General features: G+C 44.8%; 31 protein-coding genes and 1 pseudogene across 41 annotated transcripts in view; 19 read left to right on the top strand and 13 right to left on the bottom strand.

Moving 5' to 3' along the window:
* The window catches only part of desi2 (desumoylating isopeptidase 2), an 8,725-nt gene extending 7,750 nt beyond the window's left edge, over positions 1-975 (top strand). The window contains exon 5 of the mRNA XM_047029590.1: positions 1-975. This exon is cut by the window's left edge and continues 674 nt beyond it. The gene's annotated coding sequence lies outside the window, so the exon portion shown is untranslated.
* A 685-nt stretch (positions 976-1,660) lies between these two features.
* On the top strand, positions 1,661-3,355 carry LOC124473874 (G-protein coupled receptor 4-like). Its single transcript, XM_047029589.1, has 2 exons — positions 1,661-1,806; positions 2,267-3,355. Exon 2 carries the CDS (start codon positions 2,289-2,291, stop codon positions 3,138-3,140), a length of 852 nt encoding a protein of 283 aa, XP_046885545.1. The 5' UTR covers positions 1,661-1,806; positions 2,267-2,288; the 3' UTR covers positions 3,141-3,355.
* A 5,986-nt stretch (positions 3,356-9,341) lies between these two features.
* On the top strand, positions 9,342-11,372 carry LOC124473724 (annotated as a pseudogene).
* Positions 11,069-13,516, bottom strand: si:ch211-132e22.4 (ovarian cancer G-protein coupled receptor 1). 2 transcript variants are annotated; one of them, XM_047029373.1, is made up of 4 exons: positions 13,350-13,516; positions 11,714-13,036; positions 11,383-11,441; positions 11,236-11,302 (listed from the first exon to the last, which is right to left on the bottom strand). In XM_047029373.1, the coding sequence occupies exon 2, from the start codon at positions 12,899-12,901 to the stop codon at positions 12,050-12,052; it is 852 nt and encodes a 283-aa protein (XP_046885329.1). In that variant the 5' UTR covers positions 12,902-13,036; positions 13,350-13,516; the 3' UTR covers positions 11,236-11,302; positions 11,383-11,441; positions 11,714-12,049. The 2 variants fall into 2 exon arrangements, with proteins under 2 accessions (XP_046885328.1, XP_046885329.1); XM_047029372.1 differs by lacking the exon at positions 11,383-11,441 and having other exon boundaries at positions 11,069-11,302.
* A 1,062-nt stretch (positions 13,517-14,578) lies between these two features.
* LOC124474093 (ovarian cancer G-protein coupled receptor 1-like) lies at positions 14,579-15,524 on the top strand. The gene is given in 2 exon segments (XM_047029974.1): positions 14,579-14,846; positions 14,848-15,524. Coding segments are annotated over 2 exon segments (855 nt in total). The 5' UTR covers positions 14,579-14,586; the 3' UTR covers positions 15,443-15,524.
* Positions 15,525-15,612: 88 nt separating this feature from the next.
* Positions 15,613-17,866, bottom strand: lhb (luteinizing hormone subunit beta). Of its 4 annotated transcripts, XM_047029976.1 has the most exons (4): positions 17,335-17,494; positions 16,550-16,603; positions 16,163-16,355; positions 15,613-15,999 (listed from the first exon to the last, which is right to left on the bottom strand). In XM_047029976.1, exons 3-4 carry the CDS (start codon positions 16,352-16,354, stop codon positions 15,757-15,759), a joined length of 435 nt encoding a protein of 144 aa, XP_046885932.1. In that variant the 5' UTR covers position 16,355; positions 16,550-16,603; positions 17,335-17,494; the 3' UTR covers positions 15,613-15,756. The 4 variants fall into 4 exon arrangements, with proteins under 4 accessions (XP_046885932.1, XP_046885934.1, XP_046885933.1 ...); XM_047029978.1 differs by lacking the exons at positions 16,550-16,603; positions 17,335-17,494 and adding an exon at positions 17,836-17,866; XM_047029977.1 differs by lacking the exons at positions 16,550-16,603; positions 17,335-17,494 and adding an exon at positions 17,728-17,860.
* On the top strand, positions 17,166-18,698 carry LOC124474095 (cytochrome c oxidase assembly protein COX20, mitochondrial). The gene is made up of 4 exons (XM_047029979.1): positions 17,166-17,312; positions 17,506-17,611; positions 17,867-17,930; positions 18,194-18,698. Exons 1-4 carry the CDS (start codon positions 17,295-17,297, stop codon positions 18,333-18,335), a joined length of 330 nt encoding a protein of 109 aa, XP_046885935.1. The 5' UTR covers positions 17,166-17,294; the 3' UTR covers positions 18,336-18,698.
* A 4,443-nt stretch (positions 18,699-23,141) lies between these two features.
* arfgef3 (ARFGEF family member 3) lies at positions 23,142-43,197 on the bottom strand. The gene is made up of 37 exons (XM_047029883.1): positions 42,793-43,197; positions 42,603-42,654; positions 41,951-42,032; positions 41,661-41,792; positions 41,403-41,471; positions 39,889-40,005; positions 39,745-39,790; positions 39,534-39,618; positions 39,295-39,399; positions 38,816-39,182; positions 38,474-38,586; positions 37,586-38,366; positions 37,208-37,364; positions 36,621-36,787; positions 35,886-36,051; positions 35,667-35,774; positions 34,527-34,742; positions 34,195-34,305; positions 33,671-33,809; positions 33,263-33,559; positions 32,017-32,150; positions 31,731-31,876; positions 31,401-31,580; positions 31,146-31,287; positions 30,685-30,807; positions 30,488-30,591; positions 30,146-30,290; positions 29,840-29,968; positions 29,338-29,514; positions 29,127-29,241; positions 28,912-29,014; positions 27,809-27,940; positions 27,299-27,429; positions 25,610-25,943; positions 24,729-25,242; positions 24,268-24,638; positions 23,142-24,114 (listed from the first exon to the last, which is right to left on the bottom strand). The coding sequence occupies exons 1-37, from the start codon at positions 42,875-42,877 to the stop codon at positions 23,923-23,925; spliced, it is 6,567 nt and encodes a 2,188-aa protein (XP_046885839.1). The 5' UTR covers positions 42,878-43,197; the 3' UTR covers positions 23,142-23,922.
* A 377-nt stretch (positions 43,198-43,574) lies between these two features.
* On the bottom strand, positions 43,575-52,172 carry kif11 (kinesin family member 11). Its single transcript, XM_047029155.1, has 23 exons — positions 52,051-52,172; positions 51,618-51,732; positions 51,295-51,424; positions 51,111-51,208; positions 50,913-50,991; positions 50,481-50,666; positions 50,187-50,311; positions 49,916-50,006; positions 49,583-49,825; positions 49,398-49,493; positions 48,931-49,019; positions 48,719-48,806; positions 47,237-47,425; positions 46,859-47,066; positions 46,593-46,765; positions 46,277-46,402; positions 45,980-46,138; positions 45,656-45,795; positions 45,259-45,538; positions 44,901-45,123; positions 44,484-44,656; positions 44,055-44,156; positions 43,575-43,901 (listed from the first exon to the last, which is right to left on the bottom strand). The coding sequence occupies exons 2-23, from the start codon at positions 51,692-51,694 to the stop codon at positions 43,788-43,790; spliced, it is 3,189 nt and encodes a 1,062-aa protein (XP_046885111.1). The 5' UTR covers positions 51,695-51,732; positions 52,051-52,172; the 3' UTR covers positions 43,575-43,787.
* Positions 52,173-56,374: 4,202 nt separating this feature from the next.
* Positions 56,375-58,216, top strand: LOC124474178 (early growth response protein 2b-like). The gene is made up of 2 exons (XM_047030112.1): positions 56,375-56,626; positions 56,947-58,216. Exons 1-2 carry the CDS (start codon positions 56,419-56,421, stop codon positions 57,927-57,929), a joined length of 1,191 nt encoding a protein of 396 aa, XP_046886068.1. The 5' UTR covers positions 56,375-56,418; the 3' UTR covers positions 57,930-58,216.
* A 689-nt stretch (positions 58,217-58,905) lies between these two features.
* On the bottom strand, positions 58,906-60,443 carry adob (2-aminoethanethiol (cysteamine) dioxygenase b). The gene has a single exon (XM_047030114.1). The coding sequence runs from the start codon at positions 60,123-60,125 to the stop codon at positions 59,364-59,366; it is 762 nt and encodes a 253-aa protein (XP_046886070.1). The 5' UTR covers positions 60,126-60,443; the 3' UTR covers positions 58,906-59,363.
* A 2,991-nt stretch (positions 60,444-63,434) lies between these two features.
* znf365 (zinc finger protein 365) lies at positions 63,435-67,752 on the bottom strand. Its single transcript, XM_047030030.1, has 5 exons — positions 67,461-67,752; positions 66,049-66,846; positions 65,642-65,813; positions 65,479-65,525; positions 63,435-65,150 (listed from the first exon to the last, which is right to left on the bottom strand). The coding sequence occupies exons 2-5, from the start codon at positions 66,837-66,839 to the stop codon at positions 64,964-64,966; spliced, it is 1,197 nt and encodes a 398-aa protein (XP_046885986.1). The 5' UTR covers positions 66,840-66,846; positions 67,461-67,752; the 3' UTR covers positions 63,435-64,963.
* A 219-nt stretch (positions 67,753-67,971) lies between these two features.
* On the top strand, positions 67,972-72,829 carry slc22a15 (solute carrier family 22 member 15). The gene is made up of 12 exons (XM_047030029.1): positions 67,972-68,120; positions 68,481-68,621; positions 68,839-68,971; positions 69,303-69,467; positions 69,793-69,922; positions 70,150-70,377; positions 70,463-70,603; positions 70,718-70,803; positions 70,896-71,004; positions 71,106-71,178; positions 71,269-71,427; positions 71,517-72,829. The coding sequence occupies exons 1-12, from the start codon at positions 68,037-68,039 to the stop codon at positions 71,556-71,558; spliced, it is 1,491 nt and encodes a 496-aa protein (XP_046885985.1). The 5' UTR covers positions 67,972-68,036; the 3' UTR covers positions 71,559-72,829.
* A 6,427-nt stretch (positions 72,830-79,256) lies between these two features.
* LOC124473808 (cytochrome P450 26A1-like) lies at positions 79,257-82,275 on the bottom strand. The gene is given in 8 exon segments (XM_047029493.1): positions 79,257-79,762; positions 79,765-79,978; positions 80,154-80,306; positions 80,646-80,780; positions 80,885-81,034; positions 81,154-81,435; positions 81,532-81,756; positions 81,925-82,275. Coding segments are annotated over 8 exon segments (1,473 nt in total). The 5' UTR covers positions 82,114-82,275; the 3' UTR covers positions 79,257-79,637.
* A 1,430-nt stretch (positions 82,276-83,705) lies between these two features.
* Positions 83,706-88,951, bottom strand: LOC124473575 (cytochrome P450 26B1). Its single transcript, XM_047029156.1, has 7 exons — positions 88,695-88,951; positions 87,801-88,065; positions 87,171-87,395; positions 86,674-86,949; positions 86,117-86,272; positions 85,482-85,919; positions 83,706-84,972 (listed from the first exon to the last, which is right to left on the bottom strand). Exons 2-7 carry the CDS (start codon positions 88,002-88,004, stop codon positions 84,622-84,624), a joined length of 1,650 nt encoding a protein of 549 aa, XP_046885112.1. The 5' UTR covers positions 88,005-88,065; positions 88,695-88,951; the 3' UTR covers positions 83,706-84,621.
* Positions 88,952-109,575: 20,624 nt separating this feature from the next.
* Positions 109,576-119,537, bottom strand: tbc1d12a (TBC1 domain family, member 12a). 2 transcript variants are annotated; one of them, XM_047029382.1, is made up of 14 exons: positions 117,807-119,537; positions 116,167-116,293; positions 114,977-115,039; positions 114,100-114,209; positions 113,890-113,972; positions 113,687-113,804; positions 113,404-113,510; positions 113,189-113,269; positions 112,990-113,084; positions 112,600-112,671; positions 112,239-112,367; positions 111,956-112,065; positions 111,411-111,669; positions 109,576-111,291 (listed from the first exon to the last, which is right to left on the bottom strand). In XM_047029382.1, the coding sequence occupies exons 1-14, from the start codon at positions 119,225-119,227 to the stop codon at positions 111,220-111,222; spliced, it is 2,847 nt and encodes a 948-aa protein (XP_046885338.1). In that variant the 5' UTR covers positions 119,228-119,537; the 3' UTR covers positions 109,576-111,219. The 2 variants fall into 2 exon arrangements, with proteins under 2 accessions (XP_046885338.1, XP_046885339.1); XM_047029383.1 differs by lacking the exon at positions 114,977-115,039.
* A 709-nt stretch (positions 119,538-120,246) lies between these two features.
* On the top strand, positions 120,247-121,681 carry LOC124473954 (D(1C) dopamine receptor). The gene has a single exon (XM_047029728.1). It carries the CDS (start codon positions 120,347-120,349, stop codon positions 121,679-121,681), a length of 1,335 nt encoding a protein of 444 aa, XP_046885684.1. The 5' UTR covers positions 120,247-120,346.
* Positions 121,682-127,484: 5,803 nt separating this feature from the next.
* On the top strand, positions 127,485-129,836 carry fgfbp3 (fibroblast growth factor binding protein 3). Its single transcript, XM_047029543.1, has 2 exons — positions 127,485-127,657; positions 128,289-129,836. Exon 2 carries the CDS (start codon positions 128,410-128,412, stop codon positions 129,127-129,129), a length of 720 nt encoding a protein of 239 aa, XP_046885499.1. The 5' UTR covers positions 127,485-127,657; positions 128,289-128,409; the 3' UTR covers positions 129,130-129,836.
* Positions 129,837-138,245: 8,409 nt separating this feature from the next.
* On the top strand, positions 138,246-140,550 carry ppp1r3ca (protein phosphatase 1, regulatory subunit 3Ca). The gene is made up of 2 exons (XM_047029235.1): positions 138,246-138,462; positions 138,680-140,550. The coding sequence occupies exons 1-2, from the start codon at positions 138,437-138,439 to the stop codon at positions 139,671-139,673; spliced, it is 1,020 nt and encodes a 339-aa protein (XP_046885191.1). The 5' UTR covers positions 138,246-138,436; the 3' UTR covers positions 139,674-140,550.
* Positions 140,551-148,914: 8,364 nt separating this feature from the next.
* On the bottom strand, positions 148,915-165,308 carry LOC124474099 (probable E3 ubiquitin-protein ligase HECTD2). Its single transcript, XM_047029982.1, has 21 exons — positions 164,773-165,308; positions 163,411-163,540; positions 162,034-162,172; positions 161,829-161,931; positions 161,547-161,636; positions 161,261-161,325; positions 161,021-161,066; positions 159,856-159,965; positions 159,516-159,664; positions 159,204-159,327; positions 158,996-159,092; positions 158,747-158,854; positions 158,234-158,366; positions 156,980-157,068; positions 154,993-155,151; positions 154,267-154,341; positions 153,341-153,428; positions 152,663-152,769; positions 151,162-151,277; positions 150,622-150,765; positions 148,915-150,473 (listed from the first exon to the last, which is right to left on the bottom strand). The coding sequence occupies exons 1-21, from the start codon at positions 164,857-164,859 to the stop codon at positions 150,353-150,355; spliced, it is 2,280 nt and encodes a 759-aa protein (XP_046885938.1). The 5' UTR covers positions 164,860-165,308; the 3' UTR covers positions 148,915-150,352.
* A 5,109-nt stretch (positions 165,309-170,417) lies between these two features.
* LOC124474147 (polycomb group RING finger protein 5-B-like) lies at positions 170,418-175,477 on the bottom strand. Of its 2 annotated transcripts, none has more exons than XM_047030062.1 (9): positions 175,315-175,477; positions 174,354-174,617; positions 174,038-174,134; positions 173,852-173,907; positions 173,574-173,630; positions 173,312-173,451; positions 173,098-173,196; positions 172,856-172,945; positions 170,418-171,781 (listed from the first exon to the last, which is right to left on the bottom strand). In XM_047030062.1, the coding sequence occupies exons 2-9, from the start codon at positions 174,463-174,465 to the stop codon at positions 171,734-171,736; spliced, it is 699 nt and encodes a 232-aa protein (XP_046886018.1). In that variant the 5' UTR covers positions 174,466-174,617; positions 175,315-175,477; the 3' UTR covers positions 170,418-171,733. The 2 variants fall into 2 exon arrangements, with proteins under 2 accessions (XP_046886018.1, XP_046886017.1); XM_047030061.1 differs by having other exon boundaries at positions 173,574-173,633.
* Positions 175,478-178,372: 2,895 nt separating this feature from the next.
* On the top strand, positions 178,373-181,660 carry ankrd1a (ankyrin repeat domain 1a (cardiac muscle)). Its single transcript, XM_047029335.1, has 9 exons — positions 178,373-178,505; positions 179,032-179,199; positions 179,350-179,472; positions 179,612-179,719; positions 179,840-179,938; positions 180,102-180,200; positions 180,315-180,413; positions 180,611-180,709; positions 180,916-181,660. Exons 1-9 carry the CDS (start codon positions 178,479-178,481, stop codon positions 181,006-181,008), a joined length of 915 nt encoding a protein of 304 aa, XP_046885291.1. The 5' UTR covers positions 178,373-178,478; the 3' UTR covers positions 181,009-181,660.
* A 283-nt stretch (positions 181,661-181,943) lies between these two features.
* On the top strand, positions 181,944-200,231 carry kif20ba (kinesin family member 20Ba). Its single transcript, XM_047029337.1, has 34 exons — positions 181,944-182,028; positions 182,323-182,449; positions 182,569-182,658; positions 182,758-182,877; positions 183,027-183,165; positions 183,629-183,813; positions 183,902-183,953; positions 184,063-184,272; positions 186,734-186,845; positions 186,947-187,018; positions 187,121-187,267; positions 187,404-187,566; positions 187,669-187,947; positions 188,113-188,252; positions 188,353-188,461; positions 188,910-189,141; positions 189,273-189,334; positions 189,511-189,630; positions 189,769-189,919; positions 190,542-191,718; positions 191,914-192,183; positions 192,354-192,492; positions 192,601-192,772; positions 192,938-193,063; positions 193,162-193,292; positions 193,414-193,569; positions 193,802-193,978; positions 194,885-195,055; positions 195,467-195,664; positions 197,772-197,819; positions 198,656-198,730; positions 198,835-198,979; positions 199,151-199,290; positions 199,455-200,231. The coding sequence occupies exons 2-34, from the start codon at positions 182,324-182,326 to the stop codon at positions 199,533-199,535; spliced, it is 5,715 nt and encodes a 1,904-aa protein (XP_046885293.1). The 5' UTR covers positions 181,944-182,028; position 182,323; the 3' UTR covers positions 199,536-200,231.
* Positions 200,232-209,666: 9,435 nt separating this feature from the next.
* On the bottom strand, positions 209,667-212,361 carry LOC124473934 (5-hydroxytryptamine receptor 7-like). Its single transcript, XM_047029684.1, has 2 exons — positions 211,829-212,361; positions 209,667-211,553 (listed from the first exon to the last, which is right to left on the bottom strand). Exons 1-2 carry the CDS (start codon positions 212,359-212,361, stop codon positions 210,743-210,745), a joined length of 1,344 nt encoding a protein of 447 aa, XP_046885640.1. The 3' UTR covers positions 209,667-210,742.
* Positions 212,362-213,548: 1,187 nt separating this feature from the next.
* Positions 213,549-214,888, top strand: LOC124473814 (C-factor-like). The gene is made up of 3 exons (XM_047029498.1): positions 213,549-213,882; positions 213,981-214,158; positions 214,309-214,888. Exons 1-3 carry the CDS (start codon positions 213,559-213,561, stop codon positions 214,593-214,595), a joined length of 789 nt encoding a protein of 262 aa, XP_046885454.1. The 5' UTR covers positions 213,549-213,558; the 3' UTR covers positions 214,596-214,888.
* Positions 214,889-215,680: 792 nt separating this feature from the next.
* On the top strand, positions 215,681-216,760 carry LOC124473773 (C-factor-like). The gene is made up of 3 exons (XM_047029446.1): positions 215,681-215,707; positions 215,844-216,021; positions 216,172-216,760. The coding sequence occupies exons 1-3, from the start codon at positions 215,681-215,683 to the stop codon at positions 216,456-216,458; spliced, it is 492 nt and encodes a 163-aa protein (XP_046885402.1). The 3' UTR covers positions 216,459-216,760.
* Positions 216,761-217,450: 690 nt separating this feature from the next.
* On the top strand, positions 217,451-228,248 carry pank1a (pantothenate kinase 1a). Of its 3 annotated transcripts, none has more exons than XM_047029991.1 (7): positions 217,456-218,049; positions 221,522-221,874; positions 222,231-222,484; positions 223,226-223,402; positions 223,503-223,626; positions 224,738-224,863; positions 225,068-228,248. In XM_047029991.1, exons 1-7 carry the CDS (start codon positions 217,803-217,805, stop codon positions 225,125-225,127), a joined length of 1,341 nt encoding a protein of 446 aa, XP_046885947.1. In that variant the 5' UTR covers positions 217,456-217,802; the 3' UTR covers positions 225,128-228,248. The 3 variants fall into 3 exon arrangements, with proteins under 3 accessions (XP_046885949.1, XP_046885947.1, XP_046885948.1); XM_047029992.1 differs by lacking the exon at positions 217,456-218,049 and adding an exon at positions 218,516-218,759; XM_047029993.1 differs by lacking the exons at positions 223,226-223,402; positions 223,503-223,626; positions 224,738-224,863; positions 225,068-228,248 and having other exon boundaries at positions 217,451-218,049; positions 222,231-223,217.
* Positions 228,249-228,545: 297 nt separating this feature from the next.
* Positions 228,546-236,483, top strand: LOC124473862 (monocarboxylate transporter 12-B-like). The gene is made up of 7 exons (XM_047029563.1): positions 228,546-228,690; positions 229,908-230,247; positions 231,219-231,322; positions 233,449-233,592; positions 234,015-235,008; positions 235,133-235,392; positions 235,612-236,483. Exons 2-7 carry the CDS (start codon positions 230,099-230,101, stop codon positions 235,845-235,847), a joined length of 1,887 nt encoding a protein of 628 aa, XP_046885519.1. The 5' UTR covers positions 228,546-228,690; positions 229,908-230,098; the 3' UTR covers positions 235,848-236,483.
* A 143-nt stretch (positions 236,484-236,626) lies between these two features.
* nphp1 (nephronophthisis 1) lies at positions 236,627-242,258 on the top strand. 2 transcript variants are annotated; one of them, XM_047029450.1, is made up of 20 exons: positions 236,627-236,741; positions 237,107-237,171; positions 237,285-237,345; positions 237,509-237,645; positions 237,865-238,042; positions 238,183-238,284; positions 238,391-238,470; positions 238,655-238,703; positions 238,810-238,894; positions 239,171-239,265; positions 239,379-239,507; positions 239,733-239,807; positions 240,082-240,192; positions 240,385-240,467; positions 240,609-240,682; positions 240,923-241,022; positions 241,116-241,228; positions 241,406-241,479; positions 241,740-241,784; positions 241,905-242,258. In XM_047029450.1, exons 1-20 carry the CDS (start codon positions 236,676-236,678, stop codon positions 242,154-242,156), a joined length of 1,974 nt encoding a protein of 657 aa, XP_046885406.1. In that variant the 5' UTR covers positions 236,627-236,675; the 3' UTR covers positions 242,157-242,258. The 2 variants fall into 2 exon arrangements, with proteins under 2 accessions (XP_046885406.1, XP_046885407.1); XM_047029451.1 differs by having other exon boundaries at positions 238,658-238,703.
* A 4,796-nt stretch (positions 242,259-247,054) lies between these two features.
* Positions 247,055-249,161, top strand: LOC124474123 (myelin and lymphocyte protein-like). Its single transcript, XM_047030021.1, has 4 exons — positions 247,055-247,267; positions 247,796-247,957; positions 248,329-248,457; positions 248,728-249,161. Exons 1-4 carry the CDS (start codon positions 247,187-247,189, stop codon positions 248,800-248,802), a joined length of 447 nt encoding a protein of 148 aa, XP_046885977.1. The 5' UTR covers positions 247,055-247,186; the 3' UTR covers positions 248,803-249,161.
* A 322-nt stretch (positions 249,162-249,483) lies between these two features.
* Positions 249,484-251,645, top strand: LOC124474122 (myelin and lymphocyte protein-like). The gene is made up of 4 exons (XM_047030020.1): positions 249,484-249,780; positions 250,592-250,759; positions 250,868-250,993; positions 251,126-251,645. Exons 1-4 carry the CDS (start codon positions 249,688-249,690, stop codon positions 251,198-251,200), a joined length of 462 nt encoding a protein of 153 aa, XP_046885976.1. The 5' UTR covers positions 249,484-249,687; the 3' UTR covers positions 251,201-251,645.
* A 1,990-nt stretch (positions 251,646-253,635) lies between these two features.
* mrps5 (mitochondrial ribosomal protein S5) overlaps positions 253,636-253,875 on the bottom strand; it is a 13,811-nt gene continuing 13,571 nt past the window's right edge. For both annotated transcript variants that reach the window (XM_047029475.1, XM_047029474.1), the window contains one exon: positions 253,636-253,875. This exon is cut by the window's right edge and continues 412 nt beyond it. The gene's annotated coding sequence lies outside the window, so the exon portion shown is untranslated.

Here is a 253,875-nt window from a genome sequence, read left to right on the forward strand (position 1 = left end):
AAGGAAAATGCTAAACTGACCCAGGACCAGCCTCTAGGGGCCAAACGTAGGTAAAATACACTGGCCAAATGCCCACAAGTGTTTAGGGTGCACTGGGTTTATCTCATAGTACAGTGTTACTTTTGGACTTTTCCATGTAGTACATTATATGGGGGTAAATTGAACCAAGTGCACCCCAGGTATTTGATCGTATTTGAGCTAGGTGTTGTAGACCACAGCAGATGCCTCTTCTTCCTGAAGAGACCTGCCATCCACCAGCCGTATCCAGGCCCCGTCCACTGACACTGGCTATCACACTGGGTGTCATGGCGATAGGCTTGGATGATGGTTGTTTTAATTTCAAGACAACAATCCTTTTTATGGTTGTTATTTTGTGTTGTTGTTTGTTGATTTGACTGACTTTGGCCTTTTTCTGCGGTCTGTTCTGTTTTATTTTATATACTCAGGACTCCAAAAGGCTTAATATTCTATTAGGTCTCCTTCTCACGCAACTTCTTTTTGTAACATAGTAGTCACTCTATAGAGCTTTTCAGAGTGCATTTAATTCCACTCTTTTTTGTTTTTTTTAAGAGCTTTTTGTTTACAAACTGAGTGAATGCGTTTCTCTCAGACTGTGTAAGTGTATGGTATCTGATTATGACACTGACACCTGGGCCAATCCCGCCACCCCAACAAACATACACACACACACACTCTCTCTCTGATGTTGACTTCTGTGGCGGTTGTGCCTGATGATTTGTACTGTACCAGCTCATGGAGCGCTGCACTGTTTCCTTGACGGTTGACCTGTCTGTCTGGTTTACCTGTCTGTATGTCTGTTACCTGCCTGTCTGCCTGCCTCCAGCAGCCAGCCGACTCCTCCTCACCCTAGATAACTGATATCAGATGTTTTACACCTTTCTAGAGTCTTCTGTGGAACTGACAATATTTGTATCCCATTTTAAAGTTATTAAAGAAAATGTATGAGAAATTGAAGCCTGTGATCTGAGTGGTTTAGTTTGATGGCAGATGTTTCCTTCATGTGACCATGCATAACCTTTTTTATAACAAACATCAAATGGTTCTTCCTCGGGAGGAGCAGGGTCACAGCAAACCAGAAATAGTATTTGAGCACCGCGAGAGCAAGGATGGCGAAGGGTGCCGCCCACATGACCATGGAGAACAGGTTGGTGCTTTTGACTCTGGTGAAAAAGCCCTGGCACTGTGGCCAGGCTGTCTGCAGGTGGCGCTCCTGTGCTATGCACACCATGAAGGTGATGTTTGAGACAACACCAAAGTACAAGATGAGCATGGACATGTCAGGGGATATGACACTTTGTGCTGTGACTTGTGGTCGGCCAATGAAGTTGAAGATATCTGAGACAAGGAGGCTGATGATGTGGAAAGGCACTCCATTCCTACCTTTGGCCATGTGCTTTAGAGCATAGATTACCAATCCAATGGCTGGAAGGCCCACAGCAAATGTCACCCAGCCAATGACGTGAGCCAGCCGGTCTAAAGGGGTGGTACTGTTGGTGTTGTTGTTGACACACTCTGAAAGCAGATATCCCATAGGCTGCTGATTGAAAAAAAAATGGTCCCCCCCAATGTTGACTCCATGGCTACGGCCTTGGTGAGTGTATATTTGTCTGTATCTAGGAAGTTCTGATAATGTAGGCTACTGTGTTTTTGTTGTGTGCTATCTTACAATCATCATGCAAACTAGTTAGTGTAATCTATTTTAGGTTGTTATCCATTTAGAAAGCCCATACATGAAAACCAAAACATTGATGTCCAACCCTACCTTTAATCTCTGTGAACCTCCAGGTAAGAACACTGCAATACTTTTTCTTATATACAAAAAAAACATTTTGATATGAGTTAATGAGAATTTACTTCAAATTTCAAGTAAATGAATATTCTTTTACATTTGGAAAGGTTTAAATAAACAATTTGAACTTATTTCTCTTCTGAAGCATTATTTTTTATTTGAGGTCAAATATATGTGGTTAAACTGGAGACAGAACAGGAAACCTCCCTATAGACTACTACCGTATTTAGCTTACTTACCCATACCTATACAATATGTGTGTGGAGAGAGACAGTTATGCAAACAGTAAGATCTAGAGTTGCTTTGATAGTGTTTTCTTCATGTATTTTCAGACTGTATTTCAAGTGTGAATGTTTTACTGCAGGAAAATCATGAGAATCGTTTATATCATCACAACATCTGGCAGAATGTAACAAAATCTTGTGACTCATTAACTAAACAAAACTGTCTCTTTAGCACCACAGAACACAACTCAAGAATGGACATAATTTGCAACTTTGAAAACAACACACAGAATAATGGCAGTGAGTTTGGCCATGTCGTCCATGTAATTGGCTGGGTCGCCTTTTCCTTGAGCATCCCAGTCATCTTCCTGGCCATCTATCTACTCTACTGCCTGATCTGTGCTGACCACATTGCGCCCATCTTCATCATCAATCTGCTGATCTCGGACCTCCTTCAGATGTGTGTTTTACCAGTCATGTTCCAGGGCTACTGTCATATTGTGGTGCTGCTTGTGTACTACTATAGCCTGACAACAAGTGTGGGCTTCATGGTGTGCATCGCTCTGGAGAGGTACCTGGTGGTTGCCTTTCCCCTCTGGTACCGTTTCCAGCACAATATTAAGAATTCCTTAATTGTGTCCTCCATCATCTGGCTGTTCTCCTTCGTCAAGATCAGCATCCTATCCTTCATGCCGTATGAGGCCAGGCTGATCCTGAACTCTGTCCTGAACCTGATCCCTCTCCCCCTGCTTATCTTCTTCTTGGTTGGTACGCTGAGAGCTCTGTCCGGCTCCATTTCTCTTACAGTCCTGGAGAAGAGACGCATTATTGGCACATTGGCACTGGTTCTGGGGATCTACTGTCTTCTCTTCCTCCCAATAGTTATACAGGACCTGTTGATTGCTGTGCGGAGCCCTGTGAAGTCACATCTGGGGCTATTCCTGGTGCTGTTCAACCCCTTTCTGGATCCCCTTCTCTATGTGTTTATGCAGAAGGGGGCCAATGACATACTGAGGGCCTGTCCCTGTCTGGATAGGCTGCTGCCTGGAGGGCACAACCTTACCCAGACCCCCACGAGCGTGACTGATAATCCCACTTCACTGTGACTGGAACCTTGTGAGGAGGAGATGAGATAGAACATAAAGGTTTGGTTGCAAGAACTGTGGTACTAAAATCAACTAAATAAAGTCAGTAGTACCATGATTAATCTGTCTTTTTTAATCAGTTGGCTCCAGACATTTACAGACCAAACCATTAAAATAAAAAGTCAATTTGGAGAACATTTAATGATAAAAGATATGAACATTTACAAAATAAATTGTGTTGTATTGTAATTGTATTCATAAGTCAATGAGATTCCCAAATAAAGTTGTTCATTTTCATAATTGAGGCTCCTGGTATCTCCAGATGGTTAGTAGTAGGCAGGCTCAAAAGCCGTTTGAGTCATGCAGAAGTCTGGCTTCAGACTCTCGATGGTGAAGTCGGAGGTGTCCATGGTGCACATGTTGCATTCACAGCTCAGCGCTACGGGCAAGGTGACAAAGGGGTCGACATTGGGGGGTCAGTCAGGCAGGCGGACTGTCTGGTAGTGCACGTCTCGGTACGTGCACACATGCTGGGACACAGGCTTATATGGGCGTCTCCTGACAGGCTCCTGGAGATGTACAGTACACACATAATAGTTTAATATACGTATTCAATGCTTTTTAAAATTCAAAATATTATGTCACTGACTTGTTTCCATATCCTCGTTTTTGTCCCGTATCCATGGGTTAAAGTCAGACTGACCTCTAGTGGACAAATAAACACAGTGGCCTTAGGACACGAACAGACATGTTAAATCTGATATTTGTTGTATTGGATCCACTAACATTAGTTTATTTTGAGGAACAATTGAAATCCACCGTAGCATTCCAAAACAAGGGCTGTCAGTAAAACATTAAGACCTAGGAACCAAGGTCTCTGCCAGGTTCATGGAAACAATGTGTGTCAGGGTAGGTAGCTAGCTAGGTAAACATGAATGTCTGATACAAATTTTCAGAGTCTTGTGACAATCTCAGACACAGTGCTGATGGTCTCTGGGTGATCCATCTCTCTCTTCCTGCAACAGGACAGGGCCTTCACCAACTCTTTGGGTCCTTTAGTCATGAAGATATAGAGAAAGGGGTCCACCAGGGGGGTTAGGTACAGCAGCATGTTGGCTACCAGCCCCAGGTAGTGCACCTCCTCTAGAAAACACAATGACTCCAGTAGGATGTTCAGCACAAAGGGGAGGAATAACAGGGTGTAATTGGTCAGGATGATTGCCAGGGAAACCACGGTTCTTTTCATCTCCGGCGTGGAAGAGGGTCTGCAGCAGAGGAAAGCTCGCCACGAGTCCAGGAGAAAGAAGAGGAGGAGGGGGAAGGGGAGGAGCAGGGTCACAGCGAACCAGAAATAGTATTTGAGCACCGCGAGAGCAAGGATGGCGAAGGGTGCCGCCCACATGACCATGGAGAACAGGGCGGTGCTTTTGACTCTGGTGAAAAAGCCCTGGCACTGTGGCCAGGCTGTCTGCAGGTGGCGCTCCTGTGCTATGCACACCATGAAGGTGATGTTTGAGACAACACCAAAGTACAAGATGAGCATGGACATGTCAGGGGGTATGACACTTTGTGTGGTGACTTGTGGTCGGCCAATGAAGTTGAAGATATCTGAGACAAGGAGGCTGATGATGTGGAAAGGCACTCCATTCCTACCTTTGGCCATGTGCTTTAGAGCATAGATTGCCAATCCAATGGCTGGAAGGCCCACAGCAAATGTCACCCAGCCAATGACGTGAGCCAGCCGGTCTAAAGGGGTGGTACTGTTGGTGTTGTTGTTCACACGCTCTGAAACCAGATACCCCATAGGCTGCTGATAGGCTGTTAAGTTGATTGCTAATTAGATAATGACTTCTTTTGATTGATAAAATGTTCCAGGTGAAAGTTGGTTAGCGGGTTGTAGGTTGACTCCTGAGTGTACATATGAGGTTGTTAGAATGACAGTCAGTATGAGTTTACAACATTAACGCAGCAGTACTGTAAGACGCATTTATTTTGGACTGATTAAAACATAATTTAACTGATCTTTTGGATATGGGCTTCTGTAAATCCCTCTGTGACATTGCTTGTGAAAAGGACTATACAAATAAGATTTGATAATTACAGTATATTATTTTAAGATCCGTTGTTAATTACTTGGAAAACCAACAGTATACATATATATGTATCTACATGAACTGTCCCAAACATGCATGAATTAGCCCCACCACAACAGTGGAAAAATTAGAAAGAGGTTTAAATGTAAGTTATCTCAACTTGGGTAGATCTAAATCCAGTTGAAAAAGTATCTGAACTCCTGGTCGACCCCCTGAGAACAGGATCAATAGAGGCCATGTCCAGGAGACTGCCTCTGTCTTCTGCTGTGCAGTTATGATAGAGCTAGCTTTACGGTCAATCAAACCTCTCCTTATTTTTTCCTAAGATGTGTTTAATTGCACTGATTTGATCCCATTTCCCAAGTCTCAGTGGGGTTTTGTTGGGGACTGAATGATGAGCCCTGGTCAGTCTGCAGAACCCAGGTCAGTCTGCAGAACCCAGGTCAGTCTGCTTGTTTTTGTTGAGCATGTTGTTTGGTGTGGTCCTTGCAGGAATCAATAGATGCTAGAGGAATCACTGTTAAGAGGATCAGCAGGGAGTGCCCTCTCATCCCTTCCCAGCAGAAGCACAGACACTTGGCCTGAGACATTTTTAGTAAACAAATAAAAAATCTGTTGGAAGATCATGCATACCAAAGACAGGAGAATATTTGTGCACAATTGTGCATTTTTTATGTCTATTACAACTGAAATAGTTTAGGGAATGATACTGTCTTATTTTATTTTTTATTTATTTTTTGACTAAACTTGTCTCACCAAAGACAACAGAAAATCAGTGCACTTGTACTGAATTTGTTTTCAAATTACAAATGTTGACTTACTAATATGACTAATGATATTGTCTTAATTTCATACTAATGGCCCCCGGTCAATAACTTTTTGGGATTGTCCTCCTTGTTGATCCTTTATCCTCCTTTTTCGACCCATGTGTCCTCCTTTTCAGGGTCATGCTTCTGGTCACCCTAGGTGTGACGTTGCCATTCAGTCTTAACTGTCATCAGGCTATTTTTAGCTAAACATAGCATGTTCAGCTGTACCGCAATTTGCATCAGCTGGCCCAGGAGTTAAAAAATGCACGTTACTGACCATCAAAGAGCATGACAACTCTTTCATACATGCAAAGCAGCTCACAGAAAAAAATACCAACCTGTGTATTGCTCTGTCTGTCAGTGCAACGCTACCAGCAACAGCAGCTTCAGCCAAGAGGAGTTTTTCTACGTTAAAACTGTTAAAAACAAGGTCAACCATGGCTCAAGAATGCCTCATTCTATTTTAATTATTTAATAGGCCTACGTGTAAACTATTTTACAATATATAATTTTAATTGAAAGCGACTTGCATATACTTTTTTGTCTATGTTTTAGAGTTTTAAGATTGAAGTCAGTCAGCTTTCTCACTTAACTTACCTGACAAAGCTGAACCCCCACTAAAATGTTTAATAAAAGCTGCGTAATTCTTGTGTATATCACTCAACACTACTGATATCATGGGGGTATAATCTGGCCTGAGGGCCTAGGCCATAATATACCCGACGTATAATCTAGCCTCCTTTAACCCCAGGTATAGAGGGTTGTGTCATCTGCAAGTTGATTTATGATAATATCTTCTAATAAGAAAGCTGTTCAAACTGTACATTTGTGTGCATACTTGTATTTGTATGATCTATCACTCTGGCCTGAAGGGGTATAGTATTAGTATGGCCAAGGCTATTTTACACCCCCGGCTATAGTTCGGCCTAGGACAGTTTATCCCCTGGCCCCGGGCCAAAGTATACCAAGGTTTAATCTGAGCGTTGGTTAATTTGGCCTGTTACACCGGCCCCACATTAAAGAAAGGAAAAATTACCTGGCCCTCGCAAAAAAAGGCTTGTAGACCCCTGATGTAGTCCAAATATTGAGGAAGGACATAGGGTGGGAAAATAAATTATGATAAAAATATATATATATATGTGAGATAGTGTGTACCTTGCTGACGCAAGCACACCCAAATATTTTAAGTGGGAGTACGCTTTTTCTCATCATAAGTCATAAAGGCTTGTCTAAAATGTGGGGTTACTGTGTGTACTCAAGGATAGCCATTTCAGCTTCTCAGCCAGCAGGACAGCACAGCTAAAATAATTTTTGGATTTTTTGGAAATGGATAACTGTAATCTTTTAGGTCATGCTGTGACAAGGTGGTTGTCATTACTTCCATCAGTTGACAGAATAGCTAAATACTGGGAACCTCTCACCAGTTTCTTCTGAAGTTTAGGAGAGGATGAATGTGAGTGTATACATGTATGGGTCTGTGTGTAGGAACTTCTGATCATTTACTGTGTTTTCTGGCTGTGTGCTATCGTAAAGTCATCATGCAAAATAGTTAGTGTAATCTCTGGTTAGGTTGTCATCCATTTAAATAGCAGACAGGAACTGCCATATATTTGCGTTTGTCGAGACTTGGCTGTCTCCGCAGATCTCCGACACGGCGGTTACACCGTCTGGTTTCAACATATACCGCCAGGACAGGACAGCTGTTTCAGGCAAGTGCAGGGGCGGAGGGGTCTGTGTTATGGTTAACCCCAGTGGTGTGTTCAGGGAGTGGCCTAGGGTGGCACGGGCCACCCCTGAAATTTGATTGGCCACCCCAATATCTTAAAATATGATTTCCTAGAATCCGACCTGACCCCGGTAATTTACAGATGAGCTAGCTGACCACTAGACTACTGCTGTGTGGGAATCACAGGACCTTAGCATTCAAAGGGCATACAAAAATGTAGGGTGTTGATATCACAGCCTGAAAACATAGCTACATGTTTGGCACCAACATTGTGTATGTAGTGCAAGAAAATAGGTAAGCTAAGTAGAACTACCACAGCCTATACTAGTGCAAAAGGAGTGCAAAACTAATTTTGCATTTCTACCACGTTTTGTGCAATAACACAAGCATGGGATGTAGGATTATACAGGTAGCAAAATGGTGTTCACTTCACTTATGTACTGAACCAGAAGTGTGTTATTTTACTTTCTGTAATGTAATCCTAAACCATTCTGTTACCAGTGTTAATTTTTTTCAACATTTTATTGGGGGTTAAGCTTTGTCAGGTATAGTGAGAAAGCTAACTGACTTGAATCTTAAAACTCTAAAATATAGACATAGACAAAAGAATATATGCAAGTTTGCTTTCAATTAAAATGATATATTGTAAAATATGTTACACGTATTATATAATCAAAGTAGAATGAGGCGTTCTTGATCTTGAGCCATGGTTGACCTCATTTTCAACAGTTTTAATTTAGAAAACCTCCTCTTGGCTGAAGCTACTGTTGCTGGTAGCGTTGCACTGATCCGCAGAGCAATACACAAGTTGGGATTTTTTTCTGTGAGCTGCTTTACATGTATGAAAGAGTTGTCATGCTATTTGATGGTCAGAAAGGTAAATTTTCTTACTCATAGGCCAGCTGACGGAAATTGCGGTACAGCTGAACTATGTTTAGCTAAAAATACCCTGATGACAGTTTCGACTGAATGGCAATAACAAACGTCACACCCCTTCATTGGCTAGCTAACGTTAGCATGCCACACCATGACCATGTGAATGCACACAAATGTCACAAATGAAATAACACAAATGACATAGGCTAGATGATCATTTATTTTTTGAACCTAATAAAATTGCAAAGTGGAAATGTAAAACAAATCTTTTTTTGTGGTATTTGGTACAGTGCTTCTGTGGCTTTCCGTGGTTGTTTAATGTCTTTCACGTGTCAGTCTATATATTAAAGCAATAATGATAACGCATAAAACATTATAAATAATACATTCTTTATATGGCCACATATTAAAATAAGAATATGAAGACACTTTTCTGTCCTCATATATTAAAGCAATAATGATAACAAAGGCGGCAAGGTGCTCAGTGTTGCCAGATTGAAAAGGGCGGGTTATCATCCCAAAGGCTGAAAATGATTGATTTTGGAGGATAATTATCGTGCATTAGGAGAGGATGAATGTGACTGTATGTGTCTGTTTGTAAGAAGTTCTGAAAATGTACTGTGTTTTTTCTGTGTGCTATCTTACAATCATCATGCAAAGTTAGTGTAGCTTGATATCCATTTAAATAGCAGACACCCATACATGAGAAGCTAAACATTTCCAACCCACCTCCAGGTAAGAACACTGCAATACTTATTTTTATATTCTTATATAAAAAAACACTTTTCAAAAAGTTTGATAAATGTACATCACCAGCAGCATTAAAAACGGAATTATAAGAGTTAATGAGAATGTATTTCAAATTTCAAGTAAATGAACATTCTTCTACATTTGGAAAGGTTTTATGAAAGCATCTGAACCAATTTCTCTTCAGAAAAATTCTATTTATATTTGGTTGTCAAATGTTTGTGGTTGAACTGCACATACAGAGCAGGAAACCAACTTCCCCATAGCTTACTACGGTATTTAGGTTACTTACCCATACCTATACTATGATGTGTGCGGAGAGATACAGTTACATAACTGCTATCTAATAGATCTAGGGTTGCTTTGATGGTGTTTTCCTTATCTTTACACTGTATTTAAAATGCAAATATTTTACTACAGGTAATGATGAGAATCAATTATATAATCACAACATCTGGTAGAACGTAACAAAACCTTGTGACTCATTAACTAAACAAAACTGTGTCTTTAGCACCACACAACACAACTCAAGAATGGACATCATTTGCAACAGCAACTTATTAAACAACACACAGAATAACAGGAGTGAGTTTGTCGAGGTGGTCTACGTGATTGGCTGGGTAGTCTTTTCCTTGGGCATCCCAGTCATCTTCCTGGCCATCTATCTACTCTACTGCCTGATCTGTGCTAACCACATTGCGCCCATCTACGTCATCAATTTGCTGATCTCGGACTTCCTTCAAATGTGTGTTATACCAGTCATACTCCAGGGCTACTGACATTATGTGGTGCTGCTTGTGTACTACCATGGCCTGACAGCAAGTGTGTGCTTCATGGTATGCATCGCTCTGGAGAGGTACTTGCTGATTGCCTTTCCCCTCTGGTACCGTTTTCGATACAAAGTTCAGTATTCCGTCATGGTGTCTTCCATATTCTGGCTGTTCCCCTTCCTCAATATCGTCATCGGATCCTTCCTGCCGTCTATTGAGGCTTTGCTGTACCTGAACTCTGCCCTGATCCTGATCCCAGTCCCGCTGCTGATCTTCGGCTTGGTGGGAACGCTGAGAGCTCTGTCCGTCTCCATTTCTGTTACCGTCCGGGAGAAGAGACGCATCATTGGAATATTGGCTCTGGTTCTGGGGACTTACTGTGTTCTCTTCCTCCCACGAGTCATACATTTCCTTTTGGTTGCTGTGCGGAGCCCTGTCAAGACAGACCTGTGGGGCATCATGGTGCTGTTCAGCCCCTTGGTGGATCCCCTCCTCTATGTGTTTATACGGAGGGGGGCCTGTCCCTGCCTGGATACACGGCTGCCTGGAGAGCACAACCTTACCCAGACCACGAGCGTGACTGATAATCCCACTTTGAACACTGTGACGGAACTTTGTGAGGAGGAGATGAGATAGAACACAATGGTTTGGTTGCAAGAACTGTGGTACTAAAATCAACTAAATAAAGTGTTAAAGTTGGTAGTACCATGATTAATCTGTCTTTTTTAATCAGTTGGTTCCAGACATTTACCGACCAAACCATTCAAATAAAAAGTCAAGTTGGAGAACATTTAATGATATAAGATATGAACATTTACAAAATAAATTGTGTTGTATTGGAATTGTATTTATAAGTCAATGAGATTCCCAAATAAAGTTGTTCATTTTCATAATTGAGGCTCCTGGTATCTCCAGATGGTTAGTAGTAGGCAGGCTCAAAAGCCGTTTGGGTCATGCAGAAGTCTGGCTTCAGACTCTCGATGGTGCAGTCGGAGGTGTCCATGGTGCACATGTTGCATTCACAGCTCAGCGCTACGGGCAAGGTGACAAAGGGGTCGACATTGGGGGGTCAGTCAGGCAGGCGGACTGTCTGGTAGTGCACGTCTCGGTACGTGCACACATGCTGGGACACAGGCTTATATGGGCGTCTCCTGACAGGCTCCTGGAGATGTACAGTACACACATAATAGTTTAATATAAGTATTCAATGCTTTTTAAAGTTCAAAATATTATGTCACTGACTTGTTTCCATATCCTCGTTTTTGTCCCGTATCGATGGGTTAAAGTGAGACTGAGGACCTCTAGTGGACAAATAAACACAGTGGCCTTAGGACACGAACAGACATGTTAAGTCTGATATTTGTCGTTCTGGATCCACTAACATGAGTTTATTTTGAGGAACAATTGAAATCCACCGTAGCATTCCAATTCAAGGGCTGTCAGAAATAGTAATAATAATAATAAGACTTAATTTATATAGCACATTTCATAGAAGAGCAATAAGAATTGCAGCTCAAAGTACTTTACGTAAATTCAATAAAACCATTATTATAAGTAATAAAAGTAATAATACCCCTCTGAAAACAGGCCGAAGTCTTTGCGGTAATCCAGAACACACAAGCCGCAGTCTTTGTGGTATCTCGAACCACAGTCTTTGGGGTATATCGAGCCACAGTCTTTGTGGTTTCCCAATATAAATACAAATTCAATCAAAATATAATGAAACTAATTCACATCCAAAACACACAATCTCAGGCCTTTTGCAGAGCAGTCCAGAATGTTGCTCAAGCCTTTTGATTACAAGTAAAACACTAAGACCTAGGAACCAATGTCTCTGCCAGGTTAATGGAAATGTGTTAGGGTTAATTAGGTAGCTAGCTAGTTAAACATGAATGTCTGATACAAATTTTCAGAGTCTTGTGACAATCTCAGACACAGTGCTGATGGTTTCTGGGTGATCCATCTCTCTTTTCCTGCAACAGGACAGGGCCTTCGCCAACTCTTTGGGTCCTTTAGTCATGAAGATATAGAGGAAGGGGTCCACCAGGGGGGTTAGGTACAGCAGCATGTTGGCTACCAGCCCCAGGTAGTGCACCTCCTCTAGAAAACACAATGACTCCAGTAGGATGTTCAGCACAAAGGGGAGGAATAACAGGGTGTAATTGGTTAGGATGATTGCCAAGGAAACCACGGTTCTTTTCATCTCCGGCGTGGGAGAGAGTCTGCAGCAGAGGAAAGCTCGCCACGAGTCCAGGAGGAAGAAGAGGAGGAGGGGGAAGGGGAGGAGCAGGGTCACAGCGAACCAGAAATAGTATTTGAGCACCGCGAGAGCAAGGATGGCGAAGGGTGCCGCCCACATGACCATGGAGAACAGGGCGGTGCTTTTGACTCTGGTGAAAAAGCCCTGGCACTGTGGCCAGGCTGTCTGCAGGTGGCGCTCCTGTGCTATGCACACCATGAAGGTGATGTTTGAGACAACACCAAAGTACAAGATGAGCATGGACATGTCAGGGGATATGACACTTTGTGTGGTGACTTGTGGTCGGCCAATGAAGTTGAAGATATCTGAGACAAGGAGGCTGATGATGTGGAAAGGCACTCCATTCCTACCTTTGGCCATGTGCTTTAGAGCATAGATTGCCAATCCAATGGCTGGAAGGCCCACAGCAAATGTCACCCAGCCAATGACGTGAGCCAGCCGGTCTAAAGGGGTGGTACTGTTGGTGTTGTTGTTGACACACTCTGAAACCAGGAACCCCATATACTGCTGATTGGCTGTTAAGTTGATTGCTAATTAGATAAGGACTTCTTTTGGTGGACACAATTTTCCAGGTGAAAGTTGGTTGGCGGGTTGTACTGTAGGTTAACTCATTTCCTGTGTCAACATATGCGGTTGCTGGAATGACAGTCAGTATAAATTTACAACATTAACGCAGCAGCACATTTATTTTTGATTGATTAAAACATTATTTAACTGATCCTTTGGGTATCTATGGGCTTCTGTAAAGCTTCCATTGACATTGCTTGTGAAGAGGACTATACAAATAAGATTTAATAATTAAAGTATGTTATTTTAAGACTCATTCTTAATTACTTGGAAAACCAACAGAATATATATATATTTCGACATGAATTGTCCAAACACGCATGCATTAGCCCCACCACAACAGTGGAAAATTAGAAAGAGGTCGAATTGTAAGTTATCTCACCTTCAGTAGATCTAAATCTAGTTGAAAAAACATCTGAACTCCTGATTGACCCCCCTGAAAACAGGATCAATAGAGGCTATGTCCAGGAGATTGCCTTTGTCTTCTGCTGTACGGTTATGTCGACTTAACATGCATTTATCTTGCACATCCTTCCTTGGCACAGGTCAACCAGTCTCTAACTGGAAACAGCTGGCAGATAAGCTGTTTGAATGTGGGTTGGTCAGCCTCATATTTCCATAAGGTAAATATGAGAAATTGAGTATAGCTACTGACATAAGTTACCATTTGCATTGCAGACTTTGTGTGCAGCCTTTCAGGATAAACAAACATACTCCTTGCTTGCTGCATCTCCATCATCATACACCAGATGAACAGGCCATCTTACTGTAATGTCAACATTTCCCAATATTCATTTGCAATACAATTGCCGTGATAACGCATGCAATGCGTTTTTGCAGAATTTACAAGGAGCTTCTGACTAATGTGGCCATTTGGTAATTGTATTTGGTAATAAGATACTGAAATATTTTTTGTGGAAGTCATTTGTTCCTCATGAGTCACAAAGTCTTGTCTAAAATGTGGGGTTTCTTTGTGTGTGTGAGTGGTAAGGAAGTTCTGATGATGTACTGTGTTTTTGCTAGAGGAGTGCAATCTATTTTAGGTTGTTATCCATTTAGAAAGCGGAACACCTATACATGACTAGCAAAACATTGATTTCCAACCCACCTCCAGGTAAGAACACTGCAATACTTTTTAAATATAAAAACGGGTTTTATATGTAAAATGTTGATAAATGTACATCACCAGCAACATAAAAACTGCATAATAGGACTAAATGATAATTTACTTCAAATGTTTACATTTGGAGAGGTTTTATGAAACTATTTAGACTTATTTCTCTTCAGAAACGTACTATTTTTATTTTGTTGTCAAATATTTGTGGTTACACTGCAGAGACAGAGCAGGAAGCCAACTTCCCTATAGCTTACTACGGTATTTAGCTGAATTACTCATACCTATAGTACGATGTGTGCGGAGAGATACACAGTTACACAAATACTAATATCTGGGGTTGTTATGATAGTGTTTTCCTCATATATCTTTACACTGTATTTTACTGCAGGAAACTCATAAGAATAATTTATATCATCACAACATCTGGCAGAACATAACAAAACCTTGTGACTCATTAACCAAACGAAACTGTCTCTTTACTACCACAGAACACAACTCAAGAATGGACATATTTTGCCACTTTGAAAACAACACACAGAATAATGGCAGTGAGTTTGGCCATGTACTCTATGTGATGGGCTGGGGAGTCTTTTCCTTGGGCATCCCAGTCATCTTCCTGGCCATCTATCTACTCTACTGCCTGATCTGTGCTAACCACATTGCGCCCATCTACGTCATCAATTTGCTGATCTCGGACCTCCTTCAGATGTGTGTTGCACCAGTCATGCTCCAGCGCTACTGTAATATTGTGGTGCTGATTATTTAACTTTGGCCTGACTGCAAGTGTGGGCTTCATGGTGTGCATTGCTCTGGAGAGGTACCTGGTGGTTGCCTTTCCCCTCTGGTACCGTTTCCGACGCAATGTTAAGTATTCCTTCATTGTGTCGTCCATCGTCTGGCTGTTTCCCTTCGTCGAGGTCATCATCCTATCCGTCATGCCGTATGAGGCCGGGCTGATCCTGAACTCTGTCTTGACCCTGATCCCTGTCCCCCTGATGATCTTCTTCTTGGTGGGAACGCTGAGAGCTCTGTCCGGTTCCATTTCTGTTCCCGTCCTGGAGAAGAGACGCATTATTGGCACGTTGGCACTGGTTCTGGGGATCTACTGTCTTCTCTTCCTCCCACGAGTCATGCAGGACCTGTTGATTGCTGTGCGGAGCCCTGTGAAGTCACATCTGGGAGGCATCCTGGTGATGTTCAGCCCCTTGGTGGATCCCCTCCTCTATGTGTTTATGAGGAATGGGACCAAGGACATACTGATGACCTGTTCCTGTCCCTGTCTGGATCGGCTGTTGCCTGGAGAGCACAACCTTACCCAGACCACCACGACTGTGACTGATAATCCCACTTCACTGTGACTGGAACCTTGTGAGGAGGAGATGAGATAGAGCACAAAGGGTTTGGTTGCAGGAACTGTGGTACTAAAATCAACTAAATAAAGTGTTAAAGTCAGTACTACTATGTTTCATCTGTCTTTTGTAATCAGCTGGTTCCAGACATTTACAGACCAAACCATGAAAATAAAAAGTCAAGTTGGAGAACATTTATTGATTTTAGACATTGAACATTTACAAAATAAATTGTGTTGTATTGGAATTGTATTCATAAGTCAATGAGATTCCCAAATCAAGTTTTATTTTTCATAATTTAGGCTCCTGGTATCTCCAGATGGTTAGTAGTAGGCAGGCTCAAAAGCCGTTTGGGTCATGCAGAAGTCTGGCTTCAGACTCTCGATGGTGCAGTCGGAGGTGTCCATGGTGCACATGTTGCATTCACAGCTCAGCGCTACGGGCAAGGTGACAAAGGGGTCGACATTGGGGGGGCAGTCAGGCAGGCGGACTGTCTGGTAGTGCACGTCTCGGTACGTGCACACATGCTGGGACACAGGCTTATATGGGCGTCTCCTGACAGGCTCCTGGAGATGTACAGTACACACATATGCTCATTGAATTATGGTAGCTTTTAGTCTTTCAGTAACCTAGAATAGGCCTACTATGCTTGCACAACTGGACCATATAAACAGGGCATGTCAGGTGATATGAATCAAGTGCACCTCAAATATACCTCTACTGGGTTACCTTGGTGAGGCAGTGTCCACTGCAGATGGATGTCTCAAACACCAGGCAGGTAGGACATCCTTCCTTCTCCACAGACACAGTCTGGTTGATGGGCTGGCAGTGCTGCAGGTGGGACGCCACAGAGGGATTCAAGCAAAAGAGCAGGTGCAACAGCAGGAGGAACGTAACACAGCTAACGGAGGTTCCCAACATCCTGAAGGAATGAAAACAGACAGACTGACAATGTCAGATAATGCTATGTTTCCCCTCAAATGTTGCCATCTGTTTTTGAACACTTGCCTGACTCTGCTGCACAGTTGTGTTCTGAGTCTGGCTTCATGTGTCTATATTTATACATATCCAGTATGGGGTGGTTGGTGTACAGTTTTACAATCAAAGGTAACAAACCTTGAATGTAATCTGTTGTTTTCCTCTGACAGGTTTACTGTACCATGTTTCTTCCTGGAAATAAGACCGTCTGTTGCATTACAGGTGATGGTGTTGACTGCCCATTCATTGGCTGAGAGCCATTCTCTTAATACCTCACAAAGTCCTGCATAGTGGATGGCTTAGGGTCGAAGCAACCTGGACATGATGGCTTTCCTGTTTTGACATGGGCACTACATTTCTGCTCTCAGTGACTTCTTTGACCCTGGACCCACTCATGTGTGGAACATTAAATGTAACAGTACCATCCTTGCTATTCTTACGGGAAGGGTGTTGGTTAAATGTAATTGAAAGGTCATTGACATTGTCAAGGTCCAAGTCAAAGCCTTTTCTTCAGATCAAATTTAATTTCCCCTTTTCAGTTTTGTTAGTAGGATGCCATAGAGCTCAAAAACATAGGTGCTCTTATATTATTAGTTGTATTTATCCTTTTTTGGTCGCTGTGCAAACTAGTAGGTTACACTAGAGCATATAAATATAGCTGTTTAGGAAATTAAAATCTAAAATTATATTTGGATTTGGTAAATGCATCAGCAGTCTCACGGAACACATAACATGTTTTATGTTTCACGCTTCACACGAACTTTAATAGTCACGTACACCGATAGGTATCTATTGCGCATGAGCGATGTCCAATGTGATTATGAAAGTAAATAGATGAGACAGTCCGTGTGTTTTGTGAAACAACGTTAATAACAGTAGAAACATGTCCAGTGAAGAGAAAGTAAGTGTGTTTCATGTCTCACCTTGGTAGTTTACAGGATTAAAACGAGCTTACATTGCTAGCTAGCTAACGCATAGGGCTAGCCACTTCCTGCCCTCAGCAGAAGGTCAGCTGTGTTACGAATACGATTGTGTCTGACCAGTAGTTGTAGCTATCAGTTATCTCATCTATGTACTTTATGTTTGCACTGTAGAGCTTCAGCATCGCGAACATCAGGAATATTCCTTGTGCCAGAGAAGCCATCCTGCACGGGGCTGGAGGATCACTGGTCGCTGGGCTACTACATTTCCTAGCCACTAGTGAGTTTGACGGGCCTCGCTAGGCTTTTTATGGACTCTTACCGTTATTAATACATTATCAACATTTCAGATTAGTAATGGCTCTGTCAATTCGTATTTGCTAGCCGGTCACCCACCTAGTATAGTCTCCCACACACCGAGGAAATTAGTTCTTAGTTCTGTACTACGCCTATGTTGAACATGAGCCTTATGGTTTGGATTTTAAACTGCCCTTTCCTCCTCACCCATTGCCATTCCTCCTTCCGTGTTATGCAGGTCGGGTGAAGAGGTCTTTTGATGTGGGGTTTGCGGGCTTCATGGTTACAACACTGGGGTCATGGTAGGTCTTCTAGTTACTTCACTCCTCACAGTCTAGTAGTATCATGGCTTGACAACTGTTGTGAGTACATGCAGGCTACGTGAAATAACCAACTGTATTTAAGAAAAACAATAAAACCTCAGGTCGGGGGATGAAGGTATGAGGGATACAGAAGTAATTATCCATGTAAAAGGTCACATAGAAATGTATAAAGAAAGTTGCAAATTATTATTGTATGTTGTATGTGTACCTACAGTACTTTGTCCCTTTGTCACCCTATTCAGGTTCTACTGCAGAATCAATAACGCCAAGCTGCGTGGGCAGCAGAGACTGATCCAGGATGGTATTAAGAACAAGGTTATGTATGAAGGGACAACTCTGGACCCCACTAGCAAGCCTAAAGGAGCACAATCAGGCACCTCATGACCAACCAATGATCGGTCATCTCACCCCTCCCCCTGTACACCCTGTTGGACTGCTGCTGCATATGCCTTGCATGCCATTGCCTGTGCTCATGTACCCTTGTCTCTGAACTGTTCACTGGTCGGGTGAGTTCAAATGTGTACTAGAACAGAGGGATGTTCAACATTGTCCTAATGATGGTTGTTTCCATTTTGTGTTATTTAGGGAAAGTGTACATTTCAGGTAGGCAGATAACTCCAACTTCTGTACCCCAGCCTGTTATAAATCTTTCTTCTTAATGTCCAGTTATTGCCTGGATTATGTTTTTGAACTATTTTAGTGACTATGACTCAAGTATTTTATATTAAAATGCTACATGTCAATCCACTTTTGTCTGAAACTTTGTAAAATTTTTGGCTGATAATTGGGCAAATGTATAGATTTTTTCAACAGAATAAATAAATGTTGATGATTTGTGTGTCGTTGACAAGCACACAGTAGTTTCATTAGGTGGCCACTAGATAGCGCCATTGTTATATTTACATGGAGATTCAATCTCTTGAAGATTTAATAGGTCTTCTTACTATTCATTTATAACTTAGACAGAATGTAGGTGTGATGTAGCATTCAATGTAGCTCTCAATTTGTGAGTCTGGTTTTATATGGATATGGATGTTTGGAATTATTGTGTTATATTCTCCGCTCCATATTTCTACTTTTGGTTTTTAAAGTAAACACAGATGAGATATCCAATTAAGATATTTCCTCAGCTTTATTTTAGAAACACATGGCACATATATTTTACACTAGGTATTTTTTTACTGGAATGTTTACAGGTGGCATTTTCTACAGTTTACTAACAGTTCAAGATATTAGGAAATATTCAAATTATGTAATATAAATAATATAACCTTCCTCTAGAACTTGTTGTCTGTACCCTTAACAGTCTTGAAACAACAAAAGTGATCCAAGTTGCTTGATATCTCACATCATGTGATGATGAATATGGAGTTCCGGAACCCGTCCAGAGAGATTGAACCATAATGACTGTAATTCTAAATATCACTCACACCACATGCTCCCCAACCATTATATCTCATAGAAGAGACATTCCTACTATTTTCAGAGATGATTTGTACCCAAACATCCATAAAGAGCTACATGATTGTCTATGGCTATGGTGTGTGTGTCTGGACCGGTCCTGGTGTCCCTCCTCCTGTGCACAGCCAGACCGTGTGCCTCACTCCTGGCTGCAGTCTTTGTCCTGGACCCTGTCCTGGGTCTGGTTATGGATCTGAGCCTGGTCCTGGGTCATGGCAGGAGGCTGCTCTATGGGCTTGTTGCGCCGGGCTGGTGGTTCCGCTCCCCTGGAGCTGGTGATGGAGGCAGCGCGGGCCAGCTGTGTGAGGGACTGTTCGTAGGGAGCGGGGAGGTAAACCATGAGGAAGACCCCGTCATTCATGTCCGGGTCTGAGCTGGAGCTGGGGAAGGCTTCCCGTCCACGCCGGATGGATGAAAGGAGCTCCACGTTCCTCTCAGGATCCTGCAGGTCGGCCAGGTCGATCACGTTAGCCACATCCAGCTTCCCCCCGGAGCATCGCCTCCGCCACACCAGGAAGCTCATGAGCCCGAGGAAGAGGAAGGAGGCAGTAGCTATGACGATGTAGACAATAACTTCAGTGCTGGTGGCCTCCCCAGAAGTCAACTCATTCCACTTTTTGTCCTAAAGAATGGCAGGGAAAACAAGTACAAGGCATTGTTTAATGTGTTGTTAACAGGTAGTATAGCAGTATCACAGGCTAGTAGTTGAAATGACGTTCAAACAAATAACCACCCCCCCCCCCCCCCCCCCCCCCCCCAAAAAAAAAAAAACGTCAACAAAATTACATCCAAAGAAATTAAATATCAACACGTTTCCACGGTAGATCTGGCCCATGAAAAATAAGGGGACAAATCTCAACTAACCGGGAGTTGCCTGTCGGTAGAGGGGAGAGGGGAGGCACCCTCAACCCAGTCAATATAGTCTCTGCCTGCGGGACCAAACTTTGTCCAGTCCAGCAACCGACGCATCCTGCGGACCTGCGGGGCCAACGGAGTTGGCTTGGGGCAGAGAGCGGAGCGATGCCGACCCGAGAGATGAGGAGCGGAGTGTTGAAGATGTCACTTGGGATGGTCAATGCGCGTGAAAAATGAGGGCAGGGGCAGCGTCTGTACAGCCAGAAGATCAGCTAGGACGTCACACCGTCCAATCACAGCGGGACAGCCATCAATCTCTCTTAAGAACTGGACTTAACAGCTGCCCTACATACTGAGGAATGGACAGCGGATTGTCGGGATTGAAGGCGGATTTTATGTCAAATGTTTGTGCGAAACCTAAACATGTGTCCGTCCAATTCTCAGCATATAAAACCTCTCTGAGTCTACATATGGGAATATAGATGTATTTTGCTGGTAATGTGTCATACTTAGTCACCTAAATGAGAGGATTAAGAGGTTTATGAAGTATGTCTGACATGTCATGTACATACATGCTACTTTTTGTTTGTGTGTTTGTTTATTATATTTTTCCCATCAGTAAAGGGGGATTCCAAGTTATTGCTGACTTAAAGGGCTGGGACATAAGGAGAATAGGTCTATATCTTCTGCTTGGCTTGGTCTTCAGCACAGTAGCAGCCTTCAGGAAGTTCTGACATGTAGATTTCGAGCAGTTTACCACCAGGAGCAGGCAGGAGGTTCTAATTCAGGTGCTCCTGGCTCCATTCTAGTCCATCATTGTTTTTGTTGTTGTTGTTGTTGCTAAAAACCAAAGCCCTTGCCATGTCAGGGCTCCTTCACTGTTGTAGGGTTGATTAAGATATGTCCTCACAGTTGATCGCTGTTAATCCCATCCTCCTAGGTCCTGACATGTAAGGGTTAAATGTCGTATAACATTAGGATCTACTCTTACTATAGAGCTCCTGCAAACCCACACCATCTAAAGGACTTGTATCCACTTTGAATGACTTCAGATCATTTAGGGTGAAGTGAAATGAAACTTAACACAATGATAGGTTTGCTTGTTTATCCAACACATACCACATAAACCATTGTCAGGAAAGCACTTTGAAATAAATGGACTATGATATGAATACATCCACACATGATAAAACATACAGCATTGAGGCATGTCTTTAGGGACTCCAGAACAGTAGAAACGATATTCTTCATCAAAGGCAGAAACCAAACTTTTCAAAAACACACTCTCACAACTTTGACAAGTTAGCATTCTTAGTAAAACTTTCATTTTAGGTTTTGCCATTTACAGACCTATATTACGTAGAATCAAGGAAGGAAAACAGACAATTAAGAGAGTGATCAAAGTTCATTTTTCATAGATATAAACATAGCCATGTAAAATGAACAAAAAGCAAATAACCAAATTGAATGCATTGATTTGTCTGTTTGAAAGCCCACACATTTCAGATGTCAAAGTAACTGTTCATAAAGCGATCTCCTTGTACACACTCTTAACTCTACCTATTTATGCTCATACAAACATGCCTTCCTCCTCATACACTTTTTCACTTTTATGGCCTTAGATATATAATTGAATAAAAAAGCCTACTAACTGCAATGAGCAGGTTTTCAGACACATTCTGTGCTTTTTGGATACAATGACATTGCCCTATGCCCCATGACATCAAATAATTTGAAATGGTCAAATTGGTACTCAAGTCTACAATATCCTCCAATCCCTGAGTACTTTGTTTTGAGGTTTAGGATTTTTTCCCAAAAGTGTGTCCAACATTTAGGACATAATCTTCCTTCAAATATTCATTGTAATAAGGAGCAGAATATAATTCCTCACTCTAGAAGTGGCTTTGATACCTTCAGTCAGTCATTTCAGTAAAACAATCAGTGAATTGAATATCGTAGGTTACATTAATCAGTGACTTCATTTCCATCCCCTATATTTCTCTGCCCCATTGATCTGCTGTTAAATTATAAAATAATATAAAATATACAGACAAAACTATAAAAAAAAGTATAAACAGATACGCCCATCTCTCTCCTATTGCACATCATGCAGCTGTCTACAGTTTGGCTTCAACACAGACACACAGAAGTACCCATCTGCCTGACCCCACCAGGATTGGAGAGGCATAAGGTGGACCAGCATACACACAGTAGAACCGTAACCAAAGATAGGCGTAATACTGTGTAAGGAATGTTTATGCTCAAGATCTGTGACAACTAACAGCAGCAACATTTCGTAAGCAGATAAGAGGCCATCTGACTTCAAACACAGAAGTTTAACAAGAGGAAAATTAATTTGAAGAACTGCATATTCTATTAAAACAGCAGGTAGCCACAATCAATTCCAACTTTACATGCATCGACATCATGCAATGAGGGAAAATAGCATTACGAATATTTCCAGCATGTTTGTACCACAGTCTGTGCCTTCAATTCCTTCCTAAAATCTCAGACAGTGGTGGGATGAGGCTGGGAAAGAGGGGGGGGGGGGGGTAAAGATAGACAAGAGAGTGAGGTTGTTACTCAGAGCGAAGGGGGAGGTGGGTGGGCTGATGACGATGATAAAAGCTGTTAAGTATCCCAGCGCTGGGTGGGGCTGCTGGGTGGATGGGGCTGCTGGGTGTCCAGGGCTGGGTGGGGCTGCTGTGTGTCCAGGGCTGGATGGGGCTGCTGGGTGGGGCTGCTGGGTGTCCAGGGCTGGGTGGCGCTGCTGTGTGTCCAGGGCTGGATGGGGCTGCTGGGTGGGGCTGCTGGGTGTCCAGGGCTGGGTGGGGCTGCTGGGTGGGGCTGCTGTGTGTCCAGGGCTGGATGGGGCTGCTGGGTGGGGCTGCTGGGTGGGGCTGCTGGGTGGGGCTGCTGGGTGGGTCTGCTGGGTGGGTCTGTTGGGTGTCCAGCCATCTACGATGAGACAGCCAGGCCAGCGACTCTCAGCCGAGGCCTGGATTAGACTCTCCCACCCACCCAGGGAGAGAGACAGGGTCACAGCGTAAACCCTGGGGGTAATGACCGCTTCATGGACCGACTGAGTGAGCTGCTGCCCAGCTGACTCACGGGTGCTTTGACTCATTACAGCCCCTCTGCTTCCTGTGTCCCAGTTCTAAAGCCACACTCGCTGCACTTCCAATGAACTTCTCCAACCCCCTTGGTTGGCTGGCGTAGCGTACAGTAGGATAGACGTAAGGATGGTCTGCTAGGAGTGGGCTGGATTTTAAAGCCTATAGTCATAGAGTGCAGTGTTTCTGAAGACAGACATTGTGTCATATAAGGAGTGCAATATACCAACCACTGACCAAGCACAAAGAAAGATAAAGATGATCAGATCTGATCAGTTCATACAGTATGGCACACAATCTGATCCAAAAGCATTTCCATAAATAATACATTCTCAAGACAAATACATGAAGATACAAGGGGACAATAAATATGTATATACGATAGTTGGTAAAAAATAGAAAAGCATTTCTAGACAGCTTTCACTGTATCAATGAGTGGATGGTAGGGATAAAGCTCACAGCATAAGAAAGCATGATTTCAATAACAGAATACTATTGGCTATGCAACACAACTCCCATTGGCCTGTGAGTCTGCCTGCCAATCACAGAATAATATCATAGACCCGCCCTACTCTCCCCAGCCACTCGCGTAGTGCCTGGCGTACGCGGGCGTCTGTCACATGACAGGTCAGCTGACTGACACAGGGGAAGAGGGCAGGCTGCAGGGCCAGGAAGGTGGAGTCAGGGAGAAGCAGGATCTGGTTCAGCACCGTCAGAACCATGTTAGTCCATGCCTGGAATTGAGAACACAAGCAGACAGGTCAGAGGTATGAACCAAGATGTAATTCTTCCCACTCTCACACCCTTACTCAAGTCTCTCACACACGGACAAGCACGGAGGCACGCAACAACACCAAAACAAACGTACCCTCGGTCCCACCGCTCACCTGTATTTGGGCCTCAGCGTCTCTGAGGGAGACGTTGTGGGAGCTGATGGTGGACGCCGAGCGCGGCCTCTTGTCCTGTCGCAGCACCTCGGGCCCCGCGCTGACTGAGTGCCTCATGGGCCCCGGGTCCACCAGCTGCTGGGGCCTCTGGGGCGGCGCGGCAGCCACCGGCGACTCTGGAACCCGCCTGTCCCCCCCGGCGGCCATCTTGGTCTCCTTCAGGAAGACGGGGGCGTGGCTATGCTGCTGCTGCTGCTTTCTCCTCTTGTACTCCAGCATCAGCTTGCTGATGGTCTTGTCGGTGGCGATGGTGTACAGTTTGTTCCCGGCGCTCTCCCACCACTCCTTCCTCCGACCCCCCATCCCCCCCACTCCTCCCACCCCGTCCACCCCTCCCATCCCCCCTACCCCTCCCGCCGCCTCCGCCCTCCTCTCCCCCCTCAGGCTGCCCAGGCTGGTGCTGTAGGCCGGGCTCGAGGCCTCCTCCGAGGGGGTGTCCCCTGGGTGGCAGCGGGAGCCGTCCTCGGAGGGGGTCCCTCTCCCGGACAAGCCCCCGCTGGTGGAGGGGGTGGAGGTTTCGGAAGGGAAGAGGGGCAGGAAGAAAAGGGGATCCCCCCCTCCACCCCCTCTGGGCACGGGGGTCTGGTCCAGACTGCTCTCCAGGTCCAGGTGCATCTGGATGTAGCTGTTGCAGAGGTCCATGCACAGCTTGTGGAGCCTCTTGACCAGCCAGGCCCAGTCAGCGCTGCCCACCGGGGCCACGCTCAGAGAGGGGATCTGGACACGCCACTGGCGCTTGTCCCGCCCCCGCGGCGGGCTCACCTGGGCCGTCTCCTCGAAGATGTCCTCGTCCTCCGAGGACGCCGAGCCGGGGTGGGAGGAGTCGGAGCCGCCCTCCTCCTCCTCATACAGCATCTTCTTCACGTGGACGGCAGTCATGTTGTCCTGCTGGCTCAGAGTGGCACACAGCAGCGCCTGGAAGGAGGAGAGGAGGAAGAGGACGGGAGGAAGAGGACGGGAGAAAGAGGAGGGGAGGAAGAGGAGGGGAGGAAGAGGACGGGAGGAAGAGGACAGGAGGAAGAGGAGGGGAGAAAGAGGACCGGAGGAAGAGGACGGGAGGAAGAGGACGGGAGGAAGAGGACGGGAGGAAGAAGACGGGAGGAAGAGGACAGGAGGGCGGGATGAGAGGAGTGTGAGCCAAAGCAATCAAATTCCATAGTTGTCACCGTTTTTACTGGATAAAAACAGTATTTGAAGTTACATGACCAAGGCCAGATTTGGTCTGCACCCCCACATTCTCTCCTGTCCTGGCTACTGCCTGCCACCTACACTGCCAGCCTACCTGGAAGTATATGTTAAAACTCATGGCGGACTGGCGGTACAGGTTGGCGGCACCACACACGCCAGACACCTTCATCAGCAGGTACTTGAGGCCTGGGCGCGTGTCAAAGTCCCGGGCGGTCCGGTACGAGTCCAGCAGCAGGTCGAAGATGATGGCCAGGTTGGTCATGGAGACGTAGCGCAGGAAGCCGGCCGGCTTGGGGTCAGAGGTCACGGGCGTGACCCTATCCTGACCCTCAGGCTGTTTGACAAACTCTTCCAGTAGGATGTCATACAGGTTCTGGAGCAGGACTTGGTGGGACAGCAGGCTCACCACGATAGTCCGGAACGGGATCCTTGTTTCGGGGAGGGAACACACACACACACACCCCACAAATGCTTAGAAAGCTAACATCCTGGTTCACTTCATGTCTGACTTGATCTTCAAGGTCAAGCAGAAAGGGTCAACTGGACTGACGTGATGCTATGATGGAAAGCAGCTGGGTCTAGTGATGAAGCGCTGCCTGGACATAGCTGTTTGAGTGCGGACCCAGCTTGGATGGGAAGGCATCTTCAGCTGCTAAGCATGCGCTTGATTGATCAAGCTTGGTGTTCTGGGCGAGGCAAGGTGAGACCATCTCTTGTGGGCAGGGACCCTGGTTTGCATCCGTTTGCTGCAGGATCATTCAATCAGATCTGTACTACTCCAAGTGCCGATCACAGCACTGAGATATACATCTACAAATGCGGGTCCACAACACTTTCAGCTTCCTGTGCCATCAAGTTCGACAAGCAATCTTTAATCTAACACACAGCTTTGTGCGTGGACGAGCAGCGTAATATTAGACATTCTGGGAACAAGACTAAAGACGGCTTGTTTCTCGCCCCGTCAGATACCATTGTGGCTATAATCCTGAAGAGACTGATCAAAGTACAGTATATTATAGTCCAGAAAAGTAAGGCTCTTTTGTCATTTACAGAAACATTGTTTGAGAATATCAATCCTGATTATCCCAAGGACCATCTGCTGTTTATGTGTGCATGTCTGTGTGTGTGTGTTGGGACAGACCAGGCCTGTTGTAGAGTACCATGTGGCACTGACATACAGGTGGGTACAGATGTTTTGTAAAAATGAATAACAGAAAATATGATGTCATTGTTAAACTCTTACCCAATTTTCCTGATGCATGTGAAAGAAGAAAACAGACAGAGGGGAGAGAGAGAGAGTTGAAGAAGATCAGGGGAACTTCATTCTTGCTTTGCATAACATTCCTTAAATATACACCCAGGGGGAAAGAGAGAGAGAGACAGAGAGAGAGACAGAGAGAGAGACAGAGAGAGAGAGACAGAGAGAGAGACAGAGAGAGAGACAGAGAGAGAGAGAGAGACAGAGAGAGAGAGTCAGAGAGAGAGAGACAGAGAGAGAGAGACAGAGAGAGAGACAGAGAGAGAGAGACAGAGAGAGAGACAGAGAGAGAGACAGAGAGAGAGAGACAGAGAGAGAGACAGAGAGAGAGACAGAGAGAGAGAGACAGAGAGAGAGAGACAGAGAGAGACAGAGAGAGAGACAGAGAGAGAGAGACAGAGAGAGAGAGACAGAGAGAGAGACAGAGAGAGAGAGACAGAGAGAGAGAGACCGAGAGAGAGAGACCGAGACCGAGAGAGAGAGAGAGATAGAGACAGATAGAGACAGAGAGAGATCCTTGCCAACCTTTTCTGGGTGTGACCATTGGACTGCTGTTCCGCCGGCAGCTCGATGATGAGCACACAGGACTGAGCGTGCTCAAAGCCCTCCTTGTTGTTGGGGGTCTTGGGGGAGCACTGAGTGTCAAGCATGAAGACCTTGGAGAGGAGCAAACAACACTGGGTCATAGTTCTGCTCCTCTGGTAACTACCGCCTCTGGTAAGAGGCGGTAGTACAATAGTAATGTTCAGCAGCAGTGTGTAGTGTGCAGTGTGCAGTGTGTAGTGTGCAGTGGACAGTGTGCAGTGTGCAGTGTGCAGTGTGCAGTGGTTAGTGTGCAGTGGACAGTGTGCAGTGTGCAGTGGACAGTGTGCAGTGTGCAGTGGTTAGTGTGCAGTGTGCAGTGGACAGTGTGCAGTGTGCAGTGTGCAGTGGTTAGTGTGCAGTGGTTAGTGTGCAGTGGTTAGTGTGCAGTGTGCAGTGGTTAGTGTGCAGTGTGCAGTGGTTAGTGTGCAGTGTGCAGTGGACAGTGCGGACCTGCTGGGCCATGGCTCTGATCCTCCAGTACTCAGCCTCAGCAGCGGGGGAGTGAGAAGGAGCTGCCAACTTCACCTCACAGGCGTCCCCAGAGAAACTGTCTGAACCACTACGGAAGCATGCAAGCAGGTTCTGCAAGGACACACACACACGATAACATGGTTAGGGTGATGCACTCACACAAAGTTCCTTTCATGGAACCTTTTTCAACGGGACAGTGAAAGTCGTTCGCATGGAATTGGTCGTTTCTATAAGTGGATGAGTCTGACCTCATCTCTAAAAGGATCACCGAGAACTTCACAGTACGTGATGCGCACTTGAACTGCAAGATGACTATCCAATAACAACTATTACATAACCCCCCCACTGAGATCAGATGTTCATATAACTGAAGAACATACAGCGCGTCCGAAGATTAAAACTCCACCTCCACAATAGCACTGGTAGTTAACACGGATAACACACGCAGTGTATTCTCCTCCACTCGACGGGTTCGGTAATCCCCCGTTAGGTCAAACGCTGCGTTCCGAGCATGTAAAGCTCCCCTCTATGTAAATGAACATATGCATGTTCCCCTGTTGAACGCAGCACTTCAGACCCCCGCCCCCCCCCCCCCCCTCTCTCTCAGCTTTGTGTAAAAAAAAAAAGAAAGAAAAAAAAGGCTAGCACACGCTAAGCTGTAAAGAAGATTATATCTGTGAGATATTAAAGCCTAACTGTGCCAGAAGGCCACACCACACGTGGTGGCACAAGCGCTCACACACATCACATAACCGCAGCATAAGGACCACCGCTGCCCGGGGCAATGCATATGGATACACTGTGACACAAAGGCACATTTTATATGTACACAAATCCATTCTTTAGCTGTGTTTAAATCAATGGTTATTATTGTTATGTCTGTCGGTGCAGGAGCTTAATGGATCATGTCATGAAAATATTAGAGTACCAAGCAGAGCAGGGTTTTGACATCAGGTTTCTCCCGTATTGTAGGTCTAAACAAGCCTGGATTACAACATTACAAAGCAACGTCAACGGACCCATCTGACCTCAGAAAAGTAGGGTGGCACAGTGTGTGTGTTTGTGTGTGTGTGTGCTTTTACCTTGACAGGTTCCAAGGTGGCAGAGAAGGCGTCTTGAAGAGCACAGCATGCCAGCCGCCACATCTCCTCAGTGAAGACAGGCCCAACAGTAACCAACACATACCTGACACACACACACATACACAGTCACATGGAATCAGTCTGAAAGGTCACTCAGACAACAGCCAGTAGACTGGCTGGATGTATGTGTGTGTGCGTGTGTGCGTGGGTTTCACCTGATGCAGGAGCATCCTACTCTGGAGATGGCTTCAGCAGGCTCAGCCACGCACGCCACCAGCAGCTTGAACAGATCCTTCAGCATCAGGTTGATCAGGTTCTCATAGCCAATATCTACAGTGATTTACAGGCACACATTTGAGGTGAAGAGGGCTGGAGCGGTCCACATCCTATCCAGTAGTCAGGTGTGACGTTGCGTGGGCGCTGTACCTGCGTGAATGAAGCTGTTGACATGCTCCACCACCAGCTCGCAGCACAGACCGATGGCGTGCTTGAAGTTCGCCGCCGCCACGTCCCAGTAGGAGTGGTCGCCGTGGCTACGTTGGAGCCACAGTGACATCACTGGGAGGAGGAGCTGGATGACAGAGAAAATGGCAAAACCGGGCCCTGGAGAGGAAGTGAAAGCCGTGGTCACACTCGGATGTTAAATGACCAGCCCTTCACCGCAGGTTTCTCAGGATAGTATGGACAGTTTGCATCTCCGTCTGCCTGTCTGTCTCTGCCTGTCTGTGTCTGCCTGTCTGTCTCTGCCTGTCTGTCTCTGCCTGTCTGTCTGTCTCTGCCTCTCTGGCTCTGCCTCTCTGGCTCTGCCTCTCTGGCTCTGCCTCTCTGGCTCTGCCTCTCTGGCTCTGCCTCTCTGGCTCTGCCTCTCTGGCTCTGCCTCTCTGGCTCTGCCTCTCTGGCTCTGCCTCTCTGGCTCTGCCTGTCTCACCTGGTACGTGTGTGACCTCTCGCAGGAGGGTGAAGAGCAGCTCCAGGGTGGGGGGCTGGTGCTGCCGGGGGCAGGTGGACACAGCTGCAGTCAGCTGCTCCAGCAGCAGGATCCACACCTGCATCAGACCTGGAGAGGCAGGGAGGGAGGACAGCTGCTTAGGAAGGAGAGGAGAGACGAGGAGAGGAGAGGAGAGAGGAGGAGAGGTGAGGTGAGGTGAGGTGAGGAGAGGAGAGGTGAGGAGAGGAGAGAGGAGGAGAGGTGAGGAGGAGAGGAAAGAACAGGAGGGGAACATCAGACTGTCACCTGTGTCGTCGTCAAACTCAGCCAGGACACAGTCCATGCCATCCTCACTGTTCACCGACCTCTCCTGCCCTCTCAGTGGTAGGCTGGCCAGACGCGCCCCCAGGAACACAGGCTTGCAAGGCATCTTGTAGATGTTGGCCAGCAGCTATGAATCAAAAATGTATTTTCTCACTCAAAGTGTCCCATTCACTTAAAGTCACATCAAGGTATGTGTACTTGCAATGGTCATTCTTATAGTTACAGATATCTGGTCTATTTGAATTCAGTCAGAAAAGAGGGAGTCGTTTTAATGTGGCACCCGTAAGAAACTGATGAGATGGACTTGAGGGCAATGGTTCCTACCTGCGAACACTTCCTTAGGTAGTCCAGTGCAGGCAGGCAAAGGTCGGTGGAGCTGTGTGTGGAGGCATTGATGCAGTCTCCTATCTCCTTATAGTCTACTTCTCCTAGGGGGAACAGACACAGTCTTATACACACAAAAACACCACACAAACACCCAAAATAAGGACTTGAAAGATCCCTTTCAGTACCTGACTCACCTAAGCCTTTGACAAACTTCATAAGGCACATGATGTAGTCTGTGGCTGCATTGGCAAACACCTGGATGTTGTCTGTGTTGATGAAGGCTTCAAACACATCAAACACTGGGGCCTGGGACTTCCCTGGTTTACACACGCACACACACACACACCCACATGCACACACACACACACACACACACACAAAGTAGAGGGTCAGATCCTGAAACGGCCAGGGGGGATATGTAGTCCTTAGAGCTAGTCCCTATGGGGTCTTTTGTCTCTTGATGTTTTGGGCCTTTCAGGATTCTATCCATATGAAGGGACAGTTGAACTTTCTCCAGTTCTTCTTATTTTGTCCCAAACTATTTATGCATTTTAATGTGTCACATGGCACATGGAGTACATTCATGGAGTATTAATTTATACTAACCCATGGAGTATTAATTTAACTAACACATAGAGTATTACTTTATACTAACCCATGGAGTATTCTCCTATCAGATAGTCTTTGGTGTCAGTCTTGTTGCCATGGACGGTTCGGAGCGCGCTGAAGAGAGGCCTCCACCCAGACAGGATCAGAGGGGAGCACATCTCCACCACCTCCCCGATGGACGTCACCACCTGGGCAACACAAACACACACAAATATGTGCAGATTTGTCTTTGTCAATGTTGGTGTGTGTCTATGTGTGTGTACACGTGTGTGTGTTCCGACCACAAGTGTGTGTTGCTGACCTGGTCCTGCACGTCCTCGTCACACAGCTCCAGCTGCATGATGTGCTCAAAGGGGCGGAACAGCGCCTCGTTGAAGTGAAAGTGCGGAAGCTCCGCCCAGCTGGTCAGGACCTCGGTCAGGACGTCGTGAAGGAAGGACACGGCCTTCTGGGAAACGTGACGTTCCTTGTGGCACGCAGCCTGGGGCAACCGGACGGATGGGAGAGAGGAAGAAGATGTTATCGTTCGCGATCAGGTTTCAAGGACCATGAGCTTCCTGTGTGTGCGTGTGTGTGTGTGTGAGACATTGAGGTTGAGGCTTCCCACATGAGGAGAACTGCAGTACCCTACCTCCACCAGGTGTGGCGCCACCACGCTCCAGGCCCTCATCATGTGCAGGAGAGGTCTGCTCTTGTTCCTGACGATGCGCAGCATGGCCTCCCCCAGGCGGAACAGGTGCAGGGCACTCTGTCTGTCCAGGGTGGACCTGGCCTCGCCTGCAGCAAGACAGGCAGGAAACGGTCAGGCCGTCGGACACACAGACAGATGAACTGAAACCACTGACAGCATTACTGGAAGTGAGGGTCGTCACGACAGTTCTGCTGTTAAACGCAGAGCATGGATGCAGTTGTGGTACCTGGCATGGCCAGGGAGTAGTCTCCTGTCTCTGTGACCATGTAAAAGAGCTGCGACTGGGACGCTCTCCTCAGCTGGTGGAGGAAGCCCACCAGGGCTATGAGGTTCAGCTTGGTGGCAGCTTCCTCAAACAGCCTGAACATACACATGCATGCACACACACACACACTCATTAGGACACAATATCCACCTACTTGTAAGTCTATGAGCCAAATGGTATGATCAAAGAGTACTTCAGGGCGATGGACTACTTTTTGAAGAATTACAGAAAAAGTTATGATCAGTTCTTAATCTGACTCTGAAAAACTAGAAATGCTGAGTTCATCACGAGGTAATTACACAGCTACATCCAGTAATGCATTAGTGCTTTGCTGGTCCTACATTTGGCCTCCAGAACATCTGTCATATCAAAGAGGTTTTCTTCTTTCTTCTAAAAGCAGCCCAGAGGTTATGTAAGCCCAGCAGGCCAGGGAAGGCCAGGCCAGGCCAGGGCTTAGTCAGAATGGACTGTGCTGCCGTTTCTGAATATCTGGCCAAAGCCCCATCACTAGGACAAACATGTGACTGATTCTTGATCTGGAATTGTCAAGAAGAGCCACGGTTGGCTTTCAACTATCTCAGCCCATCAATGTCCGACCACTTATAAATATGCTATAACTTCAGTAACTTTCCCCTCCTACTTCTTTAGGAGATATGGTATGAATGCTTTAGTTATTAGAAAAGTAAATATATATATTTTAATTGTGTAGATTATATTTGAGTAAAGAATAGCTTTTCACAACCAAACTCCACGTATCATTGTAAGAAAATATTCAAAAGACAGAACTCAATTATTAGAGTGACATGATTCGGTACTGGTATTGGTGCGACACATGCATGACGTACAATCTGGTCAAAACAAATTGTACAGTAATATACCGCCCCCTAGTGGCGACACAACACACAAATCCACAACACTAGACTACAACTCCATCAAAAAAGTCAGAGGATTCATATTGCCAAGGAAACATGATGTCAAATTGTCAACGTTATAAAAATAAAACTCGAATAGTGTCTTACATACTGTAATCAGCACTCTAGTGCACCACACTGAGTGGGAAACTCCTTAGTGCCCTACAAAGTGTGCCCTCCTTAGTGCCCTACAAAGTGTGCCCTCCTTAGTGCCCTACAAAGTGTGCACTCCTTAGTGCCCTACAAAGTGTGCCCTCCTTAGTGCCCTACAAAGTGTGCGCTCCTTAGTGTCCTACCGGTCAGCCTGAGTGGACAGGGAGCAGACTGCTTTGGCAGCGCTGGTGCCGGTCATCAGGCTCCCGCTGCGCGCGTCCACACCTTTCCCCCTGCTGCTCTCTCTCAACAGCTCCTGGATGGAGAGGGGCTGGATGACGGGCTGGCTCAGGCCCAGCTCTGTTGCCTCCCCACAGGCTTCGCCACTCAACTCCAGCCCCAGGTCTACGGCCTGCTGGGCCTGGGTGATGGTCATGGTGGGCTGGGAGGAGCCGTCACTGAAGTGGGTGTGTTCTAGGGAGCTGACATACTCGCTCACCCTGAGACAGAGAGAGAGAAACAAAAAGAGATTGAGAAAAGAGAGAAGAGGAATTAATAAATGGTCAATAATGCTGCCCTGCCCTGACGTGCCCTGCCCTCTGAGGGTGTACCTGAAGATGTGAGGCCAGCAGTCCTGGTTGTGGCTCCCCATCTCCAGGCCCACGTTGAGGATGGCGTCCATGCAGAGAACATGAGCCGTGTGCAGGCGTACACCCTGAGGGCGGCTCAACTGCTCCAGGCGCTGCTTGACTGGGAACACACACGCGTTTCAAGGTCAGACTGGGCACCAATGTTCACAAGATCAGACTGGGCACCAATGTTCACAAGGTCAGACTGGGCACCAATGTTCCTTCTAAGCTGCGTGCCTACGCAACCGTACAGACCAGTTGTAGGACCCGCGGACTAGATTTTTCAGACCGTGATTTTTCAGAGTACTGAGGTTTGGGCTCAGACAGATTTCCCTTTGCTCAGAGCGGGAACAAATTTGAGGGAAAATTTCTGGGCACTGAAATTCTTGGGACAAGACAACGTAAGGCAACCTGGCATAACATGACATATATGAGCTGTGTGTGAGAGAGGAAGAGGGAGAGGGAGAGAGAGGGAGGTATGGAGGGAGGGTGTTTCCTATTGGTACCTTGTGTGATGGCATCTCCTCCCTCGCCCCCCTCCCTCTCCTCCCTCTCCTCCTGCACACAGGACGCTGCGGCCATCTGGGCCAGAGCAGACGCACAGTTGGCAGCCACACCTGAGGAACACAAACACACCCACACAACATGTCGTTTTCACCCTCATTTACTTATGAATACATTTGACGGTAGAGGAGTACACAAGATCAGCTGTGTTGAGAAGAGGCACAGCTGTGTTTGGTGAAGGACCGGTGATGTTAACCCCTGGACCGGGACCAAAGCTCACAGTCGCCGTCGGGCTAGGCTGTGCTGAGCGGCTGTGCGGCTGTGCGACTCTCACCCAGAGCGCAGCTCAGAGCGGCGGCCTTGCGCAGGCCGTCCAGGCTGAGGCAGATGGTGTCTCTCTCCCGCTGGCTCTGCTCCTTCACCCCCTCCGCTCCCAGGATGAAGGCCAGCCCCTTGGTGCTGCCCGCCATGCGCCCCGTCAGCGGCGTGGACAGAGTGTCCATCAGGTTCTTCCACACGCCAGTCAAGATGTAGCGGGCAAACACCTTGCCTGGAACGGACACACACGTACATATACACATGGGACAGCCAGACATTCAGAGTAAGGATTTTGACCACAGTATGTATGGAATGCTCTCAACACCCTCAATAGATGTACATGACAGTCTATACACAATAACACCCTGCCTAATCCACAGCTGCTAAACAGCTGCGCACAAATGGTGAGCTGCAATGCCCTTCTACTGCCAGACAGCAGAGAGAGGGTGTACAGTGCAGGACTTGGCCAGAACAGGTCTATGAGGGCTGGCTGGGGTTTACACACCTCCCCCCAGTCAGAGCCCAGAGGTTTACAACAGAATGCAAGCCAACATTCATCCTCTGTGTTCTCCCAGCCACTCCTAATATCAGCACACATGGTCACCTCATTACATCAGGGTCCTCCCTGCTGTATGTCTGGGTAGCCCTAATTATTTTACAAAAGATTTTCGGTAATACGACCCGCGTGCCTCTGTTCCTGCTTGGTCCATCCGTCCCTAGCAACCTGGCTGTCGCTCTGGCTTCCTTACAGATGAGGGAATGGTTGCCTGGGTAACCGGGCAGGGTAGCTTTGTTCTCAGTGATGGTAGTAAAGAGAAAGAGAGAGAGAGAGAGACAGAGAGAGAGAGAGCAGGTGCTGCTGGGACTGAAGCCCCCCTCCCTCCCTGTCTCCCTCCCTGTCTCCCTCCCTCTCTCCCTCCCTCCCTCCCTCCCTCCCTCCCTCCCTCCCTCCCTCCCTCCCTCCCTCCCTCCCTCCCTCCCTCCCTCCCTTCCTCTTAAAGCAGAGCTGATGACGGCATCCCTCAGTAACATAGTCTCTCATCCATCCATCATTCTCTCCCTCTCCTGATACCACACAGACAACAGAATCATTTGTTCTCTTTATAAAATGGAACAGAACCCACATATGTTGCTGCCCCACCAGTCAAGCCTGTACCTGCCATGATGGAGTCACTGCCTGCCCTGTCACAGCTGAAGGGAGACTGGGATGAAGCCTTCCGGATCAGCTGCCCTCCAATGGCACTGCTGCCAAGCCCATCGATGTCTGAGCAAACACAAATACATTTGAATATCGACAGGTATTCCATGAAATGATATACAATCGACCTTCACCTGTAGAACAATCAGAGACAGGTGTGTGTGTGTGTGTGTGTACCTGTGAGCATGGTGATGAGGGGCAGGCTGTGGTCCTCTGGAGCGCCCCAGTAGCCAGCCTCCCCCAGCAGGTTCCGGTCCAGTACCTGGTTGTAGAGCTCCTCTATCCAGGCCTGGGACAGGACCACCAGGACCCCGCTGCTCTGGATCAGACGTACAAACTCCTTCTGCAGGGAGGCAGGAGGCAGGGGCTCACACTGGGAGACAGCAGAGACCGAGGTCTTCCAGTGCTCTCCGCAGAACGGAGTCGGCATGGCCCAAAAGTAATCAACCCCCCACCCCCTCCCCTCCTCCCCCACCCCCTTCCCTCTTTACCTCCACCCTCCTCTTCCACCCCCCGCCCCCCTCACAGCAGCCCCCCTCCCAGCAGCCCCCCTCCCAGCAGCCCCCCTAGCCCCCTCACAGCAGCCCCCCTCCCCCCTCACAGCAGCCCCCCGCCCCCCTCACAGCAGCCCCCCTCCCCCCTCACAGCAGCCCCCCTTACAGCAGCCCCCCTCACAGCAGCCCCCCTTACAGCAGCCCTCCTCACAGCAGCCCCCCTCCCCCCTCACAGCAGCCCCCCGCCCCCCTCACAGCAGCCCCCCTCCCCCCTCACAGCAGCCCCCCTTACAGCAGCCCCTCTCACAGCAGCCCCCCTTACAGCAGCCCCCCTCACAGCAGCCCCCCGCCCCCCTCACAGCAGCCCCCCTCCCCCCTCACAGCAGCCCCCAGCCCCCCTCACAGCAGCCCCCCTCACCAGGCTGACCAGGGCGGGCACGGTTCTCCTGCGGTAGTAGTCGCAGCAGCAGAGCTTCAGGCTGAGCAGCAGGGCGTAGTAGGAGACCAGGTAGAGGCCGTCGGCGTTCATCAGGGCCTGGCAGCTCAGGCTCTCCCCGCCTTCGAAGCCTGGAGAGTGGATGCCCCCTGGAGAGAGGCGGGGCGCAGAGGACCAGAGAAGACACCATGGAACCTAGTCTGAAAAGACCAGCACTCAGCAGTACACGTCTATCAGGATTTCAGATGGCGTCTGTCTGAGACACACAAAAACGACACTGGATCCATTTTGGTCACTTTGGTGTCAGATGGCCACATTGTCAGCTAAAGGAATCCAATTTAAAAAGTATTAGTGTTGTGATAGATGTGGACAACATTGCTACCAAGCAGGATGAGACCAGTGATCCTGTGGGCCGTGTGAAAGTAAAGCGCACCAACAGCATTGTTCTCCCAGTCCTGCAGTGTTTACCGTAACTCCGTAAAGTAAACACACTGGGTTTGTTTAATATAGACTACTGGGCCACACCCTTAAGGCAGGAGTTACTGTACAGTTTACAGAGGGTGTCTCACCAGCCTGCAAACCAGAGCAGAAGGTGGAGGAGAAGTTCTGGAGGGAAGTGTCCACGTCAGCGGTGCTGCCCATGCCAAGAAGGCGTGGCAGCAGGGCCACCAGGGATTGGACGAACAGACGAGAACTCTGCTGGTCCGCTTCCTGGTTTCTCAGCAGCTAGAGTAGAGGAAACAGAGATAAGTCTATCTGCTGTAGAAGTTGACCAAAAGGTAGAATATGTTACTGCGTGTCCAAAAACAATAGCTACAACGGGTTGCAATGTCATTTTACTGTTGAGCTGTCTTGCCAACAGAATCTCATGATAGAAGAGTATCTATGGTTGGAGAGGGATTGGGTTGGACTGGTTTGAGGGGTCCGAAGGTTTTGTCGCTTCTGACCTTGAGAGACAGGGCAGCGGTGCGGAGGGAGCGATGTCCAGGGCAGTCCCGCGGCGTCTGTTCCTCATCCGCCAGAGAGCAGTTGTCTGAGCCCATGTCCGACACGTCAGACCTTCCGGAATCCTTCTCCGCGGCCATGGAGTACTGGTCACACGAGTCAAACTCCGTCCGTGAGAGCTCCTGCTCATCCACGCTGAAGTTGCTCTCGCTGTAGCGCGACCCGTGTGACCGCGCCCTCGACTCCACCGACAGGAAGTTGGTGATGTCGGGGTAGACAAGGGCGTGGCTTCGCTGGACCACGTCTGGCGGTGCCCCCACTCCTGGCTCCACCGGCTCTCTGGTACAGGCTGGCAGGTCAGGGTCGGCCTCCTGACCACAGGAAGAGGGCGAGGGCAGACGTGGCTCCTCCCCGCACTCCTCCGGAGTGGTCTGACCCAACTCCCCCTCCAGAGTAGTCTGGCCCGTCTCTGTGGTTACGCTGATGCTGATGTCGGGGCTGCGTTCAGGGGCGGTGGGCTCCCACGGAGCGTGCTCACAAGACAGGACGCGGCGCTGCCACTGGAAGTCGGCCTCGTTGATCTCCATAGACTCCCTCGTCGACTCCGCCCCCTCCTTTAGGTCATCCAATCGGCGCAGCAGCAGGCGAGCCTGTTCGGACTGCAGGCCCCGCCCATGAGACAGCTCGTCCAGTGCTCCGAGCAGGGCGCATGCACAGGACACGGACGAGTAGCACGCCTCGATGCCCCCCTTCATACACGCCTCCGTCATGCCATCCATTACCCTGAGAATGACGCGGGATTATAGACGATAAACACAGACATATACAACACTGTACCTAAGTATCGATGTCTGGTGCAGTCGTCTGGGTTCTCTAGCAGTGCGGCTCACAGTTTGAGCAGGTCCAGGTGGGACTTCCTCTTTGAGAAGGAGCGCTTCCTGGTCTCCGGCTCTGTGACATAGGGACCTGCCAGGTCAAACAGGCGCTGGGGACTGCCTAGGATCTATACACACACACACACACACACACACACACACAGACACACAAACAGGTGGGTCATTTTCAAATGAACAAGAAGCAGTGACACGAAATGTTGATGAACAGGGGAGATCAATTAGAAATGTTATCAATGAAAACAAAGCATGTGAATAAAAACCACTGGGGTGTGAGATGGGAGAGAGGTGGAGGGAGTGACGAAGAGGAGGGAACGCGTGTGTGTGTGTGACCCTGACCTCCTTCATGATGCGTATGGCTTCCACCCGGTGCTGGGGCGGGGGGTACAGCAGGATGCGGTGGTACACAGACTGCAACACAGGCTTCATGGACTCCACACAGCCCACCAACCGAACCAGCTCCGCTGCAATGTAGCAGATGGTGCGCACCACCGGGGCGATCCTGGCGGGGGCGCTGGAGGAGCAGCCCGAGCCCCGGCCCTGGTCAGACACCCCACCCTGGGAGAGTTCCACCTCCCCAAGACCCCCGGAGCTGTACCCCCCTGCCACTCCTCCTGCCCCTCCCCCTCCAGTGTGGGCGGAGGTTATGGTTTTGTCGTTGACTGGATTTCCCAGCAGCACCACCAGGGACGGACATAGCTGCTTCCTGGGAAAGTAAATAGATAAAACACAAACTAGCTAACCACCTAAACAGTGATCTGAGGTCAGAGGATACACACTGGATATATACACAGGATGTGACATCACTGGGGCCTTACCAGATGAGGTCGGTGAAGCCCCTGTACAGATGCATTGTGGGAGGACAGCTGGAGAGCATCGAGAGGATACACTCCAGGTAGAGAAGCTGCAGCAGCTGGTTCTCACTGAGAAACAATCAAATTACTTTATTGGTCATTCCTGCTGCTTCAGTAGGCAAGCCATTGTGCAAGAATGTAACACACAACAAACACAATAATTTTTCTCACAAAGCAGTCATACACACACACACAAACCGTACCTGTCAACGCCCTCTACCTTCTCACAGAAGACGGTCATCACGGTCACCACGTCCTCACACAGAGACTGGGTGGTAGGAGACACCTCTGGAGAAGACAAAGGGACACACTGCGTTCAAGTTCATAAACACAAAGCAATAGTGTCCTTCATTGGCACGTGCAGGGTCGTGAACGCGCAGTTGAAGCATTGGATTCAACACAGCAGTAAAGTACCTCTGTGCTGAAGAGGGGGCACCGAGATCTCCTCTCCGTCCGCTCCCTATAGACGGAGGAGCGTTAATGCACAGAAATAATATCTCAAAGCGAGAGACTGTGATCAGTGAGTGTGTGAAGGTTTAGGGGTCAGGGGTCACCAACCTCCTGTCTGTGTCGGAGCTGTAGGGTGAGATCTCCCAGGATCTGGCTGAGCGTGGCTCTCACCGCTGTGTTGATGCTACGTTGGTGACAGCTGGACATGTAGGTCTCGATACACACCTGGGACACACACACACATGCCCACAAAGGCACACAAGCGCTGGATGAAAACATGATTTGAAGCACAAATGGACCCATGTCTGACAAAGCCACTCCCTCCTGGAGAGAGAGGTTTCCATGGCGTCAGATGTTGCCGTGGTGATCAGAAAGGGGCGGGTGGGGGGGGGGGGGGGAGGTGTGAGCGTGTGAGTGTTTTCCCCTCTCCTGGCTCTAAGGTAACAGTAGAGTCACAGGGCTCTTCTCTGAAAGGTTATGGGGAATTGTGCGTCAGCTCTCCCTCCTGCCTGAGTCACCACGGAGGGGGGTGGGGGGGGGGGGGGGGTCAGTGAGGGAGGGAAGGGGGGGTGGGGGGAGACACGTCAGCAAAGAACCAAGCTCATCAACCCCTATCTGTTCAGGGGGGCGGGGGTGTGTCATGGACCTAAATTAGACCAGTGACAGGATTCTGTAAAAACAACAGCGTGGCTTAAAGCAAAGGCCTACATTGCAAATGGCTTCTACAACTCTGTCTCCAAAGCACTCCAGAATGAAAGGAGAAACTGACTGACAAAAAGGAGGTGCTATAAACCTAGAGATGGGGATAGCTTGTTATTAGCCCCTGGTCTTCCCCGTCAGGTCGATGAAACATGCATTACAAGTCTAGAGTGCTAAACCCGTTATTGATAAGGGCTTTTGGATTGTTACTGTGAGACTCCTGGAGTTATAGTCGTTTCGCAAACTGCCCACACAGACAGATGGAAGCAGAAACACACACAACGAGACATACACCTACTGCAAATACACACAGAACCAGACACACACTAACAGCAGATGGAGGGTCCTGAGGGGAGCAGATCCATTAACACGTCATGAAAAGGTTTTATGAGCTGTTAATGGACAACCAGTAGCCTGGCCTCAGTGGGCTGAATAACAACAGGTATACACACCCACACACACACACACCTCCACAGCAAATCTATCTGATAGAGTGCAGACTGTCAGAAGAGCGAAATACTGTAAATTCAATCTGTGCGTTGCCTGTGCAGATTTGAAAAGTTCAGCTGTACATGTTTCAAGAGATGAGGAAATGAGAGGCAAGTGGACCACCTTTTCCTCACGCAACATGCTAAACACATACTGGCCAGGGAGTGGATTGATCATCTACACACATTAATAATGTATTCGACTCACGACTAATCTCATGACATCATGGGCAGCAACAGAACACTCACTCATGCGTGCGCACACACACGCGAGGACTGGAGCCTCCAGATAGATGTATCTCATTATGGCTTGTCCAGTAGCTAGCCTTGGGCAGGGTATAGAATTGTACTGAGAGAGTGTTTAGTGCTATATAATATCAAGAGTCAGCCTTGATCAGGTGGCGCACACACAAAGACACACACACACACACTTACGTCAGCTATCCTGAGGATGGAGTCACCGTTGATTTCAAAGGTGGAGGAGTAGGTGATGCATAATAGGACCTGCCGAGAGGACAGACACACAGACTTGTCACATTTGGCATTCAAACCGCCCATCCCCCACATCGACCTGACATTGAACTGCAACGCTTCATAGCAATCGCTCAAAGTCTGGGAGAGATTGATGGTCTTATCACAGGCAGGGCTATGGTCATACTAGCGCTGATCCAAACAACCCTGGCTTCACCTCACCTTCATCACCTCCACCTGAAGGTCTTCGTGGAGGGAGGGGGTCACTCTGACCGCCTCTAACATCTGACTCAGCATCTGACTCTCACGCACCTCCACCCCCACCCCCACAAAACGGTCGTCACACAGGATCTTCTACAGGAAGGAGAGAAAGCGAGAGCAAGATAGAGAAGAGAGAGCGAGAGAGAGAGAGGGGGGGGGGGCGAATGTATTTATACAGATACCTGTATGCATTTCTAAGCACCATGCCTTTAATGTAGTACCACCAGGATCTCTAGTGGTCAGAGTTGTACCTGCATCCCAGAGAGGGCAGTCTGGGCCAGCTTGGTGCTTTTGGACTCCAGAGCCATCTGAAGAGGCAGAAGGCATCGCTCCCTGCAGCACACACACGTACACACACAGTGAGTCCCTATGCTGATTGGTCAATTAAGAATCGGAGGCACCTGACCCTTGGGGAACAGAACTTTGACTTGAATGAATTCCGTGTTGTTGTGGGGTGCATGTGTTGCTGGCATGCTGCATGCAGACTTAGGGACACTTCATCAAAAACAGTCACACGTGTTGAAGACAGTCATCTCTGTCTTAGCCTGCTAAAACTTTGTACCCAGTTTTGTGTCTTCTTCTTTTCTACTGTATTCTAGTGAGTCAAAGGCAGTAGGCTACCCACTGTTGTTACACTAGAGATATTATGTAACCATAGTTCGTGACACAGATCACAGAAACCATCATGCTTCTATGGAGAGCTCTCTTTGACATGTCTTTTTAGTGTTACTGGACGTTTACTCCATGTACACAATGGGCTGCAGCTGGGCACCGCATCACAGCTATTTGTGCACCTATCATTGAATATACACTACTATTTAATCATCGTTTGGTACCTATGACGAGTGAAATGTGTGTTGTACAGTTTATGAAATGGACAACTGACGGGAGACTCATGCTTACCTCAGCTGAGAAGGTGGGATTTTGAGAGATCCATTTTGAGTCTGAAGGGTTTCTGTAGAATTCCAAAGAGAATTGCATCAAAATATTTAGAGAAGGAACATTTTGTTGGTACGGCTTTTATTTGCTCTGACTATAAGTCACAGGTGAAATCAAAACCTCACAGGATACAGGCTACTCAACACGCACTTACCACAAGCGACTACGCACGCATCACGGATCGCTTTATTTTTGTGTCCAGATGCATCTTTCTGTAGCTTCCGCAGTATTTCCTCCATGCTGAAGTCACAATTTACAGTGCAGAATTGCTAACTGCGATGGTCCAGTTTACAGGTGCAGCATCCCCGTTGCCCAAAGATGATTCACCGCCAGGCCAGTGATGCAAAGCGAGCGTCAAATCCGAGGTGCGGCGAAGAGGAAGTGAAAAACTGATTAGCCGCTATTTGTCAGTCCATGGATTCGAAATGTTAGACCGATATGAAAACAATGTAAGACCTTATTTCCCCCCCCCCCCAGGGAATTCTTGGATTCGTTGTTTATATATCATCCTTCTCTACGGGTCTTCATTTAAGTCAAAATATAGTCCGATTCATATACCCTTCGCGGTGAATATCCAGAACTTGTGAAAACATGGACGTAGATCTTATGGAAAAAGACTGGACTGGGTCGCATTGAGTATGAGCGTAACAATAATAATGCCACAATATAATTCATTTTAACTAATTCAATCTTCAATTAAATACACCAAGTGGACGTTAAGATGTCAAAAATAACAAAGGTCATGAACATTTAGGGCAGCCTAGATTAGCTAAACAGGGACATTGCCATTCGTAAATCTGTTTCACACGTTAGAGCTCCATGTATTATCTTCCTTCTCACCGTCCGATTCCTAGGCTGCGATTTAAAGGGATAGTTGACAGAAACGTGCCAACCAATTCCAACAAAATATAACAATGAAGGAAGGTAACCAACATCTTATTACAAAACCTCAGTTTAATAATACATTTAAAGCAATGACATGTATAGTTCAGATTTGTAGCTCATGTTTTCAATAATAATTCAAAGGTTAACACAAAACAGATTAAAAATAGCAAAGTAAAAAACATACACAGTGAAGAAAACTGAAAGGCTAATTCTACTAAAAATAAAATATCATAAAGTTAAAGAAATAACGACATTCAAGTTGTTTTAGTTCTGACTCCTAAGAGGTAACATGGATCGAGGTGGTGTTGCCTGAGTTTCATTTTCTGCCGATTTGAGGCGACTGAGGGCCTTGATTTCCTTCTTCTGGGCCTTTGTTTTCTGGAGGGTAAACAAACAAAAAAAAAACAATTAGATAATTATCTTGAAACTAAACTGGTGATACAGCCTTCCTGAACCGCACACAAACATCCAGCCAACAGTGTTCATGTTAGTGGCACAGAGCCAATCATTGCACAGTACAGCTCGTCTCACCTTAAAGAAAGGGCCCCTGTGGTTCTCATCACACAGGAGGTTCTCGTCGACATAGGTGCACTCGATGGTGCTGTCTCCATTCACTTGGTCCTCGAGGGAGTCCTGTAACAGCATGGCATTAGAGAGAGCAAGACCAAAGCCCCACATCTAATAACAAATCCTCTAACACATTTTATAAATCCAATGTATTACTGTTGTGATGTAGGCCTACGTTTTTAAAACCCCATTTCAGTGGTGGTTGAGCTACTCCATACAATAGACCACGGAAGCCACCATTGCACCATTTGTACACAGCGTTGGAAAAACCACTACAAGAATAACATTTATGACACTTGGGAGGATTCTAGAATGGAGATCCTCATAGGAGGTAGAGGTCGGTAGAGGTCGGTATCGGTCATCCACCAGATCAGATGAGGGTGTCTGGGCTACCTGGTCCTGCTTCTCCTCCTCCTCCTCCTCCTCCTCCTCCACGGTGTCACACTGGGCCAGGGCGGCCTGCAGCTCCTCCTGCTTCTGACGGAGGCTCTCCAGCAGCTCAGCCCGGCTCCGGGACTTGGCCAGGACACGCGGGTACTTGTACTCCTTCCTCTGGGGAGTCGTTCCTGAGGGAGGGAGACACCAGAAGACCAGTCAGTGACTCGAGCAGACAGGATGGATAGCAACGTCGCGCAAGTTTGCCTGGAACAGTTTTTGGGGGGTGGGTTGCCCCAAATCTTCTAAGGACTGATGGCAGTGTGTTACAGGTACACTAAACACGTGCAATAAACCTAGCTTGGTTAAGCAGATGTCCAGAATTTGACAAGAGGGCAGCCATTACAAATTATACACCCAGAGGGGCTGGCTCACCGGTGGGGACATCCTGTCGGAGCTCCTCTGCTAGGAAGGTGTGGACACGGGCCAGGGCGGCATCCATGTGGGCCTGCAGCTCCCTCTGGTGGTCCTCCAGGGCACTGTGGTCCGTGGAGGCCTGCTGCTTCATGGCCACCAGACCCTGAGCCACCTCAGCCTGCTGCTGCTGCAGCTGCCCCTGAACCTCCTGGAGGTGGGCCTCACAGCCGGTCTCAACGCTCTGACAACACACAGCATGATCAACACACATCCCCTGACTTACCTTTCCAACCACAAGGAGCTGAAAAATGTGTCACGCTACTTATACAGGGGTGACGACGACGTGTTTTTATGATGAATTCCAAAGGGTTATTACCTCCAGCAGGGTGTGCGTGGAGACGGTGTTGTCCTTCAGCAGGGTGAGCTGCTCCTGGGCTTGGCTCTGGGCCTGCTCCCTGGTGCTGGAGCACCACTGGAGGCTCCTCTCCCCCAGGCCTCCCAGGGAGCTGTGGAGGTGGCCGCAGTAGCCAGAGCTCTCCTCCAGAGTCTGCTGCACCTCCCGCGCCGTCTGCTGCAGCTGGCTCACCAGGGAGGTGGTGGTGGAGGCCAGCTGATCTCGCTGGGCCGAGACCTGGCTCTCAGCAGCGCTGCACTGACTGCAGACAGGGAAGGAGGACAGCTGTTCAAATGAAGAAATTCTGACGATCTTGTATACTGCATGATTATAAGAACTGGCGCTGCATTGTGTGTGCGTGTGTGTGTGAGCATGTGACCTGGTGAGTGTGCTCTGGAGGGTTTGGACTGGGCCTTGCAGGGCATCAGTGGCAGTCATCAGTCCTGCATAGTCACTCTGGGTTTCCATGGCGAGCAGGTTCAGCTGATTCTGCAGACAGTGGATCACCTGGGACATGCCCTGTATGACCACAAGTATAACCCATGAGCTCCATACAAATACATGTTAAGCCTTACAAGGCAGCTTACCCTTAGCTACACAAGGCTAAATTAAGTAAAGTGTTAAAAAAAAGGTTGACATTTCTCCTTTACAGCAACAGAAGACAGCAGATTCCCAACATCTCACAGACAGGGGAGGGACTCACCGTCTGGTGCTTGTGGTCCGCCTGACTGATCCGTTCCTTCAGGCTGTTGTGTTCAGCCTGCAGCGAGCCCAGGCCCTGGGTGGTGGTCGTCCTCAGCACGGCCAGCTCTCCAGCATGGCTGCTGAAGAACATGCTCATCTCCGTCTTCATCGCCTCCATCTGTAGAGCCAGACACGCACATGGAATTAGAGAAGACCTGGAGGGCAACGGTTTGAACCTGGATGGGGTTTGACGAGCGTCACTCCACGGTGTTGTGAGTTTGATTCTTCTGCGTTGTTCCCACAGTGACTCTCTCACCTGGGTAGCGAGGGTGCGGTGACTCTCCATGCTGGTCTTTAGACTGTCATTCATGGCCATGATGGCAGACAGGCCTGGGAGCACCTGGGCCACCAGCACCTCCTCCATCTCCTGCTTGTGCTCCTCCTGGTGGACAGGAAGACCCCTGGTTAACACACCTCCACTACGTACAAGATTTAACACTGTGGTCATAGATATCTGCTTCACATCAGATCAATAGACAGATGACTATACCACATCAGACATGGCTTAATAAATATTTTGGGTGTGTACTCTAAATCCATACATGACACGAGTCGTGTCAATCCAGTCTTACCAGGAGGAGCTGCAGAGAGTCCCTGCTCTGCTTGCACAGACTCTCCTGCTCCGCCATCTTAGATTGGACCTTGGCCACACCCTCCACCACGAGCTCCCTAATCCCACCCAGGGAGGAGGCCACGGTTGCCATGGCACTCTTAGAGGTCGTGTCGTTTACTGCCAGGAGACTCTCTGATGGGGAGGGCGAGAACACACAATCAGAACAGAGCTGACATTTGGTTCCACAGAGGAGGATGCATTATTTAATGGAAATGTTCCTCTTACCAACGGAGCCTGTGCAGTGGTCCAGCATGTCCTGGTGCCTGGAGCTCTGGGCCTGGAGGGAGTGCTGCATTTCGCTGAACATGAGCTCCATGCGCTGGGAGAAGCTCATCTGGATGTCGTTGTTGTGTTGCTCCACCTGCTTCTTCCTGTCCAGCTTGGCGTGCAGGCCCGACACATCGCTGGTGCTGACGTCCACTGTCGACAGCAGCTGGAAAGAACGGTTGAAAGGGCAAGACACGCGATTCGTTCCGTTGTTAAAACAGTATATTAACCATGATCTGACGCAGACTAAGGGTTATGAACAAAACACTTTTTTCCCATTGATAATTTTTAATGGTCAAGCAAGTGTTTCAAAATCCTCCACCAAGCAATTCCTACCTGGCCAGCAGTGGAGTACAGCTGCTCTTGTGTAGAGGCCAGATTTGAGGAGATGAATTCCTCCTGGCTAAGCTTAGCCTGGGTCTGCTGCAAGTTCTTGTGGGTTTCTTCCAAGCGTTGGTTCTTCTCATCTAGCTCATAGCTGCACTGGTCCAGCTTACTCTTATTGTCCACAAACAACTCAGTAATCTGGAGGGTTGGAGGGGTGGGGGGCAGGAGGTCAGGCAGGGACAGGTTAGGAGACGATACATGTGAAGACATTTTTATGATAAATTATTACTACAACACTTGTAGTGACTTTATTCAGTTTGGTTTTCCCACCTTTGTTTAAAGGGGCAATTGACTGCAAAACCGATTTTACCTTGTCATTGTTGAAAAACGACAGTTCGGAGGGTAAACTGAACATACCGTGAATATCAAAGTCCATTGACACCTTTTTCCTATTCAAATCTCAAAAAGAAAAAATGTGGCTGTAAAACGCTAGCTTTTCAACAAAGCCACCGGTCCTACGTAGGACCGGTGATCGCCCTCTTATTGGCTCTGGTCTGTATCTTTGTCACGCCCCAGAATTTACATTCAGACCAGCCCGAGGTAGCGTCTATCTCCGATACTAGTTTAGCTGCGCGCTGCTCTGTGTAGGCTACTTATAAGGAATTACAAAGAAGAACGTTTTGAATTATAACAAGGATATTGAAAATGGACCACGGTCGTAAATGCTGTGTTCCAGGCTGTACAGGGAAGGCTAACACTCACAGTCTTCCCAAGGAGCCAAACATTCAACAGGCATGGCTGCTGTTGTCTATGAGAAGATCCCCGCGAAGTTCGACACTCAATCATTCATTTGCTCTGAACATTTCACCCAAGACAGTTTTGACAACCTTGGACAATTTCAAGCAGGATATGCTAGGAAGCTGAACCTGGAAAGAGGTGCTGTTCCAACCGTATGCTCATTGCAACCGCAAGCTCTAAGGACAGTATGATGTTGTGCTAACAGTTATTAGCAATGCTAACGTTTCCTGTATATAGCATACCAGGTAGAATGCTAAATACGTTTCTACTGTACTCTATCTGTTGAAAACAGTGTTGTGTAGACACAATAGATTTATTTGCGCGTTTTTATTTCAAGTCTCCAACTTCGGTGTTTCAGCGAGTGCTGCTGTTGGCCGTGTTGCGTTTTTGCTCCCAGCTTCACTCGTTGATAACCAACCAATCAGCGCGCAGCTGATCTAAATATTAATGAGCATACCATAAAAGGAGAAAAGCTATTGTTTTTTCCCGGGAACATTTCAGAGGATCTGTCAGAGGGCATAGAACAGCACCCGGGCCATTTTCAACCCAACCAATGTTACATACCCTATTCGGAGACCTTAAGGAACAGTGTGAAATACTCAAAAAACCCAGTCAATTGCCCCTTTAAAAAATGTACAATAATAACATTTCAATTGAAATGAAGAAGTATTGCTGTTTTTGAAAATCACATACCCTCCTCAGTTCTTCCTCCATGCTTGATATCCTGTCATTGTACTCTGTGATCTGCTCCTCCTGCCCAGATATTTGGCTGCTCATGTTTCTGTAGTGGACAGCACCATACATCAACTACATGCATTTTCTACACTAATCTCACAAAAAACAAGACATCATTTGTGCCAGTACAGGCAGTTAAACGTCACCACTGGTGCAGAACTGTTACGTACTCGTAGTTCTCAGCTGAGAGGTAAACTCCGTTCTTGTCTCGTGTGGCAGCCAGGTCCCGCTTCAGGCGCTCAATCTCTTCAGTGTACTCCTGAAAAGGAATACATCAAAAAGAATTGAATGACACAATATGGGCCTGTCACATATTGAATATGTGCCAACCATTATTTTTTTTCTTTAAGTTACGCAGGTAGGATTTTATGTATATTTCAGGTTATATATTTGGTTCTATTAATTTTTTTGACTAAAGTTTTTTTAATTTATTATTATAAAGTCAAGTTTATTATTTTGCTCACTAATAAAAAGGTATTGTCCCCAACAATCTAGTATCGGTCAGGAAACTTTTGTTTAATAGTAATGTATGTTATCAAAAGCATGTTGTGGCACAGGGATAAAGATCAAGTTAACATTGAATGTGTATTTATAGCACATTATTTATGCGAGTTGTGTATTTATCAAGTCAATATACCTTGATCAGAGTCCTCTTGGTCAGCTTCTGGTTGACCTCAGGCTTGTTCATGATGTTCTTGGCCCGGTTGGCATACTCTAAAGTACTCAGGGTTTCCTAGAGAACAAAAGATTCATATTTAACACACACATATTTAAATAAAAAAACCACACACACACCAAACCCCACAATACACAGGCACCTACCTCCATGTTGATGGAAGCAGGGGAGACAGTGGCGATGATGGAGGTCTTAGTGCGCCCGCCAAGAGAGTCTTGCAGAATGCGGGTGAGCTTGGACTCCCGGTAGGGGACGTGGGGCCTCTTCTCCACCAGGGCCGTAATCACCCTCCCGAGGGTCAGCAGGGACTGGTTGATGTTGCCCGCCTCACGGGCGCGCTTGTCCACAGCCCCCGAACGGCCGATGTTTTCACTGCCTGCCAGGTCCACCTAGAGCAATGAAGGAGTCAGTTATGAGCACTGGGTTAAACGAGTCAACGTACATGTATTTGACAGTGTGGCAGTGTGTATACAACGTACAAGGTTGAGTTTTCCAATCTTGACCAGTTCCTCTCCGTCCAGGGTGATCTCCTTCATGTGGATTGTGACGGAGAACACCGAGTGAGAGCGGCTGAAAAACAGAAACAAACAACTCATTGAAAAGCTCAGTAGATAAACTACAAGATTGACTCAATCTTTAAATCTGGTATTGGTTTGTTTCCAACTAACTCAACCACACAACCCAGGATTTGAGCCAGCAACATCCCGTTTCTTACCCCCCTACCAACTTGAATTAGCAATAGGGATTTACCTGGAGTATGCATTCATCAGTGTGGAGGCAGTCTTCCTCTTGGCTGAACCTCGCTCTAGAATCTGGTACACCTCGTTCTTGTTGTGAACTGTAATCTCCTCCAGGCCCTTGATGATAACCCCGCGCTGGCAGACATACAGAACATCACAAATGTAACAAACATGCAGGTCACCTACGCAGGGTAAGACAGCGGCCCCCTGAATGAGCACTCATTTGCGATGCTTTGTCCTCACATATGGCTTCATGTTCAGCGGAGCTAGACTAGTCTAGGGGTATGTTTTGTGGCGGTCATACTTTGTTTCGAGGATCGTCAAACAGTTGGAGACGCTCGTTGACATCTGTGGACGGGCTGAGTAGATCAAACAGCTCCTCGTTGTAGATCTCCAGCAGAGAAACCTTTACTGAGAACTCTGTCCCGTTTGATGTGAGCTTCTCAAATATCTGATGCAGAGTTCGGGGAATGATTCCAGCCAGAGGGTCCTGAGAGCAGACATTTGGGATATTTTTCTATGACAAAGTAGTCTAATTTCTGTTTGTACATGTATTGTGAATGTGAAAATACTATTACAAAAGGTTAGGTCTGAGTTCAGGAAAATACACTAGTAGCTCTGTGTTATTAAGTCATAGTAGGGATATCTACAAACAATCAGTACAATTAATAAATTTGTAGTGCATGGCTATTGACAGATTATAAAACATACATTGATGATGCTTCAGAATTCATACCTCTTCCCAGGTAAACTCCTCATTGGGAGATCGTTCTCCTTCCATGGTAAAGGTCTTTCCAGTACCTGTCTGTCCATATCTAGAGAGCCAGGGGAAATCAGAGGTTCAGGGTGGTCATATAAATGATTTACAGCTAGTCATTATTTTCAGACTATGAGTGGGCATATTCTTCCTCACTCCTTGCCACAAGCTACTTACGCAAAAACTGTACAGTTGTATCCCATGATCACCTCATCCAAGATGGGGAACACAACACTCCTGTACACCTCTATCTGCTTGGCAGCTTGTCCAAAAACCTTCAAGTTTAATATACAAGATTACCTTTAAGGTGGAAGACATTGGAAATGTTAAGGACGGTTGCACCGTTAGACTAACACCTTACCATGTCAAATGTATATGTTTTTCGTGCTGCTTTGTCGTTGACCCCTCCAGTTCGCACTAATATTTCCTTTCTGTTAGGATCACAGTCGATGACGCCATGGGCAGTCTTGCGTTCAGTCGTATTAAAAGGTCTACAATGGAATCAAAATACCAAGCGTGAGTTCAAGTCCAACTGGCTAACGTTGCTTGGCTAGGTATAAACGTAGGCCAACTAGAGCTACCAACTACTCAAAATAGCGGTATCCGTGGCTCTAAGATTCAGTTCCTCTTATAATACGAGATGGCAAAACAAAACAACAATATAAAAGTCAGCAAGCTACGTACCTGCATCTCACAACGACTTGAATGTTTCTCCCTTTCTCATCTCTTTTAATTTGATTGAAAGAGTTGTGCGAAGACATGTTTGCAGAACACAGCAACCCTGCAAACGAAGCGTCAACTGTAAAAGGCAAAAAAGGAAAACACGTTAGCTGAAACTAATTGCTTAGTCCAGAAACAAGAAACGGGCAAACTAAACTGTTGATTCATCCACTACTGTTGGCGTTCAGTTGCTACCACACCGTCCCAATTAAAAGCAGAAAGCCAGCTAGTTAATGGGCTAAGCTAGCTATATCTAGTTAGCTAGCATAGCTACAGTAGCTAGCTAGCTATCTTGTCGTTTGCTATGCGAATGTGTGGTAGCTAACGAATGCACTATATCACTTTCACTAACATCAGAGTCATTTTAATACAAATGTTCTGTATAAGGCTTCACTACCTGATGAAATCCTCTCTTTTCGTCGTCTTTTATACACTTTCCGTGTAACAGTAATTTAAATCCGTCTTCAATCCTACTGGCGCTCTGTTATTCACGAACCAACTTCAAACTCAACTTCAAATTTCGCCCATCGACGAGAAGAGCCAATAGGTGAAAACCGGAAGAGATGTTCAGGAATTTCATTGGCCGCAGCTTTGTACAAACTGAATCGCAAAGCACCACGGGAGCATGTACATTTTAAGTATTTATCCTCTAGATGGCAACATAATAAACGCTTACAAGACTCAGTTCTCTTTGATTACTCCTTTTCCGTCATCCTATTATTTTCACTGCATTGAGCAATGTGTTCATCTCGCAGATATTGAGCCTAGTCACTACATCTGTTCCTCTATTGATCATGTGGTATGTCTCCTATAGATTATGAATCAGAGTAAAGAGCTGTAGTTCCTAGGTGTCAATAGCATATAGAAAGAGTGTTGGCAAGAAGGCCTTGGGTTTGATTCCCGCTTGGGGAACTGTTTGGTGCTTAGGTTTCTGTGTGAAGATGACATGTTCTCCCTCATGCTCACAAGGGGTTCCACCAGAAAGTATCACAACATAACAACAGGGTGAGCACTTTTTGTGAATGGGCCCCACGTTGCCTTGCTCACTGCTCGCAAGAAGGACAACAGCAGAGGAGAAGATCAAAAATTAAATCGGTGGAAGTGTTTGTGTGTGTGTGTGTGCGTGTTGTGTGTGTCCACTGCCTGTGTGTGTGTCACATCGCATGATGAATTAAGGTTTCTTCTTCTCTGTCACGACAAGCCGCAGGCAATGATGTCTCACAGTAGTAATTTACCCCTCGAGTGATCAATGTGACCAGACAAGCAGAAGTGGAGCTCAGTAAACACATCATCGGTTTTTGATATATCCTTGAGTTACTGGTATGGTGGCCCTGGATGATAGATTTTACCTCTGCATTTTATAATCACTGATTTCATGTTTTTTGCAATCAGTTTCAAAAGATCAACTGCTCTGTACTCAATACACACAGTGAGAAGAAGCAAACCATGCCTGTAAAATACCCCATATAATATTCAGATCATTCACATATTGTGGATCTTAACAAAAAAAACAGTGCATCCCAATACTGTAATCTAAAGAGACCTTCCTCTCTCTTCATCTGAAAAAGGTTGGATTACGTGGAAACTACACATGATTTAGATTTGAAACCAAACAAAAGCAACACAATTAAATAACAAACCAATTATGCTTGTCTATCTCAGATTTATGACATGACTGCTACCCATCAGGTTTGCAGAGCAGAGACATCCATCTCCTGGGAAACTTCCTCCCACGCACTCTGGAGAGAGGGGGGCTGTTCCACTGTGTAGAGCCCACACACACATTCATACACACACACACACACACAGAGAGAAACACACGTAAGGATTAAATATATGCCTGGGTTAAATCTCAACAGAAAGATCTTGATTCCTGAGACCCATTCTCCTTGTTTTTTCTCAAACCAATGTAAGAAAATGGATCTCCTTCCGTCAGTACTGACTCAGGAGGGAAAAGAAGAAGAAACTAAGACATTGAAGAAAACTGTCCTGGCCTCACCCCATGTACATGAAACAACATAAAAAATGTATATTTTATATAAAAAATGCACTAATTGCATAGAAATGCAATTAGTGCAATGAAATGCTTTTTAAAGTCTAACAATAATTTCTCATCTAGCAAATATAACAACATATCCCTTCACACCTCCATCTAACAGAGCAGAACAGCTGTCATGGATGCCCCGCCCCAGGCATGGGCCCTGGGTGACCCCAACACCTCCGGTTCCCTCGATCAAAGACTCGCTCTCTGTTACATTCTGCTGGCGCTGACAAATCCACTTCATTATCATAACAATTTTAACTGCGAGGGTGGAAGCAAAGTGAAGTGGGAACAATCCTATTGTTTCTTCTTTTTTGGGCTGCTCAGAGAGAGATCGAAAGCATTGTTATAACCCACACCAGGAGTACAAGTCTAGTTGGCAGGTCAGACTTTTGAGTACGGCCACACTCAAGGTACAATTTCCATACTTCTGTCTGCTTAACACAGCCTGGACTTCAGGATTGTTCTAGTTATTTTACAGGTAAGCATATCAGAATCTTTTTTTATTGATGTTGAACATAGTTTCCTTCATGCCAAATTCGGAGTCACAGTATTACTGGTAAGAATGTTACAATGTGTAGAGCAAACTGTTTCAACCTATGCATTCAGTGACCTCTTTGAAGATGTTAGTTTTGCATGTGGAAACGGTTATAAAGGATGTATACATGTAACCTTTTTGCTGACTAAAAATATTGGGACACATTGTTACTCTGTAAGAACTCCTCCTCTTCAAAACATTAAGGCTGAACATTATTTAGCACACAGTTTTCTGTTTATGGTCAAAAATACAAAGATCTATACAATGATTCCATTATAAATAATGAACTACTTAGTCACAATATACTCAAGAAGTTCAGTTATCCTTTTAATTTCGGTTAAGTTGTAAAAGAGGCCTATCATTAAAGGTTACAGTTAGGTGAGTAATAAGTATAAAAAATGCCATTCTTTCAATCGTTCATAAACGTATTGTGCACTGACAGGACACGAACATGATCTCAATTCTAATACTCAGCTGATTTTTTTGCAGACTTTAGATTGTACAAAGGATATAAAACAGTTCCATATGGTTACGAATTACCAAGAAAAAGAATTACTTCAGATAAACAGAACCACAACAAAGCTTACTTATACCATGCCTGTCGCCCAGACAGAGACAAAGATCCATATTAACAAAAAACCCACATGACACATGATTAATCGGCGTGGCGGGGTCTACAGACCCCTGGGTACCTCTGGGTGACACTGGGCGTACACTGAACAAAAACGCCCCTCCCTCTGCGACGGGGCTGGTGTGGCGGTGCGTGGGCGAAGGGTGCAAGAAGGGCATCCATCCCTACGGAGCCCCACTGGGATGCCGCACCAACTGATGCTCGACCTGGACTAACCCCCATCTGCCCTGGGGGAGGTGGCACTCACTGGTCTACACAATACATCAACATTTTTGTAAGTGTGGGCGTTGAAAGGAGGGACTTTGAAAAGAAAGAGAGGGATTTCTGATTTCTCCTGCTAACAGATAGGGAAGTTGAAAGAATACAGTGGAAGAGTCTGAGAATTGTTCCCTAAAGAACCTGAGATAAGTTTTGTATCCAAACATAGTTGCAGATTTTAGGTTGCAGTATTACAGTGGTCTGTGGCATGGCTTTTAACCTATCAAACACCAATACGCTGCCAAGATGCTCTCATCCTATGTGCATATCAGAAGGAATGTTTGTCCCCAGTGACAAAATAGATCCTTAATTGTCTGTTTCCGGTCTCATTAGCTGATTAGCAGTTCATATTACTGTGTTTAAAGAGGTTCACATCTGTCTCATTCCTATCTACTGATGTTGAGAACTGACAACTGCAGATAATCAGCCCAATCACTCTTTCACAAATGTACACACACAAACTCTCTCTCTCTCTCTCTCTCTCTCTCTCTCTCTCTCTCTCTCTCTCTCTCTCTCTCTCTCCCTCTCTCTCTCTCTCTCTCTCTCTCTCTCTCTCTTATACACATACACTTTATATGCCCATTCATTTCTTCACTAACTCACCAATTCATTAACTTTTTCGTTCACTAGCTCACATGAAGCTGGAGCTGTTCACTGATTGAACCAAAGTTAAACACCGGGTCTACAGCCAAAATCTGTTCACAAGAACACCTTGCAAAAGGAAGCAATAGTCCATAAAGAACCAATGTCTGAAAGGCAAACATATTGAAAACCCAAGCTGGGCAAATATGAATTGTCCAGATCTGGTCAGTGCGTGGGCATTTTTGGCATGAGCATTTTCCCGGTTATGTTCCAAATACGTAGTGAGAGGACGTGTTCAATTCACCGGATAAATCCATTTTTGGTGAGGTGTTACCGGAATTCCGAATGATAAGCAAATCCTACAGGTCTGCGCTTGTCAATTTGACGATATTGAAGTTTAATAATTGCCATGAGGCAAATGGGGAAAACAACAACTGTAAAAAGGCTAAGTAAATTGGTTGCTGTACTTTTTCATCTATTTAATTTAAAGTACTGTACTGTGCTTGCATGCCGTAATAAGTCACAAGGTCCAATCCAAATGCAATAGCAGTTCCCCTTCAATCACCAAGTCCTTGTATGGTCAATGACGTGGTATGGAGAGACTCCCTTTATGTTCTTAAAACAGGCAATTGAATGTCGAAATTGAGATAACACGACTCATGGGGAAGATTTTACCAAGCGTACAGTTGTAGTATTTCCATTTCATAACAATTTGATGACAAACGGACTATCAATACGGACACTCATCGGCTTCAAGATGACAACAAAAATTGTTGACAAAGTTTCTCCATCAATCGGTGTATTTTTTGACGATATTCCCAAGGGTATATACCCAGTGAGAGAGGGTATATCAGAACTATTGCCAGAACCGGGATCTGGGTTCAAAGAGGAATGTGACGACCAGATTAATGGAAATGAAGGGGGTAAGAAAGACATAACGAAGATTTAAACTATAGCACTTTAGCGCAACAGGCTGGGAGGGTATGGGAACCATTAATCAGTATACGCATCATAAACCTTTCAAAACACACATGGCTCAGATTGATACTTCATTTTGATACTTCATTTTGTTCATTTTGTATCTGATAGCCTGTCATTTTATTACGTTTAATGAACGGCGTTTACAAGTCGACATGATCAACAGTATGTGCACAAATATTCAAATCATGCGTTGAATAGCCTACCTTATCAATTATTTGATAAACTTAGTGTGGACCATTAACGCATTGTGTTTTTTTCACAGTTAACAGTTTGTTTGAAGAGGACACAGAAGAACTGTCTTACGACAACTTTACGCAGGCGGCGGCTTTACGCACTCAAGCTGTATCGTTTACGGGCAGTTTTTCTGTCGATTCAAGAAGTTCAGGGGTACACTGGAATCCGGGGGACGTCATTGACGTTGTCAGTGCGGATATTAGGACCACAGCTCCATCCACTGGGTCTGCGTCCCCGGCCTCGCCAACAGCAGCTAAAATTTACGCCGACACCACTTTGAGAGGCACCATGGCGCACGTCCAGCCTGATATCAGTCACATGTACGCGCCTCCACCATCTTACTCCTGTAGCGGGGAGATGTACCAGGACCAATCAGCTTTCATGGCAACCTCCACCTGCACCATGGCTTATCAACCCCCATCCTATGCAGCGCCTAAATCGACAGTTGACGGTGCGTTACTCTCCATTATGCCAGACTATGGTGGATTCTACCAACAGGGCTGTCAGCGGGACATCCAGGCTTTCCCTGAAAGGAAATCACTACCATACTCACTAGACTCTCTCCGAGTTCCACCCCCCCTTACACCTCTCAACACAATCAGGAATTTTACCCTTGCTGGACCAGCAACGGAGGGCCCCATAGCCTCTGCTTTTGCTCAAAATCTACCACTGAGACCAATACTGAGACCGAGGAAGTACCCCAACCGACCGAGCAAGACGCCCGTTCACGAGAGACCATACCCCTGTCCAGCAGACAGCTGCGACCGGAGGTTCTCCCGGTCGGATGAACTCAGCAGGCACCTTCGCATCCACACTGGACACAAACCATTCCAGTGCCGAATCTGCATGCGCAGCTTCAGCCGGAGCGATCATCTCACTACTCACATCCGCACGCACACAGGGGAAAAACCCTTCACGTGCGATCACTGTGGAAGAAAGTTTGCCAGGAGTGATGAGAGGAGAAGGCACACTAAAATCCACCTGAGACAGAAAGACAAAAAGTCGTCATAAAATCGACGCGATATTGACAGTCATTCAATGTCTCTTCAGAATCAATTTACGAAATAGAGGACTGTCAATGGAATGTGTTAACACCACAGATGTGAAAAAACTATATTCATAGGCTCATTTGCACTGAAGTACATTCTTTAAGACTTTCCTTCAGGTGAGGACTCTCTCAACCACCATGTCCTTGCTGGGGCAGCAACCCAACTATGGGAGCAACCCAGAGGGGTATTTCTGATTTGGGATTTACTTAGCAACTAATTACTGAATACCAACTGCTTTTTTTAAAATTTTTATTATATATCAGTGCTCAGCATTCCAGGCATTTGGTGATTTGTATTTTCTCAGGGTTCACATCAAATTGTGGGCCATATAGGGTTTAGGGATTGCCTCCTGTGACAATGTCAGGAAGACCAGTTAGTCTTTTTGACAGATCTACATAGAGCAAGGGTCCTAAAGCCTAAACATGTAAGAGCCAGCTCCCTGCTTAGGGATCCTCACTAGGCTCTCAAGAACTACAAAGCTTGGGCCTGAATGTCTTGGTGTGGAGAGGTGATTGTCACTGATTGTGGCTGATTCATTGCTGCTCTTGACTTTTGTAGCCTTACCAAGAACTACATTCATTTCACACTAATTGATTAAGTGCTTAACAATATTATTATTGGATGCAAATATCCTGAGCAATATTATTCAGACTAGCATGACAGCCACTTCAATGTAAAATACAGTAATTTGGTAACATAAAACAACAATTAAATGATTCTGAATCCTTTGTTTATTTGACCATATGATGTTCTGCACTACAAATGTTATTTCCATACACACTATGTTAATGGTTTAAGCTTTAAATGGACTGGTCCGCTGAGCTTATGCCATGAAACGTTTCGCTAAATGTTTTGTTTATTGTTAAAACACTGTGTCTTAAACAGCCAACATTGAAATAGCAACACCTGCTTAGTTTAAGGAAAAATAACAATTAAAGCATTGTGTAACTTTTAATATATGATTTTTGAGACTGCATATCCCAATGAATTGTGCCAAATGCTTTCATGTTAGATAACATAAGATCATAGAAACCCACCCTATTGCCTCAATGGCCATGGCCTGCATGATTTATCATTTATTAACTACAGATTACACATACTTTATAAGCAAACCAGACCACACTTCTGTACTGCTTCACCGTTTTCATTACACAGTGACTGATTCACAGTCCCTTCCACATCAAAAAGGGTTTCAGACAATTGTGAGCAAAGGCCCAACTAAGTGCTTTTTCATAGACACCTCCCACTCCGTTGCCCACACCAGGGTGACAGCCCACTATTACCATTATTAAGAGAACTCAATAGAACTTACAAAAACTATGTGACAGAGTCCTGAAAATAAACTGATCACAAATCTCTTAACTAGTCTAATCATCCTGGCCTTGTAATCTAATCTTCAGATGGAGACCTCAGGGCCTGGATAGGGTTCCCCTCCACACCAGAAGTCTGCAGGCTGGGATATCTCCATCACCCACACTTCTTTCTGGTTTTGTGACTCTGTCTTTTTGGCCTCGGTGTCCACCACAGGGTCAAGAACTTTGTAGTAATGACAGTCCCTCTCGTCGTCTGGGTCATATGGGGGTGCCAAGATGTCAAGGAAAGCAGTCGGTCCATCTACGGCGTCGATTTGGTGAAGGTTGTCCCTGTCCGGACTCAACATACACGGTTCGCTCTCCTCGGTGTACTCTCCCGTCGACCTCAGCACAGAAAGCCTCAGTGCCCCTTTCTGGAACGGTGGGCTGAAAGGCGTGTCACTGCTGCTGGTCGCTGTTGGAAGTTTATCCACCCTATCGAAGCAGGTGATCCTGACCTTGCCGTACATAACTTTCAACATGCCATGCATCCCCGGGTGGTCATGTAGCGGTATGGAGGCGCCGCTCTTTAGTAGAAACACTCCCATGCTAAAAGTGTCCGTTTCACATATGTGCATGTATGTGACCGGTGGGCTATGTGGTGGAGATATCGGGGAGCTGTCAACTTTTCTCGCAACGAGTTTTAGATCCTCAGCTCTAACTTCAGTCATGAGAGTCTTCAGTTTAGTTTGGTTTTCCAGGAAAGCTTTATTAGCCTCCCCCACAGCAAACGGATTTCTAAACGTAACAAGAGCCTGTCGGGCAATTTTCTTGACGAGGCAGGTCATGTTGTCTCTGGGCATCATAACGGATTGTGTAATTCCAGCAGTCCAATGCTACAAGCTCGAAGGTTGGCAAACGTGACTCATTCAATCACGCTGACTTCTGGGCTCGCGGTCAGCAAATGCTAGCTAACCAGCTAACCTTTCTGCACTTCCTCTTTAACCGACTGAAAATGTTTGGTCTTTACCCTATATCATAAAAAATAGTACGATAACCACCATTAAGACTGATTATCAAGAAATCGGGTTTGATGTAACAACTATAGATCTCTCATCGTCAAAACCCCATTTGAAGCTTTCTGTCAAACACGTCCGCAAAGAAAACATAGCTTACGCACCACGTACCCCATAGCAACATGGGAAATGTGGTTTGATTCTGATATGCAAATAATGTATTTAAATCGAAAATGTTCAGATACAAATACTGCTGTCAACATTGACGTTATATATTTTTTTTAAGTAAAATTTTGCCACAGTATGACTTGATATTGACGTTTTATTCAAATAAATAACAACTTTGCATTGCAATATTACTACAATAACCAAGATTCAGCGTCTTACGCCCCCGCTCTCTGAGCGAAATCAGGTTGTTGACCTTTTGGTCACCTACTGTGTCGTCTGAGCTACACTGGCGCATTAATTAAGAAAGGATCTCAGAACAGCAATGAAACATGTGGGAGTTGACAATTCGAGCATGTGTCATAATTCTTTACAGAAAGTGTTTTTATTCCAATATCCTCTTCTGATGAATGTATTCACGGACCCACCATCCAAGTAGCCTATTTCACATACATAATTTGAAATATGTTCAAATATGTGGTCACATGATATGAGAGTAAAATCACAATGACAGTACACAATAGGACACAGACAGACTGAGAAGACCCCCTGTTTTCTCCTTTGTTTCATTGTGGTCTTTATCCCATCCAAACTAAACAAACAAACAAGATTAGTCACTGCAAGACTTTGTTTATCCCAGGCCTTGTATATCCAGTAAACCCAGCCACCAGCATGTTTATCAGTTTCTTTGGAATTCCTAGAGAGCAGCAATAGTACTATAATCAGTTGTTTGTGTAGTAGAATAACATGTAGTTCCGTCCTCCATCGCAACCCTGCCCCCTCGCAGCACCCCCCTGACCCCCTCCAATAAAGTAAACACCTAGATATTACAATGACACTGAACAGATTGAATGCACTGTTCTAAATAAGACAAATCTGAGGGCTGTGATTCGTTTTTCAGCTGCTGCATCTCTCAGTTCATAGTTGCTGTCTGGGCTCCCTACCCACTCCACAGGGCATATACAGGAAACACGACTGTTCATGCTAGTGGTTCCCCAAGGATCCCTAGTGCTGAGTACAGTTAATAGCAAAACAGAGCACAGCTGTAACATTAGCATTGTGATCGGTGAGATATTTGAATTTGTTCCATGGGCTTTTTGATCGTCTAACCCCAAGTGACAGGTTCCTGCTGATGAACAGTCAGGAGACAAACTTTTGTAAATATACCAGCGTGACAGAAGATCCTATTTGTCATGCCTAGCAAGTTCCGGAAACATGCTGGACACACTGTACACAACTTCCAACAAAAATAAAATATCCAGCCCACAGAGAAAAATAAGGACTGTCTTTCTCTCCCTCTTTGACAGAAGGTCCCTGTTTTGGGACCAAATGCTCCGTGAGGATGAAAACCCTGTTACAAATGTGTGTCGTATCCCCTTAAGAAGTTAATTATCTCTGGCAAAGTCTTCCTCAAACATTCCTTCAAACGATTATTAACAAACACATTCATGTTGTTGTGCTGCAAAAAATCTTTCATTATTGGTCTCAAACTAGGCTCTGGTCCAATTTCACTGACTTCCTCCACCGAGCATTTACATAAGCATTCCACAACACTTGACACTTGTGCTGTTATCCCTGTAATTACCATAATGTGTCAGCATCCATCTTCCTGCTCTCACACAGTGTTCACTAAAGCCCATTGTATTTGCAGCCCAAGCGTGTTGACCAATATGTTGTGTCATCTTGCAGGGTATTATTAGAAAGCGAGAGGCAACAAGCCACTGCGTTGGTGCGACGTGTGTGTTCGTTTGTCAGAAGCAAAAGAAGACACGATTCGGTCTTCTCACGTCTATAAATAAGGAGAGTAGCATCATTGGTGTTTGGTGAGTAACCGGCAACACATCCCCCTTTCCAAACACATGACACTCACAGGATTACTAAACACTGATGAATATGGACACTTCCTTTTTCATGTTGTTGACAAAATTCTTCAAGAATACCCACTGGTTTTGACTCTCCCAACAGTTCAGTGTATCCTTCAGGATATAGGGGGGGAATGGAGAATTGGGATGCAGGGTCATGAATATGGTGTAGAGTTCTGGAACGATCGTTCACATCTCATTCCTTCAGACCCAAACTGCTATCATCTGTCCTCTACAACAGATCTCCCATCTCTCACTGTAGCCTCTGAACCTCCTTCCTGGATGTACAATGGCAGTTTCTAGCTGTTTCACACACTGACAAACCTCTCATTCATGCTCAGAACACTGAACTTACTAACCTTTCCATGGGAACTGGGAAAAAGGGAAGGGGATTGTTCGTAGACATCTTGAGTTTGGTCTCGTCAATTGCAGTTCAAAGAAGCAAGACAAGAAAAACCCCTCATAACAGTCTGAATGGATAGGGGATCAACAATTAACATTCAATGATATCTTTGACGTCAGTGGATGGTTATGAAAAATGACTCAATCTCTTGTGGCGCAATATAATGCTGCGATGAGAATGTTGGAATCACAATGATTTTACATTTAGTCATTTAGCAGACGCTCTTATCCAGAGCGACTTACAGTAAGTACAGGGACATTCCCCCCGAGGCAAGTAGGGTGAAGTGCCTTGCCCAAGGACACAAAGTCATTTGGCACGGCGGGGAATCGATCCACCAACCTTCTGATTACTAGCCTGACTCCCTCAGCGCTCAGCCATCTGACTCCAATGATGGTACAAAGTTGAGTGTTAAAAACATGGTAGAACTTTGTAAGTTTGGTAGAGCACTTTGTACCTTATTATTTACGAGACCATACACTTTAGTCAAGTCAACTACATTGAGGTATTGATGACAGAAGTTAAAGTGGCAGGTGAGCTATTTCTGTAGAACTTGTTTGAACATACAGTACTACTGCCACCTTGTGGCCATATATGAACATAGCAGGCTACATACATATTGTACCACAACACCACAAGAAGCTCTCTTGTAAGAGAGCCCACAGGTATATTCAATCATTATTTATTTCTGTACTCAACAAAGATGAGAGATGGGATAAGTCTGAACTTTAATCTTCATGATTCCACACAGACCAACACATTTGAACAAAAGTAGTTTAGTTGTTCACAGTATTGCATTTAGCACAGTGTTATACAGACTACAGTTTTTAAGTGAAGGCACAAAACTAGTGATTATTCTTGCAAATAAACCTATATAGACATACAGGAATCAAGGACACAAAACTTGGCAGCAATAACATTAGTACATGAACTGTATCTCTAATAACATACAGCAATAAAGGTAGCCTTTGCTTGTAGTTCTTAATACTTCTCTGGTTCGTCTACCCACCAAATACACTTCCTTTCAGATTGTCCAATTCACACTCCTGACTAGGACCACCAGGTCCAAAGTGCTTTGACCATTAGTGCAACTCTCCGTTCCCAACAAAATACATCTGGTTCTCCTGCTACAAAAGTACACCTAATAGAATACATAACTTCATACATAATTTCACAATGCTACCTAAGGAGCATGCATTTTCAGTATACAATAGCTGTGCACCAACATGCATCCTCTAATTAACGTTATTTTTAAACTATCCATTGGAAACACGACTGTCACATGAAAACGCATACATACGAAAGATTGATTCAGTAACACCATCTTTGGTGAGATTGTAACTTAAAAAAAAAAGAAAGTATGTCGTTGACGGGTGAAAAGATCCCACTACCCAAAACTGATCAACTACAGTAGTTGCTACTATCGGTTACGTTATTCCCACAAAAATACGCTTTCACCAAGAGAAATACAAATAAAATAGCTCTGTACCAAATATCAACAACCAGATACTAACAAAACAGTTACAACAAACACCAAAGATAATACATGAACATTGATTCTCCTTTTGAATACATTCTTATCTTGTAAACACAGATGATACGTTGCAGTGAAATAAAGGTGCATTACTTCAAAGTCTCTACATTCATATTTTTTATCATGAAAGGAATACCGTTCACTCTTCCATATTAGGGAACAAGGGAAATAGAAACCTGTTTTCAAATGAGTGCCTGTTACGGTAGAATAAAAGAGCTTGTTTGTGTGGGAGCCACCTCTTTGACCAGCCGGATGAAGCACACCGTGTAAAATGCTGAACTTCAGATGACATACTGGGAATCAAAGTCTGCAGTTCTACCCAGTGGAAAGAAAAACATGCCATAGAACCAAAACACTTTGCTCTAAATAGCAGAGGATGTCACCACCACATTTACACAGCGGAAGTGGGATCTACAATTCAGTGTAATAAGTATACGAGTGCATTGAATATAGCTTATTTGACCCAGAAGAGACGACTATTGTGTTGATTATAATTCATACACTCCTCATCCTCTGACAGGTATGGGCGAGGTCAGGCAACTAGAACTGTACATTCCTCAGTTCTGAACCTTGAGCAAATACACATTAATGCATTTAAAAACTGGATTTATATTGTCAAGTAAAATGAAAGTTTATGAGGAAACCAAATGTACCGCAAATGTATTTGGCACCTCATGTTTCTTTGGCCCAGGTCTGCGTGGGTTATGACCTGTTATGGCTTAGGTGTCTAGGCTTCATAGCCTGCTGGTCTGCGGTGCGGCCTCCAGAACTGGTCTCTGCTGTTGCCAGGCCTGCAGTGGCCTGAAGACTGGGCCAGTCTTTCTCTTGAAGGTTGAGGAAAGGAGCGTCCCAGCTGGGTGGAGTTTATTCTGCCGTCCTGGGGACATGGAGATGACAGCTGACCTCCTCCTGGCCTGGAACCAGAACACAAGTGGGTTTCATACAGTTGATTTAAACCAGCAACAAAGCAATAGCCAAGAAGTAATCAAATAAACAATTATGTAACGAGAGAGTAAATCCTTTTACTTGGTGAATCATTACTAATGAATGAATGTGACACAAATCGGACTGGCAACACGGCCTCCTTATGAATAATTAACATACATCATGTCCTAACCTTTATGCTTGATCACCCTCAAACACACCGTAACAGAAAGTAGTTTCAATACACACTTTCATGAATAGATGTGCGGTTTGTCAGGGAAACTAAAGAATTATTGAATTGTCAAGTCACCAACTTGCCTGCTTTTGCTGATTCTATGAGGTCTGTTTTCACCTGTCTGATTCTCCTGGAAAGAGGAAAACCGATCAGAACATCTGTGTTTCCTGAGAATCCATCGCATATTCCTGAAATCACCCTGTATATCAATCCAGTCTGCTAGTCAGATATAAGACGTGCTGTTACCATGTAATGGTTGCTATGTGAGGTGCTGGTGGAGCTCTGGTAGTACTCCAGTAGTCTCTCAGCCAGAGCAATGCGCTGCAGCAGGTTCTCAATGAAGTGCTGGATCCGGACCTTCCCACACTGCTCCTGCTGTGCTGCAGCCTCCAGGAACCTCTGGATGGTGAGAACCTCTCTGCAGGAACAACACAACCACAACACATGGATGAACAGACATTTGATTAAAACCCCATATACTAGTACTAACACTACCACCAATACTATTGATAAAACATTCATTAGGGTGGTTTTCCTGGCTGCTTTAAACACTGAAAAATGTTGATTAAGGGGCTGTTAAGTTCTACACTAGTCGATCCAACTAGCCATTGTAAAATCCAGCACATGCATGATTTCCCATCAATCCCACTCACTGCTCCCTCCTCTCCAGCTCGTCCTCGGACGCGTTGAGCTGTTCTCTGAGCGTGGCTATCACCATGACAGCCACATCCACCTGTCTGCTCAGCGCCTGTTCCCGTGCCAACACTTCCTGCCTCTCCTGGGCCAGGTGCTGGGAGTGGGCGCGCTCACACAGGAGCTCTGTGTCCGTCTGGGCTAGCTCGGTGCTCACCCGGGTCAGCCTCCTCTGCATGGAGCTATCTGCAGCACGCAACACACTGGCCAGCCTCCGGCGCACCGACACCTCCCCACCACAGAAGCTCTGCCCTGGGGTCATGCCCTGTGGCTGGCTGACTGGGTCTGGAGCGAGGGGAGGTGTGGGGAAGTGGACATAGTGATCTGGACTGGTGGAACTTGACTTAATGAATGGAAGTTCCGAGGTCCTGCTTGTGTGCTCCTCTTGATCCTCATCCTCAGCTTGGGCCTCTTCGTCCGCCTGCGTGCCCACACTCTGAGTGCGGCGCCTCTCAGAGCCCGTGACACTAGCGTCTCTGGTGTCGCTCAGGGAGCGCACGTGCAAGGCCTTGTGGGCGGGGGGATGCCCCCTGCGTGCGGGGAGGGGGAGACTCAGTTCTTGAGGGGAATGATAAGAGTGGCTGTACTCCAGATGAGCTCGGAGAGAGGCCAGGCTTCGAAACCTCTCCTGCTCTCCACACCGTGGGCACCTGAACGGGAGCACTGGGGTCACCGAAGCTCCCCCACAGGCCTGCCTGTTGTCCGGGAAGAAGGAGGACAATGTCCCTCTGGAACATGGGTTTTGCTGCATCTCTCACCTGAAACACAAACATTCTTTACATCTCTCACCTGAAACACAAACATTCTTTACATCTCTCACCTGAAACACAGACATTCTTTACATCTCTCTCCTGAAACACAGACACTCTCACCTGAAACAGACATTCTTTACTGACAACAAAGCAGGCTGCAAGAACCTAGGTGGCCTCATTGCCCCTAAAGTTAGCTGTAGACCTCAAAACTAAACCATAATATGGAAAATAAACCATAACAGTGTACATTGTGCCTTAAATATTGGAGTACAGAGTGGACTAGAATGGTCCTTAATTAATAGGCTAATACTTTATTGATCCCGGCGGCGAATTATGACTCGCTAGCCAACCCTGGCTGAAACATTATAGTAACGTATGTTCAGAAGCTACCTACCAAGCTTTTCCATATTTTCACGAATAGCTAGTTAGCTATCAGGTTAGCCCTACAAAGCTAGCGTCGCAGTATCCAATCAAACTGGTGGCGGTGCCTCCCCCCTATTCTAATTAAAATCCCATGGCCTCCCTAGCTGGCAAGAACTGTGCGACATGCAGTTGTCAAACTTGTTAGCTAGCAACCAGTTCTTTCTTTATTGCCTACACACAACGAGTTCTCTACTGACCTTTTCGCTAGAAAGCTTCTGCTGAGCAGACGGCAAGGGTGTGGGGTTCTGGATTATCTGTCAGACAGGTGGATGGTGGTGGATAAGAATAGTCGAACTGGTCAACGACTGGTCTCGAGAAAGTGAGATAGCTGCACAGTAGATTACAAGTAAGCCTGGATCATTTTTATGTTGCTAAAATGTAACACCTCGAAAGGAATAACACTCATGGTATAATAGTAGGTATAATACTTAAAACAACGAAATGATTAAAGGTACAGGAGTTGGATTTCATTGATTTACTGTTCGAGAGATGGCGCAAACAAATCAAGCGCACCCAATATTCTCAGACGTAGTCATTGCAGCCAATCAAATGTATTGCTTTAATATGTCACACATTGTAACATCGGTTTATGTTTTCCGGCTCTCAGTAGGGGCGGATGTATCCTTTTCGAAGTATTTCATTGGTTCAAATGAGAAACCGGTTTACCCAGTATAACAAACCACGCATTCCTTGTCCACGTCCTTACAGCGTATTGCCTACGACTGAAGCTTTCAGGGGAAGTTTGGTGTGATGTTTTGCTGTTTCCTCTTGGAATGGATTTAGAGGAGGCATATGGAGTTGTAGGCGAATTCGGATCGTATCAGAAGCAGACGGTGGCAGTTCTTGTATTGCTACAGGTTTGTGGTTAATTAAACGATATTCAATTTTTACTAAGGGCATCAGATAGCGATTCGAGCTGGCAAAGCTAGCTATCGAGTATAGTTGATTTGAATGTGGTCTACCAAGCCGGAGGTTTAATGCAGCTTGTGCATAGATAAGATGTAATGTTGAAAGATTAGGCAAATATGTCATCAATGTGTCACACTGTGCCTGTAACTTGTTGCTTTGAGTGGTCTACAAAGACTGGTTAACATGTAGGGTTAAACAGTAACGTGGACAAAATGACACGCTTGAGTTTCTTGCCACCTGATGTAGCCTATGTTAACTTATTGTTATGAGACTCAGCATTCTACCTCACCAGATGTGTGTATTTCCAGGTTTACATGGCATGCCAGTCCATGCTAATAGTTTTAATCGGAGCTGTGCCAGAGTACCACTTTGAAGGAGGAGCCGTCAGTCAGCCGGAGGTCGTCCAGTCCGTCACGTTTACAGAGGACGTCGACTCGATTGTCACTGAAGTGAGGGACTACACTTAGTAAATGCGTTGCTCCTCCCTAACCTTGACTGGATTGTTGTGTAGAGAACTGAATATTTTCACCTATCTAGACCGATTCTTTCAGAGGGGAGGACGTTTTTAGAGTATTCAAACATAGTTCTGTAGACCACACACTACAGTCTACATTGACCCTACACAGACCCACATCATCACAATCTTGTAACAATCTGGTCTTTCAGTGGTTCCTCTTCAAGCAGCAGGCCTACAAGGTTAGCCTGGCGGGTTCATTGTTCTTTGCTGGGGTTCTGATTGGAAATGTCCTGTTCGGGCCCATCTCTGATCGGATCGGGAGGAAACCTGTTTTCCTAACGGGTGAGGACTAGACCTTTTTATCCTCTGCACTCAACCAATGCTATCCTCTGCACTTAACCAATGCTGCTGTTATGTGAACCACTTGTGTGTCCTGTTCTGATCATTGCTCCAAACCATGCTCTTATGGTTTCTTCCCTTTAGCACTATTTTTTGGTTGTCCACAATATGTACTTCTTGTTTTTGACTACCCGCAATGCTGTGGGGCTATCTTGTTGTTATTATCAGTGACCTATGCACTTTGTGAAGCTCTCTCTTGGAAGTCGCTTTGGACAAAAGCGTCTGCTAAATGAATAAATGTAAATGTAATGTAAATTGTTCTTCTTTGTCTCAGGTCTGTTTTTCGAGGTGCTCTTTGGCTTTTGCTCAGCCTTTGCTCCCAGCTATGAGATGTTTGCCTTGTCCCGCCTGCTGGTGGGCCTGATGAATGGGGGCATGGCGCTGGTCTGCTTTGTCCTCACCCAGGAGTATGTGGGCAAGTCGTACTGGGCCATGACAGGTATACGATACAAAGATTCACATGCAGGTGTATGCTCCAAAAAGTACAATCATAATTTGTAGGTTCACAATTGAACAGATTGGAGAGATGGTGTGCCAGCATGTTTGATAATTGGAGGAAAAATGTATCAAACCTCTTTGGTCTTGATTCTGGTACGATTGACAGTTATGATGCATAAGGTTATGAATGTTCGTTATTCATTCTAAGTAGTTTATAGTAATTAATGAAACCGTCTACCAGCATTCTGTAGTAATACTGGCAAGTGTTGTTTCCGGTTTTCTTTGGTTGTTGTTTAATGTTTACCAGTGGATTTTTTGTGTTCTAGGGACCCTGAGTAACATGACATTTGCAGTGGGTATCGCCCTGTTTGGATTACTGGGCTACTATGTCAGACCATGGCGTACCTTAGCAACAGTGGCCAATGCTCCCGGAGTCTTGTTCTTCCTCCTGTGTGTGTAAGTCACTGTAGGGACCCTCAGGAATCTAATGATCAATTATATATTTTTCTGAATCTATATTTCAGATTCATGTGGATGCGGCCTGCTTACCCCACAGCCTGATTACTGCTTATGTTGGGGCACATTCAGCCGATATATATACCCTGTTGCTTTGCAAACAGGATGATTCATTCCCTTCTTTGGGTATGTTTATTTTAGTATTGTGGTGTCCCCGGTCATGACAGGAACCTTCCCGAGTCTCCTCGCTGGCTGTACTCGCAAGGTCAAACTGAGCGGGCGGAGGAGGTTCTACGTTTCATAGCAATTAGGAATGGAAGCAGTGCCAAGGTTCACCTTCGCCGCTGCCCTGGCACTGCCAAAATGGATAGCAACAACAATTCAGCCCCCAGCGTATTGAACCTAGTCACCCATCCAATCCTTTGCCGGAGGACTTTGGTACTCATGTATGTCTGGTAAGTACCACTGATGAAAAACTATTCTAGTTCCTTATTTCTTCTTTTTTTGGTTGTTTGACAGTCTTTCTGTCTTACGTTTCAGGTATGCGTGTAGTCTGGTGTACTACGGGCTGACCCTAAACGCCAGTGGTGGCTCAGGTAATCGCTACTTCACTGTGGCCATGTATGGGCTGGTGGAGCTGCCTGCATATCCTATGTGTATGTACTTCATCAACAAGCCATGGTAAGGGTCTAACGTGTGGAACATCATACATGACCTGTGTGTTCCCACCATGGTACCCCAGAGCTTGGTACAATGCCATCACAGCTGATCCATCTCGTTTTTGTGTGTTTTTAGGGCAGGACGAAGGAAAACCATGGCCGCCGCCTTAGTTCTGGCTGGCGTTGCTTGTCTGTGTACCACATTTATACCAGAGGATACAGGTAAGCACGCATCTGATATCCATCTATAGGTCCAAGCCCTCTGGGTTCAAGTATTCCACTATGTTGTATCAAATATTTTCTTTTATCTGTAGGATTGCTGCTCAATCCTACCTCTCTAGCCTTGCTGGGGAAACTGATGGTCAGTGCAGCCTTCAACATTGTGTATGTGTTTACCTCTGAGCTGTATCCCACGGTTATAAGGTGAGTGTGCCTTCGAAGAATGTTTGTGTCGGCGCATTGATGGTGTGGATTTTGGAGACAATGGTGTTTGTCTGTGTGTCTCAAATCTTTTTGATTCCCAGGAACGCTGGTCTGGGAGTGTGCTCCATGTCCTGCAGAGTGGGAGGGATCCTGGCACCTTTTGTTCCTTCTATGGTATGTGGTGTCTGTGTGTGTGGCTGGGTGGATGTTTATTTTTAGAGACTGTTGATATTTATTGTGTGTGTGTGTGTCTGTGTGTTATAGCGAGCCGTCCACAGCTCCATGCCCTTCATTGTGTTCTGTCTGAGTGGGATCTCTGCTGGCGGTCTGAGTCTGCTGCTGCCAGAAACCCTCAACAAGCCTGGAGCTGAGACCCTGGATGAGCTGAGCAGCCCCGTCTACCAGCGCATCCTACAGATGCAGGTAAATACCCCCCCTCCGTCTGGGAGACAGCCGTGCCCATCGCCGGCCCTGACTCACCTCTCACCTCACTCACCTCCTCTGTTCTGCAGGGACGCTTGTTTGAGGAGTCCGACAAGAAGGTGGACAAGTGAACCAATCGGGTTGAGTCTGGCAAAATCATTCAATAGCACAGCAGATCTGATGACCAAGTAGGACAGTAAACCAAAAGCCTTCTCTCAGTGGTACGAGCCAAAGACTTCAGGACCAATACATCACGGTAACCAAGGGGACCAATACACCACGGTAACCAAGGGGACCAATACACCACGGTAACCAAGGGAACCAATACACCATGCCAACCAAGGGTACCAATACACCATGGCAACCAAGGGGACCAATACGCCACGGTAACCAAGGGAACCAATACACCATGCCAACTTAGTAGTTGGTAGCACAATTAGGACCTAGCTATACCGTATGATAGCTGGAAAGCCTATTTGCAGGGAAAAGTGTTTACAGTATATTGTGGTTTTGTATGTGGACTGAATATTTGTGTGTGTTGTTGTGTGTGTGTTGTTGTACAGCGATTTACATGTGAAGTGCCTTCTGGAAAAAGTTATTTATCACATAATTTCATGTTGTTTAACAAATGTGCCAATTTTGAGATGTATAATGTCAAATTTCCATTTAGTTGACCTTAAAGTATCACACGTGCAATCAAAGGTTTATCATTCTTGGCATTATCAACATTCTTTGTATATACATATAACATACTGTATTATATAAGTTATATATTCTACCGTCTCGTAAATAGTACTTTTAGTCAACAAATTGCAGGAATTTAAAGTACTGACAGAAAAGTATGGATCTATTATAATTTTACACTCCTGATCCAGCTAAAGACACACATGCTGTCTTTATGCTCTGGATAGGATCTTCATTGCTCTTGGTCTAAGATGTGCAGGTGTAGAAAATGCATATTCGGTTGTCGAGTGGTATACTATGTTGACACCAGAGGGCGCTGTGGTAGTACTCACTGCCTGGGCTCTGAAGACCTGAACTGAACTTTTGTGGTACTGAACCAACCCTGTTCTTGGCCTTTTCCCCCGTGAGGTGATTGTGTCAGCATTGACGCAGACAAAGAGGCCCAGCTCAACCTTGACTCCCAGGAGCAGTCTTATCAAAGACAGTGGAGGAACCACATAGAGTTTTTTCCCCTCATCACTTATAATTATGCCTCATGGCACAATTGGCTCATGCACCCAGTTCAACAAGTAGGCAAAGGCGGGTTGAAGAGTTGAACTGTAATCATTGTTTTGGTTTATGTTCCTTCTCTGTGAGAGCCTGTCAGGGCAGAAAATCCCCAAGGAAGAGGTAAATAAACAAATTATCAACTAAACCTGTGTTCTTCAAATAAGACCCATAAAAACACGTTTGATGAAAGTGTTTTGTGAGGTGAGGATTTATATAAGATCAATAACTTTTTGAGCTTTTGAGGAAACACAGCAAAACAATTAAAAAAAGAAATGCAATTAAATCAGTTTTATAATTATGCATTTAATTATCTTTATGGACTTGTACCTATTGACCTGTCTCTGTGGGGTCAAAGCAGTTTACTGCAGTACCTTATCCGTGTTGACCTGTATGTAGGCAGACAGGAGACTAGTTAGGCAAGCTCCTGATGCAACAGATATCATCTATAGATGAATGAACTCTGGCACTACAGTAGGTTTGGCCCAAACAACATGTTACAATGCACCAGGGCTGGGCTCAGTCATTATTTTTGAGAGGCATGTCTGATGATTGAAGGCAAAGATTGCATAAAGGCAGGCCTAAAGGGAAGCTTTTCAACATGGGGAAATCTAGAATACTACTACTACACACAGAGGCAGTTGTCAACTGGGAGTGTGTTGGAGGATTTGTGGTGTGTGAACACACAAAGAAGACAGTCCATAAATCCTCCAGTCTGACAGGACACACGGCAAGGTCACTGATCTTCACAGCCCAGCGTCCTGCTCCAACTCAATATCACCTAGGGGGACAGATGAGCGGTGTGTGTGTGTGTTTACAACAGGCTTTACTCAAGAAGCTTCCTGGGCGCTCCATCCCAAGATGACAAGGAGAGAAAGTCATACAAACCACAACTTTTCCACGTCCTCCCCCCCTTCCCTCTCAGCGTAGCCGAGTCTGGGCTGCCCTTCCCTGGGCTGGGCCCAGCATGCACTGCTGCATGTTGGCAGACCTGTCATCTCCTGCTTTCGCACTCATCGTGGCTGCTGGTTGCTATAATATGGTATGTGTATTCTACGTTTCTGTGTGGGTGTGTGGAGGGAGCATCCGTCCGCTGTGCCGTTTTGCTCAACCTGAGATGGAGGCCCTTCGTTTCCTGAGAGACAGAAAGCAGGAAAGGAGGTGAGGAGGTAAGAAGAGAAGCGGTAAGAATGAGAGATAGAGGAATGTTGAGGATGTAGAAAGAGGTCATAAAGGGGTGCAATTAAAAAGATAAAGGCAGAGGGATAGAGTGATGAATGGATTAGGAGGGAAAGGGCGTTTCACTGTTTCATCAGATAGGGCTCTCTCAGACCAGTGCAAAGCCGACTGTAACCCAACCTGTTTAACAACAAGCCAATAGGGCCTCTAAAGGGCTCATACCCCATAATACTCCTTCCCTGACACAGGGAGATCGAAGTGGGAATATTTACTTTCCTCTGAACTGTTCCCTTGTCCTTTCGGAGCCACAAAGAAGACGTGCCATTTTCTAAGGGTGACGGAGAGAGAGGGGCAATAATGAAATGAGCACATGGCTATGATGGACGACTTGCTACCCAAGCTTTAGGAAAAACTGATCTGGAATGATGGATGTGTGGTTTGAGTACAGAGAAGCCTGCAGAGGCCTTCAGAAGTCCTAATGGAGCTGGAGCTGTCATCCAACCTGAGATGAGGTGCTGGAAAGCAAGTGGAGAAGCGGTCATGCTTCTCAGTGAAGTGGATGACTCCAGGCTTCAACATCAAATGCTTTTAGTGTCACCCAGGCAATGACACTGTGTGTATAACATTTGCTCTGACCCCGGGAGATAAGGAGACTGAAATGACTCCTACTCTATAAACATTTATATTGCAGATGAGACATTATATTTATCACCCTAATTATCAGCTGACAAAAAAAAACAAAAGTACAAAGGCTGGAAAGAGTGTGCATGTTTGTGCTGTGCGCATGTGTTTATGTTATGTACAGTACACAAATGTGTGTGCATGTGTGTTGAACTGCATGATGATTGAACCCATGAAACGTGTCAGTATAGCTCTCTGGCCTCTGGTTGACCCTTTCTCCCTCTCTTCTTCTCTCCCTCTCTTTCTCCTCCCCTCCGTGGCTGTCTCCCTTCCTGGCTTGGTCTGGACAAGGCTGACATTCCCACCCTAGAAAGCAGCCGACTGAGGGAATTGTTTTAAATACGGCTCTCACTGTTATATCAGACTGCTCTCTCGTCTCACTCTCTCAGCCATCTGCCTGCTCGCTGCTCTGATTGCCTTCACGCCAGGTTGCCAGGGGAAAGCAAGTGAACCCTGGTATTGAAGACTTCTCCAGACACACTCATCCACATACCGCAGCGGATGAGAATAACTGTCTGTCGGTGTGGTTGTGTGTGTATGTCATGGTGTCATGGTTGAAGGAGAGAAGGGAGCCAGGGGTTTTACCTGTCTGTCAAGGACACTGCTTTTTTTGCAAAAAGAGAAAAGGAGCCGGACAGCTTTCAAGGTACTTGTAGCTAATAGAGGGATATTTATTCTCCAGCAGTGAGGGAGGAAGGGTACAGGTTGAGGTCAGTGCACTCAGTGTCTACTAATGCTTTCAACGACGTTCACATCACGCTGGTTCTCCCCCTAAAAAAATGTGAGCAAAGTCTTCAGTCAACGGAAGCTTACAGAAACTCCTGAGCAGTTGATAACTCACTTTCGCTTTTATCTTTTTGTCCTCTTTTCTGTTTCGCTTCTATCACTGAGGCCACGAATTATGAGACTTGTGGAAACGATTTTAACCCCAAAGAAAAGGGTACTGTTCAAACATGACAACTTGGGTCAGACAAGGAACAACATGTTATGTTAAAAACGGTACACTGACCAAGTTAAACACCCTGTTTTCTGAGATAAGCTGGTAAAAACATTAGCAAATTAGCTGTAGCAACAGCATTGGGTTTGTTAGCATTCCAAAGCCAGTTATGCCTGTGGATGGTTTGGACTGTGAAGCCTGACCAGAGCCGAGACGGTGACACATATCTCATCTTTAAACAAATACACCAAGGTCACAACCTTCTGTGTTTGGATTCCCTGGCCTGCCCCAGACAGACACACGCCCTACACAGACGCACGTATGAACACAAAACCTATGGAGGAATGCGTGTCCCTTTCGCCTCAGCGCTGTCGCTGACCCCCAGCCACTGGTCGGCCCCAAAACACACACACACACGCCACTCCAGTGAATAGACTGACCAAACAGAGCAGCTTGAGTCTCATTCACAGTGACTGTATTTGTGTTCTAAGGGATGTGTCTGTATGTGTGTGTGATGTAGGGAATAGGAGAGGGCATTTGGGGGTCATAAAGTCCTCCTGGAAGGGGGAAGTATTAGAGAGTCGAGGAAGGAAGGAGGTAGGGTGACACCTCATACCTGTCTTTGCCCTTGAATGTGGCTTGCTGCTTGGGACTGGTTTCACTCCCTTGGCCCTAGTCTCCCCTTTTTACTTGACGGGTGGGTGGAACTGCCTGCTGTGGCCTGACAGAGTTCACGGTTCGTCTGAACTTTTGAACTGGGGCTGGTATGTGACACACCATAGTACAGTCAGAGTGTGTATATCACCATGTGCAGCGCGGCACAGTATCTCACAGCATAAACAAGCGTGTCACAGACACTAGGTGTTTATTTGCTCTGATGGATACAAAAGTTCATGAGGGCTCCCAGAGTTCATCCTCCCTACTTTCAATTCTCCATCCTTCATTCTCTCCTCCACCCCCGTTCCTCTCTCCCTCACTTCTATCTGCCTCACTCTGCCTCTCTTCTTTCCTTTTTTTGTCCAATGGAGCTCAGAGCTCCTAGTTCTCCTGGCTGCAGAGGATTCAGGAAAACAAAAACAGCCGATGCTTGATTTAGCAGCGATTGTTTTAACTTCCCTGTGAACTCTGCCTGACCTGTAGGCACGGAACAAGTTTTTGCAGTTAGTGATTTGGCGATGAGGATTCAGCTTCCTCTCTCGTTTTGCTTCGCTGCGGGGCTGGGTGTTGTTCAAACTGGCAGACGGAACTAAACATTTGCTTACAGGTCTCTTGGGCAAACTCAAGTTAGACAAAAGCCTACGCCTGTATGGGCTTCTGTTTTTTTTTTTTTTACAAAGTAAACTTACTTTGTTCTTTTAAAGATTCCATTTTGATTGAGCAAAATGGCCCACAGGTAAATGATTAGGTTAGTGTCAAAGTTATTTTTGGGCAATGAAAATCGTTATAAATTGGAATAGAAAATGGATACGTATAGGTTCATAGTTCAGAAAGATGGAACGGATTTGCTCTAAAAGCCAGACTTGTTTTGTAACATGGCATTGTCCCAATCATAACATGGTTGGTTTGCACCCCATTAGATTGCACCTGAAGTGAGATTTAGGAGGCTTGTTTGTGGCCTCTACATTCTACAGTTGTTTTTTTTTTTATTAAGAAATATCATGTAGAAAATAATTTGTCCAAATCAGTTTGGTGCTTTGATGGATTTGTAAAAAAAAATCCTCTTGAATAAATGACAGATAGCCATCAAACAAATTTGCCTATTGCTATCTTTGCCTTTCAGTCAATAAAATATAATGTTTTAGAGTGATATGGGATGCTGGGTGTCATTGGCCTTTACTTGAATTGACCCCTTTGTCAAAAATGCTGACGTAAAGTGTGGAGATCAGTGTTGTGGCCTGAATGTAAACTGAAGTGGCTGTTCTGGCTTCTTTGTATGAAACGGCTCTATTGCAGCTCCTTGCACCTGGGCTCAGTCTCTCACACACACACACAGACACACACAGAAACACTATCTTATCATATTTTAATCCTTACATTTTCCCATGACACCAGATGTGTTATACTAAATTCATTGTTAGGGGAGGTAGAATGGAGGAAGGAGGGAGAAAAGACGGTGCAGAGGGAGCGTTTGGAGGGAAACAGCCAGCGGCCTCTGTCAGTCAGGAGCTCCAGAGGAGGTTCCAGCTTGTCCTCAGAGTGGCTGACTGCTGGAATGCTGCAGCAACAGATGTTGTCAGACACAGCCAATAATTATCTCTCACCTTGGTAGAGCCCTGCCTCGCTTTGGCCCTTACTCCTTCTGTGCTAGCAGCTTGTGTGCTTTCCTATACCAGGTTACTGCAGGAGGATGCAATAGTCATATCTCTTTCAACACATCTTTTACTATCTCATCAAACTCTCTATCACACTCTTTCTCTCTTTACCGAAGCTTCTATTGCTCTGCCTTTCCTTTCTCTCATCCTCTCTCAGAATCACTTTTCAAACTTTTTTCAACTTTTCCGTAAAGTAATCACATTTTAGGGATTGTAAATCAATTTGTCAATATCAGAAGTACAGTAGGTGTCTGATGGCTGGATGTTGTTTCTAAGCCCTCCTCAATATCTTATTTAGTTTTTAAGACTTCAGAGCGAATGCAGTTTCAAACACAGCCTAACAGGATTCTGACATTTTATCTTTTGGAGGTGGATAAACTGGTGACATAGATTTGAGGTCTGGTAAATTTTTCTCTAAATAGGTCTCTTTTACCTCATTATTATAATTAACTGTTCTCCCAATGACCTGGAAAAGCTATTTAGAGAAATCATTATTGATGTGTATCTTTTGTAAAGCCTATAATACCGCTGCCCTCTTTCCACAGAGAGTCTGTAAAAGGTTAGAAGGTCAGTTTTAATTTACATTTCCTTTGGGGGCTTTAAAGGTGCCCTTACCTAACTTTAGAAAGGATGGTTAAACACCCCTATCACAGTCACCATCTGCCCTCATTAACTCTCATTTCACAAATCTCTGTCCCTTATCGCGTTAAGGGAAAAGTCTTTGAACTAAAACCCTTTTAAGTAGAGAGGAATTAATGTTGTAGGAGAGCATGAACTCTTACAACCTCAAATGCTCTCTTACATTGTTCCATGGATGTCAACAATTCCCAAATACCCAAACCATAAAATATATCTCAAATTTGAACCTGTTCTTCCATGAATCACACTGACAAATTGCTTTTACTCCTCCTCTTTCCCCTCCCCTCCTTTACTCATCAGAGAACTATTTGAATGGGCACATGAAAGCCCCCCCCCTCCCAACCCCATCACTGCAATCTCACGGCCCTTCTTTATCACTGAACTTTTCTTGACCCCACAGCGGCCTCAGAGCAGCCTCTCTCCCTCGATCCTACATAATACCAATGGTCTGCTATAAGGTAATCTGATTGGCCATCAGAGGGGACGGACATGGTTGACCAGGAGGGCAAGAGTGCACCAGACATGCAAATGACATTAGGAGAGCTTTTATCCATCCTGCTATGGAGTGAAAAGTATCATCTCCTCTCACATGAGAACAGTAGCGAGGGGGGGAATGATCTGTTAAAAGTGATTGTTACCTCCTCTTTGTCTTGACCTGCTTACCCCTCTGCTACACCACAACACAAACCTGACTGCAAACGGCTTGGATCAGTCGAGTGTGTGTGCAAAAAAGAGAGGGAAAGAGAGACGGACGGAAAGAAAGTGAGATCATTTGTGTAGGTGTTTTGAAGTCATTTCTTGGCATCATTGGAAATATCTGTGTTTTATTAATAACCTTTCACACATCTAACATATTATCCAAAGGGGACACAAAAACTGCAAACAAAATAACTGCATAAAATGTCAATGGTTTACATAAACGTAATTGTCTCAGCAATTTATTGCAACATAAAGTACCTTTAAATGCATCCATTCAATTTCCATAAATATCTAGCGGTGGAAAAATATATACATGCAATCCGAAAAATACATGTGAAGTTATTCTCAAATATTAACATGAGTGCGTTAATTTCTTCATTGCTGAATTCTAACTAAATTCCATATAGTTCCTTATAAAGTATCAGCACATGTCCCATTAGATGACACTTTAACTCAGATCATCTCAAGTCTAACCAAAATCTTGTTTCAATGTTAGGGCCTATGTCTGTACATGAGACACTATCCTCTAGGTCCTAAGGTTCTGGACAGCTGGTGAACTTGGTGGGCAGGTTGTCAGTGGGGTAGACAGTGGGGCCTGTTTTCATGGTTGGGGGTCCGTTCAACAGCCTCCAGTCACATCTGGAGACCAGCTCCACACAAAGACCTTTAGCAGGACTTTGGCGAACTCTTTCCCCACACAGGTTCTGGCCCCGCCTCCAAAAGGGATGTAGCCAAAACGGGCAGAGTCTTCTGGTGACTTGTTATCCAGGAAGCGCTCCGGCTGGAACTCCTCCTTGTTGGGCAGAGCTTCCAGGACATCATGGGTGTCACAGATGCTGTAGATGACGTTCCAACCCTGGGGAATCTGGTAGCCCTGAAACAGGTCAGTTGTAGAATTTGGGAATTATTTACTGTAAAAAACCATGGGGCTACATGATGGGCCAGAAAACTCGAATTGTCACGTTCAAGTTAACACACACACACACACACACACACACAAAAACAGTTCATACAACATTATGTTATTTATTTTATTCAGGCAAGCTTACATTTAGCTCAAAGGTTTTGAGTGCAACTCTGAAGCCCCCGGGAACAGGCGGGTTGATCCTCAGGGTCTCTTTGATGACACAGCTGGTGTACTTGAGCTGCTCCAACCGCTCCATGTCCAAGGGCTTGTCCTCTCCCTGACTTCCCATAAGATACTGTCAAATACACAGGAGAGTGTGAGGTTCTAAAGGTGGACTCTCGTGGAGTATCCATGACACTGGGTCACAACCACCACTCCTCCCTGTAGAAATGTAAACAATAGAAATAAAATAAACATGGCACCACAGAACCATTAGGAAAAATGATGAAACTCTCTAAAAAAGAAATAAATCCGTTTAAGGACTAGGGATCCATCTAGAACACGTTTAGAGCAGATATAATGTACCTAAAGAGGGTGCCATGACATGTGGATTGAAAAAAATGGATTGATTCCAAAACATTTCTTAGGTGATAATCGGACAACTGTTGATAATAACAGAAACCTATTTATTCACCTTTTCCTGTAACTCCTGCCGAACTTTACGCACCACGTGTGCGTGCAACCCCAGGAACATGACCATAGAGGTGGCCGTGCTAGCTGTCGTTTCATGGCCACCAAATAACAATTCTGTTGCTGATTCCTTGATTTCCTAAAGTGTTTTTTTTAAAGAAATTACGAATACAAAAATATATATGTTCCTGTAGATATACATAATTGTGCAAAATAGAATTTGACTGGATGAAATAACTGTACCTGCATGCTCAGTCTCTCATCGTTCTTCTCACCATTCTCTATCAATAACTGAAGAGCATCCTTATAGTTGTTGTTTTCACACGTTTTGAGAAGCTTCTTCTTGATGTTCTGCTCTATTTTGGAGTGGATGATATTGCGTGCTCTCAACCCCTACAAATGGGGGAGACAATTGACAAATTGACAATTGAAGACAAAGCCATAGATCAATTTCGCCAGCACGCACCGAGCACCTTCAAACATTCTGATAAATAATTTGACAAACAGCATACCCGATACAATCCGCTGAAAGGAACATCGATGGGTAAAGAGAAAAGATTCTTTGTCATTTCTTCAAACGCCTCCACTAATTCTCGCTCGTCCGCCTTTGTTTGATCCGGCTCGAACCCCAGCAAAATCCTCATCGCAATTCGGAACATGAGTCGCTTCATCTCGGGGTAGACAAAGACACAGGTGTCGCTCTGTAGCCAGCCGTCCACCGCGCCTCTCACCTCCTCCTGGATTACAGGGATATACTGCTCCAGTGCTTCCCGGGAGAACGCTTTCAAGATAGCCTACACCAAAGGAAGAGAAAGAGAATGAGAGACAGCCATACAAGTAGACCATGATCAACATAAAGGGTTTTATTTGTACACAAAACAGATAGATACCCTTTTTTTGCTCTTGTGATGCGCGCCGTGGGCGTTGGAGAGGGTGTGCGAACCGAGGATGATTCGCACCGAGGCTGGCCACTGCGCTGCAACTAGCTTGTGCTCTGACAGGAGAATCTGCTTGACATTCTCCGAGCCCATTATCCGCACCGTGGGACACCCAAAGAGATGGGTTTTATATATGTACCCATATTTCTGACGTTTTATTCTCAGGAACTTTCTTCTCTGGAAAATATGGAAGATGGTTGTCCTATTTTAACGACAAAAATCACTGTTTTCAATGTAAAAGAATATAGGCTACATCATTCGTTTCAAATGTGTGATGGAAAATCTGAAGCTCCTGTCGATTTTGGGTCTTAATTGGAGGAGGAGGTGGTTTCTCCATCAGTTTACCTGAAGGACCATCTGCAGCGTCTCTCCCAGTAGCGGCAGTCCCATAGTACCCGGCGGCAGCGCACCACGACAGGTTGGGTCGCATCCACTGATGACGTACATCTCCCACAGTTTCACCGCCGCCGCTATCAGCAGAAGCGGCAATACGAGAGTACAGAGGGAAGTTACAAACAGCGTGTAAAAACTCATCTGGAGGTGGCGCAAACCAGTGGGGAAATAAAGAATTCAGGACCTTTGAAGGGGACGCAGGCTCTCAAATGTTACTCCTTGACTGGTATGTTTCCCACCCCATTCCGAGCTTTTATAAGTCCGTTTTCCAGTCACTCTTGGCCCCATCTTACCTTGGTCAAGACAAATTAGTTCACACAAAGTTCATCTTTAATTGGGATACTGGGCTCGCGCACCGTGCTCCGCCCCTAGCGGACTAGCAGAAATGTTAACTGTTTCCTGGAGGAAGGCGGTATGATGCGCTATAGCTGTAGGCTTCTACTTCCACCCTACTACACCCCCTTAGCCTTCTAAATAACTTAACTTAATAAATACAAAACGAAAATATTAGATATTGGTCACATGAATAGAAGAATGCACATTGCTAATCTGTAAATTGTTGTGGATGTGTTTTGTCTTATGTAGGAAACACTGTAAGAGATATTACAGTCGAAATTGACCAGTCCCTTTCAATATGATAGATAATATGCGAAAACAATATCCGCCATCTATGATAATGCCCACAGGCCAGTTATTTTAGTTTAATTGAACGGTAATAAATACATTTGTGGAGCAGTTGGTCTTCATGATATCTCTGTGATGCATCACGGTAAACCTTGTTTTTACACCAATGGGAGGACGGCGGGGGCTCGCTCTCTTGCTCATTTAATCGTGAGGGCGCTCGAGCTCTGACCTGTATGTGACCTACGACACGGACCATGACATCCGTGTGAACTTCAGTGCAAAACGTCGCCAAGTTCACTCTCTGGATAACAAGGCACCAAGGTCCTATGGTGCACATAATTAGAGGGGGTTTGTATTTGTCCTCACTCTTCCGGGCTATTCTTCGACTGTCAATCATAGCAATCAAGTTTAGGGCACACTGGTGACCTGTGTCAAAGAAAGAGGTCAATAGCGTTTAAAGTGGGCCTCATCATGTGCTGAATATTTGTAGTAGGCCTATATTTTGTTCAAGAATATAGCTAACTGTAATACGTTTGTATATCGTCAAAATGGAAAGACAGTTTTTTTCCAAAGAAGTACAATACGTACAGAAGTACAATGAATACAAATCATAATTTTAAGAATTTAAATTTAAGAACCAATTTACGTAAAGGAAAAAATATTTTACTATATATAGGCCTATTTTTTTTATTTTTTTTAACCTGTCATGACGTTAGCTTAGGCAACTTTTTGTTGCATTTTGTTACTGTCAAAATTATGCTTGGGGCAAGTACAATGGTGTACAACCGCTTGTGGATTTTTACGAAAAGCCTATGATTTTGGCTGCCATTTAAGATTACCTTTCCTTGCAGGGTAACTGCCTAATCTTAAAACAAATTGTGTTATTCAGAACATAAATATGTATTAGTCTATGAACATGAAAGAATTCAAAGGATAATTAGGCCTCTTCAAGAATAATTAGCCTAAATATGTGACACATTTCACGTTCAAACCAACATATCATATAAAAAAAGATTTGATAACAGCTAGACTAACTAAATGGATTTAGTCCATTTTGACTGTTAAACCACGTTAACGTGATGGTTAAATTATTCACAAGCAAAACTCACTAATATTCAGTTATTTACTTCTCACAACAACAATTTCACTACAGTACAAATAATAACAGCCAATTACAAATAACATGTAGGCTATGAACAACAGGACAATTAGGCAATGTACAAACTCCATAAAGGAGAAAAAGTGCTATCTCCTTCCATGAAAACATTAATCAGATAATTTCACAGCGCTTCAATTATACCTACATAATCCACAAGTGATTATGAATAACAATGAAGACAATAACAAATTAGTAATAATAATAATAATTATGCAAATATGTCTAATAAAATAGCTGAATTATTATAAACTAAACTGTATTGGCGTTCATAGCCATTGCACTACAAAAATAGAAAAATTAAGCTATAGCATATCCTTTAAATATGGCTGTATAATAAAGTAATCAATTCTAGCTTTAAAAAAATGTTATAGGGCTTATACAATGCTCTTTAAATAAAGCTTATGTAATGCTTCTTCATTTAATACATACCCTAATGGATAAGATTATATCACATTATACGCACACACTGAGCATAAACATTTAAAATGGCATTCCTGGATATATTGGTAAAGATCAAGTGCAAGATCTGTTTTGCATTGGACTTGTGTAGACTAACTAAGCAGACCTGAGCAGCCAAGACAGTGATATTAGTCCACTTCCTTGGACTTTTCTTGTTACGTTCCAGAGGTGGGCGTGCAGGTGTCCATAAGAGTTCAGCCACTTAAAACAATGATGCAGAAAAACGATGCGTCTCCTCAGGTCACCAAAGTATACGCCTGCATTGGTTCCATTCAACAAGGATTTGTTGGTCCAATAATATTCCAAGCTCTTCTGGACAGTGATACTATAGTTATTGGTATTATACTCTGATTCAATAACTTAAATGTGTTGTAGAAGACAGGTGTGATACTCCCTGCCCGGTGCCTCTAAACTGCATCTGTGTGTGCGTAACTAAAATGCACGTGCAGCCCGTTGACAGGATGGACAATTGGAACAGTTTGCATCTTGGGGAACGATTCTGTGGCCAGGCTCCACCTGCATGTGCTGAGCAGCTCGACCGCCAGGGTTTTTAATATCATCAGGGCTAGTTCCTTACCGACGCACCTCCTAACACCACCTCCAAATGGAACGTAATTGAAACGCCCTGTCTTGCCCTCGTCACGCTCACTCCCAAAGCGGTCGGGGTCGAATCTCTCCGGGTTGTGAAACACTGGGGCGGTGTCGTGGGTGTCTCGTATGCTGTACATCACGCTCCACCCTTTAGGGATCTGGTAACCCTGGTCAAGACAAACACAAATATACAATCAATGTTTTTCTATGAACTATTAGCTTTTTTTCAGTTACGTAATAAGTTATAGGAACAAATGATTAAACACAAAATTTATGTTGACCCGTTTTATCCAAATCTAAGTCTATGGAATCCAATGTACCCATCCCAAATATCATATGGAGTTTAAATGGTACCTCCTAATTGACCCCATTCTCATCTAGCTAACCCATTCCCTCTTCAGAGGGGTTTGTGTGTTTAGGAATCCGGTCACATGTAGAGATACAAGGTATGGGAGATGCATGTGAGCGCACACTGACAATGGGTCTGTGAACACACCTCCAATTACTTTCAGAGAAAGACAGAAATGGTGTTATGTTTGTGCTGTGCGACTACCCCAGTCTAGAAGAAAGCCATTTGATTAAATGTGTTGGCTGAAATACAGGGTGAAGTAAGGTAAACCATTCAAGATGGGGCTATTTGCCATATACGATCTCAGTACAAGAGAGGCATACTTACATCCAATTCAAATGTCTTGAGCACGGTTCTGTATCCGCCGGATACCGGGGGGAGAACACGGAGCACCTCCTTGATTACACAGCTAACGTACTGCAGCTGACTCAGTTTTTCCATCGTTAGATAAGGTGTGTGGGACCGAGATGTAGGTTTCTCTTCATCGGAGGCGCCGTGAACATTCCCTTTCCCATTGAGCAATGAGGTGGTCTCTGTGTCTGGGCTCCCGTGGGCATCTTGTGTGGTTTCCAAAGGGCCTTTTAAATCCCCCTCTTTGCCTGGGCAGCTGTGTGCTCTATGGGCCTCGTAACCCAGCCCCTCCGTCTCCAGCTCCTGTTGGGCTTTCTCCACAACCGCAGGGTGCTTCAGGAGCTGGAGGACAAGGGAGGTGGAGGCACTGGCAGTGGTAGAGTGAGCTGCAAATATCAACTCAACCGCTGTCTCCTAGAAAACGCAAACACACACACATACACACGTGTTAAGACTGTAGTATTCCGTCGTAAAATAAACAGTAATGGCCTATTTGCTTGTTAATATTTTCCCTAAGAAGCAACTGAGATAATAGCTACTATTAAACGGATTAACAACTCCTGTAAGTAAACCAGCCCCCTCCTTCCCCCACACCGCCTGATGTGACCTACCTTCAACTCCTGGATACTGAGTTCATACCCAGTCTCCTTGGCACTGCTTAGCATGTAATCAAATGCATCATAGTACTCTTCCGTGTGTTGCCTCTGCATCTTTTCCTCAATGATTTTCTCCATGCACTTGTGAAGGATTTCACGCGCTTTTATTCCCTATGCAGAGATAAATCATAACAGGTTTTAGAAATAATACATTTGGGGCCCCAAGGGAAGGCATGACAGTACCAAAACGTACTGAAAAAAAAAAGTACCATTAATTTAATAATTGGCGCAAGCTATATCCACACACTCCAAATTGTCAAATTTGAGGCTTTAATGAGACATAACATCTGCCTGTATTTAGATGTGATGTTACTACTTTTTGTCATGCAAAAGCAAGATGAAGTCTAGAATTCATGAACAACAGAATCAAATCAAACATCTCGTTATATGCCCCCTTTATATCTAAATAAAATGTTACTTGTATAGACCTTTCTACACAGTGCCACAGGGGGCTTCACTGATGCCCACAGATCAGCACCTATAACCAACCTAAACGTCTATACTGGACTCACCTTGCGGAGTCCACTCATGGGTGCATCAAAAGGAAGAGAGAAAAGGTTGTTCATGAGTTGCTCGAATATTTGAGCAAGGTAAACAATGCGTGTCTCCTCCATTTGTAGACCCAGCAGGACTTTTACAGCGATTCGAAATGTGAGAGATTTTGCTGCGGCGTAGACATCCACTGCGCCGGGCTCTGAGCACCACTTTGCAATTTCAGACTTGACAACATCTTGCAAGCGGGGCAGGTAAGACTCCAGCGCCCCGCGGCTAAACACTTTTGCCAAGATCTTAAAGAGAAGCATAATAAAAAGTTATCACCAGGTACAAGACATGATGGTATAGAATAATACTGGAAACGAATTCACTCCAAACGTTCGCTAATTCTACATTCAAGGCCCATCTATTATGGTAACGGACCAATTTGATTTATATTTGATAACGACAGAGCTTGTACGCAACCTTGCTGTTTTCTTCATTATTCTTTAACTCATAGTCTTTATGTTCTTACTTTTCTCTTTTTCTTGTGAAGATCTCCGATGGAGTTGACCAGCGTGTTTGGTCCTAGAATGATCCGGGTGCTCTGCGGCCATTGAGTGCACACCAAGTTGTGTTCCCCCAGCAGAATTTTTCGGATGTTCTCGGCGCCAGTCACCCGGACTAGGGGCTTTCCAAGAAGGTGAGTTTTAAAAACATTCCCGTGCTTCTTTCTCCTGGAGATGTGAAAGTTGGACCCCTGTCATGAACACAGATATGGATGTTTTTAATTTCAAGTGCTCTGAAACAAAGAAAGCCCCGTGGATTCCTAAACTAGGCCTACTCCATGTCTTGGCACATGCAGAAGCGGCGAGAAATTTAAACAAAAACGTCTGTTTTTACCACAAGTAATTTACACGCGCTCATCAAGTCTACACATGTTACAGTTTCATGAGTTCCAAGAACAATCTCTATTTCATCACAAGTTGAATTATTAATTGGATATTTAATCCAACATGTGGCACAAGACAAACAACGCTGATCTTTGTGAGAATACATCACCTTGCCAAATGTTAAGTGATTAAGGAGCAAATGATGATTGAACAAGACATATTTTGGAAGCCTTGTAAAAACAAACTCAGTGAAATTAAGTTCTTTAACATACCTGAAAGAGCCAATGGAAAGTTTCCCCCACTAGAGGCCACCCCATGGAGCCCTTGGGCAGCGGCAAATTGCACTCCTTGTCCCGCGTAATGGTCCAGCGGAGAGCCCACAGTTGCTTGGTGACGGCCAGCAGCAGCAGGGCTGAGAATACTGATGTGAGCGCAGTGGCCAGCGCTGACACGACGCTGAGCTCCGGGAGAAACATCTCCGAACATCCACGTGCTTATTGATTGGCAAATTCTGGCGCGTACACGCTGTTTGTCTCACTGCCCAGAAGACACAATTCAATTTCATATTTATCAGAAAACGAAAGAAATGCAAAGAAAGAATGAAACCAAAATATCAAAATTCCCCAGCTACAACACGTCAACTCTTCTAATAAATAACAAGCGTGACTCATGAGGAATAATTTTACACATGTCTTAACTCAGATTATTTCACCGGGGTAATACAGGCAAAACGAAAAGGGATTTTAACTCTGTAAAATGTTCGTCTTTATTCCGCCCCCCATACTTACTCCTGAATGACAAGAAACTGACAAGTATTCCAAGTAGTTTTACAGGTTACATGCGCCGGCTTGTCTATTTATGTGCCTTTATAGGTACAGTTGAGGGGGCTCAATAGCCCCTAGGCAGCCCCACATTTTATAGTGCATGGTAATAAATCAGGTAAAAGCGGGGGCATCTCACAGAGATTTAAATACAGTACAGTTGGCCAGCTTTAGAGGTGCGAGAGCCATATAAAGGCGGAGGCTGGCTTACTGTCATTCCTATTTAAAAAAGTTTAATCTTTGCCTAAAATGCACTTGGTTTAAACCGTATATCTCCACACAAGTGCAAGGAAGTGAACTAGATAATCAGAATATAAGAGAGAGAGACCTCAGTTACAAACTTACCTAGTTCTGAAATACAGAAGCAAATCTTTGACAGCAGCGAGAAATGTGTCCTTTAAAAAAAGTTCTCTTTCCAAACGTCGCCGTCTATTTCTACTCACTGAACTTTACGGGCAGCGCTTTATAAATATTGGGACACAACATGATCCACCTTCACAGATGACGTATTACGTTTTCTGAATAACTAAAGAGCTTGATAAATCGCCAGGATTGGAGAAAACTTTGTGATCTTACAGCAGCACTCGGAGGTTGAGTGAGTGCCAGCGGGGGCGGCTTTCAGAGAGTGTGTATGGGGATCGAATGGCAACTGATGGAGGAGACAGGTAACCAATCGCTGGAAACGCAAAGCTTGACTGACTCCTCTGTTAGCTCAGTGTTCAGTAAGCACAGAGCTCTGCTTTTCTATTGCCTCAATTAAAACCTAAATTACTATGTTATAACCTGTAGGCTATATGACCTATATGTAAAAACGATATATGGAAAATTATTTATTTTGAACGACGGTGTCCTGATCATATTTTGGCAAGTGTGTAAATCTGCAATGTGTGTGCCCTTTTTACAAAGCGCTAAACTATTTCAGATTTTTTTCAATTGTGTTGCCGTTAAAAATGTAATAGTTGGCCTACAATTAATCATCGAACATTCCATGGTGGTCTTATTAATGTTGAAGGTAATGTGTGATTCGTGGGTCTAAATGTTCTTGTCAATCGGTATGGGACAACTAAAACAACATTAGTAAAACGAATAATTCATTTAACGTATCCGAATACTTGGGAGAATGTCGAGCTGTTTGTGTATACATTCCTGAGTTCCTCTTATATTCACTGATGTTGAGTGATGCCTCTCGGTGGAAGCGCGTGCCCCGGAGACGCCGATTACCCGGTGGCCCCGGGTCCAGGTGAGTTCCTTTTCCGTTCACAGAACATACTGAACACCTGTTCGACACAGCGGCGACTAGATTTCTTATGACTGTCTCTTTTGGAGCGCTGACAGACTCGATGTAGCCTTGCAGTGTCGGCCTAGGTCTCCGGCTATAAGCTATAGGCAATATGACTCTGATCAAATGAAACCGAATAAGCATTTACATATTTATGAGACATGGGAAATTATGTTACTCATCTGTCCATAAGATAACCAACAATTAATGACTTGAATGTCATAAATTCTGAACAAATATGCAAATGTTAATACTCAATTTCGTTTCCTAATTTACACTTACATTTAGTAGACGCTCTTATCCAGAGCGACTTACAGTAAGTACAGGGACAATCCCCCGAGGAAAGTAGGGTGAAGTGCCTTGCCCAAGGACACAACGTCATTTTGCACGGCCGGGAATCGAACAGGCAACCTTCAGATTACTAGCCCAATTCCCTAACCACTCAGCCACCTGACTCCCTAATTCAGTGCAAAGTAAAAAAGAAAAGTAATTGCAATTGAAAGATCATTTTTACAACAAGCCCAAAGCACAAAGACACATGCAGATCTCCAAAACAAAATATATTTTTTGGGGGGCATTTGTTTTCTTTTTGGGACATATATACAATGCTGAGAAATAGGAAACTTAAGAGGTTGAAATGCAAGAGAAGGGCCTGCTGGATTTGAACCCCAGCCCTTGCAGTAAGGCTTTGGCCTGCATGGTACACTCACTTTACCACTGAGCCAGTGGGGCACCCCCCAATTTGCATAAATGTGACAATATAATCTGTAAATCTTTTATAATGTGTGACCTGCTCTCAGGCTCCTTTCTCTCATTCCCCACCAGCATCGCTGCTTCCCAACAGTTGTGTTTTTCCTCTGCTGCCTATGAATGAAGATGAAGCAGAATTGAGACCCAGGCAGGCAGGTAAACAGACAGGGAGAAGTTGCCAGGAGCCGGGATTTACACTAATCTGTCCCATGGGATAGTGGGGAATGGTGTGTACTGATCCCCCTCCGCATGGTATAATGGATAGTGGTGTGTACTGAGCCTCTTCTCTGCATAGGCCCTGGTGAAAGTTGGGATAAGCTCAAGTCCCATTTAAACACACATTATCTTACCCACCATGGCATTTATCATTCACAGACCCCAAATGAAGGACATAGATAAGTAAGTTAATGTTTACACAGCGATGGCACGGCGTCAGGGAAAACACATCCAAATATCATGATGGTGTGACATGATGATGTGGGTCTAACTCTTTTTTTGTGGAAGCAAACCGAATAGCCTGATAGCTTGTTTGTTAGGTCGTCTGCACTAAGACGCAGTTGCACTTTGAAGTGTGAGAGGCAGCTCTGGTTCAGCCTCGTCCTCGCCCAGTGGGAGTGTGTGTTAGAGAGGAAAGGTGGATCGAGAAATAGAGGGGAGGGGGGGGGGGAATAATGTCAGAAAGGGTGAGAGGGCAAGGAGGTGAAGAGTAAGAGATCGAGAGAGAGTGAAAGATCTAGGGGGGGAAAAATAGGGTTGAGGAGAGGATGGGAGCAGAGCAGAAACATTCCCCAGTCTCGATATTCAGCAGATCCCATTATTAATTTTAACAGCCGAGACAGAGACAGGGAATACCTCAGGAGAAGGCATCAGCCCAGACTGGGGGAGACATGTAGGAGCATGCCAGACCCGAGCACAGGGCTGCTATCCCAGACAAACACACACGCATACACACACACAGGTACATGTTCCAGCTCCCTCCGTGTTGGCATGATGTGTCAACCTGGAACATGTGTATTTTACCACTAAAAAGTTAAGCTATTTTCTTACAGAGGCACACAATAGAGACAAAAGTCCTGTAATTATCTTTCAGTGGTTTAGTTTTCAAGGAATGACTCAAGGTGAACAATGTGAAAGGCTTAGAATGTCATGCAAGCCAAAGCAGTTGAGTAACAGAAGTCTGTAATCACCAGAGAATTGAACTTAGGAACAGTTGTCCGGTGTTAGTCATCATTAGGATGTTTTGGTTATGAGGGCCGGCTCCAGCGAGGAGTTAACTCTACCAGTCATGCCAGCGAGAGGGTGTGAAGTGCAGCGTAAACATTGGGAGAGAGAGATAGTGAACTATACCACCAATTAGCCTGCAGGTGAGCTGCATGACATGTGTCTGCAACCTTCCCTTTGATCTAAATGGAGCTGCGTGTCAGCTATGCTTGAGAACACCGTGTGTGTCTGTGCAAAGTTCAAATCGATCTTGAGCACTGGATGCCTGTGAGTTATGGGTGCATGGTTAGTGATGATCTGAACACACTCTGACAACAGGTAAACACCTCTCTGGCCCTGTGCAGTGTGAGTAGCAAGGGCCTTCTTGGGATATGGAATTGAAATGTTAATGCTTATGATCACACTTATAATGTCTTCGATCAGCAAGCATGCACTCACACAAACACACACACACGTGCGCACGCACACACACAAACCTCTACAGACACAGTTTCCTGTCACTGCAGCAAGACCCGTTCCATCTAGTAGAGCAGCTTTTTAATTTGGGTTTCTTCCTTCCTTCCAGTCAGTCAGACAGAGTGTAAATGAGTTCACAGGGTGTTGAACACTCCAGTCTGCTCCCTCTGAGAATGTGCTTTCATGAGGACGGCAGGGGCTGTCTGTCATCTCACATCACAGACAGGGAGGCAGTGGAAAAGACAGGGGGGAGGCTCAACACCGGGCAAAAGAAAATCACCTTGATGGAAGGAGTTGCCATGGAGTGAATGATGAGCTGAAGCCTGAGTCTCACATCACTCAAGGTTTATTTACAGTAATTCTGCAATGCGATAATGCTGCCATGTTCAATTCATGCCTCTGGAATATTCTCTGCCGTTGAAAGCCAAATTAAAATTCGAGTACGAGGTGTGTGACCTGATTTGTAGAGTCTGTGAGGTGCTTGAATCCTTTATTGCCTCCTGTCAGCTAGAGTGTCCACAGATGATGTTTAAGTTTGATGGGCTACAAACTAGACACCTCCTGTGTCGCACAGAGTACTGCAGTTATGTGATTGGCAGGTACTGAATGCGGTCCTCTTGTGTGTCTGACGATGGTTTAGCTTGCCAAGCTAAAGCTCAAACTCAGAGACATCTGGCCTTGGTCATTCAAGGCTATCTAGTTTCAAGAGTGTGGCAATTCACCGTCCTTACTCGTAAGGACCGATGCTTTTAAACCCACGCAAACCAATGCACTTTTTAAAGAGAGGGGCCGAGGAGCTGAGCGCAGCGGGCGAGGTCAGCTCAACCCAGGGGTGAACTCAGAATCAGCCGTCTGACGTCTGGAGTCAAGCTGCAGAGGAAACCAGGGACGATATTTTAGACCACTTTTCCGGGGAAATCGAACCCCCTTCCGTCAACACCAGCGAGCTGTAGTTCAGGGATAAGAGAACGTTTATTTTGCTCTGAAAACAACCACCTCAAGGCTACATCAAGACAGAAAAGAAAGGAAAACACAATCCAAAACATGATCAACTATTTTCTGGATAAGTTACTTATCTCAATAGATTGATTATCAGTGCCACTCGGCAACTTGACAATCCCGTGTGACAGGGTTAACAATTTCATTGAGTGAATTTTTGTCTATTTGAAAATAAGTCAGATAAAAAAGGCCAGGGGTCAGGTGTTGGAGTGGAGAATCAGTGGGCTAGATAAGACTTCAGCTGTCTTGTTGGGACAAGAGGTATCTGTTGGCCTAACTAGGCCTGACAAACTAGAGTCTCTCCACACTGCTGAAACTGTGTATGTTGGACACCATCTCTCATCACGCGTCGTGACCCCCCCTTTCCCTCTCAGTAACCCCCTATCCCCCTTCAACCCCTCCATCACCTCACCACCTCTTATAACCCTCCTCTACCTCCTCCCTCCCCATCCTCCTTCCTGAACCTCTCCCTTCATCCCCTCTCTCACCCCTTCACCTCCACAGCTTTCCACCTCCTCCTCCATCCCTTCCCCACCCTCCTTCCCCTTGTCCTTCCTCCCCTTCCCTCCCCTTCCCTCCCCGGGCCTCCCCACCTCGTCTCTTTGATTCCCAGACCCTTTCCCCCTCGTCTGAGGCTGCTGCCTGTCATCAGCACTCCCCTGAGGGGAGGGAGGGTGGGGAGAGGAGGAGGAGGGCTCGAGGAGAGGGGGAGGGAGGGTTGGGGAGAGGGGGAGGGAGGGGCCGCGTTAGGCTGACCCCGGGGCAGGAGCAGGGCAAGGGGGGTAACGCCTGACTACCGGACCCCCACTTCCTTATCTTTCAGGAGGGCCGCCGCAGAGCGCTGCCCAGGGTATCAGGTTTGGGCCAGGGTGCAGTGTCATGACCCTGTAGAAACGCTTGGTGAACAAGGACTACTGTTCTGTTGGTCTGGTCTGGGATTAGTAGTCAGTCCTTTGATGAAAAGCAGCTCAAAAAAGAATAAGAATCTGTTTGGTTTTCTTGCCTTGAAAACAGGGAGAACTTTAAAAAAGTATTATTTTCATAACAATATTACAGAAACAATAATCATAGTTTAATCAAGAGTGGTATTGTATTACTATTATTAATATTATTATTGAATTTAAATACTCACTGTAATCATCTCCACCATGATAATTATGTATTTCCCAGGTATTACAACGTTTTTGACAACCAATCCTTATTTATCCAATGTCAGTGTTGTCTGATGCTGATTCAGCAGTTTATGGGAGTATTTTAAGTGTGTATTTTTAAGTGTCACCAAAATATGTCTTACCTGAAGGCTTACCTAGTTGTATGTGTGTGTGTGTGTGTGTGTGTGTGTGTGGGAATGTGTGTGTATGTGTGTGTGTGTGTGTGTGTGTGTGTGTGTGGGTGTGGGTGTGTGTGTGTGTGTGTGTGTGGGTGTGTGGGTGTGTGTGTGTGTGTGTGTGTGTGATGGGAGCAGGACATGGTTTTCCGCTCCCTGAGCGTTGGAGATTGTGTCTTGTTTACGTTCTTATTGAATCAACAAAAAAGGAGGAAGTCCTTTTATGAAAAGGAAGAGTAGGCATTAGGCCGTGCTGTCATGGAAACCCATTACCTGTGGAAAGCCCACCTCAGGCAACGATTAGGGGTCAGCAATGCCTCAGCTCCAAACAGACAGACACACACAGAGGAGAGGAAAGGGCAAGACAATGGCCCAAAAGGCATCTTCAATTGAGGAGTCTCTTTCAAAGGGGGTGTCTTTCCCCAAAAAGCTATAATCCATTAAGACCCTAAGCCCCCTTAAATGCACACACTCTAACAAAGCATGATGAGGCCTTTTTTTTGTCAGACAGGAAAGGGCAGTATGCTTCTCATTGGTGGAGGAGTGGTGTGGCGGGGTGCCAAAGGTCCCCTGACAGCTGATAAGGCTGATGATTATAACAAGGCTCCTGAGTGAAATAACCCATTCTCCTTCTTCAGAGGGGAAAAAAGACGGGGCTTGGAGTTTGAGAGAGAGACAGAGAGACAGAGAGAGAGAGAGAGAGAGAGAGAGAGAGAGAGACAGAGAGAGAGAGAGAGAGAGAGAGAGAGAGAGAGAGAGAGAGAGAGAGAGAGAGAGAGGAAGAGCTAGCTGGGACCTCAGCCAGTCACCACATAGAGGCCTATCATTATTATGACATCACTGCTACTCTGACGCACGGAGATGGAGAGCTGTAACCCCAGTATAGGGTAATCACACACATACATACAAATACGCATATTATGTTAGTTACCTACAATCTGCACTATACACAGTCTTGCTGGTGTTTACCTGTATAAAGTTTACAAGCTCAGTTGTGACGTGTCTATGGTGCCACAAGGCAGGGAGGTTTGCATGCGGTTTTTGTATATGGGTGAGTGTGTGTGTGTGTGTTTCTTTAGCCTGGGGGAGCATGATTACTGTGGTATTCAGAGAGAGAGCGGAGGACACAGGTACCATCTCCATCAGTGCTTTTCAAACATCTGCTTCAGCCCAGGCATCTGTTCAACTCCCGTTAACATTACCTCCAGCCAAACAGCAATTACATGACTGGCTGCAGGGCTGATGTGTGTGTGTGTGTCAGGGTGTGTAAGTGTGTCACGTGGCGTGAGTTTGTTAGTGTGTTGGCTTGTGTGTGCTTGCTTGCTTGTGTAGGTGTGTGTGTGTGTTTTGGAGTAGGCGGGACATCGGCACATTCGCAGACGAGAGGCGGAATGTTGGACCCATCCTTCCCCGTCTGGAATGCGTTCACCTCCGGCCCGGCCCGGACTCTTCTACTTATATCTCCATCGACCTACAGACAACCTGACACAATAAGAGGAAATCAAAACAAACGAAAATGTTAACAGACTGTACATGTTGGATAAAGTAGGGAGGGAGGGAGAGAGAGAGAGAGGGAGGGAGGGAGGGGGGAGGGAGGGAGGGAGGGGGGGAGGGAGGGAGGGATGGAGGGAGGGAGGGAGGGAGGGAGGGAAAGAGAGAGAGAGAGAGAGGGAGGGAGGGACAGTAGATTTATAGAAAGAGAAAGAGAGATAGAAAAAGAGGGAGGGAGAACCTCACACCTACTCTCCCAGCAGCTCAGTCCTGCTCCTCCCCAATACATTTATCATTTACAGTAGGAAGCTACCTGCCACTCCTGAGTTATGTATGCCCAGTCCTCCAGCCCTCCCAGTCCTCCTTATCCTCCAGCCCTTCCAGTTCTCCTGTCCTCCTTGTCCTCCTGTCACCCAGTCCTACTGTTCTCCAGCCATCCCAGTCCTCCCAGTCCTCCCAGTCCTCCTGTCCTCCTGTCCTCCTAGTCCTCCCAGTCCTCCCAGTCCTCCTGTCCTCCTGTCCTCCTAGTCCTCCTAGTCTTCCTAGTCCTCCTGGTCCTCCTGTCCTCCTAGTCCTCCCAGTCCTCCTGTCCTCCTGTCCTCCTGGTCCTCCTGTCCTCCCAGTCCTCCCAGTCCTCCTGTCCTCCCAGTCCTCCTGTCCTCCTAGTCCTCCCAGTCCTCCCAGTCCTCCCAGTCCTCCTGTCCTCCTGTCCTCCTAGTCCTCCTAGTCTTCCTAGTCCTCCTGGTCCTCCTGTCCTCCCAGTCCTCCCAGAATTTCCTCCAGTCCTCCCAGCCCTCACACTTCCACAACCTCGCCCTCAGACTTACCCACCCCCACCTTCACTCCCCAGTGTCCCCTGAAAAAAACTCCTGCCTTCCTACCCTACCCCCTTCCTTTAACTTTTCCAGCTAGCTCTAACCCTCCCCTGCCTGAAATAGCCCTCAGCCATAGCTTCCTACCTCCTTGGCCTTCTCCCCCCCCAGCCCCGGCTCCATACACATGGTAATCCCAGCTGAGAGCATCAATCGTGAGTTGGCTTGGAGGAAGGCTGGAGAAGGGCCCACGAGCTGAAGGGATAAATCACTGCTCTTTCCCCCTCAACTCAGAACCCAGTGTCTGGAATGTATATCTGATAGAACCTGTGATTGAGCACACACACACACACACACACACACCACACACACACACACACACACCACACACATGCACAAATACACTCTCCATTCTGTCCTTCCACAAACCTCAGACCCACCATCGCCCACCGCCTGCCCCTGTAAACCTCCATCCATCAAAGTGAGGCGCACTAATCTAGCTACCGTTTGTGTGTGTATGTGTGTGTACATGTCTGTGCGCATATGTGTGTGTTTTGAGGAAATCGGATATTTATTACAATATAGTATAAATAAATACTTCCACGTTCTCTGGGTAGGCTGTCTTTCCAAGAATTGGGCTTCATTTCATCCTCAGAGAAGGAGACCACGCTGTCACAGGGGAGCACAATCAGACAGGGGAGCACAATCAGACACAGCACAGCTTGACACAACATTACACAGTATCCTTTCAGACACAAAGACGCTTCATAACACAGTATCCTACAGATCAGGGTGAGATCCCATCTGATTCCCTGGGATCCCTTGTCTCAGGTGTGGGTGTTCTACCCCCTGTAGGTCGATACTGAAAGGTGTAATTACTTTGTCTGCTTCAGAAGCCGCTAATAACCCAGCTGGCCATGTGAAATAGTACACTGGGTCGTGATGAATTAGGCAGCTTCACTTCTCCCAGTCTTTTGAAGCCACCATGGTGTGGTTAGCCACAACAGCACTTTGGTTGAATACCCAGCCTCCAGTGAGTCTGGGAACACGTACAACTGATGTCACTCAGTAACAAAGGCCCAGCAGATGCGTTACGAAGAAAAAGAGAGGCGTATATCGAACTTCCCACAAAGAGACGAGGCTGCAATATCGTCTGTCACAGTTGACTTCTCGACAAACTAGAACGGAGGAAGTGGTACGAGATCTCACTGAAGGACATTGATATGAAACAAGGTTGAAACAGAGAGATGCAGCCACAGATACAGCCACCATACATGTGTGTGGTCAATACCTTAACGCAATCTCAGAGAGCCAGGAAACACCAGACTGTGGGCCGCACTAAATTGACACATATAGATGAGCTCCTAAAAAGAAATGCAGGGAACAATGCAGGAGCAGCAGGCATGGGTACCCCCCAGCGCCAGCCCCTATGCACCCCCAGCCCTCACCCCCTATCCCCTAATCCCCTTCCATGGTAATTATACAGGGGGAACCTCACTCTCCTAGCGCCCATCAATATGAAAGAGAGGAGGAAGGAAGTTTCGAAATAATGGCTGATTGAATGACAGAGTAATAGGTCGGAGATACTTAATTAGTGAATGTTGTCTTAATCTAATGGTATTGGGAGCCTGGCGGTGGGGTTGGTGTGGGGGGTGGGTGGGGGCATGGTGAGGAGGGAGGGGGCAGGAGGACTGGGGGGCGGTCTCTGTCTCACCCTCAGTGTCTTTGCTCATCCATTGTGTGGCTGTGTAATGTCGTTATAACTCCCATGTGATGAATTGACTGTCAGAGAGGGTTCAGGACACTATTCCATTTGGACACACACAGACAGTACAGGAGGGCTATGAAAGGGATGGCTTGGGTGGAAATCTAGGCTGGTCATTGTGTGTGTGTGACTGTGTGTGACTGTGTGTGACTGTGTGCGTCTCCACCCTTAAAACACACCAACGCTATTATGGAAGTTATTATAGCTAATGATATCTTAGAAAAACGATTTCACCCTAACTTTAGAAAGGTTTGAGTTTCTCTGTCTCCCTCTTTGTCAATTTAGCTGACTCAACTTGAATGGTTTTCCAGACTAAAGCAAAAGTGAAGACCACCTGCAGCCCTCCATTGACACAGAGCCATAAGGGCACAAGCAGAGCACCTCAAGACATCGACCTCAAACTGACCATCACAGGCGTGTACGTGTGACCTTCGAACCCACCGCGAGCGTGCACGTAACCCTTGGCTACGAGGGGCTGAGTAAAAAGAGAAGCCCTTAGCAAACAACTTATATTTCAAAAGAAGATCTGCTGACATGGGCACAGCCTTTCTTGGGCCCTGTGAAAAGCTTTTAAACCCGAGGGACAATTGCAACAAAGATACATTTCGCTCTTGGGAACATTCTCTCCCTGAAGGGGTCAATCATACACTTTCATTCAATGCATTCTTTCCTCTTCTTTTTTTCTCCTTCTCTTTTTTGGAGTTGCTTGAGAAAACAAAGACGAAAGAGCAGTGGAAAGAGGCGAAGGAGGAACGAAAGAGAGAGAGACACATAGACACAGACGGAGAGAGGGAGAAGAAGAAAAAATGTGCGGAGCTTTCTTAACGGCCACCAGTTAGGCTTGACAGGTAGCTTTCATCATTGTGGGCCGCGTCAGTCAGGATGATTTATGGGGATCGTGGGGAAGAGTAGGAGCTCCCTGTTTGAGAAATATGACTACTATCTGCTAATTTGTTTAGCATTGATCCACTTAGAGAGACAGAGGATAGGGGTGTGGGGTTGATCTAGGGGCCATGAGGCAGTGGCATTGCTGCTATGACAGGTCCATCCATCCTCCATGCCCCAGCAGCGCCACTCAAATCCCAGTGTGAAGCAACAGCAGCCCCTCCTTTGAGCTGGAATGGACCCTTGATTGACATGCTTTCAGTCAGGCTGGTGGGGGACCGGACAGGCTATGTGTGTGTGTGTCCTACCTCTGCTACCTCATAGCCAGCTGGGGTCCTCTACTGCCAATCACTCCAACAATTGCCTACAGGGGGGCCACACAAACTCCCACCTCCTTTCTCTCACCCCTCCTCACTCTCCACACCTAACCCTACCCCCACACACGCACACACACGTGCACGCGCGCACACACACACTCTTAAACCATGGGCCAGACAAAGCACCACCTTCTCTTCCTGTTGTATTGTCAGATCTCAGTCATTATCTGAAAATGACACTGCTTCTATTGAAGACACAACACCTGTGGGTTGTGTGTATGAGAGACAGAGACAGAGACAGAGACAGAGACAGAGACAGAGAGAGAGAGAGAGAGAGAGAGAGAGAGAGAGACAGAGAGAGAGAGAGAGAGAGAGAGAGAGAGAGAGAGAGAGAGAGAAAGAGAGAAAGAGAGAAAGAGAGAGAGAGAGTTACACAAGATAAAAGACGAGGTGTCACAAATAGACAGATGAAATGCTGTGAGTACAGAGGGAGTTGTGTGAGGGTGGGGCGGCTGAAGCATCCGCTGCCTTTGAAACCCAAGCTTGAGCAGACTTCACTTGTGATTAGCTCTGTCTGTGTTTGTCTTGTTTGTGCCAGGTCTGTCTCCAGCCTGGGAGAGCTGAACTGGGCAGCCTGCTACAACACTTTTTCCTACCCAGTACACACACACACTCACATTCACACTCACTTACACACACACACACACACACTCAAACACACTCACACACTGTGTAATTGTCTCTTTCCCTTGGTAGGGAACTCTCTAATGGGATTAGGTGACACCAGTGTGGTGGGCTGAATTGTTCAGTGAACCGTTACAGAAGCTGCTACAAATCATTCCCAACCACTACCTCTCCTCGGGTCAGACACAGATTCACAGGGGACCATGTCCCACAGTCAGGTTAAAGAGGAAGAACAAAGGAGGTGTAGGACTGAGAAGAAAAAAGGTAGATTCAGCCTCGATATTTAACATGGTTCAGCAGTGAGCATCCCACCTTTTTAATCTCTATCTGGGGAAGACAGACAAGCAGACAGACACAAAGCCAGCTCACTTTTGACCGGCTGCCAGAGTTTCCACAGACAACCACAGATAGAAAATATTCAGAGTTCAAAAACACATCCTACGCATTTTTCAGGCACTTGGAAAAACAAGCCTCCAACTCCCTGCTCACCTTCACGTTTTAATTGCACTAATTACAAGTAATTACACAACGTATCCTTACACAACCCCAGGGCTTCTCAGTTGATTCAGGAGATTCCATCCTTAAGGGAGAGCTAAGTTCTTGTCCTGTGGTTTGACATGAACACACATTTTTCTTATATGCCTTATGGACACAAAAATGCACTATACCACTTGAAAACGGTCTATTAAAAGCGCTTAAATATCAACTGATGAAATTGAAATGGTCCCTTAATTCCCTAAACTAAGGAATCAGTCTGACTTATCAGTTGCTTAAACCAACAGTAGTTGTCAGGGTCCTGCTGTTGTTATGTCTGCTCTACGGCAGCACAGCAGTCCTTCCTCAGCACGCTGGTGGAGGGGTGTACCGGGGGGGGGGGGGGGGGGGGGGGGGGTGGTGATAAAATTGTTTATACAACAAACCATCAATTAGCAACAAGTGACAAATTGCTGATTTTGATGATTAACTATCTCTAGTTGCTTAAATAGTTTGGGTTTGTCCTGTTCGTAAGTTTGTGTGAACGTGAGGGAATAAATCAAACTCATACCCATGATGTATGTCCTTATTTCCCTTGGATCTTGCTGTGACTGTCTTTGATGGAAGGCATGAGGACACAGATACATTCCCGCCACAGGGACCAGGGACAGATGTCCATGCAGGCCCCATGCACATACGAGACTTAAAATGGGTATGACACATTCCACACTCCTTTTCCCTGAATCATACCTTGAATACTTCACTGGCGCACCTGAAGCTATTGTTTAGCAACCAAATGTTTGAGTGCTTAGGTCATGTTTATGGCAAAACAAGAAAGAAAGTAATTTCTTTGTTTGTTGAATCAGTCATAGACACAATCAGGTTAGATAATGCGCTGTTGAGTGGCTTTGCCATAACAAGACGAAAAATGTGAGGGATTCCTTTTCCAAGAGAAGGTGAGATTTGTTCATACCTGTTCCTATTGCAGAAGACACATACTTCCTGTGTGAGATGTATTTTGAAAACAGGAACATTGTAGAATGTTACACACACACACATTGTAGATACACAAAAGCATGTTGAAACAATGTGCAAAGTTCTTTGAGAACAAATATGTAGTTGAGAGTAATAAAACAGACTTCTCCGCAGTGAAAATCTTGGGATGGTTTGCATTACAGACAGTGTTCCTTGATTGTTCACTTACTGCTGATCGAGCTGGAAAGCCTAATTGGAAACTAGCTGGGAACTAGCGTGTATGTTTGCTAAAAGCAGCATGGTAGGAATGATGGTATATTGGAAAGACGTGGAGAATGTTAGCCAACTTCTCCTGATGAGGGTGTTCTCCTATCAGCACCTCTATCTGGCAATACGCAATTAAGCTAGGGGTCAGAGGTCAGGCTGGATTTAAACCAGGGTCTTAATGGTCACCAAACAAACCTTCCCAAACCCCAGATTAGTGGAAGGAAACCCCACTGATGACGGATTTGTCTCCTCCTTCTGTGAGTGTGTGTGTGTGTGAGTGTGTGTGTGTGAGTGTGTGTGTGTGTGTGGCAGCAATGTGTTCACGTGTGTTAGCAATGTTAATAATATGCCATGCACACCAAGATGAAAGGCTATAATTTGATCGTTTTAAGAATAGAGTGCACTATGAGTTCACTTCCCTCAATCCTGCCTTAAAGCTCCCCTTGGTAAGATGTCTTGTTTATGGTTTGAATGTAGTTATGATGTGTAATTATGGATTTGTTCGATTTAAGTGCCTCATAGGCTTTCGTTTTCTGCTTTTACCTTGTATGTAACACTGTATAAAAACATTCACGGAGAACATTTTTGTTCTCGTTGCCATTTTTATACATGTAGTGTATCCTGTGGGAGGTTGAAAAAGTCACTTTAAGGATTTGGTGGTTTTCTGAGATTCTATATTAACGCATCAACATAAATCTTTTTTAATACGTGACATAGCAGATCGTCAGAACTGACTTAATACCTGACATGTTGCTGAGTTGCCAGGGTTGGGGTTGGGGCTGGGGTTGGGGCTGGGGCTGGGGTTGGGGCTGGTTGGAGGCAGAGGCTGGGGCTGTGGGCCCCAGATCATTAAGTGTGTGACAGGTCAAGGCCTCACGCAGGGCTCCCTAATAAGAAGGCCCCCCTGAGTTGGACAGACCGTGGAGAGAGAGAAAGTCCGCCTGTCAATTACAATCCCCTTCTGCTGTTCCGCACCACTAACTTTCTCTGTTAATATAGAGAACAGGCAGCGTAACCGTAGTAACATGTTCTGAAGCCCGCTCAGGGCCCAGCTGGGGTCCAGGGATCCAGGGGAGGGAGTGGGGGCCGGAGGGGCAGTGGGGGGGAGTGGGGGCCGGAGGGGCAGTGGGGGGGAGTGGGGGCCGGAGGGGCAGTGGGGGGGAGTGGGGGCCGGAGGGGCAGTGGGGGGGGGACTAGTCTTGGAATCTAATGTCCAAGGTGAGGCTGTAGGGGTTGGCCTCGGTCTAGGAGATGTCTATGGGTCTAGCCCCGGGTCTGAGGCTGGGGAAAAAGAGGGAAGAGGCTGGACGGTATGGGAGGGCTGGGAGGTAGGAGTTGAGAGGACGAGAAGACCTTTTGTCCATAAATCCCACCCAAACTAAGTGTAAAAAAAAAAAAGACTTCAAACAGATTAGAACCCCAATAATAAGTGTGTGTACATTTTCAGTATTTCAATGGCTTAAAACTTGGGTAAATGTATACTGTCTGCACCCCAGTCAGACAACAAAGCTTTGCAAAGGCCCTGTGTCTTTGAAACATAAGCTCAGATCACTGAGGTATTCTTGCTAAATCTTTAAGGTAAATCTTTAAGGTAAGTATGTTGTCTAAAATAGTGGTATGTAGTCACGCTATTATCCCTAAGACAACAAGCCATGAGGCTAAGCTTGGAGAGATCTCAACTCTCACAGTGATCTTTGTCAACACAGAGGGGGCTAGAGATGTGGAACTGGTGGGGGTACGGGTTCCCCTCCTGCCAGGCCTGTTGGACTGTGCTCTTCTCTGTCGCAAAGAGGCTCCATCCAATCAAGACCCGGCCATGCCCTGGGGGGAGGGGGGGGGGGGGGGCGACACCCACATTCAGACGTACTAATTCTTATTCCACATCAGCCCTGATCATGATCTACCACCAATGACCTCATACTTAATTGAAACAGATGAGGAGTTGTCTTGTTTAATGTTTGTTTGACTCTCCCCCCGACGGCTCTGTTCATTAGTAATGAAAGGAAAAATCAGAACGTTCCAAGACGATACGAGTTCACCACCAAGGAGAGGCAGACAGACAGAAACGTTTATCGTTAAACACAACTGATACGTTTCTGCAAACATGGCAGGACTTGAAATACGACTTGGCTATACTGTGTGCTTCATTTTGGAGCAATCTCAAAGATCAGGTCCTTGTGTTGTAATAATGGCCACGTCTATGGAGCATAGCAAATGTGGACAATCAAACACTTTGAGGGACTTAAGTAACGTGTACCTGCTTGGTTTGGAGGCCTGAGGGTTGCCAGGTTTTGGGTATAGTGACCTCTACAAACCCCCACTGAGAGCCACTTTCTTTACTTCTCCTTCATGTCACCTCCTTGAATCATCTCCTCTATGTTCCCCCCCCCCCCCCCCCCCCCCCCCCCCCCCCCTTTCCTTCTCTGTAACAGCTGCAGTATGGGAGAGACAGCTCCGTGCACTCTAACACTTGTCTATGGCAGGATAATCTCTTCTCCGGTCCAGTTTGTTTGTTAGTTGCTCAGTTGATAAATACAGTAGCCGTAGCTTGACCACTTTAGCATGCTGTGTTTTTACAGGGTGAGGTTACGGGCAGGTCAGATCAGAAGCCTCTCTTTCTTCTCTCTCTCCTTTTATTTTCAGGACTGTAAGAACCTGGGATTTGATTCAAAGTCCTAACACACACACACAGGGGTTTTAGGGAGCTACACAAATAGACACTAGAGATTTATCTATCTGTGGTGGGGCACCTGCGATCAATGTCGGAATTCAGCCTGAAGTTTCGTGTTTATCTGTTTCTTGCCTCCCAGAACACGAAGCAAGAAAGAGAGAGTGGAAAGAGAAAAAGACAAGGACATTACTAGAAAGCACACTTTCTAATGGGCGGAGGATTTGACTGTCGTCGGACAAACCGAACCCAATGTAAATCAACACATCACGGAATCCCCCCCCCCAACCCCTAACACACACACATACACACACACACATGCACACACCCAGCCTCGCCCCGCTGGTCTCACCCATCCACGCCCCCAGCTTTGGTTCGGTAATACGGAGGGAGGGCGGAGGGAGGAGAGGGGTAGGGGGCTGCTGTCTGAGCTGATACAGTAGGTTGCGCCCTTATCGCTCCCCACCACGCCACACGAGCTGAGAGCGCCAATAGAGCGGGGTAAATCCGTAGAGGGGCATCGAAAAACCATATCAAAGGTTTTTAATTTGAATGCTCCCTGGAGCTTACGAGTGTGTGTGTGAAGTGCCTCTGGTCGGTTGTGTTACAGTATAATCCAGCTCAGACGCACAGTAATTAGATCTATGTGAAGCCTTGGGTCCCCACATACACAAACACGCATACACACACATCCACACACACATGCATACACACACACATACATACACACACCTCACCAGACCTGTCTCAAGGTCAGCAACAGGTCAGGATTTAAGCTGAAGAGATTCTGCATGCCATTTAAAAATGTTACTTGTGTCCCAAATTTGAATTGGGACTAATCGGCTTACTAATTTATGGAATTGGGGTTCTATAGGGATATGCAGCAGTCTGATGACTAGTAAAAAGACCCTGTGTCAGGGGAAGAGAGGTAGAATTACAGTGCTTTGTTCCTCTGAGGTTCCGCACGTCCAACTCAGGTCACCAGGAGGAAAAGTGCCACAACTCATCCATCCCATTGGCAGGTGTAGTCATCCAACATTCTGACCTGTGGGGATTCAGGCATCCGGGGCTGATTAGGCCATGTCCTGGCGCCGTCATTAGTCCACAGTGGAGACACTCATCTTCATGGGCAGACACAGTGCTGCTAATTGCCTCAATTTGGAGGAAGGCCTGTGACAGTTCAATGGCGATGAAGGGCACACACAAGGTCAATTGTCTTGCCTCTGAATAGTAAACTAATTTCTGATGTGTTATGATTGACTAAATAGGCATTAATGAACCAGGAACGGTCATTATTTTCAAGTTCAGAGAGTACTCTCTCCAGACGGGCTCTATTCCTCCTCGCTGCACCATCGTCATTTAAGAAATCATAGCATTTTAACTTTCGTCATTTGCACGTCACTTAAGTTACAGTACTAACATTTGGGGAGTGACTTTACATAAAAGCAGTTGCCAACAATTGGACCGTCTCAGATAAATGACTTTCTGGAAAGCCTTGTGTGTAAAATAACGCGAAAATCATGGAACTCATGGAAGACAACAATTAGTGTGGAGCGTTGTGTGGGAAGAGGGGAGAGAGAGAGGGGAAGGCCAGTGTGTGTGTGTGAGAGCGGGCAGGTCGGCAGGATGGGGCTGCTGGTGTGAATGGGTTTGACAGAAGGAGGCTGTGTGCAGTCTGCTCAGGACACACCAGTGGTGGCACGTTTAACCGTGGAACCTGCTAGCCAATCACCTTCCCCCCATTTGGCCTGTCACCCCACATCAGTGGGGTCAAGGGGCGCCACACAGTTAATGAGGCCTCGCTTCCAACGCACCCTTCAACTCCCACCAAGCCCCGGCTTAAAGTTGGTTGCACAGGAAAAACGTCAAACTCACAATCAAACTAACAGTCCTCCTCTGCTTCTGTCTACCTCCAAATGTTATCTTTCCACACAGACCGATTTACTTTGAAACTTTGAGGTTCTGTAAAAATAATATCAGTTTTGTTCGACAATTAAGTCCACAATACCCCGCTGTAACTGTTCACCCTTGTAATCAGATCATGCTTGATGAGGAGTCACGAACAAAGCCATGCAAATTCTAATTAAATCTGCAGCGTTGGTACAGGCTTGTTTGATCGCCAGGCTCTTTCATGCACCCTAATCACTCCTGACAGACCCTTCCAACAGATTCTGTGACAAACTTCTCAATTTTACTGGGGGATTTTTGAACTTTGCTTGCTCCTCCGGGTCTGTCAAACAATTCAAATCAATGACCCAATTGACCACTGGTCCCCTTGTTGATAACCTCAATGAGCTCTATGTGCCATTCTTTGTCTGGGGCGAAATGCCGATAGCATTTTCTGGTAATTAAATGTCCGTTTCGCGCTCAATACAAACACTGGATGGCTGGTTCACATCAAAACCCCCGGAGCATAGTGAAGGGCTGGTGGGGGGGCAGAGATGCAGGTGCAGAGGGGTTGGGAAGGGGGAGTTAGGAGGCATGACGGGACTTTCCCACATTCTGACGCAGGACTCATTAGGTCACCATAATAAGGAAGCAGTTTTTTGTTTTTATTAAAAATCTCATTCATTCGCCAACAATGACAGGCCACTGACCTCATTGATGCCCTAGCTACTCCCTTGTTATCTGAATATCCCGTGTAGAATGGAACGTCTAATTGCAACTCTGCTCCTGGTGGCTTGGTCGTTCATCTGCGAGAGTCTTTCGCCCTGGTAAGTGTAAAGGGAGCTAAAGAGACTTGGCCTGCCTCACACCCTGATGGCATCACATGTTGGGAGGAGCAAGCGCCGGCAGAAACCAGAACATTCCGTCTTCTGTGAGGATGTTTTGTTTTCCACTTTTTATCGAGTTCTCTGTCCCGCAAGCTTTCTGTGCGCTAGATGCTTACATTCAATTTGTGTGGTTTATGCATGTGTGTGTGCGCACGGGTTGTTGAGGCGGAAGGATAAAGTGGGGAGAGACGAGGTTTAGTGCCCCCTTTCCACCTCCCTCAGGGTGACAGTGAGCAGAGGATAAGCAGGAGATCAAAGCCTTCTGGGCCTGAGTGCTACTAGCCCCCCTCTCCTCCTCTCTTCCTCCCTTCCTCTCTCCCAGCGCGGTCCACTGTGCCACTATCTGCCCAGCATCTCACTAATGTTCACGTAACGGAGATAACAGGTTTCCCAGACAACGGGAGCTCACACACAGAGAGCCATTCTGCCCGTTGGTGCGTCAGCGTCAGAGCCGACTCAGATAGGTCACGGTGTCAACAGCTGCTTTGGCAGCGGTGCCATGGTTCCTCCAGTTGCACGTCACAGCCAGATCCATGTCACAGTGGATCACTTTCCTCTGTTCAAACACATGTTGGTGTAGGGATGAGACGTTCCTATAACGTTGAACTGATAGGTACGCCAATGGGCTTGTGCGCCCATGTACAAGCCGAGCTGTGAGCTGTGAGGAGGAACAAAACGTTAAGTCTCCCAGCGATGTGGCTTCAGTCTAGGTTCTGGGGTTCATACGCATTTATCAGTCAGCTGAATCGAGAGTCACACTCTGCAAGAATAATGAATGGATCAAAGACACGGAAACTGTCTGCTGCAGAGTCTCTCTGAGGCATGAAGATCAGAGGATTAGCGTCTAATTAGAGATTAGATTCGAGGATAGAAGAAGAATAACAGAAGAAAACACGATGTGTTATAAAAAATATGGAAAACTCTCCATCACAGACGAGACAGTTATCATGCACCAGGCCAGGCTTAACCAATGGAGGCTGGAGCCACAGGGCGTTCCACCCCTGGCCCTAGGCACCAGGCTCTGAACCGGCTACTGAGCGCGATGAGAACATGATCCGTCCTCCACAACTGTCCTTCCGTAATCAAAGTGAATCAGTACGTAAGAGCGCAGTACTAGGAAAACGACAATGAATTGTGATATTGAATTCTAATAACGTATCACTGATTGTAATCAGATCGCGCTTGATGAGGAGGATTCGCACAGGGGTGGAACCACACAATGGAACCCTCTTTGTCGTAACAAGGCAAGGTAACCTCTTAAACTCCAACTGTGAGCGCAGGAGGAAAACAATCAATCTTCCCCTTTTTGTTGTTGTTTTGGAATGGATATCTTTATACCTTCCTCATCCCCATAATAGAAGCCTTTGCTTTCGCAGGCTGCTGCCCTCTGTTTCACATGCAGACTAAATGACTTTAACAAACATCTACATGTCAACACTCAGGGTTTGAGCAGAGGCCCTCCTGCCTTCTCCCACCACTCTTAAACTGTCAGTCTCCCTTCTGAGACGCTGAAGGCTGAAAGGCCAAACCTCTCATTCCAGACAGACAACAATGAAGCTGCCTACTGTGTTGAGACCACACACATGAACACACACACATGTGCACACATACTACACACAGTACAGACATACCAAGAGTTTAAGCATTCTTGAGATGATGTGTTTCATGTAGCTTTTCAGACACACTGACACAAATGGACAAGTGTGAGTTGAGCATCGAAGGCATTCTACATTCAGCCAGGTGATGCCGCAGAAGCGAAACATACCTACCACACAGCTGATTAGCAGTAATGTAATGGTTTGATTCAATGCAGACTGTGGTTGATGATTTGCTGGGAGCCCACAGTTCTGCTCTCCCTAGAAACCCTGTCTGCTTTCAGGAAAGGTCTAGATAAGGTTCATGCTTAAGTTGTGGGTATAGCTCCCCCTAGTGCTCTCACAAGCACACTACAGCCAAAGGGTCTGAAAAGAAAAAAAGGGTGGCATATATCTGTGAAATACTCCTTTAAATCATTTGAACTGTGTTTGGGATGTAAAAGGTAGTGTTTGGACCAAAGAGGACATGAAGATAAGACCAAACATGTAATTTTTACTTTTTTATTTACACATGTAACTAGTGTTCATATATGAAAGAGAGGATCTTTTTACATGTTATGTACAGAACCAGTAAGGCATAAGAAAACTGTACAATTGAAAACAAACAGAAACTGAAAAAAGAAACCTAAATTAATCATTTACAGAGATAAAATACAACCAAAGGTTATGAGAGAACTTAAATAATATCCATTGGACCATTTTATTTTGGAAGAAATAAAATAAGCCTTATTTGATGTACATAGCCATAAAATGAAGAAAATTGCATTTACAATTTCTGCCCCCTCCCCTCAGCTCCCCTGCCTAAATATTTAATCAAAGCACTGCACCGTCATAAAGGCAGGATAATACCATCAAAGCATGGCTGACTACCGAAGCCGCTAAACTCAATACGAAGCAGCTCAAACATGTGTTTCTTTTCAAAACACTGAAAACCTCATATGCCCAGCAAGACAGATAACTATTGCACTTTTATATAAAAATATCCTCTCCAGCTCCCATCTCTTCCTCCGATGGGGTGTGTCAAGTTTTCTGCAGCTAGCAGAATTATAAGGGCACACAGATATACTCTTCACATATTCCACAATGCTGTCCCTTGGAGTGTTGCCATGGAGCCCAGTGGGATTGTTGTTTGAGAGGAGCATACAGAATGTACATCATACATGAATACGTAGATACACCACACAAATACGTCTTTAATGAAGGCCCGGGCCTACAATCCCCACACCGGCATCACACAGTCGACGCCAAATGGATCTCAGGTGAGGGACTGGTCAGCCACAAGTTCATATTTACAGATACAAACACTTACGTCATGGAGGAATTTGGCATGACCATCCAGAAATAGAAAAGAAATGGCCTGTAACAGGTGTGTCTTCAGATAGCACTTTAGACCAGGCTGCACTGGAGTCTCAGTGGCTCCAGGAATCCCACTTAAGGCCTGCTCATACGCTGGTGTGTGTGTGCGTGTGTGTCAGCGTGTGTATGTTCAAACAGAGGTAGGGGTGAAAATGCAGGTAGAGTTCACATGTATAGCATAAGCTAACCAAAGGAGTGTTGAGGTAAACCTTGATGCCTAGTGACTGTGTGCTACGCCACTCTATTAACAATGACAATTTCCCCCTTGGGACTGAGGTGTGTGTGATCAGCCGACTTCAGTTTAGCTACCACGGTTCCAACTATGCTCGGACACAAACGGCTCCTAGTGTACAGATGTCAAACGGCAGTACTACCTGCTTCTCATGTATTTAGTGCCTTTCATTGGCAAGCAAACCATCTCTCTACTCCTTTTGTAGCACTTATGAATGTAAATAATTGTTGTTGTTGCTGCCAAACTTAGAGAAACGGCTTTGTGGCTAGTACGAGTCCCTGTTTCCAATGGTGAATCCGAGGACGTTTGAATCACTGTTCACCATTTGGCTAGTGTTAGCCTGATATAGGCTTAGTTTGATAAAGGACTAATTGTATCATAATGCCCAGGTAGCATTAGCTTGATACCAGACCATTGTTAGCTTGTTTCTGGGATATTATTATCCTGGGTGAGTGTTAGCTTAGCACTAGGCTAGCCTTACCTTGGTATTGGGCTACCTCTAGCTTGGGGCTGGCATAGCATTAGCTTAATGGTGGATTAGCACTAGCTTCTCAACGCAGGACTATTGTTCTTGTCCGCCTCCTTATTGCCGTCCTTCATCAACGCAGAGAAGACCTGAGGTAAATAAACATGTAATATAAAATGACAATACGTGTGACGTGCTATCTGAGATCAATTCAAGTCTTCACCGTACGCGTGTGCCTAGGTGTCTCGACGTTTTTATTTCCACTTACCTGGCCCCACCTGCGGTTGCTACTGAGCATGTGCGTGGTGGCCATGCAGGAGAAGAGCGCGTGCGCGGCCATGTCCTCAGGGAGCCTGGTGAGGAACTGGGCCATGTGGATGAAGTCCATCTGCTGCAGGACGTCCTGGTAAAGACGCAGGATTCCCAGGCCTGTCCGGAACAAGCTCTCCTCGCCGTCGCGGCAGAACACGTCCCACACACGGCACGCCACATCTAGCGGCAGAGACTTACTATACAGGGTGAAGATCCTGAATGGGAAGGAGAGCAGGGAACAATGGAAGAAGAAATGGATGAGGGAAGAAAGGGAGGGATGGGGAGAGAAAAATCAACAAAAGAGAGGGAGGGGAATAGGTTTCTAGTATTACAGGCCGTCGTACTAAAAGGATCTGGTGTTGCTAACAAACCGAAGAAACAACCCGGGATCTTATCGTTCACCGCTGAGAAGATGCGGCCTCGCCAAAATAGGTCTTCCTGGGGCGGCCCATAACCGTTCTCCCTGTTCAGAGGAGGAAATGAGGTAACATCATGACTCACCAGTCTATTAGGTAGAGGTCAGGGGTCAGGTTGTTGGTCTGGAAGTGAATGAAGAGGCGGGGCAGGTTTTCCTCGAAGAACACCTCGAAAGCAGCAAAGTATTTCAACATCTGAGGAACACGAGAAAGCGGTCGTGGGATTATTGGCATGTAGGCAATGAATCACATAAGCTTGACGTCTAAAGTGAACTTGTTCATGTATGAACTTGAAATGGAGTAGTTGAGTGTGAGTTTATGAGTGTGTCGACGTGTGTGTGTGCATGTTCATGCATGTGTGTCAGTACCAGGTCATGGTCCACTCTGAAGAATGCCATCTGACAGGGCTTGTTGAGAAGGTTAGCGAAGGTGATGAAGGCATCGGCCTCCTCCAGATTCAGGATCAGCACTGCAGCGATGAAGGACATGCCCTGGACCTGGGACACACAGCCAACACTGATCTTAGACCAGGCCCAAACCTCCACTACACCCACAGTCAGGTGTAAATTAAAACCACTTATTTGTTTAAGTTACGCCCCCTGGGAGTGTTGGATTTGCAAATCTTCAATCAATCTTTTGTTTGCTGTACAGTGAACAGGCTGTGCACAGAAAGAACTTCCTGTATTGGAAAACGTCCTGCAGTTGAGGGTGAATTGGTTTTATACTCACATATCCGATATCTGGTCTGTAGCAGGTATACGCCCCCAGAACACTGTGGAGCAGGTCATGGTATGGCCCACCCTGGGGGAAGGAGAGAGAGAGACAGGAGAGAGGGATGGAGAGAAGGGATGAAGACGTCCATTTCAACACACAAGTCACACAGACGTAGACACAAGTCACACAGACGTAGACACAAGTCACACAGACGTAGACACAAGTCACACAGACTTAGACACAAGTCACACAGACGTAGACACAAGTCACACAGACGTAGACACAAGTCACACAGACGTAGACACAAGTCACACAGACTTAGACACAAGTCACACAGACGTAGACACAAGTCACACAGACGTAGACACAAGTCACACAGACGTAGACACAAAAACACTTTCCAACCTTCTGGAAAATGAAGAGGGACGGGAAGGTTCTGGAGATGTCCAGCTTGATCAGGTCCAGGCTGGACTCTCTGTCTGCCAGAGACGCCCCGCAGTCTGACAACAAACAACAACATTTATGACGGGTCAGCTTGGGGTCAGCTTGGTCAAGGTCTCCCAGACAGAAACGTCCAGACAGCACAGTTGCCCTGGTGACCTACCATCGATCTCGCTCTCGGAGCTCGTCTCACTGTAGCTCCTCCACTTCTCCTTGGCTCTGGACAGGAAGATCTCATACAACTCTGCCCACAGACAACATGGTGCGGTGTTAGAAAATCATTTGAATGGATCTGATGGAGTTCTGCTCTCGTTCTGGTGTTAGCCAGCCTGTAGTACAACACTGTAAGTGTGTGTGTGTGTGTGTGTGCGTGGTCACCTGGTGTGATGTTGAGCTCGTTGCCGATGGCTAGGCTCCAGACCCGCCCTCTGACGCTGGGGGGGAGACCTTGCCACCACAGCTCTCTCACCCTCCTGGTGTTACGCCTGCAAGGGAGCGCGTTAGGGACGGTGTGTGGGGTGACGGGGAGAGGAACAGAGGGAGGGGGAGGGATGAGGGACAGAGAGAGAGAGGAGTGGGGGACAGAGGGACGGAGGGTTGGGTGAGTTGAGCACTTGAGGTGTCTGTATTGTGTGTCTGTGTGTTTGTGAGTGTGTCTCACATGGTCTCCCAGTGAGGCAAGATGTCGTTGTTCCAGATGACCATGGCGCTGGCGATGCTCTCCTCCTGTCTGATCCTCTCCTTCATCTGACGCTTCTTCCTCTGCGCCTCCTTCAGCTCTGACACACCAAGGGAGGGAGTTAGTCCGTATGTGTGTGTGTGTGTGTGTCCGTGTGTGTGTGTTTGAGTGTGTGTGGTGGGTACCTCTTCTCTTGGCTCCTGCCACCATCTCGTCATACTCCTGTCTGTGTCTCTGAGCCTCCTCCTCAGACTTGGCTGGAAGGTTTCTACAAACGGGGACATTCAACAATGCTGCATTATGGGAGGTGTAGTTTAGACCTGTTCAAATTGAATCAAAGCAATGGTGGACAGGGCAAACGGTGCACTCTGGAACGTGTAGTTGGCAGGACTCACGCCGGCCGGTCCTCCAGTATGAGAGCGGTGGTCGAGAGAGGTTCAAACTCCAGGTTCTTCCTCCTCCCTGCAGGCAGGGGGCGTTGCTGGTCCTCCTTCACTGGGAACTCCTGCATGGAAGTCAGAAGTTAAACATGGTCAAATCCAGACCTAACATGATTGGATAGCTTCAAGCGTGAGCCTTCCAACACATCTGTCCCCAGTTTCCTCATAACACATCTGTGAATTCTCCAGGAAGACCTGAGGAGGACCTGAAGGGGGCCTCAGTCTCCAGGCCTAAATGAGGCCCAGCTGACTGGCCTGATGCAGATCACATGGAGCCAGCTCTGTGTTTATCTAACCTGCCCAGGCCAGCCAGCGCTCTCTCACTCTACACGGCAGGGAAGCCTAACAAGCACTCACACAGTGGGTGTGTGTGTGTGTGTGTGTGTGTGGAGTGAGGGGGTGTACACGTGTGTGTTTGTGGGCAATAAAAAGCTTATTCAGTTATCGCGATCAGCTGCGGGCCAACAGGGATCTTTCAACCCCCCTGCAAGTGACTATCCAATCTCTCGTCTTTCAACATGTAGAATATATGTTGTACTGTTAGTAAAGTGCTCAATCATGCTTGTAGGATGCAATGAAAGCACACGCACAGACAGATGGGTGGCAGTCAGGTGACCAGGGATGGGAGAGTGGAAAAGCAGCGTTTTCAGACCTGAGCAGAGAAGTAACTGAGTTAAGGGTTTAGTGTGACAGAAATGACTCGGTTGGACCGAGGACACTAATCAAGCGCACCTCGCGCCTTCTAAACATCTCTGGTCTACGACAAACAGACAAACGGACAGGTATGACGGCGAGAAAGAGAGGAGGTGGAAGAGAAACGTTGCAACCATACCCCTGGAGGAGAGAGACTGGGCTCATCAGCCTCAGCATCGAGAGGCCTGTCGAGGCCGGCCTCCTGACGAACAGACAAACACACAAGCTCTGGTTGGTCAGAAATACTCGGATCCTCTGTGGACCAGGGCACACCATTACCAGCTGAGAGCTAAACACTGCAGGGTGGGGGAGAGAGAGACAGACCAGACAGATGTAGAGATAGGACCGACAGAGAGAGGATGACAGACAGAGAGAGGATGACAGACAGAGAGAGGATGACAGAGAGAGAGAGGATGACAGACAGAGAGAGGATGACAGACAGAGAGAGGATGACAGACAGAGAGAGGATGACAGACAGAGAGAGGATGACAGACAGAGAGAGGATGACAGAGAGAGAGAGGATGACAGAGAGAGAGAGGATGACAGACAGAGAGAGGATGACAGAGAGAGGATGACAGACAGAGAGAGGATGACAGACAGAGAGAGGATGACAGAAAGAGAGGATGACAGACAGAGAGAGGATGACAGACAGAGAGAGGATGACAGAGAGAGAGAGGATGACAGACAGAGAGAGGATGACAGACAGAGAGAGGATGACACAGAGAGAGAGGATGACAGAGAGAGAGAGGATGACAGACAGAGAGAGGATGACAGACAGAGAGAGGATAACAGAGAGAGAGAGGATGACAGACAGAGAGAGGATGACAGACAGAGAGAGGATGACAGAGAGAGAGAGGATGACAGACAGAGAGAGGATGACAGACAGAGAGAGGATGACAGAGAGAGAGAGAGGATGACAGACAGAGAGAGGATGACAGACAGAGAGAGGATGACAGACAGAGAGAGGATGACAGAGAGAGAGAGACAGACAAACCGGCTGACAGAAAGTGGGGCACAATGCTCTGAATGCCTCCTGTCCAGGGCATGGGCCGGCATGCTCTCACACTGAGACACAACAGCTCACTGGTGGGCCTCCATAGCAGGTAGATGGAAGAGCCGGTGAGAGTGTGTGTGAGTATGTGTGTCTATGAGAGTGTGTGTGTGAGTATGAGAGAGAGGCTGTTTAATCGCTGGCAAAGACCAAGCAGCACCACAGCAAGAGGAAGTGAAAGGGGGGAAGGGAGGGGTCCCCACGGGTCCAGCTGGCTCCCCAGCTGCAGACTTCAGGGCTGGTGTGTGTGTGTGTGTGTGTCAGTCAGTAAAACCAACCTGCTGTATGGCCATGGAGTCTTTAGAAGCATCGCTGTCTCGTAATGGGACTTTTCCAAACAACCTCCACCCAGGTGCATTCTGGGATGGGGGCTTGGACTCTTTGGGCTTCCTAGAAAACAGGCTCCTGAAGGAGAGAGACAGAGTGCGGGATGAAAAGAGGAGAGTAAGGGAAGGAGAGAGAGAGATCAACAAGGGGAGTCAACTGGACATACACACGCGCATACACACACACACACACACACACGCACCTCCCTGAGGTTCTCAGGCTTAGATGTGGTAAGTCTTGGGAACCTCAGTGCAGATATGAGAGAAAATATTTGCATTGCTGACTGCTAGGAAAAGCCAATATGTGCTCCTGTGGTTGCTATGCAGGGTAGGAGGGGGAAAGAACATCTTCATGTCTCATATGATCCTGCCCTGAGCCATGGAGGAGCAGCTAAACCCATGGTATGTCATGGAGAGAGGGAGTAAGTCTCTCTTCCAATCCCATCGGACATGTTACTTTATAAGGAAGAGAGTGAGTGAGACCAAGAGGAGGGGAGAATGACAGAGCCAGATAGAGAGCCAGAGAGAACCAGAGAGCCAGAGAGAGCCAGAGAGAGAGCCAGAGAAAGAGCCAGAGAGAGCCAGAGAGAGAGCCAGAGAAAGAGCCAGAGAGAGAGCCAGAGAAAGAGCCAGAGAGCCAGAGAGAGCCAGAGAGAGAGAGCGACAGACAGAGACAGTGAGATGATGTCCTTTGCAGTTGTCAGCTCTTGGCCAGGTCCCCATAGAAGCCATAAATGTGAGAGAACATAACCATTTTCCCCTGAAGCGCCGAGAATAAAAACAAGGTCTGCAAACTCACTCCGTTTCCCAGAGTGACTGAGGTCTAGAACATGTGTTTCCAGCTAGGCTGATTCTGCGGTACACTACCAAATCAGACCCCACAAACCTAGGATATTTGATCAATCAGACACCAAGATCAGTAAGAACTGGTAGGCCCTATGCCTATTAGACACGTCAAATCCAAATGTCTTTCTTTCACTTTAATGGAGGCTGAAGCCAACAGATCAGGATGGGGGGGAACAAAGGGCAGGGAGCCATCTGGAACATGTAGCGAGAGATGTCTACTGACTCTGGATCTGGCAGGACAAAGAACAGTAAGCCATATCTCATTAGTCGGTCTTAACCGTTTGTAAATGTCAAGACACTGAACCATTTGTTGTTGTAGTCTTACAGGACAAGAGAATATCAATATCCTATCCATCAGACAGAGGCATCCTTCCCCTCTCCTCTCCACCTGCCTACCAGATTGAGGAGGACAATGCCATTAGCCTATGGAGGCACAGGCTAATCTAATATCCAGGCTGCATGTCCAAAACAATATACATTCACGCTGCCACCTGTCAAGCCAAGGCAGCAGGTCCATTCTTGTTGCCTTCTAGTCTTTAGTTGGTCTGTGTGTGTCTAGTAAACACCATGCTAGTAGTAGGCTTAGTAGTCAGTGCCAATGGGGAAGTTAGGGAAGGCCAGTAATGAGTATGGCTTAACTTGGTTTCACGCACAAATAAGGGAAGCCAACATAAAGACGTGTGTTTTATAATCATCAAAAGAGTGGAGGCTTCAACTAACTGTCTTACTTTCTTAGTTTGCTTTACCTGGTGAAAAATTCTGCGATGCCAAACTTCTTTGAGATCAGTCTCTGATCCGACGGATTGGACACCATGATGGACTCGTCAGGCAATGTGTCTGGGGCACTTTGACGACGGCTGACTTCATAAGAGTTTCTGGGGTCGATGAAGCCCTCGGCTCCATAAAAGTCCCCGTACTCCGGGCTGAGAGGAGTAGCGTCACAGCTTAATGAAAGCGCAATATTCGGGTTAGTCCTGAGACTGAGAGGCCTGGCTGGCACGCTGCTCTCGCTGAAGTCCTCTCTAGCACTGGACTCAGTGATTTGACTATCGCTGGTGTTGATAGAAAGAGTAGACGGGCACGGGGAATGGATGTTGGCACTTGATTCTATAGAGACATCGGGGTCCAGAGTACTTCCCACTTCCTCTGCGGGCTCGCCTGCAGCTGGGGCAGCTTCCCTTGGGCATTCATGGCTGAGTCCCCCGCTGTTGCTTTCACAAGATGTAGCAGAGGACCGGATGTTTTTGTATTGCAGATGAGATTGGATCATGCCTATGTCGACTGGAACGTCCGTGATATTTTGAGTGGAAGGCGATTCAAAGTCACATGCTGCTGACTTCTTTACTATGTGTAAGCCACCGTTTGCTACTTTTATTTCCTTATCAGTGGTACCATGTCCTTGGCAACGTAGGCTATACGACGTGTGTTTCGGACTAGAATAAGAAACGTCTACGTCTTTGTCATAACTTGTAAGACAGTCCGCTTCCCCGTTGGACATTTTCATGTTGAAAACGTCAGAGCAAGTGCAATTCAGCTCATGTTTGCACAAGGTTGGTGCGAGAGAAGGGACAACTGCCTTTGGGCCGGAACCCTTGTCCAGGTTATCAATATTGAAATTCGGGGTCTCCCCCGCACAATCTTCGTCTTTCTCGGAAACACGATCCAGCGGCAGTAACATTCCGTTCCCTTCTTCTCTGTCGACGAGCCCAGCTGTGTCTCTACAGGAAAGGGTCCCCCCTCTCCCCCCTTCTGCAGCGTTGGAGCCAGACTCCAACCCTACCATTACCTGAACCGATGAGTCAGTAAATCCATTCAGTGTATGCTCGTTGCACAGGTCAGAAATTACACAGCTGTCTTTCAACCGAGTGGGAAGACAGTCTGCAACTAAATCCAAAATCACGGAGTTCCCGGCTCGAATATACTGCGATGGTTCCACGTCACATTCATTGTTTACATTCCTCCCATTGCTGGCAGCATACACATGACCCTTCCCCACTTGACCCTCAGTAGCCGGGCATGCTCGGCTTCTGTTTTCTTCCAATGGGTGAGCCTTTCCTCCTATGTTGTGATCAATCTGCGACGAAACGAACGATTTGCCTGCATCTTCGTTTTCGTTGACATCGACTGTCAGAGCTAGAACCGACTCTCCATATCCTTCTGTTTCCATATCATTCAATCCGCGAAGCTGCTTAGAGCTCCGCACACGAAAACCTGCAGCGATCCCTCTTCGACCGACGGCTGAGCTCCGTGTCCCGGTGGTTCTCCTTGTTCTGTGAATGCGTTGGCATTTTAGTATGAAGCTTTAGGTAACACAGACAGACGCTAGACTACTGTAGTTAAACCAAATCTGCTGTTGGTAAACATAATCTTGACCAAATTCATTAAGTGCGTATAATTTCCTTTTAATCCTTCGTTTTCAGATAGTGTCCACTGTTAGTAGGAGCCATTTTGGAATGCCCGCGATGACGTCATGTCTCTCTCTCGCTTTGCTGAGCCTAAAAGTCTGAAAGGTTGGGCTTGAAGCGACCTCCTCTGGTGAGAAGGCGTAATAGCATGTGAATATGTATGGGATTTGGTACAATCCGTTGCAGCAAAAGCATTTCTCGTGAGTTAACAATGTAATATTATATCACTTAATACACATTTTCTTATCCCTTACACAGAATGCATAGAATAAACTAGTATATACTATTTCTCAAAATTCCCCCCATAAGGCATTGTAGTTCGCTTGGTTCCACAATCAATGGTTTCTTATTTGCTTGACAATGTGTTGCTTCGGTGAATAATATTGTTGGTGGTTTTTACTTACCTTTTCTTTTCTGTTATTTTTCTCAAACAAAAAACATACAATTTGAATTAACTTATGCATATAGGTCCTCGTTAGGTTGAGGCCTAATCACTTCGGCCTATCGTGCCTCTTATCTCATAAAATTGTCTGTTGCCATGGGTCCATATGGTTTAATGTCTGAAATCGTTGAGAATTCTGAAGTGCAGAACCCTAACCCTATCTCCCGGCTTCAAGATGATGTCGTTTATATTCGTCTGGATGTGCGGACCATATGAACAGACGCCCCCAGTTCGACAGACCAGAAGTAGTTCTCACCTGCTCTATGACGCCAATCACGAGAAAGGCGAGAGAATGATCACCTAGCGGCTGGAGTTTTTTGGTGATCTGCAGCGGCCGTGCCAAGACGGATATTGAGGTTGAGAGCATATTGTAACACGAATACATGCTTTAATGTTAATTTGAAGAGGTGCTGCCATCCAAAGGTTGAAAAACAAACAAATGGAAAACTACACTTCAAATAGAACAGAAGTTCTGTCGGAGGGTACTGATGAAGAGAACCCTGGCGACAATGGGGTGCGCGTGCTTATTGGGTGCGTTTTGTTTCTGCTCATTGTATCAACATTGTTGGGGAATACACTTGTATGTGCCGCCGTCGTTAAATTCAGACACCTACGGTCCAAGGTAACAAACTTTTTCGTAATTTCTCTGGCGGTGTCTGATCTGTTCGTTGCAGTCCTAGTGATGCCGTGGGAGGCCATTTCAGAGGTGACCGGGACATGGCTGTTTGGAAGGTTTTGTGGAATCTGGATAGCTTTTGACATAATGTGTTCCACTGCATCTATTCTGAACCTGTGCATTATCAGCGTCGATAGATACTGGGCCATAGCAAGCCCTTTTAAATATGAACGGAAAATGACTCACCGAGTTGCGTTTATCATGATTGGAGTGGCATGGACACTGTCTGTTCTCATTTCCTTCATACCTGTCCAATTGAACTGGCACGTGTCTGAGGAGGACACGTTGGCTGCGAACTTCAGTAACCACTCTGAGAATTGTAAAGCGAATTTGAGCAAGACATATGCTATATCTTCCTCTTTAATCAGTTTCTACATACCAGTGGTTATCATGATTGCCACTTACACGAGAATCTATCGTATTGCGCAAACACAGATACGCAGGATATCGTCATTGGAGAGAGCCGTGGAACAGGCGCAAAATAACCACCACCCAAACGACTGCGCAAACGAAAACTCATTGAAAACGTCTTTTAAAAAGGAAACCAAAGTTTTGAAGACCCTCTCGATTATAATGGGAGTGTTCGTGTTTTGCTGGCTGCCCTTTTTCGTCCTTAACTGCATGGTTCCTTTCTGTGACCCCCCGTGCGTAAGCGAAACCACATTCACTATTTTTGTTTGGTTTGGTTGGGCAAACTCTTCACTCAATCCTGTGATTTATGCATTCAACGCGGATTTCAGAAAAGCTTTTACAACTATTCTGGGCTGTAATAAAATCTGCTCGAGCACAACAGTGGAGACAGTAAACTTTAGCAACGAATTAGTATCCTATCACCATGATACGACGCTTCAGAAAGATGCACACGTTTTGGTGGCTGCACAGCATCCACACGCTGTCTCCAACGCCGGAGAGAACACCAACCCACCGTTCGATAAAGTCTCTCTCATCTCAAACACATCCCTTGATCACAAGAACCTGCTTCTGCCCGCTATTGTCCAGTTTGAGTGTGATGGCGAGATATCACTAGATACCATAACGCCCTTTACCTCGGCTGGGGCTATGGAATGCGACGCACTACTCTGCCAAATCCATGACTAAAATGGCACACTTTAAGTTGTCAGTTATTGAACCATTGTTATACACTCGTGTTAAAGATATTGTCATCGAAATGTTACATGTCTTTAGAGGTTATCACACATGATTATGTGCATAACATTTAGCCCAGTTTTGAAACCTCGGTTCCAACTAGAGCTTATATCTGAATGCCTGAGTCTGCACTGTCATTCTAATTAAGAGAAGTCTTTATCTTTAGGGTGTTTTCTATACCAGGGAAGCATGGAAGGTCAATTTAAGTGTGCTAAAGCTATGCTGCACCGGCGCATTCTCTGAGATTGGAAAGCCTTAGAACACACAAAACAACGGTAACTTTGTGATCTGTAGCTTAATTCATACAAACATTACATTCCTCATACTGGGGATATTTTATATTCAAGCATATAATAACTAAAGATTGTTGTTTTACTGTTTCATCTCTGGACATTCAACAGGCAACTGATGTACAATATTGAGTTGAAATCCAACGAGACTTGTGAATGAAAAAAAATTTAGACCATGAAAATAAATTCTACAGTTTTGGTACTGTTTAATGCAGTAGTTTCTGAAAATAATTTTTCATGGTGGCATAAATGAGGTAAAAAATGAGACATAAATATAGCTGTGGAGTGTGGAAATGAAGAGGATGTCATGGTAAGGTTTTGAGACTTTGTGACATTTCTATGTATTTCTTGTATTTCACATCTGCTTATAAGAACAACAACTTTAACAACCAGCTAGTGTTACCTAAATGACTGTGGTTCTTTCATCTACAAAGGACTTGGGGTTGAAACACCATGTGGAGGAAGCTGAGGACTAAGGCTCTCCTGAGCCCCACTGCAGGTCACACACACAGGTGTGCCCTAGGGACTGAGTCAGACGTGTGCGTCTATGTTTCTGTGTGTGAATAAGAAAGAAAAGACTACGTTCTGGTTAGACTTTCCACAATAACGCACCAGGTGTGGAAATATTTATGTTTATTCCACCGCATGTCATTTTTTGGTGATATTTCTGTCTATTGACATGACATTATTCTCCTCTCACCTCCCCTTCATTTGGCTTGCATCTCAGTGCAGTCGATGAGGTTTCACTGACAGTAATTAGGTCTACCTTCCTGCAGCTTGACATTTAATTATAGATTTAGTGACTAACAAAATTGAATACTGAATCTTTTACTGCAGAGTCAAATTCAGATCCTTATGGGTCTAGACATCTCACAATACGTTGTCAACAATATATGTGAGATGGTACACTTTATCAACAGTTATGGAAATAAAATCCAGCAAATGCACGCTGGAGATTTTAACATTTTAATTTTTAAAGAATTTGACCTGACTTGAAGTAATTACAAGCAAGTTAGCACGCAAAGTCATATTATTTTATAATTGACAGCATAGTAATTTAATAGACTATAACATGACTTCATTTCTTTTTCACGCGGACTTAAACAAAATCTTTGAAAAAATATGTTTTAATATGCCATAAATAAAGATTAAGCCCAATCAAATAATATGTAGACGGAACACTATGAACAAAGTGCAAACTATGGTAACCACCTTCCTCTGTCTTCGAAGTCGCCTACGCAAACGTTCTTCAAAACCTTGTAAGCCTTTTCTCTGTGATATCAGCTGCTTAGCATCACAAAATTATGTGAGGTAAACTATAGTGTAGGCTACTAGTGTCGCCTATATAAACTATATAACCACTCATATGTGGTCCAAATAAACCACCACACAACTAAACCAATGCACAAATAAGGTTTTTCCAGCTGCCAGCCTTACACCTCATACAGCATTGCAACAGCACAATCTTTTACAATTAGATTTGGAAAGAAAATGTGTGTATGCATTCACTATAGTTACAAGCCACACAGAAAGAGACAAACAAAAGCAGCTAAACTTTACATCACTGATGCTATTTTAGTAACCACTAAGACATTCATGTAACTATGATACCAGATGTCAATATGTTGTACATGCATACAAATGAGCTGTTTAATAAGCCTCTGATTGATCGAATCAAGTGATTGTTATACATTTTTAAATGTCACATCCCTCCATCTCTCTGTTGTAGATGTATTTATTTGCAAAAAGAGAAAAACTGAAACCGTATGTATAGATAGTAAATCAATATTGCCAGAAATGCTATACAAATAGCAACAAAACGAATTTATGTTACAATGGCAATAAAGTAAACGACATTGTGTAACCAACACTGTATGTGTGATGTCCCTGTTACTGTGAAGGTAAGTCTACAGAGTCTCCAAACTGCTGCAGAATGACAGCGCAGAATTATAACACATCTCGAAGGCCAGTCAAGATGTGAAAGAAGCAAATTGGCATTGATCGAAACGTTCTGCAAAAGTAACACTTGGCCTTGCTGCTGTTATTGATCGAGCTCCTTGGTGAATGAAGAGCTGCCATGTTACTATACTGTCTCTGGTTTAGAAGTGTTTTCTATCTGACAGTGTAATCAACCACACGTAAAATTATTGTGTGGTTGTGTCATTGTATGTGTGCACGCACGCACACACACACACACACACACACACACACACACACACACACACCTACACACACACACACACACACACACACACACACACACACATACACGCACAAGGGAGGGTGGAGATGGGTCCCTTAGCAGCAGAGATGGCTTGCTACTCGAGCAGCCTATTTGCTGGAACTGTACAGCTTTAACACCAGTGGTGATAAAGAAGTGTGCTAACTCTCTACATGAGGAGTATTTTGTACATTGTTAATAGTTTCTTCCTTGCCCACATCACAAGGGGATATGGACAAACCTAATAACAGCTCTGATCACCTGGAAAGTACTGCTGCCCTCCACTCACTGGTGTGGAGTGCATGATTGATGGATGGTAATGTCACTGGTGTCACCTCTAACGAGTATCTTGTGACCCAGGAGGAAGACAAGTCTAACTTACTATGCTAATTTGACATTTCCGTCACATGACACCCCGCAGAAACAATTGCACAGTAACTCATTAGCCAATAATTGGTTTGCCTGTTTCTATAGCAATGAAGAATCTGTAGTTAAGAAAACCACATGTACTAAAAAGGGAGTGAGACTAGGATAAACCTGTCTTTAACCTGAAATTTATATTTGAAACAAACTCCAGTAAAACCACTCAAGAAATGTCAGCTGTTACAAACCAAACAATTATAACAACCAACATGGAGAGGCCTTATTCAAAGATTTGAATTAAACTAATAAAAGAGGACTAGAGTTGCTTTTATGTATTTTTCATAACATCTGATGATAGAATGTTTCTTTTCTCCTGTATGTGTGGGACAGCTAAAAACTACAATCAAAGGTTGTGAGACAGGTACTGTACTCCCTCATAGCACAGTTGCTGGAATATAACCCATTTGGTACAACATCTAGAACATACTAGTGGTGGAAAATTGTTTTGGAGGTCTGAATGACACGGACGATGAATTATTCAGTCTGCAGCTTCTGAGTAAAGTTGAGGGCCGGTCTAGTGAGATTCTAAAGGTCCATCTTCAAGGCTGCCTCACAAAAGGGAAACATTTGTTGTCCTCTGAGCAATGCAGTCATGTTTATATTTTCAGTTTAGATTACAGACAGACAGAAAACAGATGCAGAATCGTCCACACCTCCCATACACACACACACATATGCAGACACACACACACATATACAGACACACAAACACAGAAACTCACTGAGATCTTTCAAGTGGATGAGTAGAATGTTGCCACTCTGTAGAGTAGACTATGAGCTAAGTGTAAATTGACAGCACTGCCAGGATATCTGGAAGAACAGTCCCTTGCGCCCAACATCACCACCCTCCCCCCTACGCACACACTCCCTTCTATCCCCTCACACACAATTCAATGAACAGCTGATTACAAGAAGTCGCCATGGAAACTTGTTCTAAGGGTGAGGATTATCGTTATATTTACATATGGTAGATTGTAACTTTGTCCCTCGTCTGAATCTTCACAATTAAATTGGCTGTGTCATTATGGTCTGAGGGGGGATGGCAGGGCACCACAATCACCGTGGTAATCACCGTCGATGGCGGCTTCACCACAGCCTGCAGCAAGTCACTGATTGCGAACGTCTCTTAACAGCAATTGAAGTAGAGATTGGTCTCTTCTTTGACCCCCTCCTGTATCACTGAGGACTCTGTTGTCAGTGTTGTCACACATGAACACACAAAGACACACACACTCATGAACACACAAACAGACAGACACACACACAACATACACGTTTACCAACAGAAAATGCCTGTGCTTAGTGGGGAGACTGAAAGCGTTCTTTTTTAAATGTATCATAGTAAATGAAACTGACACCTAACCCTACACAGAACACATCATAACATTGGGTTAGCAATCACTTTATGATCTTTTATTATGTTTTACAGGTGTCATAAACGTGTGTTTACATGGTTGTGCTAATGCCTCACGGTTGGCTGGTGTCAGTACTTGTACTAGACCAGCTGGTGGCGCTAGTGATTCAGCAGCCCATTAGAGCCCATTCAAACAGTACCACCACAGAGACAGAATGACTGGACAGAAAGACACGGTCACATCCTGAGCTTGAGTAAGGTCCTGTGCCGCATGCCAAGGCCGTAGCCATGGAGTCAACATTGGGGGGGACCAATTACATTTTTTATGATAATTTCGGATAGCGTGCGTGGTTTCCTGTCGTAGCGTTAGCGTAGCACATTTATATTTTTATATCAATATATTGGCCAGATTTGAATATTTTGGGAGGGGGATGTCCCCCCCCCCCCAATAATTACAGCCTTGCCGCATGCACACTGTTACGTCTCCCACTCCTACCTGTAGGGTGTGTGTGTCGTTGCCTGTATGTCTTGTCTCTGTGTGTCTTCCTGGTTTTCTAGGTGTTCCTGAGACGGTGATGACATCAGTGTGTGCGCCCGGATGTCAATGTCCCGGAACTGTATCTAATCAAGCCAACAGCCCAGGTACAGTCTGTGATTTATCCTGTAAACCACCTGCATGACATATCAAAGCCTTTGCTTTGTGGTTTAAAGGGACATGCAAAAAAGATAAATGCACACAGACATATTTTGAAGCGAACACATTTGCAAACTCTCATTCTAAGTTTTTGCCAACAAGAAGAGGAGAGAGTGGAGGAATGGGAAGGAGAGGAGAAGGGAGAGGAGCGAGGAGAAGAGAAAAAGAAAGCAGACCACCAAAGGTCTGGGTTGGCATGGATCTTTCCACTGGCATCCCAGTGGAACATATTGTCACTTTTACTGTGAGCCTCCAAGCCCATGGCCCGGCCGTGCCAAGCCCCTCCAGCACCACTGACTTCTTTTTCTTCAGGTTCGTCTGATCTGGGACACACAGCTGAATGGAGAATGCAAGCCCAAAACATGAAGAGAAATCTAGGTCATACCCCCCGCAAGCCTGCTCTTCATTGTCAATAAGGAAAGGATATTACATATTGTACATTGATTTAGCTTAAATTTGTAGCTAAATCAGATATTGTGTAATATTATGTATCATTTTATATTACAGACAGCTTGTTTGATATTGCCAAGCTGTATTTGACAACAGACATTATGACAGCAGTGCTGTCGTAATAGTTCAAGCAATTGGACTGTGGTCTTGGTGTTGCGAGAAACCTTGGCAAGAGTGTCCATTGTGCTGTTAGCTGTGAGAGGGCATTTGGTAGGGGGGTGTGAAATCACCCCCCCCCCCCCCACCCGCACCCCCCCCCCCCCCACACACACACCCGCACACACACACAGATAAAACTGGGGGTTGTGAGGGGGAGGGGCCCTGTTTCGAGGACGTCTGGGTAGTCTCATTTATGCCCTGGGCGCCCCCCTACCCTCCTTCCCCTCTACTCTACCCCCTTCCAGTCCTCCTTTATCCCTCTCTTTACCCCTCTTTTATGCAAGCGTCCCTGGCCCCTTCACTCTCAAACCGCTGCAGACTCTTGGACCTTCGCATGGTAAGAGCAACGTTTGGACAATAACAAAACCTTTTCAGACTAGAGAACTAAACACGAGCAAAGAACTGCATGGAATGTTTGTGATTACATGTATGTCAGAGAGAGGGTGTGCTTGCCCTTCCATTGCTTAACTTATTAATGAGGTGTAGTCATTATAGAAGGAGCAGGAACGGCTGTTTGTTTTGGTGCGTGTCTTTGTTTTCTGAATCAAACTCCCATACGCATTCAGACCATGTAGGAAGATACGCACTTGAGAAAGGGAAGATCAGAAGCATACTGGATGCTTGATTGCCTCACATTGTGAGAAATACGTGGGAAAAAAAAATGTGGACATTAATTTTTAAATTAATTTGGACAAAATTTGGATTAATCTAGAAACAGATGCACTGACACAAAAAGCCTTAATGTTGTCTATGTGTATGTTAAAACTAATTCATATTTAAGTGTGCTGAGTTTGGAGTGCAAATTACTATGCAGTAAGAATTAGTAGCAAGGCAACATTAGAAGGTAATTGTCTGTTTAAGAAGCATTAGGAAATATGATAACAATGGATGGTGTGTGTATTGCTTTCACACTTTTCACGCTTGTTTCTACTTTTCATGTCTCCCCCTTCTCCTTATCTTGTCTCCAGACAAGTCCTTTGATAACAGCTTGTCCAGATTTGACTCCTCTCCGGTCACTTTGCAAGTGTTCGGCTGCACTCAGATAAAGTGCCCATTCAAGCGGCAGTAATCTCCTGCTCTGACCCAAACATGAGCCCCCCGTGGACCCTGACCCTCTTCCTGCTCTGCCTCCCTGCCCTACCCGGCTCCCAGGCCAAACGCCAGAGCTCAGAGCCCAGTCCAACATCAGCAGCCGTGGCCAAACCACCCAGGAACAAGTCTGTCCCCGGGTCCGGAGAGCTCTCCACCAAGGACGGCCACCGTTGCACCTGGGAGACCTCCGGAGAGGGCGTGGTTTCCCTCCTCATCCGCTGTAGCTTCAGCCCTCCGGGAGAGGGACAGGAGGAGGAGTCATACTGGTGCCGCTACGCAGGCCAGCCAGACCTCTGTCCCGCCTACGGTGCCAAGTCCAGCCAGTACTGGAAGCAGCTGGTGGGCAAACTGAAAAAGAGGAGGAGAGCATGCGACGGAGAGAAGGTCCTGAAGACTCGCACCTGCAAGAAGGCTCCTGCAGAGGCACACATGAAGCTGGCCCAGCGCAGCGGAGAGGAGGAGACCAGGAAGGGTGGAGGAGGGAAAAAGAAGAGTTTGGAGACCCAGGCTCCTGAGGTGATGATGGAGAAGAAAAAGGAAGAGAAGAAAGAAGAGAAGGAAGAGAAGGGGGAGGATAAGAAGGAAGACATGGACCTGGCAGGATTCCCGCTGGAGAGAGAAGAGGGAGAGGTGAACGACATGGATCCTGTGGAGGACTACTGTGCTGAGGGCTGGCATTCCGTCTGCTCCTTCTTTGTCAGGTTCTTCGAGGGCTGAAAGGACATTCCGACAAACTCTTTCCTGTGTCCCAATTCTCCATCTTTCTCCCTGAAGAGGGCACTCATGCAGTCCCCCACTATCACGGATGGAAAAGCAAAAGATTAGTGTCGATGGAGAACATGTTCACACCTACTAAAGGGAGTGCAATGAGGCAAACTACATGAAAGCTAGGGTTGAGAATTAGCTCTTTTAGTATAACCATAACACTAATGTACTGTCCCCAGGCACCGTTTAAGTTTCAAACTAAATTCAATCATTATCAGTCAAGTTACTTACATTGATAGAACAGTAATCTGTAGTCTAGAGGCATTATCTGATTTGGAGAGGTTGTGTTGTGGAGGATGGTGATGCTGAAAGTTAGAGTTTGGGGATAGTTTAGTGGTTTATTAATGATTCCGTTGTGAAACTAATATTGTTATCTCATTCTCTACAGAGGATATTTGCTGTTTGATAAACTTACAGCAAACGTTGATAAAGTTAGTGAGGCCTACCTGTGAATATGTTTAAAACTACTGACAAAATGATCTGAAGTCAAAAGCAAATGATAAGACTACGGTTATTAGCTAAGAACCTACATTATTACCATATTCCTACATCAATATAATAATACATAAACCCACCTGGTTAAATATGTGACTCGACTGTATTATCTTCTTTGGGTTAATGTATTTAAACTGAAAATAAAACGTTTCCAGTAATCATATGTACACAACATGGAGCCGTCATTCATTTGTGATTCTGTTAGCCTGGTGAGTGATGCAGAGGACAATTCAAACCAGAAGAGAAAGGGATTCTGTCCAATACTCTCATGTACACCTTGACCTCTGATTATAACTTTCGTTCTCCAGGTATTTTCTTCCAGTTCAGCACATGCTTTTCACAATTTCACCATTAATTTAATCTGGAAAGGGGTTTTATAAAGATAAATATACACCAAACCCCCACCCACACAGGCCCACGTGAAGAGATCAATGCTGTGAGTTTACTGACTTGAAGGTTGTGAATGCTGTTCTCAATTTCTTTCATACCCACGAAAATGTTCTGTCCTCTCCTATTGCCCTCCTTCCTTAACTAGTGTCATAGAATTTGGGCTATTATGTGATGGTCAAAGACAACTTATCATCGAAATGATCAAATGCCATCAACATTTGCAGTACTTCTATTGTGTACTGTCACAGTAAGATACAAGTTAGAGTTGAGGTACTCAGTCATAATCAGGGTTCAAGAGAGCGAAGGCACCGTTTGTTCGTCAGACAGACTGAAATCAGTCTCAATGTGCTGATCCCAAAGACATGCCACGCCCCCTGCCACGCCCCTCAGCTCTCTGGAATGCTCATTAACATGAAAGAGGGATCTATCATCGGGTTACAGAAAGAGGGTGGGAGGGAGAAAGGTTGACAGAGAAGGAGAGAAAGGGAGAGAGAGAGGAAGGAGAAGGAGAGAGAGAGAGAGAGAGAGAGAGAGAGAGAGAGAGAGAGAGAGAGAGAGAGAGATGAAAGAGAGCGAGACAAAGGGAGAGACAGGGAGGAGAAAGAGAGAGAGAGACAGAGAGAGAGAGAGAGAGAGAGAGAGAGAGAGAGAAGGAGAAAGAGAGTGTGAGCAGGAGGGAGATAGAAAGATGGGAATCTCAACTCAGTCCAGTCTCAAGTGTCCAGTCTGTAATGATCTCATCTTACAGCACTTCGTCGCAACATATTGTCCTTCTCCGTGGTTTCCTCCCAGACGGTTGATAGAATCCCACCCTAGCCCCATCTCTGTTTCCAGGAGTTAGATTTCGGTATGTTTCTCCCATGGCATCATCATATACTGTTCACAGGGATGGCTGGGAAACGATGTGAGAGTTGCAGCCCTCTGCGTCTGGACACCATGCTAATGAGCCCTCTCTATACATCTCCCTGCTGTTTATCTGTTTCATGCCTCCCATTGCCCAGAACCCTCTGCTCTCCCTTCTTCTTTCTACCTCACAACCCCCCTCCTTCTCTCTCTGCTCCTCTCCCCTCCTTCTCTCTCTGCTCCTCTCCCCTCCTTCTCTCTCTGCTCCTCTCCCCTCTGACCTCCCGCTGCTCCTCTCATCCCCTTCCTGTTCTATCCTTGCCGCTTTAAGCCTTTCTCCTCCTTTATTTGCTTTTCTTCAATTTCACCCCTTCTGTGCCCACCTACTCTTTTTCCCCATCTCTCCTCACCCCGTCTCCCTCTTCCACAGAATTCATGGGGTGTCCACTTGGCCGCCCTACAGCCCTCCTTCACCGAGTCTCTCGAAACAGGCAATCTGCCACACACGTACACACACAAACACACATACACGTATACATGTACCCAAATAAACACACACACGTTACACACACACACACACACGCACACACACCCACACTCTCTCTCTTTCACACACACTTGACATCTCCATGGTGGCCCTCTTTCTGCATGTTCGCCTCCTTCATGCGTCGACTAAAGTGAGGACAGTGTGGGTCACGTCCTCCATAGATGTGAAGAGAATCCTCTGCCATGAATGATCCTGGATGACAGCCTAAATCACGGCAGATACGGCCAAGCTCAGACCCGGGTCCAGCTCCCATTCTTCTTTCCCATTTTACTTGGCTTTGACAAAGGTGTTTGATAGTTCACTGCAATTAGTTAAAATAGGGTTTCAATGTACATTAATAAAAGAACAGAGAGTGTTCTTTAAAACAGAAACGAGGGAGCTAGAAAGAGAGAGAAAGTTAGATAAAGGTCATCATCTTTTTGGCTTTCTTTATGTAGTGGACCTTCAACGCAGTCACTTTGGAGCTCAGAGACAGTTTGGCAGTCATACACAAATGGCCGACCGCCGTTTGTGTCCAGACCTGGGAAAGGGTCAATACAGATGAACAGAACCAAATTTCCTAAAACTTTCAAGCGTGATTTACGGTGCCGCCGTTTTCTAAGAGCACACAGCCTCTCCCTGTTTCAGTGGTGAAACAACACCAGCCCAGGGCAACAGTCTATGCATTAACGGGGGTTAAAAAAATATGAAGGAAATGGTAAAGTATCATTTACCAGGGAAATGCAGAAGATCTGGAGTACTGGGCAAATGTCATGTAGTTAGCCTGGGAGACCATAGTACCAGTCTTCATGGTATAGGTGTTTTTCTAGATGAGTTGGTGTCCTCTGCTGGTGTGTAGGACTCACTACAGGTGTTGTCATCCAATATTTGTACACCCACTCACCCTGAAATCTCATGTAGGTTTTAAGTGTAAACTCACGTATCCGTTGCATACAGTCACTACAGGACACAACTTTATGCACACTGCAACCGAGAAGAGGTGCTACTATGATGCAATTGTAATAACACTTTTCAAATACAACCAGCATATAGAGCTGTGGAATACAAGCTGATGTGTGTGTGTGTTGTGTGTGTGTGTGTGTTGGTATGTGTGTGTGTGTGTATGTAGAAGTGGTGCCAATACAAAGCTCTGACCTGGTTTAACACCGGATTTCCCAGTGCCAGAGACAGGAGTGAAAGTGCTGTTGCTACCAGCTGATACTGCACTGGGTCCCAGATGGGAAGGCCAGAGAGGCGGGAGGAGATGGCAGGGCAGAGAGAGAGAAGAAAAGAAGGGTGAATGAAACATGAATCTGCAAGTCATTCGTTAGGGGGGCTATGAAAGGCTGGGAAGTAACTGAGATATTGTGGGGTTGTGCCTAGCACCAAAATGACCATCACATGACTCTGATCTTACAGCCTAAGCGTGGCGCTGAGCATCAAGGGTACGGATGTGATTCTGTGCCTTTATAAGCCAGATTTGTTTATACAATTGTAAATAGTGTTGTAACACTCATTATAGTTCAAATGTTTGATGTGGGAACACAAATCCTAAATACCATACAGTGTACAGGGACATATCTAAATCACGTAGCACAACCCAATCAAAAACAGCTTGATACAAAAAACATGCAACTTTTTTCTGTGGCGTGTAACACGCAACACTGACGTGTTCGTATGGACTGACCAAACACGATTGTGAATGTGGCCCCATCCATACTGCATGGTAGCCTGGCTGCCAGCCCAACTCTTCCCCGCCCCCCAAAAAATCTGGTCGGGAAGTTGGGTCTGGAGGGTCTCGTATTGGGGACCAACTACAGAAAACCAGAATCTGGGCGAACCAATGAAATTGCCAGGGGGGGCTTTATACGATGATGGACAGATGATCAACAGTAACGTAATCACCCACGTCACAAAAGAGCGCTTAAGTTGAATTCGTTTTGAACAAACATGGCTACCGTTGGAGATCTGGGATGTTATGATTCTGCCATCGAGTCTGTTTTAGAAGACATCGACAGCGCATTCATTTTGAAAGAGGAACAGAGAGACGCAATCAAGGCATTTGTCGATGGAAAATATGTTTTTGCCGTCCTTCCTACGGGATTCGGTAAAAGTTTAATTTATCAGCTGTCCCCGATGGTTGCGAAGAAGATGGGACACAATGAAAACACAGTGGCCATTGTGGTTTCTCCTTTTCTTTTGTGGAGTTGTAATCCTAACGGAGAACTTGTTCGTATATGCATTGCCCTTTATTGTTTCGCTCAAAAAGGTTGACCGTGTGAACTGTGAGGAAATGATAGCATTATACTGCTGATCAATGCTGCTATACCAATCAATATCTAATATGAATATGTAAACACACATGTTTTGTAATGCTAATAACTAAGATACAAATATTGAATGTGATCAATTGATTTAATAAAGTAACAGATAAGAAACATTGAAATGTAACTTTGGTGTGTGGACAAGAATGCAGATGTCAGGCAAACTGACTTGGGAGGCGAGTTCGTGACGCTCAGGGACTGGTGTGAGCACAATGAGCTAGTCAGCTCATGGGAGTAAAAGTGTCAACTTGGGAGATAAGGTGATGCTGGGAACATAACTCTTCTCTGCTTCAGGACGAGTCAGACCGGACAGTTCTTACTATGGATAATATGCCCCCTTCCCCTGGAGACCCTGCCCCCCCCCCCTTCTCACTGGATGCTCCCCTTCTCCTTGGAGCCCATCTGCCCCTTTACATCATCTGACCTAGGAGTGGTCTTACCCTCTCCCCTTCCCCTTGAAGACCCCACCCCGTATATCATCAGGACCTCGAGATGACCTGCTCTCAACTCTGGAGAACTCAAACCCCCCCCCCCCCCTTGGATTGCATCAGACCTGTGGGTCTTGTCCACCCCCCTCCCTGAACAACACCAGACCTGTGGGTCTTCTCTGCCCCCTCCCTCTCCTAACATCACCAGGTCCGTGGACTGCCCACCTTGCGCCAGCATGAACGCCCTGGACATTTAATTGGTTAACAATAGCCACCCCAAGGTCTCCTGACCAATGGCCACTCACCAGACCTCCCTCTCTGGGGAGTACAAGATCTGTCTCCCAAGGGCGGGGAGACAGAACTTGGGAGGGGCAGAACTTTCTCTGATATTCTGTCACGACCACTTTCTCAACGAAGGCCTTCGTTCGTTCTAATCTTATACTCTGTTTTGGTGGGATGACTGCTGTTGCATCATCGACTGATTCATTGTACTAGACTACGGACATCTTGGTGTATTGTTTTCATTGTGTATCTTGTGATTGCATCATTACTAATTAAACTACAAATAACTTGGTCCGATGCTTAACCATGTATCATTCTTCCTCTCAACACCCAGTTTACACTATCCTTAACAGAACAAATACTCTCCCTACCCTTAAATTAATTTTACAACACCGGCAAAAATCGTTTGTATTCATTCTTCAAGCATACTTCAAGTCTGCTTGTAGTTTAGTTCTGTTGACAACAACTATGCGGTGCTTAACATACGTCACATACTCTGTTGCTCTGATTGGTTGTAGATCTATCCAATTGAGCGAAGAGGCATTTGTTTTCAAGGCTCGTTTGAAACACGCCCTGTAGTCAAAGCCCAACGGAGAGTGTTCAGACTCATATTCTGACTAGAATTATGAGTATGACAACGTCAGGCTAACTGCATGGCCTTCAACAGTAGGATTCCGAGACTGGCTCTAGGTTTTTGACCCCCCCCCCCCCCTCCTTTCTCTAATCTGATATTTCAACCTTTGAACTTTTTAACTCAAACAGAGCAACAGCAACCCTTGCACAAACACAATGCCGCAGAACCCTGACAACCTGCCTAGTTGGCAACATGACAGACAGAATGCCACAGGCTTCTGGATCAAACTGGTGCTCTGACTATGTCAACAGTATGTATCTATGGCATGGTATTCTACTTTAAGGTCACTTTCACTCGCTCCTTGTAGCCTGAGATGACACACTGGCAGGGCTTCAGTGTGACCCACTCTTTCAGCAGACCCAACCCTTGCTGCAAGTGCGCTTGGGAATTGTTTTGAGCCACACTTGGTAATCCAATCTTCCAGTCTCTATTCTGCAAGGTTCTTGGAGGTTGCATCACTATGGGGTCACTTCATTACCAGATCGATATCATCCATATCAGTTGTCCTGTCTTTCAGCTTGGATCTTGTAAGTTTTTCTATTGATGTTCTACACAGCCTCTGAGTTATTCTCAGAGGTAATACATACTTTGTGAGAGTAATTAGAAAAACTCATAGTTTATACAGTTTGCCATGAACTTAAACATTCATTAGGATTTGAATAAAGGCTACCATTTAGATAATGGCTGGCCGCTTGCAATTTTTTAAATATAAAAATTAGTGGTGGGCATAGATTAAATTTTTTAATAGACCAGGGGCTCAACTCCTGTTTCCAAAATGCATCACAAACTGCTTGAGAAAGCTGTTCTACTATGATAATTGGTGATGAAAATAAATTATGTTCGATAAGATGTACTTGTGTTTATTAACTGTTTATTAGATTTGATAGCTTGGTTGATAGAGCTGTGCTGACTGGTTTGCCTCGGTTGCACTCAAGCATTAGCCTGACGTTGTCATACTCATAATTCTAGTCAGAATATGAGTCTGAAAACTCTCCGTTGGGCTGTGACTACAGGGCGTGTTTCAACCGAACTCATAAAACAAATGCCTCTTCGCTCAATTGGATAGACCTACAACCAATCAGAGCAACGTAATATGTTGTTTGTTGAAAACGAATTCAACCCAAGCGCTCTTTCGTGACGTTGTTGATTACGTTACTGTTGATCATCTGTCCATCATCGTATAAAGCCCGCCCTGGCAATTTCATTGGTCCGTCCCGATTCTGGTTTTCTGTAGTTGTCCCCAATGCGAGACCCTCCAGACCCAATTTCCCGAACAAATTACTTTTGGGCGGGGAGAAGTTGGGCTGGCAGCCAGGCTACTCAAACATAGTAGTTTGACGACGACTCTTCCCCTGCTCTACATCGATGCTTGGCCCGGCATCTTCCGCAGTAGCTAAGGGATGCTTTGCTTTTTGGTGGTATTTGAGACTGGAAGAACTCCTTGAAGAATTGTACTTTAATGTATTATAAATTATTCTCTCTAACTCCTACAGTGAACTAATTCCACATAGCACAAGGTGCAAACAACCTTAGTCTTGTAAAGGTTTCCATTGGGATGGCTTCTTAAAAATACATTTTCCCTGAAGCAAACCAGGCAGCTTCATAGCTGCATCAATGTTAGCACGTCACGTTTGATGTGATAATAGGTGCGTTCGACTTCATGCAGCGCCGGCGTCACGTGCAGCCCGGCTGACTTGAAGCAGCCATTGGCATTCTCAGATTCAAGTCAACCGACTGCCTAATTTCATACACTAGTCATACACACGTCATACACACAGGTTCGAAGACTCGTTCTCGCCCCCTACAGTGAAATTCGGCTAGGTATACATCCGCGCTAAACTATCAATGTGAAAGTAAGCATAGACTCAGCTCCCAACCCAACTTTGAGAACAGGTTAACGGCGATATTTTTTTTATCGTCCGATAACAGTCTCACGTTAAAGCCGATAACGGCCCACCACTAATAAAAATGCTTAGACAGTCATGGACAATGCAGCAAGTAAACAAAAACTTGGAGTAAGTCATCGGCAGCAGTGGAAGTCGGGCAAGGGTCACAACTCTGCCTGGGTTAATGTCAGCCAGATATCTGTTGGCTGTTGCAATGTAGTGTGATGAAGCACAAGCCAATACATTTACATTTAGTTATTTTAGCAGACGCTCTTATACAGAGCGATAACCCTGGCCAAACACAACAGTTTGAATGAAATAGTTCCCGACCTGAAGAAAGGCTGTTATTTACCATTTTCATGTGTCTGGATTCTCCCTAAAAAAGAAAACCGTAGTATAATAAAAAAAATAAAAAAAAAAGGTTATTAGACTTTTTACCAGCTGTCTAGAGTATAACAACGATGGACAAGCTTCCTTCTGTGCAGGACAGCTGCTGCCGAATATGCACGAGCCTACTCCTGCTGTAGAAACAGAGTCGTCAGGTCAACATCACATATAGGGGATTCAGCATCAACGTGTTCACTATCTCAATGCTCTTGACCAACACGGACCATAATACACCTCACATGGGCTATAAGGCATGCTTGTCAGTGGTAGGTCACTCAACGAATAGCTAAACAGAACATCTCCTTTTTTGTTATCTGTAATAATGATTTCACCTGGCTGTCGTGAAGTCTTCTTAGAATTTTTTATATTTAGATCCATTGGATTTCTTCTTGCCTCCAGGTTGTTTATTTATTTAAAGTTGGAGGGATAATGATTAACTAATGACCATGACCCTAAACCAATGGCACAAATACATGCAATATATGTTGTCAAATAAAGACTAAGGCCAATTACCATATCAAATAGACTCAAAATGTGTTTCGTAAAAAATAAATCAGACGATATTAGAAATTGTAAGTCACATTTCATCATACCCCCGGAAAAAGATTATACTGCTATGAACGTCTTCAGGGTGTAGAATACAGCATTTCTGCAGCTCTAGACAATGCCAGCAGGGGACTGTAATGGTCCTCAAATAGCATGCGTGTCAATTTTAGGCTTCCGAATTCAAACAGTGGATTGGTCAACTTTCCTGTTTCTAAATCTCTGATTGGTTATAACAAAATCTTTGGGATCTTTGATTGGTTGTGTGAGGACCCATGTTAATGAATATGGAAATGATCTATATAGAGTCACGGTAAAATGCTCTGACTCCAGTCTAAAACGGTCTGCGTAACTTGGAGCACAAAGGAGAACTGAATTGGTGAAAGATCGAAACAGAAGGGGGGCGTGACGACTCAAAACTTACTCAGACCGAACTTTAAACGAAGAAAGCAAAACTTATTTTTGTTTCTTTGTTTAATTCTTCGTTCACTTGGGAGCTTTTCTCCCTTTTACTCGGAGCAATGAGTGCCACAACGTGGCCCACAAGGTAAGATTAAATGTTTCTATTCAGTTTCATGACAAAAGTAAATCGTTCATTTTACCTTTAGGACTTTGGCATGCTATTGAGCTGACTTGATAACAGTAAAATCTATGTTAAATGCACATTTAAACTATAGTGTTTTTCACCTATCAAATTACAACAAAACAACTATGCTTTTAAGCCATAAAATGTTAATGCTGAGGTCTGTCACGTCCTTCCCCAGTGTGTTCCAGATTCTCAGCTCCTCTCCTATCAGTCATGGCCCAGTCATGCCTGTGGATATGGCCATGAGGATCTACATGAGTCACTCTCCCCCAGTCCGCAGTTTTCTCAGTTCATACGAGGATCTGCGCTCCAGGAACCAGACCAAGCATCACAATAACCACCACCACCTCCACCACTGCAAGACCCTGAGGTCCTGCCTTAGCTCCCGTCGCCTGCATGAACCTCAGAGTCCCTGCCCAGGCTGGAAGAGCCTCCAAGCCAAGGGCAAGAAGAGGGTGGTGTTTGCCGACTCCAAAGGCATGTCTCTCACTGCCATCCACGTGTTCTCTCGGTTTGAGGAGGATGCAGTGACAGCGGGGCTGTCAGAGCTGCAGTTTGATGTGGCGGATCTGGAAAACACCACCATGGCCCTGAAGATCAGCTCGGTTCGCAGCCTGGCACTGGAGTTCAAACAGCCTGCCTCAGACTACCTGGACTTCCGGAACCGCCTGCTGAAGAATTATGTTAGCCTGGAGAGCTGTTCTCTCCAAGAGAGGTCGCTCACTGGTACAGTCAAAGTCCGGAACCTGGGCTTTGAAAAATCTGTCCAGGTACGGGTGACTTTCGACTCGTGGAAAAGCTACACTGACGTGGACTGCACATTTATGAACAATGTCTACAGTTGCCAGGATACTGACACATTCGCCTTCGTCTTTGAGCTGCCAGGCTATGTGGCTCCTCAGAACCGGGTTGAGTTCTGCGTGTGCTTCAAGACCCAGGACCAGACACACTGGGACAATAACAATGGTAAGAACTACAGGCTCAAACACATAGGCTGGAACGGAGAGGACCTGCAGACGTTGCATCCAGTGGACTGGAAGAAAACGAAGGATCGCAAGAATGGAAGAAAACTAGTGGAGATTGATGAGAACGTGAGCCCTTGTACGTCTAGCAAACTTTGCCCTGAGTGGCAAGACTGGAGCCGTAGTGAGAACAAGGCCCCTTATTGGTAAAGTCTGAGAGTGTGAACCAGCACTTGGTCAAAACTGTAAAAAGCTTGTTGCACTTTAGTTTTAAATTAGCTACTAATTTAAACTATAGCTTCTGTCTTGAATTTACTGTCAAACTGACAAATGGCTCTAGAGACCTCACCTTATGGACATGATCAAAGGAGCAGAGGCAGTTGGAAGATTGTGTTGGTTACTTTTGTGTAATTTAGTGAAGTGCCTTTTCAAGATCCTACTCACGTTTAAGACAGATGTCAAATTTCATTCAGAACTCACAATATACTGTAAAATAAGTAACTTTCTTATGATCATTGCCCATTGTAAGGGTAAAAGATAATATAATGCACTGACTATGATCAGCCTCTTGATTTGAATCAACCTACAGTATCCTTCATGTTGAAGGGTTTACGGTTCAGGAAAAGAACGGGTAATTCTATGGAATCTGAATATGTGTGATATCCCAGTGCAATAAATGATGAGAGAAATAAGAATACACCTTTGTACAAAACATTTCATAAAAGAATGACTAAGATGGATGCATATGAACGTTTCCCTAATCATCTCCCTACACATGTAGAATATATTCTGTTTGTAATGTAATGGTGTGCCTTGATGTAAAGCAGGATTGCTGAGAATAATCAGGTAGTGAAAGAGTTATGCATTGTGACATAAGGGGTTCTATAGTGTTTCTTTTCCTTCCAGTAATATTTACATGTATGTTGACATAACTGTGCTGAGTTTGTTTAATGTTATCTCACTGGTTTCTCTAAATGCAATTCAATGTGTGTCTGAAAGCGAGTGTCAATCTAAAGGAAAAGCCTCAGATCTTAGTGTATTTGAGTGTGGAAATGTGATATTTTCAAAATAAATTTTTTATATTGTGTGAAAACACTGACTCTTGATCACTTACTTTCTCCAAAATATATTTAATAAAAATTCCATAATTACAGTTACATTTTCATAATTAAAATACAAGAAACTTGTATTGCATACTATAAATACACTGTCTTGTTTACCGTCAAATATTTGTGAACAGTGTATTTACCCTTGCTAGGCAGAAGGTATATGACCTGAGTCCTTCTGATTGGCCAACCCTGACCTGTGACACCCTGACCTGTTACTGGAATAGACAAGGGGATCTTTCATTACATCAAAACATACCAACAAGTCTGGTCAGGACCAGAGGTGTCAAAAGTATTCACATTCATTACTCAAGTAGAAGTATAGACACTAGGGTTTAAAAATACATTTGAAGTTAAAGTATCAACTCAAGCTTTTTACTCAAGTAAAAGTATCAAAACTACTTAAAGTATGAAAGTAAAAGTCGGAATGTAAGGGGAAGAAAATGCCATAAAGGATAAAAGCTAAGGCTGCACCACAGGGGCCTATAATACATGACCCCACCTCCCAAAAAAAAAAGTTTTTCTAAAGGCCATAATGACTATAATGTTATATTGAAATGTTAATCTTGACAAATTTGGGGTGCACCTGTTTAGGCCAATTGAAAATGGATTTTAGTACAATGCAAATACATTAAAGAACCATATATGTGTACTACTTAGCATTAACATGTGTTTACATTTAGTCATTTAGCAGACGCTCTTATCCAGAGCGACTTTCAGTAAGTACAGGGACATTCCCCCCGAGGCAAGTAGGGTGAAGTGCCTTGCACAACGTCTTGCACAACGTCATTTGGCATGGTGGGGAATCGATCCGGCAACCTTCTGATTACTAGCCCGACTCCCTCACCGCTCAGCCATCTGACTCCCCTGGTAATATTTTTCCATGGGAACATTGAGGTTCATGTTGTTTAATTGTAACTTCTTTCACTACATGATTATGGTTCTTCCTTTTGGGACTGTTTTTTCACAATGTATGCTTCATGTTTTGGCTACCCGCAATGTTTGGGGCTATGTCGTTGTTATGATCAGAGACCTATGCACTTTTGTTAAGCTCTCTCTTGGAAGTCGCTTTGGATAAAAGCGTCTGCTAAATGCATTGAAAAAAAGAAAATTGGGGTGGCAGTATTTTTTATTGGGGTGGCAGCTGCCACCCCTTGCCACCCCTTTGATCCGCCACTGCAACCAACCTCCTCACTGGTGCTTGGTTGGGACATTTTGCTTTATGAACTGAAAGTGCACCACACAGGCTACTCTAGAGTATTCCTTGGTGTACTTTGAAGTACTTTAGGAAGTATACTTTATGAACTGAAAGTGCACTACACAGGTTACTTTACAGTATTCAAAAGTAAACCTCAAATAAACTATAAGTGTACTTTAACGTGTACTAAATGAGCTAAGAAGTGGGGCAATTTAGTTTACTTAGTACAAAAATAGTATATAAAAAAGTACACTGCTAGTATACATTTGAGTGACATGATAACAGTAAACTTGTTATACTAAGTATACTTACAAAATTAACTTGAAGTACACTTCTTTTTTGTAAGGGATTTTCTTCCTTGCTGGAGTGTGACATGATTTGCATCATGTGCCGGTGCGATTGATCGTGTACAAACCAATAGGGTGTTGGAATGGTGTATGTTTATACTTGTCATCCAACCACAATCAAATTCACTCTATCCGGATGGCGCGATTCATCTGGATAGGTAATTTTTTGGTGAGTGTTTTTTGGATCGGTGACAAGCCGGAATGAAAACAAGCCGATCTGAAATTGGAGTAACAAGTCTATTTTTAAAAATATAATGAGTAGAAAGTACAGATAATTGCGTGAAAATGTAAGGAGTAGAAGTAGAAAGTCGTCTGAAAAATAATTATTTCAGTCAAGTATAGATACCCAAAATTTCTACTGAAGTAAGGTAACAAAGTGTTTGTACTTCGTTACTTGTCAACTCTGGTCAGGACTCAACACAACCAGGCCCTGAGCGCTGGAAAGCTACATTAGGAGAGTCTTTCTCCTTCTTCACCCAGCTGAATAGCAGTTAGCAATGCTATAACATTTACCAACTGTGTTGATATGCAACCACTGAGAGTAGTAAGGAATATGATTTGTAGATACATTTTTGGAACAACTTGGACCCTCAAAATAAGAAATGTATTCAATAGTGACAGCCTCACAGTCTTTTAGAGGGATCTTAATGAAGTTGTTTGTCTGCCTTTTCTGCTAAAAGCAGGAAACACCAAACATTCTTATTCCTCCACAGGAAAGGCCTGGGGAGATTAGCCATATGAAACGTACTTGGATCATCCACCTACCCTTTCGAACAATGAGAAATGTTCTCGGACTGCAATTTCCTGCAATCTTTCAATAATTCCATTCCAATGTTATTGTGTAATATGAAATGTATCCTTCACAATTGAAAATGCATAACCAAATTGTTTAAAAAAAGTATATATATATCCAATAAAGAGGAGAAAACATCTTCAAGAAAGACCCAAGTCTTGAAAGGCGCTGAGGGCAAAACAAACACAAGTGAGTTATTAATGAATGACCAACGACCATCCGAGTTCAACCTGAAACTCAGAATCAATAGATATTCTGTCGTGGCCAAAAACTGCATGGAACTACTTTTTAAACTGTCGGACTTACCTTAGATTAACTGTCACTGACCGAAGGTTAGAGCCAAGTGACCTTTTGGCATCCATTTTAGCAGTAATAAGGTCATGAAAACATGTTACCTGTAGAGTTAACTGGGGACATGTTTACTCTGCAAACAAAATCTTGGCCCTGTTTTTTATCTTCAAAGGATCACAGGTCTGCCAGTACTAGATTGGTGCCAGCTATGTAAGCAAATCAGTGACATGTTTTGAATTTGGGAAAATACCTCTCTCCTCAGGCCCTTCTTATCCCGGTGTAGCTGCTTTTTTTTACATTGAAGTAAATGTTAAAGTGAAATCAAAACCAATACATTTGGTGGTTTTTAAATTTCAATATTAAGTATTCAATGCCTTTTAGAATTCAAAACATGATGTCGTTGATTTGCTTCCATAGTCAGCTGGATAGAGGTTCACGTGTTTCTCACATGTAACCATCTGATCAGCTTAGACTGCTTTACCAACACTCGAATAAACAAGGCTTTTTCAAAAACATGCTTTCCAAACTGTTCAACCAGGTCCCTAGTAATGCAGTCTTAGAGTCAGCAAAACTATGTGGCTGGAATGAAAGGCACAACGTTATCCTGGAGCAAGGGAGAGGTGAAAGCAGGAGGGGTTGGATTCCTAAAATACACAATCATCCAGAATAGTTTAACTGTTTTTTGTTTTTTTTTACAGCATAGGACAGTGAGATGCACATTCCTTCATTTGAAGTTTGTTACAGTGTAGATGTAGCCCACTTCTTTTCTCAGAAAGTCATTTAGCAGATGCTCTTATCCGCTCTTATCTCATGATAAGAGGTAAAGTGTGGTCAGAAGTAGAGGTTATGATGGAGGACTAGTTGTGGCAAGACAGGGGGAGAGACGTCTAACAGGGGCTGAAGAACGTCACAGGCTTAAAACAATCTACGGACGGACCGGCTGAGGGTAGCCTGAACAGGGCCTACGAGCTAAACCTGTTCTTGAACAGGTTTGATAACTGCCTTACCTGCTCTCCCTCCAGCTTAATTCCTACCATCTCCCCCCTATATGGCCCATCTTCACCTCCCCCCACAACTGCAACCCTGTCATCCACCACTGCCCAGGGGAAGAGAAGCTGACCACACGCAGCCTGGATAGCATTAGGCCAAGGGTGCTGGGGAGTCATGCCACCCAGTTTTGTGGAGTATTGTGTGGGGTACCAGATTTGTAAAACCCCAAAATATTAAATTATTCTGACACAAAATACACCATTAGGTGTATGCTATGTTGTGACTGGCTGAGAGTGTAACTAATGTGATTGACTTGTGTGCGTGGTCGTGATGGCAAAGGAGTTTTGTCGTGTGGTCTTCTTTCGAACCTCAGTTAAAACAACATTTAACATTTATTTTATTCCTAAAATGGGTACCTCGCAAACAATAGTAAAGCTAAACGTGTGCACATTGTAAATATACTTTAAACCTTCTTGTAGAGTTGCAACTAAGAGTCCAAATATAGTGTGGTTGGAGGACTGTCTAAACTTTACTTTAGACTCTAAGGTATCATGCTCAGTTCTCCCTTCATCCTCCATCCCACATTCCCCCTCCCCTTTTTGGCCGGACCATTTTAATGCATGTTACCCAAAACAAAGAAGTTCTTTATTTTGGTTTTGTTTCCGTGTCTGTGAGTGTGTTAACTTGGCAGCAATGCTAATAAAGTCTTCCCTTGAGGCCAGTTGCCTTTCCTCTAGGCTGGCCTGACGATACAGAGGAACGTCATGGCTATTTAACCCCCACCTCTGGAGATCATGAGGCAGCCTGGCTTAATGTCTGTCACTTAGTACAATAGAAAATGCAAGTATGAGAACTGTACTCAGGTGACATACCCTATGTGACAATTTGGTGTTAAAAACTTTATAATGGTAATTTATGTTTGTTTGATTCAATAGACTCATAGATTAACGCAACTGGTGTAATGGTGTTTTACGGTTTCATGGAGTTATTCATCAAACTACAAACTACTTAAGCATTCACTATAAACACTATTACGTATATATCACTGGTATTTTTAGGGTTGATCATTCCAGTTGGCTCAGACACCTTAAGCGTGCGGACTGACAAGACCAGTTGGCTGGATTCTATTCTAATCAATTTTAATGTAAAGGAATGACATGGAAATGATCTTGCTGGGAAACACTTCCACCAACCTAAATATGCCTTTCCCAGCTGAGGTTGGGAGGAATTTGCAGTCTTGCATAGTGTGTACTGTGAAAGGCGACACCCCAACCTACGGTAAAATGTTTGGAAGGGTTATCGGGTTCGCCAACTCTCCTCTCCAGAGTATAGAATAGAGAGGAGGGGTTACTGGGTTCAGTTTTGGTCTTTAGAACGTTTCAATGCTTAAAATACAGAAGGTGTGTGTGGGTGGGTGTGTGTACGCTGGATTTTACAATTGGCCTACCTCATCCTCCTTTGAGACCTAATAGCAGAGATTGTTCTAGTCCTTTGAAGAAAGGATGAGGTTGTAGGTTAAGATTCCACTGAAACACATTTTAAAGCTGATAATGTATACCCAATCTCCACACGCTAGACACACTGACAGTCCCAGGGATCTCCAACAAGCTCTGGACAAATGCTGAAAGTTTGAAATGAAGTTTCACTTACACAGAGCTAAATGCCATCACAGAAGCAACATATGTAAATGAAGACAGATGTGTGAGCAACTTTGGCCATATCAAACAAATAAGTGTCATGCAGTTGAATAAATTAAGTATAAATAGAGAGATACACAAATATAAATAACTAGATACAGTAGATACAGATGGTTTAAGATGGACAAAGATTACATAATACCCAGAAAACCAGTTCACTTCTCACTTTAAGCACACAATTACATTTTAATGACATCTCAGGCTCACCAAGAGTCACCTAGAAGAAGATTCTTGACAAACAATCACTTTTCTGCACTCTTATATCAGTTGAACTTTGAAATGGTATGGTGAGATGGTGTTGTGTGGCTCAGTGCTTCCATGTGCAGATACCAGTCACGTTTGAGTGAGGGGGATCATCTACCCAACACGAGACAGAAATGGTCCTGCAGAAAGGTGATACAGTCTGCAGCCACGTCGTGTACACGCGCTACTACCGTGATCACTCCCTTTCTCCCTGCCAATGTGACAGAGGAGGGGCAGGGGGGGGGGGTCATAGGTCAGGGGGCAAGGGGGGATTGTGGGGGAAAGGTGGAATCCTTAAATACACAGCACCGTCTGACGCACAGGTCGACTATCTTTAGTGCAGTTCAGCTGCAGCCTCGATACCTTTGACGGCATTTTGCTCCTACTTAGATTATAGTAGATCAAAGTACCTCAGGTTTAGAATGGGATAATCCAGCTTCTTCATGCAGTTAACAAGGAGTGCTCCCACAAGTGGTTTACACAAATAAACGACCTGTCTGTGGTTGTATATGGTCTGTTTTGATAGGTTGAAGCTAATTTTATTCACCCTCAGTCTCCGTTGAGATTGCAGAGCTTATTTGAGCTCGATCGAGTTATCAAAGTAAACAAGATGTGATGAAAGGGAGTGGAGGAGAGGAGGGTTTGGGGTCATTCTTCATAACAGGCTGAGGCCAAGGGAGCCCCATGAACACTGAGGGCCTTTCTGAGACAACAAAGATGAGAGGAATCCAGTGGGGACAGTTGGACACACACACACATAAACACACACACACACACACCAACACACACACATACACACAGTGTAGTGGCACCAGTCACTCATATTTATGTGCACTTGTGTAAAGACAACCAGCAACACACCCCTGTGTTCAGTTATGGGACTAATTGATTAATTCATTTGAAACTAAATCATTATCTTCATTTGAATTTGTCCAATGAAGCAGGACACGGCTATGTTGATTTGTGAATGGTAGTTAGTGTTTGTTAACTTCCCATGCTTTGCTGCGTAGAAACATCCAACTGTGGAAGGCTGCAGAGCAGTGGAGGTTAAGTGAAGATGGTAGATGACCACCCTCCAGATCAAACTTGGCAGATCACATCAGACTCTGCTCATACAACCCCCCAAGCCCTCTGGGTCCCTGTTCCAGCTGTGGAATCTTATAGCCTCACAGTGTGTGTGTGTGTGTGTGTGTGTGTGTGTCTGAGAGAGAGAGAGAGAGAGAGAGAGAGAGAGTATTTTGGGCTGGCCTATAAATAGAGCATCATTGTCTGAATTGATCTACCCACCATGTTACCCACAATTAAGAAAAGGGAGGATGACTCCACTCATGGTAAACAGAATTCTTGCAAGGTACCTTTTGTAACTGAGAGTACACTGCATTGTGCCACCAGGACCACAAACCACAAGGGCCACCAGGTCTCCACTTACATATTCCTCATGTGAGTCCTATCTTCTGGCAGGCAACCAAGTCAATTATAAATCATAATAAAAAAAATAAATAAGAATTTAACATTTGTACGGCAGTAAAAAACATATTTCTAGCTAAAAGGCATTAAAATCCTAGAAAGCATCACACACGCACACACACATGCACATTCCAAACTGTCCAACCCAGCCCCTGGAAGAAACATAGAGGTGCAGTGTGTTCCCGTGTGTCCCTGGTCCCAGGTGTTGATTTGGCCCGGGCTCCTGGTGTGCCCCAGACCTCCTCCTGTCCTCACCCCCTGGCTCTGGGGGAGAGGTGAGGATGTTTACTTGTACGACCCTTTATTACAAGCAAAGGGCTTGACAGATGCCCACACATCTCAGAGAGAGAAAAACCCTCAGAGAGGACAGCTAACATTCTTAGAAGAGAGATTGTAAGGATTTCCTGGCCACAGCCTGGTTGTTTACCTAAATATAGTGTATATAGTTGAGCATTTTCCCATACTAAATATAAGTATACATGGAGATTGGTGTCTATTAAGGGACACATCAGTACTATACATTAACAATCTTGGACGAAAGATTGACATAGCATCAGTTGGATGTTGGATGGTTTCATAAACAGAGGGGAGAAGGTAAATGACAAGAAGTGGGACATGGAAAAGAAGGGGAGGGGAGCGGATAAGGGAGGGAGAGTTTGGTTTTAGACAAGGTTATACCAGGGGATATATGTGTTGGAACAAAGCCAGCATCTATTGCACATGAGGATTCCATTTGAAAGGTCAACTAGAAAGTTGAGCATGTCAGTACAAAGAACATGGTGTGATGAAGGAGCCTCCAAGCTCCAATGTGACCAGGGCAGGCTGGCTATTATAGGGTGCTGTGGGTAAGAGGTACAATGTCTATAAAAAGTATTCACCCCCCTTGGATGTTTTCCCCCTTTATTGCTTTTATACATGAAATCATCATCAATATATTTAGGCTTTTTTGACAAGAATTTGCCAAAAAAGCTTCATTCATGTCAAAGTGAAAAAATATATAGTGTAAAATAAGTGTTTGCATAAATCTTCACCCCCTTTAAAGTGACTGACCTAATTCAACAGAGGTCCAGCTAGTTGATGCCAGCAGTGTCACAATGAGTGAAATGGAGAGTGCAGTTGATGTGTGTCAAGTGATCGTAATATTAAAACCCCTGTGTCTGGGAGGTCCAGCGTCTGGGTCAGCAGTATTCCTACTGCAATTGCCACCCCCCATCTCCCAAAAGCTTCTCTCCCACCAACCCCTTTAGAACTCAGTTATTGTGACCTTTTGTCACAACTGTGTTTTAACATAAGCCTGACCAAGACTAAGATTTGTGATGCCATACAAGTTTATTGTTTTAAATGAGACAGTTATTATCACTCAAATCTAATAAATAACAGCACAACATTGAACATTGTTGGTCTATGATTATAAAACATATCTGGACAACAACCAGAAGCCTCAGAATGTGATGACCTTACACTGAACTCTCCCCCATGAACACAAATTTACATTCAAATAGCACGATCAAGCTCTATTATTCTAACAGAGCACCGACATTTATGGCATTGACCGAAATATGATACAACATTAGTCAGATCACTGTCATACAACATAATCACTGACAATAAATATGTGTATGGTTCTTGCCTTCCTTGTTTTGCCTGCCACACAAATACATATCTTGACAAATGTAAAACATAGAAAACATTGCCTTGATCAGTTAAACAATCTAATGTATATCAATTAAACAGAGAGAAGGCACTGGACTGATCAGGCTTGAATACATACAGTACAAAAATGACCAGAACGAGAAAGGTTTGTGTACAAATACGTCAGATGCTTGCCCAGTCAACTCTTCCTGTCATCTCTCCTGTCATCTCTTAGAAAGAATAGGCGGAGGAGAGTGTTGTTACTGAATCCAACAAGGGAGGCTTTGACCAACATTGAACTCCATATGTTAAAAATAATGATAAAAGATGGCAGTGGTAGGGGTTAACTTTGAAACTACCCAGCTGACCGACTGAACTGAAGAGGAGACAGAACGAGGTCTATACTGACCTAAATTCTTGCTTGGCTGAAAAAAAGGTAAGCACAGACTGGCCTGTCTTCTAACAGAACACCAAGCCGACAGGGGCCTGAATAATAATGTCATATTTATCTTTGAGGAAATTAGCTGACAACAAAACACAATACAGATCTACTGTATAACCTGGCACAGAATCGGTCTGCACTGCTGACAGAGACTTAAGATTGATCTGCTGCTCCTATCATATGACAGGCATATCAAAAACACCCAGAAATTGATCATTTCATGAGACAATCCATATCTCAGGAAAGGATAAGTAATGCTCTTTAACCAGCAAAGCCTTTTACAATCAGGGATAACAGTGTATAACAAATCAGAGAAAGAGAGAAATACAAAATACAAGCTCACAAAAAAAAAGAAGAAAAAAAAGAAGATAGGACTATTATAATCACTGAGAAGTTGCTGTTGTCTAGGTATGTCAGAGGGATTTGAAACTTCTTACATCTCTGTCTTGACAAACTGATGAATCTAGATCTATCAGGATGCCAGATGCCTGATGCCTTTGCCATTTCAGTCTAACAGTCCTAACATACATTAACACTAGAACATACATGAGAACCTCTCGATTCAAATCAGTTTGCAGGCAAATCAATTCCCTCAGAAAGTTGTGTGTGTGTGAGCGTGAGTATGTGTATGTGTATGTGTATGTGTGTGCGATATGTGTGCGAGTGCGTGGCAGGTTAGTGAATCACTCGAGACCAAAGCCCTCTGCGTTGGAGATGGCGATCGTCAGCTTGTGCTTCAGCTCCTTCCTGCTCCGGTAGGGGGGGAGACAGATCTGGTTGAAGCAGGTGTGGGAGATGGGCAGCCTGGAGACAGAGAGGCACACAGGTCAGGAGCGTGGGAACAGAGCATGGGGGGGGGGGGGGGGGGGGGGGGGGGGGCACACACAATGGAGAAAGAGAGAAACAGAGAGTGCTAGGAGGGAGATGAATAAAGAGAAATGGTGAGCGTTACCAGTTGGTGGAGACGTCAATCTTGGCAATCTTGAAGTTGAGGTCGGCCATCCCTCCCACAGGGATTCGATCACTTCCTGTGGCAAAGTGAAGCAGCTTCTTCTGCAGTTCCAGGGGGAAGGCCAACACTACCTCCCAGAAACAGCTACACACACACACACACACATCATTTGATTCCCAATGGATCTGCTCTTGTTAGAACAGGTGCAGTCAATGATTCATTCCACAGACGGTAGCTTGAAAGACACGCTCCCAGCCAATGTGTCCTCTACCCCTCCAACATAACCCTGGTACCTAAATATAGCTGCCTGGCTGTTGTAATACCTCTCTTGGTTGTAGGATTAATAGAGGGCAGGAAAAGAGATACCACTATACCTGGAATGACTTGGTACGTATAAACTAAGAACGATGTGCCTCTCTTTGTGTGCAGTGTGTTGTAGCAGGCCCTTATCGAGCAATGCAACGTTAAGACTTCAGATGATTGAATAACGTTTCAATATCCGTTTGTTGAATCTCGAGTGCTATTCTCTCCGTTCCTCACCGGACTGTGGGGTCGGTCTTGTTGTAGCCCTCGTACTGGGCAGCTCTCTGCAGGGCAGTCATATCCAGCTCAGGGCTGCCGCAAACCAGCATCTCCACCTCCTCTGGTCGCAGCAGCTACAGAACCACAAGCAGCTTTACGACCACAACACAGCCAGAACGCATTCACACATCTTCCGGAGGGAGACACGGCAGCGTTGCAAACATAACCGCCATTACAACTGTGACTGCCATCACAATTAGCATTCACAAAACAACCTTGACAATAAACACAAACACAACACAACCATGACAACCAGTAGCCAAGCAGTTGCACCCTGAACAGTTGGACCTCAAGGCCCTTGGCTTGACTGACTGTCATTTAAACTATGCTAAAACAAAGTTAACCCACTGCTAACCCACTCTGTTATTTGATTCTCTGACCGTTGCTATATTTGACCCTGAACGTTACACAAAACCCTAAGAGACATCTATACACGTATGTGAGGTATGTTTATCTTTTGTAGATGAACGGTAAACCAAATCCACCTTGGGTTTGTGGGGGCGTCCAGAAACATTTAGCAGGCTTAGAAAAAACAAATCAGTGAGAGAGCAGCAAAGTCGTAACTGGGCCTGAAAGATTGTGTACAACACAGACAGCAGGACGGCTGCCCCTGCTCAAGGTTAGCATCATCTCCTCTCAACATCGCCTGACTGGATGTTAGCTCTGTACTGTAAGGGGTCCTCAAGTCACCAAGAGGCTGTCAGCACGATCACCTAACGCTTGCTCACTTCCAGATAGTGTTTATCTGGTGCTTATAGTCAAACTAGTGCATGTGGGAGTGGATGATACTTGCAATCGATGGAGGGCACACTTTGTTCACTAAGAGGGTGAAGAACATGGCTGAAATGAGCCTCAACTCACAGATGAAATATTCGATCTGTCTACTTTGTCGTTAGCACAGACAGATTGCAGTTCAGTTGGGAGAGGATCCTTACCACAGTGTGTGTGGAAGTATGTGTGTATGCACAGATTACATGCGTAGGTGTGTATGTATGTTATAAATTCAACACAAGATAGCTGTAGTCTCTCAGTCTCAAACTCAGCATCTATCCTTATCCACCACTTCATTAACCGGGCCTGCTTAGACAGAGGCTGGAACTAATCTGAGCTCAAATCGATATAGTGTGATGGAATGTGGGGGTGCTGATTTCAGACCAATTTCAGCAGGTGACATCCATACTGGGTGATCCATACTAGGTGATCCATACTGGGTGATCCATACTGGGTGATCCATACTGGGCTGGGAGGAGGTGGGGTCTACCTGACACCAGCGGGCTGGATGTTACAGCACAGTGACTGAGGTGTACATGTTTACAGTTATCACTTTGACACATACTCACACAAATACACCCACATGAACATACACATGCACACACACATACATCCACTCCTGCAAACACATTCGCACACACAGTATACACACAGACACACAACACACAGACAGATGATCAAGACTCACCAGCAGAGCATCAGACGCACACACACTGTGGAAGCCGTGGTAGAAAGCAGCAAACTGCTTATAAATCGACCTATTCAGCAGGAAATCTACATACAGCTGGACATACTCTGTAAGGAGAGAGACAGAGAGGCAGAGATAATGGGTGAGGATTATTTCATTACATATTTGTGGCCGGTCATGCTTCCAAATGCAGGAGTGATTTTTTTACACAAAGAAGCATTGTGCTATAATGAACAGCAAGAAACTGTTTTAGAAAAAAAGTATTTTCATTTGCAGTGCTAGCTGAGTTCTTGAAGGTTTATTGGAAACCTTGGGGCCTTAAGTACATCTGGACATTCTGTCGTTCTTAGTTGCTAGAGTAAATCCCATAAAGATAAACTGGTCATTTCAATTCAATGACTTCAATCAAAACTGGGGTATCATAATGACAAAGATGGCGTATCACAGTCTTAAAGCTGCTAGTGCGAGTCAGGTGGCTGAGCGGTTAGGGAATCGGGATAGTAATCAGAAGGTTGCCGGTTCCATTTTCTCTATGCGAAATTAAGTTGTGTCCTTGGGCAAGGCAATTCACCCTACTTGCCTCGGCGAGAATGTCCCTGTTCTTAAGGTAAGTCGCTCTGGATAAGAGCGTCTGCTAAATGACTAAATGTAAATGTAGTGTGGGTCCAGTCCACCCACCCTTCCTGTTGAGCTTGGTGACTGGGATCCTGTCTCCGCCAGCCTTCAGGTTGGTGGACTTCACGACCCCCAGCTCTTCCTGGAAAACCTGCAGATGAAACCTGGAGATAGCATCCCTTATCTCAAGAGATAATTATGCATAGAGATAACTGAAGAGCCATTGAAGGGACATGGCGGGAGGGAGAGTGTGGGAGTAGCTTTTCTGGGGATGAACGTCAATATATGAGTGATGATTAACACCAATATGGATGTGTGCTTTCAGCTAGCATATATAGGAGTTCACTTAGTTCAGCTGTACCACAGTCAGCATTGGCATTTACATGATGCGTATGATGCATTGGCATTTACAGTACAGTTAATAAATAACAAAGCATCATTACAACATGACGTTTTAGTCTTCCACTCCCACTCCCATGATGAAATGGCACACCTGATACATGGCAGACTGATTGGAAGCAGTGCCTACATCAGACTCTCGGAAGACATGTCCATACCAGACTCTGTGGCTGTGCTCCCATGAGAGCTTTGGGGCAGCCCTGACACCAGGGAGTTTCACACTCTGGTGTTGCTCTTCAGAAGGGCGTGAGAAATACAGTTCTATAGATTCAAAACCCTCTATACACGCACAGACCCACAACCACACACAGACACACACACACATCTGCATACTCTACCCTCACATTTTTGGGCACTCAATACCTAGCGAGAATACACACACACTTACACACACACACCCAAACACGTCATTAGCAGCGGTGATGCAGAAGAGAGTTTATTCTCAGAGTGTGAGAAGTGTGTGTCATGAGGAGTCGTCGAGATCTCATTAGATCAGAGCTGAGATCGCACCTCTCAACAAGCAGACTGCCCCACCACAAGTGAAGCTTCAGCCTTGACGCCATGCCATGTGTTGGGAGATGGGAGCGTACCTGGAAGGTCAGGTAGAAGTCTTCTTCTACGTTCCCTTCGTAGCTCAACAGATCTCCTAGGCCACGAGCCAGGTCCTGCAACAGGGGAAACACCCACATCAGTCACTCGCCAGAGACCTTATCAAACAAATCAGGTTGTATAACAGAAAACATACACGAGCGTACGCTAACGCACACACACACACACGGTACATAAACACAGACACATCAACATGCTGAAAAGGGTCAACCACTTTCTGTTATGTTTACACTCAGTGGAAGCCAAAACTACTATAAGTAGGTCAGCATTTGACACAGTTACTGTAATCAATTAACCCTGATGAAACCAGGTCAACCAGGTGTTTGTCTCAAACAAAGAGTGTGTTTAAGTGCTAGTAAAACTTTAACCAAACACTGCATTTTACCAACATTGCAGACATATTTAAAACTCAACAACATCAAATACTATGGGTGTTATGTTTTTTACCAAATACCATCAAGCTAGTTGCTCCATCCCAAATTATAACGTTTTTAACCTTGCAAGACAAAAGTTAATATCTGCCTCCCTCTAGTGGCTAAAGTAGTTTGGGCTCTGAGGAATGCTTTCAGCTCATTTCAATGCCCCAGAAAAAACAATATACATGCATCTTATCAAACAGAGACACACATTAATGGGGCTAAAATGGGGTTACTTTAAGTACTGTAAATGTATCACCAGGGGCCCTTATGCAATCAGGATCCAAGTACCGGCATGATCTGTTGCAGGTCCTCCAGGGTAGGGGATGCCATGCCAACGGTGGTGTTCTGGTCACAGGGCAAGATGGGTGGAGTGAGGAGCTTCTTGAAGCAGTAGGGTGGAAAATGGATGTCCAGGGCAATGCTGTTGTACACAGCCAGACCCATCAGCTGGAACAGTCAAGGCTAAGGAGATGATGGACCCAGGAACAGGCTGGCTGAACATGAAACACACTGAAGGATTTGGTCCAGACTGGTGTTTTTAAATCATCAATAAAAGTTTTTGAGGCTGATTCCCTGATCTGTAAAGCTGTTATTTTGTGTTTCCTGGTTAAATAATGGTTAATTACAATAAATAAAAAAGACTTGGGCTGGTTGTAGGGAACTAAGAACAGCTGGTCCTGGACCTGTGCAAGTGGCCAATGTTGTCCCAGAACAGGAATGGTGTCCGAGAAAGAGAAACAGGCACGACACATCAAACAAACAAACTTCTCCAGGGTTTGCTTGACACTTGCCAACGTTCTAACGTTCTAATGTTCTGTAAGAAGGACATAACCGTCCTGTCCAGACTTAGAGCGAGACTCCAGCCCAGTGTACACATACTCTGCACTGCCGTGTCATTGTGAGTCCAACACAAACACACAGCATGTGGACGGAGTGTGCTGTGTGAGTGGGTGGCGAATGGCTGGGCGGCTTTCCAGTTAGCACACAGAGGGCCCTGCGGCACAACATGTTTTACACCGTGTGTGTGTATGTGTGTGTGGTGTACACGTTTTGACTGTGTAAACCAACACCTTTACCCACAAAGCACTGCAGGTGGACAGGTCATTCAAAGCATTGATTTCTGATTTCTATGAAAAACACACAACTACACCCACACACACAAGCATTCCCAGCTGTTCTGGCTCCATATGGTCACCATATGAAGTGTGATGTTGCAGTTCAGAAAGCAAGCACGCACAGTTCTCTTTATCCACACACATACAGACACACACATTAAAACCTACTATAAAACAAATATACATGCATTACTGGTGTAAAAGGTTAATCACTAATACTGAGAAAGACAGAGAATGACAGAGAAAGAGAGAATAAGAGAGAGAGAGACAGTGACAGAGAGAGAATGAGAGAGACAGAGAGAGACAGAGAGAGAGAGAGAGAGAGAGAGAGAGAGAGAGAGAGAGTGAGAGTGAGAGAGAGAGAGAGAAAGAGAGAGTGAGAGTGAGAGAGAGAGAAAGAGAGAAAGAAAGAGAGAAAGAGAGACTAATGTGTTTAAGGATGAGGAGATCCAAAGGGATCAATAGGCTCAGATCTAGCAGCTCCCTGTCCTTTCACTCCCTCAGGCTCAGACAAGGCCTGGCACAACCCCATGACCACTGGCCAACTTGTTAAAGGGCACTTAGCTGGTTATTCAGGTTAGCGTGCAGACACACACACACACACACACACACTCACAAACCGGGTGTTATGTAACTCAGAGGTTTGAATGGCCCCAGATGGCCTATATGGCTAACTGGAAATGATCTATTTCATTCTGTCTTCCTACATGATTCCATTAAAAATACACGTAGAACAAAACAGCCGTTCAAGAAAGAAGACAAGAAATAGCCAAGTCTCATAAACATACTGCTGACACTTTATAAACCATATTGTGGCTTTCATCCTGCTTAAGTCATCGGCATGAACTGCTTTTAATAATATGGTGAGTACCTAATCCTGTAGGTCTTAACTGATATATAGATAGATAATAAGTATTTGGAAAGATATACTTCTTCTATGAAAGGGCAGGACACATTTATAGTTATGGAAACACATCAAAATATCTGTTAACACAGTGTGGTTTCCTCACAGGACAGCCCTGTGGTGTGTTCCAGCTCATCTAGCTCAGACCCAAATGGTGTGTGTGTGCGAGCGTGTGTGTTTCAGGTTTGACTGCTGTATGTCTGAGATTGTTGACCTACATTCTAAGTGGGACTATTGGTTTGAAGTGGAAGGATACAGTCCCAACCAATTGGAACTCAGAGTAGTTGTCACACTTCCAGCTAGTAAACCAATGGCAACGGGAATCCTTCAAGTAGGTGAACATGCCTGAAAAAAAAGAACATGTGAACAAACCCTTATTTGCTACTCCTCTACACACAGCTTTCTACAACACATCAATTTACGATCTATTACTGTAATGTTCTATGAAAACTATGGATACTCTAAATAGAATTTTAGAACGTGTTCAGCAGTTCTCTCTGAGCCACATGAATGCAATGACCTTCATACTGGAAACCATATGGCAAGCTTGACAGCTCTGCTATGAAAAGTGGACATGCACATACATTATCCTGCGACATGGTAAAGACAGGTTGAACTGAAACTGAATAAGCGAGGGGGAGAAAAAGAGAGACCGAGAGGGAGACAGAAAGAAAGACAGATACAGACAGAAAAAGAGAGAGAGGCAATGAGAGACAGAAAGAGAGACAGAGAGAGAGACAGACAGACAGACAGACTGAAAGAGAGACAGAAAAAGACAGAAAGAGACAGAAAGAGAGAGAGAGAGAGACAGACAGAGAGAGAGGGACAGAGAGAGAGAATGTCTGAATGTACAGAAGCGTCTGTGCTGTATATAGGGGGTTTCCCCGTTTTAATGGGGAAGCCACAGTTTTGATGTAGTCTAGGCAGACTGCCTGGCCCTCGAAAACACAGCCATGGAAAGAACTACTCAGCTCTGAGGACAGAGGGAGTCTGAGAAAGAGAGAGACAGAAGCTGAGGCAGAGAAAGAGAGAGAGAGACAGAAGGAAAGTGAGGCAGAGAGAGAGAGACAGAAGGAACGTGAGGCAGAGAGAGACAGAAGGAAAGTGAGGCAGAGAGAGAGAGACAGCAGGAATGTGAGGTGGTGAGGGAGAGAGAGATCCTTGCTGCAAAATCAGAGGCTCCAAAATCAACAAGCAACACTCCAGTGTTTCCCAGTTACTGCTTCTTCACTGCCAGAGTGAAAGTGGCTCAATGGATAATAATCCTGATCGCCTGGACTTTCAATTGATGGTTGTTTACTTTCCATTTTCTACTATTTTCAGATTTACTCTTGAATATTGTGAGCCCACTTGTGTGTTACTATAGTTGGTACCACTTTCGAATGAGAGGAAGCGAATCAAACTCTTTAGCACCAGCCACCGTGTCTATCTCATATCTACTTGAATAAAAGTTATCCAGTGTGCGAGTGTTCCACGATTAATGCCCCCGTCTTAATGATTAGCTCCTGACCGTAGTCTGTATGGAAGATCTGTCGGACCAGCAGCAGGAACCACTCCTTGGTGAGTCCGCCCATGTCCAGCCCTGCCTCCCCAACAAAGGTCACCTTCATCTTCTTCTTCAAGTCTGCCTTCTTCCTGGTCAACTGGGAAGGGGGGGGGGGGGGGGGGGGGGGGACAGAAGCCCAGCATTTTACACCATGGGACCATTTTCCAAATGAAGCCATGGTGACTGGTTTCCAGAGCTGAGGATCAGATGGTCGAGCGAGGGAGAGCGGCCCTGCCTGTCTTGCACTCCGTCTGGCAGTGGCAGGCCTGGATCTGCAACTTCGTTCACCATTAGGCTCTCACACAGCAGTAACACTGAGTAAGCTGTCAGACAGTTACAGTCCTCACAGGACCCAACAGCTACAGAGCCCGGACCCCTGGCCCTGACTACACAGGACATCCACACATCAACACCTTTCCTTGGAGGACTTGTGTGTGTGTGTGTGTGTGTGTGTGTGGAGGGGGGGGGGGGGGTTACCTCGTCCAGTGAGTCGCTGAGCAGTTGGGCCCGTCGTACCCTGATGTTGAGGAAGAGGAGGTTCATGTCTACCCTCTGTCTGCGAGACACTTTGTTCACCAAGCTTTGCTGGAACACACCATCAGAATGGGCTTCAGTTGAACAGAATACACATTTGTTTGTCTGTGTGTGTATGCGTCTGTGTGTGCATGTGAGTGTGTGGGTGTGTGTACGTGAGTGCATGTGTGTATATATGTCTGTGTGTCTCACTCTGGCCATGCTGATCATCTGCTGTTCAGAATCTCTCTGGATGATGGCCTTCTTCACCACTGTGGAGAGGATGAAGGGGAACTGGCAGAAGGAGAACCTGGGAGCAGACAGGGGGAGGGAGGAGGGAAGGATGAGGGCATGGAGGAATCTTGTGGAGAAGACACCATAACAGAAGGAGGAGGTTGCTGTGAGAAGGCAAGGGTCTGACCTGTTGGAGTTGCCGTGGTTCTGCCAGGTGCGGTACTGCTCCATAAAGTCGATGTGGTCCAGGGTGATGTTGTAGAACTCGGTGAAGGACAGGATGGCGGGGGATGAGACGCTGTTGGCAGCGTCTGAGGAGGGCAGAACAGCAGGACAGAGCTGCAGTTACACACTTAGGCCAGAGGAAATGGACGAGATGTTTATCTGAGGGCCTGCTATGTGATTTGTGTGTTCAGGTGGTAGTGGGTCCATTGGGGATGATACCACGTCCATAAATTGTGTGTGTGTGTGTGTGTGCGTGTGCGTGTCTGTCACTTACTAAACAGAGCGAGAACCTTGGTGGCGGAGGGGATCCACCAAGAGCACTTGGCCAGAGGAGGAAGATCATCCGGCTCGGCGGGAAACAGTCGGGTGGAGATGAACTGAAGGAGACGCTCCACCAGCTGCCGGAATCGCCTCTGAGACAGCCTGACACACACACACACATACACACACACACACTTTGAGGGGTGTGTTTGGAAAATTCAGCAATTTTGATCATCTGATCCATTCTCGTTTCTAATTACAAACGAGCAGAAAAACAGAAAGACAGCTCTCATATTAACACACGTTGGCATCAGGGTTGAGGGAGGTACCCAAGGCCAACAGGAAGTACTTACTTCTTAAACCAATGGACCAGGAAATGGTGGTCTGCCTCAGACAAGGACGCCATCTGTCTGAGCAGGTGGGCAAAGATCACATAGGTACTGGTGCTGGAGTACTGTGGGTTCTACCACACACACACACACACAAACACACACACACACACACACAGACAGAGAAAAATGCAAACGGTCATTCTTACATAGGGAGAGATGGGAGACTTTTGAGAGAGATGTTGCAGAGAGAGAGAGGGCAAAACTGTGTACGGGGGACACAGACATTTCCAGAACATTGACCGCTTTTGTCCAGTCTGTTGATTCAGTCCTGTGACATGAACTAAGAGCATACAGTATATCATGCACCCTGTCCTCCAAGACCACGTCATCACAGGAAATGACCTCATCCCATCTCCATGGAAGACACAGGACATGGCATCAGACTGCCTGCGCAGGCGGCAGCGTCTGTGTGTGTGTTTCTGTGTATGTGTGTCTGATTGTGCTGATGTTGAACTCCATTCAACAGTCTCAATGTGAACACACGCGGCGTGCACAGTCCATACACAATCTCACACACTCTATGGCTTGCACTGCGTTTTGCGCTAACCTCGTTCATTCTTCCCTAACTCCTTAGCAGTGCATGGCTGCTGTCTCTATCAGTGCCCCAGCAGACCACAGTGGAGACAGGCTGAGGAGCAGAGAGGGAGGTACCATCCAATTACAGCAGAGCTCCTTAATGCCTGATTCTAATTCTGATTCTCTGTGTGGAAGCGTGCCTGCCAGTCCGAGTTCCACTCTGTCTGAGTCTGGGTCTGCTTGTGGCAGGCCTGGTTGGCAGGCTGGCTGCGGTTAGGAGAGGCAGCAGCAGAATAAAGAGCCACATGACTCTCTACGCAGGAAATGACAGGGATTAATGGAAAGCAAGAATCTGATGACGGGGTTGCCGGGCTGCAGTTGGTTATTTCTGTCCCCAAACGTTTAAGTATAAATGACACTGGAGATGGGCTGGGCCCTAAGTGAAACGTTCTTCACAGAAGACAGAAGATGAACAGAAATGTTGTTTTCTGAACAAAGGCTATTATTTTCATTTATATTAGGTAAAAGATAATGAGATATTTGTATAGAGGAGCGTGTGATTCTGTATGAATATGTTTGTGTTTGACAAAAGAGGACAGTTCAATCTCACCTGAACCAACACAAAGTATGCTCTCAGGTCATCTTTCGTTCTAGGACTGCAAACAAAAACACAAACACATTCACCTGAAACCACAGGACATTCTGTGCAGTTTAATGAACTAGTCTGTTTAATGAGTATCCAGTCCAATGCAGTCCATGGTGAATAAATGACAGGAATATCTCCTCAGTGTTAAACCGTTGCTCCCCCCAGGGCTCGGTGGTTGCAGCTGCAGACGACATCTGAACTCACCCCTTCCATTCCCTCAGCAGGCTGTTGATGATGCCCTTCAACACAGACTTCTGGATGTCCGGGGGCTGCAACACCACAAACACCACAACAAAGCACAGTCAAACATGCCCAGACAACAACATTTATCCTTTCATTTGTTTGCCATAAACAAATGAAAGGATAAATGTCCATGCCTTCACTCTTTCATGTACCGCTTTTTTTTACTTTATCATTTTAAATACAGTATCATATTATTTTGCTGTTTTTGTCATACAGCAGCCTCGGACATTCCCAACACGGTACTTACTGTGAAGAGTAAGGCATCATAAACAGCGTTGACAAACTTGGAGTTGACTCCAGAGTCCTCTGTGGTGTTAAATGGAGCGTTGGCCTCTCTCTAAGCGCAGAGGGAAAGAGGGACAGTGTATAGGGTTTCCCATCATTAAAAAATATTTTATTTCTGGGCGTTTTAACAACAACTCCAACTGTTTTCTCATAAGGCGCCCTGGCAAGTCGAAGCCTTGTCTGCCAGCATGTATGTGTGTGTGTGTGTGGGTGTGTGTGCACGCTACTGTGTGTCTTACTGTACCTTAAAGGCAGCATTGATTTCTATAAAGGAGTCAAAAGTGGTGAGGTAGAACTGCCTGACGTCCTTGAAGTCTCCTGACACGGTAGCTCGTTCCACATCCTCCCTGACACAACACACACACACACACACCACATACAGTATGAGGGACTGTGGGGGATATGTCATGTTGTGATAGGATTAAGCTGGTGGGAGGAAGGACACTTACTGGAATTCTTTGGTTGTCTTGGTGCGGAGCGGGATGATAGGGTCGGATGGGAACGGGGCTTTGACCTCAGGGGGAAGAGTGTCAATGGAAACCTTTTGTTTCTGTCTGACGTCAGTACTGATAGGTGGGAGCTCCCTCCCTGAAGAAGTAGGATAGATGGACACACACACAAACACACCAAAACACACACACACACACACATACACAAGTATGGAACACAAGCCAATCAGTAAGCAATCCCTCTGGACATCGTATACGTCGTAGGCTCTCAGTAGCCAGGGACAACCGAAGAACAATTCTGTCTTAAAAGGTGTTCCTTGAATCAGTCATCAACCAACATCTCTCAGATGGCCCATCATTTTTAAAGGGACACCTTATTACACCTCGCACTGTAGGGCAGAACCCTCTTCCCATTCTTCTGTAGCCGACTCCCTCCCCCTCTCTTGTCGATGCTTCCTCATCAGGGAGACATCAAACAACTGTGTCTGATGATAAGGGTTGAGGAGCAGATGGGGAAAAGACAAGGGCCTGTCTCAAGGGTCGATCATTATATTTCGGTGGCTAAGGCTTGGAATTAATCAGGCCTAATGACTCAAACTGCGCTTTCCTGCTATATATACTGTAAGATAAGATACTATGGGGGATGTCTCCTACAGGGTTTCTTTGGAAAAAGTGTCTTTGTACTGTGAAACTGAAATATGAATGTTTTCTGATCGAAGGTCATCCCGCCTTATTGTAACAGAGAGTAACAATAAAGTAGGTGAAGAAATGTAACACAGGAAGTTAACAAATCTAAGTCTGTTCTGGCGTGGTGAATGTACTAGTGTTTTCTGTGTGCTTTTACAGTATGTGTGTGTCTGTGTGTGCTTTCATATGGCTTTAATTTGACTGAAGTTTGCACAATCATTTTGGCAGTTGTAGCCCTGGTGACAAAATCAGTTCAAACAAAGCTGACAACCCCTTTCCCCAGATTCCCTCAGTCACAATGTCACTCTGCACACACTGCTGCCTTTACTATATAAACAACATCTATAGCCAGTCATTTATAGTCTATCAGCAATGTAAACAAAGGAAGCAAAACGTTGTTTCCTGGACATGCAGCAGCTACAGTACTGTATGTGTTCTGGGAGAGAGAGCAACGAAGGAGCGAGCCATTGCCTCAACTGTAGAAGGACATTGGTTTTGGGAGGAACCATTAGCAGGCTTGAGTCTATTTACTCAATTTATATGAATGTCAATATAGAGTGGTCCAATATAGTTAAATGACATTGTCACTCCATGGGTAGGAGAGTTATAACCGATAATGAAATGACATGCACTCCATGAACGTTAGATACTATGGAAGTAGGTGTCATCTAAATGTGTGAAGTGACTCACCATGGCGCCCCCCTGGTCCGCCAGGCTGTGTGCCCGCTGTGCCCCGACCCCCAGCCTCCCTCCTCTGGCTCAGCGTGGAGATGAAGGTGCCCAGCGAGGGGAAGGGCTGCTTTGTACCATGCCCCGGACCCTGGTGCAGGGATGGGACATCATCACTAGAGCACGGCGCACTTCCACTGAACGCTATCCTGTACATCTATCCTGTACATCCTGAAGACAAACAGTATGTGTGTGTTTGTTCGTGTGTGTTTGTGTATGTGTGCACATGTGAAACAGAGGAAAAGAGACAGTGACATGACAGAGATCATGGACACAGTGATTCTTGGTGTCTCCAAGAATGGTGTCCTCTCCGCTTAATGACAGCATTTCCTTTATAAAACCCTGACTGCTGGATCAAAACACAGCCACACATATCACTGCACCCATTTAGTCTCTTTCTCTCTGTCTCTGCATACATCTCCTTCCTTTCTCCTCTATTCCCTCGCTTCTCTCCAACCTCTTCCTCTCTCCTTCTAGTCTTTGTGACCATGCCAGAGTCCATACTTTATGAGAGAAGAACGGTCTGTGTCTGTGGAAAAATAGGCTGCCTCGTCTCTAAATCTGTTCCCCATGCTGCCTCTCTTGGACAGTTATACTGTCTATATCACCGCAATGATGCTACTGTGTGAATGTGTGCTGCTGGGTAAATCAGTGGGACAGAGAGAAGTAGGGGAGCGAGAGAAAGGGGTGGGGGGGGGCAAAAAAAGGTGATACAGGGAGCTGTGTACTGTATTCATGTATGTGTGAAGGGGGGGGGGGGGGGTCTTGGGGCTAGGATAGGTATCGGGGGTTCAAGTTATGACATTTCCAGACATTTCAAAAGTGCATTGGTGAATATTATTCGCACATGTCTCTTCTCTGAAGGATGGGGACTCAAATTCAGCTGACTAGGACAGACAGTGTGTATATACCATGCCTGTTTAGAAAACTTGATCTTAACAGGCTTCAAAGGAGAAATGAGGCTTTAATCAGAAATTGAGTTACTACACTGAAAATACATTCTGTCTAAATAAATGTTTAATTAAATTAAAGTAAACACTTTTCTTTCACCCGTCAACTATGTACACATTTCAAATTATCTCAAGGAACCTGATACAAATGACCTGTACATGCAAAGTATAAAATAACTGAATATAACCACAAACACAAAAGTAAACATTTTTGAAAAGGCCTAGAAACTGTACTTGACTCCTGATCCTTGATCTTATACTGCACTTTTTATATTGCACCTTAGTGCCTCGCTTTGGATAAACGCATCTGCTACATGAATTCATTGTAATGTAAAGTAGGCTATATGAAGTGATTTATTTTTAAATGACTCACCATCAGAGTTGATGTATGAAATATTGGTGGAAGCCTGGCACGTTCCCTTTCCTCCTCCGAAAGGGCGAAATTATATTCAGTCATCATCTAGTGCACCGATTCAATCTAATCTTATAAATTAAGTCGTTTGCAAACTAAAGGAGTCTATCGATAAGTTATCAACTCAGTGAATAAGACGAGAGTCTACATATTTTATCCAGGTATAGTTCATGAATACCGCACGCTCGTTGAATTTGTTGTCCGTTATTTGTCCTATTTTGGAGACTCAAATACAATTATCGGTCTTCCGTCGTCACTGTCTTTCTGGCAGGTGGGCTGGCGTGCAACCTGTCACTTTCTGTCAAATGACGTTTTTCCTACTTGTAGCCTGTACTGTAAACTACTGACACACAGATTGTGTTCTATACAACCACAGTTGTTAGTTAAATTACACTTTTAGGACAGCATTTTTTCTCTAACGCACGGTTTTCGTCGTCCTTTGTAACGGCTGCACAGCTGCAAGCTGGCGCCATGTTGTCAAGAGGCGGTGCATGGAAACCAGCTTGGAAACGGAGGCTGTCTCCAGTCTCCGCGTAAAGACATCCTGCGTCATTGGTGCAATTTAACTTATATCCATAGTTAGGCAAACAACCGAGTCTGGGCGCACGTCCAAGTGTTTAGTGAACGTATGAGCGTTAAGGTATTTGCTCTCTAGTAAGTTGTAATTAACCAAAATTGTGGAGCTGTGGGAACTTTTGGTAAGGCCACTTGCAACTGGCTGCAGAATTTAAACTAACAAAGTAAAACAAATCCTAAACACCACACAAGCTTGTAACAAGGTACACCACATTAAATACAAAAAGATTGTTTATGTGTGTCACATAAGCAATGTTGACACTCCATAACTTTTTTATTGTAAAAATATAATGTCAGGACCTCAATTGTTTTTTCTCCACAAGGCTCTATTTTGTCCAAAGCCTGATGGATATAATCTGTATGTTTAATCTGTACTGATGTATAATCTGCGGTTAGGGCCCCCACCCCTGAGCTGTACACCACCGCCAGAAGTGCCAGGTCAGTGGGCAGCTAGGGAACAGGGAGGGGCTACCGGAACCTTGCCGGAATGAGAGAGTGAGCACTTACCACACCCCACCCCAACGGATGAGTCTGTAGCAAGTCTCTTGCTCCATCCTCTCTCCCTCCATCCCTTTCCCCCACTCCCAAAACCACTGACTCACTGGCTTATGACTGGGCCACTGTTTGGAAGCCAGGTGTGAAAACACAGCAATGCATGGATCCAATCAGCCAGGCCGGCAGTAGCTACAAATATGTGTCAATTCAGTTTGTACAGTGTGTTTCTTCTCCTGTGCCCTTATAGAGACCATGGGTTGGTCTGCTGATTCAGGATCCATTTAGCCTTTTAAATCACAGAGCATGGGATTATATAGATAGGAGGAAACTTCCAAGATTCCAAGATCCAAGATTACACTACTATTACACAACTCCTAAACATGCTGTATTGTAGTCATTGCTGAGTAGTAACCTACTGTTAGGTAAAAGGAGTGAGGAACCACAGCTTGACACTGAATCTGTGTAAAGGCAGAAAGCCTAAACAATATCTCTGTTCTATTCCAGATCATTGAAAATGTACTGCCAGGACATATCTATTGCATCTCTGTTGCCAGTTTTTACTGGTTGTTAGATGCAGGGACTCTCATGGGTGAATTGGTTGTCAAGAGCAATATTTGGTTTTATTCATAGCAACCAAAAGTGGGGGTGGTTTATACACGTGTGCATTCCATCCTTAAGCATCTCTTACCCTCCTATCTGCCCTTGTTCACTCCCTGATCTGACAGGCCTGGAAAGGTGAAGTCGACCGACAGGAGCATGTTTAGGTTTTGCGCAGTCATCGCAAATCAGTGATTTGGGATCAATTAGGAGGACAAATATGAGGGGAAGTAGGCAGGTCCACAGAGTCTCTTTCCTGAGCTCTTCCATGTGTAGGCCAGGATGTTGAATAACCCAGGCATACACACCAAAACACACACACGCCTTCCCTGAATCATCCAGATGGGTTACTTGAGGTTGTATTCACATCCCCCAACTGTATTAGTATAAGATGGCCTGTTTGTGTGTGCGTGTGACTACCCATGTCCTCCGTTAGGGGGCGCTCCTCACCCAGCTGTGACTCAGATTTGTGATAGTTACATTTCTCCCACATGCATGACACTTACTTTGGTTACTCATATTAGTTCCCTCAATGTACAGTAAGAATCATTTGATGCTGGGATATACAGAACAGAAATAACATGGGGGTGCATTTCAGGGCAGGGCTGGAAATGCATTTATGGGCAGGGCTGTATTCTGTCTTGCCAGGAAATGCACCCTCCGCTAACTCTGACTAGGAAAGTGCCACATGCATGAAACTTGCTCTGGTTACTCATACTAGTTTTGTCTGTATAAATTAAGAATCATTTGATACTGGAATATACAGAACAGAAATTACGTGGGGGGTGCATTTCAGGGCAGGCCTTGTTTTCCATTTGATGTAAATGCAATTCTGGATATTCTGAAATCCCTTCCATATATAGTGAAAATGTTTTCACACTCTTACATTCTCAAAACGTATTACTTATCCTTATAAGACTTGAGCGCTTCATATATGAGTGTGTGAACGTTTCATATGTGTAAGTGTGAGGACAGTCTGAATTATTTCCTAAACCGCCCCTCATAGTAGCAGCGCTGACCACTGAGCATGTTCCCCCTCTCACCTGAACCATCAAGTAACCTACTGTTTGCCAAACGGTTACACAACTGTGTTGTGGTGTGTAATTTTTCGCTTGACCACAAAGTCACTGGCAAAGACTTAGTGGATTACCCTGCCAAACAGGGGACATTGACATCCAGTTAGTCTGTTGAAGCCTCTGTTTGATATTCACAGTTGGAATTGTTTACTGCCATGGATTACCCCTACTTTGCAGCAGTTTCACTTTGGATGCTGCAAGTGTGAGATGATCTATCTTTAGTAGCGAGTCCCTGAGGTAGCCCTCTTAGTAGTGCCAACAGGTTGCTTGTAAAGATTAGGTCATTCATTTTCAGATGGACTGACTCATGCTCTTAAGTATGTCAGAAGGGATGGACTGAATGTCCTGTCAGAGGATAGTGTAACTAATACCTCCAGTACACATCCCTGAGACAGTAAAGTGAATAACTCAAGGTGAACAGACAAGGATTTGGTGGCTAGAATGATGTCTCTGTACAAGGTTGTGACTCTTCAGCCACAAAAACACACACACACACACACATAAGCACTCTGTCCCATAGACTTTTATTTCTCTGGCACATACACCCTTGCTCTCATAAACACACACTATTCATGGATACAGTAAACACCCATTCACACAGACCAACCCCACATGTAAAGTGCTGCATTATACACATACAGACATACAAACACACACCCTCTCCTGTTACAGTGCAAGTCGTTTTTGTCAGGTTTTAGGTTTGGTGTGCTTGTAACACGCTTACTTCACCCTTCTATTCCAGTTACACCTGCCTGTCTCAAAGGCACACACACAGTCAGGTATTCACTAACGTGCTCACTCACACGCTTGCTCTCATAAACCGTGGCCCAGGAGAGAAGACCTCTGTAGTGTGTGAACTGAGACCACGGCTGTTAGCCCCTTTCAGCAGGCATATGTCATTGATGTCACGCAGTAGGCCTTGAGTCATGTGCCATCACTGTCTGCCTATCATCTGGGGAGCTGGTCGTCTGGAGCTATCGTCTTTCAGACCACATCACCAAGGCGTCTATACCACGCCAGGCCTGCGCTGAGCTGTCACCAACATACCCCCCCCCCCCACCCCCGCTTTGTCCTGTGTCATGCTCAGAGCATGTCAGCATCTGTCTCTATCTATAGAGATGGATGTTGCTGGGTGGAGGTTTTTAACGACAGCTGACGTCACCTCGAGGTGAGGACATGGTAGTACGCTGTCTGGAGAAGTTGATGTCGTCATTGCCAGGCAAGGTCCATAACAATCAACAGAGTGACACGGCTACCCGTAAGTCCATATAAGGAGTCTGCTTCCTGTGGGGACGCCCATCTTGGGGCTTGTGATAAGGCCCAGCTAAATCACTCTCTGCTGATGAAGTGTCAGGAAGGCGACCTTGCCAAGGACGTTATTGAGGTTGTGGGTCAAGACAAATAAAGAGGGAATGTGACCTTGTAGAGAAAATGAAAATAAAATAAATGGAAGAGTGTATATGCTCAGCTGTGTAACCAGAATTAGATCAAACAAATCCAAACAACTGTTGGTCAATGTACAACAGTAAACAAATCAGTAAAAGTAAACACCCAGAAGGCCATCTATATTTACTTTTCTATTATTGGTAATCCCAAACCTTCTGGACCACAGATTGGAAGGGTGATGCAACATATAGCAATGACTTTCAAGAGAGATTATCCAGACAAGGATGACCAGGTAAGCCCAACTGGTCACCCAGACTTACATACTGGTCAGTATACTCTGTGAAGCATTTAAGGGGCAGCTTTGTCTCTGCTTTATTTGATAGGCATTTCAATCTGTATTTTATCAAGTGCAATCAGAAACATTACATTCAGTCTCCCACTCACACACACACCCAAGGCATCCTAGTCTAGTTTATAACAGCTCTGTATCAGGTTGTGCATCATTGGTTAACCAGAAATGTGTCTTTATTAAGTAGGATAAAAAATAGGAAAGACGACAACAAAGATGACCTGCGATGATGAATGATATCTGACTGACAGAGACAGAATTAAGATCCCAGTATTATGTGACACGTATTTCACTGAGGTTCCGATGAGAGTTGAGCCCTTGTGGATCATGATGACACATAGTGCCACAGTCCAATCTAGTCCAGTCCATTCCCATTACCCTATGATACTGAGGTGATATTTTTACATCCAGCAGACTGACCGGCTCACATACAAAAGAGGAGGCGGCAATTTTAGGGGATCGCTTTCCCCAGGGATTGTTTATCAAACCGACATTCTGTACCATAGCAATATTCCTTCCTGTCACAACATGCTACATCTGCTTATGTCTCTCAATAAGAAAAAGAAAACACTTAATGGTGCTTTGAAAAGCCCTGCCATTAAGTGAGATGTTATAAATCAGACACCTCAGTTGCTACTGTTCATGGCAGATGAGCCCTCCTCTAGACGTTCTGTCAAGATGGCAACAAGCCTACTAAAACATAAATGGAAAGTATATGGTTGGGAGGACAGTTTTAAAACAGGACTGTGATGTGAGGTATTTGGGTTAGGGGTCTAGCTGAATGTAGCCTAAATCTATCATTCCAAAGGTCCCTCTGGTACGACGGGGGTTTGAGGGGATGTGTATGAGAAGTCCATGGGGGAATTTGTCCTACATATCTCTGACCTTGAAACATTCCAGCAACAGCGATAGGGACAGGTGAGGACAATTGTGTGAGAGTGGATGGACACGTGTGTGTGTGATGATGATTGTATGGTGTGTCTGTGTGCGCGAGAGAAAACTCAGAACAGTGGGTATACTGAAGGGATATCATCAGTAGCACTGTCCTGGTTTCCTCTGACTGGCAGAAAATACATCACTCATCTCGTTTTCCTCTTCATCATTGGTCAGTCAGACAGACAGTCCAATACATGAAGCAAAGTGAAAAACATTTAATTCATTCCTGAACAGAATACAAATAGCTAGGTACAGAAAAAGACTAAACTTCTAGAACTTCCCCCAAAAACTCAGGCACAGGTACACACATTTAAAAATAGAATATATTATTCATAAAACAATTTGAATATGTACATGCTTAATTGATTTGTCTATATACAAAAACTTTACTGCTACCGACGCCAGTACAGTAATAATGCAGTCTACCCAGGAACACACTGTAGGAACAAGTGCAGTAGGAACAAGTGCAGTAGGACAGACATATCTACCAACACCAGTGTGTATTGACTGAGAGGCTGAACATCACATTAACAGTTTAACGTAAGAAGCAGCTAGACAGCTTTTTGGGCACTGTATTGTATGGAATTACAGAGGTCATGATGCAGTGGTACTAGTATCTCATGCCACAAAGCTTAACATGCACAGCCTAATAACAGACAGGCGTATCTTTAAAGCTGCACATGGGATAGCAGTTACATCAATCTCAGGCTGATCGAATCTCTCCTGTGAGTGTTCCTGTCTCTATCTTGCAGGCATCCAAGCGCTGTAGTCGTCTAATAGCTGCTTGCAGAAGTGAATGTCAAACCTGCTATTAACTGGACCAGGAGCCAAGATGTGTGTCTATGATTCAGACCCTTTGGAACCTGTTGGTGGATGTCCTGTGATGTTGTGTTTAATTTGTTTATTTAGTGTGAAGAACTAATCAGAAATATATTGTCATCAAAATTTCTTGGTGAAAGATATTGAGCAAGACCTGGAAAATACATTTTCTTATTTCCAGTGTTCTGTTGACATAATTACATAAATTAACAGTCCAAGGCTTAGCTCATGTAAGTATAACCTTGCATAATGACATTGAGAGAGATACACCTATAACTAAACTAAGTGTGAGTTTGCAGTAAATGTTGAAGGAGACTTTGGCACCAAAACTGGAAGGGCACAGGCAACAAGAAAGAAATCATGGCAGGATGAAAAACATCAAGTCAACCTCATGTTAAAGGATGAAAAACATCAAGTCAACCTCATGTTAAAGGATGAAAAACATCAAGTCAACCTCATGTTAAAGGATGAAAAACATCAAGTCAACCTCATGTTAAAGGATGAAAAACATCAAGTCAACCTCATGTTAAAGGATGAAAAACATCAAGTCAACCTCATGTTAAAGGATGAAAAACAACTGAAAAGGGTTTTGAAAAGTCTATACTCCACCATAATCAAGTCTTTCTAGTCCTTCTCTCAAAAAGTGGCGCTTGGCCATTGTGTCATCTTCCCCAAAATCGTGTTCAGCTTACCCAAAGTCTATTCTAGGTCTGTATTCCAGAACCATAGGATAAGCCTGAGGGAAGAGAAGAAATAGGCATTATAACATAGCTCCTCAATCAACAAACACATGTGGGTGTATTATCCCTGAACAGAAACATTCAGAAACAACTCACAGAGTAACATAACTATTAGCTGTTGGCAGCATCAAACAGTCTAGACTGTTCTCTAGGAGTTCCATGACAAGAGAGATCACTTCATGCACCTCATATTAAAGACTGATTGTAAATGACTGGAAGAACTGGATCCCCCCTTGTTTTGCATACTCACTGTGTCGTCTAAACATAGTGTCTGTTCCTATAGAGCATAGCAGGACAGGAACTCAGAGTTCTGTCCAGCTAGCCGGCATGTCAGTAAGGTGCTCTGTCTGCGAGCCAGGCCTGCCTCGATCAGAATGTTCAGGGAAAGCAACAGGAGAGACCCTGGAGCTGTCAGGTGATTAGTCCGACACTGGAACTCTCTAATTCTCGCTCCGTCTCTTTCTCGACTTTTGACAATTCTTTCTCCTCTACCAGCTCCCGCCCCTCCACTCATTCTCCCTCCCTTCCTTCCATTCTTTGTCTCCCTGGTTCCCTCTCTAGCCTGGACCCCCCACAGGGACAGCTGTCGTCACTCTTCAAACACTGTCCACACCTAGAAGGCTGAGCTGAACTTGGTTTGGCCCACTAGAACAGTGGGTTGAGGCTGTGGTTTACTGGGTACAATGCCAACCGAACACCGAGTTTATCACCTAAAGCTTATCTGACACTGACTAATGCGTATTGAAAATATGCTGAGGTGTGAGTTCAATTTAACATTAAAAGTGATGAGGCGCACTCACATTTTCTCACATGCTCTAATTTAAGTGTTTTGTTTAAAGTTTCTTCCTGGGAAGAAAAAAATAGTAGATAAAGCATATTCTGTCGAAAATATCTTTCTTTATCAAACAATTTAGTCTGAATTTTATTTTCCCTGAAATGCAAGACTCAAACCACCAACCTCCCACTCCGACCCTACATGTTTGTCCGTTTAGGAGGACAGGGAATGGCCAGTAATCTATGTAACTCAGGATGTTATGGCTATGATGGAAGGTGCTGGTGATTGGGCTTACGTTGTCACCGTGTAGTCTCCAGCGGGTCATGTATATGAACTCCAGAGTGTGGTCCTTTCCCATGATCTCACCATTACACAGAACATCCAGCTACACACACACACACACACACACACACACACACACACACACCACAAAATTACAATTCTATGTACAACACACTCGGATATACTTTATAGTATGAGACTTTTTTTTAACGTAATATTTACTGCCAGTATCAATGGCATTCTCGTGCTTCTCACCTCGCAGGAGCTTGGAAGTTGTAGTTTCAGGCTGAGGAACTTTTTGATGGTTCCCACGGTGACTCGACTGGAGCAGCGAATGTATCTCTTGATCAGGTCCTGCAGTGTAGAAGAAATGAGGAATCATTCGTATAGAGCTCAGAGAACACACAAATAATGAGGGTGGGTCGGAGGTCACGCTGTCACCCGTCATGCTGCAGTCACACACGCATACCTTGACTGTGTTTTCCCCTGACAGACTGTTGTTACGGAGACAATCGAGGCAGATGGCGATCTGTGGGTCGCTCCGGTGGTAGTCATCATCTTCATCCTCATCTTCCTCACTCCTCTGCTTTTTGCACCTGAGCCCGTCCCCTGTAGCATAGCAACTGAACAGCTCAGCTCTCCTTTGCTCATGAGAAAATGCAACTGGTGTGTTGTTGCATAGTCTTCTAACAGTTGCTATGTGAACGCACATCTTAAGAATGTGTTCATACCTGGCCCGTTGTCTTTCAACTGATTCCTCTTCCAAAACTCGGCTTCCTGCTCTTCTTCTTCTAGTCGACATCAACAACCAGAAAGAAAACAGCACCAACACAATGTTATACCCCAATCAATTACATTACCTAAATGAACAACATGACCTACTTTGAAACAGCTTTCCAGATGGCCGCTGGCTAGGCTCAACAAGGTTTAGACTTGTTTTAAACTGACTGACTTGGACCAGAGATATGTTGATGATCTAATTCTGGTTAGGTTGTGGCGAGGGACTCACTCTTTCTGAGGCCAGGCACCAGTTTAAAGATGATCTCCTCCAGAGTGTTGTCACATCTGGGAAGACCAAGAGCACTGGGTCATTTGGAGAAAGGTCTCCACACAAGTTCAGATCCAGAATCTACAGTGCGTGTAGATAGATTCTGATTAATGAGGACATATAATGGCTGTGTCATTTGTGTTTTACCGTAGCATTTCCAGAGGGTTCGTTTCATGGACCTGGATGCCACACTTAGGACAGTCATTACTGTCCTCAAAGTGCTGGATGATGCAGCTCTTACAAACTGTGGAAAAATTGAAATTTATTATTGTCTTTTTTAGCTGCGACTTGCAGCTCTATACTGTAACCCGCTTTGTTGGTCTGTCCACAAACATTGCATGAAGACGTGGTCACAGTTATTGTGAATTTGTGCTTATGAATCATGATACCTGGTATGCACTGGTTTGTTTGAGACAAATAACGTGTGAGTGAGTGTGTGTGAGTGTGTGTCCGTGCTACTCACAAGTGTGCAGGCATTCTGTGACTGTTGTTGGTTTGATCAGGTAACCTTTGCAAAGATAGCATGTGATGAAGTGATTAAACTCTCTGACCAGGTGTTTCCTTTCCGCCATCATGACCAGCCCAGCACAGAGTTTCACAGATGTGCCTGTGGTCCCCGAAGAATCTGGGGTGAGCTCTGAGTAGTCATCCTCATCTTCATCCTCTGCCAGTTCACTTGTGCTACGATGCACATTCTAACAGAAGACTGCTTGTACCCTTGGATAGTCTGCAAGCACACAGAGAATGGGTTAGACAGGTCACTATCAGGCAAAACTCAGTACTACTTCAATAACTTCAGTCCAAGGAGAGAGATGAGTTAGTGCACACCATCATTCCATTGCAAGATTCTGTTAAACACCTGTCTACACGGCAAAACTGCCACACGCACACATACATACACACGTGTGTATAAACTATAAATAGCTGTGTCGACTCAAAAAGAGAGAAGCAGTCGGTCGTGGTGAGATAAACGCTAAAAGTAACGCTAGCCTACAACTGAAAGGGTTGTTCAGCTAGAAAAATCTCTGGCACGCAGTTAATAAATTCGTGAGAAGCACATGCTCTTCTCATGGCCATAACCGAGAAGCCCTTAACGTTATCTCATCGGCAGGTTTGCGTCACCTGAGTCAAAACAACAATGTAACCACATAAGCTACCAAGGAAGCTACTGTAGCAATACTAGCCTACGCACCATGTTTGCAACAAAGTTGCACGGAGCGTTTGCTATAGTAGACAGACCATAGACTGAACCGGTTGAAGCCTGCTACCAAAAACGACACAAACTGCAAGCTAGAGCTGAAATGCGTTTTATCTTCCAGTCCTCCTTCACAGCGCATGTCAACATCCTCACGCATTAGCCATACCATCATTACAGCATAAAGTTTGACGATATGACATCGGATTAATCAATAAAAAGTCCTTACCGCTACTTATGCCGGCGTGATCTCGATGAACATATTGTCCTGTACGCAACGAGTTTTTTTTATCAATTCAGCTAGGAAACGGCCATCACAAACTAGCGGCAAGAATACGGAACAAGCCACATTTTTCACAAACACGCAGATGAAAGTGGGCGGGGAGGCTGTGTGTGTGTATGTGTGTGTAAGTGTCTCTTACACTCAGGTCCGGGAACAGCAGCGATCTGAAGTGAAATGCCCGTTTTTTTGTAGTTTTTTTCTTTTTACATTTTGAATTCTACCAAACGTCATAAAATAACAAAATGTAAGACATATCTAGCTCTAGATATCCAATAACATTGATCTATCGACTAGTTAGAGGCGCAGCTGTGCGGCACTATTCATAATTCCAGCTACTGAGGTATCTGATGTCATATATTTTTACACGTTCCTACGACTCACAAGTAAGCTTGGGAAGTATAAACACCATAAATCAGATGTATTTAACCGAAGCAGATGTATGTAGCCTTTATTGAAATATATCCATCCATCATTGATTAAAACTATGGGAACACTTAGGGGCGCCGCCAGGAATTTTGGGGCCCATTCATTTTTTTGTTGTTGATAGTTTATATTCGTTTTTCTATTTTTTGGGGGCCCCTGTCAACCTGGGTCCCTTAGAATCGTCCTAACTTTTCCCCCCTATACGGCACCCTGGGAACACTACACAGAAAACAGTGCACATCTCTGATATTTCAAAGGCGATGTTATATTTCCTTGACAGATCTATTTTGTTTTACTGGGAAACCTATCCCTATTGATTTCATTCAAAAGCAGCTGAATAGAATGAGAACAGGAGGCACTGTCTCATGTAAAGAGAACTGGAGAGAAAGAGTGAGGGAGGGAATGAGAGACGGAGATAAGGCTTTTCTTTGCCCTGAGATCTTGTCCATTCTCTTTCGAAGCTGCTGTGGCTATGATAAGACAAGGATCATTTGAATAATGAAAGAGAGTGAGGAGGTGGAGGTAAGACCAAGGCAACGTTTGCTAGTCACTCCATAAAGACTGAAAATAGCATTTGGTTTCCAGAACAACAAGTTTTACCAACGAGAAGCCTACCAATTAAATCAAATAGGAAAGCAGAAATGTCTTCTAAGCAACTAAAAGCCACAATGTAATGAAGCGATAGCTCATTTGGGATTCCTTCTAAGCTAAAAATGATCAAATCTACTGTCTCCATGTTTGTCATACTTCACCCAGAGACTAGCACTAGCCACTGGCCAGACCCATTTCTGACATGGGTAGGGTGTGATCACAACTGAAATACTTTCATTAACAGCTGAAGCCATGATATATTTACTTCCTCTCACACACACAAACATACATGGGCATACATTCACTGCTGTTATAGAAGAACAGGCTGCCGTTATATTTAACAGCAATTTTGTGTCTTTCGGCAGCTTGTCTCAGCTTCAGATAGTCTTTGTTTATTCACACACCAGTCATGTCAGTTGACAGATAGACAGATGAAACATATTAATATAGGACAGAAAAATGCTGACAATTTTCTAAAGTTGAAGGTTCCAAATGTGGCACAGTAAAACAAACAAAATAGTACAAAAACTTGGTCTAAATAAGTCCTACAATTGAACTTGGTAAAAATGTATTGTATTATAAATCATTACTTGTTCAACTCCACGCCCCCCCCCCCCCCCCCCCCCCCCCCTGCGCCCAACCCACCCACGCATGCACATACACACCTCATCTTTCACAGACACACCTTCCCCTTCTCTTAACTCCCACCCCTAACTTTCTTGGCTTGGGTCTTTTTCTGTTTACCTGTTCATCCCCTAAACACTAATACTACCTTCATGTATCCCTCTCTCACTCCACTGCTTCCCCTCTCACCAGCAATGAACTTGAATGTGGATCATGTTCCGTCATTGACAGGTGTTAGGACGAACGCCATACCACACTGTAGGCTCTCTGTCTGTGGCCCGTCCTATTTAACAGCTGGTCTATAAGTGTCATTTGTCTTGTCTGTGTGAGGTTTAATCCTCAGGTCTGTTTGCGGCATGTGGCACACATACAGAGTGATATCCTCAATTAGCCTACTGAAGGGATGATGTTCAGAGAGCAAAACACTGTGGGGTCACCTAGGAGGAATAAGGATGTGAGAATTTGTTTGGTTTCATACCTCCTAATTTCCCCTCTGTCAAATCTGAATAAAGCATAATCGGCAAAACTGCATTGCTAAATTGCTGCCAGTAGGTCTACATGGAGTAGCCTAAATAAAGAGCTCTGGGTGCTTTCTTTCTCTCATCCGTAACACAACCACAGCTTCAACTGTATCATTACTTTCCCACAAACAAGGCTGTGTAGCCACGAGATTTACACTGCTAATAATAGACTAAACAAGATATATTTCCAGAGGCATTTCACACAAGCCTATATTAAAATGTCAAGTCCTTCTATGGATTCCCAGCGGCTTAACACTAAACGAAAGCTACTGAGCAGAACTGATGTTGCTCTGATGAAGTACCGCGGGAAAATGTTGTAGCCTTTAAATATTCCTAATATCCAACGTGTTTCCAAATTATAAAAAAAAGTTGTCAAGACACGGCGTATAGATATTTTTACGTTTCTGACTCATGTGGCACGTGTTCTTGACGAGTTGCTAGCTTTGGTCACTTCACTTCACCTATTACATATAGGGAGGCCGAGCATTGCTGATAAATTTGGTCATCATTCTTCCTGTCGGTATGTAGCTTGGCATCCTGAAATGTCACCTTGATCTCCGAGTAGTAGACAGCTAGCAGAGGATGTTAGGAAGTGAGTCTATTTTTAGCTGGGACCAGCAGCTCTATAGCTTGCTCTGTCGGTCGGTCAGTCCACTAACATGTCCCCGTGGTCGCAGCTATTGCCAATACGTTCTTGTTTCTATCGGTCACCACCACTTGCGCCTACATCATTGCATTCCAGGGACGCATGCCAAGCGTGACGAGACACATTTTGACAGCTTTGGCGACTGCACGTGGGCGTGGTTACTAGCGAGTGTGTGTGTGTGTGTGGGTGTCCCAAATGTATAAGAGATGGATGGCGGATGAGAGGCTCACACAGAACAGACACTGACTGATCACTGAGTTTGTTGAACTACTCACTGCGGGGACTACTTCACATCACAGAGAAACATGGGACTCCTGAGCGTTGAAGAACTGGTAGGTCCTGCCCACTAACAACTATATGCATGTCTGAGGCACTATAGGACTTTAGTTTAGGTGCACAGAATGGTGTTGACTGTGAGATGCCATGGATAGACATTATTTAAAGAGGGGAAAACATTGCAAATCCATTGGACACAATTGACATAAAACTTGGTTCTTGATTCAGTTGATGAAAGACTGATTCCTAATAATAATTCTGCTGCTCTGCCAAGTCAACAGCAGTGCATGTGATTAGACAGAATGGGCTGGGACATTAAACACGCCTTTATTAGCAACAGCCTCATGACTTTCTCTAAAGACAGACCCCATCCCTGGCTCAGGGGATTAGGGACATGGTCTGAAAAGACATGCTATGTGCTTTTGTCCAGACTTGCACAAGTTCATTGCTTTTGTAGGTAGAGGATTGATAATTCCTGAAAATACCAATAGCCTTCAATTTAATTTCTGTCTCTATTTCTCGCTTTCTCTATTTCTCTCTCTCTCTCTATTTCTCTCTCTATTTCTCTCTCTCTCTCTTTAGGTCACTAGTAAGAGGTCTGAGGGCCAGGAAACTGATGGGTTTTTAGGGGGTGTATATGAAGCCGCTGTTAATCAAGAAAAGCATGATGACAGAAGATCCCACAAAGAGCTGTCTCCTCCTGAACAGAGTAACCATGTGCCGGAGGAAGTGTCCGTCATTGCCCTCAATGTAAGATCACCATTTGTTTAGATATATGTCTACATACTTTGTATCTTCAAAGGTTGACATAAAAATATGTACCGGTAAAAGTGTTTTGTAGTCTATCAAAGAAACACAGGGCACATTGTGTTCAAACCAATCATCAAGTCTTTTCCCCAGGTTGACAAAGCAGGCAGACTGAAGCTGGAGACAGTGGATGACCTCTTCAACATCATGAAACTGAGGAAGAGGAGGAGGGAAAGGAAGATGCCTGTATACAAGGAGCCTGAGCCAGAGATCATTGTAAGAACCACTTTTTTTGTCTTGCCCTTTTTCCTCTCGCTCTCATGCACATGCTCTCTGTCGCTCTCTCTTTGAGAAGTCGACACTTCGTGATAACAATATGGTGTGTGTGATCATGTTTGTTATTGTTTCGTGACAGCCCGAAACTGTGGATCAGGAAATGTTTCTGAAAGCAGCAATGGAGAACAAGCTCCCTGTGGTGGAGAAGTACCTGTCAGATAGAGGAGACCCCAACGTCAGTGATCATGTAAGTACTGACCGATTCTCAGCAGGTCTGGTTCAGTTGAAGGGAAACTAATGGGGTATGAATGGATCTTACAGAAGACATCAAGTAAATCAATATTTAGCCAATTCTTTCTCTTTGCAGTTCCAGAGAACAGCGTTGCATAAAGCCTCATCTAAGGGACATGTGGAGATTGTCAAGATACTGCTTGAGGCTGGAGCTTCCATCGAGAACAAAGACAAAGTAAGTAATCACATCCCTCCATATCTCCATCTCTCTCCTTCTGCCTTATTCTTCCTCTTTCAGTTTGTCCCTCTCTGACTCTCCAACCCTCTTTTTGTGTCCGTCCGTCTTTTACGAACACAAATGCGCACATCCAGTCTAACGGTGTCCTCTCCTCTGTTAGCTGGATGCCACAGCAGTTCACTGGGCCTGCCGAGGGGGCAGCCTGCCTGCTCTGGAGATTCTGCTCAACCTAGGAGCCAAGATCAACTCCAGAGACAAGGTATGGGCATCAAGGACGAATGCATCAGACGCATCTGTAGCCAATCATTGTGACCATCCATGCATGTTTCGCTGCATTTGTGATGCTACCTTTGAACTTTGACCTTTCTCTCAGTTGAGAAGCACTCCTCTTCATGTTGCTGTGAGGACTGGTCACCACGAATGTGCAGAGCACCTTATCCACTGTGGAGCCGACGTCAATGCCAAAGACAGGGTACGCAGCCCTTCATGAAAGTGACTCACATTGAATCAGTTGGATAGAATAATCGCAGATATTGCTGGTTGTGACAAATCATTCTGGCCAATATTGCTTTAAAGGGTTGCCAGTGTTCTGTGAACAAGTCAATTGAGGAGGGTTGTGTTTTTAATTGTGCCATGCATTATATTAAAGGCCTTTTTGTGTCAATCCAGGATGGAGACACACCCATGCACGATGCTGTGAGGATAAATAGGTTCAAAATGATCAGGCTGCTGATGATGTATGGAGCCAGTCTTAAAACTAAGAATAGTGTAAGTATATACCGGTTCTGTTTGACAAGTTTCACATTTTATAAGCATTTATCATCATCTGCCATACTATTACAAACACCTAGACCTGAGAGACGTTTAAAACACAAAATGTGATTTTAATGGCGGTGGTTATTTGAATTTAATAGTTAAGTGACATTTACTGTAGGTGATTATTTAAAGCATTGCTCTCTTTTATCTTTCTGCAGGATGGAAAGACCCCTATGGACAGTGTTCTTGCTTGGCAGAGTGGAGCCAAAAACCTCCTGTGTAACTTCAGTGAAAGTAAATCTGCCCAGTAGATTGGTTAATTCAGCTTATTCATTTTATTGCTCATTGATCAATAATGTGAAGTCCTATCAGAATGTCATTAATAGATTATTTCTTTTTTATTTGATTTTTTTGAGCTGCCAATATTGCTGGCCAATGTCAAGGCTGACACTGTACTTCTGCACATTTTAATGATCTGTTGGCTACCAAGATGGAATTTAGTATGTTTAGGACTGAGCAAGGAAGGAACGACAACATTATACTTTGGGATACCTTTAACCAAGTAAAATGATCCTAGAAAGTGCTAACATATGCTGCTGTGGATGATGGTGTGTTCGCTTTAAGTGAAGCTGGTTTAAATTTCCATCTATACTATATAAGCACACTTGGGTAAGGATTTAAATATGATGGAACTGAATGTTGGTTGACGAGTTAAAAGAATGAATACCGAATCTGTTGATTTGTGTGTGAGACATTTGATAAGTGACAATGCAACTGAATGTAAAGTTTATTTGTACAATTTACATGTTATTTATTGTTTGTTTAAGTCAAAACAGTATGTATATATAAAGTAACAATGTTGAATTCTAATACTTTTAGACCCTTTATTTGGGTAGAATAATGTTTGTTTGTGTATTGTTTCTGGTGGGTGTGTGTAAAAAATAAAACTTTATTTAAAAACAATTTAGGTCTATGCCTTAGAAATGTCCTAAATGTTGGAGAAATGCAATTACACGAAGAAAAGCTCCACAATTTAGACATAACTGGAAAATGTGTAGGGTTGTAAATAGAATAAAATCAAGTATTTCACATTGTCCTAGTTCAAAATATCAGATCTCACAAACATCTTCACCCATTCAATGGCGTTCAACCAATACTTGCCTAGAAGGCTTTGTCTGTAGCCTGTTCTTACATAATACGGTTCTGTTGTCCAACGTGGCGCCCGACGCTTGACGCATTTCCAGGAGCATTGTGATTGGTTAAGTTCAAAACCGCCAAAGACAGTTTGACCAGGAATTTTGTTGTGTTCAATGTTTCGGAACACATGTAAAGTAGGTACATTTATTCTGGTTATATTGACAATTTAAATTACAGACACACATATTTTATACATTGTGTAAAATTATTTTTATCTGAAGTAAAGCATAAGCGTTAGCTGACATTGTTGCTGGATAACGTTATACTGGCGAACAGTAGTAGGGCTACTAGTAGCTAGCTATCTAGCAAACTAACTAGTAGTGGTTGTAGAGTAGTTAGTTGCCAATGATCTATTTTATTACGAAACAAGGATCCGGAATCAGAAAAAAACAACCTCAGAAGTAAACAAACGTACTTCACTTTTCTAGGATGATGGAATCATGTTTCAACAATAAATTGGGGAGAGAGGACGCAGTGGACATATTAGTGGATGACCTGAAGAAAGACCTTTTCTCAGAGTTCAACTCGATACCACTCAACCGACCAGACTCTCAGGTGGTTTAACTATCGAAATACACTATTGTAAAGCCAAAACCCCTTTTGTGCGATTATTTATGCAGTGCTTGAAGAAGATGTGTCTTTTATTATGACTGCTAATCAAGTATCCAATGCAGGACTCCTCAATTGAAGAGAGGGAACACTTGCAGGTGTATCTCCGCATCCGACCTTTCACGACCACAGAAACTGAAAATGGCGAGTCACAGGTATAACTACACCAAAATTACCTTATTTTGCCAAAGACCTTTAAGCTATGAAGAATGCTTATCAACACATGCCCTCTATGTATGTCCTGTGTTTTGCAGGATTGTGTTGGCATTGAGGTCCCTGACACAGTACTACTCAAGGCTCCAAGGGCTTCACTGTCAGCCAGACTCAGTGATAAATCAGACACACAAACTGCTCAGCGCTTTCAGTTCTCACAGGTCAGTTACATTTTTTCAGGTGAAGTGAATTTTTGTTTTTAGGGATTCTCACCCCTATCCCCCACAGCAGTCTTTGGAATTTGTTGATAAGTGTCTTATCCTTAAATGATCTAATCAGCAGATATTCCTCCCACATGCGTTGTGTTCAGGTGTATGGGCCAGAGACCACTCAGAGGGACATGTTTGACGGCACTGTGAAGGGCCTGGTCAGAGACGTTCTGGAGGGGGGGAACTCTCTGGTCTTCACCTATGGAGTCACCAACGCTGGCAAGACCTTCACATTCTTAGGTTGGGCATATTGATGGTCTCGCAGTCCTTTGTAAACGCTCTAGACCAAGGCTGCCTCACACCAAACTAATCCTGAGAAAGAAGCCGAAATATTTGAGAATGAATGCTAGCAATGTGAAACCCAAGAATTTCAACCGACTCCCATCTAAGCAAATTGAAAACCTGAAAAGGCCGTCATGGTAGTTGGTTGTTTCTGTTGTGCTTTTCAAAGGGAGGGAATACTCCTATTAGTTCAGACTCAAAGCAGCCTTTAGAACCTCCCCACATAAGTTTATATTTGAACAGCTTAGACAGTAAATTGCCCCCATAACAGTATGGTTATAAGTTATCCCATGTCTCGGTTGAAACCACCATTTTAATTCCCTGAAGTGCAGGTAATTTAAGTAGGTAAAAGCCACACAGCACAATCAAGGCTGAAGATGCACTCTCTGAAACAGCCCCCTGCTTCCTCTCTTGTCTCCAGGTCCAGACGCCAATGTGGGTCTGCTGCCGAGGTCTCTCAACATCATCTTCAACAGCATCGAGGAGCGCATCTACCATCACATGAACATCAAGCCCCAGCGCTGCCGAGAGTTCATCAGACTCACCAAGGACCAAGAGAGCGAGGAGGCCACTAACAAGAGGAACCTCTTCAGGCTTCTCAAGGAGGTGACTGGAGGGAGGGAGGGGGTGTCTCAGTTGGCATCACATCACAGATGATCCATTCCTAATGTCCTTTTTGATCCCTTTCCTGAAGACTGATGCCCACAAGAGCATGGCTAACTCAACCTGCAAGACAAGCCTGGAAGGTGTGTTCCTCTTAAAGATTGCATCTTGTTTGTGTCAATGCTTTTTGACATTCCCCAGTGTTGCATAGCGCTTGATCTGGAAAACAATGTTCCTTGTTTGTGCTGACAGGCTCCACCCTGCTGGACGCGGAGGGCACTGTGATTAATGACAACTTCAGTCTGGATCTGGATGCCGACACTAAGTTCTCTGTGTGGGTGTCCTTCTGTGAGATCTACAATGAGAACATCCATGACCTGCTGGAGGCTGCCCCCTCAGGGGCCCTGAAGAGGACCACGCTCAAGCTGTCCCAGGACATCAAGGGAAACTCCTTTGTGAAGGGTAACCCCCCCGCCCCCTCTCCCCCCTTCACTTTCTGATATACAGTGCCCTCCAAAAGTATTGGAACAGTGAGGCCAATTCCTTTATTTTTGCTGTAGACTGAAAACATTTGGGCTTGACATCAAACGATGAATGTGAAACCAGAGATCAACGTTTCAGCTTTTATTTCCAGGTATTTACATCAGGATCCAGTGTTTCCCACAGATTAGAAAACTATATGTGGCGGGGGGGGGGGGGGGGGGGGGGGGGGGGGGGATTGGAAATAATTCACAAAATCAACAACAACAAACAAATAATTTCTGCATATGCAGGTAGCGACGCTGCATACAGGGTGCTAAATAACTATTTAACTGTTCGGCTCCATGACGCCGGGTAAGTAGCTAGCTCTTGAAACTTCTCACCAAAAGAACGTAGGGGAACCTTCGATTAAGACATGTCCGTCGGTACCTAGCGAAAAGTAGCCTCAACTTTCCTAGACCTTTAGCTACGGCACTAATGCTGAAGGCTCGCTGATGTAGCTGTCGGTCTCACTAGAACGGCGTATGCATTGTTGCTAACGTGTGCTGACGTAGTGACTGTGTGTGTATGTGAGAAAGACGCGTGCGAGAAAGAGACGGAGGGAGAGCAGGGAAAGGAAATGCAGCTGAACGAATACGCTGCGTGTTTTTACCTAAATAGCGATAAAAAAAAATGTTTTACGAAACGCAATGTGTGGCGGCCGGAGTTGATTCTGTGGCGCACCGCCACAAATTAGTCTATGTGTGGGAAACACTGGGATCTGATGCACAAATTAGAAAATATCACCTTTTTGTTCGAACCCACCCATTTGTCACGTGAGCAAAAGTATTGGAACATGTGACTGACAGGTGTGTTTTGTTGCCCAGGTGTGTCCTATTACATACATTATTCAATCAATAAATACCACTGAATGTCTACACTCAGGTTCAGATTGGGTAAGATAGGTTTTGTCTATGCAGACTGTATTCAGAGGTGAAAACAACATGAAAACCAGAGCGCTGTCTTTGGGTGAAAAACAAGCAATTGTGAGTCTTAGAGAAGATGGAAAATCAATCAGAGCCATTGCAGAAACATTGGCCATAGCCAGTACAACCATTTGGAATGTCCTGAAGAAGAAGAAAACTACTGGTGTACTAAGTAACAGACGTCGAACAGGTAGACCAAGGAAAACATCAGCAGTTGATGACAGAAACATTGTGAGAGCTGTAAAGAAAGACCCTAAAACAACTGTTAGTGAGATCAGCAACAACCTCCAGATGGCAGGAGTGAAGGTATCACTATCTACTGTTCGCAGAAGACTTCATGAACAAAAGTACAAGGGCTACACCAGAAGATGCAAACCACTCATTAGCAAGAAGAATAGGAAGGCCAGGCTGGAATTTGCCAAAAAGTACAGAGATGAACCTCAAAAATTCTGGGACAAAGTTTTATGGACTGATGAGACAAAGATTAACTTTTACCAAAGTGATGGAAAGGCTAAAGTTTGGAGAAAGAAAGGAACTGCTCATGATCCCAAACACACAAGCTCATCTGTGAAACACGGTGGAGGTAATGTCATGGCTTGGGCTTGCATGGCTTCTTCTGGGACGGGCTCATTAATCTTCATTGAGGATGTAACACATGATGGCAGCAGCAAAATGAACTCGGAAGTCTACAGAAACATTTTGTCTGCCAATTTAAGGAAAGATGCAACAAAACTGATTGGCAGAGCCTTCATCATGCAGCAAGATAACGACCCAAAACACACTGCCAAAACAACAAAGGAGTTCATCAGGGGCAAGAAATGGAAGGTATTAGACTGGCCAAGTCAATCTCCAGACTTAAACCCTATAGAGCATGCATTTTACCTGCTTAAGAGGAGACTGAAGGGAGGAACCCCACAAAACAAACAACAACTGAAAGAGGCTGCAGTGAAAGCCTGGGAAAGCATCAAAAAGGAAGAATGCAAAAGTTTGGTGACGTCAATGGGTCACAGACTTGCTGCAGTTATTGAAAGCAAAGGATTTGCAACTAAATATTAAGTCTTATTCACTTAAATATGTTTTAAGTATATCTGTTCCAATACTTTTGATCACATGACAAATGGGTGGATTCAAACAAAATGTGATATTTTCTTAGTTGTGCATCAGATCCTGATGTAAATACCTGGAAATAAAAGCTGAAACGTTGATCTCTGGTCTCACGTTCATTATTTGATGTCAAGCCCAAATGTTTTCAGTCTACAGCAAAAATAAAGGAATTCGCCTCACTGTTCCAATACTTTTGGAGGGCACTGTAGCTCCTCCCAACTTCCTGTGTGTTACAGCTCAAAAATGAGTTGCAGAATTTCCGAAGAAGGAACCCTATTCCATTCTTAACCCTTGAAAGAAGGGCATGTATTTTCACACAAACATTGTACAAGCGTTTTTGTAATTGCGTTTGCTTGTGCACGCGGGTCTTCCAGACCTGCGGTGGGTCCAGGTGAACAGTGCAGAGGAGGCCTACAAGGTGATGAAGCTGGGCAAGAGGAACCAGAGCTTCTCCAGCACCAAGCTCAACCACCTCTCCAGCAGGAGGTAATGCAACACTTTAGAATGGATTCCGAGAGACTTAAGTCCATCTTGGATGATGGACAGCTAAATTCTCACCCGGTTTGTCACATTTCTTTGCCGTTCAGCCACAGCATATTCTCTATCCGCGTCCTGAGAATCAAAGACATTGGAATTCCACGTGTCTGTGCAGTAAGCGAGTAAGTGCTTGGGGCCTTGCATCTCTTACATGGTGAGATGCGGAGAACACCGATTTGAAATTCAAGTGTCGAGAATTTAAAAATAAAAGGATCTGTCCCCAGGCTCTCGCTGTGTGACCTGGCTGGCTCTGAAAGATGTGCCAAAACCCAGAACAAAGGTGAGCGTCTGAAGGAGGCGGGAAACATCAACACCTCCATGCTCATCTTGGGGAAATGCATCAACGCGCTCCGACACAACCAGACGGCCAAGTAGGTGTTCTCCCTTCAGGACCACCACCTGTGCCTTTATGCAGACAGTTTAACCCAGCTTTTACCCCATGTCTATTCGTTTTTTTATGTGCTGCTGCCTATTTGCCTCTCAACTGCGCTTCTCCCTGCACCACAGACTGCTCCAACACGTTCCCTTCAGGGAGAGCAAGCTCACCCACTACCTGCAGGGCTTCTTCTGTGGCCGGGGCAAGGCCTGCATGATCGTCAACATTAACCAGTGTGCCTCCACGTATGATGAGACCCTCAACGTGCTCAAGTTCTCAGCCGTGGCTCAAAAGGTGTTTGTGTGTCCCTCGCAGGCTCTGAACGTACCGTGGAGCATGTCATGTGCCGCGTAAGATGATTAACCTGGACTGTTCCTGTGACCTGCCTTCTCACAGGTGGTAGTCCTGACCACCAAGACCGTTCCCATCTTGCCTAAGATGTCGGCGCGGGAGGTTTCATTCATCATCAACAACGCAAACAGGAAGGAGCTGTCGGCTTTCCGGAGGAGGAGCTCTCTGGTCGGCTGGGAGACCAGCCTGGAGGATCTGCAGGAAAGCGAGGATGATGAGGAGGAGGAAGAAGATGAAGAAGAGAGCATGTTGGAAGAAACCATTCACAAGGCAGACAGTGATGATGAAAAAAATGAAATTATTGTCAACAAACTGACATACATGGTCAGTTTTAACTGTGCTTTTTTTATTTATAAATGTAATGTAATTAAATTAACCAACATAATTTAAGAAGTAATTGCACATTTAAAAAGTAATTCACAAAAATCTTCATCAACTTGACAGTTCCTGTCCCGTAAATTAAATAGTCATGTATTTTCCTCTCATCAGAGTCAGGTGGCGCTGTTGGAAGAGCTGCAGGAGCTATTACGGCAGGAGAGGGCTGACAGTCAAGCTCTGGAGGGGCGCGTACGAGAAGAAGTCTCCAAAGAGTTCTCTGAGCTGTTCTCCCAGATACAGTCAGACTGCAAGTGAGTTGATAACTTTTATGATTCACCATCACGTGACGATGTTGTGTCAGAGTTTCGAGATGTTATCCAGTTGTAACCCTCACCCTTTTTGTGTTGTCAGCGAGCGTCTGTTGAGAGAAAAGGAGATCATCGAGGAGAGAGCAGAGAGGAGGCTGGAGATCCTGAAAAACCTGGTCACCAAGAACACCAACCAGAAAGACATGACCACAGTAATGCAGCTTTCACACTCACCTGTACATGACCACAGTAATGCAGCTTTCACACTCACCTGTTCATGACCACAGTAATGCAGCTTTCACACTCACCTGTTCATGACCACAGTAATGCAGCTTTCACACTCACCTGTTCATGACCACAGTAATGCAGCTTTCACACTCACCTGTACATGACCACAGTAATGCAGCTTTCACACTCACCTGTTCATGACCACAGTAATGCAGCTTTCACACTCACCTGTACATGCCACCAACCGACAGGCAGAGACATGGAGACCCCCATGAATGTTATCATTTTGTGCTCCTTTGGGATTCTTAACTTTTATTTAAAGCTCTCTTAAGATCTCTGTATACAACCCCCTCCCTCTCCTAGAGACTCTCCTTCTCTATGCTCATGTTCAGAGGTCCTGCTAGTAGCCCTACCTCTGTCTGCTGTCTCTAGGAGGACATTTCTTTCTCCCTGGATGGGATGATTGACTCCATGTGCAGTGACCTGGCAGGAATCAAGCAGGATGCCCATGCTGCCCACACCTGTCTTGGAGAGAGCAGAAAGCCCAGCACCCAGGCCCAGAGCTTTGGGAGTGTTGAGAGCCTGGCTGACCTGGAGAAGAGGGTGTCCGAGCTGTCTCAACAGCTACAGCAGGCCCAGGAGGTGCTCACAGCCAAAACCACTGGTAAGAGCCAATACAATGGCTAACAATCTAACAGTCACTGCTTTTCAGATGCACCCACTATGGAGGCACCTGGCATGAAACTGGCTGAATGCAACGTTCACAGTGTCATTTTGTCTACCTTCGTCTTCCAGAGCTGAGCGATTACTGCAGTCAAGCACAGCAGGCAAACGAGCAACTCGATCAGGCAAAAAAGGTGTGGTTGACTTTATCGGATTAAACCCCCCAAAAATCCGATTTGGACACTTTGTATTTTGTTATGTCAAGAGAGTCAAACGCAACAATGATGTAAAAAAAAAAAAAAAAAAAAGGATTCCATCCAAAGCAGCGTGCAGTGCAGCATGGTGACATCAGTCCGTCCTCCCCTGACAGGCTTTGGAGGCCCAGGAGCAGAAGTTCTCCGAGCTGATGGAGATGTGCCATGAGAAGGATGAGGCCCTCTCTAAGCTGCAGACCATCTTGGACCTGCAATTTGACGCTGCTGCCAAGGATGTAAGAACACGTCCCTGTTCTCCCTCTCCACCCAGCTGCATGCCTCGTTCCTGCTGGGAAGATCAAAACAACAAAGCTTTGTTCACCTCTCCTCAAACCACTGTATGTAACTCATTGTTTCCCCCGTGCGCTTAACAGAAGGCTATCCTGGACTCCAAGGCGGAGATCTGTTGTGTGGATAGCGTATGCACCTGCTCCAGAAGGGAGAAGCCCAGCTCTCGCACCGACAGCCGCAAACGGCAGGTGGGGGGGCAGTCAAACATGGAGGAACAGCCCCCTCTAAAGAAAGGTACGGGCTGGGTGCCGGTGGCGGGGAAGGGGCCGCCCTCGTTTGTGGGGGTGAGAGGAAATGCGAAGGAGAACCCCGCCCAGAGACGTGTATTCCTCCGCCCCAGAAAGAGACTGTCTTCCTGGAAGAAGTGATGCTGGCCACCTGAACACGTGCACACACACACATACATACACATACTGTTTAAATTAAACTTTTGACGGTAGTTTTTCTTTTAAAGGTAGTTGTTCTGTATGTATTATGTTTAAATAAAGTTTTTTTTTTGTGTTTTTTTTTTTTTTGGTCTGTGGGCTACTCCCAAAATAACTTTTTGAATCAATTGATGATCATAAATCATGCAAAACACAAATACGAGTCCCTCTAGATATTGTATGAAGGACGTCGATACTGGAAAGTTTTGCAGTATATTTACTGGTGATGGTACCTTTTGTTTTCATTCCTTGTAAGGGGGGGGGGGGGTTTCAACCACAGAATTGTATTGCTTAGTATGACATTCTTCCGAGAAGCTTTTATATTATGCATGCCTATCTGAAACAACACAATCATAAATGAAATGTTACTTTCTTATGAACGCAACCCAATTTCTTATGAATCAGTGGATTGTTTTGCTTCTTTCTGGTAGGATCTTTTGGGGAGGATGAGGAGGACAGACTGCAAGATGAAATGCAGGACTTCTTGGCCCCCCTTGCTGACATGGACGTGGAGGGGTGTGGCAGGCTGGAGGAACGCCTGGGAGAGCTGGAGGAAAGAGGCCTGCGCGAGGAGCAGCACACTCAGGAGCTAACCATGGAGCTACGGGAGGCTAAGCAGGGGAAGGAGGAGGCCCTTACTGCCCTCATGGAAGCTACACAGGGGAAAGAGGAGGTCCTAACTGCCCTCATGGAAGCTACGCAGGGGAAGGAGGAGACCCTAACTGCCCTCATGGAGGCTACACAGGGGAAGGAGGAGGCCCTTTCTGCCCTCATGGAGGCTAAGCAGGGGAGGGAGGAGGCCCTAACTGCCCTCATGGAGGCTAAGCAGGGGAGGGAGGAGGCCCTAACTGCCCTCATGGAGGCTACGCAGGGGAAGGAGGAGGCCCTGGCTGCAGTTACACTCGAGAAGGAGGAGGTTATCAACCAGACTACCAGAGCGGAGCAAACCCTGAATGACCTGCAGGCTGAACTGGAAATATACGACCACCAGCTCAGAGAGAAGAACGCTCTGATTGAGACCTTGACCCTGGAAGTCAAACGGCTGGGGCAGGAATCGGAGGGGGTTGAAGTCTCGCCAGGAATACAGAAAGACGTTGTCAGAAAGGAGTTAATGACAGTTCAGAAGGAGCTTTCAGAGGCCCAGGAGGAGAGGGAGAAGACACTCCTGCAGGTCCACACTCTGGAACAGGAACTAGGAGAGGCTAAAAACCAGCTTTCCCAACAACAGCTGTCTTCAGACCAGCAGATAGAGATACTACAACAGAAGCTAAACGAACAACAACTGACCTTGGAACAGCAGCTGGAAGATCTTGAACAGAAGCTTGCCCAAAACAAGCTCAGCTCTGAACGCGAGATAAAAGAGCTCAAAGAAAAGTTCAACCAACAAGTGCTAAACTCAGAACAGCAACTAAAGGAGTTCAAGCAGAAACTCGCGGAACAAGAGCTGAATTCAGACCACCTGAAGGCACAGCTGGAGGAGGGTGCTGCTGCTGAGGTCTTAAAGGTCAACAGCTCTGCAGAGAAGGAGGACCTGAGCAGATTCAACTCTAATCTGGAGGCTGAGGTTTTGACCCTGAGGTTAAAGGTCACTGACCTGGAGGAGAAGCAGTGTGCCCGGGACGCAGAGAAAGAGGCTACCGCAGATGCCCTGAACCAGTCTGAAAGCCACCAGCTGCCATTACCAACAGGAGAAATGGAGAGAAGGCAAGCAGAGAAGGAGGTGGAGATGGAGAGAAGGATGGCAGAGAAGGAGGAGGAGATTGAGGCAAGGCTAGCAAAGAAGGAGGAGGAGATTGAGACAAGGCTAGCTAAAAAGGAGGAGGAGGTGGAGAGAAGACTCGCTGAGAAGGAGGAGGAGGTGGAGAGGAGGCTAGCAGAGAGGCAGGCGCAGGTGACAGGACTGCAGAGGAGCCTGCGGGAGGCGCAGGAGCGCCGAGAGGAGGAGGAGAGCACGGCGGTGCAGGAGGCGAGGAGGAGGGAGGTGGAGAGACGGCGGGAGCTGCTGGCTGTGGCGGAGGAGGCCATCGCTGAGAAGGATGCCGAGCTGGAGAAGAAAGCCCAGGAGGTCTCCAGGTAAGACCTTCAAATTTCCAACATGGGTCCTTTTCCCCTTGCTTGAGGCGGTTCCCAATAAAATGATTCAACTGTAATTCGTATCTCATTATCAGTATAATTTCACTGTAACTGTGCCAGGTTATAACTACTGTATATTGTTGGGTCATCAATGTCTTTGTCCTCCTCAGTCTGAAGGAGGCTGCCAAGCTGGACTCAGACAAGGTGAAGAGCATCAGTTTAGACCTGCAGAGGAAGGAGGACGACACCTCTGACCTGAAGGAGAAACTGGCTGACTCCAAGAAACAGATACTGCAAGTCCAAAAAGAGGTACAATTCACACTTAATATTCCCACCCAGTCCCAAAATCATCCTAACTCCTTCACACTCATTTATAAACATCTAAATGACTTTCTGCTGATTGCCCTTTTTCCCCAGATCTGCACCATGCGTGACGAGGAGAAATCCCTGCGCCAGAAGCTATTCGATTTGGAAAAAGCTAAGAAGCAGTTTCAGGCAGACCTGGCCAGCAGAGACAAGACCATCCAGCACCTCCGGACAGACAGCCGGCCTGACGACAGCCTGGCGCTCTACCAGAAGGCCTGCAGAGGTACCGGGCCCTGGCCCCCCCTGGAGCTCTCTCAGAAGGATCCAGAATCATGTCCGCTCTCAACTCCATCCAGCACCCCGTTTCCTTCTGTGCAACCCCAAAACTGTATGATGCAGTAAAGGCCAGGCTTGTGTGTGTATAACTGTGTGTGTGTCTTTTGTGCAGACCTACAGGCTCGTGAGCGTGCAATGGAGGACATGCGTCTGGCGCTGGTGGAGCAGGAGGAGACCCAGGAGCAGCTGGATCAGGTTCTGGAGGAGAGACAGGATCAGATCCAGGCCCTAGCTGACGGTGAGATACGCTGTCTACACACCCACGTGGGTGTCCTACCCACCATAACCGTCCAGAGAAAGCTCAAGCGTCAGACGGTTGATGTGTCTTGTTTCCAGAGGTTGGGAAACTGAGGAGCTTGTTGGGGAACAAGGATGCTGGGAAAGTCATGCCCTCCCTGAGAGAGAGCCGATCAGATGACTTGAAACTAGCCAATCAGGAAGCAGCTCGGGCTCAAGAGAGTTTGAAGGTAGGAGTTTTACAGAGATACTTTTTGGCTGCCCTTTTTGTCGCACTGGCGTCACGGTAATTGTATGTGTGCGAGCCACAGTTGTAACTGTTGTGTGTGTGCCTGTGTGTTGTCGGTGTAGCTGAGCACAGAGAAGCACCAGGCTGACAGGAGAAAGTGGCTGGAGGAGAAGATGTCTCTGATTGGCCAGGCCAAGGAGGCAGAGGACAAAAGGAACCAGGAAATGAGAAAGTTTGCTGAGGACAGAGAAAAAAACTCCAGGCATCAACGTCAAATGGTAAACATGGACGTCCCCTAGTGGGCTTATTAAGCCACAGCTGTCAGCTTCTTGCCCAAAGGCCATGAAGAAGAAAAAAATAGGAAGCTGGGGGAACAAAAAGCTACGCTTTAACACCCAGCCTCCAGTACTGTATGTTAAGACAATTGCTTGATTGACCATGATTTGTCACTGCTGTAAATACACAGTTAAAACTATCTGAAGGTATGTTGTGTGTGTGTGTGTGTTGCAGGAGGCCCTCTCTGCCACGCTGCATGAGAAGGAGCAGGACATGGAGAGGTGGAGGATGGAGAGAGACACCCTCGTGGCCGCTCTGGAGGTCCAGTTGCAGAAGCTCCTCTCCAGCAACGCTGAAAAGGACAAACTCATCGCCTCGCTCTCCTGCAGTACCTCATCTCAACCACCAGAGGTCAGTGTGGTAGAGATCATCTCTGGTAGAGTGTTGAGAGAGACCCAGACGCTTTTTCTTTTTCTAAAATAACAATGTTGATTACTGATTCCTCCGCTTCACTCTTCATCTCTTAATGTTGCTGTTTAGTTTTTAGTTTTCTATTTTAACAGTCTTAAATCATAATAACGTTCTGGCAAAATGTATGGTGCCGGCAGCACCTTTGTGTTGTGGCTAGGGCTGCACGATTATAGCCAAAACAGTAATCACGATTATTTTAATCAATATTGAGATCACGATTATTTGTTGATTGTAACCAAAACAAATGTTATTGTCACATTAATTCAAATTATAACTGCTTTCACATCCATATTGTGCTACATTCCTGCTAATTTACAAATATGTGCATCAAAATAAAATAGGTTCTCTTATTCACCAAAATTCAGTGCATCTCCTTAAAGAATAAATAACAATTAATAAAGAAAACAATAAAGAAAATATAGCAAAACTTCAACAGAGCACAATTTTCCATTTTCCATTGTGTAAATACATTTTAGGAAGCCAAAAAGAAACAAAAAAAACCCCTGATACTATGAACGTAATTATGCATTTAAAATATCGCTTGATCGCGTAAATTTGATCGTGGGAAGCCCAAATCGTGATTGTGATTAAAATGCGATTAATTGTGCCGGTCGCTCTGTCAGAGAGAGGGGCCGAGGTGAGCAGTCTGTAGGAGTCGCTTCAGGGCCACAGCAACACTCTGAGAACCAGCTGAGACCAGGTTTACAACCACAGCCACACAAGCAGGAAACATGCCCCGGGCGTAGATACAGGATATCACATTGATACAGGATAGATATGGAACATGGCAGAATAGACATGGCTCCTTAAATCACACATGTCTGTCTGACCATATGTCTTTTCTAGGATATATCGGGACATGTTTCTGTACCTCTTTTGCTGAGTGGCTGTGGTTCTTTGGTTGGCTCACAGTCCCAGCTTGATGAGCCTGTGGGCGAGGACGTGAAGCCCCACAGCGACGGCAGCCAACAGCTCCCCGCAGCCAGCTGCACCAGAACGTCTGTCAGCAGCAGCCAGGTAGGACTCTAAGGGCCGCTGTCAGCAGCAGCCAGGTAGGACTCTAAGGGCCGCTGTCAGCAGCAGCCAGGTAGGACTCTAAGGGCCGCTGTCAGCAGCAGCCAGGTAGGACTCTAAGGGCCGCTGTCAGTCACAGACGCGTGCCAGTCCCATGACACTGCACCACTATCTCGTCACCTCCCATTAGAACAGCCTACAAGTGTAAAAATAAGATCCCTTGGGTCTTGCTTTGAGACGGGGGGGGGGGGGGGGGGTCATTAAACACAAATTTGAATATCTTTTCCCCCCACTGAATTGAGTGCATCGACAGTATTAGGTTGTCCTGGTATTGTGTGGTCCCGTATGAGGTCCGTTAAAAGGACGGCGTGATATTACGCAACGTTACATCAGCAGCGTGTGCCCCTCTCGCAGGGGAACCCCTCGGTGCTCGACTCGTCCCAGATCTCCACGGAGAACGGCCGGACGAGCCGCTTCCCCAAGCCCGAGCTGGAGATCTCCTTCAGCCCGCTGCAGCCCAACCGCATGGCGCTGCGCCGGCAAGGACAGGACGAGGTCACCGTCAAGATCACCCGCTCGGCACGCAAGAGGAAGAGCACAGAGCCCGTCAAGGTGCTGGTTTCACACACGCACACATACACATTCCACCATGTAGCACCGAATAGTGCATGAGGCAGCCACAAAAAGTCATTTTTCTCAGCTTCAGCTTGAGAAGCATTGACCGGTCTTCTCTGTGCATCCTGATTTGGCCCCCCAAAGGCCGACCGGGTGGAGGGCACAGTTGGCCGTAGCTGATGAGCAACTTTAGTTTGCGATTCTCCCCACGATCACGGAGACTCCACATTGATTTTTCATCAGGCGACACCTCACGGGTTGTGCATCCGTAATTGCGCTGTGTGCTTATGGACTGAATACGATGATTACAGTCTTGGGTTGACACATGGATTTTGTTATCGGGACTGTTTGAAATGTGCGAACGTGTTATCCCCTGCAACCCAAGGTCAGAATCCTTCCCAGCTTAATGACAGAGGTGTCTTCATTAGGCTTAGAGAAGGTAGTCATGAAGCACTAATTAGCAGCAACTTAAAAACTAATTAGCATCCACCGTAATTCCATGCCACGGTCTACGTTCTTGTGATTTGCTCCCAGATCTCTCCTGCATTATGTAGGGCCGCTAAGAGCTCATGTAGCTCATCTGGTTACCGAACAGAGGGCTCTCTAGCTATTACATGATCCAGCTCATAGGCAGAATGGTAGATTAGTTACGTACCTTTTCCTTGTAAAAGCAGAACTGCTGGAGCATGAAATGACGGAAACAGATTAAATCGACAATCTAATGACATGCATGAGGTGAGATTGTAATATACATATTGTCAGGTCATTGCACTGGTGTGGTGGCTGTGAGAGTGGGACCTGTGGTCAATATAGGATCAGGAGGAGGAAGAGGAGTGTTTATGGGGGTCGAAACTCTTGCGGTTTGAGACGAAAGTAATTCCATTAATGACTGCTCTTCTCTCTGCCCTGCTCCACACCACCCTGCTGACGACCATGCTTTACAAGAGGGAGGGAAGAGGAGAAGGGAGGGAGACACGGGGGATGAGTGTTGAGTTATGGTGGGGAAAGCCAAGAGAATGAAAGGAAGAGAGAGGGGGGGAGGGGGGGGGATTCGAAGAAAGAGGAAAGTGAAAAGGGGTGGAGGAGAAGGATAGGGGAATATGTGTTGGAATAAAGAGCGTGGAGGTAGAGCGCACAGCTTTTCAGTGGCAGTCTTTGTCTCGAGGTCTAAGGCGTGATGTATCCCACGGAAACCTATACTTATACACACAGGGAGTCTGTACCTTGTAGCTCACAGGGGAACTCACACACGCAAACACACACACACACAGAGACTGACACACGCACTCAAACATGCGTGCATACGATACGCACACACAGCCTCAGTAACATGACGGATGTCTCCTGCACTTACCCTCATACAGGGGCTAACGAAAACACTAGTGTCTAGGGAGCTTTGTGGTTCTCAGGCATATTCATAGACCCAGCCCCAAGCCGTCTGTCTCAGCCAACACAACTTTAGTCAGACATTAGCATTTTGAGGGCAGCAAGCTGTAAACAACCCTCCCCAGGTCCTGGTCTACTCCCCTGCTCAGAGAGCAGGTCCAGACTCCAGCAGGATTCTCTTCCACACTGGGATGCAGTCTGTTTCATCACAGGACAAACACACCAGAAGATTGTGTGACTGGGTCACTGTGGGTCTCCTCTGGCTTGGGCATCCCCACCGGCATTGAATCCACCACCGGGTTCTGTCAATCGATATTTTTAGATGGTTGAATTGTTTTATTTAGAAAAGCAGGCTTTCAGCCAAAACACCAAACAAGATATTGTTTTTTTTAATATTCAAATGAACACGTGTGAAGATATTTTTTTTATCATCCTACACCCTTTAAGATGGTTGCAACTAATCAAAGCGTTTTCGCCCAGGGAGTTTTCACGAGAACTTGAGCAGTGTAATTAAGGCCCTCTGGTTCTGGGAGAGCTGGACTGTTCACTCGTTTTCTGTTGACGCCACGTCGTTTCCTCCCGTGGATGAATGTTGCAGCAACCGAGTTGTTTTTAATCTCCATAAAAAACAAATAGAAATCTGTACGATTAAGAATTCATACGCAAATGAGTTGATTTTTCCTGCCCTGTCTAACCAAGCATTTTCTCTCCGAAGAAGAAAGGCAACAAGATGGCTAAATCTAAAAAGAAAGCACACACAGCTCAGGTACTATGCCGCTTTGTTTCTTTGACATCCTTGACTCATCCGCTTGTCATTAGCCGGTTAATCATCCATCTTAATCACGCCCATACACCACCACCATGTCAGCTGTAGGGCACAGGAGGCACAGGGCAGGAAACGACCGCCACCTCCGCAAGTAAGATCATTTAATGACAGCATTTAAAAAAAACACAGGGTTCATCTTCAAACAGCAAACGAGTGTTGCCCAACCCTTTCTCTCCCTCATCCTCCCTTTTTCTCATCCCTTTTCACCCTTGTCTCCGGTCTGTCTGTTGTTTGTGCAGAGGTTGGTGTGGTCTCTGTGACGTTGTGTTGCGTGCAGTGAGCGTGCAGGTCCTTGGGGGGGGGCGGGGGGGGCATCAGAGGGAAGGCTGGTGGAAGCAGCCATAGTCTGTCACTCAAGCTACAACAACAGATCATTTATTTAAGAAGGAATACACTGATCTGTAACCGACAGGGTCTTTCTTCAGCCCCGGGCCTCTGTTTTGATCACTTATGTCAGTCAGGAGACTTTTAGGCTGATCTGCATGAATTATACAGCTGGCTGATTTGCTGATGGCTGGGTTCAAACGAGTCGACCTAAAAATCTGAATCTGGCTTTTCCTCATGTGGTAATGGGCTCTGGCATAATGGCCTGCCATCACGATGACAGAGGGGCTCTTGACTGATGAAATGAGACATCTACTAATTAATGCAAGTAACAACATGTCCCCTTCCATCCCTCCATTCCTCCTTTAATTCTAGCATCAGATAGAATCTCTCAAGATGGAGTCGACTCACATTGCATTCTCTGTGTTTGTGTGTGTGTATTCTTGTGTCAGGATGAGGCAGAGAATGAAAACCGGAGAAACACCAGAACCAGACTGACCCCTAAACTGGCCCCTCACCAGGAGGAGGTTAGAAACACACTGATACACATTCACCACAATGATCGAGATGTATCCCTGTGTCACATACTCATTGTGTGTGTGTGTGTGTGTGTTTGTGTGTGTGTGTGTAGTGGGGATCTCCAGCTGGCAGCAGTGGACACCAGTGCTCCATGAGGCCCCAGGACTCCCAGTCCAGCCTTCGTAGCAGGAAGGAGGGAACCCTCCAGAAGATAGGAGACTTCCTCCACAGCTCTCCCAACCTGTTCGGCAGCAAGGGTTGGAAAGCCTTATAAACTATACTGTGGACACAACTACAAACTGAGTACCTACTATGGCACAGAGTTGTTGTGCTGACAAGCATAGGGGTTGATTGACTGCTCAAGTTTCTAAAAGCTTTTAACCCCCCCCCCCCTCTCTCTCTCTTTCTCTCTCTCTTTCTCTCTTCAGCTAAAAAGATCATGAAGCTCGTCAGCGGGCGGTCTCCTGACCCAGACGGGGGGTCGTCCTTCAGCGCCAGACCCAAGAAGCCCAAAAGGGCTTTGTACCACCCCGAGATCTCATCCCCCATGGACCTGCCCTCCCACCCGGTCAGTGTCTGACATCCACAGCCCTGGCTCACAGGAGTAGCTACCTCTGCCGTCACTTCAGACAGTCGACAGGATTTGGGTTTCAAGTGCAGGAGACTCCTCAGCGATGAGGCAGCGACCCATGTGTGTAGTCTGATGTTTAGGCCTTTTCTTGTTTGTCCCAGATCATCAACAGAGACCCAGAGGAGAAGGAGAGCGACCACCTGATAATCAAGAGAAGACTCCGCTCTAGGACCGGCAAATGAAGACCACATCTCATCCCTCTTCTTCCTCTGCACTCTCCTCTGTCTACGTTCCCCTTTCCTCTACACCTTTCCTTCTGCTCCTGTCTCCATTTCACCCTCTTTCTTCCTCCCGCTGGTCCTCTCTGCAGTGTCTGACAAGAAGGGGAGGAGTCAGCTGGTGGGACTCAGTGGGATAAAGTGTTTCTGTTGATGAGTGTTATTGAGGCGGATTAGCCCTGCATATCGTACTGTATGTTTGATTTATCGTACTACTTAACTCGCACTAATCTCCAAACGTATTTTGTTCTAGCTCAGAAAGATTTACATATCTGAAATCACATGCACTTTTCTTCTTTCTTGCATTCAGTAGTTTATATCATTTATATATTATTTTATTCTTATTTAATGGTGCACATACAAAGTATCTCTTTAGGGACACTAATTTGTTTGTAATTTGATTTACTAGACTGGCTATATTCAATTCTAGGTTATAGAGAAACTTTATAAGAGACTGTTTGAATTATCAAAAGACCATTCCATTCCATTTATTTTGTAGTCTTATGATTAACGTCCATTCGGTGATTAGAATGTGTTAATTTCTTAAATATACCCTAAAGTCTTTTTGTAAGAGTTTTGTCTTATAGTTCCTCATTTTGTCATTTGTAACACTGCTAATGCACATACATACCAAGATGGTTAAATAAACAGCCTATGTAGCCTGGCACCCTGTGAATCTGCACCTGTTCCTGTTTGTGAAGAGAGGCATTCAGTTCTTCCATCGCATCTCTCTGTTCAACACAGATACATTAACACCCTCATCATCTGTTACAAAAAGGGTCTTTTTTTTTGTCCCTGGGTTGATGAGAAGACCCCTCTTTCCCTCCGTCTTGCAGAAATGTCATTACAGTAACGTTCACACAACAGGACTGATAATACCTTGGTTACGTATTTTTAGCTTTGTAAAGTAGGGAATTCTATTCTGATCCTTTGAGGACAAAAATGGGTGGGCCAAGATGGGGTTGTGTTAAGTAATAATGTACCTTCTGCCAACAATGCTTCTGGGTATATTTAGTCCGACTCATTCATTGAGTTTTGAACCAGATACTCAAATTACACATTTATAAAAGAAGAGTGAGAGAAGAATGGCTTTCGTGGGACACGGCAGTGGAAATGCGAGGTGAAGTGTTTGATCTGACACTGTTACTGACTTTCAACATAAATGGCCATTCATTCTGCCTGGGCAAATGTGTCACTAATCTCCAATTTGCATTGTTAAGGTTTGTGAAATGAGGTTGGTGAATTTGAATACAGTACAAGGATGATGAAGACTCCAGGCAGCTCCACACAGAAGCTTTCTCCCAAGCTGAACTGTAGTGAGTTCATCTGGGTAAGTTGTTGATCTGAGTTACAGTTTCTGTTTTTCACTGACTGTTGTATTGTTACTGTTGCCGACAGAAACAAAGACAATGTCCTGTTCTGCTTGTCTGGCTTTGTTTGATGTGTTTTCCCCCCATGTCTTGGCCAGCGTGTTCTTAATTGTTTAGCCTGGGTAGGTTGAGGGTAAATAGATTTTACAAAACTGAATTTGCGTAGTGTTTTGTCCCACAGGAGAAAAGGCCTTATTTAAAGACCTCATTAGTGACTGGCACAATAAGTATGTCGGCTGAATAGGCTGCCGATAATAATACATGTATATAGAGAGAAAGAGGGTGTGAAGCGAAAAAGGAGCGGAATTGAAACACAGATCTCCTAAACCAGCATGCTTCCCATGACTCGTCTGAACGACCATGTCCTCCAGCCTTTGGAAAGACAAAGAGGAGACTCGTTCCTGTGAAAGATGGATGAGCTGTAAAGTCAGATTTTGCAATCACTTCCCACCCACGCAGCTGGGCCATTGTACCAGCTGAATGTCAGTTCCTGCTTCCTACTTTGTGAAGACAGAGGGTAATTGGAGAATCTGTGTGTGTTGACGGTGGGGTCTGCATGCATGTGTGTACTGGATGTTCCACAATATATCTTGGTGCCAAACTTCACCAACTCTTGAGCAGATAAACGAAACAAAAAATGATTTTGACAAACCGTTTGTGCACAGTTTGTGCATGTTAGAATGTCTCCATATTGTTTCTCTGCAGGATGCTGTGTGTGGTTTTGTGGTACAAATGTCCCGACCACCATGCTACTATAAGGAATGACTCACACCCAAGGGCAATAAGCAGGGATAGAGCCACGTCACATTCCATTTTCTCCTTCACTTCATCCAGCGTCTGTTCCTGAATCACATGATATTCCTTCATCCATTATTGAAGCAGGAAAGGGCTGTGACTGGGAGGTGAGCGGTCTGGGGACAGCAGGTCAAATCAACCCCAGTGACAATCAATTTGTAAGGAGTCATTTGTAACCTTGGTCACTTGTGACTAAGACCTCATTAAAAAGACTGCTCATCATTGTATTAACATTGTCCAAGATAATCCACCTATGAATCAAGTACAAACATTTTCATTTAGAAATACAGGCGTTTTAGCCATCTTCCTGTCACTCTGATACCATCACACTCGCACAGAATGACACCCATGGACCATTTATCACCTTCTCACTGTGGTTACTGTACCATGACAGAGAGATACAATCAAATCTATATGTGTAGCAACAAGCCACACTGCACGAACAGTTTGCAGCTGTGGTTTGGTTTCTTTGTATCATGGAAGGAAGAAACAGACAAAAAGCCAATTCAGATAGAAGCTGGCGAGGACAGAGGTTTTGTTCCCAGACCACAATGATGCCATTACAGTTTTATTGTTTTTAAGGGGGTTTTAAATGAACATGGAGGAGAATCAAGAAAAACACAAATTTCCTCCATCCCAAATAGGACGTTAATGTGTTCTGCTTTATGATGGTGTGTGTGTGTGTGTGTGTGTATGTACAACAGCACACTGCATATTGAAAATGTTCAATTGAATACTTTTTCTTTTTGTTTAGGACCTTGGATGTGAGAAGCAGATGAATGTTCTACAGTAGATGCATGTATTTTTTATTGACATCCTGTGTAGTTAAGCAGTATGGGGCTTTGGTTCACAAACTGGTTCATTACTCTATACATCCAATTAAATAATGTATTCATTTATAAAAAAAACGTTTTGTTGAAACATTTGCAATGTTCACCCTGCTTACCTAGCCCTAAATAACGCATCAAGTGAAGGAAGAGCTCACAAATGGGACTCTTAAAGTCCAGTAGAGCTTAGCAGTGAAACACCAGTCCTCACATGGGTTGTGATGTATGAAAATGACAACAGCCTTCGCAAGGAAGCAACATTTCAAGGTGGGTTGCAAATACCAAGAAATTGCAGAACAAAATAGGACTTGTGGTGGAGTGATGAATGTGAACATGTTCTGTGTGGAGAGATGTGCCTCAGAACTGGGGAAAACACTTGGGAGTTGCAGAGCAGAGACTCTTATGCTAGATAAGCCCATATTCAGATTTTAGCTGATGGCTTTTCTCCTGTGAGAATTTATGTGTGTGTGTGCACATGTGAATGTGTGTGCGTGTGTTTGTTCACCCTTTTCTGGGTCAGTCACATCAACACTTCATTAGGGAGTACATTGGGATGGTATGACGTGGGTTTGAGTCCCACAGGTCTTCCTGTGCTGTGTCTGGCTGTGCTTGGGATGGACAGAGACAGATGATTCTGTTTCTGCACGATAGGGGCCCTCAGGTGTACTAGAGGACCAGACGCTGTGCAGCGGGGCGTTGAGGAAAGGTGGAGGGTCATTCGACCAGAGTGGATTGGAGGGAAGTAGTACAATTATCTCTTATTTTACCCGGGTGTATTGTTGCACGTTAACCTAGATCAAGAAGGAACTTTGGTACACCGCCCATCAGGACAGGCCAGAAGAACAGTTTATACACAATCTGTATTTATTTGACCTAGCTAGTTTTCACATGCTGTAACCTGGACTGTTGTTGAATTCATTGTTGTCACTCACCCTGTGAGACTGGAGTCATGTATCAGGAGGATGGTTGTGAAGCAATGCAGACAATGCCATAATGTCCCTGATGATACTCGCTACAGAAAGCCATTGTTTTTAATTCCTTAAGAAAAATGGGCCTAATGAGTTTGTTGTGTTGTTTGAGGTTGGCTGACTGTTTGGCAGAGGGAGAGGTGAAATGGGCATGAGGGATTTAATGTTATTGTAGTGCCTCTCCCCCATTGCTATGCTCTGCAGAGCATGAATGGGGATAAATATTCGATACAGACTAGTAAAAGGCTATTTAGGGCGGTTATATTGTATTTTCTTAAGGTCATCCAATAAAAGACTCATATGGAATGGGAGTTATAGGAGAGAGGGCTTAGAGGCTAGACAGGAGGGGCTGACACGCTCAGTACGCTTTGCGGAACTCTCGGACGTCCCTCTCGTCACAGACTCAGTCAGGAGGCCCCTGGAATATGACAAAAACTTTCGTAATTCTTTTTTTTATTTTACAAGTTCTTTTCTTCTTCACATTGCTTATGTGACAATGTTCTGTTGAAGGAGCAGTTGAAAGGAGCTTCAAAGTACACTTTAAAAGCACTCAAAGGTCAACGCAGGCCCTGAGAAATAAGGCTGAGATGTAAAGCAAAGTCACTGAGGAAATACCCTGTCCACATGTGGATGTGTAAGGACTTGAATTCCAAGTCAGACACACATTCAAATGTTTGAGTGGTGATCTGTGAAAAAAAAGGAAGGTCTACCAATCTTAAATGTATATAGTACATTTTGACCTTAGCTTTTAAGTCCATACCTTTCTATGCAATAATAACATTAATCATGTTTGAAACAGCAATAGATTTAATTGGGGGGGGGGGGTCTAATTTAGGCTAACTATTCAGATTGTAAGAAAAGATAACTCTGAAAGAACATTGTGCTCAAGCAGTCACATCTTCTATCCACTCCCTTATTACAGCAGAAGCAGAAACTGACAAATCTGTCACATCAGATCTTTAAAAGAAGCATTTTGTTTCATTGTACATTTGCTTACATGTAGAAATCTTTCCTTAACATGAAAATAAAGTGCTGTATCTGCAGTGCAGTGAATATCTGAACCTTTGAAAGTTGAAACATAAAAATAAATAAAAAATTACAAATAGGGGAGCAGTTTGCTCTTTATTCAAATACTTACTGTCACACCATTGATAAGAGGAACATATTATAGCCTGTCTGTCTTGTAGGTGTGAAAAACCAAAAAACCAAGAGAGAAGCTGGATCATCCATGACTTTTGTTAGCCAGGGAGACAGAACGGGGGGGAGACGTTTATGGAGCTACTTAAAAGCTCCATATAGCTGTCAAAGACAGAACTGCATGTATAACTCTGTCATCATTTTGCTGAAGAAGAGAAAGGAAAGAAATACTGAGAAGAAATGAGGGGAGGGAGAAGGTTGGGGGGGAGGGAGTGAAGCAAGAGGGATATCTGGAAAGAGAGAACAGAAGGGTGAGGAAGAAAATGGAATGAAAGAGATCATACGTGGCATCACACCTACATTAAAACACTTTTAACTGAAGAAGGTTTAATCAATTTGTATTGAGCTTATAGGTCAGACTTTTAGGTCACTGTCTATTTAAGTCTTAGTTTTGTGCCAACTGTAATAAAGTAAGGATATTAAGCAGCAGCCTCTCCCTCTCTGCTAATTCCTCTCTGACCATTCTAGGGTTCCAGAAACACCTGGTCAGCTAGTGGTATCTGCATGTTATTTATTGCAAACATTTCTACATAGACGGCCAAATGTTATTGTTTTTTTTCCCCCAATTACAAACATACGTGTAGAAATTGTGTATAGTTAAAAAAAAGATGTAAAAGTGTGTACATTTGTTTCTGAAATTTTTGAGTAGATGCCACGCAATGACTTTTAATTGACATGACTTCACCTAACACACCAGCCAGACCACTCAGCACATTCCTTATTAACTTGAAGATTGGTGTGCTGTGTGCCCATAGTACCATGGATAAAGACAAGGCTCCAAAAACGTGATTCTCTGGTAGTTGATTTGAAACTAAAAGGAATGCCCCATATGCACCTGTGATTTAATCAGACTCTGAAGTGGGTTCTCTTTTTTAAGATGTCTAATGAAACAGTCAGGCAAGTGTGGGAAGGCTTTTTCAGAAATCTGATTCTCGCCACCCCTTCGTCTTTACAAGAATATGATTATGCTTGGACGGCACCAGGCTAAAATGATTTGAGGATTTGCTTTTCCAGTCATGCTGTGTTCAGTGAGTACCAGCTGGGAAGATGAGAAGGAGGAGAGGCAGGGGGAGAGGGGAGAGGAAAAGTATAGTGAGATTGATGGTATGGGAAATGGATGCCGGATGCCTAATGAGATCTGCAATGTAAAGGAAAAGACCAGCAAATTATGAGTAATGGCTTAATTTAATTTTGAAAATGAGGGGGGAGAATCACTTGATACTTCTGGATGCCTGTTGTCATGTTATGATACTGTGTGTGTTCACTTCTGGTGAACAGCCTCTCACGTGTCAACTGCCCAGCCAAGGTGGTAAGCTCCTTCTGATCCTTCAGGGTATAGAATGTACAATTAAAACTTATAGCTGCACTTAGAATGACCGAGCAGAATAGAAATTCACAAATGAAAACTACAGGATTCTTGTATAGGTCAAAAAAATAAGAACGCAGGTTTTGTAATTTTCACACATGATGTACATTTGTTCATCCCAGCTGGTTTGTGTGTCCTACTGGTTAAGTGGTTTGATGTTCAACAACTGAATTACATAACAAGACAATCTGTCAACCAGATATTAGATTTCTATTGAATAAATGGAATAGTATAACCTTTCCTAGATCTTATATTCTCAAGCTTAATTGTAGGATTTGACCTCTGCCCCCAATGTTCCTAGAGACTGTAATATCCCCAGTTCTTTGACACACATACACATCTAACTGTCGTACATGGAGGGTGGTAATCTTGAACCAGAGATGTAGCATGGATCGAACATTTCAGCATGAATCCCGCTGGGAGATTACAGAAGCCTGTGGATGCAGCTGCCTGGTGCAATCATATACACTGAGTAGTGTGTGTATGTGTGTGCGCGTGTGTGTGTGTGTGACATGTGACAGCATGAAATAAGGTCATGCCACAAACCTAAAGGAAAGGTTGTGTTTTTTACTGTAGCAATGGACAGTAGGTGTTGTAGAGAAACCTGATATGTGCTGTGTCTTGTCAAACCCTGGAGACCATGATAACATCCACATGTTGCCTCTGCTCTGACAGTCTGTCTTCATGTGAAGGTTGCTGTAACAAGGCAGCCTAATAGAATCTGGGATACAGTATTGGTCTCTGTGGGAACAGTGGCTGGTAAGTCAGTGTGCTGTTGAAGGATTGTTTTTACGACCATCACTTGTGTGCGAGTGTGTCTCTGTGTTCCATACAGACCACACAGTGTTTCTCTAATATTGCCTTAATGTCTAAAGACTCTGAGAGCAGAACAATAAAACTTGTTGCCAATGGTCTGAATCCCAAGCACTACATCTGGTGAAAACCAGGTATGACCCATTACCTGGCTAATACCAACCCTACAGTGAAGGGTAGTTGGAGCAAACCTCTTAGCGTTTCATGACCTGTCGGTGGCCCGTCGGATTGTCAATGATATGGGGAAGGAACCATGATACTGGTCCTGACTGAGGGGATTGAAGACTGGTGTCCTTCGAGTACCATGGGTGGTTGGTTTAAAACAAAAGGATAGCTCCATGTGCACCTGCAATTCAATGAGACACTTCAGTGGGGGCTCTTTGTTTAGGCTGTCCAATGGAATGAATGTGAATGATGAACAGAGCCAAATATAGAAAAGAGCTTGAAGAAAACCTGCTCCAGAGCAAAGACTGTGGCGAGGATTCACCTTTCAGCATTCTGTTACTCACAACCAAGACACCACTGTTGTCTCTGAATGCCCTTGAATGAAAAACAGATTTGAAACCTGTAGACAATATGTGGAGAGACATGAAAATCACAGTTCACCTTAGGTTCCAGGTAACAAACAGACTTGAACCCCCCAAAAAATCTGTGGACTGAACTGAAGTTCACAGTTTACCTTCAGCCGTAACCAAAGTGAAATATTGATATATTTAGGGGGATTTATTTACAATTGGAAAATGTATAAAAATATATTTTAAATAGAAATTTAGGGGTATTGTGGAAATGTAAAGGCAGAAAACACTAAATTTACAATGAATGGCACTGGATATATCAGATTAGGTATAGACCCTGGGTCTCTGGTATGCCAGCAACACATCTACTGTTAAACCAATGGGACATTGTCATGGCTTAAGGGTCAAAATAGTCCTTATAAATGTCAAGGTCTTTCACAGCTGTCATCCATCCAGTGGTTGAACATGCACAATCTAACAAACATTGACTCAACCCAGATCTGAGAAGTCTTCAGCTGCTAAAAGCAAATCTAGCTGTGTGCCATTGTTAACCCCACCCCTTGCCATGACACATTAGTCGCAATAATGAAGTCAGAGGGATGTGTGGTCCATGTCTCTTGGCTGGTCACATGACCTGCCAGAAGAGGAAGTAGCGGGCACCAAGAAACTGGACAGCTGGCCACTCTGCGGGAGTGTGAGTGTCCTCTAGAGTGAGACCCTGGGGGGTAAATAAGCGTCACTAACACATGTGCATTATAAAGAACAGTGTTTCATGTCATTTATATTGAAGCCTTCAGCTAAGAGGATGTTTCACAGCATCAAATGGAATTAAATTGTGTCAAATGCAACCAACTGTCACATTGGTCCCTCAATGGTTTCCTTCGTGTTATCTTTCAGATTCAGATCTGGAGCGCTGCTCAAGGTCTGTGCTCAGCAGTGTAAACATCATGCTGCTAAAATAAGTATTTTGGATCCACTTGAAGATCATTGGAGTGGGGAAAAGATAGCCACTGATTTTCAGAATTGTTTGCAGGTCTATTGATATGTAAATGGTTGCCGATGCAGGACCAAGAAAATCACTGGGGTCACATGGGAACGTTGACACGTTGAATTAACGCTTTAATTCTTCATCACTAATGGTTTATTGTTCGTTTCCATCCAAAGTCAGTCATGTTTGGGTGAAGTGAAAAGGTAGCCCACAACACAGAGTACTAAACTACTTTCCTTGCTTAAATTCAGGATTGACTCCCATTTTCTAACACCATCCACATGTGCCTCTCTTTCTCATTTGTGAAATGTACACCTGACGACTGGGAGAGGATTGGCTCCCATTTTCCTCTCAGTTCTCTCCAGGCTGTCTTGTTAAAGGGATAATCCAGCACAATCCACCGTGTCATCCGTAATGTGTGAGCCCCAACTCTTCACAGAATTGTCACCTCACACTGCGGTTCCACGGGAGCACTGTACATGCATCATACCGCAAATGAGAAACCTGTGTCTCTTGAACTCAATTACAAAAGCAGCGTATGTACCCGCTTTAGTTCACAACACTGATAGCACACCCCAGATGTAGTATGTAACTACATCTGTGAACACAAAGACAGGCTTTGAAAGAGTTGACCATATCGTGCTTTGAAAGAGTTGACCATATCATGCTTTGAAAGAGTTGACCATATCGTGCTTTGAAAGAGTTGACCATATCATGCTTCGTAACTGTTAACCATATTATAGTTTCTCTCAAATATTATATTCAAGAAGTAGAATGTGTCTGTCCTGTGTCTTGGTTTGACTTATAAGGAGATGACTTGGCGATGAGTGATTCAGGGATGTTTAAGAGTCTGTTTGCCTCCGCTCCTCTCCTTCCATCCCCCAGCTTTCCTGTCTACTGCCTCAGTACAAACTGCAACAGCTGATTAGCTTTCAGCAGGTCAGAACAACTATTCTTTCATTAGGGCCTAATCTGTTCAGTTTAGTAAATCTCGTATTGCTTTAATTATACAGGGTACAGAGTCTCTTGAAGGTTGTGCCCTATTTTACATATTTACTATTTTCTTAATAGTGAGCCTGTTTAAGGAGTTGGAATTGACATACACATAATCAATTGTCCAGACCATACACAACATAGTTTGGTTACAGAGATCAGTTTATTGGGATACATAATATTGAAAGAATACTTATACATACATATTTTGTGACTCAGCTTTTACAGGTTTAAATTAAGATTTGTTTTTAAAAGAAGATGTTTTGAAAAAAGTATACACTGATTTGGAACCATAAGAAAGTAAACAACAATCACAAGATGTCACTGTAGTGTTTGTAAGAAAATATGTTTGGGCTTTCAAGAATGCATGACACTCAAAACGTCCGGTTTAAGCATCTTGCATGTCCATTTCTTGACATTCATGGTGTTTGAGCAATTTTAAAAACATAAATAAACCCCTCACAAATAACTGTACAATATCATATCAGATTATGTTTTTATGACTATAATATGATTTGTCTGTCCTCGTGGCCCCTATCTCAATATTCAGATATGAATATATTCCACAGGTGTAGGGAAAAGCAGATTTTCACTGTCAATCGTTAAGTAAGTGTTCCATGACATCATATATTGTACACAACATAACTGACCTTTACAAAGATACCTTAATGCCAAAACTATGAGACAACATCAAAACAACCTACTACTGTCTGAGCCACAACAAGACCTACTGACAACACATCATTACTAACCCTCATTTGAAACCTTTACATCAGGTATGAAGTCGGTGGCAACTGAGTGTTCAGGTAAGTGACTCTGAGTCGACCAGTCCAATGAACTGGATCTTTTATTAACTTCTTCAAGGTCAAACCTCTCTGACACAGAATACTGACAGTGGTTACCCCCAGGTTGTTCACATTTTAGCAATGGCTGCACAGTTCTAAAAATATATACTTCATATTTCACATGGATATACTTGTTGTGATGGTAAGGATCTCTCCTGACATATACTATTCTGGTGCTGTACAGCTAAACTACATGATGACATCCTGGATCCAAACCCATTGACCCTTAGTAGAAGACCATGGACCACTGCACACGCTCATGCGATAGACCCAGCTGGTGAGAACTATTTTAAGAGTATCTTGGACAATCTAGATCTGTATTTCAGAAACCATGACCCGTGAAATTGCATTTGTCTCTCTGATGTTTCTCTGGCAAAGATTTGGTCAGTTCAAGTGCTAGTCTGAATGTAAGCAGGCAGGTAGTCCATGGGGGGGAGAGCTTGTAGCTTTCTAGTCCTCAGATCAGGACCAGCCCAGCTGAGACCCACTAGCAGCTAAATGACAGAGTCAGGCTTCTCCACCAGCTTCAGGGCCTCGTGCATGCCGGCTGCAGACAGCTTCCGGTTAATGTTGCGATAACGGCAGCGCAGCAGGTTGCTGTAAGTGGTCCTCAGGTCGCGGTTGAAGAAGGCGTAGATGAAGGGGTTAATAAGGGAGTTGGCGTAACCCAGCCACAGCAGGGTCCGCTCCACCCACAGGGGCACACAGCTGCACTCCACCCCGCAGATGAAGGGCCGGGCCGTGGAGAGGAGGAAGAAAGGCAGCCAGCAGACACTGAAGGCCCCCACCACGATCCCCAGCGTGGTCGCCGCCTTCTGCTCCCGCTTGAAGATGGACATGTTCTTCCTGTCGTTCCTCAGGAGGCGTGACAAGCGCGTGCACTCCTCCACCTCCCTGTGGAGCTTGAAGGCGGCCGACACGCAGTCCACGCTTTTCTCCTCCTCGTCTTCTTCTCCCGGTGTCTCTCCCTTTTGTCTCTGCTGGCCTCGCGTCTCCTCTCCCTCCCGGGGGAAGCCTGTGATGGTGTGCTTGGCAGCGCTGAGCTTGGCAGCACGGTAGATGTGATAGTACATGAAAAGCATGACAGACACGGGGATGTAGAAGGCGACAGCGGTGGAGTAAATTGTGTAGCCAAAGTCCTGGCTGATCAGACACACCTTGTTATCGTTAACGTTCTGGGCCCAGCCGAAAAGAGGAGGCAGGGTGATGGAGGCAGAGAGGAGCCAGACTGAAAGGACCATCTTAGCCATGCAGCGCCCGCTCTGCCTAACAGGGTAGGTCAGGGGTTTAGTGATGCCAAGATACCTATAACAAATGCCACATTAGTCAAACCTCTCTTACACTAAAGAGAGAGAGAGAACGTATGTAGAGAGATGTATATATATATATATATAGATGTATATATATATTAAATATGTTGATTCAATATAATTAAACATCAACTGTAGAAATATGTCCAAAAGGATAAGCACTTGCTTTATACAGAATTATTTTTTTGTTGCTTATTTTTTTGAGAATAATTTGTTCTAGGTTTGATATCCAAAATATCGACTTAGGTGTGAGTAGTATATGGAACTCACCTGTCTATGCTTATTACGCACAGGCTCATGATGGACGCTGTGCAGCACATCACGTCCATGGCGATGAAGACGTTACAGAAAAATTGTCCAAAAATCCATTGTCCCCCAATTAGGTCTGTAATGCTGACAAAAGGCATCACGGCCAGTGCGACAGAGAGGTCGGCAACAGCCAGCGATACGATCAAGTAGTTAGACGGCTGCCGCAACTTCTTCACGAAACATACGGAGATCACCACCAGCAAGTTCCCACAAATAGTAAACAATGTGAGCATGGTGAGGACAGCACCAATAAGCACTTTCTCCACTTGGCCATAGCTGAGAATCTGCTCCCCGCACTGAGTTCCATTCTCCATCAGTAAAGTTGTTGTCGGCGAGGTGGCCTCGGCTGCCTCCACTGCGTCCTGCGCAATCTTCAGTAAGTGTGGAACGAGCGCCTCCGAGATCATGTTCGCTGCGCTGGTCTCTCTCATCCTCTCCTCTATCATGTAGGCTCTCATGTTGCTACTGATAGTACCGTTGGCATCTACAACCATGCTGGTTTGTTTTCATCCATGAACTTACGAACCCGTGTGGTGACATAAACGCACAGATGTGCCGTGTAAATGCGTCAACTAAATCTGCTCCGAGAGCACTTCACAGCCAAAAGAAAAACTGTAATTGGTCTATTTTAAGGACCTTGCTCATTATCAGCGCTTCAAGTACTGTGCACATCAGACATGACCCAGAAATGTGTGATTTTCTTTGTGAGAGAGTGGTAATCTTGTTTCCAGGGGTTGTTGTCGCTTTATGACAGACCGTGCAAACAATGCGCGCAATTACAGCACATTAGCTTAACAAGTGACGTCAGCGACATCTTGAAAATTACAATATATCAAATGTATGTAGAAAACAGGGTGGTAGTGGGCTATCGTTGAATTAAATCTAAATTAGTTAAGAAAAGTTATGCTCATATTCCGTTTCAATTCTCGTGTAAATGAGAGTGTCTGGATTCAATGTGTCCTTTGGATCATCCCTACATTACAGTAATGCACGTAGCCTACCAATCCTCTATTGTCTTTCTGAATAGTTTTTGACATATTTAGCTGTTAACTAAACTAGAAATAAAAGCCAATTTGACAGACTTTTTTTTCACAATCCAGAAAGGTGATTTGAAATGGTCTAATTCACCTAAAATCAGGCCTCTTGAATGGCTCACATCAATAATTATTCGACAGCCGATGAAGCGATTAAGTTACTGTTACTGTTAAAGGCATATTAGTTTACATATTAGTTAGAAGAGCACAGTAAATTTGCAGTTCATTACAATACAACAGCATCACCGTGAGTCCGTGTAGGGTAACGGTTGGGCTAGTTTGAGGCAAAATGTTGTCGTCTGGTACATCCTTACACGTATGCTACGAATATAGGCCTACAGATTTTTTTTGGCATATCTGCTAAATAAATACCTTATTATAATTTATTTTTTACACACCAAACAGCCTATGTTTTATGACTGAATACTGACTACGTCTTCAATTAGGCTAATAATTAATTTCAGTCTCAGGTTTTCTTTTGTTTATTTATTCACCTAAGAGCTGTTCATTTATTTTCAAAGGAATTGGTTGACCAATTGTCATTTACATCTGCCAGCCTCTGTGTTACTAAACATAGTCATGTGCGGAGTTGTGTAAGCATTCCCCACCTCCTACATAAGGCGGCGCTGCTGTGAAAACATAATCATTTGAACTGTCATGGCAGCTGTAGCTCTTGTTCAGGGCGCAAGTAGAGGACTCGGACTTGAATTTTGCAAGCAAATATTGCTGAACAAATCCCCAGCATGTGTAATAGCTACGTGTCGAAACCCGGAAAATGCTGTGGAACTACTGAACCTCGCTGCACAGCACCCTGGCAAAGTTACAGTGTTAAAACTAGACGTGAACAGAGAGGATGACATAAGTAGTGCTGCAGAGAAGGTGAAACGGTCGTTCGGTACACTTGATCTTATCATCAACTCCTCTGCCATGCTTCATCCATCCGGTAAAGGTGAGACCAGTCTACGAGATGTTTCCGCTCAGGTAAGGGTGTCCAGGCAGCACATCTTTATAGAATCAGAATCTTGATGCGGTGATAATCATAATTCATGTTGCTTTTTCCATTTGTTTGTTTGTAACAGGGAGTCATTTCTACTTTGACGACAAATACAGTGGGACCACTGGTGGTGGCCAAATACTTCGCCCCACTTCTGCAGAAGGGGGCCGGACTATTTGGACAGCAGCCTCCAGAAAAAGCCAAGCAGCACAGCGGAATCATAGTCAACATGACGGCCAAAGTCGGATCCATAGGTGATAACGGTAGGTAAATCATAAACCACCCTGGTGTGACCAGTGTCCCATATAGCTTATCTGGCTTACTCACACTGTGTTCCGTGTTGATTAAAGCCTTGCACTATGCTGAAAACTTAACGTATTTGACCCTCTCTCTCTGTGCCTGTGTGTCTGTAGCTTTAGGTGGTTGGTACAGCTACAGGATGTCCAAAGCAGCCCTGAACATGGCTACCAGGAACCTCTCTATTGAGTTGGGGAGGAGTAGACTCAGAGTTGTGTGTGTGTCCATGCATCCTGGTACTGTAGACACAGAGTTGTCAAGGCCATACCATCGCAACATGCCCAAAGAAAGGCTCTTCAGCACCCAGCACTCAGTCCATTGTCTCCTGGGAATAATAGACACTCTTAACATAGACAAGACTGGCAAGGCGTACAACTGGGATGGATCTGAGCTGCCCTGGTAGCGGTAGAATAACAAACTTAAAAACTGAAGTGATGGTGTCTTTAAGAACTTTGAGAACATCTGTATGGGAATCCAGTGTTGTTCTCCTGACTGGCAGTTGTATGTCCTAAACAACAGGACAACACCTTGTGGAGAGATATCACAGGAGACATGATGTAATTGTAGAGTAATTCACCTTTACAAGGAGGGGTACTACTTTGCATGCATAAGGCTGTAGTGTTGTGGTTGTTAAAGTTGTGCAAAAATGAAAGTATTTTCAGCATCTGTTGCTGTAATTGTTCAAATAAAGACCATTGACCATTCTTTTGTTTTCATTCAATGCAAATGGTGGTTTTTAGTTTCATGAAATACAAGGGAGCCTATTTGTAAACATGTAGCTGAGTCTGACTCAAAAAACCCTCTAACAGGACTGCATAGCAAGGTGGTACACTAGAAAGTTGTAACGTTACAAGGAGGGAATCATAATGACCACTAGATGGCACAAGTCATTTGTAGAAGTCTCACCTGGGTCCCAACGTTAACATGGTAATGTTGTCATAAATCAAAATAGGTCAATCAATTGTATCCACTGCAGTAATTAACTTTCCGGACAGGTCACATTAGTGGTGTTTGGATTAAATACAAATTACCAGTATAGTGATTAGCTCAAAAAGAGCCTGGGTCATAAGTCTGCAATTATTCATATATATTTATTATTGAATTATATTACGTTAACTGTACCCATATTAGTTTATTTATACATAAATTGTACCATTCATTTTTAAATAAGAAACCAAAGTAAATGAGTGTGCGATTCCTTTACTCTCATATCGACATTGACATTTCCCACAAGCCTGGCTTTATACAACAGCATAAAATAATTTGGTGAGCGACTTTCATTGACGTAACGGATGAATAAAGCAGATAGCATATTTTAAGGTGACTGCATTGGCAAATTTGGCATTCATAATTGTTCCGTCACTGTCATAGATAGGCTACCCATGGAAATCTAGAAAAGGGCAAACGAGTTTAGGAACCGTGACGTAGCCACCACAACGGCTGGTTGACTGACTTCAAAGCTTTGGCAGTGTAGCTAGTGCTGTGAGAATGACCGACAGTGACCTCAACCAAACCGTGTTTTGACGGCTAGGACTGCACCTTTTCGCCTTTTGATTTGCACTTTTGTAGAAAATATTTCGTTTTTGCCAAGGGGTATCCTTGTAGTCTAGCCAAATTCATGTTGCTTTTTCCATTTGTTTGTTTGTAACAGGGAGTCATTTCTACTTTGACGACAAATACAGTGGGACCACTGGTGGTGGCCAAATACTTCGCCCCACTTCTGCAGAAGGGGGCCGGACTATTTGGACAGCAGCCTCCAGAAAAAGCCAAGCAGCACAGCGGAATCATAGTCAACATGACGGCCAAAGTCGGATCCATAGGTGATAACGGTAGGTAAATCATAAACCACCCTGGTGTGACCAGTGTCCCATATAGCTTATCTGGCTTACTCACACTGTGTTCCGTGTTGATTAAAGCCTTGCACTATGCTGAAAACTTAACGTATTTGACCCTCTCTCTCTGTGCCTGTGTGTCTGTAGCTTTAGGTGGTTGGTACAGCTACAGGATGTCCAAAGCAGCCCTGAACATGGCTACCAGGAACCTCTCTATTGAGTTGGGGAGGAGTAGACCCAGAGTTGTGTGTGTGTCCATGCATCCTGGTACTGTAGACACAGAGTTGTCAAGGCCATACCATCGCAACATGCCCAAAGAAAGGCTCTTCAGCACCCAGCACTCAGTCCATTGTCTCCTGGGAATAATAGACACTCTTAACATAGACAAGACTGGCAAGGCGTACAACTGGGATGGATCTGAGCTGCCCTGGTAGCGGTAGAATAACAAACTTAAAAACTGAAGTGATGGTGTCTTTAAGAACTTTGAGAACATCTGTATGGGAATCCAGTGTTGTTCTCCTGACTGGCAGTTGTATGTCCTAAACAACAGGACAACACCTTGTGGAGAGATATCACAGGAGACATGATGTAATTGTAGAGTAATTCACCTTTACAAGGAGGGGTACTACTTTGCATGCATAAGGCTGTAGTGTTGTGGTTGTTAAAGTTGTGCAAAAATGAAAGTATTTTCAGCATCTGTTGCTGTAATTGTTCAAATAAAGACCATTGACCATTCTTTTGTTTTCATTCAATGCAAATGGTGGTTTTTAGTTTCATGAAATACAAGGGAGCCTATTTGTAAACATGTAGCTGAGTCTGACTCAAAAAACCCTCTAACAGGACTGCATAGCAAGGTGGTACACTAGAAAGTTGTAACGTTACAAGGAGGGAATCATAATGACCACTAGATGGCACAAGTCATTTGTAGAAGTCTCACCTGGGTCCCAACGTTAACATGGTAATGTTGTCATAAATCAAAATAGGTCAATCAATTGTATCCACTGCAGTAATTAACTTTCCGGACAGGTCACATTAGTGGTGTTTGGATTAAATACAAATTACCAGTATAGTGATTAGCTCAAAAAGAGCCTGGGTCATAAGTCTGCAATTATTCATATATATTTATTATTGAATTATATTACGTTAACTGTACCCATATTAGTTTATTTATACATAAATTGTACCATTCATTTTTAAATAAGAAACCAAAGTAAATGAGTGTGCGATTCCTTTACTCTCATATCGACATTGACATTTCCCACAAGCCTGGCTTTATACAACAGCATAAAATAATTTGGTGAGCGACTTTCATTGACGTAACGGATGAATAAAGCAGATAGCATATTTTAAGGTGACTGCATTGGCAAATTTGGCATTCATAATTGTTCCGTCACTGTCATAGATAGGCTACCCATGGAAATCTAGAAAAGGGCAAACGAGTTTAGGAACCGTGACGTAGCCACCACAACGGCTGGTTGACTGACTTCAAAGCTTTGGCAGTGTAGCTAGTGCTGTGAGAATGACCGACAGTGACCTCAACCAAACCGTGTTTTGACGGCTAGGACTGCACCTTTTCGCCTTTTGATTTGCACTTTTGTAGAAAATATTTCGTTTTTGCCAAGGGGTATCCTTGTAGTCTAGCCAAAGAGTGAAATTAAAAATTAATTTCGCTGAGTGTAGTGGTTGCTTTCTGGGCGCACGAGTGACCTCATTGCCTCGCTTTGGTAGCACGTCAAGCGCAGCGCTGTATGGTTATTAGCAGCTAGCTAGCAAAAACAATGGATAAAGCCAAATCTATGATAGACAAAAAAGGACATTGTTATACAAATGGACTGCAACGGGACCTTCATGCTCAGGTTAACAACGGCATCTGCAGTGCATACAGTTCTAGCGCGAACTGTAGTGGTGACAGCAGCAATATCGTTTCTGAAAATCTCCATCCCGACGATGACCAACTGAATGGGTCCCCTGCAAAGAGATGCAGGTTACGACGTCGAGTCGAGTCTCTGAAGAGGAATCGACCACGTAAGGGAATACTGAGTAATATGTGACTGTGTTTATACATTGACATGATCAGCTTTGTGGAATGGCAATTTATTTTTGCTAACCATACTGTACCGACTGCAAAAAAAATCGCTGCAAGCTTGCATGCATCGCCGTGTTTCAGTCATTGCTCGATCCGTAATGAAGCCTATGTTTGACGAATGTACAGTTCTTAAGACATGGTACGCTGAGTAGCCTATACCAGTAACCTTAAGTACACAGAAGTATGCTCGTGTTATGTCTTTTTGGTTTATGGCTCTTTGGCAATGGTAATGTTGTGACTGAAGAGAAACACGCGATAAAGACCTTTTGTTGTCATTAAACATGCGATTGCACAGACGCGCTTATGATTGGTTATTTCTTGGTCAATAGAGGGCTTGGCGTATTTCGGCCAATAATCTGTCTCTGTCCGTTTCAGCAAGGAGAGGCCGCCTTCGCTTTTTGCTATACTTGTACTTCCTCGCATGCTGCTGTTGAGATCAAAACAGACAGCTGTGATTGGAATGTATCAGTAACGTTTCCGTTAACGTTCCTGCGCATTGGCAGAATCATTTGTGGAAACAGCAGATTGCAGCACTGAGTTCAATCTACTTTGGGTGCTTTTTGTCCAGAATCTTCAAACATTTCATATTAATTAATTTGCTTACACCAGCAACTCGTTATTATGAAGCTGAAAGATATTAAGAAACCGGGTAAGTGTGTTGCTGCTTCAACTCAATGTATAACCTGATGGGTAAATGCAACTGAAATGGGGTTTAAGGTTAGCATTTGGAAATAAAATGACCATACGGGTGATGTTTGCCTGAAATGTCTCCACAGTGTTCTGTAATTTAGTACGTTTTTAGATTTATAGTGAATATGTAGTTTCTTTGCTCTATGTTCTGAATCCTATTGGTTGCTAGTCAGAATTCCTAAACACCATCTCCAGTAATGTTAAAGAAAGTGAGGAAGAAAGAGAGAGATGGAGAGAGGTTCGTGCATTCCATGTGAATAAAACAAATACAGATACAGTGTTAAATATAAGCTAAGGGTCAAACATTGCAATTTGCAATCTTTTAACTACTTTATATCTCCACTTATCTTTGTAACAAAGACAATGCACCGATAAACTGTAAACCTTGCTTCATACATGTGACCTGGTATCAGTATCACCTAGCAATATCCACATCTGTTATGAGATTGAAGGTTGAGGCCAGGACCTGGTCCTCCTCTCTAGTGTAGCTGTGGAGCAGTATTGGTCAACTCTTCTGTCATGAGTAGAGATGTATCCCTGTTGTGTGGTATCAGTGACGGCCTTGCTCAATATGGAGCATAGTGTCAGTCAGTCACAATAACTATTCTGATTTGTCTAAGAGGAAGCCATATAACACAAATATCACCCAGTAAATCTCAGACAAGAATACCGTTACATGGACAGATTCCGTCAAATGACAGTAAGATTTGATGGTGTCACAAAAGCATTTCAGGATTTCAGACATGCCAGGTGGTAATATTTTGTAATGAAAACAGGGGTCATTGTCTAGTGACCACTCTGTGTAACTGTCATAAAGACATAGAGCTTATCTGTCTATAGGTCAGGTCAAGGTTCTGGCAGTACCACTCCCGGTTCACAGATCATTAACAAGAATCGTTAACCCAGGTTTCAGTAGGGTTTAAGGCCAAACAGGGTGAGTCGGTGATCATTTAAATTAAGCTGAGAGAGAAATGGCAACATCATTCCATTACCCCACTAAACTTCTACACTGAAATTAGTCCTTGGACAAATTAGCATTTTGTACCATTTGTTCCTTTGTATTGAGACTTTTAGTGGATTCTCTCATGAATATGTTGGTGTTGTTGGTGTTATGTTTTGTCTGATGCATTCCAGAGTATGCTGTACCATGTCAATTTCAGGTAGCTTGTTCTTACATTGATTTACCCCTTCACTATCTGAGAAATGTTCTGGCTCCCACCCTTTGTTTGTCTCCTCTCTTATTGTTTGACCCTGCTCTCGGCTCATCTGTCCCCTGAGAAGATTCCCCCTGACCACCTAACTCACTCCCCCAGTGGTAGCATTGTGTCATGGCAGATGCTGTTTTACAGACCTTTCACCTACATGTGACTCTAAGTCAGCCTGGACATTACTTGGGGGTGTTGACTGGAACATTTATATGTATTTACCAGTTGGTTCAAGATCGAATGGATACAGACAGACAGACTGTGTAACAGCCCACCAGATTAAAGTTCAGTTGAGGTGCAGTGGGTAAAGAATGTTTGGTTTCCCCAGAGTTGCTGCCCCCTGATTAGATTCTTACCAAAGGGTTAGTAGGAGGAGGTCACTGCTTAGTGTGTGGGCTTTTTAGGGCTCATACCTAGCAGGCAATAATGGCTATTGCTCTAACAGTGTTGTGGAATAGACAGTTCTGTTACATTAGATATAGGCTGGAGTAGTTGGCTCTGTGTACTTTGCAGCCCCTGCGCTTTATCCAGCCAACAAGTGAGATGTAATGTAAAACAAATATTGAGTAAATGGGTCTGTAATGGCCTTGTCAAACAGTAGTGTTGGACCTATTTGGAATGTTACATAAACCCAGTTTCACAAACCCAAGCATTAGGACTTTGATTTGTAGATTTTTGGATGTAGGCCTAGATGGTTTTCGATATTTTTTAATACAGTATTGGTTTGAAGTCTTGGAGAGTCTTTCTGTGGAGAAATAACAACACCATGTCAGCAATTCATAATCAGAGGGTGGACTTTGCCAGTGCTAAGGCTACCACTTCACAGCACCCAGTTATGAAAGAGCTCACCACTGATTGCACTGTTAGGAAATTGCTTTACAAAGACTCAGTGCAAAGGAAAACAAAGAAAGTCCACTTTGGTTCGTCCAAGACTGAGATGAACATGCATGCTCCCACACTCATACGATCAAAGGCACAGCTTCCCATCGGTTTTGCACCAGTTTGTCAAGCATGTAAGTCAAAAATACAAAAATACAATAAAACAGAACCTTAAGTCAGAAACATGTACAGTATCATCACACATTGTGTTTTCAAAATAATCTCCATGCTTCGTCTGTGCTGCAAGTCTAGTCTGCTCACTGAAGAAGATTGATGTGTATTTTAATGTGGCCAAAGGAGGGAAATAAGAAAAAAATCATAGAAGCATGTTTCCATAACAACCATGATTCTCAACCGTTGCCGTGGTTATTGCCTGCAGTGGTAGCTAGGTGTACTTTCTTCTCTACTTGACCCTGCACTCTAATGTCAGAGACTCAGATACACATTAACTTACTGTACATGGACTGCACACAATTTAGTATGAACATATTTGTTGTATTAGCGGTTTCAATATCAGAGGCATCAAGGAAGAATCCAACAAGTAAATGCAGTTAAAGAGGAAAACATAGGCCTGTGTGTGTGGTTAAAAACTCCCAATATGATGTTATATCTCAACTCGATCTTTCTCTGTCCCCAGCCTTCCCCTGGTTCGGCATGGACATCGGGGGCACCCTGGTGAAGCTGGTGTACTTCGAGCCCAAAGACATCACGGCGGAGGAGGAGCAGGAGGAGGTGGAGAACCTCAAGAGCATCCGCCGCTACCTCCTGTCCAACGTGGCCTACGGCAAGACGGGGGTGCGCGACGTGCACCTGGAGCTCCGCAACCTGACCATGTGCGGACGCACCGGGAACCTGCACTTCATCCGCTTCCCCACGCAGGCCATGCACCGCTTCATCCAGATGGGCCGCGACAAGAACTTCTCCAGCCTGCACACCACGCTCTGCGCCACCGGGGGAGGGGCTTACAAGTTTGAGAATGACTTCATGGCGGTGAGCGTGCGGAGGAGGAAAGAGGTTATGGAGAGAGAGAGAGAAAGAGAGTGGAGGGGGATGGGGTGAAAGGGGATAGGTTGCTGGGGTGGGATGGTGTCGGCTAAAAGAAGTAAGAGTGGGGTGGGGCGTTGGGGTGAAGTGGAAGAGGACAGAGGATAAGCGTGATCTAAGAATTTGATTCCACCAACTCCTCAGTTGTCGTGTTTTGATGTACTATCGCCTCACTATCCACCTCTCTCACTCACTCTCACCCTCTTACTCCACTCTTTTTATTATCCTGTGCTACTGAACCTCTATTTGCCCCCTTGTTTTTCTCTCTTTACTATCATTTTTACACTGAACCTGTCTTTCAGATGGCTGACCTGGAGCTGCTGAAGTTGGACGAGCTGGACTGTCTGATCCACGGCCTGCTCTTTGTGGACCAGGTGGGCTTCAACGGCCACCCCGAGTGCTACTTCTTTGAGAACCCGTCGGACACGCAGAGCTGCGTGAAGCGCCCCTGCAGCCTGGAAGACCCCTTCCCCATGCTGCTGGTCAACATCGGCTCCGGGGTCAGCATCCTGGCCGTCCACTCCCAGGACCAGTACAAACGGGTCACCGGCACCAGGTACAGCAGGGGGGGAGTTAGGATGAGCACCCAGGTATATAACCACTTATTCCAGTTAGTAACTCATGACAAATCTCCACCCTTCCTAGGAACAGTGTGCTATGTATGTGCAGCTTAACAAACTGTCCTTTCGAAAGGACTGTACAGTAGTTCCTGTACTGGAGATGATCATGTTCCTCCAAAGACTTACAAGGAAACAGTTAGTTATTGCTTACCATAACACAGATAACCAAGCCAGCCAGTGACGACCTCCAGTCACCCAGCCTTGCTTCATATCTGAATGATGACACAGGTGATTTGAGGTGATTAGTGGACAATCACAGGGAGGACTGGCTGAGTTCTGTGTCAATGACATACAGAATGTTGCCACATTTGCTTATTGTCCCTTCAGTGGGTGAGGAGGGCAGCACATGGGAGACGCTATAAATATGCAGGGTTCAACCTTGAGCTCCTCAGAATAGAAAACATGATGGTGGCTGGCAAGGTATTTGTTGGGGTTCACAGAATTCCAGACTCAGCTTTGGGGTTACCTTGTAACTCTGAAGAGGAAAACACAACTTCTTGTCTAAATCTAACTGGTCTTGACCATGTCTTAATCTTTTATTTAAAGTTTGTATTTTTAATCTTTTACTTTTTCTTTAACTGAGTTTAACCATAGTGGCCTTATACTGACAGTCATAGTGACCTCACGCTGACCGTGAAGTGGACCTGTATGTCACTGACCTTCCTCCCACCCTCTAGTCTGGGAGGTGGTACGTTCCTGGGCCTGTGCTGCTTGCTGACTGGCTGTGAGACGTTTGAGGAGGCATTGGAGATGGCCAGTAAAGGGGACTCTACCAATGTAGACAAGCTGGTGAAGGACATCTACGGAGGAGACTATGAACGCTTTGGTCTGCAGGGCTCGGCAGTCGCTTCCAGGTCAGCTCCATGCACACACACACACACACGTATACTCTCACACTCTTTCAGCACCATGTTTTCTGACATGCATGACGTCTGTTTCCATGCCGACCCCCAGCTTCGGACAGATGATGTGTAAGGATAAGAGGGACAGCATCAGTAAGGAGGACCTGGCCAGAGCCATGTTGGTCTCCATCACCAACAACATTGGCTCCATTGCGCGCATGTGTGCTGTGAACGAGGTAAACAATCAATAACACCCCCCCCCCCCCCCCCCCCCCCACCCTTTCCTGACGTAACCCAGCTGAGTAAGCCAGGCAGCAGTGACACTATGAGTTTCAGGCTGTGGGAGGAAAGAACCAGAAACATGATGTACTGTGCTGCAAGGTGTGCTGCAAGGTGTGCTGCAAGGTGTGCTGCAAGGTGTGGGGCGGGGCATCTTTCAGGTTGGACAGGTTGTGCAGAGAGGCGTGGAGTCTCTCTGTGGGCTTTCAGCTTCTTTACATTGTTGCCTTGTAGCATGGTGATCAAGCAGCATTGTACAGGGCTATCAAAGAGTACAGAGCAACATCACCACCTTCTGGACAGGACTCCGTTACACAAGCACAACTCACCTGGAATAAAACAACTGTTGTCGGGCGTCGCCTGAATTAGCAAAATGGGTATTAGTCTTAGTAGAACCTTTCTGTTTTATTTTCAATTTCCAAGTAGCGGTATCAATTGGTGCAGACTGAAATGCCTCTGGACGCAATTGAACAGAATTGGATAGATAAAACCAAATAGAGGAAAGAAACGTCATATTGGTTTGAATGCTTCATCAGCACTCCTTTGTACAGTCATTGGATCAAACCTGCTCCTTATTAGATAAACGGTTGTGATGGGCTTGTCATTTGGGAAATGTAATCTGTTTGAATGGGAAGGTGGCAGACCAATCTGCCAGAGCAAATAAACATGAGCTCTCAGATTCGTCTGGTCCCCAGGCTAACACAAATCACCTAGGATATTTATATGGTTCAATCAAGATGCTATGAAATCTAGCTTTGTTCTTTGAAAAACAGGCCCCTGTCTGAATTTGATAAACAGTCCAAATGGTCTTTCACAGTTTCCTCAGACTATAATTGAATAATGTTGCACTGACTGCTGTTGGGTTGCTCTTTGTCCTCAAAGTTGTTCTATTCTCTCAGTTACTAAAGGAGTTCCTGTCTTTTGTGTCCTGTACATTGACTGAAATACCTACATTTACTTAAATACCATATTTCTTGTGTATTTTTTCCATATTTCTAAAATAGCTGCTTAGAGCCTGGTGAGTTTTGGTATGAGATCACTTACTGTTACAACCCTTTTCACTTGTAGAAAATTGAACGGGTAGTTTTTGTGGGAAACTTCCTACGGATCAACACAGTGTCTACCAAACTTCTAGCGTACGCCATGGACTTCTGGTCAAAGGGACAGCTCAAGGCCCTGTTCCTTGAACATGAGGTACAAGAAACCCGCTCGGGTCTAAGCACTGCTGCGCTGCGTTCTGGTTGCGAGCCTGATTCACATGCCACGCGGCTCTGTAAACATGGCCACGTTCTTTCAGTGTGAAACGGGAACTGATGAAATTAAGTTATGGCATATTGACTTAAGGTGTATGCATGTGATGTAGCCTTCATCTTCACATTTCTGTGTGTTTCTCTGCAGGGGTACTTTGGGGCAGTTGGGGCATTAATGGAGCTGCTAAAAACCTCAGAGGAGTCCTGAGGTGGAAGATGTCATCAACATCATCAACCCACCGTGCTGCTGGAACGTTCTTTTTGAGACCGCTACAGGAAACGAAAAAGAAAACGGATACTGGAAAAGGCCATTCAATAATTTAACAACTTGTAAATATCCTCCATCTCCCTAAATCCCTAAAAATAGAGATATTTTATTATTGTGACTAATTTAAAGGTGTTGTATAATCCCTGGTTGGTTTATGTGTCCAGGGACATGATATAGAGATGTGCATGTTAAAATATCTGGTACTCTGCGTAAATGGCTACTGTTAGAAGTCTAGCGATACTTTACAGTGCACTGAAGCCAAAACCTGTTAGGTTTCTATGTCTTTCTTTCCAGTCTAGTTAGAAAAAGGGAAAAGTATTCATTCTCCTCCTGCTGTTTCTTCATCTCCCTCTGAATCTCCCTACAAAACATGGCCTTTGCTTTTCATCCTCTACCCTTGAACACACTGTTGATGGCTAAAAGTTAGGGGTTTGCTTCAGTCGTATCAAATGCAGGGACCAACAGGCTGGGTTGATGAGGCTAGTGTCTTATTAGCAGGACCTCTCACTCGTAGACAGGATGCAGCTGTTCCCTTTTTACAGGTTTCCCCCCCCCCCCCCCCATCGCCATTGGTATTTGAGACTTTCAGGGTGTGGTGGGGGCTGGGTACCTTGGTGTTTTCCTAGGCACCGCACCGCCACAAAGCTGAACTCTAACTCTGAGCGCCTACCTTACCCATCTGCCTTCTGTCTCTAAGAGAGCCTTCCCTTTCCCACAATGTCTTGTCCAGACCCCCTGCCCTGCCCAACCAACCCAGGGGTGATGATCAGATGTGAAACCGTTCAAAACAATGTGAATTTCATCATCATGCTCTAATAAGATAAATAGAATGCTAACATGACTGGAAACATTTCGGTGTATGATTTAAAAATTCTGCCTGCAGTCTTTCTCCCTTTGGAATTGTAGCGGGACTTTTACTGTAGATCTGTTGTCTTCCAGATTGATATTGGAAATCATCACTTTCATTGATTTCTAGTTATTTTAAATGAATGTGCTTGAAAGACTTTAACACTATACCAAGTGTGCATTCATTACCTATTACTATAGGTAACAGGAATGCCAATTACAACTGACCAGCCACGTGTTCATTTAATGCATGTACAATGATGCAACCACCAGTACAGTACAGAATGATTTGTGATTTCTGTGTGATCTAATGTTGCATTTTGGCAACCCCCTCTGAAACAGAATGTCATCAGAATGTTAACCCTGTGTTAGGATGTTCCAGAAGGTTCTGATCCCTGTGATTTATATGTTTGTGTGTTCCGACTGCGTCTCTTCTGCCTTCCTTCTCTTCTTATTGGTCTCACTGACCTCACTCATTAGTTTCAGTGACCTCACTCAGTCAGGTGCCACTTTGGATAGCCCCTATTGGCTACTCTGTGCCACCCTACATTCATCTCAACCCTGATTGGTTGCCTTTGTGTTACTCTACATGTCAGTGCCCTACACCTTCCTATGTTTGTTGTTGTGTTTTTTTTTTTTTTTTTTTTACTCATTGAGCATTTCTGTTTTGTTGCTTTCCAGTTTTTCACATTCTTTTCTATGTTTCTGCCCCTGTTAGATCATAAGGAATAGTTGACTGAGAATTCTTCTCTGGTACTCTCTTTTATTGTGAACTCGGCTTGCAGGAAGTATATACCTGTAGCCATGTTTAATGCAGGGGGACAAATCCTTATTCTGAAAGGGGATGTTAAATGTTTTTATTTTATAATAATTTTAAAAAATTGTTATTTGGGTTAAGCCTTCAGTTGTCTGTGATAGATAATAATGCTAGTGTATCTTGTCCCCATATGCAACTATGCACTTATAAATCGGATTAGCTGGATCTCTATGTAAAGTTCTCTGCTGCTTCTAACCCCAGTTTACTGGTCTAACCTTTCTGTCTGAGGAAAGGAATGACACATGAATTATGTTTGACCCCCTACAGCAGATGACTGGAGATTAGATTTTTTGTTTTTAAAGTGAAGACTTCTTGTTTCAGTCTATAGTGTATTAACTGAATTATCGTAACCAGGGCCGGCCAAAGGCATAAGCGAACTAAGCGGCTGCTTAGGGCCCCCCTGGCCACCAGAGGGCCCCCAAGAGCACATTAAATTACAGTTTAACGTAATTTATTTTCAAAGCGACTCAGAGGGGCCCCTAAATCAATTCTGCTTAGGGCCCCATATAGGCTTGGGCCAACCCTGATCGTAACCAATGAGGCCATCTCAGGGCTCTTTAAGATTACAGATCGTGGTGTCCCTGTGCTGGATGTGGTTGGATAGTATTGTCCCAGTTTAAAGTATGTAGCCCAGTGTATGTAGGTAACATATTTGAAGCTTTATCTCTCCTTTCCATGCATATATACACGCCTATTTGACACTCCAGAAGACCACCTTTTAAATCTAGTATTAATGTTGGTGCATGAAAGCTCTAATCATTGTTGACGGCTGAGGCCTTATTCTGAGTGTACAACATGTATTCATCAAATTAACATGTGTCTAGTCCCATTCTAAAGACCATAGATTTAGAGTGAAGAAGTAAAAGGATCCCTCCCAACCTCAACATTAAACAGTATTCCTGATCAGACAGGGCCTGGATGACATGGAAGAAAACTGGTTACACAGCAGCTTCTCTATTGATTTCCATGTTAGAGCAAAACTGCACAATAACAAGCAAGCATTGCTGGGTTAAATGTTTTAATGTGCAGCATCATGCAAACGGTTTTGTCTCTAAGAATCCTGTTTGTAAGATAGAATTGATTATGTTTCTAGCTGCTTTTTTGAGTAAACATTACTAACTGGGTTGTTATATTTAGCAGATGGACCAGGTCAAGTCTGTATAACTGTTAACGTGATTGTAGAAAGTTGTAAATATTATATTCACCAGCAATCTGTTAAGAATCTGTCAGACCTGCTATTGGTGGTGTATTACTGCAGTTAAATTTGTCTTGAAAAGAAAATGAAACAGAGTAAAGGACAATTTGCTGCTGCTGAGTGCAATGTGCTTATGTGAAGAGATTTCGTTTTTCTAAAAAAACAAATACAATTGTACAAAGGGAATAAACAAATCTACAAGAGTGTTTTGCTACTCCTGTTGTTTTTTTTACTTATCAGAGGACACAATGTTTTTGACAGCGTCGCATTCTATTGGTTAGAAGAGTTGTGGGAGGGAGAGATCATCTTTATCAGGTACACAGGTCATTGGCGGTTTATTATACATTGGAAAATGTTGACACTTAGTAGCCCAAATTACCATTCATTTGCACAGTGAGAGCACGGAGGGGGCGGGCCGTACATTGTTTAGATTATGCGTTTTCTGCAAGTGAAGAGGGGTTTCCAGTTCCCCCCACTCCCAGTTATCCCGTTCCCCTCGGGCCTGAGCGCTCGTATTGAGCGCATGATGGGTATACGAAGTTAAAAAACCTTCAAGTTTATCCAACACATCGGTTGATCGTGTTTTTTTTTACATTTGGCATCCTGAAAAATGCGTCCAGAATACCGCTACCCGATAGGAATAAAGTAAGTATAGAAAGCAATAAAGTTATGTTAAAATGTATTTTTATACTTTTGTGCACTTTTTTGCGTCGTTTTGGTATTATTATTGGTTGATGTTTTCGGACAACGTGATTCGACTGGTTGAGGGGATATGGATCAAGGCTCAATTTGGTCCAGTGGTGCTGCTACATGTAGGCCTAGAATTAAAAGAATAATCACAACTTTAAAGATGCGGTCTATGAGCATATATTGATGTTGGTAGAATTAGACTTCTTTGTTATATTATTTTCTATTCTTCTTTTTTCGTCAGAGTTTTTAGATTTTTTTACAACGGAAAACGTACGCTAAACGAACTACTTATTGCCAGTTAAATATAGAGAACAGAACGTCCACACACACGCACATTACCGCACTATCCCCTTTCAAATCTAAGGGCTGCTTTACTGTAGCCTCCATGTTGAGATTTAGGAGTTGATGCTGTGGATATTGGAGCTGTTTGAATCATCGATGTTTCTTATCTTTGGAAAAGGCATTTGTCCCTGACAACTTGTACTGGCATTGGATTATGCTAAGACCAACTGAACTAAAACGCTGGTGTGAAGTGCACATACAATCTTTGCGTGGCTGGGGAGAGGGATTGGAGATTTCCATCCAGCATGTGGATGCTTTTTGCTATTTCGGAAAGGGGAAACGTGACTTATTAACCAACAGGGAGTTTTTCAACTACAAGGTTGAACGAGTCTTAGCAGATGATTGGCTGTCCCCTAGTGATCTGGAAGAGAGCTCTTTGACTGGAGAAGCTAGGCTTTGTTTGACGTTGCACGTTGTGTGTCACTGCAAGGTTCTGCCACAACAAGCAGCCTTTTCTTCCCAAAGCTATCATCTCAGATGGCCTGATGGGTCAGCCTTTTGTTTTGACCAAGCACCCGCAAGTCAATGTTCCTTTTGACAACCAGAAATGCTGATTAAGTTCTATCCAGAGAAGTTATACTGTAGATGTGTTGAGTTATTTACCTTTTTCTTCTATACACTGTTTCAATTGATGTGTGCCTACTGCCAGTCGCTTTACACCAGGGGGCAGATCACACAGTAACAAAAATGTGTTATTTGGTAATACTAATGTATCACTGTCTCACCTCCACTGGCCCCTACAATGTGAGAAGTGGGAAACAGAATCGATGGAGACATTGAAAACATGTATGACCCTTCTGTGACTCTGTGATCTGTTTTTGTATTTACAGTGTCACGTAGTGAGCAGCTTCCCCTACCTGCTGTGCCAAAGAAGGTGGGGGGGACAGAGAGGAAGAACCAGGAAGAGAAATAGAAAGAGAGAAACCCTGGCTTGTTGCAGATTAACCGGGCATTCAGAACTTCCTGTGAGGAGACGTCGGCAGGGGGCAGGTGTTGCAGAAGCAGCGCCGACAGAGGGGGCATGGCGGGCACAGGGGGGGAAATACAGATGCAGCAGCGGGGTAAGATAGCTAGCGAGGTGGCCGAGGCGACCCCTCCTGATGGGGGTTGGGGGTGGATGATTGTAGCTGGTTGCTTCCTCACTACCATCTGCACCCGTGCTGTCACTAGGTAAGTGTGTGGGAGTAGTGTGCCTGTAGGAGTGGTGTGTCTGTGTGTGAATGCAGTTCTACAAAGTTCCATCTATACAAGTGATTCAATGTATTTTTGTGAACTGGACAAGGCCTTAACAGGAAGGGGATGAGTGACTGGATGAGATTGTGTACATTTGGTCAGCTCAGGTTACCAAGGCATGCTTGAGGATTAAGTCAACTATCCAGACACACCACAGTTAAACAAGTTATGTTGCCTATTTTGTTTTTCATCTTTTAAATACTACTTGCCATGCCTATTTCATGAGGGTGTTACATATAATTTCATATAAAACAAAATATGATACTGGCTAGTGCATGAGGCACCAAGATGCTCCAGTTCACTGTTCACCCAAGCAAAGCAAAAACATCCAAACCAAATGAACACATTTATTTCCTCATTGTCTTTAGTAGCACAGTACTCTCAAGTATGGTATAAACTTAACAAAACTAGAGCAGTGGGATTCCATCCATCCTGGCCTGGCTTCACTCAGTGTTCTCTGGGTAGGTTGGGAAGATTTTGGCCAAACTCAGCATTTTACTTTTCCTCTCTGTATTATATTGCTAAACACTGAGTATTAAAATTCCTCTCTCCACTTGGGCTTTGGTCACAGGCCATAAGCCGTCATGGTGTTAAATGGAACCCTATGAAAGCCTTCAGTTATGTAATGGCTAGACGCTTGGCCAGCATGAGTCATTGTGCCAGTTCAGGTTTTTGGGAACAGCCGAGCTGGACTACAGAGAGTCCAAGATTTCTCTTTCTGGTACTGATGTTACTGACTAACCAATAAAGAGTCCCTACTGTCCAAACAGCTCGTCCGGTATACAGAATAGACTCTTCAACTCATATTTATGTCTCAGAGTATTTGTACAGTGTAGTAAACCAAGCAAGGCTAGAGAGGGGCTGTTTAGTCTAAAACTGGTCTCCTTTTGTCCTCCCTCTGTGTGTAGATGTGTGTCCATCTTCTTTGTAGAGTTCCAGCTTCACTTTGGGAAGGATTACTCTGGCACGGCCTGGACCCACTCTCTGGTGGACTGCACTACCATGCTCTGTGGTAAGACCCGTTGCCTCACATGCCCCTCAAAACAAGAAAAGTGAATAGTCATTTAGACAGTTTTGAAATCCTATACTAAAGTTTGAATTTGAATACACCAACACAGTTTTCATCAAGTCTAGACAAAAAATTATAGAAATGTAAACAGATGGCTCAACAGCTGCAGCTTCATTGAGTCTGACCTTTGACCCCCCTTATCACAAAAACAAGATATTGGTTCAACTGATGTATATTTGTTAGATGAAAGTGCATGTTCAGTAACAACGATTGTGCCACTCTGTCGATTGCATATTAGCACTTGAGAGTTAGTACAGAACCCAGAAACAGAACTCAAACCAAGATGTGATTGATAAGATGCATGTAATTTCAAGTGACAGGTGTCAGAACTACAGTGCCCTCCAAAAGTATTGGAACAGTGAGGCGAATTCCTTTATTTTTGCTGTAGACTGAAAACATTTGGGCTTGACATCAAATAATGAACGTGAGACCAGAGATCAACGTTTCAGCTTTTATTTCCAGGTATTTACATCAGGATCTGATGCACAACTAAGAAAATATCACATTTTGTTTGAATCCACCCATTTGTCATGTGATCAAAAGTATTGGAACAGATATACTTAAAACATATTTAAGTGAATAAGACTTAATATTTAGTTGCAAATCCTTTGCTTTCAATAACTGCAGCAAGTCTGTGACCCATTGACGTCACCAAACTTTTGCATTCTTCCTTTTTGATGCTTTCCCAGGCTTTCACTGCAGCCTCTTTCAGTTGTTGTTTGTTTTGTGGGGTTCCTCCCTTCAGTCTCCTCTTAAGCAGGTAAAATGCATGCTCTATAGGGTTTAAGTCTGGAGATTGACTTGGCCAGTCTAATACCTTCCATTTCTTGCCCCTGATGAACTCCTTTGTTGTTTTGGCAGTGTGTTTTGGGTCGTTATCTTGCTGCATGATGAAGGCTCTGCCAATCAGTTTGGTTGCATCTTTCCTTAAATTGGCAGACAAAATGTTTCTGTAGACTTCCGAGTTCATTTTGCTGCTGCCATCATGTGTTACATCCTCAATGAAGATTAATGAGCCCGTCCCAGAAGAAGCCATGCAAGCCCAAGCCATGACATTACCTCCACCGTGTTTCACAGATGAGCTTGTGTGTTTGGGATCATGAGCAGTTCCTTTCTTTCTCCAAACTTTAGCCTTTCCATCACTTTGGTAAAAGTTAATCTTTGTCTCATCAGTCCATAAAACTTTGTCCCAGAATTTTTGAGGTTCATCTCTGTACTTTTTGGCAAATTCCAGCCTGGCCTTCCTATTCTTCTTGCTAATGAGTGGTTTGCATCTTCTGGTGTAGCCCTTGTACTTTTGTTCATGAAGTCTTCTGCGAACAGTAGATAGTGATACCTTCACTCCTGCCATCTGGAGGTTGTTGCTGATCTCACTAACAGTTGTTTTAGGGTCTTTCTTTACAGCTCTCACAATGTTTCTGTCATCAACTGCTGATGTTTTCCTTGGTCTACCTGTTCGACGTCTGTTACTTAGTACACCAGTAGTTTTCTTCTTCTTCAGGACATTCCAAATGGTTGTACTGGCTATGGCCAATGTTTCTGCAATGGCTCTGATTGATTTTCCATCTTCTCTAAGACTCACAATTGCTTGTTTTTCACCCAAAGACAGCGCTCTGGTTTTCATGTTGTTTTCACCTCTGAATACAGTCTGCATAGACAAAACCTATCTTACCCAATCTGAACCTGAGTGTAGACATTCAGTGGTATTTATTGATTGAATAATGTATGTAATAGGACACACCTGGGCAACAAAACACACCTGTCAGTCACATGTTCCAATACTTTTGCTCACGTGACAAATGGGTGGGTTCGAACAAAAAGGTGATATTTTCTAATTTGTGCATCAGATCCTGATGTAAATACCTGGAAATAAAAGCTGAAACGTTGATCTCTGGTTTCACATTCATCGTTTGATGTCAAGCCCAAATGTTTTCAGTCTACAGCAAAAATAAAGGAATTGGCCTCACTGTTCCAATACTTTTGGAGGGCACTGTATATGTCCTGTAATAAGCTGCCACTAGTTGGTTAAATAAATGTGGATGTATGTGTGTGCGTTTATGTGTGTGCAGCACCCCTGGGTAGCTTCATTGGGAACCGTCTGTCCTGCAGAGTGACTGTGGTCCTAGGGGGCCTGCTGTCCTCGGCTGGCCTGATCCTTAGCTCTTTTGCCAATAGCCTGGAGTACCTCTACCTCACCCTGGGAGTTCTCACAGGTAAGCCTTTTAGAACAGGCCTCAAGCAGGTCACTGCTACCTCACCCTGGGAGTTCTCACATGAAGACCCTTACCCATAACACAGGCAATCAGCATATAATGTCAAATTCATACTGTAGGGCCTTCACCCTTACATAAGAGTAGTAGTTAAATTGAGTACAACTGAGTAGTTTCCTGGTTTACATCTTTACATTTAGTCATTTAGCAGACGCTCTTATCCAGAGCGACTTACAGTAAGTACATCAACATTCCCCAGAGGCAAGTAGGGGGAGGTGCCTTGCCCAAGGACACAATGTCATTTGTCACAGCCGGGAATCGAACTGGCAACCTTCTGATTAGTAGCTTGATTCCCTAACTCCTTAGCCATCTGACATCTTGAATTCTTTTTTTTCTTTTTGTCTTTTGCTCTCCGCCTCTCCCAGGTCTGGGGTTTGCCCTCAGCTACACTCCAGCGGTGGCCATGGTGGGCTCATACTTCCATGAGAGGAAGGCCCTTGCCTACGGCATAGCCATGTCAGGAAGCGGCATCGGTACCTTTATCCTGGCACCCGCTGTCCAGCTGCTAATTGAGTACTACTCATGGAGAGGTGCTCTGCTCATCCTGGGGGGGTTCGTCTCCAACCTGTGTGTTTGTGGGGCGCTGATGAGGCCCCTGGAGCCTTCAGCAGGGGTCTGGAGAACAAAACAGCCTAGAGAACTAGAGAATGGGTACAAAGTAACACCAGCGGTGGACAGCAAGCTGCCTGAGGAACAGCTAGCTGAGAGGAAAATAGCTGGGCACGCAAAAGATTGTAATAGAGACATGATGCTTGAAAACGGTAAACTGGTGCAGATGAATCTAACTGAGACGTTGCAAGCCAACCCCAAACTAGCAGAGGCTAGGCTGGCAGATGTGAAGCTTGTGGAGGACTTGGTTGTGAGCAGTTCGATTACTGAGAAAATACTAGCAGAGATCAAACTGACTGACTCTAATAAAGTCAATGGAAAATTGGAGGACATGAAGTTAGTAGAGAGCTTGGTCATGAAACCATCTAACACCAAGCTAACAGATTCCATGCTGGCAGATGTCCAACTACTGGATTGGACTATTCTTGTGGACACCAAACGGCAAACAGACATGAAGCTGGTGGATGCTAAGCTGGTAAACCCACCTAGGCTGCTTGTGAGGCCAAGCATAGGAGACTGCCTCTGTATAAAGTCCATGGAGGAGTTTGGCTTCCTGTTGATTTCTGACTTCCTGCTTCTCTCTGTATCCTTCCTATTTCTGGCATATGGGTGCAGTGTTCCTTTCGTTTACCTTGTGCCCTATGCCATTAGTGTTGGTGTTGACCACCAGCAGGCCGCATTCCTCATGTCTATTTTGGGGATCGTTGGCATCATGGGAAACATCACGTTCGGCTGGCTCACAGACAGGAAGTAAATCTTTTATGGATAGGAAACCTACAAACTGATTGACATGTTTAAGTAACTGTTTCTATCATTTACCTTTGATGAATCTTTTCCCCTTTTTCTAATCACCTTCTTCCTTCTTCTTGTGAAGGTGTTTGAAGAAGTACCGTACAGTGAGTTACATGGTGGCGGTGGGTATGGAGGGCCTGTGCTGTCTCTTCCTACCTCTGCTTCATTCCTTCGCCCTCTTAGTGCCTTTCTCTATGCTCTATGGTTACTTTGATGGGGCTTACGTGGCCCTCATCCCCGTGGTAACATCTGACGTGGTAGGGTCAACCTACCTAACCTCTGCCCTGGGAGTGGTTTATTTCCTCCATGCCATCCCCTACTTGATTAGCCCACCAATAGGAGGTGAGTGTTGGGGTGTGGTCTATCATGTGATCTGTTTGTCATTATGGTCATCATATTCTTTATAACACCATTGCTTCATACTCTCTTCTTTTCAGCATAGTGAGTTTAGTAACGCGTAATTAAGACACCAAAGTGTGTTTAGCTGTCATTTGTTGATGTGAGACAATTAAACATCCTCACTCCTTCACCCCCACCACTCCTCTCTTTTCTTCATTTTAGGCTGGCTGGTTGATACAACAGGAGACTACACTGCAGCGTTCTTCCTAAGTGGTTTCTCTCTCATGTCGAGTCCTCTTATCCTTGGAACCGTTATGCTGATTCGTCGATGCTGGAAGACCCAGTCCTACTCCACTAGTGATGTAGACACCCAGTTTGCCTACTTGAATAACAGCCAAATGGAGCTATACAAAGTCAAATGTGATGAACCAAAGTTGCCATTGGATGTATTTCCTTGAGAATGTAAAGACAATTTTTTGGGTTAAAAATATAATTTAAATATATTTTTAAATGAATGTAAAATACCAAAGTGCAAAAGTACCAACAGTATTACGTTTTAGTTGGTTTTAACAAAGTCAACATTTGAAAAATGTCTTCATCATAATGCAAGACAACTGTTTATTTTTTATTTTTCAATATAAAAGTTGGGTGGGGGGGAACCAATCTCGAACACCGGCATTGTATTTAGTTACAACATCTGTAAGGAATGATACCTGCAGTTGATAGCTAGCTACATTCAGACGTCTAATTTACCACCAAAGTTTTCAGTAACAAGATTTTTACAGATAACTTTTTTTTTTTACCAAGTAGGCCTACATTTACTGGAATTAGATAATTTTTGTGAAATTAGATGAGTCTAGATTACATTAACTGTGTGTCTATTTCAAAAAGGAGACTTACTGAACTGTGAAGTGTACAAAAATAACTTCAGGGACTCAAAGAAAATGAATGCTTTCTATTCAAATAGCCTATATTGACCAATGACTGTGGATGGTTTTAGATTTGAGTTAATATTACTTTACGAGTATGAAGAATGTTTAGACCTCTCTTCTGTAGTCTTATGTTTAATTGATGTTTTTTTATGTTGTTTTGTTGAAAAGTCTCTGTTATTGGTACGTAAAAAATAAAATTGAGACTTGTGTATTTTCTGTGCACTAAAGAAGTCCTTTATTTTGAAAAATGGAGGAAGCGGTGCTTAGCGACCAGAAAGGCGTCAGTTTCCATAGTGGACTGAATTAGTTCAGCAAGCTAGCTCTAGTTAGCTACAAAATAAATAGCCAGTAGAAATGGCTCCTAAAAGAAAAGGACCTTTGCAAACTGTGCAAAGAGAGGCAGATGAAATCAAAAGACAGGTTTGTAGCAAGCTAACTAGGCTAATATATAAAAATTGCTGTGTGTCAAGTGGTTACTGTAGTTTATGTATGTTCGCTTGTATGTATTGTATGTAGCACTACAGTACTAGTTTAGCAAGCTGATGGTTCAGCTTTTGATATTGACTTGCCAGCATGCTTGCTTATGATTGTATAAACCTTCGTTTACGTAGTGCTAGGCCTACGATATGCCATGAGGAATATTAGTTAAAAAAACAACCTAATGTTCATGAAGCTACTGTTGAAGCCACCCGATAGCTTTTATGAGGCTTTGTAAGTAAGTCAGGTAAGATTGCGTTTCAAGTAGACTGCCATGTTCATGACGTTTCTTTTTCACTGTTCTCAAGGTTGACAGTCTGGTGAAGGATGTTCGGCAGGGGAATGGACAAGAGAGTACGCAGGCACCTCAGAGGTACCTACTAACACAACCCAAATGTCTTCTACCGCAACAAACTAATACGTATCCCCACATCAATGCATTGTAATTGTACGGAACTGTTTAACTCAAATTACCACACCATGCAGGTGCAAACAGTTACAAAGTACCTTGGAGGATACAATGAAGACACTAAATAAGTTAACTAAAGTGAGTGTTACACAACCTTGGGATCTCTTTGATTATTCAGTGAAGCTTCTCTCCCACAAACTATTTGCAGTTGGCATACTTAAAACCATATACGTTTTCTTTCATGTGTTGGCTCTTGCATTCTTTACGTTTATGTACCTGGTGTGTGCCCTCCTCTCTCCAGGCTGATGAGCCAGCCCCGGTCGGGAACTATGACCAGAGGAAACAGGAGGAGGAGAGGCGTCTGCTGGGCTTAGCGGAGAAGCTGAAGGCCCTATCCCTGGAAGTCTCTCCAGCTCTGAGACTAGGCCTAGAAGCAAGGTGAGAGGCAGAGGTTCCCAACAGAGGATGACTTCAGGCCACACAAGTATTTTGATGCATGAGACTGCCATAGAACAACTAGCTTAAGGTTTGTCTATGTGATTTATAGGAATACTGAGAGGTTTGACCCCAAGTTCTTGTCTCCAACTCAAACTTGCTGCTGTGTTCCATTGTAGGTTTTTCACTTTTGTATCTCACGTGTAAAAATTTGGCCTACAGTGTGGCTGGTCCTACCAAAGCCGATGACGATAGCGAGGAAGAGGAGGAGAGCGAGGAAGATGATGATGATGATGAGGATTACGATGAGTCTGAGGAAGACATTCCAGAGCCAGGAGATGATATGTACATCTCCATTAGTGCTTTGAAGGGGCAGCAGGAAGGAGACCTTACCATTACAGTGAGCTTCATGATCAAAGACAATAGTACTTTAGTAGTGTCACGCCTTTTTTTCTGGACAATATTTTCTTTGCAGTGTTAACGTATTGATCTGTGTCTGAGAAAGCAGCTTTAAAAGTGTTTTTTTTTCTGTGGATTCAGGAGGGAGAGATCCTAAAGGTCCTAAAGAAGAATGAGAATGGATGGTGGTTAGCTCAAAACTCTCAGTCCAAACAGGGACTGGTTCCCAAGACCTACTTACAGGTACAGTACAAAACTATAAAGAAGTGCAAAGTTAAGAACCATCCCAACCAATGCATGATTTATGACTTTTAGTTTTCCTTTATAACAAACACATATAACTTTGCAGAAGTACTCTGATGTGGATGATGAGGATGACGAAGAGGACTCAGAGGATGAAGAGCTTAGTGAAGCCAAAGGAAATCTGAGGTGTGGTCTCCTTTTCGACCCCTAGGGGTCAGTGTTCACAAAGCTATTGTTCCTTCACTGCACTTTTTACTTCTCGTGAAATCAGTTTGTCTAACGGTTTTGGTCTTTCTAAACTAAGAAACACACATCATTAGAAGTTGTTGAATATTTCTGCCACTGTCACTAATACTTTCTTGTCCAACAGCAGTGATCCCCAATCTAACTGGACCACAGTGAGAAAGGCCATCACTCAGGTAAACACACTGCCCTCCCATACAGGAACCCTCTGTGAACTGACAGTTGATCTTTGTCTATTTTAAAAGCCCATCTGTTCTAACTGTGTGGTTGTGTGATCCACAGATTGACACTACTGATGTGCTGTCAGCCATGGGGGCTATCCCTGCAGGGTTCCGACCATCCACTCTCTCTAAACTACTAGATGAAAGTGAGTGGATGTTGCTGATGGGGGAAGCTTGTGTCACGGTGCAGATCATTGTGTCCCTCTTCACCAAATAGCCACGTCCAGTTATGAAGCTACCTACAAACAAACACACACACACACACACTTACTGTACGCTCATTTTACATCAAAAGGAAGACTACAAAGCTAAAATATTGTATTCCATGTTCTTCATTAGCGTCTTCCATGGAACTGATATTGTGCAATTGAATTGTAATAAGGCTACATCTGGCATTTGTGTCTGCTCTTTATTTCACACAGGTATTGCATACAGAGCAGGCCACTACATCCAACCTGAGCTCAGCCAATCCAAACTGTCTTTTAAAGACCTCTTCCTGGATCCGGACACAGGAAAGGTCAGCTACGACAGATGGGTTTGACTTCACGTTACATAAGAAGTTTGCATATAGTATCCAGCTTTATAATTACATATAGATATGTAATTGTACTTGACTCTGCGATACCGTAGGTGCGTGCCAGGGAGGTGAGGGCATCCGTGAGCGTGACCTTGTGGAGCTGCAAGATGATCCCAACCCCAGGGGTCGGCGTTAACGTCTTGAGTCGTCATGTACGCTTCTGCGTCTTCAGTGGAGTCCAGGTCAGGACCACGCCCGGGTCAAAGGACCTTGGAAGAATGTCTGGAACCCTGAGCTTGAAGTTTAGAGGCTAGCCAGCCTGCTGTCTGTGTGTTAGTGTGTCTGGCTCAAGAGAGGAGTCAAGCTGTGTGTCTAGCTGGCTCTGTTGTCCCCTCCTCAGGCTGACCTCTGTGTGTGTGTGTGTGTGTGTGTGTGTGTGTGTGTGTGTGTGTCTGTCCCTCCGGCAGGTGCTGAGTAACATCCACACTGTCAGGGCAACGTACAACTCCAAACACCCCAAGACCTGGACCTTCTCCCCAAAGGTACCACCAAACTCAAACACTCAGACTGTCTCACACACACACACACACACACACACACACACACACACACACACACACACACACACACACACACACACACACACACACACACACACACACACACACACACTTACATGTATACACCTCTCCACCTTACTATGTATTACTTCTATATACACTCATATTGGTATGCACCTACAAATACTTCCATGCTTATAGACATGGGGATGTCTTCTGCGGGAGTAGGTCAGTCATCTCCTGTTTGCTCTGCCAGATGACAGGGCCTTTGGCCAGCCTCCTGGATGGGGAATGTTTCCTGCGCTGCAACTCTGACTCTGCTGAGCTGGGCATCCTGTTTGAGCTGGGGGTCACCTTCATACGCAACGTGAGCAGCCCCAGCAGTTATGTGGGGCTAAGCTGTCTGCCTGCAGTATTTACGTCTCATGATTTAGCAGACTCGTTTTTTTCCAAAGCCATGTATAAATGGTCAGCTGATTTATTTTTTGGAATGACAGTGCAGCATGGTCTAAGCGCTAGCATGTTTGACCTGGGGGATTCCTGGTGGTTGTCTGTCTAGTCTACAGGGGAGAGAGGAAACCTGAGCTGTGGCTGGGCCTTCTTGAAGCTGTTTGATGCCAGCGGAGCCCTTATTCCCCCCAGGTAATACACCCCCATGAGGGATCCTCCTGTAGGCCCCTACCCCCGTCTCCCTCCTCCACCCCTAGGTGCACCACTGACCCAGGGCCTGTATGTGTTTCTGTGTGTGTGTTTCTCTGTGTGTGTGTGTGTGTGTGTGTGCAGGACATATGAGCTGACAGTAAACGGAGGGACCCCTTATGAGAGGGTAGCAGTGGATCCGTCTGTAGCACTGGAAGGTAAATAACACACAACACTTCAAACCCTTTCTGCCAGGTTCTTAACCAAGTTGGGTTTAGCCCAGTGGTTAGACCACTTGACTGCTTTTTACGAGTATGCAAGTTCAACACCCACCCACCCACTGCATGTTGCCTTGGATAGAAGCGTCTCTTAAATGAATATGTTGTTATTATGAACCACCTTTTCTGGATAAACCATCTGGTCAGGGTGTTGGATTCTAACCCTCTGATCTCCCCCAGCCAGGGGAAGTCTACTCCAGCAGATGCTGCAGGCTAGGAAACATCCCAAACTCACTGTCAAATTAAAGTCACCAAAGGGTCGCACCAGGGCTCAACTGAGGTCAGTGTGTGTGTGTGTGTGTGTGATATTGTTGTTGTGGTGGTATAGTACCAGCAGTAGGACTGACCCCTGTGTGTCTGCGGTTTCTGTCAGTGTTCTTCCTGACACCCTGGTGGGGCCTCTGAGCGGGGTACACCTGCTGGCCATGCACAGACAACTGCTAGCTGAAACTCTGCTGATGGACCGGGCTAGTATGCAGAATGCAGGTATGACACGCATACATACACACTCACACACCGGGTATTGTCATTCCTGGTGTATGTTCCAGATTCTTTTGTGTTTCTTAGAAAGTTATGCTGCGAAGGTTGGATGGAAGGAATGCTGATTGTGTGCAGTTTTTTTTCTTTTCTCATTGTCTCTTTCTGTCCCACACACACCCTCAGATGTGATTTGCAGTCCGCTGCTGGCTACCTTCTCTGAGGTCGTCGACCAGCCCGACCTGCTGGATGCACTCAGGGTGAGTCTGTTCCTGCGATGTCAACACGCGTCTTAAGAAAAAACAACTCTTATTACGAGGTATCGGCTTAAAATATCTTGACCCCTCCCAGATCCTTCCCTGACAAGCTCATGATTCCAGGTGCCAAACTGTGATACTTCCTTCACCGTCATGTCATGACAACTGATTGTTTGTCTTGCATGGATCATTTAAAATGTATTGTCAGTATGTTGTTAGTGTTCCCCTCCTGACAGCTAATCATCTTGTGTTTGTATGTCTAGACCTCGTGGCTAGACGCTGAGCGGGATATGACCAGAGCCGACAAGGTGACAGCATTCTATGAAATTAACCCAGGATTCAACTCCGCATTCAAATATGCTTTGTGCTTGAACATATTGTAAAGCTAGTAATATACTTAAGGTTGCATTTGTGTGTGTGTGTTCCAGAGAGACCTGCAAAAGTTGAAGAGGACGTTTGTGAAGGTGTACATGGACACGGTGTACCATCTCCTCTACTCAGCTGGCCTGCCTGACCCTCGCTGGGGGGACGACCAGGTGGAGGACCAGCGGGCGCGCCTCATCTACGCCTGCCTGCATCTGCACCAAGGATCCAACCAGTCCCCCTCCGAAGGCCACTCCGGTCCCCAGGCCTTTGACATCGCTGAGCTGAGCTACGACTTCTTACATATGGCCCGCTAGCGCCATGATTGTACAAATATTTATTGTAGATCACTGTCTTTCACTGTTTAATTTTTTTACCCTTTTTGCCAAAAAAGCACCATATTAAATAATTGGTTGATAGTTGTCTGTCTTTTGTTTCATACATACGCTCGAAGAAAATAAACTATACACTTCATGTAGGCGTCAAAATAGTCGTGATTAGGAAATACTCTCTAGGGACCTTGTTCAGCAGACGTGAAAGGAGTGAACTTTTGTCATTGTTTAGTTTTGGAATTTATGTCATAGCCATAGCAACACACTTTGAGGGTTGGGCATGTGTGTATGTGTGTGTGTGTGAGAGAAAACATTCCTGGATAAAAACATCAGCATCAGAGCCCTGCCTTAACTGTAACCTTAACCCTAACCAATGATTGCATCATTAAAGAAAACTTTCATAACCCAGTCATGGGGTTTGGCAACATTTTACATGTTCATTTCACTGCGTAAAGAATGAAGTTGAAGGTACTTCTGCATTCCATGTATGTGTAGGCTAATGTGTTGGATCGGGTTCACTGGGTAGCGAGGCAGTGCAAAGAATTAATGATTACAAGGCTCGTTTGACAGCTATACTTAGATGGGTTTAAAAGGTTCAGAACAGGAGGACCTGACAGAGCAGAAAGAAGACTGGTCCTTCTTTCTGGAGGCAGGAGTGGCATTTCTGAGTATTTGTTCACTTCATGAAGTGTGCAATCCTCACTGAGATTTATAAAGAACTAGGTGTACCACCTATCATTTCATCTCCAACCTGATATCACCCAAACCCTAATCTCGGATGGCAAAACATCCAGATAGATTCCTAACTTGGAAATGCCGAAACACAGCTACAGTGTCTTTCTTATTAATGGGACGCAAAGGATACGCCATTCACAGTCCTAACGCACACAGACACATCATTTACCATCCTGTTCCGCCACATTCCTGTTTCCATGGGGACAACCACAGTTATTTGATCCTTTTTTGTCTGTGAGGGTGGAGGACATTGACAACCCCAAAAATGCTTGAAAGATTCTCCCATAGCAGGGGATACATGTACTATAATACTGTACTACACAATACTATGGCTGGAGTAACTTACAAGGAGTCTTCAATGCCTCAAGGAAATGTGATTGGAGGCATTTCCAGCTGTAATGATTGGCGTGACTCAAGTTCACCTCAGAGATGGAGTCTGGTCCTACAGGGCTCTTTGACCAGTTATCTTCATATCACAAGATCGAAGCCTATCACTGTTTGTCACTGAAATGTTTAACAGGAATGTTTACACGCTCTTCACATATTTATTTTCATAGATACTGTGCAACAAAGCCACGATGGCTTGTTGTTCTTGTTTAAATCACTAGACGATCTGAGACTCATGATCCTCAGCTAAAACAGAGACATAGGACAATCGTCTGTAAAGACTTTGACCCTCAGCTCTACATGAATAAATATGGCTGGTGGACTCCCGTCTACAACTACACTGTAATTCAGTTTTGTAGATTTTTTTCTATAGAGATTCCCCGCTGCGATAGCCATAGAGTGTAGTTTCATGTTGACTTCTTAGCAGTGAATGTAGGTGCAGAGATCTGAGAAGGATCACCCAGTTCCCAACCATTCTTTAAGCAGCCTAGTGTCAAAGACCGGACCCAAAAAACTGATGGGTGGGATCTTCCAACAGGTCACTTTTCAGCACCCTGAAAAGTGATCCAGTAAGTGGAGAACCCTGTGCAGAACAGTGCCTGGGGGGAGGGGGCAGACAGAGGGGGAGGGGGGCAGAAGGGGGCCGAAAGGGGGGGAGGGGGGACAGAGGGTGTTTTGATCCAGGTCTGTGTTCACAGCCAGAGCAAGAACACAACCACTTCTAGTATCTTGTTTTGCGGGTGTCTTTTTTTCTGTATGTTGTCTGTCTGGCACTTTAACGCTCTTGGTTAAGGTAGAGTAATGAGTGCTTGGTGTGATATTACTCATCCTGTTTTAGACATAACTGTAGGTGGTTACACCTACAGGTGGTTTGTGATCTCATTCACCCATGACAATTGAAGATGGGTCATATGAAATGACCCATCGGATTTGTTATATTCACAAACTCTGGTCATATTCTCATACTTGGTCATATTTCCTCATCAATCTCTCACCTTACATGATCTAACCACTTGGCAATTAGCAACTTAAAAAAGAATTCTCGATCTCCATTTCCCTGTTCACGGTTGAATATCCTGTGTAACCAGATCTGTGGGTCCACCAGATCCACCAGTCTCAGCTGTGGTAAGCTGGGTCAGCCTTGGCCCACCAAAAGTTAGCCAACTCTGTGTTGCAACACAACATGACCTTCTCCTGTGGTTACCTGGTTGTTTACACACCACAGTCACCATAACACAACTGCTGAACTGTGCGGCAGTTCTGTACAACCTACGGCACCTGTTCAACACCAAAAATGTGCCACCTGAATTGCTCAATCTATTCAGTCTAAGACTACAGCCAAAATGACTAACTATAAACTGTGAAACTCTGTATAAACATTGTGTAACTCTGTAAAGCCTGTTTTCTATTGTACACCCATCTCTACCTGAGCTGTGGTGTCGGATAAAGTAATGGTATTTACAATCAGTGCAATATACTTCATTTTCAGTGTACAGTTTAAGTGTGTGACACTGTACCAAATATCTATCAATCAAACTAGTAGTAGCAGGAGTAGTAGTAATATTGGAATTAGTCTGTGAGCTGCCTCTCCTCCTCTTCCTCTCTCCCTCCCTTGCCTCTGGTCATTACTGGGTTAGCCATTGCACCTAGTGTGGAATAAGATCTTTATAAGATCTTTTGAACATGCTCTGTGGACCTGAAATCAGCCTGAACAGACCTTATCATCACAATTGAACAAAGGGCTTAGTGAGCCTGGGTCAGGGGTCAAACCTACTGATGCCAGACAGGGCCTCTACTCTCTGGGCTCCCCACACAGGAGTGACAGAGTAAACATTTATGTGGCTTCCAAATTGATTTACCATACCGCTAAAATAATGGTCATACTATTGTCAATGGAGGTTGGAGTGCAATTGTTAAATGGACATCTAGATGTTATTTGAAGTAATGCTGTGTTAGAAAAAGAGAATGTAAGAGACAAAGAAAATGAGCACAAATCTAAGCAGGAAGAAAAGTGCAGAAATATAATTGTTTACTCTCCAGAATTATAAACACTGTTTTTACTATTCCGGAATGTTCTACGTCACCATGAGTTCTCTTTGACATTTACATGAATAAGAGGAACTGCATCAGATGGATGAATAGCCTGACTGTCAGTCATATGACACACCTCATAGCCGAGGGCAACAACACACATGTAGCTTTGACTTTCAGGGCCTTGGCTTGAACCACTACCTGCTGTTACTAGAAAGACTGGAAAGGCACCGCAAGGTTTTTCAGGCCTGTATGCATGTTCTTTAGATCAATCTGCTGTCCCTCGTCCTGTCTCATACACAGATTGTGTTTCTTTCCACCGTCTTCTACCTTTTCACACCGTTTCTGTGTGACAGTTGGGAGGGGGATAAACCAGGGAGCCATCTGGTTCACCTGGTTCTGTAATTAAATACAGGTAGATAGAGGCACGCCATAGTTAATCACTGGCCGGCAGTGATTAATGTGAAGTGGTGTCCTGTACTAGAAATACATGGTTCATGTACAGATGTACAGGGATCATTAGTAGCCACTGTTTTTCCCCACCGTAGATGTTTTACAAAAGCAACTATTTAAAACATTTGCTGTTCCCCAGCCTAATATTGTAGAACAGCAGTTCAGGGCTTGCGGTTTGCCGTTGTGTGCCTTTTTATATGTGAAACCACCTCCAAGTGTTTTGTGTGTCACTTATTTCATTGGACGGGCCTTATTCTGTCTTTTTGTTTCTTTGCAGTGGGAGTGTGTTGATTTAATTCAAATTAACGTGGTCACGTGACAGAACCAGGTGAACCAGATGGCTCCCTGGTTTATCCTACCAATCACATCTGTTCCTCCTGTACCACATATGCTGCCAAAGCGGTGTGAATTCAAATCCGGCCTTGGCCCTTTACTGCATGTCTCCCTCTCCATACACTTTCTACGGTGGCCCTGAAGTGCAAACGACAACGGCAAATAGGAAAACACAACGCAAAATCAAAAAACACAACATCATTAACTTCTGAAGGAAAAAGAACGGACCCTCCTTATTGGACAGACGGACTGTCTGTCTTTTAACAGGAAGGAGTGGTAAAAACACGAACAGCACCTGCTGTCAACCTGTTTGAATGGTTTTCGACAGGACAAACAGCAGCACCATCTCAATAGATGTTTCCCTGCTCCAACACACCTGATTCAATAAAATGGGTTGTTATAACGACCATTCCTTTGAATAAGGTGAGTTGGATCAGGGAAACATCTAAAACAGCCATCTGAGGGAGTCGGACTAGTAATCAGAAAGTTGCCGGATCGATTCCCCGCCAAGCCAAATGACGTTGTGTCCTTGGGCAAGGCACTTCACCCTACTTGCCTTGGGGGAATGGTCCCTGTACTTACTGTATGTCGCTCTGGATAAGAGCGTCTGCTAAATGACTAAATGTAAATGTAAAAAAACATGCAGGAGAGAGGCCTTCAAAGACCTTTGGCTTTAAACTGTCACAATCAAAATGAATAACGGCAGAAATAACCCCAAAATTATAACTTTATAAATGAAATTCGTACATTTACCTTGAACTAAAGAAAAACCAACACCACCTTTTCCTTGCTATGAAGAATGACAACAAAAAAGGCTGCTACTCTAAGCACAAACAAACCAGGCACTTATTCTCATCTCATGAACAAAGGGCCTCTCCCCTCACTAACGCACACACACCCAAGACCTGATCAACTGGCATTCTAGAGGCATGACAAAACAAGCAAGGAGAGGTATTGACATGGTGACAGGGTGGGTCCAGGAATGGGTCGCTTTATAAAGAGTATGTTCTCAAGTAATGTGTTTCATTGTAGAGAGGAGGTTGTGTTAGGTTGACAGGCACACATTCACTAAGATTATGGCCACATCCAACCATTCGTTACCCAGTGGTGGTAATGTCTTCACCACCATACCGGACATCTTCTTCATTCCTGAGTTTGTAAGTAACGACCGAATCCCCCTCTGCTCTGGGTTATGGGCTAGCGTCCAGTTTCATCCCAGGGAATATAAAGTATACTTGGGATGGAAAATGTATCATTTCAGATATGGCTGTGGCTCAGAGATGGTATTGATTTCTGAATGTAATATCGTAAAATTTAGACCACTGCACATTGTTTTTTCATGAGATGAGAAGGACAATTTTGATTGAGGAACAGAAGGGTACAATTTAAGAGACCACTCCAAATTTGACCATTCTGTTTCTCACTCAAAATTGTCATTCTCAACAACAACAAAAATTATGAAAGAAAAAGGTGCAGTGGTCTCAATGTTTTTCCAGAGCTGTATTTTGAATCAGCACAAACAACGGCTATGTGTGAAGGGAAACTGTTTTTTGAAATGGGTGCGTTTGTAGAAGGAAGAGACACAGAACGAAAGAAAAATAGTGCGAGCTGTATTTAACTGACTGTTCAGTATGTGTGTGTGGACCGTACATATTGATCATGTGTTTTGTTTGTGTGTTGGGCAGGTGTTTGGGGGTCTCGTGTGGTGCCTGTTGGCCTCCACTACACTGATGGGCAACCCTACAGGCTACGTGATGTTCGTGTCTCTCTTCTGCTTCGTCATGACCACACTCTGGATGCTTATCTTCGTCTGTGGGTGCAACCAGCGTAGCAACTGGCCAACTCTGGTAACACACGTCACCTTCACTGCCAAGAGTCAGACAGAAAGAAACAAACAAAAAAGACACAGGGAAAGAAAGAGAAAGAAAAAAAGTTTCACAAAAGAAAGAGAGGAACTATGCTCATTATGATCACATTGGTATACAGAATTTTGTTGAAAACTTAACTGTTGTACATATATACTGTAAGAAAGGCTAGAATCAGCCAAGGGGCCCCATCCATGGAAACCTACAGTAGTACTGTAGTAGACACTGCATCATTCCTATTGATTTAAGTGACAGACGTTTTTGCTCTGCTTGCAACGTTGGAATATAAACCCATACAATGTGCTACCCTCTAACATTCCACGTGTTTTTCTGCTGTCTGTGTCCCACTTAAGGATGTAGCATACCATTTCCTGGCGTCTCTCCTCTACCTCAGCTCCTCAGTAGTCCTGGCTTATTTAATCATCGTGCTGCAAGTAACCTTTAGTGGCACCCAGAATTACAAGTTATTAATTGCTTGTGTGGTAGGTTACCTTTCTACATCTCCTCATCCTTAAATTCATAAAGTATATTCAAATCCTAAAACTACAGTTATTTGCTATCATGGGCAGTGAAACAGCCCATTTTATAAACAATTCATGTTATAATTAACATGCACAAATACATGACCATAACCCAAATCATCTAATACAGACCCTGAACTAGTAAACTCATACGTGAATCAACATTTTAACTTCTTCAGTCAATTTAAGCGGATTTCGGATTTGCTAACTTCCTTTTTGTTTGAATTACAGGTGATGTCGTATCTGGCAACTCTATGCTACGTCATCCATGCCATCTTCTCTGCCATCAGATGGAAGTCTTGCTGAAGACCAGCAGCATTCACAAAACAGTCTGTTATCACAAGTGCCTCACCTGCTATCTGATTACACAGATCTCAGATCAGATACGAGACACATTTACCTGAGACATTTTCACTGTGCCACGCCAAATGTAAACAGACCTAAGAGACCACTCTACTCTTGTTCAATTATATGAATTACCACCAACTCCTTTTATTTTATAATTTCAATAAAATATATCAGTATGACTGACTGTATAACGTTTTAAAAACTCATAGTATGTTTTTAGATTGTAATCTATTGTACATTTGAATTTTATTTCAGACACAAGCTCATTTGAATGTTGGCATGTAACTGGAAATAAATATATTTTATACAATCCCATACATTTTATGTTGCATATACCTGAGTGAGTGATAGAGAAAAAGAGAGAAAAATAGACGATAAAAATATTAATAATCCCTTTCTTTGAGATTCCTGTCTTTCATAAAAAACAGCCTGCATGAACGGAGAGAAGTCAGGTTACACAATTTAACCATTTAAAATCGTTTTCTTGAAACATTGGGAATGCAGAATTGTATATGGTATTTTGCATAAATCTTCCGCACTGGGATGGTACTGAAAGTGGAGAGCCAATGAAGATAAACAATTTCAACAACCCGCACAAAACTCGACCAAATTACATCGTTTATTAACCCTCATGAACCACGACCACTCCCACCTGCTTTTCGCACCAGTTGTCCTCTTTCTGCGGATGAAACGGTCACACCAGTCTTTGAAGGGTGTGTCCAGGTGGGAGCCATGGCCAAGCAGGCTCGTCTAGTTTAGCATTTCTTGAATGGGAAGTTACCAACCTGTTGCTCCGTTAGTTGGCAGAGTGTGGAGTGAAGCTCGCTAACGGAAAGCACAGCGATGGCAGCCACCACTGCCCAGATAGTGCGTAGCCTGCCCAGTGGTTTGGGTATATGCATAACGGCGCCGGATATCTTCTATCTACCGGAACTGGTAAAATAACACATTTATTTATTTTTGTATGTCATTTAAAGTCATCAAGTATTAATGATACAATTTCATAAGTGAAATTCGTTTTGCAAACAGAAGAGTACAAATCCTAAATTGCATGTAGGCCTATTTATATCAGGGGCTGATTCAAGTACATTATACTAATTATAATTAACACATTATAATATTTTATTCGTTATGGTTTACGTAGGCCTCTTCACCATTTTTATTTTGTACTTTTGTAAGAAGATGCTGGTTTTGAAACCATGACTTGTTGGGGAGTGTGTACAGGTAAATAGCCTAGGATGAGGAAAACAAACTTGAGTTGAAATACTAACTTCACTAAAACATTGTGTTACATTGTATTCCTACACTTGATTCGAGCTTGAAAACATTCTGCCAAAGTAACAGATTTAGTGCTTTCTAAAGTAGAAATAAGAAATGTATACTGAGAAAATGGGTTAGATTACATGGGTTAAATGTCTCTCTTGGAAGTCGCTTTGGATAAAAGTGTCTGCTAAATGAATAAATGTAAATGTAATGTAAATGTTAAAGAGCAGAATGAACACCCGCAGAGGGGGAGGGGACACAGAGCAGGGAGAAGAAGAGGGGGGGGGGGGGAGTAGGGGGGGTCAGATCCCATTGGTGGGAGTTCAGAGCATCATGGCACGTTGAATATTATTAGGCTCAAGTTGTGTGTGTGTGTATTGAATGTCTGATTTTGTTTGATTGGGCAGTACATGCATGTGTATGTTGGCAATGCATGGATACCTGTATTTACTGTGCTCTCATTTCTCTATTTGTATTGACACAGATCTTTGGGGGGCTGGTGTGGATCCTGGTGGCATCTACACATGTGAACCCAAACAACCCCCAAGGCTGGGTGATGTTTGTGTCGGTGTTCTGTTTTGTCATGACCTTCCTCTGGCTCATCGTCTTCGCAGCTGGGGGCCACAAGAACAGTGGAGGGTGGGCCGCAGCGGTAAGTATGTTGGAGTTTGCAAGACTAGAATAAATCAAGCAGACCTCAGATTTTCCACGTGAGAACGTGCTTGACCCAGGTGTGTTTGCTTCGTATTGCTCCATCCAGGACTTTGCATACCACGGTCTGGCAGCCTTCTTCTACCTCAGTGCGTCTGTGATTCTGGCCGAGCTCACGATCAGACTAAAGACTGAAGGTGTCTTCAAGGACTACCAGATTGACATTGCTGCTGTGGTGAGGCCTCAACACAAAGATAACAGTCAGTCAGTACTAGAATCAACAGCTGGGATTGTCTGTGCAGTCTGTATGAGCAGCACGTGTGACTATTTGCATTCCGTTGAAGTTTCTTCCTGTTTTTTTTTTCAGGTGTTTTCGTTCGTGACCACGCTTTTTTACTTCATCCATTTCATTTTGTCATCCATTCGATGGAAGTCGTTTTAAAGGTCATGGATCGGACAGTGGGTGTTTTGTGTGTGTGTGTGAGGGACTGAAAGAGAGACGTTATCAGACCTGTCATTCTCCGTAGATTGTAAACCAACAACTGGAAACCTTGCAAAGGGTTGAGAAAGAAAGGGTTTTGTTCATTCTCACTGATATATAATCTAATCAAATCGCTTCTCATTTTTTTAAATATTTTTTAATGGGGAAATCTGCTCGAGATTGTTGTTGACACACTGTTAAACGGCCCTGACACTCCCAAGCATTTTATATGATCTCTACCTTCTCAGTAAAACATTTTTATACCGTACATAACTATCGCTAATTACTTTTGATATCCACCAGATATGTGAGTTATATTTTGTTAGGTCTGAGGTTGTCTCCACTGTAGATTTTTATAGAAAGACTTTTCTTTTGAAATTGTAATAAAATCCGCAAATCAACATGCCATATTCTCTGTGGGGTTTTCTTCAATATTAACCATGAAAAATGTTCACTGATAAAACTAAGACTTGGTAGCTAAGAGGTATATTGAGGTTTGTATTTCTTTAATTACTCAAGAAAGGGTGGGTGTGTTGAGTAATCCTTTTAAAATGAAACTATCAGTAGACCCATAGTAGAATTTTTGCCTTTCAAACTATTCATTTTCAACTTGTGTCTGTGTGAGATCCAGGACTCAAAACAAACCAATGACCTTTCCTGTCAGAGGAAAAAAGACCACACCCCAATACCTGTCGCTCTCATCTCTTGAACTTGTGTGAGACAAGAATGTAAAGTTGAGAAGAGGAAAAAACGACACAAAAGAAAGGTAGGGACACTGAGAAGTACCAAAAACAAAGAAAGGGAGACAAGGGAAGACGATGACAAGAAGACTGGTATCTAGAGAGTCTACAGGGTTTATGTACCTACAGACAAGAGACACGATCAGACGGTTAAGATGGCAGACCCATCTCCTAGGACACAAAAGGTCTATTTTAAAGACATCCCTGTGTTGACACTGTACACTGTGCTGAGGGAGGTATTGTAGGCAGTTTGTCAGGAGGCCATGTTTCTCTGGGCTTGCTTAGATATAGCTGATTATTAGAACGAAGTTTGCGGGATTTAGGTTGGAATGAAAGTTTACAGTAACAGCGTTGGGCATCCCAGGGTGGGTAGCAAACAACTGACACTTGTCAGATTTTAAACCTTCATATACTTGCATTTCTTATAGATATATCAAATGTATAACATCTATGCCATATGTTTTTCAAGATACCAAATTATATAAACAAAAAGTGAGTAGTTTTGAGATACATGTAAACATCAGTCTCTAGACATCTCATGTTAATATATGAATAGCACCACCATCTGGTCATAAGGTGTAGCACTACACCACATAACTTCCATCCATCTAACCTACCACTTCAGATGGCCAGCTAATGGGTCTCCATGATGAGCCCCTCATGCTGGTGTGACAGGCTGCCCCAGAGCAGCCACACAGCCTGGAGACCATCCTGGAGACCAGCCTGGAGACCAGCCTGACTACCAGCCTGGAGACCAGCCTGGAGACCAGCCTGGAGACCATCCTGAAGACCAGCCTGAAGACCAGCGTGGAGACCAGCCAGAAGACCAGCCTGGAGACCATCCTGGAGACCAGCCTGGAGACCAGCCCGGAGACCAGCCCGGAGACCAGCGTGGAGACCAGCCTGGAGACCATCCTGGAGACCATCCTGGAGACCAGCCTGAAGACCAGCTGGAGAGCAGCCTGAAGACCATCCTGGAGAGCAGCCTGGAGACCAGCACACCAACCTGCTTCTTCCTGAGGACTGTCTTTATCTAATGTCTCCCATTGGGCATGGGCCAAACTGGAGTGAAGACCACAGCAGCACATCCATGCATGCATTGACATGCATATGAACACAAACATAAATACACAGACAGACACACACACAGAGAGCGACCTGCTGGGACAGCTGACATTTAGCAGGCAGAGAGGAGACCACAGGGGTTGATAAAGAGAAGATCAACTACAGTAGGGTGTTAAGGAAGAGTCAAGGAACACACACTCACAGGTCAGATCCAACTGGGATAGTCACTGCTGAGATGCAAACTCTTAAAGCTTTCTGTTTATTAAGTGTTACAGTCTGGGGAAAATAAAACGGAATAGAATATTTTGAAGCTGTTCGGTCCTGAGAATTAGTCTCCAACTGTGCGTGGCGAGTGGTTGCGTTCTCTGTGATAGCAGAGCGGCATGTGGGTGGCTTTCCTCAGTACGTCTGAAGACTGAACCCCTGCTGAGAAAGTGACACTGGCTGACTGATGCAAAGGGTATAAACAGGAAGCGCATCCATCACTTCCTGTGCAAATTGAGAGTTTATGACAATCTCAAAAGGATGGTTTGAACTGTGCACCATCTCCACCACCAACACTTTCAAGAAGAACAACACAAACACGGAGGATGTCAGTGGTATGTATTTCTATTTGACAGTTCAAACTCCAACACTCAAAATAATATGAATCTTTTGAAGTCTGAAAAGGAAAGGAAATCTATCAGTTGAGTGAGATGCTCTCTGAGTCTGTGACTCCACATACATGTCCAGGATTGATGATGTCATGACCATCTGGAGCAGTCTCTGTTGACCTCAGCGGAGCTCCGGTCTAACCAGGATGAAGCATATGGAATGATTACACCTGGGACG

The sequence above is a fragment of the Hypomesus transpacificus genome, chromosome 11, assembly GCF_021917145.1.
Source record: "Hypomesus transpacificus isolate Combined female chromosome 11, fHypTra1, whole genome shotgun sequence".
NCBI classification, from domain to species: domain Eukaryota; kingdom Metazoa; phylum Chordata; class Actinopteri; order Osmeriformes; family Osmeridae; genus Hypomesus; species Hypomesus transpacificus.

What these genes read in the sequence shown, in the direction of transcription:
- LOC124473874 (XM_047029589.1), top strand. Translation starts at nt 2,289, where the DNA reads ATGGACATAATTTGCAACTTTGAAAACAACACACAGAATAATGGCAGT.
- LOC124473575 (XM_047029156.1), bottom strand. Translation starts at nt 88,004, where the DNA reads ATGTTTCTCCCGGAGCTCAGCGTCGTGTCAGCGCTGGCCACTGCGCTC. An exon ending in TTCACAAGAAAAAGAGAAAA is followed by an intron (nt 86,950 to 87,170) that starts GTAAGAACATAA and finishes CTTCTCTTTAAG; the next exon opens with ATCTTGGCAAAAGTGTTTAG. An exon ending in CCATGAGTGGACTCCGCAAG is followed by an intron (nt 86,273 to 86,673) that starts GTGAGTCCAGTA and finishes ATCTCTGCATAG; the next exon opens with GGAATAAAAGCGCGTGAAAT.
- arfgef3 (XM_047029883.1), bottom strand. Translation starts at nt 42,877, where the DNA reads ATGGAGGAAATACTGCGGAAGCTACAGAAAGATGCATCTGGACACAAA. An exon ending in TGCGTGCGTAGTCGCTTGTG is followed by an intron (nt 42,655 to 42,792) that starts GTAAGTGCGTGT and finishes GGAATTCTACAG; the next exon opens with AAACCCTTCAGACTCAAAAT. An exon ending in CCATCCTCAGGATAGCTGAC is followed by an intron (nt 40,006 to 41,402) that starts GTAAGTGTGTGT and finishes TGTGTGTCCCAG; the next exon opens with GTGTGTATCGAGACCTACAT.
- LOC124474122 (XM_047030020.1), top strand. Translation starts at nt 249,688, where the DNA reads ATGGCAGCCACCACTGCCCAGATAGTGCGTAGCCTGCCCAGTGGTTTG. An exon ending in TCTTCTATCTACCGGAACTG is followed by an intron (nt 249,781 to 250,591) that starts GTAAAATAACAC and finishes GTATTGACACAG; the next exon opens with ATCTTTGGGGGGCTGGTGTG. An exon ending in GTGGAGGGTGGGCCGCAGCG is followed by an intron (nt 250,760 to 250,867) that starts GTAAGTATGTTG and finishes TGCTCCATCCAG; the next exon opens with GACTTTGCATACCACGGTCT.
- ppp1r3ca (XM_047029235.1), top strand. Translation starts at nt 138,437, where the DNA reads ATGAGTGCCACAACGTGGCCCACAAG. An exon ending in GCCACAACGTGGCCCACAAG is followed by an intron (nt 138,463 to 138,679) that starts GTAAGATTAAAT and finishes GTCCTTCCCCAG; the next exon opens with TGTGTTCCAGATTCTCAGCT.
- si:ch211-132e22.4 (XM_047029372.1), bottom strand. Translation starts at nt 12,901, where the DNA reads ATGGGGTTCCTGGTTTCAGAGTGTGTCAACAACAACACCAACAGTACC.
- nphp1 (XM_047029450.1), top strand. Translation starts at nt 236,676, where the DNA reads ATGGCTCCTAAAAGAAAAGGACCTTTGCAAACTGTGCAAAGAGAGGCA. An exon ending in TGGATCCGGACACAGGAAAG is followed by an intron (nt 239,266 to 239,378) that starts GTCAGCTACGAC and finishes GCGATACCGTAG; the next exon opens with GTGCGTGCCAGGGAGGTGAG. An exon ending in GGGTCACCTTCATACGCAAC is followed by an intron (nt 240,193 to 240,384) that starts GTGAGCAGCCCC and finishes TTGTCTGTCTAG; the next exon opens with TCTACAGGGGAGAGAGGAAA.
- LOC124473773 (XM_047029446.1), top strand. Translation starts at nt 215,681, where the DNA reads ATGACCGACAGTGACCTCAACCAAACC. An exon ending in ACAGTGACCTCAACCAAACC is followed by an intron (nt 215,708 to 215,843) that starts GTGTTTTGACGG and finishes TGTTTGTAACAG; the next exon opens with GGAGTCATTTCTACTTTGAC. An exon ending in CGGATCCATAGGTGATAACG is followed by an intron (nt 216,022 to 216,171) that starts GTAGGTAAATCA and finishes GTGTGTCTGTAG; the next exon opens with CTTTAGGTGGTTGGTACAGC.
- LOC124474147 (XM_047030061.1), bottom strand. Translation starts at nt 174,465, where the DNA reads ATGATGGCGGAAAGGAAACACCTGGTCAGAGAGTTTAATCACTTCATC. An exon ending in GGTGCCTGGCCTCAGAAAGA is followed by an intron (nt 173,634 to 173,851) that starts GTGAGTCCCTCG and finishes GATGTCGACTAG; the next exon opens with AAGAAGAAGAGCAGGAAGCC. An exon ending in CAGGGGAAAACACAGTCAAG is followed by an intron (nt 173,197 to 173,311) that starts GTATGCGTGTGT and finishes TCTACACTGCAG; the next exon opens with GACCTGATCAAGAGATACAT.
- znf365 (XM_047030030.1), bottom strand. Translation starts at nt 66,839, where the DNA reads ATGCAGCAAAACCCATGTTCCAGAGGGACATTGTCCTCCTTCTTCCCG. An exon ending in GAGCTGGAGAGGAGGGAGCA is followed by an intron (nt 65,814 to 66,048) that starts GTGAGTGGGATT and finishes TTGTTCCTGCAG; the next exon opens with AGAGGTTCTCACCATCCAGA. An exon ending in CATAGAATCAGCAAAAGCAG is followed by an intron (nt 65,151 to 65,478) that starts GCAAGTTGGTGA and finishes TTCTGGTTCCAG; the next exon opens with GCCAGGAGGAGGTCAGCTGT.
- tbc1d12a (XM_047029382.1), bottom strand. Translation starts at nt 119,227, where the DNA reads ATGGAAACAGAAGGATATGGAGAGTCGGTTCTAGCTCTGACAGTCGAT. An exon ending in ATCGCAGAATTTTTCACCAG is followed by an intron (nt 116,294 to 117,806) that starts GTAAAGCAAACT and finishes TCTCTCCTTCAG; the next exon opens with GAGCCTGTTTTCTAGGAAGC. An exon ending in GGCAGGAGCCAAGAGAAGAG is followed by an intron (nt 113,805 to 113,889) that starts GTACCCACCACA and finishes TTGGTGTGTCAG; the next exon opens with AGCTGAAGGAGGCGCAGAGG.
- pank1a (XM_047029991.1), top strand. Translation starts at nt 217,803, where the DNA reads ATGGATAAAGCCAAATCTATGATAGACAAAAAAGGACATTGTTATACA. An exon ending in TCTGAAGAGGAATCGACCAC is followed by an intron (nt 218,050 to 221,521) that starts GTAAGGGAATAC and finishes CTCTGTCCCCAG; the next exon opens with CCTTCCCCTGGTTCGGCATG. An exon ending in GCATGTGTGCTGTGAACGAG is followed by an intron (nt 223,627 to 224,737) that starts GTAAACAATCAA and finishes TTTCACTTGTAG; the next exon opens with AAAATTGAACGGGTAGTTTT.
- slc22a15 (XM_047030029.1), top strand. Translation starts at nt 68,037, where the DNA reads ATGGATTTAGAGGAGGCATATGGAGTTGTAGGCGAATTCGGATCGTAT. An exon ending in GAAACCTGTTTTCCTAACGG is followed by an intron (nt 68,972 to 69,302) that starts GTGAGGACTAGA and finishes TCTTTGTCTCAG; the next exon opens with GTCTGTTTTTCGAGGTGCTC. An exon ending in TTGGTACTCATGTATGTCTG is followed by an intron (nt 70,378 to 70,462) that starts GTAAGTACCACT and finishes CTTACGTTTCAG; the next exon opens with GTATGCGTGTAGTCTGGTGT.
- LOC124473954 (XM_047029728.1), top strand. Translation starts at nt 120,347, where the DNA reads ATGGAAAACTACACTTCAAATAGAACAGAAGTTCTGTCGGAGGGTACT.
- LOC124474099 (XM_047029982.1), bottom strand. Translation starts at nt 164,859, where the DNA reads ATGATGACTGAATATAATTTCGCCCTTTCGGAGGAGGAAAGGGAACGT. An exon ending in ATGATGCCTTACTCTTCACA is followed by an intron (nt 161,326 to 161,546) that starts GTAAGTACCGTG and finishes GTGGTGTTGCAG; the next exon opens with CCCCCGGACATCCAGAAGTC. An exon ending in AACCACGGCAACTCCAACAG is followed by an intron (nt 159,093 to 159,203) that starts GTCAGACCCTTG and finishes GTCTGCTCCCAG; the next exon opens with GTTCTCCTTCTGCCAGTTCC.
- LOC124473934 (XM_047029684.1), bottom strand. Translation starts at nt 212,361, where the DNA reads ATGGTTGTAGATGCCAACGGTACTATCAGTAGCAACATGAGAGCCTAC. An exon ending in TGCGTAATAAGCATAGACAG is followed by an intron (nt 211,554 to 211,828) that starts GTGAGTTCCATA and finishes CATTTGTTATAG; the next exon opens with GTATCTTGGCATCACTAAAC.
- kif11 (XM_047029155.1), bottom strand. Translation starts at nt 51,694, where the DNA reads ATGTCTTCGCACAACTCTTTCAATCAAATTAAAAGAGATGAGAAAGGG. An exon ending in CTGCTTCCATCAACATGGAG is followed by an intron (nt 49,494 to 49,582) that starts GTAGGTGCCTGT and finishes TTTGTTCTCTAG; the next exon opens with GAAACCCTGAGTACTTTAGA. An exon ending in TGGAGGAAGAACTGAGGAGG is followed by an intron (nt 47,426 to 48,718) that starts GTATGTGATTTT and finishes CCAACCCTCCAG; the next exon opens with ATTACTGAGTTGTTTGTGGA.
- LOC124474095 (XM_047029979.1), top strand. An exon ending in ACTACATTTCCTAGCCACTA is followed by an intron (nt 17,612 to 17,866) that starts GTGAGTTTGACG and finishes CGTGTTATGCAG; the next exon opens with GTCGGGTGAAGAGGTCTTTT. An exon ending in GTTACAACACTGGGGTCATG is followed by an intron (nt 17,931 to 18,193) that starts GTAGGTCTTCTA and finishes CACCCTATTCAG; the next exon opens with GTTCTACTGCAGAATCAATA.
- adob (XM_047030114.1), bottom strand. Translation starts at nt 60,125, where the DNA reads ATGATGCCCAGAGACAACATGACCTGCCTCGTCAAGAAAATTGCCCGA.
- LOC124474123 (XM_047030021.1), top strand. Translation starts at nt 247,187, where the DNA reads ATGGCCACATCCAACCATTCGTTACCCAGTGGTGGTAATGTCTTCACC. An exon ending in GTAGCAACTGGCCAACTCTG is followed by an intron (nt 247,958 to 248,328) that starts GTAACACACGTC and finishes GTCCCACTTAAG; the next exon opens with GATGTAGCATACCATTTCCT. An exon ending in AGTTATTAATTGCTTGTGTG is followed by an intron (nt 248,458 to 248,727) that starts GTAGGTTACCTT and finishes TTTGAATTACAG; the next exon opens with GTGATGTCGTATCTGGCAAC.
- LOC124473862 (XM_047029563.1), top strand. Translation starts at nt 230,099, where the DNA reads ATGGCGGGCACAGGGGGGGAAATACAGATGCAGCAGCGGGGTAAGATA. An exon ending in TGCACCCGTGCTGTCACTAG is followed by an intron (nt 230,248 to 231,218) that starts GTAAGTGTGTGG and finishes CTCTGTGTGTAG; the next exon opens with ATGTGTGTCCATCTTCTTTG. An exon ending in CTGCACTACCATGCTCTGTG is followed by an intron (nt 231,323 to 233,448) that starts GTAAGACCCGTT and finishes ATGTGTGTGCAG; the next exon opens with CACCCCTGGGTAGCTTCATT.
- LOC124474178 (XM_047030112.1), top strand. Translation starts at nt 56,419, where the DNA reads ATGACAAACGGACTATCAATACGGACACTCATCGGCTTCAAGATGACA. An exon ending in GATTAATGGAAATGAAGGGG is followed by an intron (nt 56,627 to 56,946) that starts GTAAGAAAGACA and finishes TTTTTTTCACAG; the next exon opens with TTAACAGTTTGTTTGAAGAG.
- lhb (XM_047029978.1), bottom strand. Translation starts at nt 16,354, where the DNA reads ATGTTGGGAACCTCCGTTAGCTGTGTTACGTTCCTCCTGCTGTTGCAC. An exon ending in GTGGACACTGCCTCACCAAG is followed by an intron (nt 16,000 to 16,162) that starts GTAACCCAGTAG and finishes GTACATCTCCAG; the next exon opens with GAGCCTGTCAGGAGACGCCC.
- ankrd1a (XM_047029335.1), top strand. Translation starts at nt 178,479, where the DNA reads ATGGGACTCCTGAGCGTTGAAGAACTG. An exon ending in TCCTGAGCGTTGAAGAACTG is followed by an intron (nt 178,506 to 179,031) that starts GTAGGTCCTGCC and finishes CTCTCTCTTTAG; the next exon opens with GTCACTAGTAAGAGGTCTGA. An exon ending in ACGTCAATGCCAAAGACAGG is followed by an intron (nt 180,414 to 180,610) that starts GTACGCAGCCCT and finishes GTGTCAATCCAG; the next exon opens with GATGGAGACACACCCATGCA.
- fgfbp3 (XM_047029543.1), top strand. Translation starts at nt 128,410, where the DNA reads ATGAGCCCCCCGTGGACCCTGACCCTCTTCCTGCTCTGCCTCCCTGCC.
- kif20ba (XM_047029337.1), top strand. Translation starts at nt 182,324, where the DNA reads ATGATGGAATCATGTTTCAACAATAAATTGGGGAGAGAGGACGCAGTG. An exon ending in AACCACCTCTCCAGCAGGAG is followed by an intron (nt 186,846 to 186,946) that starts GTAATGCAACAC and finishes TTTGCCGTTCAG; the next exon opens with CCACAGCATATTCTCTATCC. An exon ending in AGAGCACAGAGCCCGTCAAG is followed by an intron (nt 195,665 to 197,771) that starts GTGCTGGTTTCA and finishes TCTCCGAAGAAG; the next exon opens with AAAGGCAACAAGATGGCTAA.
- LOC124473814 (XM_047029498.1), top strand. Translation starts at nt 213,559, where the DNA reads ATGGCAGCTGTAGCTCTTGTTCAGGGCGCAAGTAGAGGACTCGGACTT. An exon ending in TACGAGATGTTTCCGCTCAG is followed by an intron (nt 213,883 to 213,980) that starts GTAAGGGTGTCC and finishes TGTTTGTAACAG; the next exon opens with GGAGTCATTTCTACTTTGAC. An exon ending in CGGATCCATAGGTGATAACG is followed by an intron (nt 214,159 to 214,308) that starts GTAGGTAAATCA and finishes GTGTGTCTGTAG; the next exon opens with CTTTAGGTGGTTGGTACAGC.